Source organism: Vanessa atalanta, chromosome 5 (assembly GCF_905147765.1).
Source record: "Vanessa atalanta chromosome 5, ilVanAtal1.2, whole genome shotgun sequence".
Classification (NCBI taxonomy): domain Eukaryota; kingdom Metazoa; phylum Arthropoda; class Insecta; order Lepidoptera; family Nymphalidae; genus Vanessa; species Vanessa atalanta.
In genome coordinates this window covers 13,007,828-13,221,433 of record NC_061875.1, presented here as the reverse complement: position 1 = coordinate 13,221,433, position 213,606 = coordinate 13,007,828, and the positions used below count along the sequence as shown (strand labels likewise).

At 32.4% G+C, this 213,606-nt stretch overlaps 1 protein-coding gene across 1 annotated transcript; it reads right to left on the bottom strand.

Moving 5' to 3' along the window:
• Nucleotides 1-20,053: 20,053 nt before the first annotated feature.
• Nucleotides 20,054-148,348, bottom strand: LOC125064209 (QRFP-like peptide receptor). Its single transcript, XM_047671148.1, has 8 exons — nucleotides 148,146-148,348; nucleotides 51,636-51,778; nucleotides 45,458-45,684; nucleotides 31,233-31,338; nucleotides 29,142-29,239; nucleotides 21,570-21,738; nucleotides 20,933-21,066; nucleotides 20,054-20,234 (listed from the first exon to the last, which is right to left on the bottom strand). Exons 1-8 carry the CDS (start codon nucleotides 148,346-148,348, stop codon nucleotides 20,055-20,057), a joined length of 1,260 nt encoding a protein of 419 aa, XP_047527104.1. The 3' UTR covers nucleotide 20,054.
• Nucleotides 148,349-213,606: the final 65,258 nt, after the last annotated feature.

The window sequence follows — 213,606 nt, the reverse complement described above, 5'->3', positions numbered from 1 at the left end:
GTGTATGACGTGCGAGTCACGGGAAATTGAATCGTAAATAAGAAATTAACCGTGACCAATAAAACATTTCCGAACTAGGTTTATGGTGTCAGCTCCAATACCTTTAATTAAGGAAAAAATAGTTTTATCACGTTTGACTAATTAAAGGCGAATCGAGAAACTAGACAAGTTACTATTGCGGTCATATTTTATTAATAGTACATTAGTATAAATTAATACTTATATGTATATATGCGTTAAAGGTAACTACAGGCACAAGGGACATAACATCTTAGTTCCCAAGGTTGGTGGCAAATTGGCGATGTAAGGGTATAGTTAATACCTATTTCTTACAGCGCCATTATCTATGGGCCGTGTTGATCACTTACCATCAGGTGGCCCATATGCTCTTTTTTTTTGTCTTATGTCTTAAAAATCGCGCTGTTGTGGATTTTCGGACATCTAGGTGGTGCGGGTGATATTTGGAATTTTGACGAGATGTCCGAAGGTCAAATTCAGCAGCCGGGATTAATCCGAACAATTCCTCGGAACATTCCCCGTGATAAATTCTGTAGAAGATGCAGAGCGATCCAACATCTCTACGCAAAGCCAAAGGATCAAGCAGATCGGAAAGGGCTTGATCGTCGATAATTCGAGCCGCTCTATGTTGGATACGGTCAAATGGAAGGAGCTGGTACTGGGGAGCACCCACCCAGAGGTGAGAGCAGTATTCCATGTGAGGCCGAATTTGCGCCTTGTATTTAGACGATGGGCCGACGTGAAATACTGTCTTGCCTTGCTGAGCACTCCGAGCTTTTTTGATGCCAATTTGGCTTTGCCTTCCAACTGACCGCGGAACTGAACAAGGCTCGAAACATCGACGCCAAGTATTCCGATACTAGCTGTGGCGGCTAACGGAATGTTCTCGAATCGTGGAGATACGACAAATGGTGTTTTTTTAGCAATTAACGCGCAAACTTGCGTCTTTTTGGGGTTGAGATGGACTAGGTTTAGCTCACACAAATAATGCCATAAAAAATGTTAAAGGCTGGTTATATTGTTCATTACTTAATATAAGTGTATTAAGTTATAACTTTGTCTGTTCCTAGATCAATCATATTACTGCAAAATCATTTTATTTTTTACTCACACTTTTAGTCTGAAAGAAATCTCTCAACGAAGTAAGCTTTCTTTGAGAAATAATATATCGTCTAAAACCGTATATTTGGAGTATTTATTTATTACATATATATCTTGTTAAAGATGATATAAGTGAGCAAACACACGTGCGTTCTCCGCCCTCACTTCATATGCCTTCAAAATGATCCGACACTAACAATAATGACTTCACTTTATTATATATATTTTTTTACCTTCAGATGATCTCTCCGATATCTTTAGCGGTATCGCTGTCTAGGAGTTTGAGCCTTTCATTTTAATTTACGAAAACCTCAAAATTATCTGTATTATTCCTATACATTAAAAAATTTAACTTTTTTGTTTTGTTAGATCATTTCAGAATATATTTATAAATAAATCTTAATATTCCATTATTCATAAAAAATTGTGAAGATATATTTTTGTTTTGGTGATAATAATTAATCTTTAAAAATATATACATTGACTAACACAATGTTGGCTGAAGCTCAGTGATTTTTAAAAAAGCGTAATTACATTATTGTTCCTGTGTTCCGTATTTCGTAATCGTATTCAATGTTCAACCAATAGCTCTGATTTCTAACTTGCATTTTTTTTTAGCATAAGCAGCCTGTAAATTTTCCAACTGCTGGGCTAAAGGCCTCTTCTGCCTTTGAAGAGAAGGTTTGGAGGATATTCCACCACGCTGCTCCAATGCGGGTTGGCGGAATATACATGTGGCAGAATTTCGTTGAAATTAGACACGTGCAGGTTTCCTCACGATGTTTTCCTTCACCGCCGAGCACGAGATGAATTATAAACACAAATTAAGCACATGAAAATCGGTTAAGATGCACGCTTTCTAACCACTGGGCCATCTCGGCTCCTTGCTTGCATATTATATATTAAAATTACATTTATTTTGTACAGCTTTAAAGTCCAACATCGTCTTTTGAACCACCAGTTGATCATAGCCGTTGGTGTATTTAGTCGCATGAACTATTTATTAAATTGGAAACGTCCATCAAGGAATAGTATCTATTTCATAATATCAATCAAAGCGGTGTATAGAACTCACTGAACTGGTTGAGCGATAGACTTCACGCGGTCGTTGTAATATCGCGAAAAACGATATTAATATAATTATTATTTATTATAAAAAAATATTTCGTGCAGGTCTACGAAAGGCCCGATCGAAACCTATCCACAATTATAGATTGTTAAAAAATATTATTTTTTATACATATATCTGCAAAATTCGTATAATAGAGATATTTCGATAATATATCCATAAAATTCAATGACATCACAGTTCAACGAGCGGCCATGTTTGACGTTTACGGGTGCGTACAGAAATTGTGTTTCAAGTAATAAGTTCGTGCAGTGATAATTAGTATATTTATATTTGTTTCGTTCTATTTATTTTACCCGGGTTTTAATCTATTAATGACAACTTTAATTTGTCTAGTAAAATAGATACTGTGGTGTTCCAAGCCTAACCGAGACTTAAGACCTTAAATTCGACCTTAATCCTATATACAACCATTGTCATAAAATTCACGGCAATGTAACAAACACCATTTTTTTATGTTGTTATAATACCTCCACCGACGTGCTGTCCGAGACGTTATGATATCATGCTTTTTATAAAATTATATAACAACAATTTACAAATAATACAATAATGTTTATTTTAATGTGTAACTAATGTAAAAAGTTAACATTAAAGACGACGACTTCTTCATTGACTCGGAGTTTGTCGTTGTTGAATAATGTAAGGAACATTACTGAATAAAGACAAACTCCGACTGATGACAAGCGTTTATTATTAATCAACGTTATCAAATAATCTAAGTTTGGTTTTATAATATATTTATATTAATAATTAATTTATAATATATCTATATTTAATGACACCTTGAAATATACAACTAGTAAGAAATTATTAAAGTTTTCATTAAAAAAATACTTTAAAAATAATTCATCATTTTATCTACGGGTTACTACGTCATATAATGTGGAAAAATATAATTGATCACCATTTGACTTTTATTAATATTAAAACGTCAAATGTGCAAATTAGCCACCTGAGGAAATTCACACGATCTTTGACACTGGTGATGATTAATCGTTTCACACAACGCGAAGTCGCTGCCAACCGGCTGATTTGTTGTTAATTTTGTCTGTTATTGTGTTTAATAACACAAAAGAAGTTACTCCTGGTATTTATAATTGCAATAGAGGGCTCATTATCATCATTCATACGCCTTAAAAAAATGTAAAAAAATATAATTGCGCTAGGCTTAATTGAATAAAAGTTCAACAACAACAGCTGCCATCTAGTGGCGATTGCAAAAAAGTGAATACTATAAATATGCACAACCTCGTTAAAGAAAAACATATATGTGCCAATTTTCATAGTAACAGGTCCAACAGTGTTGATGCCTATTAATATCATACATATATAATATTATCCAACTTGTCAGATATATAAAAATACATCAGACAACTTGAATTGTACCGGTTTGATAAAAAATATATATTTTTAATGTATTAAGTTAAAAAATTACTCGATCGCAGCGCGAACAGATCCAATGCAAACCGTCCAAGAACCCACGCAAACATGCACAAAATCAAAATTGGTACAGTTGTTTAAGAGGAGTTCAGTGACATACACACATACAGAATCGTATTATATAAAGATTAATCAAAAGTGAAAATCAACAATCAATCAATCTGGGATATTAAGGAACTTGGTGATTTATCTTCAAGCCGTTTACGTATCGCTTTTACGGAACTACGAATTCAGAAAAACGTTGTAACTCAGCCAAGACACTTGTCATTAGAACACGGTTTGAGCAATATTTATGTGTTAGGTATAAAAAATATAATAATAGAGTTTTCTCGCGTGGGTATTGGTCGAGGAGAAAGACTGACTTTGCCTTTGTCATTCAATTATCAATACAACATAATTATAATTATTATGATCAAGTAAATAACGAAAGCCTATAAAAATAAAAACATGTACCGGGTGTTCCGTAGCGGCTTCCTTATTTGTGATATATCGGAATTTATTTATTTGCGCTGAAAATAAATTATCAATAAATAAATATTATTTAAAATAAATTAAAATAGAGATTTTTTAATGTAAACAATATCTTATGTTACTATAATTAATTATTTGCATGTAATTAAAAACTATTTTTATAAAATACCTTTTTAAGATAATGATCTATAGCAAACTAAGGCCTCTGCTTTTACTATGACGGGCCAGAGGTATCAACCACACTGTTCCGAAGCGGGTCGGTGGATATATGTGGCAGATGTTTTTCTTCAAATGCAATGTTAGGATAGAACCCGCAATCTTCTGTTGATATTCTAGCCACTGGGCCATCTTTAAGACGGAAAACATCGTGAGGAGACCTGCATGTGTCTAATTCTGACACATGTGTATTCCACCAACCCGCATTGGAGCAGCGTGGTTGAATATGAGGAGTCCTTTAGCCCAGCAGTGGGAAATTTACGGGCTGTTAATGTAATGTAATGTAAAATGTGAATAAGTATGTTTAGCTTAGTATTTTATTCTCTAGGAAGAGAATATCGGCTGGTAATGAAAAAGATAACTCCACACACTTCGTTTTACTGAGTTATTTGAAGAAAAATGTTTGTATCAATAAATTAAGACGGACAAATGGGCCGCCTAGCGCTGTAAGAAATATTAACCATTCCTTACATCGCCAATGATCCGTCATGATGCACAGTTCACAGTTTTGTGACTCTGAGTGTTGTTTGTAATGAAGCTCGTCTACCTTAAATTCATTATATTAATACGAGAGTAGAACTTACAGGTAATATTAACTTGTTATGTAATTATGCTAAACCTTAGCCGTTCTCGAATGCCATTGATCTTTTTCACTATTATCGCTTGAGATGCAGAAAAATATTTGTTCTCGAGATGATGAATTCTTAAGACTGAATTAAAATGAACTTAGCGTTCAATGGCCCTTAAATATTACCGAAACGCAACGAACCATTCTTTTGAAACCTTGATACCATTTTCTTTGACCTTGAACTTCGGAAGTGATTACACGAGCCACTTAAATATTTTCACAGATAATGAAGTAATATTATTGATTTTCAAAGCTATTAATTTTAAATAAATATGCTATAAATGTATATATGTATCATATCGTTTTTATCAAAAAAATTACTACTGGATTAAGGTCTCCTCTCCATTTGATGAGAAAGTCTAGAGCGTATCCCTCCACGCTTTGACCCAATTCGGGTTGAACACACGTGGCAGATTCACATCCGACACATGCAAATTTCCTTACGACATTTTCCGTCTCCACCGAGCCCGAGATGAATTATAAATTGAGCTTATGAAAAGTCAGTGGTGCTTCCTTGGGTTTGAACTAGCAATTATTGGTTAAGATTCTCGTATTCTAACGTCTGAGCCATCTCGGCTCACATATTTATAATTTATAGTATCTACTTGAAAATATTTGATAAAGGATGTGCTCTTGATGTAACAGTCTAGTTCAATATGATTATGTAATCATAAGTTAATCTACATAGAATATTCTAGAAGATTATAATAATAAACTCAATAAAATAAAACAAAGATATGAGGCGCTTAACGCTCCTAATTTTCTATAATCATATAAACTTATAACATCTATACTAGTATGTAAAGCTGCAGGCTATGTTTGTTTGCCTTTGATAGCCCATTTATTGAGAAACGTGTAGACTATATAACATTTCATTCACTAATATCATCACCACCATCATAATTTCCATATACTTTATTACATTAAAATCTTTACTGGTTTATATTAAAATTCTGAAAAATAGATATTCAGAAACCATTCACATTACAATGTTTACGATGCAAAGTAAATTAATTAGCTTCGATAAATAAGTTTATAGAGGTCGAATAAATAGTCAGTCACATAGTAGTCGGAAATTCGTGCATTTGGTCATTTTTGCCTGGGGTATTACACCCCCCCCTCCCCTAATTACCCCCTTTAAAACAAGTATTACGCTTAATTGGATGCTAAATATATTTTTCACCTTTAAACAAATACGATAAGATTTCACGTCACGCTTTAACGAGATAACGAACTCTAAAATAAATAAAAGATTCCGTCCCATTCCTTTAAGTCAAATGACATAACCTTTTCGTTTGACAACGGAATCCAAATTATCATATTAATTTAAGCTGAAAATATGCATGTATTTAATCATTACATAGAAATTTCTACCATATCGTAAATCGTTATAGAGTTGAAATTTGTTTGGGACTTTATTTCATGCGAATGAATTTTTAATAAGTGAAAAATTTTGATATATAAAAATGATTACGAAAACGATATAGTCGTCTAAATACAAGATAGATTAATTTAAAATTGTATATAATCTATAATGTAAATAATATACGCGTTATTAGCGATTTCTTGGCATGAGTTTTTGTAAACAATTCAATGTAACAAAACATGTAAAAATTATTTGATTTAATGTTATTATTTTCCAATTTAGAACATTCTATTCGCCTGATGTAATTTTCTTATTATTTTGATATATTGCACCCAACACACATTTCTATACGAACTATATTGTAAAATTGAAAGGCTTGTTATGCATTAAAAATAGAGTCTATTAAACGAACGTTGTACGACGAATAGCCCAATTATTGAAAAAGACTATGTAAAACACTAACACATATGGAGGAATGAGGACCATGTTGTGAGAAAGGTATTGAAATTGGATGTGGATGGATATAGAGGTAGGGGACGACCCAAGAAACGATGGATGGATTGTGTGAAAGATGATATGGTTGGAAAGAATGTTACTTGTGAGATGACGTCTGACAGAGAAGTATTGAAGAAGAAGACATGCTGCGCCGACCCCAAGTAAAATTGGGATAAGGGCAGGAGGATGGATGAAGGATGAATGGATGGAGGCGGAGCAGTAACGCTATGATAAAACTCTGTAAAACACCTAGAATGATACGAAATTTTATTGCCTGATTACACGTTTCCAATACAATGTACTTTAAGGAGTAATTATCTGTAGGGCTATGTGCAGGTCCATCTAGGTCAATATCACCGACTTATCAGACATTTTACTGCCAAACCGCAATACTTAGATTGATTGTGTTCAGTAAATGTACAATAACTATTTTTTTTATTAATATTTACATATTATAATTGTTTATAAAAAATATGGCTCAGTTTTACTCGGCTAGATTGCGTTTATGAGACAAGAGGGCCCAGTGATTGGAACACGTGGTAATCGAAGACGAGACGACGTAAGTGCGGCCGAATTTGTGAAAAATATCGTGTAAGAGCGTTTTCACATTATCCGATCCGGTGTCGGTGTCGGACGACGATAGCCGACAGCCCATAGCTGAGACCATGTACTATTTTCACATAATATGTGAAATATTATTTCCGACAAAATCTTTCCTCATCAAATCATCATCATCAAAGCAGACTATAACATAACAGAAAACTTTATTTACTGTGGCTATAGTAGACACAGTAAATAAAGTTTATTTGAGACGCAAAAAATTATCTGTACAAAGAAAGTGTTGGACACATCCCATTGTGGAAGCTAGATGATCAGGTAGCATTTCAACATTTTTACATTCAGCAAGCTACAAAACGCATCTAAAACAAACACGCAAAATGGCCGCCGCGCATAAGGCTCTGCGCACACAGTGACAATTTAAATGGACTTACAACCAATATCGTCTGACAGCGGTATCCGATGGTGTCGCCAACACATCGGTGTCAGCTCCGATATCCGATATCAGATCGGACAATATGAAAGACAGATACATATTTTATACATTTAACTTTCTCCGATATCGTATCGGCGCCCTACACCGATATGGGATGAAAATTTTCCAAAAAAATGTGCTCAAATAATTCAATTAATGAACGTATTACTTATTCATGTTGCCTAGTTACATTTGAAATATAGTAACGCTTCTTCTTTTCTAAATATTTTTTGTTATATCATCTGAATGTATTAATTAAAAGTACATTATTATGTTTAACAAAACAGTTTTATTATGTTAACTCGTCTTCAAGAAACATCTTAATGGCTTTTGATTTCATTTATTAGCCTTTGTAAGAATGTTCACAGCTTCAATATAAAAATTATCAAAGTTTTTGTTTCAGGTTGGTTCGTTAACAGAATAATTCATCTCTGCAATATTAAAAACTACCTAATTTAATTTTTTACGATACGAATAAATGGGTCACCGCCAATAAATATTAAATCCCTTCATCGCCAATGCGCCACCAACCTCGGGAACCAAGATGTTATGTACCTTGTGCCTGTATTTACGCTTGCTCTCTCGCTCTTCGAACCCAAATACGACAATACTGAGTAATGCTGTTTGGTGGTAGAACATCTGATGATCGGGTGATACCTACCCAGATGGGCATGCTCAGAGCCCTACCGCCAAGTTTTTTGTTATTTTGTACTATTGGGCTAAGATCTCTCCTATTTGGACGGAGGTTTGGAGTAAATGTTGCCACGCTGCTTAATATCATTTAAATAAAACGCATGCAGGTTTTCTCACGGTGATTTCCTTCTGGCACGAAATGAGTTATAAGGTTATATAAGGTTTAAAGCATATTCTACTACGCTGCTCCAATGCAGATTGGTGGAATACACATGTGGCAGAATTTCGTTGAAATTAGACACATGCAGGTTTCCTTACGATGTTTTCCTTCACCGCCGAGCACGAGATAAATTATAAACACAATCTAGTTCATAGTATTATGTATTAAATATAATCTAATCACAGTCTACTTCATAGTATTATGTTTTAAATATAGCTTTGTGATAATGCTCCAAATGTTTAGACTGATTTTTATTCCACGATAGTATTTGGACTAATTAAATAAAAAAAAAAATTTTTTTTTTTAGTTGAACGAAGTTCCGTCGTTGTGATTTATAAACACAATAACATTGACTAATGCGATAGGAAAGGGATAAATATTATGTAAGCACTTTGAGTAAAACTAAACTTATATACCTTGAAATTATGTATTAAATTCGTGCGTAAGTCATTTATATAAATTAATTTAATAAACATAAATTATTTCATAATACTAACAGAACCCTTATGTATTGAATTATTGTATGATAATATTCAACCAAAAACCTTCTCAGAAATACGCTACTTATACAAATTTCGTACCAAAATATTCAGTAATTTTGCGTGATGGTTGTTCAAAAATAATTATCAATTTATAGATATACATTGTACAGGTAATATATATACTTTATTACTTATGAATTCTAGATGGCGTTGTGTCAAGTCTTAGACATTTCTACATCGCGATGGCATAATTCGCTAATAAATTTATATAGAAACTATGGAAAGATACAAAATGAATATGGTTGTAAGCGAGTAAACATAAACATTAGCGTAAACATTTTAGTGATATGCAAGATCCGTAGGATCGAGTGAGCTAGATGTTTGTAGATAGATGGGTTATTTATTATAATTTAAATGAACATAATTTATTGTAATCTTTCCACCAACCAGCATTGGAGCAGCGTGGTTAAGTGGTGGAATATGCTCCAAGCCTCTTCTTAAAGGGAGGCCTTAGCCCAGCAGTGGAAATTTACAGGCTGCTAATGTAAATGTATGCAAAATTTAATGTATTGTAATCTTATATTATTATATAATAACAATTTTAGAAGGATGTTAAACAATTCTGCATTTCTTCTTTCAAATGTTACATCAATAATGACAGAAAGAGACAATCGGTGTTAAATTAGGCACCCGTTAATTTTGATTACAACTAAAACAATAAAATATTAACAATAGCGAAGGATGTAGCATAAAATCTTATACAGAAAATTGTTTTTCATAATTATATAAAAATGTTTAAAAAGTCTTCATTATAATAATATCAAGGTTAATATTCAAATGTTATAAAAATATACGCTGCCTTTTAAAGACTTTTTTTATTTACTTTCATCAAAGAAATATCACTTTATTCGAAATATAATTTGTAAAATTCGTCCTAAATAAACGTTACAAAAATCTCTTAGACGCTTTATCGTCCAATTTGGCTCGTGTATGCAAGAAACAAGGTTATGATTCCCTCTGATTAGTTTACATAAGAGATCAAACCCCGACTTCATTTGCCAATGGAGTAAAGTCTATATTGAGTTATCATATATAATCCTTTAGTGTATGAATTACAAAGTACAGCTATTGACAATATTATCTTTACTGGTCATATTTTAATTTAAAAGAAAAGAAAAAACATATAATCGTGTTTAAAAATATCAGCGTCAGGGAGATATAGTATATATAATTATTTTTCATAACTTGGTCTTATTAATAACGATGATAATGGTTATGATATATTTATGTTATATATGTCGCCGGGTTAAATTTGCCAGATGAATAGGAGACGTAAGGATAAGCTTATACCGCAAAGTTTACGACTCTGCAAAGTAAATAAATCCTTCTTGGTGCAAGATATTCTATAATAAAATTCCGTATATATTACTAACTTTGTCCATTCATAAATTCAAATCGTTTGTTAAAAACACATTAATAAATAAACATGATATAGATGATAAAAAAGCGTGGTGCTAATACTTGTTGATTTTCAGGATATTATATAAATATATATAAGGGTATTTAACTAACATAATAAATTTAAAATGTGCGTAAAGAATAACTTAGTACTAGTACTGTACAATGACAATCCAAAGGTGTCAGTGTAATTTTTTACTAAGCGTCGCCTGACCGCGTCGCGTGACCTGAATGATCAGCCAATTCATCTTCCCTTTAAAGAAAATAGGGATATTCCTGAAAAGAAGTTTGTATATCAACCATATCATAAAAGTCTAAATCTAATGACCGATACCTAAACGATTATTATGCATAGGAGATAGTGTGCAATCTTTGCCCAAGCAACTGTGATATTCCATCCGGGGTGTTTAGCAATAAAACACTCCCAATATTTATATATCTTAAATAAATCACTCTAAATGACATTTACATTTAAATTAATTAATAAATTGATATATTTTGATATGATAAATCACATGATATATGAGATGATAAATCACAAAATAATATTAAGAATTACACATAGGTACATAAATAAAATATTTCGCCTAATATTTATTATGATACGCCATTTTGATACGAGTGTCTTAAAATTTTTATAATTGTTATTGTCAGAGTCGTGTTCTGAATGAGTTTCGAGTTTTTTTCTTACAGAATACCTCTACAGGTTTCTTTTATTTGACTGACAATTACATTAAGAGTCGAATATTTTAAATATTTAATTTGTTTTATTCGATACAGGTGGCGGTGGATATTTAAATATGATATTATTATTTTATTTATTATAATATGTTATAGATATAAGCACCCACACGTATATTTAAATGAGGCCATAAATATTCACTAACCATTAATACGAAATGGTTGACTGATTTCCGTTCTCAAAGCAAATAGTATATATTTCATTTAAGCTTCACCGTACATTACGTTACGTTATAATCATCTTGTGATTTGATTATCTAAATATAAACATATTTAAATGTCTACGAATTCAATACACACTTTTGTAAAAGCCTTTACGAAGACGTTGAACGGGGGAGGAAACAATGATGTTTTGCCAGTGAATGTTTACATAATTATCATAATAATTAATATCCTTGTTACCCGTCCTAATTACTCATGCTTAAGCAAATTAATTAACATATTTCAATATTGAATGTTTTCAAACACATTTCAAGTGGTACGTTACGTTTAAATTTGACAGACCATCGCCGCGACAAATAAATCCACTCTCAGAGGTAAAATATAATATTGTTAAATAACTTGTTTCTGGATAAGTTAATTGATCTTTTCTATGTGGGTTAATTTACTCTACAACTTTTTCTTTAAACATAATATTTTTTATTTACGATTTTTTATTTTTTATTTTGAAATAAGATATTATGTATAACACTTTTTAATAATAATTCACATAACAACTGTTACGTTTTAGTTAGATTGTATCGTGAACGAATATTCCTCGCCTACGTAACTATTATATCGAATACTAATACCTTGTAACCACCTGTATATGACATCACACTGTTTCACTGCTTGATCGTAGCATCCATGTAAGATATATTATATATATCGTATATATAGTAGAATTTCACATATTATGTTCAAGAGTACTGTTGAGGTAATCTTGGATCACTGAGCGTGACAATTGTATTATGTTACAGTCATTTAGATTATACAGCTATTTATATAATTATCGGTGATTATATATAACTACTAAATTGTCTAGACTATGTGATGAATCAGTCACCTTATCCAAATATTATTTACAACAGAAGTTCAAGTTTAGTCAAAGTAGTAAAACGGACTTAGACGAGGTCCGATTTCATTGAGAAAAAAAAACTTTGGCGACAGTGGTCAGATGTTAAATTAGTTATAATAGACACATAATACATTTTACAATGACAAGTAACATTATACAACATTGCACGTGATATAGCCAGCAGTGAAAACAAGTGATGACGTAGTGATCAAAATTCTTGATGTAAGCCGCGCTTAAGCCGATCATAAAGACGCAGTCAAATTTTCTTGGAATACAGAATGAATGTGTTAGTTAGGCACCTACTAATTATAGGATTTAGAATCATCTTTACTTAAGTAATCGGTTCAGTATTTGCAAAGAAATAATAAATAGATATTCTCTAATGTAACTACATAAGAGAAAATTTAAAAAACAGTCACATTTTGGCGGCCAACGATTACAGCATTGCAACTGTACTGGCCTCTTGGCCAGTTACACAAGATGTGTGTCACAAAAGACCAAGAGTAAATAATGATTATTTTATATCCTTAAAGTAACAACTACCATCTCACGAACACCTAAAATCTACCCCTAAACTTTGTAAAGTTGATGTAGCTGTGATTTTAATTGCGTTATCAGTTTCTTTTTTTTTATGTCATTGGTTGGAGGTCGAGCATATGGGCCACCTGATGTTAAGTGGTCACCACCGCCCATAGACAAAGGCGCTGTAAGAAATATTAACCATTCCTTGCATCACCTATGCGCCACCAACCTTGGGAACTAAGATGTTATGTCCCTTGTGCCTGTGATTACACTGGCTCACTCACCCTTCTAACCGGAACACAACAATACAGAGTACTAATGTTGTCTTAGATTTTCGCGATTATTACACATTGAAATAAAACTAGTTTTTAACGGATTTAATCGCGTATATTAATTATTTTAACATCCCGACGTTTCGAGCACTTTGCAGTGTTCGTGACCACGAACGAAATCCGTTAAAAACTAGTTTTATTTCAATACAGAGTACTGTTATTTGGCGGTAGAATATCTGATGAGTGGGTGGTACCTACCCAGACGGGCTTGCACAAAGCCCTACCACCAAGTAGGTGGTAGGGCTTAAGCCAGTAGGGTAACCAGTTTCATGATTAAGCCAAATAAATATTTACTTATAGTATGCATTGTATATGTATGAAAAAGTTACAGTTCAATTTTAATCAAATGAAAACAAAAATGTAATATTTTCCATTTTTTTGTGAAACTATTGCTTCCACGTGAGTTTCATATCTTGGCAAACGATATGAAAACGTACGATGTTATGTTAAATATAAAAAAAATCTCACCAACTTTACGAATTAAACGAACAAATACATGAGATTGAAAGGCGAAACAAAATTGAACGTTTATCACACAAACTGAAATGTTTTAGAATTCAGAAACTTTTTTGTACCGTGCTGTTTCAGAATTCCGTACGGTACACGTTTTTAATTTGTATTAAATTCATGTTTCTCGAAACTCAAACGTTATTTGTGTAAAATAATTTAAATCTGCAATCTTGTTTATGACACTATTGTGTTGTATTTTAATTGGCTGTCTCGTTGATCTGGTGCTAGATATAACGCTACAGATCTAGAGATCCAAAATTATCAGTAGTAGCCCGTGGGCTAGGAGTTCCTTGAAAATTCAGTGGTTCAAAAGATGCACGCGTTCTAACCACTGGGCCATCTCAGCTACATCATCATTATCATTTTATTATTATAAAAAGTGCAATTATAAGTGAAAAATATTGCAAAGTGTATAATTAATTTATTCCAAACCAGTTCATCGGAACCGAAAAAGCAGTAATAATCACTACTTAGTATAAAATAAGGTCGCTTCCCGCTGCCTGCCCCTATGTATGCTTAGATCTTAAAAATTACGCAACGGATTTTGATGCAGTTTGCTTTTATTGATAGAGTGATTCGAGGAGAAGATTTATATATATAACACATGCATTATATAGTTGAGAAATACTGATAATTTTAGAGGTTTCTAAGGTGATGTCGTAAATAAACACATGTTTTGCGCTTAAATTGCAATCGCGGCTGAATTCTACGAGATAGATCAGTATTGTACACCTTAAAACGATCTTCAAAAAAGTCCGCGATGATATACGTCTATTTGTTAGGGATAACCCACATTGCACCCGTGCGAAGCCGGGGCGGGTCGATAAAATGTAGTTGATACGATAGAATGATCATCGAATTCTTTGAAATTCAATTATTAATGAAAAAGAATTCAAGTATTAATGGTGAAAAAGCCTATATACTCTTGGTTTCCATCTCGTCCGTCATGTCAGTTGGTTAATCTCATCCTGTTTGTATGCGGTCATATCCATTTGCCGGAATTATTGATTTATCACTTCGTAGAAAAATATACCCTAATCTACTTGTATTAACTGCTGGTGATAATTAATAGAAGCTATGAAACAAATTAATGTACCGCAAATCAAGTTTTAAGAGGGCTTATTCCAATTATCGCTTGTCAAATTGTGTCATTTCCGAACTTGTGCATGAATAGTCACAACTACTATATCAAGCCAGTCGATATAAAGCATCGTGATGCTAACATTATTTAATCCGTATATATTATCTATTACAATTATATATTAGAAAATAAAGTGACATACATAGTAAATTACTGAAAGAATTATAACATATTAGATACACAATTAATATAAAACAATAATAACTTAAAGTAAAATATTAAAATCGATTGTAACTCATAGGAACCGTAAATTTTACGGTGTGTACGATTTCTTAAGAAATATTACTATCAAATTTTGTCGTCAAAACTTGTAGTTCGACTCTTGTATGACAAGCAAATTCTACAAAGAAAAATATTATTCTAACCTTTTATTATTGTCGTCTAATTATAAATGGCAACTAAATTATGAGTTCATAAACAAATACAATTAATTAAAGACACTTTTTTAAATTTAACTTAAGGTTTTTATTTAAGGTAGGTAGGTTACAATAAGTAATGTACGCGTGGTACCAGTTCTGAAAAACCAATATTAAATAAAAATACAATTAAATTAAGTCTTTTTTTAGTCTTTATGTATACCGAGTAACAGTTTACTAAGAAAATAGTTTCGACGAGCGATATGTCCTACCTTTGTGAGCGCTCAGCGCGGAATACCAATTTAAGCGTTGAATTACTGTTGACAGGTAATTTGGAAAAAAATATAATTAATCTTAATTTAAATCAAAAAAATATTTTTTCCGTAAAACTCATTTGAACTTTATAATTTATATGTTTTCGTTACTTTATTTCTCAAAAATAATATAGAAATGCATTTTATGGGCAAAACTTTATCAAATCACACCGAATTGTAAAATTTAACTAAAAAGCTAAACCTTGGTATAATATTTTTTGTTTAAGTATCTGATAAATATTCGGCTCACAAACGGTTAATCGGGCATAAAAGCTCTTAACAGCGATCAAGGCACAAATGTAAGCAGTGACCCGAGCTTACTGTAAATCTTTTATAAAATAAACTTCGATTTAAAAACGATTTATTTGTATATAATACTTATATGTATCATAAGAATATTATATTAAATGTGAAAATTTTTAATGAATTAAGGATTAAATTTGGCACACAGATAGTTTATATCACTATCAGTATAAATATACTACATAATAATACTATTTTATATAAAAACTTAACTTCTTCCTGACAGATCGTCTGCGTGAACTTCAAAGGTCTTCGAAGTTAGAAAATAGAGAGAAAAAGTGTGTAAGATTTAAGAATAATACTATAAAAGTATGTTTTATAAGTGATAGAGTCATCTCCTGGATGAATCAAATATTTCTATACTATTATATTCTATAGATATTGGTCCCCAATTGCCAAAATTGCCCCTAAAGATGTACACAACAGTCCGTAGATGGCGCTGAAAGAATATTATTTATTATTTACTTGTATCCTTGTTATTATTTAAAATAACGTAACATCATAGTTGCCTTAGTTGGAGTTTTGATAATTTAATCGATGGTTAGTATTTTTTATAGTGATGATGTCTAAGAGTAAGGATTTCTACGCCTTAGCAGAGAGATTAAGACAAAATAATCAAAAATTCTTAGTATTAATGTTAGATTTAAGCTCGTAATCGTATAAATATTGACGATTTAAAAATGCTTTATTTTAAAGTTTACTTGTATATAAAGTACTTTTGATTTGAATTGATTTGGTAATGGTGGCACTATCCAATCTGTAGTAACTAGGTAGATTTTAAATAATAGCAAATATATTCAAGAAATCTACGAACCTATTTCCTGGTTCCGCTCTGGTGAGCGTTAAACATCTATAGTCAGATTGAAATAAATAAGAGATAGTAACACATATCTGACACACTATAAAAAGCTCTAACTTTTAAATATTTTGTTTTTGTGGCTTGGATTGGTTCCACCCTTTATTTTATTGTTACACATAAAAATTTTGTATATCTGTGTTGCCATTGTAATTTTTATTCAGTCAGATTAATAATGGGCAGCAGGGAAATGGTATCTTAGATATTATGTCAACGATATTATTTATCTTCGGAAGAAGTAGATTTGCTCTCCCAAAAAAATAAAAAAGATGCGTACTTATGGTACGCACGTGAGAAGCTATACTTTTTCAATGTTATTAAAAATATTTTTTAATCACGTTCATCAATCTATTAATTAATTATAATAAAAGCATGATTATTGTCACGATAAATAAAACTTCTCCTTTTTTCGCAACTTCTATAACTTTTACTCATAAATTTAAACAATCTTATTAAAATTTGTAATAAAATAAACTTTTTATAATCAGAGAAATTGTAGGAAGGAGAAGCTTAGGAAGGAGTTTCATCATATAGTTACCGTGTCACGTGCGCACGTATATTAACTTACACTATCATATTCTCATACCACACCAAAAGAGGTATAACTTCAAAAAAGAACAAAGACTATACAATCGAAACCTTCAAATGAAACCGCATTTACTTGATATCAACTGTTTATTTACATAGCGTTTATTATAGTTACATACATTACATTACATAAACATATTTATTTTATGTAAAGAACATTTTTAATTAAAACATAGTTTAATTTCAACGATTTACGCATACTATTATGCATCACTTACAGTTGAATAACGCGTTCTTGTTTATACAATAATATTCGAAGACAACCAAGCGTGATAGCTAACAAACGGAGGTTTGCAGTGACCGTAGACAAACATATATAATACTTATTTACATAGTCGTCGATGCCTCTTTAAGTCTCTTATTATATTAATATTTCCCTTCACTTCAAAAATTAAACTCATTAATTTAAATAAGGATTTACAAAAGTTTCATGAGTTGCATGACGACCATATCGCTAAAGCAACGATCCCTTACAGGCTACATTTAGGCAGAAGATTATAAAATATTTATGAAGGGCACAGACTTGTTAAAAACTTGACGATTTTTGTTTTATGTATTAGGTAGGCAGGCCGGCAAATGGACCATCTGATGTTAAGTGGTCACCACCACACATAGAAATTGGCGCTGTTAATTTCATTATCACATCGCCAAAATGCCACCAACTTGGGAACTATGACGTCATTTCTCTTGTTTCTGTAGTTTCACTGGCTCATTCACCCCTCAAGCCGGAACACAACATATATCATGTATCAACAAAAGTATCAACTATTTTGTTGAGACGATGGTTTAATGCTATTCTTGGCTCTGTCGTTATCCAATTGGACATACCCAGTATATTTTAAATTACTGACAAAAATTATTATTATAATATTTTAAGAAGACGCTGTGACGTCGTTTGCTTTTGTGTGTATACGATGTGTTTATACATTATGTACATCAAAATTAACCAACGTAAGCTTTGTCAGTACAGAATTGGCTGTCGATTGGTCTCAAGTGAAAAGCAACTTCGGCTTTTAAAAGGCATTTAGGACGCTACCCTACTTCGCTTCGCTTAGTTGTATATGGTCACTATGTTATTATTGGAATGACTGCGACTGATTTGAAATACATTAAGAATACAACTGATATAACCACTACAACAAATAGATATTTATTTAGAATATAAATATATAAAAAATAATAATGGAATCTTTATTGACGTTTTAAACCAAATAAAATTGCACGAGTGAGGTTACAGGAAAACCCGCCGAAGTGGGCTGTGATGGTAGTTCTTACCATTTAATTTTACTAAACGAAATCATAGTAAACTATGTTCTGAGATTAAAAGTAGCAACGAACCTTCAATAATTATTTCGATATAAAACTAAAATCGATTTTTAAATATTGACTAGAATTATTAATCTTAATTTTATATTCATTTATATAACATAACATTTTATTTATAAATTAAATATCTTAAAAAATACATAAGAAAATAATAAATTATAAACCTAGATTAAAGATTAAATAATAATACATCTTAACGATATTTGCTTATATGTTACATTCTCATTACAATTTAGAAAACTATTTCATATCAATTAATTTAAACACCTTTGTCATATAAATGCATAAACAAATATATAATCTTATTTCTTCTTATTATAATAATTTATTTCACTTATATTAAGTTAAACGTCAAGACGTTACAGATGTCTTGAGGTCGAAGTTCTCTTTATAAAAATGAGAACGTCTTTTGTTTAATACATAGCAAATTGTTCATACATCATTATTTAAATAACTTTGTCAAAGGTCAAAGTCGTTTAACTTTACTCTAAGAGATTTGTTGATGACGACACTTCATCACATTCGTTTCATGAATTTCGTTGTCTTTGTGAGTTATAATTCAGAGAGGAATATTTGTTTGAGTATTGCTTTTTTGCGTGTTGCGTACACTCATCTCCGTTTATTCCCACATACCTCACTCAACTGTTCTTCGAATCAAACAAAATAAAAGGCAATTGATAATCTATATATATTTTTAAAGCGCCCCAAACCAGGATAATCTAATTGTTAAGCCCCCTGTGATTGTAATCACACTCTTATTTTAACTGGAAATTAAAACCAACTATTAAATAACAAGTGTGTGGCTGTTTTGTTACTTTTCTATGCATACTAAAAGTAATAGGGACTTGTAAATTCCTCATAACACATTCTTATAGAATTTGAATTTATGATGAATTTTAAATAATTTCAATTTACGCAATATTACATCTTATATGACTAGAAATCGATTACGTGTAATATTTTTATTCGAATTTATAGCTTCTTATTTATTTATAATACAACATTATTCCATTTAAATACGTATATTCTCTTTAATTTTACTTCTGAAGTTCCGATAGCAAAATCTAACATTCGAAACACTATTTTTGTTGATTCACAATGAAAACCATAGATTCAAGAACTCTATCATTGATAATGCGTCGATTTCTATTCTCTGTTTTTTTTTTTGTCTTTACTCCTACGGTGGTTGTCTATAGTTTATAAAATTTATAAATGGCTAATATTTAAACAATTTAAAATATATTATTACATTTTTAATACGATCTATTTTCTTTATTTGAATTGAAGTGTCCGATAAATTATTTCCAGGTTGGATTTACAAAAACTGAGCTTTCCCTCTGTCTTTCCAAGCTGCGTCTCGCAAGGAGCTCCTATTCACCCTACCGTATTGGATGCTCTGTGTGCAAGATGGCCGATTCTGGTTACTGCTCCTGAAGGTTACAGTGGTGCACGTCCGTAAGCTAGACGTGTTGGATTTTTGACGTAAGCCTTGCATCTGTAAAGATTTGTGATCGTTGATTTGATAGTCTAATGTACTAATATATGTATGTATAAATACATACATTTAAGAAATTATAATTTTTGTGTATGTAGATAATAACTATGTCAAAGATATGTTATCTATAGTACATTAACATATTGTATGACTTTTTTACATCTATTGCTTAAATGAATATCTTCAAGTGATAAATAATTTGACAAGTTTCCTTGATTACAGATAAGCCTTTTATAATTAATTTTCTTTTGGTATAATTTTCAAAGTAAATAAGCAAAGCTACTGCAACTGTATTTTAACTGCATTCTTCTAATATGCTCTGCTCTGCTCTATTATACAATGGTTAAATGTAAAAATAACAAAAGAACGAAAATTTTTTTTTCATTATAGCACTGTGCTAATAATTATATAAAAATGCTAATTAAAATAAAGACGTCCTAAAAATGTGTAAGCAATGAGTCAAATTGATTTAAGTTTTAATTACTGGATAATGTACTGTTTATTACAACATTCCTAAGAATACATAACGAATCGTGATACACAATAGATAGATGCACTGAACAGAAAAATGTAGAAAATATGATTTCAAATCTATATCTTTCCGATTCATACCTCCGAGGTGTTCGGTTACAGCACACGTCTCTCTCAAGTGTCATATCATAAATTTAGTATTGTTAACATTACGTCTATATCAGGACCGTATAACTTACATGGAAATGGGTACTAGAGTTAATGTTACCAGGGTCGTGACAGAGTAGCTTGCGCAGTGATCGTCTGAAGTTGCGCGTCATCAGACAGTAGACTATCGGGTTGATAGCTGAGTTCGTGTGTCCTGGAAAATAATATTAATTACAATTCGTTGTATTTTTTTTTGGAAGTGATCCAATGAGCGACTTGATAATAAACACTTAAAAATGTCCATAGACTTAGTTAAAGTAAGCTTGACCTTGACCAAGTTTAATATTTTCGCCAATAAATTTTTGCTTTATATGTTAAGGCGATTACATGTTCGGTTGATGTACAAAACAAAGGTTATTTTAGTCAGCTCGTATGATTGCCACGACTTGAGATTGGATGGCTGTATTTTACTCTGTATGAATCACACGGCGCCGTTGTAATCTACACCAACTATTATACGTCTTACACAGATCACAAACGCACAAACCAAACATAAAATATATAATATGTTTTACCCAATTATTGGGATTGAATTGAATATTATCCCCTTGAAAACATTTCCCGTTAACGTGTTCCACAATACTGAAAATGATTAATGTTTTCCAGTATAACAACAGACTTATGGCTTTCGAATAATTTGCGAGAGGAATATCATACCTAACAATAACGTGTACGGCAACACCAACGCCACGGAGTCAGCTTGCAAGGCGTTGACATCAATTAGAAGCTGGAGAATATTGTAGGGCAGCCAGCAGAGTGCGAACAATACAGCCAGCAACAGAAGAATCCATGCCACTCGCTTCCTCTCACGGACGAGTCGTAATCGCTGAAAAGGGACAAAAACATCTCATACTTCTTAAAAATATTTTTATCACAGTTACTGGTCATCCTACAAGAATCAGAAAAATCGTTGCTTAGGTAAAATACTAGATTATACTATTATATTATACTTTGATTACAGCTGGACATAGGTACATCATTATGACGCCAAAAATTTTATAAATTCATGAAATGCGTATTTATAAACGTATAAATATAATAACCGGTACAAATATTGAATATCGAGGATTGACTTCAATAGTACAATTATGGAAAACATACCTATGTAACATTTAATTTTATTCTTACAGTGTAAGTGAGACAGATAATTAAATACGCAAGTACACGCCAAGGAAACATCTTCGAATACAGAATGTCTTAAGTGATGGGAAACGAGTAAAAATGTTTTACATAGAAGTTTGTACTTTGATGATGAAGGTTGATGAATCTGAGTCAATGTCTATGTTAAATGCTCTTCAAACTACAATGGGTGAAATGATTTTGGATTTTGATTTTTTATGTGCTGTAAACACTGTACGATATACATTTTTTTTTTATTCCGAAGCAGTTCTTGACAGATCGCCATCGACCGGCGAAGCTGCGAATAACAAACAGCTAGTTATTCAATAATTAAATTACTAAACACTTGAAATTTGTGAACAAAGAAGATAAACATAAAGGTAAAAAGATTACGACTAATATTTGGAATATTAGTCGTAATGTATGGTTTGCACGGCCATGTTTCATTGCATCGTCTACATATTATTTGAGATGGACCAACTGGCTGTCGTTTATAGGATAATTTATGCAGCAAAACGGATTGTTTTGGGTGTGAGCTCCAGTCAATATTCAGTTATTGGAATTATCGTGTCAAGACAATTTCTCAAATTTTGCTTGATAGTTTTGTGCTCATACTTTCTTCACTGGCAAACAAGGGAACCCGTTTACCCTGTGTCTATGGTATTCAGTCGTTACGTATTTGCATTCCTATCTGACTACGTGATTAAAGGGAATAGTAAATGTACTCACGCTTAAGCACACACCTGTACAATATAATGTATCCTGAGCAGTCAGGTAGTCACCCTTGAGAAAAATCTTATCATTAGCAATACCTTAAAAAATTGAGTTTCATTAAATTCCAAAGTTCTTTGTTCTTATTAAAACAAATTATAAATTCGAAACGGAACTACGAGCGAGACCCAGCTGTTACCAGGTTTATACTCTTATAACTGTCTACTCTACGTGTCGGTCGAACACAAAGGAATTTTGGTAAATTTTAAATAATATGGAGTCATATTTATAGTCATTTAATTTGCATTTACATTTACCGGTTTAAATTCACTGAGCTAGTCAATTCACTATAGATAGAATAAAATTACTGTAGTAGTACAAAATGTACAAATTAAATTATAGATGGAATAAAATTATAGGCTTGATATATAAATGTGGTTATAATTAATACTAAATCGGATTTCCTATGCAACATTTATTTTTGTGAAGTAATTTATTCCATTCCCATCACTTATTTGCCCTATATTGTCTTCTGCGTTAGTTCAAGTAGAGATCATCAACATACGACTACTTTTAATCACACACACAGTATCATTAAGATATTATTTAAAAATACGTTCTAATAAGTTTAGATTTCTGGATGTATGCTAGCATTATATTAAACCTATTTGTTGTATCCAGTGCAAACTCACTGAAACAAACAATCTAGTTCGCTTACCAGATACATAAACAGCATGCATCGTGCACAAGTGTAGAGCTAGTATAATTATAATAGTAAATAAAAACTTAAATCTAACGAAATCGTACCTAATATCTGGAACACTGACAGTCAGATTTCTGCTAAATAACGTATTAGAAATAGTCCGAACATTTACAAACAATCACTATAAGAAACATTACAATGCAAAATATACTTATCGAACAGTGTCTACATATGTCAGTTAAGTGTCCAACTTTCCTGACCAACGTGATTAGGAAAGTGCTGTGGTGCTGAGCTCCCTGATTGATGATTAGGTATAATTAATGAGGATACAGCTAAACTAACCACTAATGTTACGTCGAAAGCGAGTAATGTTTATTTTTCAAGATTTATTGAAACTAATTATACCAGCTACTCGTCTTGTTTATTCATAAATAAAATTCATTCGGAATATTTCGAGCGAACAATTTTGATATTTGAATTTGATGTTTACTGTTCCGCTCTTTAGGTTCGTAGCATTGAATTATACAGTATCAATTTTCTAAATTAACAGTCTATATGAAGTTAAATAATCAGACTAAATTCTGAAATGTGCCTACGTACTTTAAAGCATAATACTTAAAAGTACGTAAATTCTATATCTAATGTCATAATGGTAAGATTTGCTAGCGTTTACCCTTTGAAGGATAATTGAAATTCTCTTAATGAAAAAATCCGACTACGAAGCTACGGTTTAAAAATATACAAAAGTTTTTATACCATAAAGTTTATTTATGTCGGTTACTTCGTATTTCGTGAACCAGAAAAATACCCTAACATATGTAAAATTTGAAGTAGCAACAAACAGGTTGTTCCAAAACATTTCCAGGGGAATAAATTTGGCGGTTCTTATAACGCACACACGATTCAACGTAATATCTAAAATTTATTCCTAAACTCAGTAAATATGAATCTCTCAAGTATACATTTTTTTGAATAGCAGCATAATATAACAACACATATAGTATTGATTAAAGGTGACTCAGTTTATAAAAAAGCTGTTCGATCTGTCTGAATTCCAACATTTGGGTGTGACGCAGCCATATTCTGGCTAGATTCATTTTCGCCCACTGCTCCTATGTTCTAGTAGCCAGCATATAAGGCTGTAGATAAGGTACTGGGTCCAAACCCTAAGTCACCCCGTTAAAAAAGTTATTATTTCGTCGAGAAATTCATAATAGTGGCCCGAAGTTGACAGGAAGTTGACAGGTTTTTTCCTCTCGTGCCTCGGAAAGTACATAAAGAGCTTCCGCTCTTAAACTCCTTTCGATCGTCTCTCTCCGTGTGCGTTTCCAGTTTAAATTTATTTTGTTAAATAAAACCATTAGCAATTATGTAATTCATCAGTGGTCTGAAGTTGGTTTTATATTTTAAATGGATACCTATTTGTATTGTACGACTAATTGATTGTCACTAACAGATGAAGCTCAGTGCATCAAAGCCTTGCAATGTAACAATGAACGGATCCATTTAATTATCTTTTAAATAAATTTATGGATAGCTACAGTAAAAAAAATACATTACATTTATATAGTGCTGTTGATATATAAAATTCGGCTGAACTTTCCTGTCGAATGTCAGTTACTGAGCCATTTTGAACTGTACGTCCGCTTTTAATATTACTTTTTACCAATAATTTTAACATATTTCATAAAGCAAATAACTGTATAAAATATTTCCTCGGTGGCAGGGCTTTTTGCAAGACCATCTAGTTAGGTACCACCTACTCATCACTTATTCAACCGCCAATCAGCAATACATAATATTATTGAGTCATAGTTTTAAGCGTTGGTGATCCAGTATAACGGACGTAATATCTTAGTTCCCAAGTTCGGTGGCGCATTGTCGATGTAAAACATGGTTTTAACAGCGTCAACGTCTAGGTGCGGTGGTGACCACTTATCATTAGGTGGTACAATTGCAAAACTAATACAATAAAGAGGCAAGATTTGTTTGTTTGTAATCCATAAACTCTGATACTTCGCAGAACAGATTTAAATTATTCGTTAACGAGAAAGCCACTTTATTCGGATTTAACATTGCCCATTTATTTCAGTAATAATAAGATTTCAGTCTGAAATCTAGATCCGTTCACTCACGAGGGCGCGCGCCTACGCGTTAAATTACCTAATATGTATTTTTTTTTTGTCTTCATTCTTACATTAGTCACGTTACGCGCGCGAGACTTTTCGCAAGCGAGAGCGTCCGAAAGGTTTATCTTCGTCAGTGTACAGATAATATATAAATCAAAATCAAAATATACTTTATTCAAGTAGGCTTTTACAAGCACTTTTGAATCATTATTTTACAGATCTAAACGTTCTACCATCGATTCGAAATGTAGTTTCGTAAGTAACTCAGTGTAAAGCAAGACAGAATAAATAACGCTACCGAGACGCATTATCCGCCTACGATGTATGAACTCGCATAGTCATGAACTAAATCGCACATAGGCACGATCGTGGGCACAGCTAGTCTTATATCAATTAATATCTTGTTTCTCATCGTGCTCAGCGTTTTGTTACTTTAAAGGGTAATTCTATATGACTTATAGGCCAGTCAATAAAGCCCGCGAAGGTCAAGTAATTAGTATCATTATGATTTTTTGATATGTGGTTTGGGACGTCAAAATAACAATAACAGAAAGTATAAATAATTATAACTTGCCTTGTATTAAAATTTCAACCTTTTTTGTTTAGTGCAAAATTAGTTGTTAACAAAAAAGAATGTCTATTTTATTGACTGGCCTATTAGGACATGTATGTAACTTGCTGTGTTATTAAAAATGTTAAATTTTAAATTGATATTATTTAATTTAAAATTACTGTTTTAGCATCTGAATGAAAAACTGTTAGGAAAAATTTTTTCAAGTCAAAAATATACAAGGAGCTTATTCCACCGTGCTGCTCCTCTAAAGGTTGAATGAGCGATGAAACCTGGATCTCAAATATCTGTCAAGCCATTACGTTGATAAATCAAGCCTTTTTTAAAACTCAAATAATGAAATAAAACTCAATACGGATGGAAAAACCTGTGTGACATAATACCTATTTAAATAAACTCTTGATTCCCAATATTGGTGGCAAAAACAAAGATTTTATCTTCTCTTATTAAATAAATAAAAACTTTCGAAACATAGTTGCTCTATGTATTATTTATATTTAAGCAAAAGCTAAATAACACATCTTAACATAAAATTATTGCGTATACTTCGCTTTAATCGCTTTGAAGATTGATATCTCAGACAAATTTTGTTAAGAACGGTCAAGTGCAAGCCATTTAAAAAGTAGAGAGAATAAAACCAACGGTATAATATCATTTATTTTGAAAATGAAGAGGTTCTTGAGCTTAATATGTATACCTGTAAGAAGTTCTTTGGTAAATAACCTAAAATATTTTTTGTTTAATAACAATAAAAAAAATCTACTAGATGATTGATTGTTTGATGATGATTATTAATAATAAAATAATAATGATTATTATTAATATAAAAGTAAGTTCTTGGTTTTTTTTCCACTATTATAACACTAATTCAAAAATCACCGTTTAAGTTTGTAATAAAAAAACTTTATATCATAAGATAAAGTATGAAGTTGTACGTTTAACGACAAAAATTCGTTCACATTTTTTTTTATATGAAGTATAACTCCAATAATAATAAACTACACATATTTGTACATCTCAATGAGTCAAATAATAATATATATTAAATAGAGAGTATTTTCTTATATTTCAGATTTATATAACAAAACAGAGTTAGTATTTACTGTTATCAGCCTCAGTGTATAAATATACGATTAGCTGTTTATTCACCTTTTCAAATAAATTATGACAAAAGGGTGATATTTCAGAAAAATATACACAAATTTGCATCTTAATGGCATTCGTCAATACAAGGGGACGGACAGTCTCGCTGTTTTTCTAAAGTAAAAATGTTATAATGAAGTCATATTTTTTTTCAATTTCATAAAATTAATAACATTCTGATATTTTTATAAAATCAATACATCAAAATATAATTAATTTGAGTTGACTTCTAGGGTCAACTTGATTAAAAGATATTTTATCAAGTAAATGCCTAATGCCTAAATTTTTTGCTTTTGAAATCGATAAAAAATACTAAACAGTTTATTTTCGCTTAACACGATAAACTATCTTTTAAAAACAAGGAAATCATCAAACAAGGAGTCAAATCAATAATCAAAGTTTAACCTCCAGTTGCCGAAAAGCAGACAAATTCAAATAAACAATTTGCAAATTAATTAATCTGACCGCTCATTAGACGCCTCTTACGTCATTGCTGCTAACAAGCAATGATCGTTCCGATTATTTAAAATATTTGACAAGCGTTTCAAAAACTGTAGGTAAGTTAAATAAATATTTATTCTGCATAAATAATATGAATTTTGAACATTGTACAGATGTGTGTGTGCCAACGTAACTGTAATTGTCATTATAAGACTATCTTAGTAACCACAAATGAATATGAAATTGGCGTTTTGTACGGAAGGAATATAACGTCAATTTTTTTTTGTCAAATAAATTTAATTAATCAAAGTATGCACCGGTGTTATGTATGAACTTTTGCCATCTCATATAGGGATAAGAATTAATAAACTCTTTGAAGACGGTTTGGACTGCGGCATCGGAGTTGAATTTTTTTCGGAGTTGTCGAAATTCCGGAAAAAAATGGTAATCTGTTGGAGCAAGGTCCGAGGAGTACGATGGATGTAGCAGACATTCCAATTTTAGCTTTATATATCTTTAATTATCTAATAATAATGAGAAAAAAAAAACCAATGAATGACTGTTTTGTTTTGTTCAGCTTAATAAATTTATAAATTCGAATTTGGAATTATCAACCAAAGAGGAGATTTTTCAGATTAAAGTGGTCAGTACGATAAAACGCTAATTTCATATGTATGGACTTGAATTTGAATACTGCTTATTCACACTTTTTACTTCTAAACTCGCCCATAAACATTGACGCTGTAAGAAAATTGCTCACGATTATTCCTCATATTAACAATACGCCTCTAGACATGGGATGTTATATAAACTGTGCCTGCAATTACATTAGCTCACTCATCCTTCAAACCGGAACACAACAATATTAATTATTTCAGTTTAGCAGTAGAATATAATACGAGGAGGAGTATCTATCGAGACGGGCTTGCACAAAGCCCTGCCAACAAATCCATCAGCCATTGGACTCTAAATTAATAACGGGTTTATAATTCATCTCGTGCTCGGCGGTGAAGGAAAACATCGTGAGGAAACCATCATGTGACTAATTTCAACGAAATTCTGGCACATGTGTATCCCACCAACCCGCATTGGAGCAGCGTGGTGGAATATGCTCCAAACCTTCTCCTCAAAGGGAGAGGAGGCCTTTATCCCAGCAGTGGGACATTTACGGGCTGCTAATGCTAAATAGCTTTATTGTTGTGTACCGCTTTGAAGGGTGAATGAGCCAGTGTAACAACAGGCACAAGACATAACATCTTAGTTAACAAGGTTGGTGGAGTATCGGCGATGTAAAGTATGGTTAATATTTCTTAAAGCACCATTATTTAAGGGCGGTGGTGACCACTTACTATGAGGTGGCCTATTTGCACGTCCACCTATATAAGAAAAGCTACATTTAATTATAACTTTACCTGTTGACTGTTTGCGCTGCCCTCGGTCTGGTCGAAGGGGGGTAGCACTGAGCATAAACGTCTGCCCATCAGCGAATACGAGACTACTACTATGCAACCTGAAAAGATAACATTAATAATAATTTAAATATTGATGTAAACTAAACTCGTTATTCAGGCATATAAATTTTGATGACTTTACATAAATTATTGGTATGGTTTTCCTTAAAAAATCTAAAGTTACATCTGGTTTGGAAAGTAAATTCTACCGAAGTACCGAAAAGTTACTCAGTAGTTAGTCTTTTCCGCCAATTTTCGTAGGTATGTTAAATATAAGATTTTCTTGAACGAAACTTCACGTTTCATGCATTCAAAGTCAACGATTATCTTCAATATATTATTACCAAATTAGGTAATCAGTTAAACTGAATATTATCATTGACTTTGAAGAATTTCACATTTTCGCAAAGTAAGACATAACGAGAGTGTGTAACTGTCACCCGACATTATCGTTACTGGATATTTATTAACGAAATCAATATCGCATCCGATAATGTGGACGCGTTCTTTTATGGAAACCTTTTTGCAAGGTGACAGGAAATTAATACGAAAATTCACTCTTGCATTATGATATTATTAAGTACAATTAATATATGTTAAGACCTTTTAAAAATAGACAATTATTCAAAAAATATTAATTACTAGTGACTCGCCTCGGCTTCGTACGGATGCAATGCTGATACTAAGTATACAACAGAACGCTTTTATATACATCGCTCACAGCTTCAAAGTACTTATTTGGATAAGAATTAATGCTGTATTGCTTAACATCGCTTTGTAAATAAGATATTATTTCTCGTAAAAAAAAAAAGGATAATAAATTGTTATTGTGGGTGATCCCTATGAGATAAACATATACCATCGTGGACTTTTTTTGAAGACCGTTTTAAGATATACAATACTGTAGTACATTATGTTGAACTATCTCGTAGGGTTCAGCCAGCGTTTGAAAGGAAAGAGCTAAAAATATGTTTATTTACGACATCACATTAGAAACCTCTAAAATTGTCAGTATTTCTATTCTATATTGAATCACTCTATTTTTTTAAAAAAACCGCATCAAAATCCGTTACGTAATTTTAAAGATCTAAGCATACATAGGGCCAGACAGACAGCGGGAAGCGACTTTGTTGTAACTTGTATACTGTGTAGTTATTAATTTCCTACCTAAATTGTCTGAATAATAGAATAAAAACTAGAGGCTGCGACGTCGTTTATTTTCTATATTAAGGCTAGACGCCTAAAAAGTTGATTGATTGCAGGCATATTATCTAAAGATAGCTCAAGACAGCTACAATATAATAAATCGGTTTACGACCAAGAATAGCACATTCAATTTTTTTATAATTTTATTTATTCCATTATACTCATGAGTTCCTCATAAGTTTTTGTACAATAAAATCTAATTAAATAAATATGATCTTCGGCTTCGATCTTTGGCTAATTAGTAAAGACAAACATTGTGACGAAACCAGGATAAGTCAAAGTCAAATAAATATCAACCACATGTGTACCAACACGTATAGGAGCGTCGTGATTGAGACGACTGTAAAGTTTTATAACCGATATCCTAAACAAACCTTAAACTCGTGGTACACCACTAAATAATTAATTGAAAGAATATTACAGATCAGATCCTTGTTTGCTGATTATCTTATTTTATATACTTAGTCATAAGTCCATGAAACTGATTGTAGAATATAAATGTGTTAATGTTATCATAGCAAGATTGTAACATTATTTATGGCCCCGTGGTTAGGACGCGTGTATCTTAACCGATAATTGCGGGTTCAAACGCAGGCACTGAATTTTCATGTACTTAGTTCGTGTTTATAATTCTTCTCGTGTTCGGGAAGGAAAGTGTAGTGAGGAAACTTGCATGTGTATAATTTCAACGAACATGTGTATCCGCTAACCCGCATTGAAGCAACGTGGTGAAATATGCTCCAAACCTTCTCCTCAATGCGAGAGGAGGACTTTGTCCAGCTGTAGGAAATATACAGGCGGTTACTGTTCTTACATTATTGAAATTAAAAAAAATAAAATACTCACCAGGCACCGCGTAGACAAGTATAAAGCTGAATGCACCGAACAGCTCCTTTCTTATCGAGTCTGGCCACTTCTCCGTACAGAACTCGATACTGCTCTCAACCCACATCTAGAAGCAAACGATAAATTTTAGCTTTATATTTATTGCTGGTAAATGTCAGTAAAGCTAATAAATTCACTTGTATCGTATCCTCAAGTCGAGAACTGAAATTCGAGCTACGGTCCATTATTTTTTATGTTTTTCTTATTAGTCTAGTAGTTTAAGAGGTAACAGAAAACGCTAAAGACGTATAAAATATTCTTGAAGAATACTTCTTAAAACTTTGGCTTAAATTATTGACATTGCAAATATGAAAATGTTTACAGCATTGACTTCTATTTTTTATGATGTAAGTAGAAGGACGCGCAAATGGGCCCCTGATGGTAAGCGGTCACCATCGCCCATAGACATTGGCGCTGTCAGAAATATTAACCATTCCTTACATCACTAATTCGACATCAACCTTGGGAACTAACCATTTGCTAGTCCTGCCTAGTAAAAAATATTTCCGAATGAATCTAACATATTAGATAGACAGTACAACTGAAAGCACAAAAAACATGACATCTTAGTTCCCAACCTTGTCGCAAATTGTATTATAAACAATTATGAATAACAGACAGCAACTGCTACAAATATCGATTACAAAAATCCTTATTAAAGATCATTGTTAAGCTATTGTTACCAACGGGGTTGCTTTTGGTTGGGGTCTCTTTGGCTAGTGGTTGGGGTTTCTTTAGCTGGTATCTACTAAAACTCGTTTTAGAAAAATAAGTTAAAAAAAAATGAATTCTAATTTGAATTAAGCATTTCATCGTTTCATCGACTGTTATATATGTTATATTTTCTGTTTCCCATCACTAGCCTGTCTGTCAAAAAGATCAAGCTAACTTAAACAGGGTATAACAGTACATACTCGTATGATTATTTTTACGAAAATAATGAATTATGAAGTTGTGTAGGTATAACAAATCGAAGCGAACAATACCACGTTGATTCTATTTCAAAATATATCTTTTTGAACGATGAAATAAACTAAACAATAGGAGATTAATTGTAAATATTTTTTATTGAAAACAATAATATTAACATCCATTCAGTTCTTTTTACGTTGATGAAAGATTTTTCAATACAATAGGTAGGAATTGTTAGTGACAGTTCAAGTATTTATAACGGCTATATTAAATGAATATTTATTTTATTCTAGATAAAACTTATTCTTCATGATAACAAAACAAACCATCCCTATAATAATATTTATATAATTTCATAATTTATATTTGCTAGTAAGATTTTGTGCAGCTGAGTAGGTACCACATAAACTTCAAATATTTCTCCACCAAACAGCAACACTTAGTATTCTTCTAGTCCGGCTTGAAGGATGAGTTAGTCAATAACTACAGGCACGAGAAACATAACATCTTAACTCCTAGGAGTTGTGGTTTTTTTGCCTACCTATTAAAAATATAAATATTTAAGTCCTCGATTTCATCTCAATCTAAATACTTCATATGGAAATAAATTTTGGTCAATTTATGAGCGGAATATAAACAGACAAAACAAAAAGAACAACAAAATGATAATTTCTATTATCATCAATTGAGTTTTTTAATTTGAAACGAATATTTCTGTACATCTCGATCGATAAGTAAAAGTATCCTATTCTAATAGACGATATTATCACCGTATGTCGTACTTCAATATTTTAAAAAACTTTTTTTTTTTCGTACAGTATATATTTACTTGTGTCTTTATACATACATATGTTTATATAGTTACACAGAGCTATGATAGAACACATTATTGTATAGGTTACTTTTAAATAGAGCTCGATAAATGGAATACTTTTAAAATACAACGTGTGGTAAAGGGACGTTATTCATGTCCATCACATAACCACGTGTGACCCCGACGACTAACGGTCATGCTACACTGATGTCTGAGCAAAAGCAGTGATGTGCGATATTAAAACAGTTTTTAAACAAATCATTATTAATAAATATTTTTATGTATGCATTTCTTAAGTATAAATTGGACAGTCGAGTAATTCTTTGTATTTGTATAATTTTAACAGAATTACTAATATTTCGTACCTTACCTTAAAGCCTTAAATTTGCATCAAGAGTAGAAACGACTCTTTGATTTTTCTCTCAGCTTTACTATTTAATTATATTTAAAAAATGTTATATATTTAACCATATAAACTTAAAAATGCTACCTCATATATTATCTTTAACTTAATATATCAAAAGGGTTTCTATATATGAAATTCGACACTGCGTTAAATTCCAAAATATAGCATCAAATATTTTACAATTTGCTGTTTTTAATACCATAAATTATAATATTAAATATATTACACAAACTTTTTCGCTTTTTCGCCTAAGAACAATCAAATTTATTTTCATTTTAAAAATTAATATGCTCCGATGGCATAATATCATCATCGGTCCTTCGAGTCGGATCATCTTTTAAAACTATTTACTCAAAAAAAAACAACAATTGCAAACGCAAAAAAAAAAATTGCTATATTATAATATATTATTTCCGTTAGAAAATTAAAGTAAAACTAATGCGACACATAGCTGTAATATATTTATAGCTCTTTATAAATCGGTATGACACAACCTTAATAATGTATTTGCCCCGTAGATACTAGTTTTCAATCCTGCAAGTTTTTTTTTTCATATACTTTTCTCGTTTATTTTTGTTAGTACTTATAAAAACTAATATATGAAAAAAAATATGTTATTTTGCTAGATTTTATTCTCTTTAATAATACATGATTTTGGCATTGATTTTGCAAAAACCTGTTTCATACACAACTCATAATCCTTTCTTCAATATAGATCCATCCGTTACACTTCGGAAAAGAAAATAACCACACCTTCGAACAACCGGAGAAAAAAACTCAGTAGAATCAATCTCAGTATTACGTTGTACATTCAACCTTAGATGGTGTTTACAAAAGTATTCCGCACCTGAGAGTCGGTAAATGTAAAGTTTAAATATAACTTTTAATATTCTTTTAAAACAGTCAAGTAATTTTAGAAATAAACACATTCAAACATATTCACTCTCCGCCTAATAATCATTAGTATTCGTACACCAAATATTGCAAATTTTAAAATCGCGTCAGTATTAATAATTGTATCATTACATTATTTTACATATTGCAATAATAATTGTCATAGTTAATTTGATGAATGATGAATTTTCATGGTCAAATTACGTTAATAAGTCATCTCGTGCTTAGCGGTGAAATAAAGCATTATGATAGTTTCATGCCTGAGCCGAGATGGCCCAGTGGTTAGAACGCGTGCACCTTAACCGATGACTTCGGGTTCAAACCCAAGCAAGCACCACTGGATCTTCATGTGCTTAATTTGTGTTTAAAATTCATCTCGTGCTCGACGGTGAAGGAAAAAATAGTGAGGAAACCTGCATGTGTCTAATTTCAACGAAATTCTGCCACATGTGTATTCCACCAACCCGCATTGGAGCAGCGTGGTGGAATATGCTCCAAACCTTCTCCAAGGAGAGGAGACCTAAGCCCAGCAGTTGGAAATCTATTGGGTCAATGTAATGTAATGTAAAAATGATAGTTTATTTCCTTCTGAACAATAGATAAATTATAAAAACTAATTAGGAGCATGGAAATTCAGTACTACTTTCCCAAGTGTAAACACGCAATCATTGATTCAGATTCACGTGTTCTAGCAACTGGGCCGCTGCGGTTCATTGTGCTTACATATAGGAATATAAACTTTTATATAATAATATATGAGTTTATATATTCAACTGAAAAATGTTAATAGTAAAAAGTAATCGCTATAAATTAAGAACATTGCAGTGATTCCTGTAGTTGTCATGTGCGGTCATCTTGCCTCGTTGAATCCCTCTCTGTTCGTTGAACTGAGAAAGTGCACACTTTTTTTTATTTTGTAGTTTAGTTTTCACGTTGAATATAAACTTTAATATTGTAAAATAACACAATATTATGTACATAAGTAACCTAACTCTTCAAAAATATGCTTAATATTAAAAGGTTAAAATATTTTTGATTTTTCATTTCATATTGAATAAATCGTCCATAAAACGACTCAAGACATACCTATATGCATCAAATAGAAATTAATACAATACATTAAAACAATATTCCAAATTATTTATAATTATTACAGTCATAGTTTCTAATTCGTTTTGACCTAAATTTAATAGTCGGAGTAACAAAATCCTTTATTATATTTTAATAAAGACACTCCATAGGAGTCTACCATATTATTGTAACGGTGTTTTTGTGAAGTTAGGCAAAAAAGCACAGTAAGTGTAGTGAGACTTTGAGGTAAGGGGAGGTGAGAGAGGAAGTGGGTTGAGTTTTAATGGAAAAATAAAATAATTGATATTTTAAGTTGTATTGTATTAAAATGAGGAAGGGTATGATGTTTGGAACTGTTTATATAGGGAAGGAGTGTTAAGCTAATATTTTTATTTAATATACATTGAATTGAAAACATAACACACACTATCATTCGTTACACAAACACACATATATTTAATGTGAAACATTCATGGTTTACGATCATACTACCAATGGCAACAAATGTTAGAAAAGTAAAAAAAAACAAATTACATTTGTATTTTTTATTGTAATAATGACAAGATATCGAGCCAATATTTTTCTATCTTTCGAATCAATAAGATTTTTGTTAGCAATTAATGGTGGTCAAATTTCGACCAATGACCAAAGTTATACAAGGGCATTTGCTTCATAAGATGTGCCACAGTCGAGTAAAATAAAATAACTAAAACTTCTTTAGATGACAACTGGCAGAGTTATTTTACTTGTTGCTCTCACAATGGAAGCTGCTTCACTCAACAATAGTTATTTTACAGTGAAAAGGTTTCAAGAAATCTTGTTGAGCGAACATTTTATTACATCAAATCGTTCTACGTTAGATGAACGATGAACGCAAAAGATAAGTTTTTTGGTTGCAATTAGTTTTATCTGTAGAGTTGAGATACTAAGATTTATATTTATTTATGGAATCTTAGTTGTTAAATCTTTTAATTATAAAAAAATATTTTTCAAAGAATTTATTGTATGAGAATTTATTACAGTTACCAATTGAGGTAAGCCGAAGCAAAAGCTTAGTGAATATTTTTTATTGAGATATTACATAATTTATTGTGACATTATTATATTTATTTTAATTGATTATATTTCAATATTTGTACGTATAGAAATTATTATTAGTTGAATTCATTTAATTTGAATAGAATTGTTGAAATCCGGCTTTAACTAAATTAATTTGTGTTTTAAAATAAATCAAAAATAGAATTTAGTATAGTGGAAGGAGGTGCTTGTAAACGTTTAATACTAGGAGGGAGCATTGGCATTCTTACTTTAATCGTAAGAATGGATGAGTCAAGCAAATAACTATTTTTGTATCGGCTTTGATTGAGAAACACTTCAGAGTAATAATTGATTGATTGCGAGGAAAGTTTTCGTTCAAGTTGTCTAGAATATATGGCTAATAAACTATTAGACCTCTCAGAGTCTCTGTACAACAGTATTTCTTACTATTAATATTTTTTCCTAGAAAGAAACACATTGTAATAGGCATACTAAGAGCTCAATCAAATAATAAACCAATACCAAAGTTTACCATTAAAAAAAATATAAATAATAATTACAATTAAAATAATAATCACAATATTTTTAAATTAATACTTTTCTTACGCTATTCAACATAAATGTGCTACGGCGTAGCATTCTGGTTCTACGAATTGTTACTACTTCGTGCCATATTGATGTTATACTGAAAGAAAAAATATTATATTTATTTTACTTGTTTTATTCAATAAATATCCATCGATAAGAATGATCTTGTGGATGGATATGATTACATTTTGTAATATACTGTATTTCTTTAAAAATAAAAGTTACAGCGTGTTTTCATTTTTATTTCAGGCGGACAGACAAATAGTCCACTCCTAATGGATGTTGGCTTTCTGAGAAATATTATACCTTACACTGGCAATGCACCGCCAACCTGGGGAATTAAGATGTTATTGCGAGTGGGTGGCATCTAACGAGACGGGCTCGCACAAAGCCGTACCACCAAGTTCGAATACATTGTAATAAACAGAAGTTTTCGTGTTTAAACGTAAATGAAAACTATTATAATTAAATTACCTTTCTTACGTATTTGTACTGTTATCCGTTATGGAATTAGATTGTCATATATATATACTAAATTATATGTCTATACTGTTAACTGTCGAGGAGTCCCTACAGTCCCTAGAGTAGAGTCATGGTTGTCATTATTATACATTTTCATCAAAATTGAACCAACATGTTAAATTTCCGATGCGTAGGATAAAGGGAAATGGTTAATTTGCAAGATTCAATTATACGAAAGGAAAGGTCAATCTTAAGAAAAGCCTTTAAAATGACCTCTGACTTTCTCATTTTGACTTTCAGGAGTTTTATCTGGAAATGGCTTGTCGTATTTTAAACACGTTTCGATCAAATTTGAGGGAATACAGATTACAATAAATACATTCCGTCTTTTTTATTGAAATCAGGAGAACATTTTTTTTAAACCCAAGTTCTGAATTTTAAGTATTAAGTGTTCACGTCTTGAATTAACGAATTTTATCATGATTTTTTAAATATACTTATAATTGAAATAATAATATTTACTACTGCTTTGACTTTTAAATACGATTTTTTTAAATTGAAATAACATATATGAAGTATGATTATTGATTCGGTTATCGACACCGTGTTGTTGCACTCCCGTCACTTCCGTCTCGTAGCGTGTTGAGCTGGTACTGTCTGGCACGGAGAAGCGCGGGATTTTTAACGGAAGAGAAAAACTGAGGACGAAGGACGGATTTGCTATTAAAGTTCTAAGTAATATATGTATCGAGTGGTTTTAATATAATGGAAGTTAATGTGATGTGAGTTGTTTTATTTTAATATTTTACTGTTTTGCCGCTAAGTCATTTAACTGTGTTTAATGAATTGTGGTAAGAAGAAAACTTAAACCCCAAGAACATACGCTACTTCTTGTATCTAAAACCTACGACTCCTAACAAGCGGGCGAAACGCACGAATACTAACATTACACAGATCAGCTTAAACTTACTGATTAAAGGCGGTCTTACTCACCAATCAAGTCAAGATAACCTTTGATGACAGAATTGAAAAAATAAGATTATATACTGAAGAATCCAGTACGCGTCGATAATAATATTAAATGTCTAAAGAGGTTGTATATAATATTTATATTACATGGAAGCGAAGTCTTTAAAATAAATAACAGCAAGAAATTATTTTACCATACCCAAACTTATCTTTCATTGGTTAGAGATAAAGTTTTACCCTCTCTTATGTAATGTAATGTCGGATATAAAAACATTAATCTCCAAGTTTCCGATACACGGTAGTTCCGATTTAGAACAGTATTTTTCTTTACAGCTGTTTACGTGATGTACATTAAGCATGAGTGTTTTTCTTCGTCTTCTTTGTACATTTAATATAAACCCACAGAGTTCAACCGAACTCCAAATGAAATACATTCAGTGCTTTGTAATCATCTCGTCTCTGTATATTTAATTTATAACGATGAATAAGGTCAGAATTATAATTATAAGACTTTATTATTAATACATAAAGCTCGTACACTATTCAATAAAAGCTTTGTATGGACAAAATTATTTTATGATTTATTAGTTGGATGATTTCGTTGAGTGTTTATTCCCGAAGTAATATTAATTGAGTCCAATAGTAATTAAAAAATTGAAATAGTTTAAATAATAATAACCTAACATCAATAAATACAAAACTAATTTATAGTAATGTTACGCAGCTGAAAAGTTTGTTTGTTTGAACGCGCTAATTTCACGAACGACTGGTCCGATTTGAGAAATTATTTCAGTATTAGATACCTTATTTATCGTGGAATATACCATCACGCTACTACTAATAGGAAAAAAATCATGTATGATAGAACGGGACGTACAGCTAGTAGAATATAAAGTGACGTATTTATAGCAAAAACAAGTTACTAGTGAAAGTGTTAGCTCACTGTTGGCTAAAATATAATGCCTAAATTGCTCAATTCCACTTTATGTCGGAAATGTCATAAAATTACCGAGACGGGAATTGTGCCGCGGTAAATTACCCACACGGATATTAACCACTACGTAGGTAGTAAATACGTTTTCGTAGTGTTGTATATTAATATAAAAGTGTTCAAAAAGCTGGAAGCTGTTTATTTTATACCTTGACGAAAACTAATAAATGGAGTTAAATAGCCCAAGAGATCATGGAAACTACGCAGTTTTTTTTAATTTCTTCGGCTGACAAATGGCATTAATAAAATAAAAAACGTGGCTGTCTCAGAGCGAACTAAGATTTATAATTAAGAAAAGTAATGAATAAATATGTAGAAAGTAATAAAAACATAATTTAATTAGCAGAATTAATATATGGTTTTTATTAGGATTCCGTAACCAAAGGGTAAAACGGGACCCTAAGACTACTACTACTATTATTAAGACTCCGCTATCCATTCTTCTGTCATCAGACTGTATTTCATGAACCATGATAGGTAGACGGTTGAAATTGTTTTTGTATAACAATAAAGTATACGCCCTGCATATACATGCTGTCACATGCTAGTGAGAGAGCATCATGTCGTCTGACGTCACGGCATGCGAACCGCCTTACCCCCAAGGCGCGTCAATAATGTTTCATGTCTATTGATTGAACGTAATTCTACTGGCTTACTATTACAAATGACAACACTAAAATCGGTTAGTCATGATGAGGTGACAAAAAACTGGGCCGAGTAACTTTTGCATTTACATAATTAGTAAACGATCTTCATTGTTAGAAAATAGAAAATACAACAAACAAGAATACTTTCTTGTAGGGATTACAACATTCACCATTAGTGTAATCAGCACCACATTCGTACAAAAGGAAGATTATCTTATTGGTTTCCGGGTTTATTAAGAGAATACTAGCAATATTAACAAGGTATTACTAATACTATCGGTCGTCTATTGTCTGAAATTAGATCACAATTTATTGTTACCAAAAGTCTAAGATACACAGATTCGATTATTTCGAAGTAAAATTAGGCTCAGTCGGACGATACCTTGTCATGACTGCAATAAAAAAAACGCGTCTTTGATTTTTAACTTTGACATAACGTGTAAATTTTACATTAATTTAATCGCATTTTTTTCACTTCCTTCATAAACTTTAACTTTTCCAAATACTTCGGATTATTATTAAATTTAGAGCCGAGATGGCCCAGTGGTTAAAACGCGTGCATCTTTACCGATAATTTCGGGTACAAACCCAGGCAAGCACCACTGAATTTTCATGTGCTTAATTTGTGTTCATCTCATCCTCGGCGGTGAAGGATAACACCGTGAGGAAACCTGCATGTGTCTTTTTTCAACAAAATTCTGCCACATCTGTATTCCACCTACCCGCATTGGAGCAGCGTGGTAGAATATGCTCCAAGCCTTCTCCTCAGAGGGAGAGGAGGCCTTAGCCCAGCAGTGGGAAATTTACAGGCTGCTTATTAATAAATTAAAAGTAAAAAGTCCAAAAACGCATTATAGCATATATATTTTAGGACTACATTTAAAATAATTGGTCTTCCATCTTGGGTAACCCGCCATGTTGAATTTAGAATGACGTCACGCAGTTAACCAAGTCAGCTCAATCGGTTAAAGACATCTGCTTCTAAATCTGTTCCAAATATTCACCCAAATATTAAAGTAGTTAAAGTAGTGCAAGTTAAATAAAAGCCTGTAAAAAAGGCTACAAAGATTTATATTCATAATAATCTTTATAATTGTATAGATTCTTAATACCTATCTAGTTACGCGTACCTTGTTTCGTTCAACAATAGCCGAAATAGTCAAACCCATAATGTTTTTACTTTTCATTTAATTTTATAAATAAGATCGTCAGAACTTACTACTAAGAGACTTATCGAATAAAAAGACATTCAAATTTCAATTTTTATACTGTTACATTTAGAAAAAAATAATCGCTAAAGTTCTAAAAAATTAAGTGGCTTAAGTCTCCGTATTCTTACCTTTCCGTCTAGATTTTAATGATCAGTAGTGTTTAAAATACTCAGTATTATAATTATATTAAAGCTTACATAATAAACAAACTCTTATAACGATCCGATATTTACAGAGGCCTACATTATAAATATTCATTAAGATTTACTTTAATATATTTCTAACTAAATGAGGTGATTATTTAAATGTGATATGAGAATATTAATACAGCTTTAAATAAGACTAAGGACAAAGACAATATTTTATGTCACATCAGCGAACTGAATGAGAATAAAACTTGATTTTCTTTAAAATATTTTAATACAAAGCATATTTCTCTTGGGGTTACAAAGGGTCCAGTAGCTGAAGTGGAAATCATCCCACGCCTCTAATGAGAAGATGGATTGATCTGCTCAAGTAGGGCTAACAGAAAATGAAACGATAATGATCGTTTCTTTATTTTACTGATAATTATTGAAACAGACTGAAAAAGGAATTAAGAAGATGTAGCTCGGATTGGCTGGTTAATTTAGACAGATGTACAGACAGACCAATGTATATTGACACAATTTTATTGTGCGCGCCTATTGGTTTATGATATTAGCTTGACATATTTAGTGGTAGAGCATTTAATCAAATAAAATAACAGTAATAGTTATTTGTCGTGTTTCAGTTTTAAGGTTAACCCAGTGTAACAAACACTTGAATTAACATCTTAGGTCTCAAGTGATTTAAGAGATGTTTAATATTTTTAGTGTCAATGTCTGTGTGGGCCTAATACCATCAGATCAATCATTTACCAGTTTGCCTGCCTTACAATGTAACGCATATTGTTTAATAAAAAAAAAAAAAACATTATAGTATACACTTTCATTATAAACTTATGCTGGTCCAGTCGTATAGTAATTATCATATAAACAGAAAAATAACGTGATAGGCATATTACTTTACTATATACAAAATAAGATTACAGATTTTAGGGAATACTGACTATATTACTCTGTGTACTGTATAATTAGAAGTTTAAGTCGAATAAATTACAAATAAAAAATCATAAAATTTCAAGCCAGTGGTAGTTTTAATTTGATATTGTAAAATGATTCAAACGTGCTTGTATATAGAATATTTGGATTGATTAGTCGGTAACCTAAGGTTTAAAATCCATATACTTATATCAGACTAATGTAACAGGACTATAATATCGCACACAAACCTATAACAATAAAAAAGGGAAGTAAAATAAACGAAGAGAAAGAAACAAATGATTACGTTCACTTACTATAACGGACGCTCTTTCTATCATTCCTAGTTCTCAAGTCTTTTCATTAATAAGACTTAACGACACGAAAGCCGTTAGTACAATACACGTAACATACAAAAAGTATATATTGTGTATATACTACTAGTACGAGGACTTTAGCAATTCTTACTTTTTATTACTTGTGTGTGTGTGTCTCCATTTAAGGGACTAACTCAAGCTACGATATTAAAAGCTTTTAATATTATATTTTTATAGAACTCAAGAAACTGTTACTATTTGAATATAAAATTAAAAATAAAATATTATTCATACTGTGTGTATAAAATTATACCTTACGAGGCTTTATCTTGATAGTAAATACAATTTATTTTCTTTTCAAAATATTAATTCAACAAGAGCGCCTAATTCTTTGTCATATAATAGAACGGAATTAGCTTTTAATCCTCGTCAACATTTTTTAAGCTGAATATAAAAACTTTAGCCTAAAATTTTTTCCACCTCGAGTGTTTAAGATCGTTCAATATTTTAATTGCACCATTCTTAATAAATTTATTTTTCAACCTATTCCATTTATAAAAGTCGACGGTAATAATTATTTCGTCATACAGGAGGCATGACATTCTTAATCGAAATAGTTACAGTAAAAAATTACATATTTCTTTATATTCATATATCTTTCCAGCACTCAGGATGAAAAAATATTTTATCTATCTATCATAATAGATTCAAAGAAACTACACAACTCAGTACCTGCAAGGAAACTAGTATTTGTTTCAATGACCAGAGTACTGGTAACAAAGAAACAGCGTAAGGAACTACAGATTCAAACGTTCAGATATCCAGGTTCATAAAATAGTTCAGCTTTGCACTTGACAATGGCAGGAACTTTGAAGAACTTTTATCCCTGAGATTGAGAACAGTTCCCATTATCTAAACGAATTTAAGAAAAGAAAGTAAATTCACCGCCGTTTTTGCGACAAAATATCCATTTGTCATACAATCGTTATTAAAATTTACTAATTATGGAAATGATACAATAATTCCATAAATTGTATATTATCTGATAGTATTTAATGACATATTTTAATCGAGACTCGTAATAATATTTATACGATTGTACAAACAAAATCGTTATTCGTTAATACAATCACAAAACCCATATTGTAAACATCATTAAAATACTTAATTTGTGGAATAATTGTGAATCTTTTTTTTATATTTTAATTTATATTAAAATATACTTTAATCAAGTAAGCTTTTATGAGCACTTTTGAATCGTCATTTAACTATATTTAGTAAAGCTACCACCGGTTCGGAATGTAGAATCTACCGAGAAGAACCGACAAGAAACTCACTTAGTTACTCTTTTTCAACATCTAAAAATACAGTAATGTTAGTTAAATACAATTATATATGTATGTTATGTCTCCTGCCTGGAAGTCAACAAGCATTAACTCCACGCTTTTTTATAATCTATATAATCTGCTATCGAATAATATGCCTTCTTTACCAATGTATTTTTTACAAAAGATTTGATAAAAATGGTATAAGTGGTTGTAAATGATTACTTGATTCTAGCTCTTCTGTGTGCATCCCATCATGTAGCTACCTTGTATTACTGGGTTCCAGTTGATAATTTAATGGAATAACTGGCACTAATGACCTATCTTAAATCCTATGGATAAGGAAATAACAAACGTACGAAGTACTGGATCGTACTTCGTAGAGAACTAATGTTTCTGACTAGACACGAATACGAATGAAGAGATTTGGTTATGACATATATACATATAATAAAATAAGAGCGTCTGTTAGTTATATTAAAATAAATGGAACTTAATAATAATTTTGTGGACATGTTTTCGACGATGATGCTTAAAGGGATCTCAGTCTATAACTAAAGGCAGCTTGTTAATTATTAATACATAAATCTGTGACTAGAACTCAATTAGTAGTTTCCAATTAAATATTTATCTTCACTGCCAAGCGCTTTTACATTGCTTATATGGTTTCGACTGTTTGGGTCATAAAATATTAATAACCTGCGTGATGTTACGTGAAAGTAATTAAATTAATAAGGAACGTAACGCTTGGCAGTGTTAAATATTAGGTTATCTAGTACCTTCTATTTAGTAGTCTTCTATTCAGGGTAGATGAATGGATATAATTTAATTATATAGAACTTACTTCGTCTTAGATAATTTGATTTTTCATTTGATAAAAAATCAATGAGAAATTTCCATTTTTTTTATGGCATTGGTTGGCGGACGAGCATATGGGCCACCTGATGGTAAGTGGTCACCACCGCCCATAGACAAAGGCGCTGTAAGAAATATTAACCATTGCTTACACCACCTATGCGCCACCAACCCTGGGAACCAAGTTGTTATGTCCCTTGTGCCTGTGATTACACTGGCTCACTCACCCTTCTAACCGGAACACAACAATGCAGAGTAATATTATTTGGCAGAATATCTGATAAGTGGGTGGTACCTAACCAAACGGGCTTGCACAAAGCCCTACCGCCAAGTAAATAAATTCACAATTATCACAATAAATCATTTCAAAAATGTTGGTGTATTTATTTATTTATTGAAAAAGTTACACCATCAACTTATCACAAGAAATGAATATCTGATGTGGGTAACATTCTAAGTGATACGTCATTAAAGGTGTAAACAACATTTGATTCTATACACATAAAGAAATCATTGCAAGATTTGCAATTGATAAAACATTTGTCAAATGCTTGAAAAAACAAAAAAGTTGACCTAAATAGTTTCTATCTGAAATGTATAATTTTATAATTTGTCATCCACTCACCGATCCATTCCTGGTCCTAGACAGCATAGGTACCATGACCGTCTCAACTGCTGCGACAGCCAGCAGTGGCGCAAATATAGCCAACGATACAAGCCACAATGCGGCCAGCAGACTGCAAGCGCCTCGCCGTGATGGCATCCACGGCTGCCGAAGTGACTGGGTGATGGCTAAATAACGATCCACTGACATCGCTGTTATAGTGAACACGCTTGATGCTACCGCGACACCTGGAAAAAAGAAATGCGATATATATATACTGGTTCGAATCGAAACACCTCTTTGAAGTATTATCATTTATAATTGGAAAAAGACAAACTTTTTAGTAGACTGAATTATTGAATTGGTATTTATTTTAAAATCGAAATTTGGTATTTTAAACGGCCGAGAGTCTCAATGCAATTAGTCTAATTGGATTCTTGGTTTTAAAATTTTTCAAATTATTTTTAAATAAGATTTCATACAAGTATTTTTAATGAAAAATTATATTCTTAACAGCATTAACAAAGTCTTTTAAATTATAAAGAGAAATATTACTTTAGATGCTCATTTCAAATATTCAAGTTTAATATAGATTTACTATTACAATAGTAATTTGATCATTGAAAATATACATTAGAGAGGTTTTTTTACTTAATGTTTGCATTGTTCGTATTCATACGGAAACGGAAACGCCAAGATTGATACCGTTGACACGGAATTGATTTTGGCAGGCAAGCTTCTAACGATAGCGAAAAAAGATGGTTAACATAGATTCTTGGAATTTAACTGAATAAAAGTAATTAATTACACACGGAGGGCAAGGTCTTACCCAACCAGATTGGATTAAATTTTGAAAAAGGAACATAAAAACGATTCAATCATAATACCTATGTCATAGAAAAGTTTTTATTTAATTTTGAATAAAATAATATTGTTAATTTTAGTGAACACATCGAACAAGCTATCTTAATACGATCTTTGTAAGCTGCCGAAACTTCGAGGCAAATGTTAATTTTATGTGTCGCCATAACTTTAAATTCTCGTGTGATGAAACTCCATAAGATTTTAAGAGCCTTAATTAATAATAAAGTTAGACATAAAATTGTTATTAGTAATGAGGTACTTAAAACCAATATACCACTAAAAGTAACGCTTGTTTTAACCGAAGGCTCAATAAAGAAATCCAGTCACCCTGTCGACAAACTCAAACTACACGAAAATATTCCCTATAATAATGTTTATTTTTAGAATATTTAAATAATTATTCCTGAATGTTATGTGAATCCGTTCCACGATTTCATAAACTTTCCTTCTTACTGTCGAGTAAATAACATAATTTCACTAAAACCTAAACAACTTTTTAAGCTTTGCGTTTTATACCTTTGCTTCCAGATCTTAAAAAAAAAACAAATGAAAGTCGTTACTACGGCGTACATTATAAATACAACTGCCTTAGAGATACAGACAAAAGAGAATCTTTTGGTTCCAGAACACAAGGATTTTAATTCCAAAATCACTTTTTCACATCTAATTTAGCACCATTGAAGAAAACATTTGTGAGATGATATTAGGGCCTAAATATCTAATATTATTGGAGCAGCGTGGAGAAAAAGCTTCATAGTATATTTATAAACAGGGGCCTTTGCCTTCTTGGGAAGGGTTTTGGGTAGATAGAATACGATCCTTATTATTCTTAATAGTTTAGAAGGATTCTGCAAAGTGGGCTACCACTTAAATTTTACTTTAAGTCACTAGACGTCACCTGAGGTCAGCCCTAAAGGTTTTTTGAATGTGATCGTTTTTAACTAAACGTACGCTCGCTTTGTTTTCGGAACTCTTATCACAATGGATACGTTTCATTGTTTCGTCCTTTATGTTATTATTATTATTAACAACAATTTACTTGAGACTTTGTTGATATATTTATCGAACACGATTCTCGGTCTCAATTTCGTTGATTGATATTTTTATGAAGTTACTATTACTTGGGACACTTAGTTTTTCTGGCTTAGTTTATTTCGGCTATCTAGTGTTCATTCTACTTTGCATTTTTTTTTAATCAAGGCCCTTTCATTTGTAAGGACAGTAAGTCACGATTTAATTGACTGTATAAACTCAAAACCTATAACGATTGGAATTTTAATTAATCTTCTTTAGCGTCAACGTCGGTGCTGGAATTCACGAGATGTAAACTTATATTACGTACTAAGATAATATTTACATTAATTTAATATACCACAATAAAATACTAATATTATTAATAAAGAGAAAGTTACTGTCTATTACGTCGGCGTTTAAATCGCTGAACCGATTTCGATGAAGTTTGGTATCGATAGATAGATAGTTCGAGACCCAAGGAAGGACATAGGCTACTTTATTGATTCAACCTTCGAGGTGACGGAAAATTGGGTGACGGTTTGTTGTTGATTTTGAGTTTGATTGTTAATAATTGAGTTGATAATAAAAATACATTAATGACATAAAGTATTCACATAATATACAAAGAAGTAGCTTAAAAAGTCAAGCAACATTTTGCGAAGAAACTAATTAAATATGAGTTCAAATCGAGCGTTAAGTCTTTTAGATTTTTATAACTTAGACAACATAACGAAAAATACTTATTTAAATCAAAGACAAGAATTTCAAATCGTTTCTCGGATTTCCATTTATTTTTAATTTCACGGGCATATAGTTTTGGTCAGATACATTGGGACAGACCGCAATAATACTAAAAATGACATCGATAAAATTCAGGATTGCTTATAATGTTAGAATAAAATATTAAATTCGGGTCTTTCCGATAATCTGTCTGATCAATTGACAACTATAAACTATCTGAAACTAGTGCAAAATAATACGGTACTTAAAACATTTTCAAGCGTTTGTATTATGATACTTAATTAATATTAATATAATATAAAATATAAATAGTTTACAACACTGGTGAATAATAATATATATCCATATACAAGTGAATTTAAAAACTGGACGTGAATACCGAAACTACGTAAAGCAAATAATACTCAAAAAACATCATTGGTTATTTAAAAATGTAATATTGATTTTGAAAAAAAATCACTTTCTGTGTCATAAAACCATTTAATAATTTCGCTAAAAAGCATCCTTTATAAAGGCAATAGCGTAGAATATATGATGGGTAGTCGATACCTACCCAGACGGACTTGCACAAAGCCCTACCACCAACAGAATTGTAATTGTATCGTGGTTCGTTTAATTAGTTTCTAATATATCAATATAGATATATTTTTTTACTATAAAAAAAATTTATTGTAAATAATATCATTAAATACTATCTAAATTAAATATTCTAATAAAAGTAATAATTGTTAAGAACAATTTACCTGAAATGTATTATTTTACGTTTACACCGTAGAAATATATTTCAACAAAACCAATTAACATAATATGTGTCTACATTGTATAACATTCAGGTATATATTTCATAAATTTACGTTATAAATACCTAATTATATATGTGTTAATGTAACGTGACATTAAATTGTTACAAGCAACGAAATTTTAGCTTAAATGAAACAAAAAACAACACTCGTATATTTTACATCTATGGCACTTCTAAAACACAACAATAACTCAGCGATTAGTTTGTCCGGACTATATTGACATAGGAATCTTGAAATGGTATTTCAATATTTGTATTACTAGAAGACGTTTTATCATAACATTAAAATCGATATTCTAAATGACAAGTCAGACTGGCCAGACTCACAGCCTCTGGATACGCATGCAAGTTTCCTCTCGATGAATGCCTTTCGCTTCGAAATTAATTTTACAAATTGAAATATTTTTTTCACAACACTCTGATGAGGGTAGGCCCTTCATTAATTTACTACAAATATGAATTATTTAATTGTAATATTATGAATGAATTGTTTAATAAAAGCTTGAGATTTTCTATAGCTTTTGGATGAAAAGTTATTATAAAAATGTTTTCGACTTAATTACTTGTGATGACTCTTGGCGCATACGAGATGGTCAGATAGAATTTATTTAATTAATTAAAAGACTATATATCTACGCCTTTAATATTAACTTATTGAAATTTATTCAAAATCTAAATAAAAATGTACTTTGTTCAAGTAGGCTTTTACAAGCACTTTTTTTACATACCACCGGTTCGAAATGTAGATTCTACCGAGAATAACTGGCAAGAAACTCAGTAGTTACTCTTATTCAACATTCATAGAAACAATTGCAAATTATGAGTATTTTTATGTTTCTTTAAAACAGTTAGGCCGACAAATGTACCACCTGATACTAAGTAGTCGCTGCAGCTCATAGAAATTGGCACTTTAACAATTATAAGCGAGCCCTTATAACGTCAAGGCGCCACCACCCCCGGGAGCTAATAATAATAATGTTATGAGCGTCGTGCCCATAGTTGCTATTCAAATTGGAACACAACAATATCTTACAATTACTCTGTCGCCCGCTATAGGCGTTACGAAACATAATTGACGGTCCAATCGCTTTGCCAACATTACAATAATTGGCACTGATAAATTATAATTAAATTAATCAATCGCTCTTTGTATTTCTATACAACAGCCTGAAAATTTCCCACTGCTGGGCTAAGGCCTCCTCTCCCTTTGAGGAGAATGATTGGAGCATCTTCTACTGCAATGCGGATTGGAGGCATATGGCAGAATTTCGTTGAAATTAGACACATGCAGGTTTCCTCACGATGTTTTCCTCCACCACCGCGCACGAGACGAATTAAAAACACAAATTAAGCACATGAAAATTCAATGGTGCTTGCCTGGGTTTCAACCCGTAATCATCGGTTAAGATGCACGCGTTCTGACCACTGGGCTATCTCAGCGATCTTCGGCTGTATTTTTATATCTACGTATAATTTTGCGTCTGGGTTTATACTCCTGATTTTGTCTTGTTAAATATGTAAGATGGAATACGTGAATTCTTGATGTTGTCGAATTTAACAACTTTTTGCTAAATTCGACAACATCAACAATCATACGAATTCCAGTCATTGCTTGCGATTTAGTTAATGAAATTGTGGTGTATTGTCAGTTTAACAACAAGATGTATATTACGTCTGTCTGTAAATTGTATTTATAATGCAAACTCTACTCAGAATATGGAAATATTTTCGTAAGATAGACATACGTTCTATTGAAAGCTATAATCTAAGGTAAGTTTAACAGTTTTTATTAAAATGTAACGAAACTAAAAAAAAACGTACCCACACTTTAATTCTGTTTTGAAATTTTAAAGGATTACATTAAATAAAGCTCACCATCACAAGTCACCGTCTGGTTCGTAATTTTATCGTGAAGAACTTTTTTCGTTCTGTAAACTGTTTTATAAAACCAACTAAAGGGAAGACTGTTAAATAAGTAATGTATTCATTTATTGTTGTTTTATGTTAAAAGGTCAATTGCTTAGACTGGCAAATGGGCCACCAGACTAAGTGATCACTACTGCGTAGACATTGGCAGCGAACATTGGAAGTATTAACCACAACCTCCGCGGTCGAGTAGTGTGTACACCGGTTTTCATGGGTACGCCATAGGTCCCGGGTTCGATTCCCGGCCGAGTCGATGTAGAAAAAGCTCATTAGTTTTCTATGTTGTCTTAGGTCTGGGTGATGTGGTGCCGTCGTTTCTTCTGTTTTTCCATAACATAAGTGCTTTAGCTACTTACATTGGGATCAGATTAATGTTAGTGATTGAAATAAAACTAGTTTTTTAACGGATTTAATCGCGTATATTAATTATTTTAACATCACGACGTTTCGAGCACTTTGCAGTGTTCGTGGTCACGGGCAGACTAAGGTGACATTTGTCATTATTTAAACTAGTTTTATTTCAATGTGTAATAATCGCGAAAATCTAAGACAACATAATGTTAGTGATGTTGTCCAATATTTATTTATTTATACATTACAGTATTATACATTATCAATGTGCTACTTGCCTTAGGAGCTAAGATGTTGTCATTTATGCTTATAGTAACATTGGCTCACTTTGCCTTCAAACCGAAACACAGTAATACTTATTTTATTATTGTTTACCCTACCAGCTTGCAAAAAGCCTTACCATCAAGTATTTTTTTTAGATTAAAAAACAAAAAACAAGCGTAGTTAAGGCATGTACTATCTGTCTAGTATATCTAAGTGTACCACAACAGTAATAGTTACCTTGTAGAAAGTTGACAGTCTTGCACATGACCTCCCCGAAGTACCATAGCAGTGTAACAGACTTCGCGATCTGTACTGGCATACAGAACAGCGTTACCAGCAGGTCGGCCACAGATAAGTTGACGAGGAATATATTTGTCACACTGTAACAAAGAAAAAAATAACGTTATTTTTCGTGATTATATTATGAATGTCGCAAATGAAACCAGTTCGGAGAACTATAAGATTTTATATTTTATATGCATAACAAAAAATGTCAAGTACATTTCAAGTTAAAACAGAAGTGTTTATGATAAAATAAGACGGCTTTGTTAGATTCAATAAACTATTCAATTTATTCTAGGATTATCAAAAAATGTGAAATTTAATATTATGTTGAAGACAGATAACTTTACCCTTATCTTAGTTTAAAAAGGGTAAATAAAGAAAATATTTATAATGATTTTACAAGATTACATTAACAGTCTGTTAATGTCTTACTGCTGGGCTAAAGCCTCCTCTCTCTGCCCTCAATCATCGGTCAGTCACCTCTTCACGCTCATATCACTGAACCGATTTAGATGAAATCTGATTTGAAGATAGTTTGATTCCCGGGGATTGACTTATGCAATGTTTTTTTTTCATTCATCCCTCGAGGTGGTAAAATACGAGAAGGTGGGAGATTGACGTATCTAGTAAGCCATCAATTTAACACTGGTTCAGTGTAGATGTACTTAGAAAGGAAACGGACCATACAAAGTAGAAAAAAGTGAATCATCAAAGCCCGGGTGAATTTATCGTTTGGTTATTTTGTTTGCGGTTAACATCCTAAATTTGTATTATGATTGACCTGATATATTATGGAAATAACATATAACATGATATAGTTGGCAATTATAACCACTTACTAACAAGTACCTTTGTCTGAACACCTACTTTAAATAATAATTAAAACATAACATTATACAAAATTGATGAATTTTGGTTTAGAATGATGTATTAATTAGACGCCTCAATTTTGATCTAATTAACGATATATTGACGCCATCTGTACGCACAGATTATTTAACAATTTATCTTATATCAATTACGAATCGATTAGTGGTAAGCGATACCGCATTATTTTACAATTGCGTTACAAATATTCTAAGTATCAGTAACTTATTACTATATAATTATAGTAATAAGTATTAGACGTAATCGTCTGCACAGATATGTTGTCCGTGCCTTTGGTGTATCTTTAATTTTTGTCGCGTTATTGAATTGTTACTTTACATATACAGCCTGTAAATTTTCCACTGCTGGGCTAAGGCCTCCTCTCTCTTTGAGAACAAGATTAGGAGCGTATTCCAACACGCTGCTCCAATGCAGGTTGGTGAATTTACACGCAGCAGGAATCGTTATTGGACACATGCAAGTTTCCTAACTATAACTTCCTACACCACCGAGCACGTGATGAGATATAGATGAACGGTATGTATGCATAAAATGAGAAACAAAGCCTCAGTAAATTGAAAATCAACGCTTCTTTTCATATTTGTTCTTCAGTAGAACACGTGAAACAGAGATGGGTATCTAGTTCAACTCTACGTGTAAGGAGGACGGCGAGACGCCAACGATTACCTTACGAATTGATTGCCATTAGAGTTGCATATCGATAATCCACTATCGATAGTTAAGGTGTTAGCGATAGTATCGATAGCACCCCATGAGCAATACTATCGATAGTATTGCAAAAGTCATTACTTTTAACCTAAACTATCGATATACCAAAACTATCGATACTACTAATAGTATTGCAAAAGTCATTACTTTTAACCTAAACTATCGATATACCAAAACTATCGATACTACCAATAGTATTGCTTACAGAGAGCTATCGGTACTATCGATGATATCGATATCCTGAATAGTTTTCGAGGCCAACTATCGATAGTCAAACTATCGATAGTTCTGCAACGCTGATTGCCATTAAGGGACAATTAACAAGGAGAATTAGCTACAGTAAACTTAAACGAGCAGCTATGAATATGAAATAATCCGAAAAGAAAAATAATTGCGTAATTTGTTTTACTTAACACTGAAAGCACAAAATTTAATGTTAGGTAAATTATATTTTATAAGGTAACTTTATTCGAAATAAAATAGTTTATGTCTTATTCAACTTTGTAGAACGTTATGTGTATTTATGATCCCGAGACGTAAATAATGTCCTCACGTTTAAATTTTTAGAAGTTTTTTTTCTTCAATACCTGCTAATTTTTTAATTATCTTAATAAAGTTTTTAATTAATGTGATATCCTAATTATGTAAATTGGCTTAGAACTTTTTTCTTAATAAAATTAAAATTATTTTATAAATCATTGTATAAAATAAAGTTCATATCGTAATTTTTAATTTTAACAAATTTTAGACTGTCTTTCGGGCTCACCTTTAATGTATGTAAGTTTTTCAGCATTCGCCTGTAATCGACTCGATCAATTTTAAAATGGACGAAGTGGTCGTATTCCTTTGTCATTTGTGTATTAAAAAAAAAAAAAAACAAAGGATATCGATACACAACTTATTTCAAAACGCTCAATTTGTCTCACTCACTTATTTAATGGTCAAATTTGAACTGTTATAATCCAAGCCAACATCCGGCGACGGAACACTCTTATACGTAATTATAATTTATTTATATATAACTTACTAAATTATATTATATGTATTTATGGACCTTAAGATATTCGACATAAATTAGTTGTCTGGCGAGACCGCTCAACGACTAATTGGATTTTTTTTAAAGATAAGAAGTAATTGTAAGTAAGTAATTTAATATATCGAAATGCCTGTGCTGTTATTTAATTTGTAATGTAATTTATAATTTGGAAAAATATTTTTTTCATATCAATTATTAATTTGAGTAAAACTTTTTGTAACATCTTTATTTAACTTAACTCCGATTATGTCCTTGTTATATTATTTTATATCTTTGTTTCAAATCTTGTGCAAGATTTTTCAACTGCTTCTGCTGAACTGCTGCCCTATTGAATCATCTTTATTTATAAATAGATATCATGCGTAGATTCGTACACTTTTGGCTCAGATGTTAGTTATAAAGAAGCCTTGTTGATACCTAAAATCTGAGCCAATAAACTATGTCTTCCCTTGCAGTTTAAGCTTATTTCTTAACAATATTTTATCAAATTCTGTTCAGTAGCTTGGCTGCAAAAGTGTAACAGACATATTTACTTTCATGATTAATATATAAGTATAGATAACACAAATCTCAAAACATCTATATTCTTATTATTATTTAATAAAGAAAATCTATCGTTATTTTAAAAAGAAAATCATTCAATTGATTCAGTCGATTGGTGAGGAGTCATTATTTTAAAAGGACGCAGTGACACTAATATCTCTACGCCGAATCATTTAACAGTTCATTGACCGCGACAATCATTCGAATACTTAGCAGCCGTAATACTGGAGCTATTAAATATTTTTTTTTTAATACACAATTATTTCTTTTAAGACACACTCACAGATAATATATTTGTGTAGTAATATTTATTTACTACATAAATATGTAGTCTACACTACTGCAATGAATATATAAACACACTATATAATAAACTTATACACAAGCCACAGTCACACAGCCAAAGTATTCTCAGTTCTCATAATGTAATCTTTTAATTCCTAAATTCTTTACGTTCATATCGAACAAATCCAGTAGCATTATTAAAGAAGAAACAGGTTACAAGAGTTACATCTAGAATTCTATACGATGAATCAATTTATGATTACAAATAATGACAAAATCACATTTAAGCCACAAAAATAGCATCATTTTAAACTTTTTCCCAATTAGATAAATTGACTTCGAAAAGTCAATGTGATCTGAAATTAGAGCTTCAGCCTCTAATTTTTATTGAATGTTAATGAGAATTATCGGGAATCGGTAGGCAAAACTATATTTGTATCGAATTAGAGTTAATAAGAATTGTTGGAAATTATTTTATATTCTCAACTAAAAACGTAAATTATTTTAACAAAAATATAATAAATTAAATACTTTAGATTAACTTAAAACAAATACCAGTAACTTAACCAATTATTATTAATTCTAGGAAATACGCTTTTACAAAAATTGCTGTTTGCACATTCGTTGATTGCATTGCAAACATACTCGTAATGCAGGTAGATCGACAAGTTCCGAGGTCGTTAGAAGTTTATGTACAGTTAATTAGCTTTCTACTGATGCCATTTATGTTTCTACCTATAGCATATTTGAACATATATCATAGAGCTTAAAAGCTTAACGTTTAAATGCATTATCACAGAAACGACTAGATCGATTTCAATAATTAATTTTGCGTTAGGTAGACTGCTATGTTGGTCTCTTAATAGCTTATCAAGGCACTGATCCCGAGTTTTAATCTCCGTTCAGACTAATAAAAAATATGTACTGTGTATTTCTTTTTTGGGAAAATCTTCCGCAGCTGTCTGAAGTCTAGAAGTTTTGAAGTGTGTACACTCCCATGAAACAGAAAGCACGTATAGCTGTTAGTTTTCCACCTAAACTTATTGCAGTCGAGTCCAGCTTACTATCCTAACCTATTATAAGAGTGGGGGGGGGGCATATAAATTGCACCTGTAAGCAAATACGGCAATATGTATGGATTACGTATGTATGCACGAATATATTCCGATGCGATAACACGGGATTGTAACAATTTATAATTCTATACTAATTTATATTCATTATAAATATGAATCTATCCGTCGTTCTGTCTGTATGTTGCCACCACTGAGCCAAACTGTAAACGCCAAAACGCGAGCGAAACCACGGACGACAACCTGTTTCATATATAATTGATATGCTTCAGGAAATATAACTCAATAAGTTATTAATTTGATTATAACTTATAGCTTCCCATACCAGGAAGTATTATTTTTGGAGCAAAACTTCGTTGAGCGAGACGAGTGTGTTAAGTGCAAAGTTTATTTGTAAAGTTTGGATGAAGATCAGTGTGACTTGCTTAATTGGCCCTTCAAATAACATCCTATCTACGAATGTTGATTATATGACACCGCCTATTAAAAAGGCTAGACTATTAATTTAATGGCTATGATCCTAATGTCCTACGACATGAACAGCGTATAGTAAAATGACAAGACTGTTAACTGAAACCTGAATAAAATATTTATCCGTGACAAATGTGGCGACATAATAAATAATTAAAAATAATGTATGTAGTTACTAAAACAATTCAACTAAACCTACATGATAATGAAATAAAAAGCCATGATGGTCCAGTGTTTAGATAACGTTGATCTTAATCGTAATTCCGAGTTCATTCCCGGGCAATAGCCACTGAGTTTTCACGTGCTTAGTTTGTGTTTATAGTACATCTTGTCCTCTGTTTTTCTCATTAATATTCGTAGTGTCTAAATAATTTGGTAAAAAATATTTTAACTTAACTATTAGGTATTTTGAAATATTAACACTATTATTCAAAAACATTTAAAAGTGAAATAAAATATGACAAAAATATTGCATTTAAGAGAAATGCTTTCAGATCGCGATGTACTCATACAATATCCCATACATTTGTGTTTTAACCACTGTCTTTCCTATTTCATTTTAATCCCCAGCTTTTTTAAAGCTCCGCTCAAGTGGCTTGAACAAATTCCAAAGTCCCACCTTCATTACATTTTTATCGTACTACGAACAACACAATCGGACCGTACTAACTTTGTTGAGACACTTCAATTTTATGAAATTTATATGAAATCGGATTTCACGAGGATAAAATATATCCACCGTAGCTCTCCAATACATTGAAACTACAATTACAGGACAAAAATAATAATAATTTTGTGACTGTAAAAAAATTGCCTTCACACGACGCCCAGTAAATTGAATAAGACTTCAATGAACGGATTTATAATTAAAGAAACCCAATAAATAAAATTGGAATAATAAAAATAATAACTTAGAATTTCGTTTATCAAAATAAATATATTTTTCTTAATATAATAATATATCGATAAAGTACGACGCATACAAAGGTGGTAGTCGGCGACGTCGGAGAAGAGGCATGACGCCATAGTCTTATCTGTTGTCAGCCCCCCCTCTGACACGTAGCCCCAAGACGCGCCTGTATCTATTTTTAGATATATCAAATTAAAAAAATATATATTTTAGAATTCCAATAAATAATAGTTAATTCGAATAGCTTTATTACACAAACAAGACAGTCTGTCCAGTCCGTTTGATCCAAACGTCAAAGAAATGTTCATGATTTTGACAGTCTATTGATTACCCTAATCGTTAATTAAAAAATAATAATAGGAAATTTATCGAACAACTAGAATTCGTTAAAAAGTTTTGAATAATCTTTCTTCAGCCATTAGACTTAATACTTCGTAGTAATTGATTAAGTTATTTTAAAAGGATTAATATATAATAATATTTTTTGGTTAATAAATGTATATAAATATGTATTTATATACATTTTTATTAACATATGGTAGGGCTCTGTGTGAGGCTTTCTGGATAGGTACCACTCGTTCATCATAAATTATACCGCCAAATAGGAATGCTTAGTATTGTGGTCCGAATTGAAGTCTGAGTGAGTCAGGTACAAGGATCAAGGATAATATTCCTATGGACACTGGTGACCACTTACCATCAGGTGTCCCATTTGCCAGTCTGCCTACGTATTTAAAATAAAAAATGACCATTGTGTAATTTTAAGTATAATTTAAATCTTTGAATTTTAAATCATTACATTATCATAAAAAGATTATAATAAGAAAACATTAAGCATTGTATTTAACCATTTACATCTAAAGGAAACCATCACTACTGAGAAATTTAATTGTAATTCAAAATAATTTCAAGGAATTCTCATGAATTTGTATTCATAGCCCAGTTTGGTTAACCCAATAGTAAGAGTAAGTTGATATTCAAAGAAGTTCATATCTCGAAAACTGGTCAGAAACCTCTGCGTTTTCGTCTGCATTATTTGAGCTTTGATAACATCTCAAAACTTTACGATAACCTAAATTTATCGGATGAAATATCATATCTTAACGACGTAAAGGAATAAAATAAATAAAATATAATAATTACTAATATCAATATCACTAATATAATATTATATTATCATTTAATAAATTTAAAAATCTTATTTAGATCATATAACCTATACCAATATTATAAAGCGAAAGTACCTCTGTTTGTTATCCCTTCAGGCTGAAACCGGTACACAGATTTAGATGAAATATGTTATGGACATAGTTTGAGTTCCAGTGAAGGATACAACGAGGGTTAAAAAGTGGGGTGACGGTATGTGTTCTATGGATAAAGTTCTATAAATTTCACGCGAGTGAAACCGGAGGGTCAGCTAGTTATGAATAAATCTTATTACTCATTAAAAGGATACCTTTTGAATATAGACGCTTGAATTTTCCAACGCAAGACCGTTCAAGCTCGTGGATACTAACCTCATTGTAAATCTGATTTGTTTCAAAAGAGCAACTACGCAAAAGGCTGCTTTTCAAAAAGATCTACTATCTTTTGACTACTTTTCTGCTATGAAATATTGGCGATTCAAGAATGCTGTTTTGGAAAATTTATTTGAATAAAATATATCGGATTTGGATTAACCTGGACATCTGTTTCCTTCGTCTTTTTTTATGCTATAGGTGGTCAACGAGCAGGCGGCTCACCTGATGGAATATCCCTGCCACCGCCCATGGATATCTGCATCACCGGGGGGCTTTCAGGTGCTTTGCCGGAGTTTAAGAAATGAGTACAATCTTTTCTTAAAGGTTACTCGAAAAGTCATATCGGTTCGAAAAAACCGCACGCAACAGCTGGTTTCACAGATTGGTTTTACGAGGCAGTTGCTTAAAAATCGAGCAGTTGTGGATTTTCGGACATCTAAGTGATGCGGGTGAAACTTGGAATTTTGACGAGATGTCCGAATGTGAAAAGTCCTTGTAGTTTAACAATATAAAAATACAAATAAAAATAAAAAACATGGTAAATATCCCGTTTTAAATACTGTTAGTAATAAAAATAACCATGTCAATTTAAAATCTTAAATACAAAAATGATTATACATTTATTACACGAATCCCAATGAAACTTCTGATTTGTGAAACTAAATCAATATAGAGTAAATATATTTTATAAGCGTTTTAATAACCTATTAATAAATCTTTGTATCTTCACAAAGACCGAAGGTATAGTTACGGTCCCCTACTTAATAATGTTTGGTCTGGTTAAAGAAAGGATTGGGGCCGGAACCCAGATAATGAGCAGGGCTCCGTTATTAAAACGAGACGTAAATGGTATTTAAACTCAAATATCTTGTAACTTTCTAAAATTATTTTGTTCTTATTTTGTTGGCTATGAAATCAACTAAATGATTTTTAGTAATTGCTTTTGTAAGAATATCTGTATTCTATTGTTTGTTTTTAATTATATTTGTTTAACAATGTATTAAATATATAATTACGTGCAACTTACTTAAACTTTTGACTTATTATTTCATCTTAGTGATCAGCAACATTACCATTACATCCATTCGGAAAATGATACTATCTGACGGTCGACTCTAGTACCACGTGCGTTATTCAAGTCGGAGAGCTCTTTCACGGGTCCTATTTCGCGACACAGTTTCGTCCTTTTTCACGAATTCATTCTCACAGATTGCAGGAAAGCGAAAGGAAAGGACACATCAAAAATATGATAATCAGTATCGTGGCAAGAAATCTATCGGATCGTGTTGTCATCTTACCGTACACGTCATTATGTTTTGATTTGAAACATCTACTATGATAATAGTCCAGTGAATAAAGTCAAAATAAAGACCGAACTTCGGAAAAATTAGGGGAAAACTGGAGTTTTGGATGAACCTTCCTTTTGTGGTTCTAAAAAAATCCCAAAAGTCCCCTTTGACCCATGTGCCGCTAAGAAAGTTCAGCTTTCCCCTAATTTTTCCTAAGTGCAATGTCTCTATTCACTGGACTAGTAGTATTTTGTATTCTTTTGTATTAATAAATTTTTGATGTGCCTGTATGTTTTTATTTCCAGACACAATAATAATATAAGCTTTAGGATTTATACACTTAGATTAAATGTTATGTTTTTCTATACATAATTTAAATTCAATAATAATCTTGAGCTAACTAATCTCAGCATAGAATTCACTTAAGGGAGTAAGCGTATTTTTGCACTTATCATAAGCTTAACATGTTTCTTTAAAGATTTTTTTTCTCTTATACATTTTTTTCTCATATTATCTTAGTATTTTCTTTATATTAGATATAAAATATAAATATACAGTTTATGTGGTGTACATACTGGCGTCAGCGATAAAAGAAACAATCTCTACAAGGGAAAAAAGTAATATGTTTTATGTGCGTATACAAAATTCTGGTACATATCAACCTACAAACACCCACTAAAGCATCCTGGTAGAATAGGGTCCAAACTTTCTTCTTAACAAGGGATGGAGTTTAAATTGTCTCTTGAAACATTAAAGCTGTACTTTACTTTTCTACTTAAAAACATCAGTTTTAATGAAATTAGTTAATAAATATGCAGTGCATTTCTCTGCTATTCATGTAGCTGATAATTTTAATTATATATGTAAAATACATACTTTAAAGAAAGAGAATCGATTTGATAAATCAACTTTTTGACGGACGGCCAAACGGACCTCGAAGAACCAACAATTTTTTTCACAAGTCTATTCTCACGTTTGTTTTTTGTTAACTAAAAAAAGTGCTATAAAATAGCCATAAGATTGTACAACCAATCAGAATCCTACGAATATTACCGCACCATTTATTTGAATCTAAGCTTTAATGCCAAGCCTAAAGAAAATATTTGTACATGGTATTAAATATCTACCAAAAGGGCCCCAAATTCATGGGTGCCCAAGGGCCCCAACATAGCTTGAGACGGCTCTGCTTGTACTTGTAGTAGTACATGATTAAGTACCAACATACCAAACAGGCTTGCTCAAAGCCCTGACACCAATTAGAACGTTAAAAATTTCAATCAAAATATATTTTATCCAAGTAGGGTCTCACAATAACTTCTGAGTTTATTTAAATTTGAAGTTACCTCTGGCTCCGAATGGTTCACCGAAATAAAAGAAAAGGTTTAAAAAAGATGGCTCACAAAAATAAGCCGAAGGTAGGATAACCTTCAGCTTGTTTTTGCGTTATTTAATACACCGCTGTAAAATAAAAAGAGAGCTAAGGAAAAATTGCTTGTAATAACATAATCAGAGCTTACTTTGCATATTTATTTCTCCTTTTTTTTTGTAGAAGTGGAGGAAATGTTATGTATGAACATTAACATTAAGTTAAATGAAATAGAATATGTTTTATCGTACACCAAAAGAGTAAAGAAAACACAGTTATAAACATAAAATAAAATGGAAGGTACAAAAGACAGTCTTATCGCTAAGAGAGGCGATCTCTTCCAGATAACCTTTGGATAGAGACATGAGAGATGAGATCAATAAAGCAATAAGGAAACAGATACAGGGTACAGATTAAACCATTTTAAAAATATTTACGGAATGTAAGTTATTGTGTCATTCCATCCTTTGGGATCGTCTGGGGAAACATTCGATTAAAACATTAACATCTGTTCGGCCGGGACAATTTTAATTATAATTAAATATTTTAAAATTACAATATATATTTTTTAATAAATCCGTCTCACTCTCGTAAACTTGTCTATGTAAATATGTATATTGGTATGATTCTTATTGATATTATATTTATATCTGGCCAACATACTTCTTAAAATACTTATAACATAAATAAACGCATCATAATATACGAGTTTACATCTTTATATGCATATATTAGAGCCGAGATGACCCAGTGGTTAGAACGCGTGCATCTTAACCGATGATTTCGGATTCAAACCCAGGCAGGCACCACTGAATTTTCATGTGCTTAATTTGTGTTTATAAATCATCTCCTGCTCGGCGGTGAAGGAAAATATCGAGAGGAAACCTGCATGTATCTAATTTCAACGAAATTCTGCAACATGTGTATTCCACGAATCCGCATTGGAGCGGCGTGGTGGAATATGCTCCAAACCTTCTCCCCAAGGGGAAAGGCGGCCTTAGCCCAGCAGTGGGAAATTTACAGGCTGCTAATGTAATGCATATAGTAGGTTACTCGAACGGAAAAATTAAATATATCAAAATAAGTCTTATTACAAGAACAAGCAAGCCAAGAACGTCTATTGAAAATACTCTTGAAACAATAGCCTACACAAATAATTGTCAAGAACAAATTAATTCTAAGGATGAATTAACAGTTCGGCAACAAATTAACGACAATATCGATTTAGTTACAAGTCTTTAATGAACAGAAAACAAACTTTTCATTTTTAATTAGTATACTTGGATCATTACAATTTATCCAACTCTGTCTTAAGTTCTTAGTTTTTGTGCTCAACCGGCTCTTGAAGCGACTAAGACGAACTAATTAGTGTTTTCTTAGTTTATTCATTTACTTCCTCGTTGGTCTAATTATAGTTTGAGCGGTTGAGATCTTAAGTTTCCTGGCGTTTGACCAATACAGATATTGTACATAAATTCGGTTTTTTCACATATCTTGTCTATCAATACTACAGATAGAATCAACACTAAGAGAATAAATCAAAGTATTATTCAAAGCACGACAAAGCAAATCTTTTTAAAGATTTAAGTAACAAAAATGTATCATGTTTACCTTATAAAAGAACGTGTCGTTACTTATGTGTATATACTTGGTGGTAAGGTTTCGTTCAAGCCTGTTTGGGTAGGTACCACTTACTTATCAGATATTCTACTACTACTACAATGTATTGTTAGTATTGTTGTTCCAGTTTTCAGGGTGAGTGAACTAGTGTTACTACAGGCACAAGATAGTTAACACCTTAGCTCCCAAGGTTGATGTCCTATTGGCGATCTAAGGAATGGTCAATATTCCTTACAACGCCAATTTATGAACAGCGGTTATCTTTAACCATCTGGTAGTAGCATTTTCAATAAAAAATATAATACTAAGAAAGGTACGAATACCTCCATATATTAGATATAAAATATTTACTTGCCATGCTGCCGTTGAAACAGCCGTGAAGCGAGTAAACTTCACTTATATATGAAAAGCAATCAACACACTAACAGACAATTTTAAAGCTTTTACTTTCTGGGTCAGTTTGTTTTTGGGTCAGTGTCGAAATTAATCATTTGACTGTGTTTGTGGATTATACGTAAAGTTCTCAACTAAATATTTTGATATGGGTTTTGATATATTATTTTCACGCAGTTCTAATACTTTGATAAAATGCAAATTTTATGAAATTATTTTGCACTATATATATTTATAAGAATGCAAGCGTTGAAGATTGCTTTTATTCCTTTTAATTTTACATAAACATTTATGTAATTACATTTACATTTATACATTAACAGCCTGTAAATTTGACACTGCTGGGCTAAGGTCTCCTCTCTTTTAAGGAGAAGGTTTGAAGCATATTCCACCACGCTGCTCCAATGGTGAAATACACATGTGGCAGAATTTCTTTGAAATTAGACACATGCAGGTTTCCTCACGGTGTTTTCCTTCACCGCCAAGCACGAGATGAATTATAAACACAAATTAAGCACATGAAAATTCGGTGTTGCTTGCATGGGTTTGAACCCGAAATCATCGGTTAAGATGTACGCGTTCTAACCACTGAGCCATCTCGGCTACAATGTAATATATGATTATCATAATATAGTTATTTTCTTACATTCTTATACAATCATTGCCTAATCACAGGAATCATATTCTTCTTATACAAAATAGGAAAATCTGAAGAGTAATTTATGTGTGATGCGCTATTAATCCTTACGAATGAGTAATAATAATTTTTATACCTTATCTGCGACTGCGAAAGCTATTTTATTTATTCATTTTAGATATAATTTAACATCAAAAGACGTGGGACATATACACTCCACTCACTGGAGTGGAGACATGTGAGTGATATGACGTTTTGACATAACGGGTGGATACATCGCTTGGCTCAAATATATTAATAAAATATTTATTATTATATTATTATTTAAAATATATATATCATGGGCAAAAACCGTACTTTACCCGTTTGAAATTGAGACAGGTTTACAGGGACATTCATTTTTAATTTATGTCAAGGAGACATTATTCGATCAAGTCCCTCAACACCGAAACACAGCATAACTCATCAAATGATTTCAATGACCAACTAAATTACCATTATAATCATTTCCTTGAACCTCTATGCTCGGGTTAATTATCGGTAAAAGTTTGTACACCTTAGTTGTCACCTGGCTGTTCAGGGCTGTCACATTACGTATTACACAATAACTATATCAAAAAGAAGAACAAAAATTTGAATAAAAGATACATTTAAATAAAATTCCCAAGGAAAACATATGTACATCAACTTCGTTTTCTATGTTGGTGGTGCATTGTCGATGCATTGAAGATACTTACATACTAATATCTATGAGTGACCACTTACCATCACAACCACTATTAGAGTATGTCTACCTATCTAAAAAAAATAACTATAATAATTAGTACTTTGATGAGAATAATTAATCTAGACGTGACCAAAATGCATAAGACTTGACTTAAATGTAATTGAGTACTGAATAACTTCAATTAAATTAAATTATTCTACTCTGATCTTCAGTGATTAATTGAAGCAGTTTTTACACTTACTATGAGTAACGAAATACTTTAAAATTTCTATACATTTTTTAAATAGTATTTATGAGTTTTACTTATGAATATCTGTCACCCTAACGAATTAAATCTGTCACTTTTAATTATAAATACTCTGGACGATATAAGGGATCAATTTAGGCAAGTACAAAGTTTACAAGATAATATTACCACGGTACTTTCTAATTAGAGCGGGTGCTTAACAAAAATTAATAAATAGTTTTGTTATAGTATCTCGACCTCTAAATAATTACCTAGAATATTTGTTATATTCTAGATAAAGATATCGAAGTATTTTAAAGAGTGATATTATTATGTATAATCCTACGTCCTCGACTTTGTTTGTGTGAAACTTTTCCATGGTGATTACATTTTTTTCACGTTACGAATATCCCCAAAATAATCTTTCGATTGATTATTCATAGAACTGGGGAGTGTTACATTTTTTAAACAATTTTAACCTAAAAAGAGCAAAAAGAACAACACGGAGAGTGTTGCTCTTTTGTCTTATGAATAAACACTGTAAATAGTATTAATATTAACACAAAAAAATGCTTAATTAATAAGATATATTCTTAATTTTAATTTTATATTTGTTTTTTACTGCTACGTATATTTTTTTTACTTTTTATCTTAATTGTATTTAAATTATTATTTAGTGCATGCTGTGGTCTCCTATAATGACAACTTGTAACCATTATATTGTTTAATTTTAATAATAAGTATTTAGTGTGTATCTTTTTTTGGATATTCGTGAATTAAATAAATAAATAAACATGATAAAGATTTTTAGAAATATTTTGTTATTTCGTGTGATATAAAATAAATAAGTTATAGTAAAAAAGCCATTTCCAAACACGATACAAAAAGTAGTTTAAATAATGTTAAGATTATTATTGGACTTATCTATGTATTTGGTAATTTCTTCAATATGAACAATGAATATATTTGCTTAACTTGAGCACGAATTGTGCTTCGGTTATAAAACAAAAAAAAAAACTTAAAAAAAAAATGGTGCTCAATTATACGTAAATAAATTTTATATCATATATATAATTTAATTTCAAAGTCTAGATATTAGAGCGAGGTAGTTTCATTAATAGATAAATATTTCACTCTTAACAAGGTTTGTAGTGTATTATGCGCAAGTCACAGAACTAAAATAATATATTTCAAAATTAAAAATAACACAACATCTTACACACACACACACACAGACACATGCGCCCGCACTTATTTATCAACTTTTTTAAACGTACATACTCGTACTATAGCCTCATTTTAGTTACTTCAAGTTTATTTTGGGTTACAGGTGATATAATACTTAATGTAATTTTTTTTCTCATGATATCCACCTAATGGTAAGTAGTCACCACCGCCCATAGACAACGACGCTGTAAGAAATATTAACCATTCCTTACATCACCAATGCGCCACCAACCTTGGGAACTAAGATGTTACGTCCCTTTTGCCTGTAGTTACACTGGCTCACTCACCCTTCAAACCCGAACACAACAATACTGAGTACTGCTGTTCGGCGGTAGAAAGCCCATGCATGTAAATCTCGCAATATTTTCCTTTACAGATTTGAATCTGTTCTTCGGTTAAAATCCATATGCTCTGTTTATTGGGCTAAGTCTGCATTATAAGGTTTTGTATTTATTTTTTTTGTATCGAAGTCACGTTTATCTTCGTTAACCCTACCTTTGCGTAATCAATTTGTTTACGCGCCCTGATTGCCTGACGACATTTGGTAAATATACACAAACGAATATATATTCATAGATGTAGATTGCTTGTCCAATGTAAATGATTCTCTCAATCGTAGAATTCAAGCTGATAGTCAAATAAAATATCATGGCTCTTTGAATATCTATACTTTACCTATTCAGATTTTAGTTATATTATTTAGTGCGATCGTTTTAAAATAAAATGCAGTATGCATAGACTTTACTTGGTGGTAGGCTTTGTGCTACCCTGTCTGAGTGAGCCAGTGTAACTACAGGTACAAGGGACATATTAGTTCTCAGTCGGTGCTACATTGGCGATGTAAGGAATGGTTAATACTTTTTACAGCTTCGTTATTTATGGGCGGTGGTGACCACTTACCATCAGGTAGCCCATTTGCTCGACCTACATCATAAAAAAAATATATTTAAAAAATAAATCTATCATCTGTTTGTTATTGTCTGTTTTTGGCGATGTCGGAAATTACTTTTTGTTAATCTCTCTTTTAGCTTATCTACGAGGTTCCGTCGCTTAATAATAGGAAAAATAATAAACTATTTAATTTAGATCTCTAACACGTGGAAAATAGGATGCACTGTATCATACAATACGGAAATCTCATACGGGAACTCGCAAGTTCGCAATAAAATAATTGTGCAATAATATATATGTTAAGAGTTACTTTTTTACACATTGTATAACTATAATTTTTTAGAATAATTTAAATAATAATATGCCGATTGACTATTTTTGGAATATGTTGTAATGTAATATTTTAATTTAAATTAATACTGGCCGAATGTCCGATACTGGCCGGTAAGAAATAGAATGTAACTAAATCGAACGCGGCGGCAGTGTTTTGGTTATTATTTTTGAATAATGATAATTATAGGGAGATTTGGAGAATACGGGATGTATTGGATTATTGGATAATATCAAATAAATGTGAACATAGTGTTAATAAATGAATCTGAAAGAATATCGTTGTTTAAACTTGCGACCATCCTAAGATATAATATAGCATAAATGTTTTATGTTAAGAGTTTATTCGAAATACAAAATTGACACGGTTAGCACACCCTGACCATCGAAGTGTTTCAGATCCATGAAAAAGCTGATGACGATTACTTTGCATGCTCAAGCTTTAAAGATACTTGTATCAGTATACCCAAAAGATAAAAATAGGCATTCAAAAATTAATTACTACTCTTGATAACGAATATAACGGTAACGATGTCGCTTTGCAAGACAATATCTTGTCAAGTACCTTTGATTCACTCGATACCGCTTTTTGATCTTCTACTCAGACTCAATCTTCAACTTATTTAAGTCTTCGTGTTCCTTATATTTTCTTCATTAAGAGGCTACTTTAAAATACATTAAAATAAAGTTAATTTTTTACTTTGTAAAAAGAACAAATGAATCTGATGATAAATTTAACAATGTTAATAGAATCTTAGTAACAATAAAAGTGACCAAAACTTACATTTTATTATATTCCTTTTGTATTTAAACAAAATATAAAGACAATGATACGTTTTATTCGTTCGATGCGTACCATGTCATTAATTCATAAACCAAAATCAAAATATACTTTATTCAAGTAGGCTTTTACAAGCACTTTTGAATCGTCATTTAACAAACTATTTAAAATAAAGCTACCACCGGTTCGGAAAGTAGATTCTACCGAGAGGAATAGGCAATAAACTCAGTAGTTACTCTTTTTCAACATCTAAAAATAGAGTAATGTTAGTTAAATACAATTATATGTTGTATGTTATGTCTCCTGCCTGGAAGTAAACAAGCATTAACTCCACGCTTTTTTATCATCTATATAATCTTGTATCGAATAATATGCCTTCTTTAACAATGTAATTTTTACAAATGACTTGAATGTATGAAACGGCAAAGTTAAAAATGTCTGCGGAATTTTGTTATAGAAGCGGATACCTTGCCCCAAGAATGATTTATTGACTTTGCGGAGTAGTGACGCGCAAACAAGTCGAACCCGAATAGTCATCCCAGCTTTAATTATACTATTTTTCTTTTACCTAATAAACCCTTGGAATATATATTATTAAGTACCTTCCCTTAAATTTCTTATAATTCGTTTGGAACTGTTTTTTAAAATAATTGTTCATAATATCCCATTAAATTAATTAGTGATAATTGTGATTTTATTAATTATAAATTGAATGTCATTAATTATTATGGTCTGAGATATCAATTACACTTTTATTGACGTTACTGAAAACGGCATGTCGCTCTCTTATGTCGTTTTGCCCCGTGAGTGCGGATCGCGAATGCTTTAATATATATTTATATGATATACGAGTATGCTGCAAACGAGCTCCTGGAAATGGAAAGTGACTACAACCGCCAATGGACATCTGCAACACCTTAAGCCTGGAGGTGCGTTGTCAGCATTCAAAAAATACGCAGGCTATTTTCTTGAAGGTTCCCAAGTCGTGTCGGTTTGGAAAAACCGCCGGCAAAAGCTGGTCCTCGCTGTTGTGGATTTTCAGACATTTATTTTAATTAATAATCGATATATATGTATATAAATCATTTGTGAATCAATAAATAAATATTGGATAACATCACACACATTACTCTGATCCCAATTTATGTAGCTACAGCACTTGTGTTATTGAAGATCAGAAGTAACGACGGTACCACAAACACCCAGACCCAAGACAACATAGAAAACTAATAAACTCTTAATCGTATTAATCAATTAATATCTCATAAATAATCAATCTTAATCAATCACGTGAAAACTACTGAACGTGTGTGTTGATTTGTGCACCTTATTCAAATGTAATGTCGAAGCAGGCAGGTAACAACTAGATAAGTAATAAATTTATTGTTTAACATTAATTAGATTTTTGTGGCAATGATACATATTTTATTACAAATAGTAACACAAGAATACAGGAAATAAAATTAATCAATTTTTGCTTCTTAAAATCTTTATCATTACAGTCATTGTAAATTGAGACTTAAGCCTTTAATATGAAGTATTATTATCAATAAATATACATTCAACTACATGCTGTAATAATTTGGTATGAAATTCCCGTATAATTTTCCGAAATCGATTTAATTCTCTTAGAAATTCCGTTTGTAATTGTAAAGGGCTACATTTCAATTATCTCATCCGAAAACTCAAATGTCGAAATAGAATATGTGATGACTATTCATCCCGCCATAGGGTTAACAAAACTCCAACTATTCATGAAGGTAATAAAGTTTGATTTCCGTTTTGGAGTTATTTCTATGGTCGATCTTCATATTCGAAGAACATTTCACTGAACATTAATTCTCATAGAACACATTCTCGTACTTGAGTATTCATGTCGGAAATGCTTATTTGCTTATTCCTTATACTTAAATTGTTGTTGGAGAGAAGATTGCGCATCGAATGCAAAAATTCCATTGAACTTCACGTCGGAGGAAAATATTTTAACGAAATATCAATCGTCTTGTGATTTTACTTTTTACACGCAGTCGGGCAATATGATAACATTCCTCTACCTACCTACTAAGCAAATTACTCCATAATTTTCAGACATTTTCATATTGTATCGAATATCTTTGAGCTATAACATTTTACTCATTATTAGTAACAAAAAAACAATAACACCCAAAAAATAATAACGAATGTCACCGAATATAAATAACGGTAACGATCTGTCGCTAAAGGAAATGATTAATCATCCCTCGTGTAAACATTTGTCTCCACAATGTTACATTATAAAAATAACCAATTCCATAGTTTACTAGACCTCTTTACCTATATAAGAAATAATTATTTCCATATAAAACGAAATAAAATTCTAGCAAAGATTTTTTTTTCGTTAAATCCAATTCAATTCAATTTGCCTTCAAATGTTTTGTAAAGTTATTTGTCGGCGAAAATTCTGGGGCTTCCTATTAGCAGTTCAAGCGACAAGATTAAGAACTAACCTTGAAACTCTCTTTTTTCAAAGTTAAATCAAAATACTTATTCAAGAAGCTTCAATCTTGCTTATTGACTGCAGAAATACCAATTGGTTATAAAAGAAAATTATATCTGAGAGGAACAGGCAAAAAATACTTCACAGATTTTTTTCCAAAACTATGGTAAAATGAATAACAATTATAATTTTAAATAGATTAAACAGACCTGGAGGCAGTCGTTATTTCCAATGCGTGTTATTATCTAATAGTTTTATACATGTAATAATTATACAGATTAATTTTCAAATATTGTTTTAGCCTCGATAGTGCAATGATTTAGAGGCCGCCTAGCGATGAATTCCACCCGCATTGGAGCAGCGTGGTGGAATATGCTTCAAACGTTCTCCTCAAATAGAGAGGAGGCCTTAGCCCAGCTGTGGGAAATTCACAGGCAGCTAATGTAGCGATGAAATAGTTTCACGTTCGATCCTGACCTGTTCAGCTGTTCTCTTCCCGACTCCTAGAACAAGTTTCAAGCTTAATTGGAGGAGTCATTCCTTATTGTCGAAAATTGCTACTTCTTCTTTAAATATATATTATATTTATATTTCAAATATTTTTGAAATATTTGCTGTGATCCTTTAATACGGGATTATCTCTCAAAAGAATTTCTAACCCTATGTGATCGAGATGAATCAATGTCGAAGTAAATTAATGAACGCTTTGTAACAGTTACATTACTCATGATCTATATCCAACCCCAAAATATACGAGACACATACAGCCGTAAAAATTGTAAATTAGATCCTGATTCCTTTGGCTGTTATCGTCTTTACTTCAAACAAAAGTTTTATGCATAACTAAAGGGAAAAAATTACATGAATTCTAATTAAAATTATTAAAAAAAAATACTCTAACTATAGATAATATTTAAATAAAGATAAGAAGTGAATAAGTATTCGCAGGCTTGATTCAGTATTTTCCGTCCTGTAACTTAGAGCATAAGATTTATTTTCCTATATCTTTAGTTAACGGTCATTTCACATAAAAGAGCTTATGAGTGCAATAACGAAATGTCAATATTATGTGTCCATAATCGAACTGTATTGTTGTGGTACGAATACTTAAGGCGGTTCCACAATACTTAAAAGGGGAATATTTCATTGCACAAAAGTAAGAAACGAATTACGTATCTCTCATTAAAACCAGCACCAATAGTATGAATAAACCAATTCTAAATCAAAGCTAAACAACCAATCAATGGAGGAAGACAGCAAAGCCGGTCGTTGTTTATTTCAAATTTCAAAGTAATTATTCAACAGTCTTGCTGAATGAAATTAACTTTTAGATTCGTTCAGGTTCTCAGGGTATTTATGTTAGATCGTGATTGGTAAATATCAATGATTCGTTTTAAAAACATGATAATCATAAATGTTTAAAGCCGATTTGATTCGAATAAACTCAATATTCCAAATCCAAAAAACAGGAGTTCAAATTTTAATTATATTTTAATTTTTTATATAAAAATAATTTGAAGGCAGGCTGACTATTTTGGTAGATGTGTATGTTCAGTAATGGATTGCTATCAGCTAAGTGTTGATGATGACTATATATTTTAGAGTATGGTAATACGTTTTATCATATCCGGATTAGTCGAAAACAAGATCTTACAATTAGATCAATGACACCTGCACTTTTGTCCCCGATTCTACTAACATATAGACAATTTATCGCAATCGAACTAACACCTAATCTTTGACTTGCAGCCATTTTCCTATTCTTCTAAAACAACAATCCAGTTGCCAGATCGGAGTCGCAGTTATTATCGTAAGTTGGTAGAATTAGCCCTCGGCTATATCGCCGTAAGAGGTAAATTTTATACATAAATTAAGCATATCCAAACTCAACCATGCTTGTTTTGATACTACTGCAGAAGTGTAAGTACAGCCTGTGAGAAGTCTCGGATTATGAACCCGAGAATGGCTCCGAGATGCCTAGACCATATATATAGTATATCTCGGAGGAATGTTTGAAGGTGTGTCTACAACCTTCTCAAATTCAAAATATCAGATAATAATTCCTTACATTCCGTAGCTACAATAGATTGAAATAATATAAGTCTATTGAATAACCTGATTATTAATTTTTATTTTAAAATATCGCTATTCTTGCTAAATGTGTTTTATTCAGTGATATTTCTTAGGATCTCAAAGAATGCTACTATTCCAGTATTGGCGCCTGTCTTAATTAAAGTAACAGATCATACAATTTTGTCATTATTAATTACAGATTATTTTCCAAGAGGTCTGGAATTTTTATTTGTAATATATTTAATATTATTTATTTTTTTTATAATTTCAATTTGGTAGATAGTTGAGAAAGAGGCCACCTAGTGATAAATGGTTATCAATGACCATATACGTTCATCATCACCACGGGCGTCACCACCAGTGTCACCAACCTTGGGAAAGTTATATCCATTGTGCCTGTAGACCGATTCACTCATTCTTCAAGCTGAATCATAGCAATACTATATTTTGCCGTTTGGCTTAAAATATATAATGAGTGGTACCTACACTAGTGGTATTTGTCGTTTATGTGATTACATGTTAAGCTTTCTAAAATTTTCCACGATATTAATGTTTGTTCTATTAAATTTTAAAAAACTTGCGTAATTATCATATCTCGTGTTTCCATAACAGCCTTGAACGGAGTTAAAATTTGCAAAAGAATTTTAAATTCAATAGTTAACATTCTGTGTTAAAATTCACTAAAAGGTAGCCTAAAATATCTGTGATGATTTCGCAGAGAGCATTTTAAGCTGCCTTTTAAAATGGTTTTTGTTATCAGAAATTTTATTCGTATGTTTGTAATGCACGTATTACGTGTGTCAACGGATTAATTAATCAACGTATTGTTTAATATCGTTTACTAGTGCAATATCTTCGTTTCCTCCTCATTTCCTCCTTCTGAGGATAAGGTTTGGAGCTTTTTCCACCACGCTACTCCAATGCTCGTTGGTAGATACGTGAAAAATTTTCATGGTCTCCCAAGCACGAGAAGCATAAAACAACACATAAACACTGATTAAGGATTTGTCCCGGTTTGAACTCGCGATCTTCTGGCCCTGAGCCAAAAATGAATTTGATGTGCTTAATTTGTGTTTTTAATTCATCTCGTGCTCGGCGGTGAAGGAAAACATCGTGAGGAAACCTACATGTGTCTAATTTCAACGACATTCTGCCACATGTGTATTCCACCAAGCCGCATTGAAGCAGCGGCGTGGAATATGCTCCAAAAACCTTCTCCTCAAAGGGAGAGGAGGACTTAGCCCAGCCCAAGGAAATTTACAGGTTGTTAATGTAAATGTATGTATCTATATTTATTTAATTTAATTATGTTCAAAAATTATTATTTATACAAACAGCTGACGACATTTTATGAGAATCCATCTTATTTAACGTTCTTATAAACTTGACACTTTTCTTTTGATTTATTACACCGAGAGGAAAGAGGTATTTTAATAAGTTGACAAAATATAAAGCACATTACATTCTTGTTACGCCAACATGAAGGGAATTCGGTTTGTGTTCATGCAGTTGAACTTAACATGAACATTAAGTTAGCATTTGAACGCATCGTGGTTTTGTCTTGTTTTGTACTTTACTTGTCTATTTTACACAAATCTCTGTGGTCGCTTCGAGATGATCAAAACCCGTTTGTTATTCTGAGTCATTCGCGCGCGGGGTTTAAACCAGAACGCAACACAAAGTACTGCTGTTTTGTGGTATAACATCTAATTAGTAGATGGTACCTACCCAGATAGTCTTACACAAAGCCGAAAGTACTAGTGTGATTGTGATTTATTTAATTAATACTTGAATAAGACTCCACTCTTTAATTACTCATTTGTATTACTAATCTGATATTATTTCCTTATAGCGTGATTCAAAACAACGAATAAAATCAACCACGATATCTATTGATACAAATAAATCAAATCAAATCACTTGGTGGAAGAGTTCTGTGCAAGCCCGTCTGGGTAGGTACCATTCACTCATCAGATATTCTACCGCCAAACAACAGTACTCAGTATTGTTGTGTTCCGGTTTGAAAGGTGAGTGAGCCAGTGTAACTACAGGCATAAGAGATAAAACATCTTAGTTCCCAAGGTTGGTGGCGCATTGGCGATGTAATGGTTAATATTTCTTACAGGGCGGTGGTGACCAACCAATACGTAGTGACGTCCGCCAACCAATACCATAAAAAAAACTAAATAAATGTTTAAAATCATCTTTATTAGAAACTTATTTTAAATATTTAATATAATCGAATGTGTTTTCTAAAATACAATTATAGGAATTATCTATTTTGATGTAAAATATTTAAGTCCAGCGTTGTTTGTACATGGCACGCGTATCTCTATTATGTGCTATAACAATGACGTATGAAGCAATGTATCCGAAATTGAAAATACCATCCATGTGGGATTCTCGTCACGAATCCATATTATATTGAATTTTTTTGTTTGTATGTTCATTGCATTTTCACTCTGTATTCAATACGTAACAATATTCAATATCGATCTGAGGTCCGATAGTGAATGAGATCTAAATTGGAATATTTCGTTTCATTCAATTTCATTCATTGTTACAAACTGTACAAAATAATAAAATCGTATTATTAAACTGAGTATCCATTAAAATTTTGATAAAGTCAAAATCAAATTATTATTTATCGGAGTTGGCTCATAAAAGTACTATTGAATGATCGAGGTTTTTTTATGTCCTTGGTTGGCGGACGAGCATATGGGCCACCTGATGGTAAGTGGTCACCACTGCCCATAGACAAAGGCGCTGTAAGAAATATCGACCATTCCTTACATCACCTATGCGCCACCAACCTTGGGAACTAAGATGTTATGTCCCTTGTGGCTGTGATTACACTTGCTCACTCGCCCTTCCAACCGGAACACAACAATACAGATTACTGTTATTTGGCGGTAGAATACCTGATGAGTGGGTGGTACCTACCCAGACGGGCTTGCACAAAGCCCTACCATCAAGTTTAAGTGTTAAATTAAATGTCTTTATATATATTTTACTTTATCAGCAGTTTGGACAGTAGATGCTACCGAGAAGACTAGTAAAGTGACTCATATTAAAAAAGTAATTTATAAATAAAACATATTATAATTTAATATAATGGTTATATTACTAAATGGTTTCTTTTGCCCAGACGTTCGTAGTTGTGATTTATTTCCACGCAATCATGATAGTACAGTAACAATTTTAATATTTATTTGTGTATTAAGGCGTTTATATTAATAACTTTTGTGTAAATAAAATTATCTATCTATTCCGAAGTAATAATATAAATTCGTAACTGATTTTATTTATGTTTTTGTTTCGATATCTCACCTTAATTTAACAACCAAACATAAAATTTGCACATACTTTATCAGGGGTAAAAAAATGTACATAAGGTAACTAACATCTGAATAAACATTCATATCATTCATAAACTTAACTTTATATTTAAATTTGTAAAATTTAACGATTCAAAAGTGTTAGATATTAACAAAAAAAAACATTAAATACAATAAATTCACTCGAAATTAATACATTCGTTATATAATTCAACCTAAAAGTGCTAATCCCGTGGAATCCAAAGAAATTTCACTTCAAAAAATCCTTTGTTCTGGAACAATTCTTGTAAACTTAACGTCAATTTAAATTAAAATCCGTTTTTAAAGAATAAATTGGAAATGGTTTTCATAGCGGCTTGTTTTTTCACTGACCACTATATGAGTGAAAGAGGTGGGTTGAATTTTAAATTATACTATGTTAATTTAGTACTCAAACATTCCATTATGACGTTAGCTTTTAAATTTCTCATTTATAAATAATATAAATTTCCCTCTTATAATTTTATATTAAAAATAATCTTCATATCGCACTTATGTCACTCGTAAAATGTTGAAAACCGGTTTACAGTCACACAATTTTACATTAATGAGCTTTAACATAAAATACAAAAATATGTTCAAGAAGGAGGGAAGAGGAGGATATCTTCCAGGTAACCTTATAGTAAAGAAATGAAACAAAAAAAAAGATAGGAGTGAATATGACATGACATCTACACTACTATTATCAAGAGGAAAAAAATATTTTTTTGTCTGTGTGTATGTTTGTAATGAATAAACTCAAAAACTACTGTGCCGATTTCAAAAAATATTTCACCATTAGAAAGCTACATAACATAGGCTGGCAGAGATTAGATTTGCCCTAAAACGTCTGTCGTCGCATGCGCTGCGCAAACTATTGATGATAGACCAAAGTATGTTCAAGAAATAAAAAAAACGATGAACAAATTCGGATTGTGAGTATAATTAGATAATCTGGTACTGCATTTAAAAAAAAATTATAAATAAAAGGAAATATAAAAAAAATCTGATGTCCATCCGTGCGAAGCCGGGACGGGACGCTAGTATTATATATGCCCTCGACTTTGTCCGCGTTTGAATTTAACAAAAAGTTATTGTTTAGATATTATGACATAAATTTTTTGCTTCAATTTATGTAATCATTGTATTTGCACAAGAAGTAAGGATAAAATTAGAACGCCAAGTTTCCGACTCCGCCAAGTCAATATATCATTCTTGGGGCAAGGTATCCGCTTCTATAATAAAATTCCGCAGACATTTTTAACTCTGCCGTTTCATAGATTAAAGTCAATTGGAAAAAGTACATTGGTAAAGAAGGCATATTATTCGATACAAGATTATATTGATGATAAAAAAGCGTGGATTTAATGCTTGTTGACTTCCAGGCAGGAGACAAAACATACATAATATATAATTGTATTTGACTAACATGACTGTATTTTTAGATGTTTATAAAGACTGACTACTGAGATTCTTGCCGTTTCTTCTCGGTAGAATCTACATCATCCCGAACCGGTGGTAGCTTTACTTTAAATAGTTTGTTAAATGACGATTCAAAAATTCAAAAGTGCTTGTAAAAGCCTACTTGAATAAAGTATATTTTGATTTAGAATTTTTGATTTAATCATATTTGTATAAGACACTCACACAGATTGAAAAGCTATTAAGTGTAATATCATGTACATTTTACAAAATGTATTAAATTATTATCGTTATTTAAGAATTTTCACCAAAACTATAAAACCAATTATCCCATAAATATTTATATTTTACAACGAACTGCGGCGTAATATTTGAATATCTAGTCGGGCAAAATTTCGCGTTCTGCTGTCAAGCAACGTATAAAACTGTACGAAGTTATAAAATTGGCAGTATAAAGTCCAAGCTTCTACAGAAGTCTCTCCGATCCTGTCGAATTACCGCACCGTGTGAGATCAGATAGTTTACCAAAGTTTGCGCATACATTTGTACGCAATAATACCTGCTGCATAGATTCAGTCGTAGCCGTAATTCAATAATAAAGATGACTTACTGCATCACGTGGGTCCAACCACGTTAAACTATACTGCTCCGCCCCGAGAGCATCGTGATATACTTTTTAGTGATAAATGTCATCTTAAAATCAATCCTTCATTGGACAGGCAACAGTAGCTCTTGAGCTTAATGTATTAAAGTATAGTTCATTATGTAAGACAAAGTCATCACATCGTTTTTCGAGAAAGTTCTGCCTGGCGATAAGTATTTACAGACAGTTACTCAAATGATGAAGTTTAATATACAAAAATTTCATACTGTTTCCCACATAATTGGTCTCGTACTGAGGAAACGATTTAATGTCGGCACATGATACCAATTCGAATATCGACAGTTTTTAAACGATACATGAATATTGGTATAATTTACTAAATATACTAATAATAGCGAATCGTTATATAATTGCGAAGCGGAAATAATTATAATGACAAACTTATATCACAACGTTGCATAGTTCATATAGTCTTTGTGGGCAAGATATTTAATACGTTAAAACATCGATTTTTGATTTAATAATGGATATAATTTTAAGTTTTCTTTTTTTATTTATGTAAATGTTAATATTGTTAGTAGTTACGACAATACAAAGACATTTGCACTGAAAAATATATTAACCATTCACCCAGATGACCTAGAGTTGTAAGGAATGGTTAATATATTTTTTGAAGGATGTTCAAACCGAAACAGAACAATACTATTTGGTATAATATGTGATGATTTGGTGATTGCTATATTATATAGATGGGCTCGTACAAAGCCAGTGAATGTTATAAATACATATTTTTTTTTCAGGGTATAGGTAGGCGGACGAGCAAATGGGCCACCTGATAGTAATTGGTCACCACGGCCCATTGAAGATGGCGTTCTAAGAAATATTAACCATTCCTTACATCATCAATTCGCCACCAACTTCACACACACACTTCTGTATTGAATAAAGATTTTTGACTTTTGGCTAACGTTGGGAACTAAGATGTTATGTCCCTTGTGCCTGGCTGCCTTGCTCACCCTTCAAACCGGAACACAACAATACTGAGTACTGCAGTGCTGTTTGGCGGTCAAATTACTGATGAGTGGGTGGTACCTATCCAGACGGGCTACAACCAAGTATTAAAGATGAGTACTACAACTTTCTCTCTTTCTATTAAATTTAATAGTGAAACTACATTTCAATAATGGGTTTCATATATTTCAGCCAGCATACAAATGTATGTATATATATATCAATTCGCTTTCACGAAATATGTACGTAGTTCACTGTGACACACATCCCATCGGATATTTTGATGAGATCATTTATTTTTGTATTCAGTAGATGCGTAACCACGGGCAAATCTATTTAGATATGAACATTGAACATAGACTCAAAATAAAATCATTTAAATAACAATATATTTTCTTCAAAATAACTTATTAACGTATTCAATACAAATTGAAGAAGCAATAAAGATAAACAAACCTTAGATTTACGGACTCCTTGCGTTTTGGTAATAATTGTTCTTATATATTGTGTAACAGTTCTTGATTAATAGATCTTTGTATATTGTTTATATCCTTCCTTGTCTTATCCTTTAATGTTACTTTCAAAGTTCCGATAACAACTTAGTCAATATATTAAATAGCATAGATTATTCAAGCTCTCGACTAATGATGTCGCCTTAATTAAATATCAAACTTGTATATTCCTCTTGGTGTTGGAATAGGCTATAAGTATATTGTATTGTATCAGGCCTTTTAACTCCGTAGAGATGGTTGCCCGGACTTCAAATGGACTGTTTCGTGTACATGAACATCAATTATATGTTAACAAAATAATATTAAAAAACGGACAAGTGCGATTGCGACTCGTGCGCTAAGCAGACAATCAAACAGGCATTGATCGAAAAAAATCGGATTCATCTTCAAGTATAGTTGTTCTTCAAGATATTGTTTATTGTCAAATTTCATAATTTAACCTAGAATTATTTCCCTTTGCGAATGTATGGGAAATGCGACATACACGACCATATCCGTTGTTTTACATTCTGATTTATAACAGCTCTAGGAGACAATATACCTCAGTACTTGGTATTAATTTCAACTCTATACCTGTAAACGTTTCTGAGAAAAAGAGTTTTGGCGGAAAGACCGACAGACAGACGAACAGATGGAAAACGAAGTGATTTTGTAAAGTTTTTTTTTTAATTAAAGGCAAGTATTTAATTATTGACATAAATAATTATTACAAATATAGCAACAACAACTCCATTATCTTATCTAATATATTTGATTTTTATTAAATTGCATTTCAAAGTGAATAGTAAATAATATAATAATAACTTTCAAAATATAACATTATATAAATAACATGATTATAAATTATCTTTAAATTTAAATGAGACCAAATAAGTAGTATACCCTCCCAAATAAATATTCTACATCGGTCCATAAATTAAGCACTTAGGTAACAAACATAAAAAATGATAAATATCTTCATTATTAAAGTCGATTAAAAATATCGTGTTGACTCCAAACCAGATCAGGAATTAAATAAAAACAGTAGATTTAATTCTTATCATCCCGACAGATGACGGAGAACTGTAGTAAATAGATTATAATTTATGAAGGAATAATATTTTCGAATATCGAACACCCAAAAAATAATAAAAAGAAAATTTTATTATTTTTTGAATAAAATTAAAGATGATCAATTCTAAGGTTAACAAAAAAAAATCTTTAATTTAAAAGTTTTATGTCGATGTTTATGACGTCACTGGTAATATAGACAGCCTATTTTCCCTTGTAAATATATAAGAATAATATATAATTTCAATTACATTTTTTTATGTCAATTATATCCAAGCCATCACTGCCTATAGATATGGACGCTGTACAAATTCCTTATATTTCCAATGCCGTTCAACTTTGAGAGGTAAAATGTTATATCCCTGGAGTTATACTGGATCACTAACCCTTCAAACTGGAACACAACGATACTAAGTATTATTGTTTGGCGATAGAATGTATGATCAAGTTTCCTACCTAGACGGGCTCACAAAGCTCTACCACCAAGTAAATGTTATGTAAATATATTCAATCGGAGTGATTTTAAACTACTTTTGTAATAGAATCTAGTATTTGAAGATGAAAACGTGGAATGTGAAACGCATTAATGGTTTATCGTTTGAATAGTTTCCTTCATGTGAATATAGTCATATTCAAATCTAGAAGGACATTTTATATCTCGGAATATTATAGATATCGAAATCGAAATCGAATATTATATATATATTATAGATATCGTTTCTCATGGTTGATTTACCTAAGTACCTAGTAAGGAATAGTATCAAGTAGATCTTGAAAATTATTTTAAAAAGATCACTAGAGATAAATATAATTACAGAAAAGTAACATTAACCTAAATAAAATTTTACCATTTAAGTATATATAATATTTTATAATTGAGTATACTTAAATATATAAACAATAACAAAACAATTAAACAACTCGCTGATACATATGATGCGATAGATCAGCGACCCGCCCGTCATCGGTAGGAACTTTTGGTACAGGGTTCATGGCGTAGGTCTCAGGCAATTAACCACAACGATACAATATGACAATTCTTGTAGTTTATGTAGGTAATCAGCAATCACAAATTATAAAGTAGGTATATTATAACAATCCGAGTTGCGTGAACCAACGATCCCGTTAGGAAGGCCTGAACTGTATCGCTCTCTATACTAAAATTAGGTTCCAACTCATCGCTCTCCAACGAATTAAAAATGTGACAGTTGTCCCTTCAAACGATTCCAATCACGTGACTCAATACGTTATGGCGTTCACACCCCACAGATACAACATAATCAACTGAATTAATAATTATTCTTAATCGACGACACATACATATAATACGTACAAATATTACCGTAAACTTAGGTACATATTATTAAGTAATATTCGCTTTGAAAAATACTTCATTTCGAATACAATATAGAAGCTAATTTCACAGATATACAGCTGCCAAATCAATTGACACAGAGTAGATGTAGGGAGATTAGTTACGCAAAGAAGTAGTCCAAGCTTAATATTGCGTCTTCACGTAACAGAAACGCTCTCTCAGATAGAACGGAGCGAGTGGATTGAAAAGTACATTACATAGCAACGCCGCAACGTGCAACATCCTTAATATATCAATGGATTACCAATGTATATATACGAATACTATATCTTTACATTTGATTGACTTATTTACGATTACAATCAATTCAAATCGAGTTCTATAGTAATAGTATGTTCGTCGAATAATAAACACGTTGTCATACGGTAAAGAATGTCTATGTTTTGAACGAACAAAGAACTCCTAGGAGCATTTATTGCACAGAGGGTATTATGTTTAAAAGTATGTGAAATACAACCTACAAAGTAGTGCCTTAGGAATCGTCTAAACGACTTGAAGGCAAGGAATATAAATGCAATAAATCTAGTGCGCTGTAAAACGATTTCATAACGATGTCAATAAAATAAACAAGCTAGCGTTAACTTTCCAGGAATTAAAGTATCTTATTTAAATTACTCAATTTATATCCGTTCCCACTTCGCAAGGCTTTGGGATTTAAACAAATATTGATAAAACAATCAATATCACGCTCAGCGATGTCATTCAACCTACTGTTGATATTACTTCCTTATATATGAATTCCAATATAGGGCCGGAAGTTTTATAATATTGGGCCCGATTTTTTCGATGCGAAACTTTGTTCTGGGTAAAATTGTTCAATAAGTTGAATTATGTGTTGTTTGCTCTTAAGAAAATTTTATATGAATTCGTGAAGTGTAAAAAAAATTGAAATCAATATACTGAACGTTTGGTCTAAAAACATTGAAGCAGAAATTGGCGCAAACATTAGGGCACAAGACCACCTATAAGCTAGTCCACGCGATAGCAGTGCGGACTAATGAAATTACCCAAGATCGCCGCGCGCTGTCCACATGTTTTTTTTTTCATTATTTATGTATTAAACCAAAAGAACAATACATTAATAATACACAAAACGGTACAACAAAAACCACAGACGGTTTTCCTGCGCACCGCGGATTCAAAAGACGATAACAACATATTAAAATGATAACGAATTAACAATGAGTATGAGTAAAAATAATAAGTGTAACAGAAATACAAAATTGAGGGTAGAACTAAAATAATAGCTTTGTAATAATGGTCGACGCTCGCGCACTGAACTAGTTCCAGGAATTTACAATTTGAATAGCTACACTATACAGCATGTTCCACATATAATTTTTTTAATTTGTTTTTATAATTTTTTATGTTTAATTGTTTTTTTATATCATTAGGGATTTTATTAATTAGAGTAGGAATATCATATTCCAATACTCGCTTGCCGTAGTTATTATTGTATTTAGGAATATTTAATTTTTGATTACTGACATTTTTTTTTTTTTTTTTTTTTTTTGTCATAAGGTGGCAAACGAGCAGGAGGCTCACCTGATGGAAAGTGACTACCACCGCCCATGGACATCTGCAACACCGGGGGGCTTGCAGGTGCGTTGCCGGCCTTTCAGGAAAGAGTACGCTCTTTCCTGACATTTCTTAATTGCATGTTATAATTATTAGTATTTATTGTTTGATTTACATTAAAATTAAAATATTGGTCTGTTGCATGGACTCAATTTTAATATTAACTGGCATTACCTTGCAATAAATAAATAAGTTGTGATAATTAGTTTTATATAAGTCTTTAATTTTTTTTGGTACAATTGTTTTTAACAATCTTAGCTGCAGTTGATAAATTTGATTAATATGTGTTCTCCCTGTTAAACCATAGCTGCTGAGTTCGTATGAAATTATAGATTCGCCGAGAGTTTTATACATCATCAATAAAATTGAATATGGAATTTTATTACGTAATAGACTAAATTTTGCTAAAAGGGCTCGTAACTTATCACAGACACTATTTATATGGTCTTTCCATTTAAGACGGTTATCAATAATTAAACCAAGATATCGCTGGTTTTGGACCATATCTAATGAGGGACATTTACAATAATTATTACTATTTCTGTGTAAACATGTATGACTATGGGCAATGATCTTTAATCTACCATTATATCTGTTGTGACTTGAACTAATGTACATAGAATTTGTCTTTGTGACATTTATTACAAGACCTACATCATGTGACCACTTCGTAAGTACGTCAAAATCCGATTGAATTTGTTTTAATGCTTCGTCTATGTTATTGTGCGCTGACAGAAGACATGTGTCGTCTGCAAACTGATACATTTCACAACTTTTAATAGCATTTTCTAAATCATTGACGTACGTTATGTAGTGCAATGGTCCTAGTTCCGATCCTTGTGCCGTTCCGTGTGAGACGTATACTTCATCACTAAGCGATTCACCGATTTTAACACTGTATGCTCTGTCTTTTAAATAGTTTTGACACCATTTTAACAAAGGTCCTCTAATTCCATTATTTTCGAGCTTTTGCATTAAAACAGTATGTCTGAGCGTGTCAAAAGCCTTACTATAATCTATAAATACAACTATTACATGTTTTTATCATTTAAATGCTTATTGACAGAGTCGGTAAATTTAGATAATAACTGCGTGGTACAATTTGGTTTCGGTTGAAAACCAAATTGCTTATGAGATAAAATATTATTCTCTTTATAAAAACATTGTATTTGTTGACAAATATATTTTTCTACTATTTTATCTATTGTTGGTAGTACTGTAATAGGTCGATAGTTTTCGTAGTCATCACTTTTACCTTTTTTAAATAAAGGCCTGACTAATCCAAATTTTAAATCTTTCGGATACTTACCTGCAGTTATACAGTCATTAATCAATTTTGCTATTATTGGAGCAATTTTATCATTTAATTTTTTGAGATCTATGACACGTATATTGTCTATGCCTGGAGATTTGTTATTGTCAAGTGACTTAATAATATTAGAAACATTATACACACTAACCTTTTTAAATCTACATGACATATTAACATGTCTTTCATAATCATTTATTTTTAGTAATGGCATTGTACATGTGGGTATAATATTTCTAACACTGTTTTTAAAAGATATTGCAAAGTTATTTGCAATATCCTCCATTGGGATGCTATTTTTGTTAAAAGCTTTTATAATAATTTTATCCAAGGAGTTTTTAACTTTGCCAGTTAATCTATTTACTATTTGCCATAATTTTCTATAGTCATTTTTATATTTATATATTTCGCTTTTATAATAGTTATTTTTAGTAATATTTATTATTTTATTTGCAAAATTTCTTGCTTTATTATATTTAAGTTTTAATATTTCATTTCCTATATCTTTCTTCCATTTTTTAAACAATTCATCTCTATATTTACATGCTCTGATTATACTTTTGTTCATCCAATGATTGGATGAACGATTTGGATTGTTTTTTATTTTTATTTTAGTTTTTGAGTTGTTATAGCATTTATTTATTTTATTTTTAATATACATGTAATATCATCAGGGCATGTCATACGATCGATTGGTGTCCAATCGATATCGTTTAAAAGCTGTTGCAAATGTTTATAATTTAAAATAGTTTTATATTTATCATCATATATGTATAGCGGTTGAGCCAACACATGCTAAGGCGACCATTCGATGGTCGGCCAGTACAGTGTCGAGCGTCGAGGTGTATATGTCTAGTGAATGAGATCTCGCGTATATGTGGTCTATGCATGATTTTACTATTATTACGTAATTCAATACGTGTATAATCTGAAATCCCACACACCAGACCCAAACCGTACATCATATTGTTATATTTATGTTTGACAGGATTATTTATTTTTAAGTCAATGTTTATATCTCCCAACAAAAACAAGTCATTAGATAATTTAGTGTTTTTAATAAGTTGTTCGAGTTCCTCAATAAACAGATGTTTACTTAAGTTCGGAGGGCGGTAAAGTGCACACAGATTAGCGACGTATCTGTTCGGTGTAACTAAAGTGCCCAGAATACATTCAAAGTGTTTTGTTTGTGATTTAGATATGCTATATTTATGTTTTTTGTTGATATATATAATTATACCGCCACCTCTGCGCGCCTTACGCAACTCTGTGTACATTTCAAATCCATCCAAACTATACATACAACTTAATGAGTCGGAGATATTTGCCTCAGTTACTACAACAACATCGATTGATTTCTGAGATAAGTTAATACATTGTTCTAAGGCAGAAAAGTTTTTTATCATAGATCTTATGTTTATATGGACGCAAAACAGTTGGATATTATTACTATGTGGTATATTAAAAACAAAATCCTGTATGTTTGTACAATTAGATAATTCCAGTAAATCATCACTTATTACTTCCATTTTAGTTAATTGTGAGATATTATAAATTGTAAACTATAAAAGACTATAAACTATAAACCGTAAACACTTAAAGAAAAAGGATAAAATAAATAAAAAATTGAGAAATACCTTTTCTTATTACAAGTAAGTTTTAATTATCAACTAAGCGACTTATGTCCTTTATTGATCTTAGTATGATAGGTACACTATCACTGTCCTTACGTACACGAATAACACCCTTTTTACACCATATAAACTTGTACTTATCCTTAAGTTGTTGTTTTGCATTCCATAATAAATTTTTATTATACGGTGTTAGGGATTCTCGTATATATACTATTTGTTGACCGGACTTTGTACCTGTATTTACAACAACATCCTTTACAGATATCTTACACTTTTTTGATGTAGTAATCCATTTGTTTTGAATAGTTTCATTCTTCATTTTTAATAGTATCGGTCCCGGCATTTCATTTCGACTCGAGCCCACTTTCGTCTGAATACTTACTACATCATCTTTTGGTAATTGCAATTTATTTGCAATTCCTTCAACAATCAACCTTGCGTCTTCTTTATCATTGTAAGGTATATTAGATATCTCAATTTGATCACCCAATTTTTGTTGCTCGATCTCCTGTAACCGTTGTTCTAATGCACCAATTCTAGTTTCTAGGTTAGAATTTTTATTGCTCATTTCTGTGTTTTTTCGTTTTAGTTCCTGAATTGACTGCTTGCAAAACTCGAGACCTTCCACCAATTCATCCAGCTTGTCACTCTGATACTGTAGCGATTTCATAAAGTCCTTCATTTCTCGTTGTATGGCTTTTTCGATTTCTTTGGACATATCGCTTACCATTTGTTTTATATTTATTCGCATATCCTGAGATGTATTATCCTCATCCTCGTCATCCTCTTCCAGTACGATAAATGAATTACGTTTTAAGCAGTTGCTATTGCATTCTTGACACGTCCATTGTAGATTTTCGGTTGCACGCAAAGCAGCAAGTTGTTTATTTGTTAGACCAGAACACGAAGTATTTCCATGTACTGTTTTTTCACATTTATTACATTCCAATCCAGGATATCGTTTGGTAATATTTTTTGCACACTTATCACATTTACTCATTTTGCATCTATTACACACCGCGCAAATACGTGTTGACTTAACGAACTACCGAACTGAACTGAATGTATGTATTCTATACATCTACATGTAAATGTTAGGCAAGTATACTATGCTCAGCGCAACCTTTCATCAGATACAACTTAAAAATAAGAACGTGTATTTATGTGTGTGTACTTTTTATATAATAATTATAATGATTACAAATATCGGTATGAAATAATGAATATAGAATAAAATTTGAATCGTACAACTTGTCTCCGTACTCGCTTTTACTTCTTTTCGTTCGAAGTTAAACGAAATTTTCAGGAAACGTATTTAAGACAGACCTTGACTGCGCCATATTGCAATTATAATAAATATTCTCGTTTCTGTAACTTTTCTGTTTTTTTATAGAAATACTTCACTGATTTATTTTATTACGAGTCATTTGGTATTCAAAACTCAGATTTTATTCAAAATAATTTGAAAAAAAGTTTAAAATGAATAAATATTTATACACAATATATCCTAAAATAAAAATCAAAGTTGATAAATATATACGGAACTCGATGAAACATGTGTACCAACTTCTCCCATTTTTTAAATTACTCGCCTCGATATAACTCAATCAACGCCTCGCAGCCGATGCAATCGCTTTGACGATAAATTCAGAATTTGTTATTGAATAAACTCTAAAAGACCAGCTGCTGATGAATCGACGATTTCATTCATATAAACTTTATATATAAGCATATAATTGCTAACATAACATATCTAAGCCTTATCTAATTGGAGGTAGGGCTTTGTGAAAACTTGTCTGGATAGTTTCCAGCTAAACAACAAAACTTAGTCAAAATCAAAAACAAAATATACTTTGTTACAAGCACTTTTGAATCGTCATTTGACAACCATATTAAGCTAAGCTACCACGGGTTCGGAATGCAGATTCTACCGAGAAGAACCGGCAATAAACTCAGAAGTTAATCTTTTTTAACAATTAAAAATACAAAATTATATTAGTTAAATACAATTATACATATATGTATGTATATTGTACGTCATGCCTTGAAGTCAACAAGTATTAGCTCTACGCTTTTTTATCACCTATATAATCTAGTTTTGAATAATATGCCTTATTTACCAATGTATTTTTTACAAATGATTTGAATTTATGAATCGGCAACGTAAAAAATATCTGCGAAATTTTAGTACAGAAACGGATACCTTGCCCCAGATTAAAAGGATTTATTGACTTTACGTAGGTACTTACTTATTCATTATAAGCTTATCTTTACGTCTCGTGCACCTACAATGATCATCACTGATTCTTTCAAAATTATCAATGTTAATATAAATATACATTGTTATTAACGAAACAATGAGTATTTCTACTTTGCTAAAAACATCCCGAAGGGAGTCTCTATCTCCAAGATTATAAATAGACTGGACTCCTGTCATTTGTAAAATAATCTTGTGTTGCGGTTTGAAGGATGAGAGCTAGTGTAACTATTTAGTTCTAAAGGTTGAGGGCGCATTGTCGATGTAAACATTCGATTGTGACCATTTACTGACAGGGAGCCCATTTGCTAATTTCCCTTGTGAATCACCGTAACCCATTCAGAGATTTCATACTGATGTATTTTATTATAGAAGATATTAAAGTATAGTCAAAAAAATACTGGCATATGGAAAACTCAGTAACATCCTCAACATCAAATTGATTTTATTCAACATTATTTTGTATTTTATTATTATTATTTTTTACTTATCAGTATTTTAGCCAATAGACGCCTAGAATTATTTATCTTTACTTCGTTTTCAAAAAAAATAATCATTTTATACTATGAAAAGATTAATCACTTTTTAGTGACTATTGATGTCACCTAGGGCAAAACGAGTTAGCTAGAAAGCCTATTTGTAAGTTATACTATATTTATATTGATCTGTAAACACAAACACCGATAACCAATTCAGTTTGGTTGTTCGCATAAAAATGAGGAAATAAGGGCTTGGAAATTAATTGAATGTCAATGACGATAGACTCTCGAAGACTGATAATAATCTCATCATAAAATGATGCAGTAAATTCATGCAAACATTCATAATAAAACTATTATTATGCATTGAATATTACAAAAAGATTCATAAGCAGAAACATTACGTAAACATGTTCTGCTTAACATAATAACTATTGCTTCGAGCTGACCTTCCCAGGATATATTAACGCAAATATTATAATCAAATATATATGAGCAGACGGGTCAGGTGAACGTTAAGTAAATGATCGTCTCTTCCACGCTCTCAGGTGTCGTTTAATTGTTTTATTAATCGTAATACATTTACAACATGATATTAATTTGCATAAAAGAGGTACCATCTACAAGATGACCTTGAAAACTGCACATGTTGCCTTAATTTTCTTCACTAAACAAAAGATATTTTCTACAACGTCTTTTTAATATCATTTGATGATGCGGTACAAGTATGAAACGTGTAACCGAGTTTAGAGACTTAATAATACACTCTGATCAAAAACCATCCTTAAATCCGACTTAAATCCGACGGCAGCGAGACAATTTCGTTTACTTGGATTCCTACTAAGAACTGCTAAAGATTTTAAAAATGGTTTCCCTCCGTTACCGTTATGCAACTATTTAATGCAACTAAAATTGGAGATAATTAAGTAAATTTCACATTATTATTTCTGGAGTAATGAGATTATCCAAAGCACGCTTAACGATGTTATTACACTGTCCCTTGGTGATCGAGTATTTTTTTTTTTTTTTATGGTATAGGGGGCAAACGAGCAGGAGGCTCACCTGATGGAAAGCGACTACCACCGCCCATGGACATCTGCAACACCAGGGGGGTTACAAGTGCGTTGCCGGCCCTTAAGAAATAAGTACGCTCTTTTCTTGAAGGTTCCCAAGTCGTATCGGTTCGGAAAAACCGCCGGCGAAAGCTGGTTCCACAGAGTGGTTGTGCGAGGCAGAAAATGCCTTAAAAATCGCGCTGTTGTGGATTTACGGACATCTAAGTGGTGTGGGTGAAATTTAGAATTTTGTCGAGATGTCCGAAGATGGAATTCAGCTGCCGGGATTAATCCAAACAATTCCTCGGAACACTCCCCGTGGAAAATTCGGTAGAAGATGCAGAGTGATCCAACATCTCTACGCAACACCAAAGGATCGAGCAGATCAGAAAGGGCTTGATCGTCGATAATTCGAGCTGCTCTACGTTGGATACGGTCAAATGGAAGGAGCTGGTACTGGGGAGCACCCGCCCAGAGGTGAGAGCAGTACTCCATGTGAGGCCGAATTTGCGCCTTGTATAGTCTTAGGCGATGGGCCGATGTGAAATACTGTCTTGCCTTGCTGAGCACACCAAGCTTTTTTGATGCCAATTTGGCTTTGCCTTCCAGTTGACCGCGGAACTGAACGAGGCTCGAAACATCAACGCCAAGTATTCCGATACTAGCTGTGGCGGCTAACGGAATGTTCTCGAATCGTGGAGATACGACGAATGGTGTTTTTTTAGCGGTTAACGCGCAAACTTGCGTCTTTTTGGGGTTGAAATGGACTAGGTTTAGCCGGCCCCAGTTCGAGACTTCGTTTAACGAAGACTCGATTTCAGACACAAGTTTGTTCCGGTTTTCTTCGACGTTTTCCCGAGAAATATTAGCACGGCCGGTGTATGAGGTGTCAACGGTACTGTCGTCTGCATAGCAGTGAATGTTCCTGATTTGCAACAAGTCATTGATATGCAGAAGAAACAGAGTGGGTGACAGAACGCAGCCTTGTGGAACACCAGCGTTGACGAATTTTTGGTCGGAGCATGCACCGTCGACAACGACCTTGATGCTCCGATCTGCCAAAAAGCTGGTAATCCAACTGCATAATTTCCCGGGAAGCCCATAGGAAGGAAGCTTCGAAAGAAGCGCTTTGTGCCACACGCGATCGAAGGCCTTCGCTATGTCCAGACTGTCTGCTAATGCCTCCCCCTTGCTCTCAACTGCTTCCGCCCATTTATGAGTAAGGTAAACTAGAAGATCACCGGCCGAGCGACCTCGACGGAAACCGTACTGGCGGTCACTAATCAGCTGATACTCCTCTAGATACCGCAGGAGCTGACAGTTTACAATGGACTCCATTACCTTGGAGAACAAGGGGGTGATGGCTATAGGCCTATAATTGGACGGGTCTGAGCGGTTACCCTTTTTGGGAATCGGATGCACTAAAGCAGTCTTCCAGGAGATCGGGACGACGCCTAATGCGTAAGATTGCCGGAAAAGACGCGTTAAGACCGGTGCCAACTCGGGAGCACATGTCCGTAGCACGATTGGAGGGATGCCATCGGGTCCACTCGACTGACGACTTGAATGTCCAAGGAAAAAAGTGCTTTACGAACTGCACTTTGCCGGAATTTATCCTCCGGCATCGTGGTATCACATCGCGGTATTGTTGGTGGTGAATTTCCTTGGTCATCCAGGGTCGAATTCGACGCGAAGAGAGAGCCTAAAAGATCAGCTTTCTCTTTCGCGGTATGGGCCAATGACTCACCGTCCTTGTGCAGAGATGGAAAAGAAGGCTGACAGAAATTCCCAAGAACAGCCTTAGCGAGAGACCAGAACGCACGTGTTCCTGAAGGGAGACGCACCAGTCTCTCGCCAATTCTGCCAATGTACTCCGTCTTCGCCTTAGCAATCACATTTTTGAAGGACCTAGAGGCAGAGTTATATTCCTTTCTGAATGCGCTGGTCTTTACATCACGAGACGCTGATGCGTTAGACCAGTCATGGTAACGTTCCCATTTTCGGCGTGAGGCCGTTTTGCAGAAACGACCAAACCAGGGCGGGGACTTGCCACCGATGGGCACCGCAGAAAACGGAATGAACAGTTCCATACCCTGAAGCACCACATCGGCAACAGAGTCGGCAATAATAAAATAATAAAATAATGTTCAACTATTTTTACACAAAATAGTTCATTGTTCGATCAACTATCCAACACACATACAACATTAACAGCCTGTAAATTTCCCACAGCTGGGCTAAGGTCTTCTCTCCCTTTGAAGAGAAGGTTAGGAGCATATATTACCACGTTACTCCAATTCGGGTTGGTCGATATACATGTGGCAGAATTCCGTAGAAATTAGACACATGCAGGTTTCCTCACGGTGTTTTCCTTCACCGCCGAGCACGAAATGAATTATAAACACAAATTAAGCACATGAAAATTCAGTGGTGCTTGTCTGTTAACCTCATGTTAACTTCGTGTAGGCACGTACTTTTTAATGTATGTCGAATCAAATATGCCAAAAATAATTATAACTTGTATAATGAATGTGAATTATTTACTACTGGAAACTATATGGGTCTATGTTCTAACTTTACTTTCCATATCAGTTTATTTAATCTTATACAGTTTGTTTTCCTAATAAAATGCAATAAATATTACGGAGCAAGACAGGCCACAATGATCTCCACTAAATGAGGGTTAAGAATAGTATTAACTACGAAATTATCATTCTTAAGTTATTTCTATATTAACGTTTTCTATTAATAAACGATTGGACTTTGTAATTTTCTGTAATATCTTGAACGAAGAATTGGCATTGGATTTGATGAGTCGCGCAGATTTTATTCGTTAATATTTATGTCTACAATATTAATATTATAATCAGGGTAGACACATTTTAATGAATTAATAGTTAAATATTTATTACAAAGGCAAATAAGCAATTAGGTTTAATAGCTCCGTTTAAATTTGCTTTGACAATTATTAACGAAACTATACACCCGTTATGGTTTCATATTAAGTTTATTAGAATATTTATTCTATATACTATAAGATCGGTGGTAGATTGACTATAAAAAAGTGCTGCACTACCACCATCGGCTCATTGTGATTTCGGCGTTCGTTGCGGTAGGAAGGAAGTGTGTTGATTCATCGTTCGTTCGGTGCTTTATTGTTGCAATTAATCTTTATGTGATAATTTAAATTAGTGAGTTGTTTTGTTTCAAGAGAGAATAAATAATTGTAATTACGTAGGGTAGTTATATATATTCTCTATTTTCGTTTCTGAATATACATATCTGAATATCATTTACTAATTAATTTAAATTTGGTACGATTATTTACAGATAAGATCGAGATCGTTGACTTTACTACCTTTAAATATAAGGAGTAGAAAGAGAAGTACAGAAGTAAGCGTTAACATGTAAATATATTAGTATCGATTATTGTTGAATTCAATCTTTAATATAATAATATATACACAAAAATAACAGACGTATTTTAAAAATTACAAAACGGAACACTGGGTTCCGTATAACATGAAGATATACTGTGGGAATGACGGCCAGTTTTAACCACGGCCGTCATTCCCACAAATGACTGTCCAAGTGTATAAGACATAAGTGTTTACAAACGCTCTCTTTCCTTTTCTCAAAATTGGCTGAAACAGCGACAATAGTTTTACGAGTTTTCCGAATCAGTGGAGTGTTAACAAAACAAACTACCAAACGTTGAAAAAGATCGTCCGATATCCGAACTTCCAATTAAGGTAACATCAACATGATAAATAACAAAGTATAATTGCACCTTTTCCAAGGAACTGAGTTAGTCCAGTCGATAACACGTGACTTGACGGAAGATTGAGTGTCTCTATCACGGCAAGCTTTACTGAATTCACGTTTTTAATTTGAATTTATAATTAATTTCGTGCAAGGCGATGAAGGAAAACATTTTATAAATCATGTATCAGATAAAGTTTTGCCGCATTTAAATGTACTAACCTATTCAGGAAGGACATGATAGAATAAGCTACAAATCTGTGGAACTTGTACGGACTTTTATTGTTTTTATAATTGCATATGCTTCAATCTTGTAGCGACAGATGGCGCTGATTGAATCATGCTGTCCAGATATTCGCTACTGGGTATTTATGACATAGTGCAAATTAACAAGTGTCCAATAATAAATTGAAACTATAGCTACGAACAGTGGAAAACACTTCTTTAGCGTCATTCACCATTTTTTCACCCGATATTACGTCGGCATAAATACTGTTACCTTTTTGAGTCATAGCTTAAAGCCTCAACAGCTCAAAGACAGACAGGTCACGTAGCGATGAGAAGAGTTTAGTTTTGTTCTGACCCCTTGGAAAATTGACGTGGCCAGTATTAACCTAAATCTTAAGCTTCATTATTGATGTACTTACTATAAAATAGCCAAGTACCGGATGGGGTAAACCATCGGAACCGATTCCTTAATATTGATTGATTGATTGATATTCTAAGATCAGAAATGACCACTTTTATATACAAACTTTCAACCTCCATTTAAACCTTTATCCTTATCTACGAACCTTAAGGAATTCCTGAATTAAATTTCATACTATTGGACCGACGAGACTTTGTGTATGTCAGTTAGACATTATAAAATAAATTTTCTAGATATACGTATTTTTTTTTTTTAAACAGGACTCGTAGTAGTAAGTAGTCGAGCAACGAGTAAAGTAATATCCATAAAAATTGTACTGGACAAATATCTCCTCTTGAGGACAAAGTTTCGATTGATGTGTTCTTGTCACTGGGTCATCTTGGCTTTATGTATAAAATAAAATTGCCAGACCATTCATCTAGAAGGGATTCTATTTTCTCCAATCAACGAGATGATACCGTTTAATCCGGTTAAACAGAAAACACGAATAACTGTAACTAAGTGTAAAGACCTTTCAATATTTGTTCTCCTGAAATGTATTTACAGAGCAATGAACTTCGACGGCTAATTAGAAATTACTTTTCCTTGAATTAATTAAATTGTTTTTATGAGATTTTATTTAATTTCGCTAGATAGCATCTGTGGGTCAAAATTTTGCAATTAAATTTCAAAGCAGTTCCAACCAGTTCTAACCTAACCGTTCGAGCTGAAATTTTAGGCATACTTTTGGTGCCAGTAATCTCTAAAATTTTCTGCAAAATTACTTCAGTCCCGAAAATTTTGCAACTCAAATTCTTTTCGCCCTTTCTACATATGGACAAAACATACTAAATCTTCGCGGTAAAAAGGCTTATTATTCGGTTCAACCCAAATCAGATCATGACGGGTATTTATCGAGACGACGCCATTCAGATAAACGTTTTTGATCCTAATTCCAGCAAGTATTCGTGTTTACTGTAACATCTTTCGCAAATAGCTAGTTAGGATACTATTCCTAACAGAGGTCATCTTTATCCTCTTCCTTTAAAAGACAGAGAAACAGGATGATATAATTGCATTTTATAATGCTATTTACTTGGTGGAAAGGTTCTGTTCAATCCCGTCTGGGTAGATACCACTCACTCATCATATATTCACCCGCCAAGCAGCAATACTTAGTATTACTGTATTCCAGTTTGAAGGGTGAATGACCCATTGTAACTACAGGCTCAGTTGAACGTCCGCCAAACTATATCTTTAAAAAAAAATGTATCAAACATATATCTTTTATATTTTATAAATATACTAATGGTATGAATAGGGTAGGTGTTTTGGTATACTTACAAATGATGAGACTAAAGACCGTGCAAAGTAGAGTAGGCTTTCCCGGAAGGCAAAACCTGGCAATAGCTGTCATTAATAAATGTCAGGCAGAAGAAAAAGTTTTGTTTGTATTTAAATTACTTTACTAATTATAGATCTAGGGGTTGGTATGTATAGCTGGTATGTGGATCTATCTACAAGGTTCGATTTTTGGGTTGAACTAAAAATATAAAAAGGTTTTTTGACTACGATTTCTTAGTAGCAGCTGAGATTTAACAAAAGACGGAGGTACGAGAGGAAAGAAGTAGGTTGTAAGTGAGTTTTTCAGTATACTAGGGCGCACTAGACGTCCTGGGCACAGGCGTGTCCCATGTACCCCCTCCTCCCACTTCACGTGGGGAAAACGCGTACTTCGTTATTCCAACGAGAAAAAAAAAGAATGGAAGACTAATAATGAGTTCAACGACCTAACACTTGTCTAATGATCAAAGTTTGCCATTAGAAAAAGTAAAATATAGCTCCTTTATTATACTTGAACATTTAAGTATGAGTTAATGAGCACACGCTGTTCATCACGAGTAGTGTCTAAGAATTTTCTAAGCAACGAAAGAAACAAGTGTTGTTTCATATAACTTTGCTTCTATAATAATGATCTTGTTAACTTTAATTGAACTTAAATTGTTGTTGAGTTTCGGATTCAACAGGTTCATAATATTTCAGTATGTATGCAAGATTTAGTTAATATTTATATGTTATTATTTAGTCTATGGGCGGTTGTGACCATTCACTGTGTTGGAATTTGTCCTGTGCGTTATTATAGACTACAATTAATGTTGGAAATATTACCATGAAGCTAACGCGTCGAAATCACGAACAACTAGAAAATGTTCTATTTATTTAAAGACAATATTTTGTCTTCAACTTTAACGAATATTACACTATTCTTAATTACAAGTGACACTGTATTGTACGTTTTTTTTATTATAAAAATCTAAATCTACATGTAACATATTTTTGAAATTTCAATGAAGAAGACTTGCCAGTGTATAAGTCAACGATAATATTCAAATTGGCGATATCACACCTTTGTAGCTATTAACACACTCCAAGCACTTCTCTCACGGAATATAAATGACGACGAAATTCAAAAGCTAAAGGAAATGGTGCACTAGCAATGTTGGAGCGTCCTGTTCTTTATTTATTACTATTAACTTGAAGTCAAATGATGGAACTATGTTAATATCTGGGTGAGAAAGACAAAGTTCTGGTATTCATATAACGTATTTGTATTTTATTATAATACATTTTAAATGAAAGATGCTCTCTTGACTGAATTCATTTCCGAAGAACTAGCAAACTGCACCGTGTGTAGTATCACACAAGTGTGTGCTCAGGTAAATATATACACAATATAAAAACTCATTATGTATTTGAGTTTCGAATTTCTAAAGCGAAATCTAAAGTTACACATTTCATCGCAAGATTTTTATTTCATAGTTAAAGAATAAAATCCCGTTATACATATGAATTGTTTAAATACAGACAAAATTAATTATTAATAATACAAAAAAGAAAGGTAATACGCAATTTAAACAGCTAAAGAACATTTATAATAAACTATAATAAAAATGTACTTTATCCAGCAAATCTGCGATAAAATGAAACAATAAAACACGTATCGTAAACATACTAGTTTGAACCAGAAATTGGCTGATCTAAGAATACAGAGAACTGGAAATGGCATCCCAACTAATATTATATATAATACGAAAATTATTATTTTTGTTTTATAGGCTACCACGACGAAATTTTGCAGACAAGTTTTCAAGAGCACTTGTACAGTCAGAGTAAGAAAACCTTCGTCAGTTTTCAAATTCATTCCTTTATCAAGTCGTACACTCTTAGTACGTTTTGAATTTAAAGCATTAAACAGAAAACTGCACATAAAATTAAACAAACATAGTATGAAAACTAGGTTCAAAATAGTGTACACTGCGACGTGTACGACATATGTCATACACAATCGGTAAAGTAGATTATCGCGCATACTGAGCATACGAAATAGATCTTAAGGCGACGAACCTTTTCTTACTCCGACTGTACATACTCTGATACCTGATGGCTTAGTGGTTAAAAAATGCGAATCGCGTATGTTCTACTACAGAAAGGAGACTAATAGGTTATAGTTCTTTTTCAATGTATCGATGCATATTAAGAGTTGTATCTCTATTACTTGCACAGAAAATGAAAATCGATTACCGAATTCGAACTCACTGAGAGCGTCAGTGACATCGAGTCGAGAGAAGTTTCCCTTCAATAAAATATTACCAATCATACTTTTTAATTCAATGTATTTTATATTATTTATTGTTCAACGTCTAATTTGAATAATTAAATAAATTGTATACTCATGTCACGTTTATTGTCTGTGTTCTGTGATCCAAAGTCGTTTATTAAAACAGACTACAAAGAGACGCTTTATTTTAAACTAAGAATGACAATTGCTTTGTATTCGAATATTGAACTTAGAATATACGAGTATTTAAATACATATATTATTTGTGTTGCACAATTTTTTTAACGAAATTATTTTTATATACATTTTATCTAGATTTGAAGTAATATGTAGCTGAAGATATACACAATTGGCTCGTGCGTTAGAGAATCAATTTAATAATGGAGGAGGGAAACTTCTATTTATGAGAGTCAATAAGCTGATTCGTTAATCAGCTTATTGACTCTCATAAATAGTAGATATTTTGACTACTATATTTTGTACCGCATTTTTAAATATATTTTAAAGTAATAACATTATCGTTGTAAGTATAAAATTCCATAGAGATTATTTAACAAAAGCATATTATTTATGTAAATATTTATTATAGTATATATTTATATATTTATTGTTATCTGTGTATTGTGTAATATTATATTATGTATGTATTATATTATGACTTAAATTACTGTACCCTTCCCATATTTGTAAATATTATAATCCTCTGCCCAAAGGTTGCCTGGAAGAGATCGCTGCTGAGCGATAAGGCCGCCTGTTGCAGCTCATGCAACTTTGTGTAGCAATAATGTAATTTTTAGTTTTAAGTTTGTGTGCAATAAAGGATAAATATATAAATAAATAAATATTAAAATTAAGTTAATAATTTATAATAAAGACGACTAAATTTGGGTTATTGTATCGTTAGATATCGGCACGTCGAAGGTCATTAGATACTGTCTAACTTCTTCTTAGAGCTCGTCGAGCAACTGGTGTGTCTGCTTGCACTTCAATCGTATCAGTCTCTCCAGGGGCATACTCTATACCTACGATCGTATAGCCCGATGGCATGGCAATACGACACAATCAAGAAACCTCTTCTTATCCATTATTTGAATTAGAACAGTGATCTTTTTCATCTTCTGAATTTCATGACAAAAATCCAATTACGATAATACTTTACCTTCAATTTGGGCATATAATCACATTATGTTCTTATAAGAATCTACTTGAATAAAAAATATTTCTCTTTTAATTTTGGATAAAAAAAATGCTTATTAAATACATTAAAAATGGAATCATGAAAACTTTTTAAAAGTGGAAGTAAATTTTGCACGATTTTCTTTAAAACTACTAGTATCGTTGTATCGTTTAGTATCATATTTAAAAGCTTAATGGCGTAATTTTACAAAATGGAACAAAACATCTATCTTAGAATCGGCATTAAAAAAATGTCCAAGTAGACTTATATTTAGATTTAATGGAATTTTTACAATCTTTACTATGCAGACAGTATGAGTTACTTGGGGTTCTTGACTCCAATGACAATGACTTGTGATGACATATTTGGTTTACAGTTCGTTGGTAACATTAATTTTTACGAGTTTATAATACTACTGTAAACTCATAATAATTACTATCTAACTAATAATAGTAAGATACCTATACATAATAAGATCGGATCAAAATCTCGTATTTTAGCGGATTTAAGTAATATTTTATGATTAACTAATCTAATATACAAGTAGAGTAACATCCGGTTAGTTTAAAGTTTCCTCGCAATTTTTCGCTTACCGCCGAACACGAAATGAATTGTAATAAAAAAAAAACAAATTTCAGAGGTGCTTACTCTGGGTTGAAACCCACAATCGTCGATTAAGAATCAAGAGTTATAACCATTAGGTTATTTCGGCTGAATCAAATTATACACTGCAAAATATAGGTAACTTAAATATTCTGTACACTTTAAAATGTGTCATGTCATCTTTCAACAGTTTCCAATTACGATTTTAGATTTTTCTGCTCGCTATTTTCACGCGCGCTAAACGCTCAAAATCCCTATTTTTAAAACAACGTTAACGCGACCGGGCTACATTTAACGGAGTAAAAAGTAGAGTAGCGATCAGCGTGAATATGCATTTTTATTTTACAGAAATAGAAAATGTTTATAGCAAAATACGAAAACCATAAAGTATACATTGAAATGCAAAATTATATTCGATTTATATATAAAGATTAATTTTCTTTTAAAAATGGATGCTTATTTATTAAAGATTTTATTTTCTTTCAAATACACGCGACAAGTTTTTAAATGTAATATAGTAAGAAATATTTCATATTCCTTAAATTGCCGATGGTCCACCAACCTTGGGAGCTAAGATCTTAATTCTATTCCGTTGAACCGCTTTCGTTCAGCGGTACAATACGTTTTGCGGTACACAGAAGGGCTTATACAAAGCCCTACCACCGATATGTATTTATTATGATTTTAGAAGTGATGCATTGAGCGTAAATAGTAAATCAAGATAACACTTTAGTGTATGTGAGTGTACTGAGAAAATGTGTGTCGATGAAAGTTCGGTAAGAGAATTCCAATGATTTTATTTTAAATTCAAAAGCTATGTACCTACTTCTCATTAAGTAAATTACAATAATCAAATACAATACAAATATATTATTATGATACATGAAACTAAGAGACTCCGTATTTAGGAGCTAATGACTATTCATTGATTACATTTGTTAGACTTATTATAAAGTTAACATTTTATGTTTAAGTATTTTAAGAATATATAAAGAAAATAAACTCTTTATTTCTTCATAAAACAGTTTTAAGCGTATTTTTAAATGCAATGCCATTTACTTCTTCTATTATTATCTGAATAGAAAAAGTCTTAAGATCTTAATCTACAACTCTATACTAATGGATTTTTGTTTTATGTTTTGCGTCACCATCCTTACTTTATTCACACACAAGACTAAACTCAGAACAAGCATGAAAACTACCTGGCTGCCTGGGTTTGAACCCACGATTATCAGTTCAGATCCAAGAGTAGAAAAACTGGGCTGTATATCTTATCTATATTAATAATGACCTCATAAAATTTATGTCCACATAAAATGTTATGTCTTCATTAAGCTATATTTCCGGAGCTTTGAAACATAATGACCGATTATTTCCTGTGTTTATATTGTAATCGCGTCTCTGTTTTATCGAATGCTTAAATAAATTATTGACTCTATTAACTGGTATTATTATATTGAGCTATATTTATTTTCTATAAGCAAAATCAAAATATACTTCGCTCGAATGTTCTTCTCGTATGTTTTCATTATACGAGAAGAACCGACATAAAACTCAATATTTATTCTTGTCTAACAAATAAATGTCACATGTAAGAAAATCAAATTACTATATCACGAACTTTAACGAATAATAACTTGGCGCTTTTTACCATGTACAGCATTTATTCGAGTAATACCTACACGTTATGTATTAATGTACTTTTTTTTTAATTGATTGTTAATAAAATTATATGTAAATGATTATTTTTATTACGATTGTGTTCTCTGACTTCGTATTAATTATTAAATTACTTGCATTGTGTCCAACTTTAATAATACAAAATCACAGATTGAAAAAAAAACACCAAATGTCTAGATACTTTTTAGATGACCCATATAAGTAGCCATTACTCATCTGTCAGGTGGCTATGTCGTTTTGGCCAAAGTTACTAAGGTGATGTAGAACTGAAAAACACTATTTATTAACTGTAACCTCGTAAAATCTTGACCTTGAGATCTACATTATTTTAAGCTAGCCAATAGTCCGAGATACTCTAATGATATGTATTATTTTATAAAATACTAGTTGTCGATCGCGGATTCGCTCGTCTTTTAAAGGTTGGTCTTTAGATCTTAAATATAAAAAATAGCCTGTTCTTCGATGCTGTTCAATCTTGCTTCACACCAAATTTCATTAAATACGGTTCATTAGCTTAGCCGTGAAAAAACAACAGCCAGACACATATACAGACTACTTTGGCATTTATAATATTAGTGCAGATTCAAAGAGTAAATTTATATTTAAGTAAATTAACCAAAACACTTATATAACAAACAAATTGCAAGATGAAAATAACCATCAAGAAAGTTACCCCGTAAAGTTTATCCTCTCAGCAGCATCAGTTACATATCGTGGAAAATTACAACTACCTACATACGAAAGATGAATATTACACTTACAAGGTTTGTACTATAGACGTATTTACTTTACAACATACTTGAAAACAATACAAGTTAAGTATAAGCTTGTAAAATATAAACTTCAGCGCAGTTCGCGCACGTGTAATGGATATGGATGGAACACGTGAATCTATGTAATCAAAGGTCGCTTTTATAAATTGAGGCAGCCTCTAATGACTTATCAACTCCAATTATAATGTTTTCTGATATATACTTTTCCTGATGAAAACGTTCGAATAAAATAATTATCCTAATTAAATTGTTGTACTCGGAAGATGGATTATAATTTGTTATTGGAGAACAAAGTCAATACTCGAGGTATATATGTATTTTTATGATATACCTACGTAGCTAAGCGGACTAGCACATGGGAAACCTGATGGTAAGCGGTCACCACCATAGACAATGGTGATGTAAGAAATATAAATCATTCCTTACATCGCTAATGCGCCACCAACCTTGGGAACTATGATGTTAAGTCCCTTGTACCTGTAGGTACACTGGCTCACTCACCCCCCAACAGGAACAATATTGAGCACTGCTGAAATTGTACCATGAATTGATATAAAGTTCTATATGGCATTGAATTAATTTTCATCATTTATAGTCAATCATGTTCGGTAAGATATCACTTCGTCTCCACCGATGAAATGTACTAAGCCGCTTAATGGTAATGCCCTATTTTAGCCCGTCTGATCCTTTACATGCCATAATGAATATAACTCATATCGCATATTAATTTCAGAAATTTGTGATTGTAATCCTATGAGTACTTACTGCTTTGTTCATACAGAATAGCGCCCTTGATCAATAGTCGAATATCTTGTATGTTTTTTACAAAAGAGCGTCAATTTAAACAAAAAAAAATATAATATATATCTCACGTAAATAAAATTGTTGTCAAAAAGCATACCATTTAGACTTTACAAGACAGAATAAAAAAGGGTTTTTCCAGGCTACTCAAATAATTTCATTACTCTTGGTGCTTACTAAAAACACTGGAATTTTCCAAAAAGCTGCTTAGCTAAAAATTCCAGTGTCATTTGAAATGTGTATACAATGCAAGTTTGAATTTGACTCATATAGCCGAGATGGCCCAGAGGTTAGAACGTGTGCATCTTAACCGATGATTTCGGGTTCAAGCCCAGGCCGGCACCACGGGCACATTTTCATGTGGTTTAGTTATGTTTATAATTCATATGTTCGTGCTCGGCGGTGAAGGAAACCTGCATGTGTCTAATTTCAACGAAATTCTGCCACATGTATTTTCCACCAACCAGCATTGGAGCAGCGTGGTGGAATATGCTCCAAACCTTGTCCTCGAATGGAGAGGAGGCCTTAGCCCAGCAGTGGAAAATTTACAAGCTGCTAATATTAAAAATGTAATGTAGGTTTCCTTACGACTTTTCTGCCACCATCGGACAAGAAAAGAATTATAACCACAAATAATAGTCGTGCACTAAATATTAGTTCCATTAATTGGGAGGAACTGGCTTGATATGATTACAAGATTCGATCCACACCTACTAATTAGTTAGTAAATAAAAGTCGTAAAATATAGCGGAATAAATCATTTAAGTAATCTAATTTACGTGAAACTTGCGAAGGAGTGTATAAGTCATTTAAAAACATACCGTAAGATAGTAGTCAGGTTATTTACGATCCTTATTTCCTGAATTATTCAAGTCGTAAAGGGTCTTTTATTTCATAAGCTATAACCAATATATTAATATCGCTTTTTAAAATTTATTGTACTAAATAAATGTAATCATTCATTATCTGTAGTGAATAGTTTTGCGATCATCGGTCGTATTTTTTTCATTAAAATGTATCTCACTCTATCGAGTGTAGTCGAACCATTAAAAAGAATTATTACGAAAAAACTTTTTCATATAAAACTTTTGTTTGATAAAAATTGAGCTAAGGTTGCAGCAGATTGTTGTTTATACAACAGAAATGTCTAAGAACTTTTGAATTTATTTTTATACTCAGTACTAAACATAAGCAACGATGTAACACTTTCAAACAAATTCGATTTTATTTTTCAATATATTTATAAGTACCTACTTGAGCATGAATTTTTAAATGTATCTCAATTAGACTAATCAATTTTAAGTTCAGTTAGGGAGCCTAAACATACAGCGGGGACGTTCTACTATTGACGCAATCTCGCACATTAGGTCTCTGTCGGAGCAGTCGGTAGCTCGGGGAGATGTTTGCGATAAGTCTCGATATCGTCAACGTCATTCAACATGGCGCCCTGAGACGCTATTAGGGAGGCGCTTGTACACAATCGGCGATTTTTGGCTACTTTCACGACAGGTAAGTTTTACGCTTGGATCAAGACGATACGAAGACTCGGATTGAAGTGTAATTTGGGATCTCGCAGGTTTTGGTTTTAGAGCCTCTGCTATGGAACTCACTCTCTGAGGAGAGTCTCGAGAGAACCAGAGAAAGAATGAACTAGCCGAGTTTGGGGTGAATATTGTCGTCGAATAGCATCTCATAAAACAGAAGCGCTATGGTTCCACAAACTGCCGAGGAACAGGAAACCACCTGACTCGCACATCCGTGTTAGTGAATCAAACGTCCCTATGAAAAGCTAAATGAATAGTCGCTGGGACGTCGAAGATCATTTCGAATTAACCCTACCTCTATATCCATCCATGGAAGTGGATGGATATAGAGGTAGAGGACGACACAAGAAACGATGGATGGATTGTGTGAAAGATGATATGGTTAGAAATAATGTTACTTATGAGAAGACGTCTGATAGAGAAGTATGGAAGAAGAAGACATGCCGCGCCGAACCCAAGTAAAATTTTGATAAGGGCAAGAGGATGATGACGTCGAAGACCATTTCGAGCACCTACTCTCCTGGATCGAGAAGGTAGCGGGTGCCATGCACAGACTGCTTCCTAATATCAGGAGACTGAGTTTGCTGTCTCTATGTTAATGTCGTGCTTTCGATAGCTCTCTACGGGCGCCTGGTCGCACAGACTGGTGGGCATCCTAAATTTGCAACGAAAACTGGTATAGTGCGAGGATATTGCACGATATTCTATGAGGCAAACAGTCTTAAGTGCGTTCTCCGCCTTAGAAGATTCTGGCGGATAAAGACACGATATTCCAACATAGACCCGCGACAACATTTTCTAAAGTTATTTATTAATTTAACTAATCGCTAAAAAGGATTTCGAAACTTACGTTTGAATATTTCTCAAAACCAGTGAAGCTGGCATAATCCATATTTAAACCACGACTTCTTTAAATATGGATTATGCCAGCTTCATCCATTTTTCGTAGCGCGGTATTACTACACAATGAACTTCCTAACTATTATGTTCAAATTCAAGATCTCAAGTAGAGATATTACAATTTATACTACTGATATTCAAATACAATGCTGATTATAAAAAGTACCATGTGGTAAGTTACCTGAGAAGAACCGGCCAAAGAAACTCATTAATACATTAATGTAGGTAACTTTATCTAAAATTGTATTACACGTTATGAAAACAACGAAATATCTACGATACGTGCTCAATTACACGAGATAGTCTAATAATTATAAGTCCCAACCTTATATTTTTAGGCAGAAGAGCCACGTGGCTTCATAGTACTTATTATTATTATAATAGATTAATACTATTACGTATAAGTCTTACTTTATTGTATGTATTATAAATGTGGAATTATTATTAAAAAACACACTTCCGAAGTGATGACTTTTGAAGTTTAAAATATGTGTCTTTTGACTTCTATTTATAGGTAAAAGACAGTTATAGCGTTTTTAAAAATTCATCGCCTGAAGTGATGGAATTTTTTATTGACGTTCGTCATTTTTAAAATTAAAAACGTGGAATTTGTTATTAAGGCACCTGAAAGACTTCGATAAGAAATTTGACTTTAGTAATAAATACTTTATAAAATTCTGAATCTTGAGTCGACTGAGAAATTCTTTAAAGATAAACTCAATCACTTTATTATTGGCTGAACTGGATATGACCAAATGGATTGGATTCAAATCCGGGAACTTAATCCATCAATGCTAGGTAAGATTGTTAAGCCCAAAGTTTGTGTATAGTATTTACCAGCTACAAATTAACTTAAAAGTAATGTTACTTATGGAGATATACAGCATTTCGCAACAAAAAATATTGTTTCTGTTTAATTTGACTGATAAATTAGATTTATTATTAGGATAAATTGCACAATTTTTTTGAATCTGATGACCAATCCATGGAATTAATGCCATAATTTGAGGAGGGTCTTAGGATCTGAAGAAAGAAATTGGTCACAAACTTAATCGAATATCGATATATGTTTGGGTTCGGACACTTAGTGCTGATTTCTGAACTTAACGAAAACGGCTCTTTTGTTGAGTTCCTGAGTTGAGAGGATGGAGCGAGGTGGCAAGAGTAACCCATCTGCCACCAGTGTGGTGCGCCTATAAATAAGGCGTGTTGTAGTGCTCAGTATTAAGGCAAAGACATCCATCGCTGTCGAGTGTGGCAAGAGACACGTTCATATCCTATAGAAATTAAAGCGATCTACTTTAAAGGATATCGTTATAAGTAATGCTTTGCACGCCAAGCTACAACAGAAAAGTCTATCCAAAGATGTCTTACGGTAGTACTAATGGAGAGCGTCTCGCTGATATTTAAAAGTGATCTTGATGGAGCTCACCCGCACATTTTACTTATATTCAAAATTTATTCAGCCGACATCAATAAGACTGTAAAAATCTCTTTCCTGTAAAAAATACCATTCGCGTAATGATCAGATATTCTTATCTTAATGTTTTGATACCAATCTGGCTGTAACATTAAGCCTCCATGTTAATACACTTGTGTACAGTCTCATAACACGACCTTAACAAAAATGTCCCCCTCAGTGTATATCGACCCATAAAAGTAAGCTATTAAGCGGCATCATTACGTGTACTGAACTTTGTGTTTCCGAGGTTAATTTTGACAGCAGACATCAAAATCTACAACAGGAGAACGGAATAAAAAGTATTTCTCTTTATTTGAAGTAATACCTTTGAAAATGTTTACATATCTACATTGATATATTTTCCTAAAAAATTTAAAGCTCATATTAAAGAAAACAATGATAAATAAGGCATATCACTCGTAAGTGAGGTATTTGATACAGGTTAAAGTAATTACAGGCTTATTTAAATCGAAGGAGAATTACGATTTCGAAGACCTAAGCTGCAGACAATTAATGAACGCCCAAATGAATTTAGACATTGATAAATCAGCCTTGGAATATAATCTGCAGAACTTTATCTATTCTTCAACAAGTTCAGCTTTAAATTAATTGTAATTTTATTTTGTGCTAATTTCGTTTTAGAAATGTATTCATTAAAATATGTTTTTTATTTTTATTTTAAACATAACTAAGTTTGAAGATGTTACGATGACCTTTGAGGACCAATTCATCAATTTTATTTACTAGATACATGTGGTTACAAAATGCATAAAAATACAATTAAATTTGAGTTTAAAACTATATTTTCTATTTAATTATTTTGCGGTGTCCTTCTTGTGAAAGTGTAGATAAACAATTTTTTTGAGCTTAAGTTTTTAATTATTATATGTAATCCACCAACCCGCACCGGAATAGCGCGAGTGATACAAGTTTCAAACCTTCTGCTCAAAACGGGAGGAGCCCTTTTTGAGAAATTTAAGGCTGTTATTATAGTTAGTTTTATCTTTACAATTTGTAGAGCTTTGTGCAAGCCCTTTGGTAGATACCAAATACTCATCAGACATTGTACAGCCAAACAGTAATACTTAGTATGTATATAACTAAATAAATAACACTGCAGTAATGCAAAACAAGTGATAATAAATAAAAAAAAAAATTAGGTAAGCGTGTTATGGAATGGATAGAAGAAAATATCGTGCGGTTAATGTTGACAATATGAAGATCCCAACTAAAGATTAAAACCACATTTTCTTCAGCCAAATGCAATACTTAGTATTATTTTGTATCTGTTTGAATTGCGGTTGAGTTAGAGTTACTACAGGCACAAGGGACATGACATCTTACTTCTTAAAATTGGTGGTACATTGGTGATATAAGTAATGATTGATATTTCTCACAGTGATAATATTTATTAGTGTTGGTCACTCAACATCACATGAGACATATATGTACGTGTGATACCAGAGTAACCCCCTTACGGTGCAATATACTCTCCAAACAATGTTTTTTTGTATTGTATTGTATTTCGAATAGTAAGTAAGCTATATTGATATTATGTTTTTTATTAAAATACGGTCGTTTATGTTCCCAATCATCTTCTTAAGTGTATCTCTTATATCGTCTAATCTTCGATTTAACCGAAGTATAATATAGACTGCAAGAAAACTTTACGTAATTTCTCAATGTCAATAGAGATTTGTTACATGACGGCCTTTACAAACAAAATTTGAAACTTTTTATTGTTTAAAAGGTTATATTTGAACAAGACGTCAGACATTCAGCATATGACACAAAAACGCTAATTAAAACTTTTAAGCGGTGTAAAGTTACATAATGAATCCATTGTTGTTCTACAGTTACAATACTTTTAGAATTTATTTTATATTTAAAAATATCTATGTTAATTTAAAGATAAAATTTTATTATAGAATTAAAATGATTACGCAAATAATATACCGTCAAAGCTACTGGAATAAAAATGTTTTAAAGTATTTATTAAAACAATTTTAACAACCAAATGTTTAACCGCAAAATAAAATTAATCTACTGAATATTATTTGAAAATTATTGACCGAAATACAATGCACTGCTAACAAGATGAAAATTTTTGATATTTCTTAAGAAAGTGCGTGCCTATGACAGATTTAAAGAGGTTAAATAGGGGATGAATGTTTTTTTATGGAAATTCGTCATCGATATTAGCGATATTGAAATATTTTATATTTAACCTTATGTAAGTGAGTTAAAGAGAATGAAAGCCCTTGGAGGAGGCTTTTACACGAAGAGGGTCCGTATAAGCCACGAAAATAATATTTAGTTCGAAAGAATTCAGTTAATCTATAATAATTTTTATATACTATTGTTTTCAACAGAATATTTAATGTAAAATTAATTTAAGCTTTATTATTATTATATTATGTAAGTGAATTAAAATCAGATGCTAGTTTTTTTTTTTAATTCATAACCTAGAAGGATAAAAGTTTGAATAGAAGTTTAAGCTTCCGTTTATGATAAAAGACAGCTTCTAAATCGTTTCTGTAAATTCATTACAAAATATAGTTAAATTGAGGATGAATTTTCCGGTAAGATTTTCCATCGAGTAGTTCTTAATAAGATTTCAGTAATGTCATTCTCTGGGACTAATTAGAAATCAAAATATTAAATAACGGCCTCACCTAAGCCTAGTTTACACAAGCTCAGTTACTAATGCACAGTATTTTTATGTCACATATAATACGTAGGCTAACTTGACCTACCTTGGAAACTTAGATATACATAATATCTTAGTTTCCAAGGTAGGTGTTCCCTTGTGCATTTAGTTACACTGACTCACTCACTCTTTCAAATCAGGACACAAAAAAATAGGTATTGCTGTTTTCATGTTATGTACAATTTTAATACATAATATCTGTGAATATGTTTGTTGTAAATGTACCTTTTAAAATAAATAAATAAAATAATAATTCCATAGCTCGTGTACACGTTGCATTAGTCGTGTAAATGTTGTTTAGCGGGCGCTTGATGAAATACTGATATCTATCTATTTGATTCATCGATGGTTTGACATTATTGAGATTGGTAAATTCACCTTAAAACTTTTATTGGCATTGAAATTAATAAGACACAGTTCTAATTAACAGTGTTTATTACGGACTGTAAGCCTTAGTGCTTTAAATTAGATTAGAAATATGCCTGAACAAATAATCTGAATGATTCTACTGTGAAGTAAAGTAATGTTATAAGCAATTACTTTAAAAAGGGGTGACCCCAAAAAGGTCGTTTAACTAATTATTTTTTCATGGCCCTGGAATCCATCCTCTAGTACTGGACGGTAGGGACTGTGTGGTTTCATTATTTAGAACAATACATTCATTGCTAGAAACCAAGGGATTTTTGCGGTTACATCAAACTGTTCACGATATATGTTATGTTTATTGTTAGTTACATAGTTTATATATAGGAACGGGAAACCTATTACTAAGACTCCGCTGATCGTCCGTCCGTTCGTCCATCACTAGTCTATATCTCATAAACTGTGATAGTAAGACACTTAATTTTTTTACTGTTCATGTATTTCGGTTGCCGCTATAACAACAACTATATACATATTAAAAACAATAAAATAAACATTTAATTGGGGCACTTACACAACAGATATTAATTTTAATGATACGGAAATTTTATGATAATGATACGGAATTACAACTAAAATTAGAAACTATTTTTATTGGCCCTTCAGAATGAATAATCTTTTCGCAGAATATTTAATTTCATTCTAAAGGAATTATTATCATAATAATTAATAGATACAAATATCTTCCAACCCAGTGGCATTTAATATAGTTTTTCTCCCAGTATGATATCACGCTGGCCATTTTAAAATACGTATGACGTCATAATCTTGCCAGCTATGTCGTTCACAGTCAAGTCAAGTCAAGTCTTTCATTATATTTATTTATCACACTGTATATAGTTACAAAAAGCGAATACATTCATCAGTTCACTCCTAGTATTAAATAAAAGCTAAATTTAAATGTACGTAGGTAGGACTTTATGCAAGCCCGTCTAGGTAGGTACTCATCGCGTATTCTAACTAACAGGAATACTCAGTTCGGTTCTTAAAGGTTAACTAGTATGACTACGGGCACAAGCGATATAATATCTTAATTCCCAAGTTTGGTGGCGGAATGGCGATGTAAGGAATGGTTAATATTTCTTACAATGCCAATGTTTACGGACGGTGGTGACCTCTTACCATCCGATGGTCTATTTGTCAACATCATCCACCTACCTATATATGTCACCGTAAGATTATAAACATCGTTAGATTACAATATATCTCGTCAGATTGTAAGCTGTCGAAATATTGTGAACCGTGAAATACCAGATTAACTATGAGGTTATTATATACAATTGCTGTTCTTGATCAGTCTTGCGTTGGCAATCAAGCTTAAATTTAAGTTTCTCTGTACAAATAGTATTCAACAATATAAATAAATAAATGTTAAATTAAAATAAATGTTATGTTAAATCTTAAAAAATTGTAGTTATTAACGATTATATTTTTTTGTCTTTTTCGTTAATTCAAACCAAAATTGTTTATTATAGCATTTATTTATTTTCTTCTTGTAAATTTAATTCGTGTAACTTCATTGAATATCAATTTTAATATTTTATTTTTGTCTTTTTTGTTTAGTCCATGTAATTTAATTTTATTATGTTCTTGATATTCCTACTGTTGTTATTGTTTAGTACTAATACATAGTTATCCCCTGTATTGGAATTTGTTAACTGTAATAATTGGCAATCCCGTCATGGTGTGCATGCACCCTTAGGGTTATAATCTGTTCGATACTATTAATGTTTAAGAAATATTCTCTATGTGATTGTAACCTGTTGTGTTTAACTTAATAAATAAATAAATAAATAAATGTAAAGCTGGTGGTACCACTGTTTCAGAAAATAGATTATACCGAGAAGAACCGTTACCGAAATTTGTCATAAATAAAGCAATTGCTTACATAAATTCCTTAATAGCAAATCAAATAAAACAACTTTAACGGCAACATAGAACGCACACACACATAAGCCCAAACACAATCAAAATATCTATCAATCAACCAAAATAAATAACCAAAAGGCATTTAACAAAATATTATATATTAAGTGAAGCTACCACCAGTTCGGAATGTAGATTCTACTGAGAAGAACCGGCAAGAAACTAATTACTCTATTTCAACATTAAAAAATACAGTCATGTCAGTTAAAGACAATTATATATGTATGTAATATATCCTACCTGGAAGTCAACAAGCATTCACTCCACGCTTTTTTATCTATATCTTACAAATATGTATGTAATATATAAACGGCCTGTAAATTTCTGCTGGGCTAAGGCCTCCTCTCCCTTTGAGGAGAAGGTATGGAGCATATTCCACCACGCTGCTCCAATGCGGGTTGGTGGAATATACATGTGGCAGAATTTCGTTGAAATTAGACACATGCAGGTTTTCTTACGATGTTTTCTTTCGCCGAGCACGAGATGAATTATAAACACAAATTAAGCACATGAAAATTCAATGGTGCCTGCCTAGGTTTGAACCCGAAATCGGTTCTGATGCACGCGTTCTAACAACTGGGCTATCTCGGCTCTCGTAATACGTACATATTTGTTAGATTTTTTTTTTGTATAATCATGTAACATCTTTAAAGCAATGCATTAAGCACTCCGTATTACATCGTCTAGGTATTACTGCAATTATAAACGCGTTAGGACGCAGATGGAACCTCAGCGTTAGGTCGTTAAATAGTACGATGTTAATGGGGGTCAAATTTGACTCAAACCAATTTTATATTTCATGATCGCTTAGTTACTCAAATACGTCATCAATTTAAAAATATTTCAAGCTAGATTTAGTTTATTTTCTTCAAACTTAATTTAATAAAAAACCTTCATAAGAAAATAAGAGTACGATAAATGTTAATGTAAATTTTATCAAGATTTAATAAAATCATTAATATACTTTATTAGGCTCAAATAAGCAATTTTGATTTTGTCGTCATTTTATTTTGACATCTGATGGTGATGATGATGTTCGACTTGGCGAGAATCCAAAAAGAGTTCGGCCGCAGAACCAACATATGTGTTTTAAACCAACGGGAGTATACAATTAGAACTTCTAGGCTCCAGGTTGACACTGAGAATATGGAAAGAACCAATAACATTTTACTATCCCAACTTGGGATTTTAACTCAGGACAGACAGGATCAGCAGCCTTATATATAGTATGTATATGTGACTGGACTAACGAATGACAACAGACAATACATTACATCTACTACAATGGATATAGCTCAGAACATTTGTATTGTCACTAGCACCATGTATTCAAAATTTGAACCTTCCATAGACATCGACAAAATTTCGTGTGAAAATATATCATTATTTTAGTTTTATTTCTGAATAGAAAGTTTATGAACACAACTTTTAGGAAAAAAGTTGTTGACAGGTCACTTTTGGCACTTTTGTCGAAAAATAGATTAACAACGAAGGATTTTGAGGTCGGGATAAAGTTAATATTTTTATTATCCATCATTTGTTTTCAAGCCTATCCAGTATTTTGTTTGTTTAGTAATGATGAGGATCTAAATGATTGTAAGTAACAGATATTATTGACGCAAATCTTTCTTCATATTTGATGCACGGCTGTAACTTTACTTTTTAATATCAATTTATATAATAAATAAATCTTTTAGGTAATATTTACTATATTATCTGAAACTGAAGGGAGAACCGTTTGGAGAGTGATTTTATGTCTAATGACCGAAAATGACCCAATGATTATTCAAATCAGGTCGGGCGTCCTACATGACAATCTTCTGATTAAACCAGCGAAAATTATGACCTCTCAGAATCAGAATGTTTATATCTCCAGTGTCGATCTTTTCTCAATAAGAGAAGAGAGAGTTAGATTGAAAGAAACTATAGTTTTAAATAAAAAGTGCGGACCAATCTTATCTATATATAAAGTCTATCGGAATAAACCTCCCAAAACTTGACTGATTATTTTATTATTAGTATATGAACCCACCTGATGAATCTCATTGAAGACTGTATAATATTTTGTTTGTTCGCTGTGAAGTTTGTTTATTTTTGTATCTTTCATATTTAAATCTAGATATATTTTATGTTTTTCAATATAAATATATTTTAATTTGTATTATGTGATTTGCCTTAATATACCTCAAAATGACTATGCACAGAACATACTTAGGCCAGTCAATAAAGCCCGTGAAGGTCAATTAATTAGTATCATTATGATTTTTTGATATGTGGTTTGGGACGTAAAAATAACAACAAATTAAAATTTTCCTAACCTCTGGTTGAACGCTAATGAAAAAAATCATAATGATACTAATTACTTGACCTTCACGGGCTTTATTGACTGGCCTAACTTGTGTAATTGTGTTGATTGACATCGAATGAACTACGGGTAGGACACCCGGAAAACCTACTTTTCCAGATCAAATATAAAGTTATATAAAACCTTGTTATATATATATATATATATATAAAATGTTGCTAAAATATGATGAAGTATGAAATTCGAATCTTCGGTCTTAACGAAACCTGTTAAGCTTAAAATTTCATCGCGAAACTAAAATACCGTATAAAAATTTGATGTCAATCTTCAGAAATTCAAGGCATTCAAGATGTATGAACTTCAATGTGATACTGTAAAATTCAATCTAATTGAAATATGCATACTTTATATTAAAGGAGCAAGTTCACTACGTATGAGTGCAGTTACATTTAATTTGCTTCTTTAGCACTATTACATAAACTATTTTTGTTACGCGTTTTTTCAAACATTTTAATATCATACAAATTTGAATGTATATTTATAACTTTATCTTCCGTCTGCGTGTTCGCCTCTGTGTGTGGGGCGCGCAGATGTTAGATAACCACTGTGTTAATTAAGTGAATAAGTTATCTCTGCTCTTATTTTTTCTTAATTCGCCAAGCCGTTCATAAGTGATTGAATAGGAATCTAAAATATCAAAACTTAACTTAAACTTTTACCCTCATAGTATTAGTACAATACAGACCGTCTCGGTGGTCTAGTGGCTAGATATAATATCACTGATCCTAAGGTTCTTGGTTCAAATCCAAAGCCTTGTGTACTATAATATGTCCAGCGGAGTTGGGTGGTCAACCTTGATATTGGCCGCATTGACCAAAATCGGCCTGACCAACATCCTCATCATCATCAGGATAAAGAAGGATTATATTATTCATTTTTTTCATCAATTATATTAGCAGTGAATCAAGAAAAACTCGAAAACCAAGCAAACAGAAATTCACCGAAACGAAAATACCGCTTGAGTATTCTATTGCTGTATTTTCGCAATTAAGTCCCAGTGGATGGCTGACGTGGAATTGAAGCAACAAATTACGTCATATACTTTTCTTATGCATTCTGTATCTGAAATCATTGCTCGAAAGCACTGAAAATCATTAAGGAACACCATTTTGGCGCCACAATACATCATTGACTCATTTTGTATTGTTTTCAAGGTCACTATATTTTAGATATTATATTTTGACAAGCCCCGTGGTCGAGTAGTGTGTACACCGGGTTTCACGCGTCCGAGGTCCCGGGTTCGATTCCCGGCCGAGTCGATGTAGAGTTCATTCGTTTTTCTGTTTTCTTGGGTCTGGATGTATGTGGTACCGTCGATACTTCTAATTTTCCATAACACAAGTGTTTAGCTACTTACATCGGGATCAGAGTAATGTATGTGATATTGTCCAATATTTAATATTTATTATTATTTATTATTACGGAATATTGTATCTTTTAAATTTGAACAAAATGTGTAAGATCATTCTAGGTTGCGGTGTGAGTGCAAATATAGGGTTTATCGATATATCTTATTTTTATGTGTAAATAAGAGACTCGTATCGATGTCAAACGTTATATATTTACCTCACTACGTTTAAAATTTAACTGAAAACCAGATAAATATGACGATATCAGATATACAATAGACTTACAAATTATAATATCGATTTAATTAAAAATAAAACGATATGCCTCGTTTTCAACTCAACTAATGAATTTAATACTAGACAACAGATTCCTCTTTTTATTTTTAGTAATCACATACATTTAGCTATGTTATTTGATTTTAGTACAAAAAGTAGCTTCTCGTATCGTATCCTTGCAGCAAATTCTCGGCTTAATGTACATTGCGACTTTCGATTTAATCCCATGACATATGCAAACTTGCTTATAATACCTACTTGTACACATATTTTATTCACTAAGCAGATGTTCACTTAGTCACTTATAGTTGCCGTCTGCGACTTTGTTCGCATTTTAGGGTTTGATCGTTAGGTATTAAGCCGTACAAAAAACCCTTCGTTTTCGAATCAAATAAAATTATAACAATTTTATTCAAGTAAACTTCACAATGTAGCGTTTTTGAATCGTCAATATTTAAACACTACCACCGTTTCGGAAAGCAGCCTCCAGCGAGAAGAAACGGCAAGAAACTCGCATAGTTGCTCCTTTCAAATAAACAGATTTACAGTGCTGTTTTTCACAATAATTAGTGTCCAGTAAATCCAGGCGATCTTTTGTAAAAAATATTATTTTAATGAATAATAAAATTATATTATTAATTTTTCTTAATAGACTTTTTTAATTTTGCAAATGATAAATTGATCATATTTCCCGGTATCTTATTATATATGAGTATACCATTGCCCAAAAACGTTCTCTGTACCGTATGCAAACGGAAAGTAGAGGTTAGAAGTTTATCCTTAGGAACTAGCTTGGTCTCGTACCAAATTACATCAAATTATATTTAAAGGCTTCGCCGTGAAAGAGTAACAGACAGACAAATAGAGCTACTTTCGCATTTATAATATTAACATAGATTTAGAGTTCTTATCGTATTATTAATGTTAACATATCTTCCAGCATACAATATACAATTTACAAATTATATTATATATAAAATATTATATAATAATATTTTTTATTCAGATCTCTTAATAGGTTACAATCTTATTATTATATATATTATCTTCATTAATATTATATTATTTATTTATTGTAAATTATATTATTTACTATACAAATAAATATTTCTTAGCTCGAGATACCGCCGGGAAGCCGAGGGTAAGAGCGATAGGTTAAGAAGGCGTCGATCTATCTTAGCTAAAATTAAAAGCACAAAGCATAAGCATTTTCTGTACCTTGTCTGCAGAAAAACAGCCACGATACTCCAGTATAATCAAATGATGAATGAGGCAAACACTATATTAGCTATTAATATTAAAAATAACTTTGCGAACTTGAAGATATTTATGACGAATATTATCATAAGTATGAGGCAAGCGAATCTAGTGGCAGTTAAAAAACTGCTTATAAGCCTCAAAAATAAGTAGATTAGCAAGGAATTACCATTGGCGTTTCAAAGCAGATATCACACCAGAGATCATAGAGATTAATATTAGAAATCAATTTCCTCTACCCATAAGTTTGCTGTGAATTTCAATTTCCTCTCGGGACAAAAACCTAACATATTTTATTCAACTACATTTTGTATTTGAATATTTAATACCTCTTTATGTTATGGATATGTTATCGTTGTATGAAATAAAATCTATCGAAGTTAGGGCTTCATGCACTTTAGATATTGTCAAATTATATGTATTCGACCATACATTCATCATTTTTGTATTGATATGTTCTGGTTTGAATAACGAGTGACTCTTTGTAATTTAAATATTATGTAGGCGCAAAATATATAGCATTTTATATCTCGTGGCTAATAGTTCGCTGAATTAGGTATCAGAAGTAAAAAACGACCTTATACTTCCTTAGAGTTGGAGTTTGCTTTATACCAAATTTAATAAAATTCGGTTTATTGTTTGGCTACGAAAGTGATATTCCCATCAACTAAAACGCTTTTCGGTTATCACGTGTCACATCTTCTACGTCATACTGACGTTGCCAGCATGATAAAATCGATAAAAAATAATTATAAAACTCTTCTCATTTTCATGTAGGTAGTTTCAGCCATAGCACCCTTAGAACCGTCAGTGAATAAACATACGTCATTCAAATTATAATTGGACGGATTAAACTCGAAGCCATGATTCTTACAAAGGAAGACAAATCGCAAGCGATGTCAAATTAACAACTTAGATATATTTTACGCATCCGCAAAAATGTTCACGAAATGATCTTTCAATAATTTAAATATGCGGGCGTTTGACGTGTAAGTGCTGACAGAATCATTTAACAAAGAGATTCGTTATATGGAGTTACGTCAAATTAATGGCTTTCAGAGGTTGCTTGAAACGTGTTCAAAATAGATAGCAGTTTTCCTATTTGATAATTAAATTTTTTTATAAAATAAATTAAATAAAAATAAATTTATTGACATGAAAAATTAATATTCACAATTTAAATAAAATTAATAGCCACAAAAGATCCAGTGGCCCCGCACTAGGCAAGCCTTTCTTGAGGTACCAACTACCGATTACAATTTCGTACGTTAAAACAAGAGCTCGTTAAATAAAATACAGCAATATATATAAAAATATGTAATGTGTGATATCTAAAGAACCTTATGTGGGCTTATATGGGCTGTATTTTTCTTGTGTGTAAATATGTTTTTATTTTATATATCTACTATGAGTAGCTGTTGCCCACGGCTTTGTTCGCGTGGAAGTTTTTTAACTTTAAAAAAATATTACGTCAATTTCAAACCTCTTTGTATACCACATTGGTGTGTATTTTACCCCTTAGGTTAGAATATCCAGAAACGCTTAAATATGTATGTACTCAATTTTTATCAGTATCCCAAAAATAATGTTTTATGCTTCTAAATTCAAAAATTACGGACTTCTAGACTAACTTATATAAGAAATGTCAACGCCTTCAGTAAATAATGTATTTATTTCTCTATGGGTTATATTGACAGGCCTCATTAAAATTTTAGTCATCTCAAGGTACGTGTTAATCCGTTGTTCCCATACCTAGATTTTAACCTCATTCATCTCGTCTGATTGCTCTCCTATTATACTATCAGAGTGGAATCACGGTTGGAATAGTGCTGTATAATATCACCTGCACATTTGACTGACTTATTAAGCACCAATTACCTTTCAAAAAATTTATAATATTTCCTAAGATTAAGATTCCTCTGATGAGGCATGGAACCGACACAATGCTTGGTAGTAAAAACGCGTCTTTTGACGTAATAATTACAAGATGGCACCGTACTTCTAAGAATTTGCTTTTGATTTTGTATTCGCTTTCATTGCTGCACTAAAAAGTTGCGCGGGCTCAATCAGCCTTTTGTTTAATAATCGGAGAATATTTATATTTGTGCTAGAAGTCGCTACGATAATAGTCAAAGACTGCGCATTCACAAAGCTAGGTGGCACGTCATCCGTAGCGCCATTGAGGGTTCTATAAATGTCTCTAGGCGGATAATACTTCATAAGCATGACCTAATATGTAAATTCCAAGTGACGTCAGAACTCTGAACTTAACTTTTCGATACCAAAATTTATAAAAACGACTAGAAAGATATCGCTACAAATTGTAATTAGAATGAGAAAAATAATTATGCCTTTTTTTTATTAAAATATTTAATTTTATTTTATTCGTGGAAGGATTTCGAAGTAAATTTAAAAGCTATTAAAATAAACTTCGTAGTGACAATTATTTCCAAGCTAGTACGAAGCATGTGTAAATAAAATAAATAAAAAGTAATTTTGATAAAAATATTTGTTAATAAATGTAATATCCAACTTTTTACATTTACACTAAATGAACTTCTGTTGAAGTCAAAATTGAGCCTATTGAGAAAAAAGAAATGAAATATTTATTCGAGTTCAATATTTTCAATTATTTTTAAAAGAAAAATAAAAAAGTCATAAGTATATTCTTCTTTGATTCAGTAATCGCCTTACAATTTTTGTAACTTAAATTAAATTAACTATTATTTTGGCCTTAATAACACAGAAAACACCCTGATAAAGCAATTTGTTGAAACACAGAAAATATACAATAATATTAAGAAGTAATAAAAATCATAATAATTTTTATATTAACGTATTTCATAAAATAATAAACGAATTTAAAGATGATAAATAAAACACTTGACTACAGAATGACTTACTTTGGCTTCAACATCAAAGCAAGAGAACGTAAGACGTTCAAGTACCAAAACAAGCTCAGTCTAGAGAAAATGAGAAATAAATATATATACGGCATATTTATGAAAAATTTCGAATTAAAAAAATAACCTTTTGGTAGATATGATGAAAAATGTTGGCTCAATATAATTATACTAGCTTCCACCCGTGACTTTGAAATTTATTTATACCCATTCGCGGTTTTATACGTATAAATTGCCAACCTATAAATTATCACAATGTAAAATATCACGGTAGTTTTTTCTATTGCTGGGCGCAGGAAATATCACACCAACCAACACAAAAAAAGGAAAGTAACAGTCAAGCCTTTCAAAAAAAGGTTTGGTTCTTATTACATCACGCTGCTCCAGTGAAGGTTGGGATACGCATGTGGCAGAATTCCATTGAAATTAGACGCATACAGATTTCCTCACGATGTGTTCCATCGCCGAACATGAGATTAATTATAAACACAAATTAAACAGATGAAAATTCAGTGATGCTTGCTTGGGTTTGAACCATTGCATTCCAACGACTGAGCCATCTTGGCTCAATGATTAGACCACACTAATGCGTTTGTAATATTAAATTCAATTCTGGTAGGGATTTACGCGAGCCCGTCTGGATACTACCCCACTCTCACATATAAACCGTCAACCCTTTGATATACGTAATGGCAAATCATTGTTTGGGAACGCTTGACATTGGAATAGATCTATCGCGTTCAAATTTTAATTGATCCCACTTAAACCTAATACGTCTTTGTTTAATTGAGTAGAGTAGAGTGTAGTTTAATAACTACTGAGCACGGCTTAAAATCAATTTTATATATATGTAATTTATATCGTCAAAGAGGAATGTTTAGTATTGTTGTGTTCCGGTTTGAAGGATGAGTGAGACGGTGTTACAACAATCGAAAGGGACATAACTTAGTACCTAAAATGGCGATACATTGGTGATGTAAGAAATGGTTAATGTTACTTACAGTATAGACGTTGATCGATTATCAGGTGGCCCATTTTGCCTACGTATTTGAATTAAGAATAAATAAAATAAGTCTTTACTGTGCTTTTAAATTTAAATAAGGTTTTTTAGAGGTGTTTATTTTATGAGCTGGCAATGATTGTTTTTTTATTGGTTTTCGCATTTGCGTGAAATCTTTATACCAAATTCTACAATGTGATTTTAGTTTATTATTTTGCTCTTATATTCGAATTTATTAATGTTTTATTTATTTACTAATAGCTAGTCTATCTCATCTTATTACACGGTCTGGGTAACTGCCACCCACGTTTTCGTTATTTTACTCTTAATAATTATTCATCTGTATTGCAATGTCCTGACCAAGAAAGATAGCATCGTTAAGTTGGTGGTAACAAAATATAGTGGCTAGACAAATGAACCTGACGGTAAATGGTCACAATCGCTCATAGACATTGATATTGTAAGAACATATTGACCATCACTTACCATCACCATCATATCATCACCAATGCACCACCAATCTTAGGACATAAGCTGTTATGTCCCTTGTGCTTGTAGTTACACTAGCCCATTTGCCCTTCAAACCGGAACACGACATACTGAGCATTACTGTTTGGTGCTAGAATATACATAGGTCTGGTACCTACCAAGACGGGTTTGCACAAAGCTCTACCACCAAATAAATAAATTGTAAATATTTAATTTCTACGTATTGATTCTGTTTTTAATAAAAACATATCTATTGTAAAAGTATTTTACGGCATATTTGATTTATATTGGCGCGGATAAATTTTCAAAAAAAATAACATCGTTTAAAATTAAACCAAATTATTATTGGTCTTCAGAGAATTTTAAATTGAAACCGTCACTGAAAACTTCTCATTAACTCACTTAACTTTACCAAGTTTAAAAAAGCTTCTCAATAACTTTTTGGTAATATCAATTACCTTAAACACGGTGTAAATTTTTATATACAAATAAAAAGATAAGTTTTCATTGAAATTTGTACTTTAAACATATTAACCTCCTCGGTGGTCAGTAATTAATTTATACGGATGTTAGAGTCGGGGGGATTAATAATAACTGTAGTCTTCTGGCAATATTTTATTTTATAATCATTTCCCATAGCAGCCTTAAAAAAAATCAAAATATTGTTTATTCGACTATGCTCATAACAGCACTTTTGTAACGTCAAGCTACAGTGACTCTACCTTGAAAAACTGATAATAAACTTTTCTTTACTATTTTAGTTACATAATATGTCAGTGGGTACGATTAAATTTTTATGTGTATATCCTGCCTCGTAATCAATAAATACCACGTCCAGCTTTTACCATCAGGTTCAGCATTTTTACTTTTAATACAATCTTGTATTGAGTAATATGCCTTATTTATCAACGTTTTTTTACATGAGTTTTTAGCCTTGGAGAGCACAATAACCCTTAAATTTTACATCTAATCTAAGATCGTTTTGGTTGTTGGCTAGTGTCCTTTAGGGACAGTTGCTTAGGAAATTCAGTTAGTATTCATGTTTTATTAATATTAAATTACCGTGAAGGTATCGTTATGGATTTGATACTTGCATGTAAGTATTTACTACAAATGCCCTTTAGGAGTGGCTTCGCATCGAATATGTTTGTTTGTAGGATGTTGATATTTTAAATATACTTTTATAATTAATGTTCACATCTAAAAATATTTTTGCCTTCTCTTGAAAACATCGACTCTGAAGTTAGTTGTTTAACATTTATTTTTTATATAATTTTTAGTAAATATATTATTTTAAAGGTTTTAACTTAAATACACTTATGTGCAAATTTTAAGTAGAAAATATCTTATAATAAAATTTCTAATATTATGATGTATATTCCTTGTTTAAAACTTCCTGAACTTCAAGATCATAAATAGACTGGACTTGACTTGGCTCTTTTGTGAAATAAAAACAGTTTCGATGTCTTTAGCGTTATCCCAAAGCTTTAAATAACAGTGTGATCATTTTTAATTTTTTGTTCATCTAAGAAATACAAACTAATTTAATAGCCGTCGCTCATATTAAAAAAGAACATACAAACCCATTCAAGTATTTAGTCAAGACGAATAATTAAGGACACTACTGCGGTAACTAATTGCAATTACAACTGCGCTAACGATCTGTCGAACGTAATCTTAAATCGATCGCTTAGATATATTGTTAATTATTTAAGTGTTATAGAATGATTATATCCCTCGACTGAACACTTAAACTCTCGATACACATTATGTTTAATAACCAACAGTAAATATAAAGGCTTTCGAGAACATTCTGACCCAATGTATTAAATAGTTTGACCTGTACATATAGAGGTCAGGTTATAAGGCTGCTTGTACAAGAGTGATCTTAGTTAAATGGATTAATTAAAAAGGCATCCGCCATTTCGCTTAAAACATATGACATTGTAAGCCGAGATGGCTCATTAGTTAAAATATATCTTAACCGAAGATTACGGGTTTTTTTATAACATAATGGTAACGGTAGGCGGTCGAACAAATGGGCCACTTGATGGTAAGGTGTCACCAAGTGGCTCTGTAAGAAATATTAATAATTCCTTACATCACCAATGCGCCACCAACCTTTGGAACTAAGATGAGTTCCATGTGCCTGTAGTTACACTGGCTCACTCACCCTTCAAACCGGAACACAACAATACTAATTACTGCTGTTTGGCTATAGAGTACAAGGCCAAACAAGCACTTAGGTTTCCAAGTGCTTAATTAGTGTTCGGCGGAGAAGGAAAACGTCGTAAGGAAACGTGCATGTACGATATATATTTTTTTTTTTTTATGGTATAGGGGGCAAACGAGCAGGAGGCTCACCTGATGGAAAGCGACTACCACCGCCCATGGACATCTGCAACACCAGGGGGGTTACAGGTGCGTTGCCGGCCTTTAAGAAATAAGTACGCTCTTTTCTTGAAGGTTCCCAAGTCGTATCGGTTCGGAAAAACCGCCGGCGAAAGCTGGTTCCACAGAGTGGTTGTGCGAGGCAGAAAATGCCTTAAAAATCGCGCTGTTGTGGATTTACGGACATCTAAGTGGTGTGGGTGAAATTTAGAATTTTGTCGAGATGTCCGAAGATGGAATTCATGAATTGATGATCACTGGTCGATAATAGCCGATGGCACAATCGGTGACCAATGAGCGTTAAGATTAGTAAATCAAAGTTTGTTCAGAGTGAAAGTAATTTAACACTTTTATTGGAATGGTGATACTTGTTTATCGTTTATATATTCATATAACAAAATTGGAGTGTCTATTTGTAATATTTAATAACCCATTCTTACTAAATGCATGTGTATTTTTTTGTTTTTTTTTGTTATTTACAATTTTTGTCTGTCTGTCTGTCTGTTTGTTACGGCTAATCTCATGAACTGGACTTTCACTGGCAGCTAGCAGATGTAATAAGAGGTAACTCAGGCTACTTTATTTTAGAATTATATATAGAATAAAAATAAAATCACGCTACAATATCCAAATAACTCAAATTCAAACAACGCGCACGAAGTCGCGAGCAAATTAGTTATTAATATTATGGTACGTCTGTTCAAGAATAGATATCGTTGAAGTCGATGTCTCGGCTCAAATTTAAACCTAATTTAAAATAATTGTCCTATTTAGTATTACTTTGTTCTAGCAATATTTATTAATATTATTGAAGATGTTGAATTAGTAAATATAATATTAATTATTTGTAAGCAATTTGTAATTTAAGTTCTCGAAACTTTAATCTTGATTTCAAATTAATTTGTATATTGAATGTAAGATACAAACAAAACAAAGTAAGATGAAACTGTTATGATCAAAACTAGTTCTTATTTCAAGCTCATTAGAATTTAAATTAACACTAGCCGTGTACGCGATAGGATATCCCATCGGCAACATTGTTTAGAAACCCACCGGATTCTCTTAAATATTACAGTTTGTGGTGTATGCAGGCATTCCACATACTTATTATAAACCATCTTACTCGTCCGCAAGAAAAAAATATTTGTGATATATTTTGAGTACGGGTTTGGGAGCCAACTGTGATATAAGGTTACTTATACAAAATCTTACGATAATGCTAAACAAAACGAAAGTAATTTCCTAGTAAACAGAAGACTTAATACCAATTTCATATTTCTTTATTCAAATAATAACGATTTTCCATATAAATTTTCATAACTCACTTAAGCTTTGAAAAAAAAAAATCATCCTCATTTTAACCATTTTACTTCTACTATTACAAGCTTAGACCTGACCAATTTTCATATATCTAACTTTCTTTAGGAGATTAATAGTGAAAAATAAGGAATTCCTGTGCATAATTCTATACCCACCGCTAGGGCCATGCGTTGTACCAGCAAATCGTTTTAAAATATAATTAAGTAGATCACTTATGTCATATCGCTTTTTCAGCTATTTTCACTTTAAAACGTAATTTAAATGCAATTAAATAATGTAAACCATGTCATATAAATATGTGAATGTATCAAAAGTAAATAAATTATATAATTTAAATACATCACGCTTTAATGTAAAGCGTTGACAGCTACCACATTGCATTTACGGCCGCGTAAACACGCGTCTAACGTCATCACGACTGAAAAGACCTAATAAATAAACCATATAACCTCCTTATTCAATTGATTAGTTTTGACGTTAGAACTTTTTCAATTTCACGCCAGATATTGTACATGTCAAGGAATGCAACTTTTTTGGATTAAGAACTTCAGTGTGAGAACGGTTGGAACTCGGTTGACTGTCGCTTGCAAATCTGAGCAAGCATTATTAGGTTTCCCATATTAAATGTATGTTTGTAATTCATCTCAGGTGTGTTACACCTGCCACATCCCACGCACGTGTACGTATATCCAACGACCAGCCAGCTATTAAGATTAATTATTAGAATAACTTGTAAATCTAGGCATAATAGAAAGGTTACTTTTTAGCTGTCGGAAATTCCCAGATCTATACTTAATATTATAAATGTGAAAGTAAATCTGTCTTTCTGTCTGTCAGTCGCTCATTTACTGCCAAACCAATTAACCGAATTTGATGAAATTTTGTATGAAGCAAACTTGAACTCCAAGGATGGATACATTTTGTGCCTAACGCATGACAGCCAACCCCTAAAACGCGAGCTAAGCCGCGGGCCACAACTAGTTTTTATATAATTAAACGAATTTCGTTTTCTGTCGGAAGTCCTTATTCCGGATTTTATCCTTCAGAGATACGCCAAGGATTAGCCAGCTGAAGTGGCAGTAGGCCGGTCACCTCTGTAGAAGAACTGATAGCCGTTGGAGCAAGAATGTTCAAGAGTGGAGACCGCGAATTGGCAAGCGCAGTGTAGGACGCCCTGCGGCACGGTGGTGCGATGATGTACGGAAGGAGGCCGGTAGAACATAAATGAGAAGTCCGAAAATCGGACTCAGTGGCACGCCTTGGTCCCCCAAGGCAAGGCCTACGTCCAGCAGTGGAATAATACAGGCTAAACATGATGAAACGAAACCGATCAGAGAACCAAACTCATCGACATAGCCCACCGGATTAGTAAGCTCAAGTGGCTGTGGGCCGGCCGGCGGCCGGCGATAACCGTTGGGGAAAACGTGTTCCAGAGTGGAGACCGCGTCTCGGCAAACGTAGTGTAGGACCTCGTCAGGCATGCTAGAGTAACGATTTGCGCAAGACGGCTGGCAGGAGCTGGATGCGAGGAGCCGAAGAAAGACCACAGTGGCGTGCAATTGGAGAGGCCTATGTCCAGCAGTGGACGAATATGGGCTGATCATGATGATGAAACGAATTTACTATTTTGTAGTCCTTTATTAATAATAATCGATACAATAATCAAATCGATTATGAACCAAACTAAAATATTGCAATCGAAAGTTCCAAGTTTAATCGTTTTTATTTTATATAAATTCAACTAACAAATTCCCACACAGATCCTCCTAATCGCATCTAAGACACACACACACACACTTCTAAAACCACTTACCTCGATTACATCGTGACGTAAGATATGAAACGAATTCGATACGATCGCTTACAACTGAGCATATTTCAACGCACACACATCATATACCTTTCTAACAATGACTCGAACCCTTCAGCATCGAAATGGTTTAGTTGAGGTTGTGTTACAAATGCCACGACATTTAAGAGATCGATTTAGTAGTTTTGAGAATGTTATATTTGTTTTTCTATATATTAAATATCCGTTTCTTAAACGTTGCTCTATTTGATATTTAATTGAAAATAGAGCAACGTTTTATTATAATTAATAATCTTTCATTAAATGTCAATTCATTTTATTCAATTATAAAGTTTTTATTAGAAGTAAAGTTTATAGAATCGTGCATTTAATATTTCTAAACATCGTTTATATATATATATTGTGTATAATTCATCAAAATATTAAGTTTATCAATAGACGACATCATCAATCATTGTACCTCAAATTCTGCAACTAGTTGATAAAGGTAGGGTCGCTTGACAGATTAGTGTACCTACCACGTCAACACAAGTCAAATCATAAAACTAATTAACTCACATTATTAATTAGTAATGAGCGGTATTCGACATTAATCTACTACCCATTATTTCTCAGCCCACTATTTTAGATCTCATTTCGAATTTTTTTTTTGTCCACCGACATAATTACCACCAAGTGTCATTTGGAGTCGTTTCGAAGTTTCGTATTTAAAGATATAAAGTGAGGTGTTAACTATCTTCGACCATATTACTATATAAAATAATAATGATATATTCTTAACTAATATTTTAAGTGAGATAATGATTATGATTCTTACGTTTTTACTACATGTTTAACCGATGATTATAAATGTTTACTCCAACCACTCACATGCGTTCGGAAACTCGTACTAGAATAAAGTTTAAAAATTGCAAAGAATTAAACTCCAATGAAATGCAGATGAAGCAGATTTTTCTATATCTAATAAAAATAATATTTCCTTGGAAAAATTTTACTCTATTCAGCTGTAACTTTAGCCACAAGGCTTACCCATCTTGTTACTTCTAATTAAAATTAAATATTATACTAGTTCGTTCATTAAATATTTTATTCGTTCGTCCTCCGTTCTATAGGAGCTATTAAAAAAAAAACATTATTCGTATTTTTATAAAAACGACTATACCTCATTTTAATAGTTTTTATAATTTGTATATATTACTAGCGAACCACCCCGGCTTCACACGGGTGCAATTTTTAAATTTTATTTAATTTTTAACCTATGTAGTTTAATAGTGTTTTTTTTTATTGAATCATTAGTTCTAGATATTACCCCCGACATAATACAAACAAACAAAATTGTACCTCTTTATTATATTAGCATAGATAGCTGTCATATCCCGACTGCATTTGCCTTTTAACTTAGTAAAAAATCTCTGACAGACAAGAATGTAATAAAATAACTAATGGTTTAGTTTTTTTATATTTTTTACACATTTGTGGAATTTACGAAAACCAAAATGATTTCAATTTCTCACAATGCAATTTTAAAACTTTATTTAAATCGAAAACTTAAATATATCTATGCCAATTAAAATTGAAAACAGCTACTATGGAAAGTCATGATCATTTGTAATGGCAAAGGCATTTCCGTTCGATCGTAATTCCGAATCTCTAGATGAAAAATTAAATAGCTCTCCCGGCTCGGGATACAAAAGATACGTTATATGACTTTGCACTTTTACCCATTTTGCTATTGTTTCACTATAAATTGAGAAAGGAAAATAATATTTATTAGATATATGAAATAAAAAAATAATGTATATCAATATCACTAAAACCGTACCGAACATTACGGACTATTACGAAATAAATACGAATATTGGTAACTTTGTCTATTGAATAATATTACGAAATCGCAAAATTATTCATACTAAAAAGGTTTTTTGCACGTCCAACTTGAAACTGTATCAAATTACGGTCGGCTATAAAATGCCTTTGAGGAAATGTTAGATAAGTAGTAGTTTACTCTTTAAGGATTCAATAAAAATAACCGTCTTACCGAACAGGAATATATATAGAGATTTATTTATTAATTTCTTTCTACAAAATATAAACTAAATATGTATCCATATAAATGTGTAAACTATGCATTGTTTAAGATATATACATAAAGATAGTCTAGTAATTTTATACGTCCATATAGAAGCAAGTTCAATCGCAATGAAACCTCAAAATAAATATTTATAAATGCCTCAAAGGTCCTGGTATCTTATAAAGTGCGTGTTCTACGTCGTATATCATTCGTGAAACGTTGAACATAAACTATACCCTGTACAAGATAGCTTGATCTATTTGACATATGTAAATTTTTTGATCGACATAACTTTGCAATGACGGACATATTATTTTCTTAAATTAATGATTTTAACAAATGTAAAAATACTTAAAAATAATCGTATAATCCAAAAGTCTCTAAAGGTTCGAGCGCTATCCGAAAATGTTTAAGACTTTTTATTGCTTCAAAGTAAAATTTAAATAGAAACACTGAAAATAATAGACGCTTGTACAATGTTACATCGGTCGGACGCTTGGGACAAAAAAATATTGCAAATAGTACCCCTATCACCTCCTAACGGGAAAACGTCGAATTACCAATAACCCTGTATAAAATGAGGACTTTGCCAATTAACTTTGCCTATATACCCGCCTTTTACTACAAACTTAATTAAAAATATATTGAAATAAAAAAGCGACACTCAGTCGTATCTCTCGCTAGCATAATATTCCAATTTTATTCGCAAATAAAATTATATACATTCTCTGTAATAATTTGTTTTGCATACAGTACAGAACAGTACAGTCAACAGTGGATACTGTTCACATTGTGTCCGGACGCCTACAATCATTAACTCTATTATTTTATTCATTAATTATTTAGTTTCTTGATATTATATATAATAATAAGCATAGTACAGTTATTATTATTAATTTTCATAATTGAGGCCTTAACGTCAATGATAATTGCCATGAATCGTAATAGGGCTCATACAAAGTTATATAATATTAAAAAGTGTCATATAATTGTAATTAAATTAATGACCAGACTCAGCAAATAGAGGTTTTTTATACGATCTAACATTCAAATTAAAAGCAGAAAAAGATTATAGAAACCGTCTCGACAAACAAGATCAAGGATAAACCCATACAAATTTAAAGAAAGTATACGTCATTCACCCATTTATATATAATAATAAGGATGGAAAGATAGAAAAATTGTCACTGTTATCGTGCTATATTATGTACTCGCTATCTTCGGGAACGTTGATTGTGGAGCGGTTTTAATTATTCTTTTTTCATCAAATTGCCTATCCTTTTAGAGCTTAATTTAAATTTACATTTGAAAGTAAAATAGGAACTAGGGGATTCATCACTCGTTCGCTCTAAGTGGCAAAGTCCAATTTTCGCAACGTATTTTAATACAATATTAAAATATATAAATTTTAAAAAGGGACATTGTTAGAGCTTGTATTGAATAAAAAATAATGGCAGTTTCAATCTCGCGCGCTATTTCGATACTAACATAAACAATCAACTCGTTCTAGACTAGATGCGTCCGTTAGTCACCATGTCATAGCACACATTGAACGGTTCTAAAATAGACATTTGTGGGCGTGCGGAAATTCGATAGGTACGTTGAAAACTGTAGGTATTGGTCAATTTTATTGTTCTTCAAAGCTTAACTATAGGTAATATTATAAACGCAAGAGATATTTTGCTTATTTGATTTTTTTTTTTTTTATGAAAAAGGAAAGGAAAGGGCAAATGAAGTCTTATAGTACCTAATGGTAAATGGTCACCACATAGACAATGGCGCTGTAAGAAATATTAACCATTCCTTACATAGTCAATGCGCCACCAAACTTGGGAACTGACCCTTCAAGCCGGAACACAACAATACAGAGAGTACTGCTGTTTGGCGGTATACAATCAGATAAATAGTTGATACCTACCCAAACGGGCCAAACCAAGTAAATTTCTATTAAGCTTAACCACGCTACCTATCATAATGGAATTATGCATACACGTTTTCAGAAATACACTGAAAAGAACATAGGGTCATCAATAACCAACCACGTCCCCCCCCCCTCTTTCAACTGTGGACAACAAGAAGTTAGAAATAAAGATGAAATACACACATACTAGTTTAAAATAGTAATGCATCTGTATCTGTCTGCATATAAACAGCTTTATATTTATTTTTTCCGTAATCTTACCATCATACAGCTTCGTGATAATGTAGAAATGATAATATTATAAATAGCAGCATATTATGCACCCGCTCTTACTGAAATATGAAGGAGTATTGAAAACATCAAGCATGTAAGAGAAGTATTTGTTTTATTCTCTCGCCTCGAGTACTTATTTCGAAGTTTGTTTCAACGTTGATATTTTTTTATAATTCTTTTTTTTTTTTTGTTTATGTTTTTTATTTCAGTACAAACAACGGCGAGAAACTCTTCAATTTCATACGTAAATAACCACTCGTGGGTTAGAATTGAAACAAAATTATTTAGTTTTGCGTTTTTTTTTTTTGTAATTTTTGTTACAGGCATTTTTTTAGAAAGTGTGTTAGGAAGACAATTTTTTTCAGCATGAAATAATAGACGGAACCTTTCCATTCTCGTATGGTAGGAAATATTGGGTATAGTACGAACTCTCTATGAAGTACCAACACGCCAGTAATTCAAATGTGTTTCGGTTTAAATACAAATATTGAATAAAATGAAGATTATTTAAAAGCGATATTTATAAAAATGGTTTTGCACAAAACAAAAACCTGTTTATAATAAACAGGTATAATTTGGTCGTTTGTATGTAGGAGGTTATCTCTGGGGCTAATGATCTAAGTCACTGTGTGATAGCAACATTATTATTTGGTATTAATAAGGTATAAATTATATTTATACTAAATGGCGATACCTATTTTTGTCTAACAAAGCAGAAACAAATACTTAAAAATGGAATAGCTTTAGGGTATGTCAGTCGTTGCCCGAAATGGACTGTCAAATAATTGGCTTGTATAATAACATTTTGACCTTTTTTAATGAATTAATTGCATGCAAAGTCGGGGTAAGTTTCTAGTACTTAAATAATGTTTAAGTCCTTTGTGAGTAACACGAAACTAGATCGAACCGAGGCGTTAATACAATTTATGTAGATCCTCGTATAGAATAAACATTAGACCGCAACGGACTAACATATGGAGCTTGAGGTTTTTCCTAAATAAGGTTGTCAAGCCTTATTGCAAGCAGTTTTCGTACCGTACCGGGTGTACAACGACTTATTGTGGTAATAAAATAAATGAATATTTTCTTATCGATTTCCTGACTGATTATCACATCTTGGAAAAGGTTGTGGGTCCCGACTGGATGCGGAAAGTGTATAAACGGGAGCTTTGTCGTACTTTTGGATAAAACTGTCGATTGGTTGATGATGTTAAAGTAACATTGAATAATATCTAATTGTTTATAATCTAACTTCACTGATAAAATAAAATTTAGAATAAAAATGTACTGACACATACAAATGTACCTTTTGAATATGATGACTTTGCTGATCAGCATACCATTATACTGTAGTATTTTGATAACCTGAACATTCACAGTACTTGTTAGTAACGATCGGTTATTTCGCTCCTGACCTCACCTTTGTCATGGTTTGATGTTCTAGATTCACGTAACAACCTATGATTTGACAGATTGGTTTATGTCTATGGTTAGCACTCTGCTCGTTAGGGTGAAGCCACATGAATCTTATATAGCTTCACTCGATCAACAGGCGAGTACAGGCACAGGGGAGATATTCAAATTAAAATAAAATTTCTTCAATTAATACTGAAGCACTTAAACTTATTTAATATTCTAAGTAAAAAAGTCTACCGATTTGAAAAATAGCGGAACCGGTGACATTACCCGCGCGATATTTATCAAATTCTACCGCACATAAACCGTCACCACATGTTACCCCCCTCGAGGGGTGAATGAAAAAATGTCCTTCCCCGGAACTCCAACTATCTTAATATAAAATTTCTTCTATATCGGTTCAGTGGTTGAAAACACAAAATTTTAGTATATATGATAGAATACATATCATGGTACCAAGGAAACGGGCCGAGATCGTCGAGGGGTTAGAACGCGTGCATCTTAACTGATGATTGCAGGTTCAAACACAGGAAAGCACCACTGAATGTTAAAGTGCTTAATTTGTGTTTATCATTCATCTTGTGCTCGGCGATGAAGGAAAACATCGTGAGGAAACCAGAAAAAAGGAATGTGTATCTAAATAAGCTTCAAGATGTTTTACTATCTATGAATCCATTGTTCGGTGAGCTGGCGATATTTAGAGTGGTGTATATTTCTTGTTATAATGCTCATATTTATAGGTCTAGGTAAAATTGTCAATCAGGTGAACCATTTACTGGTCAGTCTTCCTAGGATACGTTAAAAAATGCTATCTAATCAAAAACGTATTTTTGTGGTGGACTATTATATAACTCTTTTAAAATACGCGCGTCAACTTACACAATCTTTGCATTACAATATAAGTTCAGGAAAACTCTGATCATTTTTGCGAATTTTTTATTAGTTTGTGTCCAATAAAAGTAATAATAATTCGCCCATACATATATTAATGGTAATTTATCCGTCTTCACACTAATAAGTTATTTTGAAATAAACTTTAAAGCCTAAATATAATTATTGCGATACTTGCCAAATTACTAAACAATGATTTTGGCGCACGTCCAACTTGAAAACTCTTTAAAGAAACCTTTTTATATTGCAGATAACAGCATTAGCAATTAAGTTTTTGAATATTGTAATATGTTTCCAGTATAAAATTGTTTGTCTGCGACTTTAATTTTATATAATAGTTTGTTTTTATATTCTTCTTATAATTTTATACTTTATCTTATTATAATTATTCTTTAAGTGCGTGTCACATGCCATGAATTCTTCTTAATGCCGGGACAGATTTGCGTGTCTTTGAGAATGTCCCTGCATGGTTTATATTAGACCAAGTAGTTGGCGCTGCTATCGGGTTCCAGGATAATTTGTTATAGGTATTTTATGGGCATTAATTGTAAATTAAGTAAATATATTATTCATGTTAACATGGGCGCAGATCTTTGAAGATTTAATGATAAAAAACGATATAGACAGCCTGAAAGTAATATATGACGTTACTATAACGTCATTCATCACATCAACCCGTGATTTAAAGAAAGACAATAATATCGTAGAATTCATTTATTTTCTCCATGGATGCCAGAATCAAAATATTTTCCACTGCTTTGTCTTTTATAATCTTTAATAATACAAAGCAATTTTGCATTTAGTGCTTACTAATCAATGATCAGTTAATTTTGAATTTTTCGTCACTTCGACTTACCCAGAACATGAAAAAGACTTCACTTTTTATTATTATGAATAGAAGCGACCAGTGTCGCTAGTCCAGTAACTTTTCAATTTCGTATCCAATTATACAAGGCAATCTGCAACACCAGCTACAGAGACATAAGATAACTATACACTTTTGTATCATATTATACGATCTGACTGCTCTGATAATCTGACCCATGTAATTGTTTTGTAAACTGATACCTACTACTGTTCAACCACGGGATATACCAAATGACTTGGTCTATTAGAATTTACTTTAAATTATTATGTGTATAAATATAAATGGTACTAATTTCTACTAAGGTAAGCTCCAATGAGGTCCCCATGTAGTGTTGCAGGCTATAGTCTATCTCAGTGCCAAATTTTATTCAGTTTCGTTCAGCCGTTCTGAACTAATCACATCATGATCTCTCAGCCGAATGACGTCCACTGCTGGACATAGGCATCATCCAAAGATCGCCACAACGACCGGTCTTTTGCAGCCTGCAACCAGCGGCTTCCCGCGACCTTCACCAGATCGTTGGACCACCCTGAACTGAACTGAACAAATCTCCATCCATCCAAACCTTCGCGTTTATATTATTAGTAAAATAAATTATTAACGATTGAACTGTAAAACCGCCGCCGACAGAGATATTTATAACATATTATTAATAATTAATGTTGAAATAAATGGCTCCTATATCACTATTAATATTTAATACGTTGACTTTATAACTGTAGTATAATTAATTTAAGCTTATTTATTTTTAGAATTTCATATTAAAGTGTAAAACACTTTTCATATTATGTATGATTTGTGTACAATTATTTACTTATCAATTCGTATGTCTGTCTTGCTTATGCTTATGAGGTAATTGAAACGTATATTATCCATTAATTTTTATAGAAACATTTAGTCTAAGAGCCAGTGTATGTAAATATATGTATATAATAATAGTATAAATATTATTTATAAATATAGGCTTTGCTGAAATGACGTAAATTTGTATCAAATTTAGGTACCTTTGTAATTATTATAAATATAGTAGGGAGTAACTGTCTGCCATTATTTTTTTTATTTATTTTTTAAAATATATTTTACGATATCAAAATGGCAGACATGCTGCGATCACGTTTTGAAGGTCAATTTTTAAGCTTTTCGGCTCCTTGGCGTGCTCAAAGGAACCCTCGATGGGAATAGTGAACCTCCATTTCCCCAACAGCAGGGGAAGCAGTATACCTGGCAGTAATATGGAGTTTGCTACTATACCGTAAGTCTGCCGATCACTGGCTCTCACTCTAATTGCAAGTCGTCCAAAACGTCAAATAAAAGTATACAAAAATATACAAAATATTTAGCTCGCTTCATTACACAGTATAAAACGCTAACCGCTGTCTGTCCCTATGTATGTATGTATCTTTAAAATTACGCAACGGATTTCGATGCGGGTTTTTTTAATAGATAGATCTATTTAAGAGGAAGGTTTATATGTATAATACATGCACAATATAGTAGAGCAACGCTGATAATTTTAGAGGTTTCTGAAGTGATGTCGTAAATAAATACATTTCTGCGCTTACATCGAAAATGCTGGCTGATCCCTACGAGATAAATCAAAATAATGTACTACAGTAATGTACATCTTAAAAAGGGTCTTCAAAAAATTTCACTATGGTATATGTCTATCTCTTAAGGATAGCCCTGTCTGCCCGTGACCACGAACACTGCAAAGTGCTCGAAACGTCGGGATGTTAAAATAAAATAATTAATATACGCGATTAAATCCGTTAAAAAAAAACTAGTTTTATTTCAACCATGTTTATCCTTAACTTTTTACATAGCGGTTTGTATTGTCTAATAACTGAAAAACTGTGAACGTTGTAAGATATTCTGTAGTATATTTAGCTTCGAGTGGGTGCAATGCTGATCCATCCCACCCATGCGAAGCTGGGGCGGGTCGCTAGTAATATATATCCGAAACTGAGAAAAAGTGTGATCACAGTACATGTAAGTTGTTTATTTGTATAAGAATATTGAGCTGATATATTCCTTACAAAACATTATTAGCAACTCTGCAACTTCCTCATACAAATTATTGGCAATTTGAGAACTATTCGACTAAATTTCGATACGAAATAATTTTGCGATATTAGCAAAACGCTCGAGATAAATTATTATTTAATGTGTAGAGTATGAAACTTGCTAAGTTTAGCTTGATAAGTAATTAACAATGTCTACGCAGTTCAAGAGGAAATTGTTCCCTACTCACATAGAAGGGAATTGAAATAACGTTCAATGATATCATTACAATATTTTAATGTTTCACAGATTTTGAGGCGTATTCTAAACCGCTTACAATTAAGGTATACTTTAATGATAGGTGTTATTCTCGACGGAAAATAAATTTACAGTTAATATAACAGTGTAAACATATACTTTCTCTATTTTCGCAGTGTTAGAATTTGACGCGACCACATTCAGACAAGATAGGATCAGATGTAGAACAGTACGAACCGAAAATGTAAAACGTCAACTTCCGAACTTCCAGCTGTTTCTGATATTTTCAGACACAGTGCTTATGTTGGAAGGGTTAGGGAACTAGTGTAACTACAGGCAAAAGGGACATAACGTAATAGTTCCCAAGATAGATGGCAATTTTTTTACGGCGTTCCACTTAGCACATGATGACCTCTTTGCCTGACCATATATATAAATAATGCTATAAAAAATGAATGAAATACCAATAACTTTTTATTGTTCCGAACCGAGGTTTCGCCTCAGGATCCACACCAAGGAGATCGTATAAGTTATAAAAATCATAAAATGAATAGTACCACAAAAAAAACTACTTGCATTGTTCACGGTATTCAATATTTTCGTTACTTATAGGAAGTTTTTTTCTTTTAACAGTTTGTATATTTACTCGTATGTGTAACATTTTCCCGATTCCGAAAGATATATTATGTACGTGTGAATTGTTTTCACAAATGTAAAGGGAAAAGGTTTCATTTAATTATATTCAGGCCCAGGAGACGGAATAATCTATAATGGATTACGTATCGTGTTCAAAAAAGACAATTTCTTTCAAACGAATTATCTTTGCAAGAAAACCTTTCAACATTTTTCGACCGTAAAGAATACAGGAAGGAAGTTATTTTTATTATTATACATATTTAATCTTATTTAGAGTTATCTGTTGTTATTAAGTTTGTTATATGAATATATTTGTGGAGACTAATATCCATAATTTCATACCTAACGCCCATATACTGGAAAAGCCTTTTTATTTTTATACGTTAACGTGTAGAATAATAATAAACGCTTTTTATTTTTATAAAGGCACTAGTTTTCACGTACAACTTAGCTCGCGTTTTTTGGGTCGGTTTGTAGGTGCTAGGCAGAAAATAGCCTAGCCCTAGCCTATATTCCTAAGGGGTTAGGGATAGACAAACATACTTACTTTCGTAATTATATCATTAGTATAGACAAAGCAGTATAAAATATTACCTTGCCAAAAGCCACACTGATCAACCATAAAATGTTGAAGTCGTATGGCGGATTTAAACTCAAATTTTCTGTTTTAGGAAAAATTAAGAAAAATGTCGAAAACATTTATATTTTTCTTCCATTGTAAGATGTCTCAAACTCCATAACATACGGAATATCTTATGTTAAAGTCAAACAGACATATATAATGCCAAAGAAATTTGCATAAATCTTTTAACTGTCACACCGTATTGAAAACTTGTACCGAAGTTTAACAAAATACTGTTTATCTATGTAGATCGCCACAACTTGGCATGCATGTTAAGAAAACAAACTAAATACAAAAGAACGCTTGCAATGCTAAACTATTTGAGATGATGCTAAGCTCTAGAAACCTTTCCGGAAAAATATAAAATTTGTAGCTCTACAAACGTTTCCTTACAAAACGGAATAAATATAAAATATGTACTGAAATTCTATTTTATTTTTAACTTTTTTTAAATTTCAACAAAAACAATCTCAATATAATTTTATGTCAACGTTATGTACATAAGTATGTTAGAAATAGGAACAGGTAAGGCTTCTGGTGCGAAGCAAAATGCAGAGGCTCAATACATATAATAAATATATAACGGTAATTCATATATTTAAATTAAACATTATCACAAGCAAGCTACTTTATATTTACAAGGACAGTTATGATAGGAGTAATAGTGAAAAAACGGAAGTCATTACGTTTATAATGATCCTGTAGTCTCAGTGTTGCCAATAGTAAAATATAAATAAAGATATTTTTTTTATCATGTAAAATCAAGTAAATACCAAAATAAAACCAACAATAAAATCAGATAAATTAAACTCCTCATATCATATGAATATATACGCTACTCAATTCTCTAAAAATAAATGAAACATTATCTTATTCACCAGTACTTTAACTTTAACACAGTTTAAAGTAACCTTACAAAATCTCGTTAATTTTTTTATCCGCCAGTACGTGGCGGATAAAAAAATTAACGAGATTTTGTCGCATATAATGTGTACATGTGACATCCCGTTAGTAATAACCAAATTAACAATACATACTCTCGGAAAATGGGCTGGTACCATCTGACGGCCAAGTCAAGCACCGTGAGCGCTCAATAGTCAAATAGCGCGCGCTTCCTGTTACACACTTCCGTCCCTTTTCACGAAATCACTATCAAGCCAAAAACTTAATTATTATACGTTCGTATTCGAAAAGCTTAGCTACTTCAAAACAAACCGTGAAAAGACTATACTCGTCACAAAATCAAAATATACTTTATTTAAGTAGGCTTTTACGAGCAGTTTTGAATTGTCATTTAACAAACTATATTAAGTGAAGTTACCACCGGTTCGGAATGCAGATTCTACCGAGAAGGACCGGCAAGAAACTCAATAGTAACTCTTTCTCAACATTTAAAAATACAAAGTCATGTTAGTTAAATACAATTATATATGTATATAGTTCATTCTGTCTGGAAGTCCACAAGTATTAGCTCCACCCTTTTTTATCATCTATATAATCTTATTTTGAATAATATGCCTCACACAGCTCAACGTCCACTCCTATTGGTTTATGGTTATGATTTCAAGAGATTAAATATTATAAATGTGTTATGCTTATAATTTATATGAATATAAGCCAAAATACTTTAAACACATGATATAAGATTTGTGCCATGTTTTATTATATTATTGTTTTATTTATATGAATACTTCGAGATTATCCATTATAATTAAGAAGTAAGTTTCTATTTTCTCCGAATTTATACGAAACTACGCAACTTATCTAATTGACATTGTACTGACAACTCTCATTTAGTTTTTAAATCGACTTTGGGTTCTGTGGTAATAACACTTAACCTATATTATTTAAATAAAATAAAATAAAAATATATTTATTGAAATACCCAGTAATTATGAGTTTATGTTAGCTCTGAATCCCAAACTACCGTTAGCTGTTTGTTGCGGTCGTCAATTCCTTCATTACGAACTTAGTTATATTTTCTTAATCAACGTAGCTTAGATAATAAAACAAAATTAAAATAAATAAAGATTTCTTTATAGGTATGTCAGTTAGTGTGTAAGTGTGTCTGTATATGTGCCTTTGTGTGTGAAACTGCGTACTATATTGTGGTTAGTTATTAACGAGGACGTTACAAAAAATTGAAAATGTATATATACTATAAATATAACTATAAACAAATATGTATATATATGTACATATAATGTATGTTGTCTAATATTTCTCTTTATATTTATAGAATATTCAACAGCATTTAATTATTATTATAATTTAATGTTAAACAATCCCTCGGTATCGTCATAATTAAGGTCCTTAAGTCATACTTTTAGTTTGATAATAAGTTTTTATTTTCGTATTCAATATTTAGTTTTAGATATAATTAATTATAATGATATAATTTATATTCTTATAAGTCATGCCATTGAGTTATAATGGCAAATAATACACTAGTTTTTGTAAGTGACCAGCACAAACTGATGAGTTGGTTTAAAATTAATGTCCAGTGACGTAGCAATACATTTTATAATATATAAGGCTTAAAGTAACTTAGCGAAAAAAAAACACCCGTGCGATAAAACTAGACCTTCATCGGCGGTATCAACCAGTTGCCATTCAAAGACCACAATCTCATTTGATTGGAATACAGCAAATGGTCTCACAGACTTGAACTCAATGGATTTAACATACTACATGCTATATGAGTTCGAATTAAACTATACGGAGGTAAACATAATATAATCATCCCAGACCCGTTCAGTCCTTAACACTGGGAGGATACACAGACGCACAAATTATAAAACAAGCTGTTTGTTCCAGAGATATTTATCCAACGAAGATAAAAATATGGGATCATACACATACACTGGCACTAACAAAATGGAGTGTTAATATATCTTGACGCGTTTCTGCATTGCTTCATTTTCTGCGTTTTTTTGACAGCCGAGGTGTGTAGATCACGTGCATCTTAACCAATGATTTCGGGTTCAAACCCAGGCAGGCACCACTGAATTTTCATGGGCTTAATTTGTGTTTATAATTCATCTCGTGCTCAGCGGTGAAGGAAAACATCGTGTGGAAACCTGCATGTGTCTAATTTCAACGAAATTCTGCCAAATGTGTATTCCACCAACCCGCATTGGAGTAGCATGGTGGAATAAAACCAAACCTTCTCCTCAAAGGGAGAGCACGCCTTAGATAGCGTTTCCCAAGCAGTCGTCGCAATATCGCGAAAGATGCATTTACTATAATATAGATTCATGACTACAATGTCTTTATATGGAAAGGAACTACTGTTCTAAGCAACCCAATAGGAGATGATATCTTAGAGGCGATAAAAGCAGTTACAGTGTTTCAGCGGTGTTTGGAAATCGTACCAAAACCAATTTTTGCGACTATAATTGCATAAGCTTAACAATACTTAAGCATGTTGGCATGGAATCCACGACTTTGTGATAACAAATACACTTATTTACTTATTTTGTAGGAAGTAGATGTTAAATTTCTTTTAGAATCTAATTTAGATTGTCGAGTTTATTTATTAATCTATTTAACTAATCTATCATAATGTAAGGTATTATATCACGCATCTATCGTGTGTTAATTTCGTGGGAAAGAGCTTGCTCGTCAACAATTCGCCGTTCTACGTTGTATGTGGTTAAATAGATGAAGCTATTACTGGGGAGCAGGGAGGGAGTTGGGAGTGTGTGACTTTTATTTGTTTGTTGGGTCAAATCTTGCAAGCCGATTTAAAACCACTATGTCTCATCCTACGAAGTTGAAATTTGACATGTTGTTTCATTTCCGGCGACGATGCTTTTTTATGATGATCATGACGTAATGCTACCAGGTTTCCAGATGATGGAATTAATTAGTAGTCAACATCATATACATTAAATTTTATGTATTAAATATTTTTTAATTAAATTATATAAATTAGTTATTATAACATATATTTACTTGGTGGTAGGGCTATATGCAAGCCCGTCTGGGTAGGTGCCACCCACTCAACAGATATTTTACCGCAGTACTCACTATTGTTGTGTTCCGGTTTGAAGGGTGGATAATCCAGTGTAACTATTGGCACAAGGGACATAACCTCTTCATCCCAAGGTTCGTGGTATATTTTTGATGTAATTAATGGTTAATAATTCAGTGTCATCGTCTATGTGAGGTGGTGACCACTTACCATCAGGTGGCATCAAAAAAACATTTGCAAATGTTACTTTTCATATAAATTTCAACCTAAATATAAATAATAAAATAGAATATACACTTGATAATAGTTAATATAAATGTATTTTGACTTTCTATGTACATACCTACACATAAAATTTATAAACGTTACTTTAAATGCAAATGTTCCTACCTATAAGCTCCTAAGCTTTAGAACACTTCCCACCATATTTGGAGGTTATCCAAGCCACTGTTCGCTAGTAATTACTGCATAGCTTCTAGTTAACTAACGTCTTAGATTTTATAGCGAAATACCTTTTTAGCCGTTTCAAATCATCATATATAATATACAAAGAATTCAGAAATAAAAAAGTCTATATAAACTATCAAAAACAGCAAGAATAAAGATAATTTCGTTATCAAAACAAATGAGTAGTGATGAGGTTAATAGATGTATTATAATATTTTTGGAGACTATATTCTGTTATTAGGTATTAATAATAAAATATGAGGAATTTTAATAACTTAAATTAGTATAAAGATATGATGTTGAGACAACTAAATACGTTCCTAATTAGATAATTAACAATTCCGCTGATCCGGATGATCCAACGTTCCAACTCTGTCGCCGATGTGGTGCTTCAGGGTATGGAACAGTTCATTCCGCATTCTACAGTGCCCTTCAGTAACAAGTCCCAGCCTTGATTAGTTCGCTTCTGCACAACGGCGTCACGCCGAAAGCACGAACGCTACTAAGCCTGGGCTAACGCATCGGCGTCTCCTGATTTAAATGTTAGCGCATTCAGAAATGAATATAACTATTAGGCTATAGCATTTAGGTCCTTCAAAAACGTCATTCCTAAGGCGGAGACGGAGTTTTAGTTTCTCGCTACCCCTGTCTTAGGATCTTACAATTTCTGATTGCCTTCTTTTCTGGCTCTGAACGGTGAGTCATTGGCCCATACCGCGAAGGGGAAAATAGTTTTTTTAAATAATATATAGGTATATTTTTTTATATTATTTCAATATGTTAAGTAATTAATTTATTGATTTTTTAATAAAGAATTATTTACATTAAAGACTTAAATAGGTGTATACAAATCAAATTAAAAAAAAACTTCAGAGATAGAAATTGAATCGTAATACCAATTCTCTCAGCAAAATATGAACCAGGGTTCCTATAACCAGTAAAGGCAATATTAAAATAAGAAAATATATGTTTCACGTAATGTTTTGTTGTATTACTCAAACGTCTAAGCGTTTCAATTGCAACCGAAATAAATTAATATTTTGCAATTAAAGACATTTTCAAGATATTTGCGCCGCCTGTTCGTTCCAGCGTTTTCCGCTGCGGTTTTTGCTTGTAATATTGTGTCTTTGATATGAGACAGAATCTTTAAAACACATCACAGTACATTAAAATATATAATACTCCTCTCATGCCAGATCGTACATTTACCAAAACAAACAATATATGTCTTCAAAGTATTATACAAATCACAATATAAATTTAGTTGGAATTTCTGTACGAGTACATATTCATTGAATTTACATAAGTTTTTTAATAATAATATCGAGATCAGAGCATATAAGAGCTAATTTCAATAAAGCGATCTTACAAATTACGTACTATTAAAGAGTAATTTCGTTGCGGAATTTCTTGAATAAATACACTACAGTTTAACATATATTAATACGATTTTCTAAGCAACATCTTGACTTTTAAATCTTTTAAAACTTCAGCAATCGAAAACGTAAAGCTTTTCATCACTTCTTTGTAAAAACAATCACAGAGATCAAAAACGAGAAGATTTATTTTTTACGTAAAGTGATTTACAAATGACCAGCTCTGGACTAAATTTAAGTTTCAGTATTTTTTAACGGCTATTACGTGAACCGAACATACGTCGGTGAAAGTAAAACGTACTAAATAATCTAGCACCACGTGTAACGGCGTAATATAAAAACTAAAACACTTAAGTGAATCATTGTTATTAGTGCGTGGCGATGCTCTTAGGATTGTAAACAGTACTGGACGTATTTTGTTGACTTACCTTTCATCCTAATAAACGCATTAATATTTTTTTGTAAACGCAAACATAACCTAACCTAACCATATTCCTTTAGTATGGAAGAATAGATAATAAACTTGTAGTAGTGCTTAGTAGAGGTCCAATAAACAATTGTGGATACTCGCAGATCAGATCGAGAATAGTATGTGGAAACTACCCAAAAATAAAATATCAGAAGATCTCAACTAAAACGACGGTCAACAACATGATACATGACAAAATTTTGGAAATATGACATCGAATTGCTTTTGTATTTCGAGTTTTAATAATACTCCTCGCTGTTCACACATATGATTTATTATTATTAATTTTTATACGTAACTTTACAAGGGCGTCAATGACATATTGACATATTTAGAACTGGGTTCTGCTCCACGGAAAGCAACTCAGTTCTCACATATTTTTGGGTGAAGGATAATTATTATTACAAGTGAATGTGATGCATTAGCATAAGCATTAGCAGCCTGTAAATTTTCCCACTGCTGGGCTAAAGGCCTCCTCTCCCTTTGAGGAGAAGGTTTGGAGCATATTCCACCACGCTACTCCAATGAGGGTTGACGGAATACAAATGTGGCAGAATTTCGTTGAAATTAGACACATGCAGGTTTCCTCACGATGTTCACCTTCACCGCCGAGCACGAGATGAATTATTAACACAAATGAAGCACATGAAAATTCAGTGGTGCCTGCCTGGGTTTGAACCCAAATTCATCAGTTAAGATGCGCGTTCTAACCACTGGGCCATCTCGGCTCTTGATGAAAAATTTAATGTGGTGAGTGAATTTCTTATACTTTTTTAATCCACAGTTGAACACAAATTTCTCCCAGAAGAGGAATAGAAAAGAGTTTACCCAACAGTAGGATATTTACGGTCAGTTATTATTTCCATATTAAAGTTAAAAACTAATATAGTTCGACTAAAAACCCCCCGTTATTATTAGTATTTACAATCTCAACAATTTTGCGATTATTTTCATCTGGATTATGAATGAGTGCACATAATACCGGTTAATCTAACTTGTTTGAGCAGTCGAAATATATTAGGACGTAATGAGCTCAGTGTAATGAATAGTTTTACGGAGACTTATAGTGATGAAACCACGCAGATTAAAGCAGGAAATCCACTAAAGCGATTCGTTTCGTAAGTAATCATTTTGTCTTCTAAACTTATTAGTAGTAATTATTGTCTTTTTTTTATTTATATAGTACGCAATACTTCATGCTAGAGATATAATTAACGATCTAAAATTTTTATAAATTTAAAAAAATATAGATATGAATAGGAAAGTAAAAAAAAAAAGATAATGATATATTATTTTATAACTCTAGGTACAGAATTTATTCCGTCACATGATGATTAATTAACACTGTTCTTAATTTAATATTCGACTTAAATATATTATCTTATAATTATACCTATTGATGGAATATTATTATATATATAAAATATTTAATCATCTGCAAAAAAGAATTTTTAAACTTATTTATTTTGCACCTGCGTTAAATTTATATCCTTCCTAAATCTTGCTCAATGTTGTCAGATTGTTTAACGTTGTTGATCGTTGTTTCCTTCCTGAGTGTCCTGTCATGAAGTTATACAGCCTATAAACTTTGTCAATAAATTCATATGAACTTGGACTGAGATTTGCTGAGATTACTACGATAAGTATACTCGGGTTTTGGTCACGATCATGAATTTTTATTAAGTCCATGCCTTTTAAGTCCGGGGTGAAAAGTTATATTGAAATAGATACCGTTCATTTTTAATGAGTATTCTGATCGTTACCAATGATTTCGGGTGCGTCTTAATGATTTCGGGTTCAAACCCAGGCAGACACCACTGAATTTTCATGTGCTTAATTTGTGTTTATAATTCATCTCATGCTCGGCGGTGAAGGAAAACATCGTGAGGAAACCTGCATGTGTCTAATTTCATGGAAATTCTGCCACATTTGTATACCACCAACCTGCATTGGAACTGGTAGAATATGCTCCAAAACCTTCTCCTCAAAGAGAGAGGAGGCCTTAGCCCAGCTGTGGGAAATTTACAGGATGCTAATGTATGTATGTATGTATATATTAGTCTGGACTTTGAGTGTATCGGTCCAGCCAAACGGTACCTATACTTCAACTATCATAAATCATAACCTACTCGTATGTATAATTCAGAGACTAAATAATCTTATCTAGTATCTTGATGAAGGACCTTATATACCACAGCTGAAGGATATATTTCTTAGCATTACAGTAACAACCAAATTATTATTATCATTTATTTAAATTTACTTGGAAAAGTTCTTTGATTCATCTTTCATCTGATTCATCTGATCAAACTTGATTTTTTTAAAGTAATGTATATTGTCACTGTGTCAATTCTATGTAAGGAAAGCCAGCAAAAATGTAAGTACTTGCTCAAATACCAGTGGTTATTGTCAATATCTATAAATGTAAGGGTTATACACTACCATGAAATCGTTTTCCTTTGGATGACATAAAAGTTTATCAAGAACACTTTTTAGATTTATAACTAAAATTGTCTTACACAAATACAAAACCATATTTATATCTGTCGTAGTCGATTTAAAAACGGAAGATTTAAAAAGGAATAAGCAACAATATTCAAAGTAATCTTCGACCTGGAATAAAAACGTTATAATTTACTGTTAACTAAAGATTAATTAAAATTTAAGTTATTTAACAAATTTATGCGTTCGTAAGATTAATGTAGACTTTAGAAATTACATCGATATGTATTTTTATTATACATTAGCAGCCTGTAAAGCAGAAAACGAGTAGATTCGAGGTTCTAACTTCAAAATGACGGACTTCCAGACTAACCTGTATACAAAATGTATATATGACAGTTGTTGCGTGTTCCCAAAAACAAGATATATAGAAATTTTATTGATATACTGTTAAAAGCTTTACGGAGACGCTATACAATAAGAGTAACAATTGTTGATGAAATTAATAATCTTACCTTCTCATGTATTGGAACTTGATCACGATGAATATGAGCAGCGTATTAGCAGACAGCGAAGCGGTCAGCACTACCACGTACAACACTATTATCACCACATCAGGGTTGTAAAACACATCCAGGTCCATCGAAGTAACCCCCCACAGTTCAGTCTCATTTCTCCCCCCATCCCCCAAAGACGAATTCAAAGTTTTTAGAGGCATAACGTCATTTATTTAAATATTTACTGTCTGGTATTGTTAATATTATTAATTTAACACATATTGTTTGTCACATTTTCATGAATAGTTTTAGAAAGTTCCAAAACTATGGTTTTGATTTCTCTGTTTGTGTTTCTGTGATTAAAATAAAAAGGGCTTGTTTGAAAAATATGAATGGATTTAAATCAAACAATTTACACAAAAAAAAAACTAAGTATTAACCAGACACATTATCAGAAAAATAATAAGATCGTATTAATTATAAACTCATTTGATTGTGTAATAACTGAGTTGAAAATGTATAGGACACTTGGTTGGGATTGAGGGTCGCTAATTCGAATCTCGGAGGGCGGAATCCTAACTCTAATCGCCTGCTCGAATGTGAAGGAAAACAGCATGGTGGTTTAAAGTCAGAGTTAAACAATCTCTTTAAGACCTTTGTTCAACAACGAGACCATCTAATCATCATTATTATTAGATAATATGTACATTGATATAAATTTTGCTATTCAATTTTGTTATCAATAATCAAAGTCGACGTTGTAGGTTTTATGGGCAAAAATACTTGTAATAACATTATTAACAAGTAAACATATGTAAGTTTAGATACTATCATGCACTTCTCCTAACCCACCCCATTTATAAAAAGACTAAAAATAGTGGATTCTTTCAAATTATTTCGTACCCTACAAATCGCCTAATTCGAGCGCTTACTTTCTGTTTAAACAAAAAATTAAAATTGATAAAATATCCTAAAAAAAATCCTTAAATACTTTACTTTAATTTATACTTTATTGTGTACAAAGAGAAAATAAACAAATAAAACATGGGTACAGCCAAAATAACAGAAGCGTATAATTTTGGCGACCTAATCGCTATATAGCGATCTCATCCAGGCAACCAACGGTGTAGGTATAGAATATGAAATGACATTAATCTATAACTAAAACTAATAAATAAATGTAAATATAAAATTACATATTATTTCATAATTAAAAGTAAAATTACACATAAATAAAATAATAAAGAGAAATACAAAGACCAATTGTTAACGCTGATATGTTATCAGGAAATCAAACGGTAAATTAAACTGGGGAAGTGCTTTCCACTGTTCTCAAATACTTTTTTTCATTTACAGAATATAATGTTTTTTTAGGATAGCTGTCGGCAATAGTGGCCTCTAAAGCGTTACCAGGCGGTTAGGCGAGTTGTAGACTTTGCCTGATATATATATATATATATATATATATATCCTTATACGAATACAGTTTGTATACTCAGTAGTGAATATCTTGACAGCAAAGTGACATTTTCAAATTCATCATCAGCGCCATCTTTCAAAAAACAAAAGCAAAAGGCACAACTTTTATTGAATGAACAAGAAGAAAGAAAATACAAATTAATGATAATAATTAATATATTAAGATTAAATTCAAATAATTCTAAAGTTTAAGAAAGACGCCATTCGCAACCAAGCAACCAATCCAACTTCTCGATTGAACGGTTATTAAATGACAAATGATGACAACCACTCAACTACAGTTAGCAAATTCCTAGAACTTCAGTTTAATAACGATTAATTAATAATTGAATTTGACAATTACAATTAATTAAATAGCGAAAATGTTATCCCGTAAAGAAATAAATGTTATAAAATATAGCGAACAAAATTTATTTTAAATTACAATTTACGAATTGTTTTAATTCATTTTTTGCTCAAAAACAAAATAAACTTTATTCAAGTAGAACTTTAGAAGCACTTTTGATACGTCATTTTACATTCTGTAATATAAAGTTTCCACCGGTTCGGAATGTAGATTCTACCAAGAAGAACCAGCCAGAAACTAAAGTGTTACTCTTTTCTATAGTTTACAATAATGTTATTCAAATACAATTATAAATAAAATAAGCTGTCTGACAGTCAGTATGAATTCCAAGTTTTTTTATAATCTATTCAATGTTGTGTTGCTTTGTTTATTTGTGTTTTATTAATAAATGATTTGAATTTATGAATTTTATTATAGAAACGATGACTGCGGAGTCATAAGCATAACCTTACGTCTGGTTTTCATTAGTAGCCTGTAAATTTCCCACTGCTGGGCTAAGACACGTGCAGGTTTCCTCACGATGTTTTCCTTCACTGCCGAGCAAGAGATGAATCATAAACACAAATTAAGCACTTGAAATTCAGTGGTGCTTGCCTGGGTTTGAACCCGCAATGTTAAGGTTAAGATGGACGCGTTCTAACTACTGGGCTATCTCGGCTCGTCTGGTGTTCGTACAATGATTATCACTGATTCCATCAAAGTGATCGATTTAACTTTGAATATATGTACATCACACTACATTTTTTGTTTACCACTTTGTTAAATATCCCGAAGGGAGTCTTTAGCTCCAAGATTTTAGATAGACCGGACAGGTCTCTTTTGTAAAATAAAAACAGGTTCAATATCTGTAGCGGTACCCCAAAGTAATTTATCATGTGACATTTTATTTTTACTTATTTATTTCGAACGAAAACGAAACGTTAACTTTAACTAAAACGAAAGTACATTTGGAAAAATATGTCTAGCAGTGCAACAAAATTAATAAATGGTTTTACTGTGTACTGTGGATTCTAAAACATCAGCAAAAGAGTAGTTGCTTATAATGGAAATAATCAATAAGATCTTTAGTATAAAAACATAATGTACAAAAATGTGGGTAAAATGCATGCAACCATTCTGTTCGTACTAATACAGATTGATCAAGAAAGTACTTTTTAAGTGTGCTTTTGTCATTATTTTTTGTTTAACATTTGGTGGCAGACTAAATAGCTCACCAAATTTTTCGGATTTATCAGCTTTTCGGATTTTTTTGATTCGAATAAATATCCGAAAAGGAAAAATATATTAAAGAACTCGTTTTCCATAAACATTAGCATGTCTTGGAATTTGTAAAGTTTTAATTTGTAATAATTCTTGTTCATTTATTGTGACTTATTTTATATGTATTTTGTTTTGATTACTTTTTTACTAATTGTATTTAAAGACGGTAGATTCTATCAAAATATGATTTAAATGAAAGACCATACCTGCTCAATCCGTACATTATGGATTCTCCCAAAGATTAAAGCATCAATAAAATTGAAAGAGGAATCTTTGTCCGAACTATTAATTTAGCTAAAAGGGCACGTAGCTTGTCGTACACACTATTTGTATGTTCCATCCAGTTTAGATCAATATCTATAAATACAGCAAGGTACCGCTGAGTTTTAACTAAATCAATATGGGTACACTGTCTTGACCAACGTCATGAGACCATTATGCATGTTGATCGAAATCCTTATAGTGCTTGTTTTGTATCGCGATGAGAAGAGACAGGTATCTGCATATTGGTACATGCAACAGGTTTTGACAGCATTTTTTAGATCGTTAACGTAAGTAAGATAATGAAGTGGTCCAAATATCGACCCCTGTGCTGTCCCTTCTGTTAGTTTTATGTCTTCATTCAGAGTTTCAGCAATTTTAAAAGAGTATGCTCTATTCAACAAGTAGTCACGACACCAATTTAAAAGAGGATTTCTTCTATTTTTTCAAGATGGATATTATGTCGTAGTTTATCAAAAGTTTTGCTGAAATCAATAGAAATAAACAAAATGTATTTTAGTGATGATTTGAAAATTTTTTATAGAAGCTGTTGACTTTGTTGTTGACTTTTTTGGCTGAAAACCGAATTGGTTATGATATTATATTTTTTTTATTTATAGATTGTATTTATTTGTTGGCAAATGTATTATGCCATTATTTTGTTAATTGTTGGAAGAATAATTATAGGTGTAAAATTTTCATATAAGTCACCATTTCCTTTTTATAGTATTGGTCTTATTGGTCAATGGCAGTTTTTAAATCTTTGGTGTATATTCCTAATATTAGACTACTGTTTATAAATTTTTCAGGAATAAAAGGTAACTCATAATACTATGAAAATAACCGAGGTATACTAGACGAGTGGTTTCAATATCAGGTAGTTGTCTAAGTTTTCTAACTGCGTATACTGCATAGCTTCGTCTTTTCATAACTATGTATATACATAAAAACTTATATGTATACGTTTTATTTTCACGATGTAAAATTACATGTTTATATCATTTTTAAAGTATCAGAAAAATATCATATTTAAATATAGAAAATTTGTTTTCATATTCAGTCCTGACAGGAGACGTGCAACCATACAAATTCGGCCTTGAGTTGACTTAAAAAACATTCCTTTATTTGGAATGAATCGATCGCCTCCTAGATGTTTCTTTGTGATAAAGAATTTATAGAAACAATCAAATATTGACAAAAGAAAAAAATCCGCTCAGCATCTTTTGCCGGTTCTTCTCAGGTCAAGGTATTTTCTTTTCTGAACCGGTGATCGTGTTTAATTTGACAATCAATAAGTACGTCAAATGTTCTATATTTAATAAAGGAACCTGATCTTATTTGTCCTTTAGCGTGAAAAAATTTAGATATATATATTTTAAGTTTAAGATTCTTAGATTTCAAGACTGTAAGTGAATACAATAGTGTTAAAGTATAGCATGGAGCTAATTAATTATGTTATGTTTAAACAAACTAAAGTTAAACCGAATTTACTTATTTCTCAGAATATTATCTTCATTATACATAATATCGAGGTGCAGTGCAGGCGAAATTAATGGTACGAGATACGAAAAGTCAACATAAATAGTAATACTTAGATAATACGACAAAATAGAAAAGTGGGGCCAGTCGAGTATAACAGATATCAGGAAACATAAAATTTATGAAACATCCATGGAACATCACATCAAAAATATTCGCAATTCAAGTGTCAATGTGGTATGAATCAATGACACACTTTTGACATGACATATGTATTGTCCTGTCATTTGTTCGATGAGTCGCACGTGAGATTGGTGAAATAATATGTGCCCTCTCGGCACAAATACAATCCAAATGTAAAAAAAAAATGTTTGATGAGAAGATTATTATTATTATTTATCTTTATGTTTACTACATTTATAAAAAAATAGTTTAAAATTCTAAATATTGTAACTGTAAAATCATGTATCGTATTAAATAATTACCAGAGGTACCAAAAATCAATGTTTCATAGACTAGTAACATTCCCTTCTTTCCGAATTGAGCATAAATCAAATGAATAAAATATTTATTCTCGTGTAAAAAAAAGAAAAATTTAATTAGTTTTTGTATATATGAGAAAATTAAGTTAATTAAAAACAAAACAGAAAACGAGTTCGAAAATGTAAGTTAAACAACAAATAATAAAAATAATTTTGGTAGCACACTTTATAACAGGGTGATCTTGTGGTAAGAACACTTTCAAATCTGTTCAAGAGTATTTATATACTTTTGTGCTTGTTCATGTCGTGGCCGGCGGTGAAAGAAAATATCGTGAGGACAAGTAATTTTGGATTCGTCGTTAAAACAGCAACAACGGAAGTCTGTTTAAATATGAACATCCCCATACAGACAAACTTCGACAAAAGTCGTAACTAAATAAGTCGTAAATTGTTTTAAAATTTTAATTTTCTCAATCGACATAATCACAATTTTTATTTAAGAGAGTTTTATCCAGCTGAAATGATATAAAACCTAAGTAAATAATAGATTAAAAAATAAGTTTAATTTTTTATTATTAAATGTTGGAAACAATTATTTGTCTATTTGCATTACAAAATTAAGGGTCAGCCTTAAAATTTCAAATGCTTAGCTATCGCTTTTTTTCTCAGAAACGGCTTGACCTAGTGCGCCTGTAAAACGTATTTGCATAATAAATTTTACTCACTCACTGATCATTAAAACTTATACAACCCATTGGCTTGAAAACTTGAATTACTGACTAGAGACTTAGCATAAAGGATCATGCTAAGTTTCTAGTCGGATGGTGGTCACAGCTATGCGTTGTAACTGTGACCTTGAAAATTACAATCATACCAATTGCTAACTCAACGCTGACCGATTGCCCGAATAACTTTCGCATAGTTATCGGATCGAAGCGTTTTCTCTTTGAAAGCAGTTCATCCGATCAAATTGAAGTGCTCTGATGATACGCACGTCCTGGAAATGTTTAACTCCTTGTGATTGTTTTTGAACGCTAACATAACTTGCCAGGATGTTAAAATGATGATGTATTTTTATTTTGTGTTTTTTTTTTAAGATTTTATGATATAGGTGAATAAGATACCTGATGGTAAGTGATCGCCACTACCCTACTACTACTACTACTACTACTAAAATCATTCCTTTAATTACTTATTCTTTCTTGCGCTAGGTGCCCCAGGAAGAAATAAGGAATTAATCCGTTTCTAAATTAAATTCCGCAGATATTTTTAACCTTGCCGAATCATAAATTCAAATCATTTGCAGAAAAGATTACATAATAATAAAAAAGCGTGGAGCTTGCTGACTACCATTTATGAGCATTTCGTAACCAATTAAATTGTTAAGAAGTAAAATTTCTTCATTTTGGTGTGCTCTAATCGTCAATTTTATCTCTTGTACTACGTAACGATAATCAAATGTATCTCAATATGTTATATGATTTTTTTCAAGAGCTACACCCAAGTGACAGAATTACACAAAGCTGTATCTTTAGAATGTCAATCTAGCCAATTTTCAATGTCACATAATACAATAACTTTGAGTGGAAATCAATAATGTATAATCATTATTTATGACAAAATAATGATGTAAAACAAAATATGGGGTGCTTCCCAATAAAATACTTTTAACTTACTAAACTTTGCATAAACAATGAAATAACATCCACTGGGATTAGTATATATTAAATGCCTCGTCACTTGCTTCATTGATTAGGCAATCCACCATGACTCGATACGGTCGTCAAGGTCACGAGTGCAAACCCCCAGCCGAGTCGTTAAAAATTTATTGGGTTTTTCTGAATAGGAATTTTCAGTAGCAGGTTGGAGTTAAATATTTGCGTGCCTCGGAAATGAGGTCAAGTTGTTCCACACCAGATCCCTCCCTGATCATGATGGATTACCGTCCCATGGGGATATGAGAGTGGATGAAATGCACGTAGGTATGTTTGTGTAGAGATTTGTGTGCTATAAAATTTCCTGTTCTTGAGATTTTCAGTCGTGGTGAAAATTTGGCCAGAAATACTTCAAGACACGGAATATAGGAAATTGTCACTAGAGTTTAACAGCAAACAAACCAAACCAAATAAACGTCTACGTCACGAAAGAAGATATATTGCTAAATTCCAAGTCAATCGGCCTATCGCTTCGGAGATCTATATATTTATATTGCGATAAATAGATTTAATGTATTTAGTACGAACTATTTGCTTTAGAAAATTTCATTAATTTGTTTAAGATATAACGGGTGAATCACACGTGAAATTAAAACAAATATATATGATTAAATCAAGTAAAATTTTGTCCCTTTTACAAGCAACGACAAATAACGTTCCGTAATGACGGACAAAATATTTGTGTTCACCTTACAGTTGCAAACTTTGCTATTTAAGATAAGACTATAATCTGACTTCGCGCGATAAGATAAATTTCTGTCTAAGGTCATTATATGTATATAATGACCATCGGGAGCGGGTTCTATTTTATTTCCGAACGGAAATTCATCAATTCAGGTAGCTCCTTGAAAATTTCCGCGCTAGAAGAGTATACTCAACCATCGTTAACTTACCCTCATACCAATGCAACTCGAGGCGTTTTGCCATTCTAATGATTAGTACAATTTATTTTTTAAATTCTTTGTGACGGACAGGTATGATTTTTTATAACGTACACCGAGAAAACTTAACTATAATTCGTAGTTATTGATTTACTTTAAGCGTTAAAATAAAAATTAAATTACTCAAATCCTATTAAGAAATAATCTCTTTGAGATTTAAAACAATAATGAAAACATAACAGATTATAAATTTTCATTACCTTTAAAGTATAACAATAAAATCGCTATTCTCAAGTCATATACTGTGTATACAATCACTAATGACAAAACACATAATTGAAAGTTGTCTGGAAGTTAATAATGAAGACACATAGGCTTCGGTCGTTGACCTTTTTAATAGACATTAGTTTAAATGTATTAGTTGTTTTGTACTATGTACAAAATATATGAAAGTTTCGAATACTATTAGAAAGGTATCTCAAATTATTTGAATACTCTGGCCTCGTGTAAACTGAAATTAAATTGAACGTAGGAAAACTAGTGTTATACAGCAACTTCGTCTTAGTATTTGACGCGTGACGTTACGACAATTATATTCGTTACAATTCGGTCAGTAGATTTGGAATATTTAAATTGATGGTCATTGAAATAATTAAAGGAAACTAATGTTTAAATATAGAGTAAAATTAATAAACACAAAAAATAAATATATATTTTTAATATTATTAAAATATATAGCAAACATGTATATTATATATGAACCACGCACGCACAAATAAGTACAAAACTTCATGTCGTTTGCCGTTACGGCACGCATAAATGTTCATAAATCGTTTGATTTAGTGTTAATATAATCTATAAAACCCTGACTTTAGCACAACAACGGCAAAGCTGCAAGCTATTACCTCCAAAAAGATTTTTAAGAGACCTTCTGGGGTGTATTATCGAGGGTCTCAGACTTGATCAAGATAAGAGAGACTACCCAAAGACTACCCAATAATTGGATTAAGACGATACATAAACTTCGTGTCAATTTGTCGAACAATTTACTTTTTTATTAACTGGATTGGAAACTTTTGCACTTTTTAGCAAACGATCGCTATAGCACCGATCGGCTGTTGGCAAACCGTCTTAAATCACGTGATGTTTTTATAACAACTTAATGGTCATTAAAATATCTGTCCAAAATAGTTTATTGCTAGTTAACGATGTAATATGTTCTTTGATTTAATTCACTTCAAAGCGTAACACGCTTTTACGAGTTAGCGCCGTAATGTGAACGAGAATGTTTTGAGTTTTTATCTCATTGCAGATATATTTCTTGGGGCGGGATGGGACGAAAGATTTAAGGGTAATTTTTTTTCATGCGTCTCTTTCACTCGTAATTTATTCAGTATCGTCCTTTTCATTTCCTCAGAATTTATTCGAAATCTTGTAGGTTTTCTTGTAGTGTGTGCTTATATTTAATTTACAATAATAAGAATAGAGCTGAGATGGCTCAGTGGTTAGAACGCTTGCATCTTAACCGACAATTGTTGGATCAAAAACAGTCAAGTACCACTGATTTTAAAGTGCTTCATTTTTTTTTTTATAATTCGTCTCGTGCTCTGCGTTGAAGGAAAACATCGTGTGAAAACTACATATTATGTCTAATTTTAATAAAATTCCGGCACATGTGGAATAAGCTCCAAAACCATATCCTCAAAGAGAGAGGAGGTGTTAGCGAAGCATTGAGATAATAACAATCTGCTACTTTATAAAAGTTATAGTACAAGACTTAATGTTAAATTAATCAGACTCAAGTACTTGTTAGGAGTTGAAACGGAATCACGGATAAAGCACCTCGTCCTTCAAAAGCCACTGTTTAAGTTCTTATCAACTTTTGTGTTATTCAATATAAGTGTTCGGAATTAATGTTCTTTGAAACATAAAATATTCAATTTTCTTAAACACACCAGAAAATATATTTAACGCAGAATTCTCTTCAATTTATACGTCCGTTTAACTCGATGAATTTAAAAAGTAATTTGTCACACCGATCATAACAAACACCTTCCTAACTTTGACGTATAATAGTTTTGACTTCAAAGAAATCATTTTGCCGTCACAAACATTTAGGGATCGATTCGAATGAAACGAAGCAAATGTGACGCTTGCCTTTCTAAAGTCACAGTCGTACTATTATTAGGTTATATATACTTATATATGTACAAGAAAGACCGTTGTTCTTATCTATAATAGTGTGTATATACAAGTAGCGAGTGTATATACAAATTTCAAGATCAGTTGAGTGGTACTATATTATGAGTTACAACAATGTAGAATGCATTAACGCTCTCTATTAAAATACATTAATCGTCCAATCTTTTGATCTTAAACAGATGTACTAATATCTAAGTTTATATATTTATTTATTTATTTATACTTTATTGTACACCACAAGATACAGATTAAAATATGTTACAAGAAAAATTTAAACATTTCTTCCAGACAACCCAATAAAGAGAGAGGTTGTATGGAAGTTGGGTAGGTGGTGCTAAGGCGGTATTATAACTACACTTGCATACAAATATCTACATGTAAATACTTATACAATGTACATATATACACTATATATATATATATATATCAATATTATAGACTAATAAATAATTATAACTAAACTAATAAATAAGCACTAATATAAATCGTCTCTATGCAGATTCAAGATAAAATTTCTTTAGGGAATTTTTAAAAATTAATAATGTTTTAGATTTTTTTATATTAAGCGGTAAATTAAATATATATGAAGATGAAAGTTTTTTTTTATATATAAATATAATAGTTATATATTCTACCGCCAAATAGCATTACACAGTATTGTTGTGTTCCGGTTTGGACGGTGAGTGAGCCAGTGTAACTACAGGTTTTTTTAAATTTGTAAATTAATTTCGAATGTGCTCCATGTTTCTATGTATGTGTGTGTATCACGTGTGTGTGAGATACATACAGTTAACCGCTTTTCTACCTCCAAATATTAATATTTGTATTCACGATTGGCTTGACTTAATAAACACTTCATAAGAAATAATTTCATAAAAACATTATCAAAATCAGATAATATTCCGTATAAATTTCATCTCGCCCTAAAACCAAGAGTTAATTATAAAGCAATCTCTAGTTATTACCACAGTCAAATTTAACCGCCTCAACTTTACAACTACGTAAAGAACGTAAACTGAAATAACAAATTTAATTGCTATTAAAAGCCTTATTAATAAGAGAGTTAAAAGTTTAATTAATGTTTAAAATATTATACATCACGGTAGAATTGGATTCACTTGAATAGTTTGATTGTAATTAAAAAATATAGTTTAAGGTTTTACAATATAGATAAATGTAGGAATGGATGAGAGTTATACTGTTTCAGAGTTGGGAACTTCTTCCATCAAAGTACTTAACAACGTAGTAATCTACCTAACATTCACACTACTGAACTCGAGTTGAATTATATACAAAAAAACGCATGGCGTGACCGATGAACCAGCTGAACCCGCGACTGTGCGGCTGTACGAAATTTATAAAATTTTATAGCACATTTTACCCCAGAGGTAAATAAACAAAAGTCGATTTTTGACAATCAATAAGCAAACGTGAAACTTCTATAATAAATAAATATAATAAATAAATTAAAACGTCATCAGATTGGTTAAAAATGCACAAACTTTATTTAAGTCGACAAAGGTTAAATTTTAATCATTTTTATATTCCTTACCTTTTTCCTTAATGTTTAATTATGATATAGGTAGCCTGACGAGCATATGGACCACCTTATGGTAAGTGGTCATCAGTATTATACAATTACACTGGCTCACTCACCCTTCAAACCGGAACACAACAATACTAGGTACTGCCGTTTGGTGGTAGAATATCTGATGATTGAATGGTTCCTACCCAGACGGGCTAGCACAAATCCCTACCCCCAAGTAAAATCGATAAATCAAACCCAACGGTACCGCCGGTAAATATACATCCAGAAAATGTAGTGTGTTTTACAACATAGCTTTTCAGTGTTTTCAATGGCAATTAAGCCGCCAGCCCCTTACAGCGTATCTAAGCACGCGAAACACGCAAATCCTCGACATAAATAAGTGACAGACAATTTAATACCGGTTTTATAATTTCTATGCCTACTAATGCCTTGCTATTCTAACTTATGTGACTATGTATCAAAGGCCCTTTTCTGACATGTAATTTTCAATAACAGATCGAAAGAGAGAGTTGGAAAATAATAAAAAAGTCGGTTTATTCTAAGTGTGATATGGAAAGGTACATCTGTATCTCACACACACACATTAGATTGATGACGTCATCATCATACTTGTAGACGTAAAATCATAATAAAAAAATTCTAATTGACATTCTAATTGACTTTTTTTTTTTTTTTTTTGCGGGTATAGTGAAAATATACAGTCGTACTTTTCAAAGCTCTATCTTTATTTAATTTTATTAAATACATTAGTGCCTATGTTTTAATACTTACACTACCTAAGCATTAGTGGACCATCACTACACTCTCACATAAGTTATTACACCACTGAGAAATGGATACTCCTGTTGAACAGCTGGTTAAAGGGATGGAGGAACTCTCTGCGATGTTCAGCCAAAGAATGGAAGAATTTGAAAGAAATTTGGTACCATCAAGCGCCTCTGCTCCTACGAATCCAACAATAAAGTCCTTGTCTGCCGAGTTTTACACATTCAAGTCCCTTGTGTGGAAATCGCTCGGACTACTCAAAGCCCAGATCGAGATTGTTGCAAATGGGTTGGATCGCATAGACTCTCAGTGTCGTAGGAAGGTTCTTCTCCTCCATGGTGTTAAAGAAGACCAAGGTGAAGAGGTCATGAAGAAAACGTTAGCTGTATTAACTGGCCAATTGAAGATGTCAGATGCTGCACCTGAAGTGATCGACTGCTGCCATCGCTTGGGGGTGAAGAGGGATGCTCCGCGTCCTATATTAATTCGTTTCACCTCCGTACACTTTCGCTCCAGAGTATGGAAGGCCAAGACGGCGCTGAAGGGTTCCAAAATAACAGTCACAGAATTTCTGACCAAGTCCCGTCAAGCTGTTTTCGTAGAAGCTCGGAAATATTTTGGAATAAAGAAGTGTTGGTCAGTAGACGGCGAAATTGTCATCCTTCTTCCAAACAATACCCGGAAAAAGATTACATCATCTTCCGAGCTCAAACAATTATTTGCTCAGCATCCAAATTGCCACAACTGATCACGGGTACTTTGTTTATAACTTCGCAATTCGGTCGGTTTATATCACTCTGCCGCTGTCTTTTACATTGCAGGGTATTGCTAATTTATATTATTGTAACTTAACTTTTATTTTGAACTATATTAACGTTTTATAACTTTATTTTTAACTACCTGTCCTATTAATTTGATGTTCATATAACAACTACTGTCAAATGTCACTATTTACTGCTATGGATTCTGACCTTTTGAGCCTGTACAAATTTTAAGTCTATCTTTGTTTATGTATACTAGATACCTTTTTTTTTTGTCATTTTAATAGTAGATTTACTTTGATACTTACTTTTAATTATTTTGTTTTTTTGGTAAAACTTACTTTTATTTTTATTTATATTTGATGTACATTGTGTTCATTTCTTAAGTGTAATGGATTTTTTTTTTTAAAGGTCAACTTATGTCTGAGGTTTGTGTAATGTTTTTAATTAGCAATTTTGTATTTATTTATTTTAAATACTTATATATTTATTTTAAATACATAGATATATATATTTTTAATATATTATATATTTTATATAATGTTGGATGAAGAATATTTTTCTTGTTCATCGGATGAATTTATGAGTGTTTCAAGTAGCAACAACACGTCAATTTCAGACTCTGAAACACTTGAAGTGAAATTGTCAAAAATATTTGATAATACTACTAACCTCCTCTCCTTAGTGCATATTAACGCACAGAGCTTAGTAGCTCACTACTCTGATCTTCTCACATCTTTCAGTACCGGCGTGGTTGACGGAATTCTTGTGTCCGAAACCTGGTTGAAACCGTCAATTCCATCTACCAGTTGTGCTCTTCCAGGTTATCAGTTATTCCGCAATGATCGCACTGCTCAGGGTGGTGGTGGCGTTGGTATTTACCTTCGCAGCAACATTCCTGTCAGTGTAGTCTCTTCTTCCCCTTCTCAATACACAGGCTATCTTGAGTATCTTTTCTTGGAGGTAGTCGTACATCATAAAAAAATTTTGCTTGGAGTGCTATATTGTCCAAGTGATAAGATAAATTATTTTAACACATTAGAAAGCCTTCTTGAAAATTTTGTCCCCTTGTACGATCACATTATATGCATGGGTGACTTAAACACATGCCTTTTGAAAAATGACTCCAGAGCACAAACCTTGAAAACGCTAATGTCATCTTTGAATTTAAACCTTCTTCCCATGACTTCTCCAACTCATTACTTTCCAAACAGCAGGCCTACACAACTTGATCTAATCACTGTCTCTAACCCCAATTTTGTTTTCTCTCACGGTCAAATGACTTCTCCATTCTCGTATCACGACCTAATTTTCATCACTTACAAAGTGCGACCTCCCAAGATTAGAGGCAAGGTTTTTCTTCTACGCGACTTTAAGCATATGGACCTGGAACGCTTGAGAGAGGATGTAAAAAATATTGACTGGGGACCTCTATTGTCAACTAATAATATTGATGACATGGTTGAATCACTGACTGCTGAACTGATACGTTTATATGATGTCCATGCACCTGTTCGCCCAGTGCGAATGAAACACGCGCCTGCTCCCTGGTTAACGCCGGTGATCAGAAGAACCATGGCTAAACGCGATAGAGCAAAAGCCCGACACAAAAAATTTCCATCGCAGGAAGGCCTTGACGCATACAAAAAACTTCGTAACATCTGCAACAGAATGTGTAGGGATGCCAAACGCCGCTATATTCACTTAACGCTTCAGAATCTTTCTCAAGCGCAAGTTTGGGGATTCTTACGGTCTTTAGGTGTGGGCAAAACCACGGATAGTTGTCAAACTGTTGTGGATCTCAATGCTTTAAATCATCACTTTACCACTCCGCCTATCACACTAGATAATGACACTAAAACAGCTACCCTGTCTTATTTGTCTCGTCTTGTCCCACCAGACCTACCCCCTTTCACTTTTGAACCAGTTTCGGAGGATACCGTAAAGAGGAATGTCAGGTCTATCTCCACGAAAGCCATCGGCAGTGACAATCTCAGCCTGGACATGATTCTTCCTGTGCTGGAGGATATTGCACCTGTGATCACACACATTATTAATTTCTCACTATCGTGCAATGTCTTTCCATCACTGTGGAGGAATGCCTATGTCATTCCATTACCAAAAACCTCCAATCCCTCCTCCCCTTCGCAATTCCGACCCATATCTATACTGCCCATCCTTTCTAAAGTCCTAGAGTCTGTGGTTCACAAGCAACTCTATTCCTATTTCACCATCAACAACCTCTTGTGTCCTTACCAATCCGGCTTCCGACCTTCCCACAGCACTGTTGGAGCACTGCTGAATATAACTGAGGACATGCGGTATGCTATGGATAATACCAAGCTTACTGTAATTGCCTTGTTGGACTTCAGCAATGCCTTCAACTCTGTTGATTTTGACATTCTTCTCGGTGTCCTCCGAGCAGTTAACATCTCTTCAACTACCATTGATTGGTTCCACTCCTATCTCTTCGGGCGCCGGCAATGTGTAAAAACAAAGAATTCATCCTCTGATTGGACAAACCTTACTGCCGGTGTTCCTCAAGGTGGCGTTCTCTCACCTCTGCTCTTCTCTATTTTTATTAATAATATATCACGTGTTATTTCTTCTCCCTTTCATCTGTATGCAGATGATTTGCAGTTGTATCGTCATTTTGAGTTGAGTGAGCTGTCTGACACTGTTAATTGCCTTAATGAAGATCTTTCGGCTGTTCAGTCCTGGGCTAAATCCTTTGGTTTATTGGTTAACACCGACAAATCTCAGGCCATGATTGTTGGTAGCAGTAGATTAAGAAGTAAAATAGACTGGTCATCTGTACCCTGTGTCATGTATGCTGGGGTTCCAATAGCATACCATGACAAAGTAAAAAATTTGGGCCTGATCATAGACTGCAACATGTCCTGGACTGCTCACCTCAACGATATCAGTAAGCGTTTTCATTACACTTTTCACTCTCTCAAACGTCTCCAATATTTTCTCCCCTTCAATACCAAAATTATGCTCGCTCAATCACTTCTTCTCCCAATTATTGACTACGCCGATGCCTGCTTTCTAGATGTGACGGAGGAGCAACTTAATAAGTTAGAGCGCCTACAAAACCTCGCTATTCGTTTTATTTTCGGGCTACGTAAGTATGACCATGTTTCTCATTTCCGCGCTCAACTTAAATGGCTCCCTATCCGATTTCGCCGAGATATGCACATCCTTTCAGTCCTGTTCAACATACTCAATAACCCGCATACTCCTTCGTACCTTAGCTCCCGGATCAACCTCCTACCCACTCCCATACGCTCCAGGCGCTCTTGCATCACTTCGATGCTTGATGTGCCTAGGAGTAATACAAAATTTCGTCTGCAATCGTTTACAGTACGAGCTCCGATACTGTGGAATAACCTGCCGAAATCCATCCAAAACAGTAGTAGTATTGATTTATTTAAAAGCCGCTTGAAACATTATTTTCTCTCACAAGCTAACCCTTCATCTTAACCTTACTTCTCCCCATGTCTTTTCTGTTTTATTTTGCATATTAAATTAACACCGATTTGTAAATATGTATGTATATGTATTTATATAGTATATATAAATAATATACGTAGTATATGTATTTTGTGTATTGTATTTTTATGTATGTTTATGTATTATATTTTTATTTATGTAAGTATTTATATTTTCATATTTCTTTATACTACAGTATGCACTATTTTGCCCGCTACATCACCCTGTCACTCACCTCCATAGGTTGACTGGAAGAAATCTCTTTTAGAGATAAGTCCACCTTTGCCTGTACATATATTACTGTACCATGATTGTAACATATTTTAGTGCAATAAAGAATATAATATAAATTTTAATTTAAACCACAAAAATCGATTGCATGGAAATCTTTTATTTCTTATTAATTCGTATTGAAATTTGAATTTTATTTTGCATATAACAATCGTTATATTTTTACAGGACTATAAATGACAATCGAATAAAAACGAACTGTATTTGAATATAATAAAGGACTAAAAAGATTTTTAGGTCTTTGTGATGCCGTAATAATTAAACTGAATTTACAGTGTCAAACATATACCAAACATCCGAAACAATAAGAAATGCTTATATTAATTTTGCTAAAATTCAATTTAACAAACAAATACTATGTAAATTTATATAATCATTTTTTTTGTACGAAGCTCTCTAGAGAATCCAGGCTTTATTGTAAATCAGAATAAAATAGAAGAAATAATTCTCGCCCCGATACCAAATTGTTTAGCGTAAAACAAAACATTGTTGATTTTTACGATTATATTTCGGTAATGGAAAAACGAAATCGGTAAGGCTCGACACCTACGAAGAATTGAAATAAGGGATTTAATATGTAATAATATACAGTATTTTAATCGATTCAAGCGCTTGAGAGCAAATGTGATAAATTATTGAGAAAAAGGAGATATGCTTGCTACATTGCTGCAATGCTTTTTTTTTTTATGTCATAAGGTGACAAACGAGCAGGAGGCTCACCTGATGGAAAGTGACTACCACCGCCCATGGACATCTGCAACACCGGGGGGCTTGCAGGTGCGTTGCCGGCCTTTCAGGAAAGAGTACGCTCTTTTCTTGAAGGTTCCCAAGTCGTATCGGTTCGGAAAAACCGCCGGCGAAAGCTGGTTCCACAGAGTGGTTGTACGAGGCAGAAAATGTCTTAAAAATCGCGCTGTTGTGGATTTTCGGACATCTAGGTGGTGCGGGTGATATTTGGAATTTTGACGAGATGTCCGAAGGTGAAATTCAGCAGCCGGGATTAATCCGAACAATTCCTCGGAACATTCCCCGTGATAAATTCTGTAGAAGATGCAGAGCGATCCAACATCTCTACGCAAAGCCAAAGGATCAAGCAGATCGGAAAGGGCTTGATCGTCCATAATTCGAGCCGCTCTACGTTGGATACGGTCAAATGGAAGGAGCTGGTACTGGGGAGCACCCGCCCAAAGGTGAGAGCAGTATTCCATGTGAGGCCGAATTTGCGCCTTGTATAGTCTTAGACGATGGGCCGACGTGAAATACTGTCTTGCCTTGCTGAGCACACCAAGCTTTTTTGATGCCAATTTGGCTTTGCCTTCCAATTGACCGCGGAACTGAACGAGACTCGAAACATCAACGCCAAGTATTCCGATACTAGCTGTAGCGGCTAACGGAATGTTCTCGAACCGTGGAGATACGACAAATGGTGTTTTTTTAGCAGTTAACGCGCAAACTTGCGTCTTTTTGGGGTTGAAGTGAACTAGGTTTAGCCGACCCCAGTTCGAGACTTTGTTTAACGAAGACTCGATTTCAGATACAAGTTTGTTCCGGTTTTCTTCGACGTTTTCCCGAGAAAATATTAGCACGGCCGGTGTATGAGGTGTCTACGGTGCTGTCGTCTGCATAGCAATGAATGTTACTGATTTGCAACAAGTCATTGATATGCAGAAGAAACAGAGTGGGTGATAGAACGCAGCCTTGTGGAACACCAGCATTGACGAATTTTAAGTTAGAGCATGCACCGTCGACAACGACCTTGATGCTCCGATCTGCCAAAAAACTGGTAATCCAATTGCATAATTTCCCGGGAAGCCCATAGGAAGGAAGCTTCGAAAGAAGCGCTTTGTGCCACACGCGATCGAAGGCCTTCGCTATGTCCAGACTGGCTGCTAATGCCTCCCCTTTGCTCTCAACTGCTTCCGCCCATCTATGAGTAAGGTAAACTAGAAGATCACCGGCTGAGCGACCCCGACGGAAACCGTACTGGCGGTCGCTAATCAGCTGGTACTCCTCTAGGTACCGCAGGAGCTGGCAGTTTATAATGGACTCCATTACCTTGGAGAACAAGGAGGTGATGGCTATAGGCCTATAATTGGATGGGTCTGAGCGGTTGCCCTTTTTAGGGATCGGATGCACCAAAGCAGTCTTCCAGGAGTTCGGGACGACGCCGAATGCATAGGATTGCCGGAAAAGACGCGTTAAGACCGGCGCCAACTCGGGAGCACAAGTCCGTAGCACGATTGGAGGGATGCCATCGGGTCCACTCGACTTATGAATATCCAAGGAAAGAAGTGCTTTACGAACTGCACTTTGCCGGAATTTAACCTCCGGCATCGTGGTATCACACCACGGGATTGTTGGTGGTGACTTTCCTCGGTCATCCAGAGTCGAGTTCGCTGCGAAGAGAGAGCCTAAAAGATCAGCCTTCTCCTTCGCTGTATGGGCCAATGACTCACCGTCCTTGTGCAGAGATGGTAAGGAAGGCTGACAGAAATTCCCTAAGACAGCCTTGGCGAGAAACTAGAACGCACGTGTTCCTGAAGGGAGGCGCACCAGTCTCTCGCCAATTCTGCCAATGTACTCCGTCTTCGCCTTAGCAATCACGTTTTTGAAGGACCTAGAGGCAGAGTTATATTCCTTTCTGATTGCGCTGGTATTTACATCACGAGACGCTGATGCGTTAGCCCAGTCTTGGTAGCGTTCCCATTTTCTGCGTGAAGCCGTTTTGCAGAAACGACCAAACCAAGGCTGGGACTTGCCACCGATGGGGACCGCAGAATACGGAACATAATTTATTAAATAACATACATAATTTGATAAATTAACAAATAAAAATTAAAAATTGTTAATAGAAAAAGAAAGATACACAAATAATGTACACTAACGACGCATCCCAGTTTCGAATGGGTCGAATTTATTAATAAAGAAAATTATATTTTATCAATATAATCGATACTCTATATAGCTCAAGAATAATGGAACTTTCTACTAGTGAAATATTATTAGAGTTCGATCATTTACTTTACATTACATTAGAAGCCTGTATTTCCCACTGCTGGGCTATGGGCTCCTCCCCCTTGGAGGAAAAGGTTTTGAGCATATTCCGCCACGCTGCTCGAATGCGGGTTGGTGGAATACACATGTGGCAGAATTTCGTTGAAATTAGACACATGCAGGTTTCCTCACGATGTTTTCCTTCTCCGCCGAGCACGAGATGAATTATAAACACAAATTACGCACATGAAAATTCAGTGGTGCCTGCCTGGGCTTGAACCCGAAATCATCGGTTAAGATGCAGGCGTTCTAACCACTGGGCCATCTGGGCTCACCACTGGGCCATCTCGGTTCGATCATTAGTTCCGACGTACATACGTACATACAAAAGAACAAATTTAACCAGCTTGTAATATTAATATAGACGAAAAATCAGTGATACATTTTGAATCAATTTCCAATGTTTTGCCAACAATGAGATCTTTATATTGCACCACAAACCAGTAAAGCCAACGTAAACCTCTATGAACATACCCTTCTTTAATGATACCGTTTCTAAGGAACTGCACAAGTAAAATGATTACTCAAATAACATCGACTAAGCCTTAGAGTATTCCACGTGAATGTAGCTTTTAAAATTATGGATATACAGTTCAAATTTCACTGAAACACTTGCAAGCTTTATGGTAATATGACCATTAAATTCAGAGCTATAAAATTTAGAATTGATTGTACTCGACCAAACCCTCGGCATAAAGCCTAATGTAGTATTTTATGCACCTAAGACCTACTTTTTATACTTCTTAACGGTTTTATCTACAACCGACCAATCTCGGGTAGAATAAGGAAAAATTTGGTTGAGTAGTTTTAAGATCTAGATTTCATAATTGAGACCGTGATATCCGTTATTAATAATAAAATAAATATTAGTTAAACCAAATAAATTGTTCGAGAAAAGAAAAAAATACCGCTGAGTTTAGTTTTTCTCGGGTCTAAAAGATTTATCTCGAACCGGAGGTATATTTGGAATATCGATAAGCAAGTGAACTGTTTCTGTATTATTTTAACTTTGCTTATAAGACAGCATCTTAAGCAAAACAATTGATGACTTACTTATATTAAATCCTTAAAATGAAATTTTCCTTTTTTATTTAGAAAGATCAACAATTTGTGACCCCCGTATTCCCCTTAGACTTAAGGTGAAGATCTATAAGACCATGGTCAGACTTGCTATTCTATATGGATCAGAGTGTTGGGCTATAAAAGGGATGACTGAAAGACAATTGCATGTGGTGGAGATGAGAATGCTGAGAGCAATGTGTGGTGTTACGCGAATGGATAGAGTAAGGAATGAGTACATAAGAGGAAGTTTGAAAGTGGCACCGGTAACCGAGAATCTATCTGGAAACCGGCTATCTTACTAAGGGCATGTTAAGCGGAGGAATGAGGACCATGTTGTGAGAAAGGTTTTGAGTATGGATGTGGATGGATATAGAGGTAGGGGACGACCCAAGAAACGATGGATGGATTGTGTGAAAGATGATATGGTAAGAAAGAATGTTACTTGTGAGATGACGTCTGTCAGAGAAGTATGGAAGAAGCAGACATGCTGCGCCGACCCCAAGTAAAATTGGGATAAGGGCAGGAGGATAATGATAATTTAGAAAGATCAACTCTCGATGTCAAAGTAGTAGCATTAAATTCACTTGATAATCATTAATTGGCAATACTATTAAATAATATATTATTAACTGCCAGTCGAATTCTATAGTATAAAATAATTGTTGTCGATTATTATACGATTTTTTCATATTTATGATGTCGAAATATAATTAGAACCATTATTAAAATAATTATCAATATCGGATAATAATTGGCGAATATGTTGCCATAGTAAGATACGACAGATAATGAAGGGACTGCGGATTGATAAATACGGATTTGGAAGAATTTCTTTAGCCACGTGTAGGTTTTCCAACGATAAGAGGAAAATCCTGAATATAAATTCAACATAAATCAAATTATACTTCATCTAACATAAAACACTTACATACTTTCTTAATTAATTCTTAAATATTTTAGGCAATATTTGGGGGTTTAGGTTTGAGACGTGGGGTTTTGTCATACAAAATATTTTTTTAATTCTATACACTCGACGAATTAATTAGTGTTTAATTGATTCTTATAACAATGTTTTGTGTATTGCCTTATTTAACCGGTATATAGTACAGCAGAGCGTTGGTTTTATTCGCTAATTCAGTTAACACTATATTTTTACAATCCTAATATATAATATTTTAATTTTGTTTATATACAAATCGTCAGTGGAAAGATTTAAACTCTTAACCAAAGTTTATTTTTTAAAAAACTATTTTTAAAAGTAAAAAATTAAGATTCAATTTCCAAAAGTACCATTCTGCCGCTTGAGCTTTTTTCCACTGACGATATTATATATGTACATCTAGCGTCTGTTGACATAGTCAAAAAGATTTAGACCCAGGGTTCTATTTAAGGATCGCTAGAAAACCGACAACATCCTAAAATGTACGGAAAGTGTGTATTTATGTAGGTGTAAATTTAAATTACTGTCCGCACTAAAAATAGCTTGGTTTTTAAAACTTTTTAAAACGAAGCTTAACTTCACAGTAATTAAAAAAAACACAATTTCACGTCAGTACACAAAGTGTCATTGATGGAAGTACTTTTAAAATTTATTTGCAAGGACTGACCCGCTTGTACTGTAACGTTTAAGTTAAGTGATACTTAGGACTTCGTTCATGTTCGTCAGTTCGTCGTACGAATCGGAGCACCACAGTACTAAGTATTGTTGTGTTCCGATTCTGTTGGTTGGTTCGATATGGGGTAAGGTTTATATTTCTTACTAGTCTTTAAGCTGTCACTTAGCATGTGGTGATTCTTTTGCCCTACCAATATCAAAATTTTTCAAAAGTTACCCTTAATACATCAGATATCAAAACAGGATTACGAGGCTTAATTGTGAAATAAGCATTGAAAAAAAGTAAATCTAAGTAAATAAATATTTTAGTTTTTCTTAAATAGTATCAAAATTAACTAATCTTAAGTTAAGCTACATTAATTTACCTTATATGGCAATCAAAATATTAACTTTAGAATTAGTTTCAAATGACAACACGATTCTCTTGACTATTCTATTGAATTATAAATATTATCCTCGGTTACTGTAAAATAATCCACCTATTGATTATAATTTCGACTTTACTTTGTATATATATGTACTAATATTATATAATTGCAAAAGTAACTGTGTCTGTCTGTTGCTCTTTCTTTAAATTTAGTATAAAGCAATCAACCGGAACAGAACTATTCTAAGTGACACTATTATTCGGTAGAATATCTGGTGAATGGATGGTACCTACCCAGCTTGCACAAAGCAAAGCAAGTAAAAAAGTACTATATGTATATTTTAATTTTTTTTTCTTCACAGCCGTATAATTCACATACTCATATAATACTAATAACATAATAACGCTTTAATTATATAGAAAACATATTCCTTGAATAATTTTTTTACATATTATCAAACTTTATATGATGTATCTTAAAAAAAATCAAGGATTACCCACACACTTACAAAAACACTTAAAATATTATTTTATTTAACGTAATAATACCTCCTATTCTACCACAAAATAGCAGTACTCAATCAAATATCAAGGGACATAAGAATATAATTCCTAAAAAGCACTATTAGACTAATCACGGTGATGTACCAACATTAACCAAATTAAATAAAAAAATTATAACGTAAATACGTAATATTTTTTTTTACATATTTTCATTCAAATCTTGTAAAATAGTTATTGTGGGTTTACGTATTGCTATAAATCTGATGAAAATTTCGTTTAAATGTTTATTATTTGTTACTAATAATAATACTATCATATCTTTGCATTATAATTTATCTTAACGTTTAAAGAAACGAAGCTAAGTCGAATCGAAAATATAAAAGTATTTAATTATATCAAAAACAAATACATAAAGTAATTTTCTCAAAAAAATAATAGTAATGATCATAAACATTCTCAAACAAACCCGTTTTATTTAAAAAATAACGCAACACTTTTTTTTAAACACTGTTTACAAGCACATCACAAGACACCAAAGTAATCATATTCACTAAATTCACAAAAACGGATTAAAGTATTTTCCGTTAGCCGTAAACTTTTCCATGGTATCGACATACGTGGTCGCGGTCTGAGAATTGAGAACCAACTGAAAACGCGTCACTGAAACGACGGGAAAAGCGTTTTTCCACCGTAGATTGAAACCCAGCGACGTTCTTTGACCAAAGCCACACAGACTTGAGAAATATATAATGAATAATTAAGCGAATCCGTTTATATATTATAGAATTAGGAATTATTTTGTATTCATAAACTTTTATTTTACTTCTCCGGTTAGTTTTGGGCTCACTCTGTAAAAATTTGCACACCAGAACTTTGTTACCTGTTAGCATACATTTATTTATAGTAATAATAATAAAAAATATAAATAAATATTGGACAACATCACATACATTGCTCTGATCCCAATGTAAGTAGCTAAAGTACTTGTGTTATGGAAAATCAGAAATAACGACGGTACCACAAACACCCAGACCCATGGTAACCTAGAAAAGTAATGAACTTTTTCTACATCGACTTGACCGGGAATCGAACCCGAGTCTTCGGAGTGGCGTACCCATGAAAACCGGTGTACACACTACTCGACCACGGAGGTCGTGCGAGGTTATTTATTTGTTAGTAATTCGTGAAGTTTTTTTTTATCAATTTAAGTAAAGTGGTTTCCGCTACAATTTTAAATAATGAATTCAATAAACTGAGAGTAAAACTTGTTACGGTACAACGTAAGTCGGTCGTTGAGCTATAATGGCTCAACAGCTAAGTTGATAGCATGCAGACCAAATGGCACCTAGATACATTTTATGTTTATTTTGACGGCGCTGGCGCTGTTTATCTAAAACAGCGGTGGCGAAACGCTTTCAAAATTCGTGTACGAATATATTTTACAAACAATACCGTCAGCAGACGTCCTGCTTAACCATTTTATATACCCTTCTCCGAAATGTCTTGTATATTTTGGTATAACTTTTTTTACGTATATTATTTTAGTAGTTAAGTACGTATTATAAAAAACACATCTTTATTACATTAGCAGCCTGTAAATTTCCCACTACTGGGCTAAGGCCTCCTCTCCCTTTGAGGAAAAGGTGTAGGCATATTCCACCACGCTGCTCCAATGCGGGTTGGTGGAATACACATGTGGCAGAATTTCGTTGAAATTAGACACATGCAGGTTTTCTCACGATGTTTTCCTTCACCGCCAAGCACGAGATGAATTATAAGCCCAAATTAATCACATCAAAATTCAGTGGTGCCTGCCTGGGTTTGAACTCGAAATCATTGGTTAAGATGCACGCGTTCTATCCACTGGGCCTTCCGGCTCTTCTTCTTAATATTTTGTTTTTCTTTTCGTTGAATGTTTGGTGTGGATAAATAGATAGAAAGATAGATAGTTTTGTATTGTACACCAAACATAATAAGTTCAGAATTACTTATCATAATAGTTCGTTGGTGTAATAAAGTGACCTCATCGCTACATAAAGATTTCTTCGAGACAATGAATGAGACAGGCTGAATTATTTATTATAAATACTAATCTATTTTATTGTATAAAAATGAACCCCTACTTCCCATGGTCACGCTATAACTTGAGACCGACTGCGGATTACATTTATCTTAATACGGCAGTAGATGATTCTTACGGTAAGAAAAATGCGCAGAAAATTGGAAATGTTCTGGAAATTATTGGAAACGAAATGTCTCCGAAACTATACGTCCTGACTTGACATTTAGAATAGTTACTGGCATTGCGATGAAGACGTTGACTAAAAGGATTTTTATAGTAACTTTGTTAAAAATACGAATACCATTCAACTACCAAGGGGACAGTGTAGTACTCGAGTGCGCGAAGACGCAGGTGAATTCAGATAATCCGATGGGACGTCAATCCGACCGAAGCGAGTTCATAATCAACGGTCTTACGTTATCCGTGAAAGGGAAAGAGTATCAACACTGTCAACTTCTAAGCCTGCAGTCCGAGTCTAGGGGCAAAGGATTTTAATTACTAATCCGAAGAACAGGACACATACAAATAAATGGCTAAAATATAGTTGACGTAAATGATAAACTAGAGTAACGGGTTCAAACCCGAGCAAGTTCGACTAAATTATCATTTGCTGATTTCTTCGCACGAGTGTAATGCTACCACTAAATATACTACAGAATGCCTTAAAATGTTCACAGCTTTTCAGTCGTTAGACAATAAACCGCGATGTCCCTGCGTTTTAAATCTATAATATCTTCGAAAATATTCATTTAAATTACATGCTGTAAATTTCCATATTGATCTATATTAAATGCACAATGTAGTTAACGTACTTAATTGGATAAGGATAAATGCAGTATTGCTTGCAAAGCCATTATTTCTAGTAAAAAGAAAAGGATAAAAAACAGTTATTGTGGGTTATCCCTAAGAGATAGACATATACCATTGCGGACTTTTTTGAAGACCTTTGTAGGGTGTAACAATACTGTAGTACATTATTTTGATCTATCTCGTAGGGTTCAGCCAGCGTTTGCAATGTAAGCGCAAAAAATGTATTTATGTACGACATCACATCAGAAACCTCTAAAATTATCAGTGTCTATATTGTGCATATATTATACATATAAACCTTCCTTTTTAATCAATCTATCTATTAAAAAAAACCGCATCAAGATCCGTTGTGTTATTTTAGAGATCTAAGCATACAGAGAAACAGACAGCGGTAAGCGACTTTGTTTTATAATATGTAATTATTTATAATTCATCTCATACTTAGAGGTGACAGTAAACATACTTGAGTCATCATGAGCGTTATTTATACCGGCAATATTAGCCACCGGGTCACAGAATTATTCTAGTGTACAAGATGGAAATGACGATCACACTGGGTCAATCGTAGTTCCACGAACTAGACGTAGATCGAATCCATTGTAATTTGCGATAGTTTGTGCAACCGGAGTCAGCTTCGATGCACTTCTAATAATTTCAATTCACATGAAGTATCACTGTAAAGTAATTAACGGGAATGCAAATTCAAGTATTTATTCTTATTAATTCAATTAGTTAACTGCTTGATCAATTGAAATAAAACAGTTTAAAATTAATACATAACAATACACGACGTAAACTGCTGTGCTCGCTTTAAATAAATTTTCGAGTACAATCTTTCCTTGTTTTTTTTTTTATAAAAAATGCTTAAAACAAAGTGTCAGGCTTTGTGTTAGTCCGTCTGGGTAGGTGCCGACGCATCAGATGTTCTACCGCCAAATAGCAATACTCAGTATTGTTGTGTTCCGGTTTGAAAGGTCAGTGAGTCAGTGTAACTACAGACACAAAGGACATAGCAGTGTTGTAAGGAATGGTTAATATATCCTAAAGCGCCATTGTCTATGGGTGATGGTGACCACTTACCATCAAGTGGCCCATTTGCTCATCCGCCTACCTTTATCATAAAAAAAATACTATCTGTGCAGACGAAAATTAAATAAAGAGTTATAATATTAGAGTGTAAATTATGTTACAGCTGCATGCTTTATTCTCTCATTCTCATTATCCAATGAACGGCAATCACAGTTAGATTCGCGTGACAAAGACTCGGAATTTATAAACTCGTATGTTTGAAGTTATGATTTTTCATGACACATAAAAATATTAATTGACAACTCTTTCGTAATAAAATTATTTGTATCCATATTTCTACATAAGTAAAAATATGGAATATAAATAACGCTGTATCCAATACATTTTACAAAAATTGATATTAAAATGCCAATCCGCATTTATTTTATGGCATAAAAATTCTAAATTTAGATACTTGGAATAAATAACTAAATACGTGATTATACTACTACTATATAAACCTTCGGCTTTACTTGCCCAAAATTTATAAAACTACCTATAGCACATTAACGGTCATCCCTCATTTTATCCTCTCGATGGATGATTTAAAAAAAGTAACCTAGTCCCTCCCCGGGACTCAAACTGTCTCCATACGAAATTTCATCTAAATCGGTTAAAAAGAAGCTAAATTTATGAATTACTCGCGAGCAATAAGATATTTATTAACATGTATGCTTTGGTTTAGTCCTGCGTTCGGAATTAACAAATTTTACCCCTTCTCCTTTGGGGGCTACCAGCTAGCAAGCGTGCCACATCATTCAATGTTGACCTGCGCTACAGAGGACGAGATTAATTACAAACATAAATCCTTTAATTAAACAGAAAACTTATTAGGCCTTGATACTAGCTAACGAATTTATAATGTTCTGTTTAATGTTTTGTAACCTCAGCATTATGACGGAAATACCATGATCAAGCAAATCGATATCCAGATTCCTATCAACACATATTGGAGCAGCTTGGTAAAGTAAGCCCTAAATCTAGGGCTTTCTTAGACCACCCGGAAACCTAGAGGTCTTATCTATTTGAAAGTAAAAAAGCTGACAGAGTACTTTTTAGGTATTTTTTAGGGTTCCGTACCGCTTAAGAAAAAAAGGAACCCTTATTCACTTCTTAGTCCGTTTGTCTGTCAGTCCTTTGGTATGTCTATCTGTTGGCCTGTCTATCTGTCTAAAACTTCTCTTCCAGAGGTAAAGTACTTTACTTTTTATAATCCGCCGATCTTTATATTATTTTTTCTAAATAAATAGCATGTAGAAATTTGTAGATCCCTCAAACACATTTTTCATTGAACAACTTTAAAGAACGTTTCCAATATGTTTAAGAATGTTTCCAATAACTTACCTCGAAAACTGTCGAACAAGCTTCCTTTAACTTCACTTGTTGGTATTTGTGGCTAAATCTTGGAACTGAATTTTAAACGAGTTCCACCCAGTTCGATCTAGAGTTTTACACATATTTTCAGTGCTGGTGACATAACAACTTAATAAATTAAATATGATGGTTTTTAGTAAATGAACAAATATCTTTTTAAAGACATTTAATTTGAAAACTCATTATACTAGCCAGTTCTTAGTCGACATATTGTTCAACATATATGACGAGTTTCAGATTCCGATTCCCTGGATTCAAAGCCCAGATGAGTTACTGTGTTTGTCACTCAAAAATTCACAGTTACAGCCTGGATCTACAATTTAGTAGTTTATATACTTTCCTGCTTAGAAAAGAACGTAAAGCCGTTGGTCGTACACCATCGGGTTATGAGAGTAAGGAAATAGAGAGTTCGGCGCCTACCCTCATTAACAAAACGTGAAACGGCCGACAGTTGATTCACAGGCAATATAAAAGAAGGAACATGCCAACTAGAGGGAGACTCTCTTGTCAGCGCTCGGCAGGTGCATATATTGTAAAGTGAGCCTATATGTATGTAATATGTCATACGTAGTTCGCTTGTCTCGCTGGAGATCAGTTACCGAAACAAATTCGTTCAGAAGGATATAATAAAATCTGTATAAAAGAAAATTTCATTAATATTTTATTATATACAAAATTTGCTATGAGAGTAAACTCATATCAATTTAGATAATACTAGTACATGTGTACATACATGCAAATAGTTAATTCACTAAATACCTACTAAAGTAAAACCTTCTTATAACCGTTATAAAGAAATGGGCGAAACGAGCAAAAATGTTTTAATTTTTAATCGGACGTTTCTGGCGTATGACATTCTTTAGTGTGAAAATTATAAGTCTCCTTATAAGAATACTAGAATAATCTCCAAAAAGAAAATATCAAGTATATTCTGCAAAAACTCGTGGAAAAGAACCATCATCTTTTTTCAATATACCTACTTGAAAAAATTGACTGAAACTGAAATTAGTTGTGCGAAGCAGCGTACCGCCGGGTTTTATATATGAGACCAATTTGTTTTTATGGGTAACAAGAGTGCCACTTAGTGGTAATTGGTCACCACGACCATTTACATTAATATTACAAGACGTAACTTTGCCAATGTTGTGCCAACCGGCTGTTATATTACAAAAGTTTACATTCGAAACATTGTGACAAGGGTACACGACATAGACCGCTCATTTATTTTTCTTTGAGGTTTTAAATCTCTCGTTACTTAGATATTTTACCAAAAAAACTCTGAACGTTGTTATTTAACTAAGTAAGTTAATTACAGACTTTTGCTTGCGAAATATATTTTTTTTATGCGGCTTCGTGCAAGCCACACTCATTCATCATAAAATCGTATTCTACCGTCAAACAGCAGTATTTAATATAATTGTTGTGTATGTTAGTTGTTGTATGTGTTTCTATTTGAAGGGTGACTGAAGTAAGTGTTGGTTTCTGGTAGACGGGTTGATTACCCGATTTCAGTAGTCTCCCCTGTCCATAAATAAGCATTGGCTAAGTCGACACAGTGGCTAATACAAATGAACCTTATATAGAGTGCGTATTTGTAGCGCATCAGGAATGTTCACAGCAGTGTGAGTTGACTGTTTATATACTACTAGTGGGTCTCTCGCGAAACGCGTTTATTCAAAAGATTTTATAGGAAATTCGAAACCTATGACCGGTTTTGTTTTGATTTAATTTCATTGTAAACTGCAAGTCGCTCAGATAAGCGACTTGCAGTTTACAAGCCAAATGATGGTATCTCTTTTAAATGAAATTTTGAATATCAAATAGTATATATGTACATTCGTTCTGTTAGAATATTTAAATTTTCATTTTTCTTATACAGCCTTAGTAAAACTCTCTAACCGATCTCAAAAATTAATTTAATAAATTGCAATCATTAGCAGCCCGTAAATGTCCCACTGCTAGGATAAAGGCCTCCTCTCCTTTGAGGAGAAGGTTTGGAGCATATTCCACCACGCTGCTCCAATGCGGGTTGGCGGAATACACATGTGGCAGAATTTCGTTGAAATTAGACACATGCAGGTTTCCTCACAATGTTTTCCTTCACCGCCGAGCACGAGATGAATTATAAACACAAATTAAGCACATGAAATTTCAGTGGTGCCTGCCTGGGTTTGAACCCGAAAGCATCGGTTAAGATGCACGCGTTCTAACCACTGGGCCATCCAATGTAATCAATGCCTCTTTAATTTTCTGCACATCTACGACTAGAGCTCTTCAAAACGAGACTACAACCATTTTTTATATGCAGCCATAGTCCCATAATCACTGGGACAAAAATTGGCTTACGCTATTAATATATAAGATCACTAGCGACCCGCCCCCGCAGAATGGCTTACAACGTTCACAGCTTTTTTGTCATTAGACAATACAAACCGCTATCTGTAATATCTTCGAAAATATTTATTAATATTGACGACCTCCGTGGTCGGGTAGTGTGTACACCGGTTTTCATGGGTACGCCACTCCGTAGTCCCGGGTTCGATTCCCGGCCAAGTCGATAGAAAAAAGTTCATTAGTTTTCTATGTTGTCTTAGGTCTGGGTGTTTGTGGTACCGTCGTTACTTCTGATTTTCCATAACACAAGTGCTTTAGCTACTTACATTGGGATCAGAGTAATGTATGTGATGTTGTCCAATATTTATTTATTTATTACTTACAGTACCATTGTCTATGGGTGGTGGAGACCACTTGCCATCAGGTGAAACCATATGCTCGTCCACTAACCTTTACCAGAAAAAAACATCCAACTTCCATATACCGGGCTGTTGTTGAGAATTTTTCGATATAAAAACCCAATAACTTTTTATCAGCCATACCTTGAGTTCAAATCTAGGACCTCGGGATCTGCGGCTTTATATCTATCCACTAGACTATAATTAACTTCTAAGTCGTATGCTATAAGAGTATTATATAACTTAAACATTTGCAGTATCGTATAAATATTAAATAAGCAATAAAATGACGGAGACCAGATTATTTGTCCAGCCATTTAAATGATATTCTGCAACGCATATGACGTTATCACGTGAAGCCGTTATTTTGTATCGTTAAGCAATAACCGTTATTAATCTGTGATTGCTGGCAGGCTTTCTAGTTTTGGATAGTTTTTATATTTATCATGAATAAGTATTATATTCATATAAAATATACTTAAAAATCCAATGTTATATATTTAATGTTACGGGTCCCGTTCTGCCATCTTACATAGACCTGTGAATCTGTATATCTAATTTCAAAAAAATTTGAAATCTACTTATATATATTTTATTTTATTGAGTAGGTAGACTGGTGATAAAATTGGTCACCTTATGGTAAGTGGTCGCTACTGCCCATAACATTGGCACTACAAGAAAATGTCACCAAGACCTCACCAATCTTGGAAACTAAGCTGTTTTGTCCATTGTATTTGTAGTTTTGTTTTTTATGTAATAGGTGGCAAACGAGCAGGAGGCTCACCTGATGGAAAGTGACTACCACTGCCTCCAAAAAATCGGAGAGCAGCCTGGGCATCCCTGCTCAGATCGGTGTATGTCCTGAGCATGGATGTCAAGAGAGGGTTTCTCCACCGCAATCAACGATTCTAGTAAGTATCTGCTATTTGACGATAGAATATACGATAAGTAGGCGGCATTTACGCAGATAACACGAAGCAAACCACAAAGTGCAACTTTCTGTCAATACAATTAACAGTGACTCAATTACATGTGAAATAAAAGTTATACAAAATGACAAATAAAATTTAATTATTACCGTATTATTAAAAATCTTAATAATGGTTTCATTTTGTGATTAATAGTATTTATGTTTTTAAAAAACATCGACGAGCGACCGCTGACCTACTGAATTATTGCTAACCTTAATTAAAATACCCAGAAGACTAACAAATTAGTGAACTATAATAACGTGCAAAATAAACAATTACGCGACGGATGAAATTCGTTCGAGGAATCTTCATTACATTATATCAATGTAATTAGCACGAGCAAAATGTAGATTATATTTTTTCCTCTCTATCACCGCACAACGAAAGCTAATGAGCCTAGACACCTTAAATAAGGAGATATATCGGAAATTTTCATTTTAACGGAGAAACGGGAGGAGAATCTTTATACGAATTTTACCCAAAAAAATTACCGAAACAGTGTTCGTCCCGATTTGTATTTGGGTATAAATTGATATATAAAGAAATATAGTATAGAACATTCACTCATGAAGGCGCGCCCTTTTAAGTTAAAATTTAATTATTAATTAAACTTAACTAATATTAATTTGTAGTTTTTGCTATCCTTAATTTTAGTTGTCTCATGCACACTAAGGCACCTGACGTGAGTGAGTGATTAGACTCACTCACACTAACGCAGATAATAACTCCATGTGGAGGGGCGCGCCTTTGTTAGTAAATATATCTATAACAGAGTAAGAATCAAAGTGATCCGTTTGCCCGTATTGTGGTAATAGGTTTAACCGCTAGTTATCATGAACACATTGTTTTTTTTTTGCGATAGACTCAAATATTTAGTAATTTCTGTGAAAGATTTCGGTATGGGTGCAATTTGCATAGTATGGAAATGTAAATTTGAAAGACATAATAGTATTCTTTAATTTTTGACATTTATTTATTTATTTTATTTTGACTATAACAGAGTGGGATACAATAAAATTTTGCTGTTTTTTTTTGGATTATTTAAAGAGATGTACAAATTTTCCATACAAAGTTTTTGTGTATCTGTTATAGTTTGGGCACCATCCAATTGTAGAGCGTCCGGTCCGATAATTTTCTCTCCGACTACGTAGATATAATAATCTATATATCACAATTTGTAATATGATGTTCCTCGTGAACAAATTTGACCACGATTTTGGCTATTCTCGAGAGAAACCAACGACGAGGCATATTATATTGTACAAGTGAAAGAGTAACACTTATAGGGCTTTCGAGAAATAGGAGTATAAATTATACAGGAAAAGATTTTTTTTGTTATCTGTAGAGCTTGAGCCCATTGATTTTTAAGAAATATTAACCATTCCTTACATCGCCAAAGTATTGCTGTTTGGCGGTAGAATGTCTGAGAATATGTAATATACTATCTATTATATTTGGTGGTGGGGTGTTTCCCAAGATGTATATGTTACCTGAAAACCTATATAGGAGTATATTAGTAGGTATTATTCAAAAAAATGTTTAATACCAAATAAGATACATTGAAGAAAGTCTACCTATAAATTTATCGGCAATCAATGAGGAATCAATTACAATCAAAGAGATTCAAGTTTCAACGAGCCCTTGATAATTTTGAATGGAGATAATGCGTTCTGTGATAGCGTCAGTTATCCAAATCACAAAAGCATTTGTTCTTCCTCTTAAGATGTCATAGTAATAAACGTTAAATAAACTGCATCTAATGCTTCAAGGGTACAGACCCTATAAAGTTATAAAGTATATTGCCCCCTTGTATTTATAGTTAGGCAATACGAGTTTTTTTTCATGATATAGTTGTTAATTGGGCTTTGTGCAAACCTATCTGGATTTTGACTACACGCTCATCACATAGTTTAGTGCCAAACCGCAATACTTATTATTGCTGTGCCAGTGTTACTTAACATAACGTCAGTTCTCAGGTTTGGTGCCGTATTGACCACGAAAGTAATGGTTAATGTTTCTTACGACACCGAAGTCTATGGGGAGTCGTGACCATTTACCATCAGTTGGTCAATTTGCACGTTAACTTATCTATTTTAGAAAAAAAAAATTGTCACGACCACTCTTTGCTAAATATCTATGACAGACCCTTGCATCACCAGATTAGAATGTTACCTTAAAACTAGTCAAGTATAAGTCGCAATTAGAGGATTTCGTAAGTCAGAAAATTGTTAACCTAACCTAAAACGATTAACCTGTAAATTTCTGCGATAACTTACAGGTTTCTGCCCAAACATCAGGTACTGTAGTTGAAACAATATCCATGATCTACAAACTGTGATACACAGGACAGGCAAGGGCTAAAATTTAAACACAATAACCAAAAAAAAGGGGATTTTTTTATTATCTATTCAATTGTATTTATTCCATTCATTTGATATACGTAAATGTCTACAAGATACTACTAAACGCAGCTCCTAAATTGAACAAAGCCTTCATTGATTTGCGAACAATAGACATTCAAGTATTAATGATAGTAATAGAATGAAACATGGAGTTAAACTGTCTTGCTGAAATATGGCGCGATAGAACACAATGGACTTATACGTCTGTGCATCTCTCTTGCACGTATTACATTTTGTATTTAGATAGTACTATGTCTCTTCTTACTTCCACATAATGATTTTAATTAAAACTTACAAGCAGACATTGATAAAGAGGTCGTATTCATTTATGAAGAATAAATGTTTGGGGTAAAGATCATTAATTTATTCAATATAATACAAAGTTCAATTTTAATAAAATATAATCAAATCAAAATCAAAATTTTCTAAAAAGCAGGCTCATAAAAGCACGTTTGAATTGAAGTGAAGCTACTCCCGCTGCGGACAGTAGATTCTACGGAACGTAATCCGCAAGAAACTCAGTAATAACACTTTTTCACCATTTCAATCACAGAGTATGTAAATAAATATTTTAAACATATTAGCAGTTTTAACCGAGAAATATTAAAAAACCTAAACCGGCTAAAACTGCTTCTATATGATTTTTAATTTTACATTTAAATATTGAAAAATACGTAGCACTACATAATATTTAGGGAAACTGCGCTATAACTTTCATCCAAAGATGAATTCGATAGATTATAAGAAAATTATCTATTCTTATGACTGTAATAAATTTATTCGCCGTAGACTTTAAAGGTCTTTTGAATGGTAGTATTTTTTTTAAACATAGTAGACTAAGAGAAAAACCTAATGAGAGTTGCATTTTATAATAATTAAATTACATATGAAAAATGAAAGTCTTGAAATAACTTGTCAATGTGACAAAATAAATCGACTAAAATTCTAAATTAGTATTATCCGCATTTATTTATTTATTTATTTATCTATTAAGGCAAACACAACAGGTTACAATCACATAGAGAATATTTCTTAAACATTAATAGTGTCGAACAGATTATAACCCTAAGGGTGCATGCACACCATGACGGGATTGCCAATTATTACAGTTAACAAATTCCAATACAGGGGATAACTATGTATTAGTACTAAACAATAACAACAGTAGGAATATCAAGAACATAATAAAATTAAATTACATGGACTAAACAAAAAAGACAAAAATAAAATATTAAAATTGATATTCAATGAAGTTACACGAATTAAATTTACAAGAAGAAAATAAATAAATGCTATAATAAACAATTTTGGTTTGAATGAAACCTCCAAGATAGTCTATTTCCAAATCTCATCACGACTCATACTGATGATATACAAGATGATTTTATGTTTATTCAAAATCAGATTAAAAATAGCTCTTGTACATACATTTAAAACGTAAATTATCAAGATTAAGTTTTAAAAAAATTCACTGTTATTAAGATACTACCCAGATCCTTCAGTCATCGAACTCAGAAGGTTCTTATCGAATTTATGCTTTATTTTATGCTTGAAAATATATATATTTTTCATTTATTTTATTTTTTTTCTTTAATTTTTAGCATGTATCTGGTATCCTCTGTCATCTATTACATAACGTGCTTTATCTTTTAATATTTTATCAGAAATAGCTTCGAGCTTAATAAAATTTGAACAATTAAAATGACGTTTTTTGACAATAAATATATGGTGTACAAGTTCTTTGCCGTAATCATAAGCCAAGTTCATGGACCGGTCTTTCATAGGAATCGCTTAGTCATAAACTCATTACTTAACCAGAATTGTCTAATTTCGAACAAGAATGTTGACGTGAATTGAAACAAAACTTTAATTACAATGCGGAACTGCGGTAAAATGACGTAGCGTGAATCTGTAGGAAAACATCACTAATTAGGCAAACGAACTCATTAGTTGGATAATCATTTTTTCCTTGAAGCATGCATTTGTATTTGCATCTTTCATAGTTTGACTATGTCTACGTTTTGTGACCTAACCAGTGTTATCGTCTACATAATTTCTTAAGAGTTACGAGCGTAACGGTATGGTAGTTTTTATTGTTTTTTTTTCGTTATTTATGCTTTAGGTCGGGCGCTGTAATAAAAGTTAACCATTCCTTACATCGCCAATGCGCTAACCTTGGCAGCTTGGTAATTTAAACTAACTCACACATATGTTTGGGCATTTTGAATGCTCCTTTGGGAACCATTAACTTATCAGCTATTTTATTGGCAAACAGTGCTAAAATTGTATCAATTAGTTGTGAAGAGCCGAGATGGCCCAGTGGTTAGAACGCGTGCATCTTAAGCGATGATTTCGGGTACAGGCAGGTTACCACTGAATTTTCATGTGCTTAATTTGTGTTTATAATTTATCTCGTGCTCGGCGGTGAAGGAAAACATCGTGAGGAAACCTGCATGTGTCTAATTTCAACGAAATTCTGCCACATGTGTATTCCACCAACACGCATTGGAGCAGCGTGGTGGAATATGCTCCAAACCTTCTCCTCAAAGGGAGAGGAGGCCTTTAGCCCAGCAGTGGGAAAATTTACAGGCTGCTAATGCTAATGCTAATGTTGTGAAGGGCGAGAGAACCAGCATCATTACTGATAGAATACGTCGTTGTTAGATCGTCGATTTTTCAAGAAATATTTTATATTTCTTAGTTTTTCAATGAACAGTCGCCCATTCACGTTTGCTAATTAGCTTTCCTCTTCGAAGCTTTACATCAGATTTGTTTTATTTGATAACGTTACAGACTACAAAAACCTTTATTTATATATACAGCCTAGTTCGTCGGTTATCCAATGGCACCGTAAACAAATTTAAACATTATCCACGGGAACAGAGATTTTATGCCCCTTATTCCACTCCATTCCACACTGGCTCACTCACCCTTCAAATCAGAGCATAGCCTAGCTAAGTATTACTACTTTGCCTACCCAGACGGGTTTACACGAAGCCCTACCAACAATAGATTTTTATAAATCGGTTTGGTGTAAATATTAGATTATACATCTTTGACCGCGACTTCGCTCGCGTCAGCAAAAGCTAATAATATTAATAAAACAAAACATTTAATAAGTAATATTAGTTTGCCTTACCCTGTTTATGATGATGAGGGTCGATTACGTCGCCCGATCGCTTATTTGCGTTCGTCCTACGTTTTACGACCGTCTGTGTCAATCGATATTCTTGTACAAACGTGTTTGTAGCAAATCAATGGCGCCCTTGGATCATGAACCAGCTTAAATCATCATTAATCGTCAAATATATATGTATATCCTTTATTAATTGTTTGTCACAGTAAACATATGAATAATTAAATCATGTAGGTACATGATCTATAAGCAATTAAATTATATTTGAGAAAATTAAATTAATTATATTCAAAGTACAATGAACCTGTGCTTGTGTCGCTTTATTTATAATGTTATATATCTTATAACCTTCCAAAATGTATACATATTACGATACGTAAAACTATCATTATATCATATTTATTTCTTAAAATAAACTTTAAACGTGTTTCTTAGAAAATATTAAATTGTTCGCGAGTGTATTAAGGACATTATCTAACACTGATTGTAGCCCGCGGTTTAGCTCGCGTGCGGTTTTATGTCCGTCATGACGCACAAAAAGTATATCTTTCGTTCGAGTTCGAGGTTGCTTCGAGGTTCAAAGGTTGTGCCGTGAAAGAACAGCAGACCAACAGAGTTACTTTCAAATTTATAATATCGTATGGAATATATTGTGTAAATCCTTATTTAAGTAAATAATGTTACATATACATAGCCCATAATCTGGTACATGTATGATTCCTAGCGATGTTTTCTTTCACCACCGAGCACGAAATTTAATATAAACACAAATTATCATCATGAAAACTTACTGCTTGCCCGGATTTAAAATCGCAATTTTCAGTTAAATGAAAAATAAATACGAAAATACTGAACTCTAATATAAATTATGAAAACGCTGAAAAATGTTCAACACTTTTTTATACGTTTAGAGGCGGTATACGAATAATGTAATATTAAAAATATAAGTCTGTTATTATTCTACTAAAGGTGATGATTATTAAAGCGAGACAATTGTATTGTATCAAAAAACCCAAAACTCTAGTTAAAAAAGACGCAAAGGTCCGCCAAGATCTTATTCGCGCAACCCGTTGGTTTTAAATCCAGACCCGCTGAATCGTAATATTTTATATCATACTGAAATTCAAATCAAATTGCTGTAAAAATGCAATTCCATTCATCTACTATGCGCTCGCTCAGTACACATAACTCCGATAGTAAACAATAATTTCAATTTCTTATTTCACATATTAGCTTTTTATAGTTCGTTGACCTATGATAGTATCTCAGGGACTTTTAGTTACTGCAGTCATGGTGGACTCGCTCAAATGTAAATGCTCTCGTCGAAATAATAATAATAAACTAACTAGCAAATTATATCAAAATTAACAGCAACATCAGTAACCGACTCTCACAAAATTTAATAAAATATTAAATATTTGATTTATTTAAATGATTATAATTACTCTAGACTTACTAGAGATAAATATAATCATTAACATATATTATATTTTTATACTGTTAGTTTGTAAATCAATCTTGCAACATAAAAAAAAATATGAATTTGTTCAAATTAATATAGGTAATAAACGACTGCTGTATTTTTTTTTATCGTAATAAATAATAGTACGTAACCCTTATCAAGCGACTCGCACTTAGCCGATTTATTTATGATATTTTGTTACAGCGCTGAACGAACAACATCACAAAAATTGAAAACGGGTTTTTAAGCGAACGAGTGCATAAAATAAATTTAAAATAATCCAAACTTTTACAATGTATTGAAAAATATTCATAGAATATTCGTATGTTGCGTTAGACTCAGGGTCAGCAAATACGGTGCAGTTGGAATATGTAATCTTCTACGAGATGAACCCGCTTGAACCGAAGGCTGATAATTGCATTGAGGACGTTCAAGCACTCGGATCTTTTAGTATCTAAGTGGCTAGATCGGGAGATCTCGTAACTACTTGAAATTGCTCTGGGACTTGGTGAAATAGATATTTCTAAATGCAGACGTATCTATTTAAATGTTGTATGGACCTGGAGGATTAATTTACTTTAATAAAGCCACCGATCTACGTAAAAGAGTTGATATATTTTATTATATATTATCGCCCTGCATGCCTCATAATTTTTTTAAGTCGTGTTTGCTAACTGACAAATGACGCACCCGATGCTGAATGGTCATCACATATTTAACCATTCCTTACATCACCAATACACTGACCTTGGGAACTAAGATGTTATATCCCTTGTGCCTGTAGTTACACTTGCTCACTCACCCTTCAAACCGATACACAACAATACTGTGTATTACTGCTTAGCGGTAGAATATATTAATATGACGAGTGGGTGGTACTAACCCAAGCGGGCTGGCACGAAGCACTATCGTCAAGTAAAAATATCTTATTTTTAATGTAAAAATTATTCTTTTTCTTTATATAGTTGTTAATATTCCACGTATTGCGTAATGCGTAAATAGCACTTAACCATATATTTATGATGATGAAGAACTAGGAAAACGTCGATATCGAGGTCCTTATGATAAAATAAAACATAAATAATATTTATATTAGTACATATATAAATAAAACCAGCAATGTCATGTACATTACTAATTTTAACGAATTAATACTGTAGTTATTACTGTCGTGAGATGTGTTTTTTTTATTCTGTTGTAACGCCTCAAATCGGGTTCAACATAGACCGTCACGCAATTAAGAATATTTTAAAAATTAAACAAAAATCGGAGAATTCATATACTCGGCCGCGGTCCTCTATCCTGTCAGCTTCATCAAGTCATCGGTCCGCCTGACCGAGCAGGGCGCTTCTACACTTATATACAATTTGAGTATTATGTATCTCTTAAAACATATCATATTAAAACCGTATGCACGTTACGTACGCTCGTTATAGATATGCCAATCGGATAAGAAATGATCTTAATATAACGTTTTTATATGCCATTAATAACTAATATTTAGTAAGTAGTAAGATTTCTTTAACTTTTCTTTTTACACTGCTGTACATTCTGAATTCATAATTATAATAAAATTCGTACAAAGTTAAGCTCCTTCAGGAAAATATTTACCCATTTTATTAAACCATATATTTTTGTACAAACCTCGATGAATCCTCGTTAAGATCTCGACTTACACTTAAGATATTTTTCTCCTCGATGGAACGGAAGCTGATTTTTTTTGTCCGTGGCATAACTCGCAGTTGACATACTTTTTTTTTAATTAAATGAAATTCAGCTGTGACTTCTTGTGAAAATAATAAATCGTGTTATTATTTTATGAATTCAAATAATCTTTAATAGACTAGAGGACATTACAAGATAATTTGTGAGTTCATGTATGATAGCAAATCTTGACATGAAATAATCACCTCCAGAACTCCTGAAGTCCGTTTTAGTTTTTAATTTGACAATTATATTTTTTATCAAATTCTAATTAAAATTACTCGAATGCTAAAATATATTCCATAAAAAAATAATTAACCATTTTAAATAAATAATTTACAACGATTCACAAATTATTTAATTTCAAATTAAAATGTAACTTACATTAGTTTCGATTCCAGTATATAGTTCATAGAAGACGTATTAAACGGTTGACGAAATCTCTTGAGTGGTAACATCAAAGTATAAATATATGAGAAAAAGATGATACAGATACACGTTTCGAGAGTTCAATGCCTTATGGCTGATATACGCTCGAAATATGATGAGCCCGGTCGAGAATAAAGAGCAAAGGAAGTAAGAAACGAATTCGAAAACCAATACTTAATTTAGTCGTATAATATTGAAAGTTGACGGAGGATAGTAAGCTATTTTGGAACTTATATCCCTTGACATTATTATTAAATTTTTATTGAATCTCGCATATCAACAAAGGCCACTTTCTGACTTTTCACGATTGAGTTCTAAGTTGATTTTCAAGTTTATTCTTACTGATTAGCTAGTTGTAAAAATGGTTAAGCCTAACTTACTAATAAATATAAGCAATACCGATACGTATTAAGAAAAGTTTTCCGAACGTAGTTTGAGTTAAGTATTCTTCCTACAAGACATGCCTACCTGTCGTGTACATTTACGCTTATTGTATATCATGGTTCATACCTGACAAGCTCGCTTTATTATTGATACTATGAATATAAATAATATGAAGATAAAGAATACTCAACAAGAATAAAGTAATAAAAATGAATCAAAATTGCTTGTCAGAGTTACCATTTGTCGGATTTAACTTTTGTACGATATTGTGTAAGGTTATGTAGTTACAACGTTCGAAAATCTTAGATTTGTATATAGAAGAAAAAAAAGTGGCAGCGCGGCGAGCGTGGTGGGGTTTTGGAAACTCAAAACGTACAATTGTTTTTAAGTGAGCAAATTTTCTAATTGAGATGTCCATTACAATAGTTGCAGATGCAGTGTATCCAATCTGTCGAGAGCCGAGGCGGCCCCGTGATTAGAACACGAATATCTTAACCGACGATTGCGGGTTCAAGCTCGGGCAGGCACTACTAAATTTTCATGTGCTTAATTTGTGTTTGTAACTCATCTCGTGCTCGGCGGCGAAGGAAAACATCGTGGGAAAACCAGCATATGTCTAATTTCAACGAAATTCTGACACATGAATCCAACCCGCAATGGAGCAGCGTGGCGGAATATGCTCCTAACCTTCTTCTCAAAGAGGTAGGAGGCCTTAGCCCAGAAGAGGTAAATTTACAGACTGTACTGTATACAATTTGGTGTACGGCGTAACGGATACAGAGCTAGTCAGTTGGTTCACTCTATTTTGTCGTTTTCATTAAACGTATTATTTAACTACGGAATTCGTTAATCGATGTATCTAGTCTGCTATCTAACTGCTCAATTTTATTATCATTATTATACATCACCATCAGTATTAAAGTAAAAGATTTAGACATATGTCACGATAGTCGACCTCAATTCATTCGAAAAATAAAGAATTTCATTTGTGCCCAATTCTAATCATATGGTTTATCTTATTATTTATTATATAATAGCTTAAAAAATATATTGTAGTTCATATTTTTAATTATTATGCTTATGTTTAATTCATATTTTCAATAATTACATTGTGTAATATGATAATGCATGGTGAGACTACCTGTAAGTAGAAGAACTTTTGCCTTGATAGTTTTTAAATGTAATTTATTATTTATTTTGGATGTGATATTGTATCTATTGTTGGTTGTCCTAATGAAAATAAAATGAAATTAATTTTTAATGATTTTATCTCGGGTTATATAAGAACGTCAGAAAATCTAAAGTAATTAATTAATTGATGTTGAATGAAACGCAATTAGTCGTATATTCAGGTGTCATGTGACGTTAATCCTTAATCAAACCGGTCGTACTTCATCGTATTCATCCTAAGAATAGAAAACCCTTTGGGTATGATACGTGTAGATTGGTTCATTTAAACTCAGCCAAACTAGTTACTACTAAATACTTAGTATTGATAACTTTGAAAGCTAAGTAAGCCAGTGTAGCGACAGGCACAAGGAGAATATCTCAAGGATTTGTTTGATATTTATTACAGCGCCAATATCTGGTGGTGAACACTTCCTATCACTACCACCCATCGATATTGGCCAGACAGTACATCCAGACGGCTCCATACAAAGTTCTATCTCTGATGAACATAGTATTTTTCTCATTCACTGTGACATTTCTTTTTCCTCCATTCTGTTCTAAGTTCTAATCCACCCCGTATTAACAGAAATCTACATAATACAACGTAATTTGAAACGATGTTTGTATTTGAAGCTGATTTACGTGCGCAACATAAACTTGATTTATTTCATGCAATTTAAATGTACAGTATTTAAAAAAAAAATTAAGAAAAAACGATGGATGCAATTAGTATAGCGAAAGACTGTAAACTAACCACGATTAAAATGAAGGCTGCTCTCTTTTAAGCGTATTTGCAGCCTTTGTCACCACGCTTCATCATACGATTTGGTGGAACAAGTCCATCTGAAAAGACATTCAATCAAAACTTGATTCAACCGCCTTAAACCTTTTGTCGAGAACGATTGTGATAGATCGTCAACCATTTTTTTTTATATTTGCAATAAAGATCACTTTTATTATCTAATTTGATCTGCAAACACGTATTATATAATCAGTTTATGTCAGTTTATGTATTTTTTTCGTTCTTAATGACTACAATATACAATTAATTAATAATGTATATAATTAATTTGACGTAAAAAAAAAAGTCCCGCTGAGTTTCTTTCGCCGGTTCTTCTCAGGTCAGGGTGTTTTCTTTTTCCGAACCGGTGGTAGTGTTTAATTTGACCATCAATAAGAAAGTGTAATATTGAATAAAGGAATTTGAGTTTGAATTTTGAGTTTGAGTTTTGAGTTTGATAGTTTTAAATTCAATTAAATCCAGTAACATGACGATTTGAAAGCGCTGTAAAAAAGTCTACTTTAGTTAATAATATTTTCATTTTATTTTGTCTACAACACCATTCAATATTTGCGCTCACGCTCACTTTCGCTTTTCGCTTTTTTTTCTGGCTTTTATTTGTGCCAAAAAGGCACAGATTATTTCGCCAATGTCACGTGCGAAATTTTTAATTGTTTGAACTAACTGTCAAGCGATTGTAAGCTACCCGAAAATTACAAAAAAAATTGCAAGTAATATTATTTCAAATAAATAATTTAGAGAAAAAATATATTATGGAAAAAAAATATTTATTTATATTTTACAAGGTCATCCATCTAAAGTGTACGATAGAATAAGGGTCGACATTAAATATTTATATTGAAAGACAAACAATAACTGCGTATGTATTTTAGCAAATTTTCATTACAATCGTTTTAATGATGGAGGAACGCTTAAAGGTCAAATATACAATCACTCATTTTTATTTATATTGATTACTATACGAAGCCGAGATGGCTCAGTGGTTAGAACGCGTGCATCTTAACTGATGATTACGGGTTCAAACTAAGGCAAGCAGCACTGTATCTTCGTGTGCTTAATTTCTGTTTGTAATTCATCTCGTACGTGCGCTTTGAAGAAAATTGTGAGGAAACCTGCATGTGTCTAATTTCAACAATAATTTCTGTCATGTGTAGGTCTGCATTACATCTTATCAAAAGTGGGAGGAGGCCTTAGTCCATCAATGGGACATTTACAGGCTGTTACTGTACCATACAAACCATAAGGATTCATAATAATATTTTTATTCAACATTATCATATACGTAATTTATTGATAAATATTCGAAGTGCTTCCGGAATATGAATGCACTCAATTAATGTAGAGGAACAAAAAATGGGAGCATTGCCCAACTGCAGATTAAACATAGTAAAGTGGACAGTTGCATCGGAGCCAGAACTACATATTTGGAAAGAGCTGAAAGTTAACATCTGTGCCAAAACAACAAGAATAATTATCGGAATGGATTTAAGAATGGCAATAGAACGATTAGAGGTTTTCAGGAAACATTTATTTCGTAAGAGACTAAGAATTCGAGGACTAGGTTCTGTCTCGAGTCCTAGAATTATTTCAGCCATTTTAAATTTTACTTTTATCACAAGCTTTAAATGATATAAAATTAAGTACATGAATGTCCCACTGCGAAAGTAAGCAAGCAGCAATCAAAAGGGCTGTCAACATTCTCCTCCATTCGACATCATGTTTGTTGCCATTTTCCTAATATGCATAAGATATATGATTAACACTAATTAAGTACATAAAAGTCTGTGGTCTCAACGAGGTTTAATCCCGAGAACGTTAAAATCCACGTGTTCTTTAAACTGGGTCAGCTGGCTCTTGATATAAAATGATTCAATTTCAGAAAAAAACCTCTCAAAGTGTTTAAGTGTGAACTAATTGGAACATCAGTGTAAATAGATTAGTGTATAGCTTTATATATCCTTCTCACTCCTCACTTCTCTATCCTTCTCACTCCTGCTTTTTGAGTAAAACATTTTTACGCAATTTAATAGAACTAATTATTATATGTACACCTTAGCTCCTTGTAGTTAATAATTGCATGTATGGTAAATTAAATTGTAAATGAAAATATAAAACAATAAAGCGAATAAGAAATAGGAGTAAAGCGTGAACCGATTAGATGTATGGACCATTATAGCAAGTGTTAGTGTCCGGTCCGTTACAGACTAACAAATCATAGCGCCCGACACTCACGTTTTCAAAGGCTCTCTATCACGAACAAAATAATCTCTTCGTTAATAATCAGTTGACACTTTCACGGTTTTCTACCCTGACATCAATTAACATAAAGTGAATCATGAAAAATCTATTTAAAGAATATTCACGTTAGGTTAATAAAACTAATGCATTCAGCTTGCAGAGGGGCGATACGATGATTTAATATGAATAAATATATAAGAAGTTAGATGTACATATGTATGTCTGTCGTAAAGATTTGGAACCGTCCACAGTTTTCTTAAAGTAATGTGCGCTTAATGCAATCTTTATGCATATGAACTAAGCTTGTAGTAACACAAAGTTTTCTTAGTGCCTTTGTGCAAGTCTGTCTGGGTGCGCTCAATGTAATATTTTACCACCAAACAGCAGTTCTTGAAAGTTATGTTCCAGCTTGAATACTGAGAAAGCCAGTGTAACTACAGGCACAGGTTACTTAACATCTTAGTTCCCAAGGTTGGAGGCGAATTGAAGATGTTAAGTGATGGTTAATTTTTAAAGATTTGACGTCACAAACTGTCACAGGTGGGCTTGACGTGTAGTTTCAATACTAACTTTACAATATAAGGTGCCAAAAAAATTTAACATATTAAAAAATAATTCTTTAATATCAAGGTACCAGCATTAGTTAGTAAATAGTTGTGTTATATCCATATGATAATGACAGTTGTTTTGAAAGTGAAAATGAGGGTGGCTCTAAGTTCATTAGTAATCTCGTCTACACAATGACATCCTTTGATATACGTAATGGTATGTCAACGTTTAAGTTTGAGAACGATTGACATTAAAATAGATCGTTGATTAAATCGATTTTAATTAAACTAATTACGATTTAGTCTAATTATATTGTTTATTGAATATAATTAAAACCTCTCAATATGCTGCCTGGTAATAATAATAAGTAGACACAAAATTGAAGATTGATACACTAAAGTACGGACAACATATAATTATATTTATTAGTAATTTAATATAAAATTGTACTTAAATTATTTTTTGTATTATGAATATTATACGTGATTGAAGCGGGCTGCCCAATATCGGGATGGTTGACGTTTGTTGGGTTCGATAACTCGTGGTGTTTAAAGGAAAAGTGGAATGTATTTAAATATGTATAAGTGAAATAATTTTCCGTACAATTAAATTGTCGCTATCGGGATATAAATCAAAATAAGATGCGCTTGCGTTTGTCGGTTGTCGTAACAGCTGAGCGACTACTGATGCCGGCAGCCTCGGCCGGTTGATGACCGCTGTGCTCGTCCCACGCTCATCGTACGCTTTTCGCCTCCATCAAAGTTGAGTGGACGACTCAACAGTGTTCTATGGTGGAGGTTTTCATGTAGCAGTGGACGGTAAAAGGCTGACAAATCTTTATATTATTGTGTACTGTTTGTCGATGTGTCATGTTTTTTAGAAACTTCACTGATTTATGATTTAATTATTCTTATATTATATTGTTATATTTACTTCCCTTATCATTAATAAAACGGAAAATCATCTTTCATATTATTCAAATGTATTATATAAGGCCGTATATAATAGAAAGAGTCAGAGGGAAAGAGAGGAAAAGATCACTTACGTGACGATTTCTGCCGGTTCACTCTACTGTAGCCGCGTAAAAAAATCATTCCGATAACATGACATAAAATATTTAACTCTTGAAGGTTCCCAAGACGTTCCAAGTTTTGATTCATGGCACAGGCTTGTGCAGCGAATGTTGCAGATTTTCTGATTTGAAGTGATTAATATGCAGAAGGAACAGAGTAAGTGATAATACGCAGCCTTGTGGAATACCGGAATTGACTTATTTTTAAGTCAGAGCATTCACCGTCGACAATAACCTTGATGGAGCATCAAAAAACTGGCGAAAAACCTGCCAAAAAACTGGCGATCCAGTTGCATTTTGCGCGAAGTCCATAGGAAGGTAGATTCGAAAGAAGCGGTTTGTGCTATACGCGATCGAAGGCCTATACTATGTCGAAGCTGACTGCTAATGCCTCCCTCCTTGGTCTCAACTGCTTCCGTCTATTTATGTGTCAGGTAAACTAGTAGATTACCGGATGAGCGAGGCCCTTAGGAGCGCGCGACCGGCACTATACCCTGGACCTGGACCTATACCCTGGACGGCTTCCCATCCCAGAGAGGGATCAATGGAAACCTGGTAGGCGTTCGAATGAGTTAGTAAAAGGGCCGACAGGGAAGGTTTATGATTCTAAACATCCGGAATTCGCGTTGGCAAGGTGATCAATGTGTCAAATCATATACTAAAGGGAAGTCGAGAATAGATGTCTGATCAGCATGATCGGTGTGTGTGATCAGTGTGTGATCGAAGCCATTTGACGTGGTAGACATTAAAATTATAAGAATTACGATCCCTATCGATGGAATATGCTGCAGCACAGAATCTGAAACTGAAAACCGAATGTGATGTTCTTTGGTACGAAGCTTGAACCTTAAGGAAGGAAATAGTTTTAGATACCTAAAATCTATCATAGGTTTTACCAATATATTAATTTTCGCAGGCGAAAATTCTCAATAATAAAATTGTAAAACAAAATTTTAATTTTAACAGTAACTTAGTAATTTTATTCAGAAAAACTCTTAAATCAAAAGTTATAGTAAGGCAATATAATATTTAGTTCACACATATATCCAACATTGCCGTTATAAGCCATGCCGATGTTCATATAATGTTATATACGTATATATTAGCAATGTCTAATTTCATTCGCGCAGACTTAAATAACAAGCCATTCGGGAATTTATTCGGTTGTTTCCGCCAAATACGTATCTACGCAGTGAAACATGAATATGAAATTTATAATATTATTAAAAAAGATACGTTTTATTTTATTATACCTGTTAATTTTTGTTACCATCTCATAAGACATGAGATAATTTATTCATTTATTTAAAGTATTTTATTTTGATATTGAATCAGATAATATTTAATTTAGTACATAAGGTAAAATAAATTTATTATAAATCACACACGGAATAAAAAGTATAATTTGATCATGATATTTTTCGAGTGGTTAGACTAAAGTGTTTATGTTTACACACACATACAAGATAACATGTATACAAGATTGTTATGTATGCGACCACCCTATGGAGGTACATTAGGACATCGCGTTCGCCGAGACCACCGACGACGGCCCGGAACCAGCAACCCTTGCGCAACATCACGCCACCCAACAACGGACCACACCGATCTTTCTTTATAATTTCTGGGTCTCTTAGAATTAAGAAAAGTATTAATATAAATAATATAATAATTGATTCGGAGGGCATTCTGTGTTACAACTTCAACACATGAAGTAGTCTAATTAAATTAGTATTAATATTAGTAAAATAAGTTTGTGAATTAAAATAAATTCACTTTTAAAGTACATTCGGTTTTTTTTAAGTCCTTCGGCTGCGAACGACGTAATTAGATTATAGATGTCATAAATAAAGAAGCGACAATTATAAAAACAAATAAATATTGAAAGAGTTTATCATAATAAGATATAAAAATGTAAGTACTTATTACTATGTACTTGCAATAGCCAAGCTGCTCACCTGTGTTTCTGTAAATTAATACATAAAAACAACCAAACTAAATTCACGAGCCCAATAAAATACAAATAAATCCACACCCAATAATAGTTAATAAGAGATTAAATTTTATTCACATCCGTTGTTTTCGGATTAATAAGACATTTATTTTCATTGATAGAAATAAATACTCCGCGTATTCGTTGATCGAAACAAGGTGGGTCGGAGTATCTGCTAGTCGAAATGTTTACACAGATCACGGTTTATTTCTATAATTCAACGTTAGTTGTAGGCGTATAACGATTCCATGAGTCTGATTTGTGTCGATTTCAAACAATAATACATTTCGTATGGATGATTCATTGAACCATTGAGAAACCGATTTATGACCAGTTTCAATGAGCCATTTTAAAACGGTTTTTTTTTCGTAAATAACACAAAAATAATTAAGTATCAAGATTGCTTCCGCTATAATTTAACTAAGCATTGAAATTGCATTTCAAATATTTAGTATTGCTAATACGAATGTATTTGTGATTATTTGATACAAAACTTCACATGTATATGTCAGTTAGATAGTAAATTATAATATATTATTCAACACAAAATTATATGGATGATAAAAAGGCGTAAAGATAATACTTGTGTAAACAAGGTAATCAGGCAGAATATATTATATTGTCTTTCAAATGTTGGAAAAGAGTATGACTTACTGGTTCTTTTCGATGGAGTTTACATTTCGAACCGATGTTAATTTTAGGTTTAATTCAGTTCTGTAAAATGACACTTCAAAAGTCCCACTAGAAAGTATATATTGTTTTTGGCAAATAACAAATTATATAATTAGTGCAGGATATATTACAGGGCACGATCGTACTCGTAAACAATGGTATACCTTTTTGTTTCCTCGCTCATATAACTTATTAACCAAACATCGAAGGTGTCACTGATAACACGTAAAACTCTTTCCGGTCGCGTTGGAAGTACCGTCCCATCGAATCAAAAGAGTGAGGGAATAGAGAGTGTCCATCCTCGAGATTGACCATCGTAGCTGTACTTTGAATGAACCGGACCAATAAAATAATAGCCTAGTGACTACTTTTTTACGTGTGCTACATATTAACCAGTCAAAATGAGTAGACGTGACGTCGATAACTTTTATTTATAATCATACAATTAATAAATTAATAACGATGCTTAATTGAAATAATAAAATTACTTTTTCTAATTTACTAAAAAAAATATATATCTCAATATTTCTGAATGACAAAAAATATAAGTTACCTACGTGTTATATTTTGAATACAATTAGCGTCCTATTTGATTATTGAAAAATCTTACTAGCAGTTCAAATGTATGAGCTTGTGTGACGTTGTATGTTTAAGTTCAATCTCTCCGTCGTGATAACTAATTAGGATATTGACATTAAACTAATTTCATCCGACGCGTTCTGACACCTTTATTTCATTAAATTCAGTTCATACTCTTAACTTCCTATTTTTTTCTATATACGCCAATATGATCTCTATGTTATAAGTGTATTGTGTTTAATTTACCGTAAAGTTTTTCCATATATATTTATGGATATATATAGTAACTACTGATTTTTGCCGGTACTTCTTGTGCATGTGTCTAATTTCAACGAAATTCTGCCACATGTGTATTCCGCCAACCCGCATTGCAGCAGCGTGGTGGAATATGCTCCAAACCTTCTTCTCAAAGGGAGAGGAGGCCATTAGCCCAGCAGTGGAAAAATTTACAGGCTGCTAATGCTAATGCCTACAAAATAATCGACTTTGTCATGATTTCAGAAGTATCCAAGCTTTTATCATTATACTTCTCACAAGTGAGAAGTGCTTATACAATACGCGTCGCCAGCTTGGGACCCAAATTACAAAACTCATATAAGAAGGGTTAAACGAATTCAAAAAGCCTTTACCAGATTCCTCGCCTATAAAGATAAGAATATATAGTATTTTTACCGGTACTTCTTGTTAGAATCTACATTCTGAACCATACAATATAATAAGACAATCATATAATATATAATCATAAGTATCTTATACTTGGATAAAGAATATGTTAATATCTATTTTTCATTTGTAATAATTCTGTAAAGATGTATGGAAAATATTCCCTACAATAAAGTTAACATCCGAAACTATTCAAACTGTAAACTGTTAAAAAAAGTTCTAACAATCTAAATTTTAGACTTTGCAATAATGACTTAAAAAAAAATAGAAAAAACTTGTTGCTTTATTTATATGAACATATTAATAATAAGCCTCATGTCTACTATTCGAAACTGAAATATACTACCATACGCATAATTGTTTGATGTGAAATTACAAATGTTTATTTAAAGTCTTGTTAGCACTACATACAACGTTTTCGCAATAAGTAGGTGACTTCAAAAAACAAAAGGCAAAAATTTTCACATACATGATTTCATAATAAATACTTTATTTCTTATATTGGACATTATTTTTATATATAATGAAAAAGGCCAACGTAAATATAGTATGAAAACGTGAAAATTAAATATCTATGGTAATACGACGTATATACGACGGATACCTCCAATTTTCCTCTATTCCGCCACGCTAGGCCAATGCAGATACGTGAATATATACATGGTATAATATCTAAACATATCTAACCTAACACGTGCCGGTTTTCTTAAAATGTTTTCCTATTCCGTCAAGCACGCGATTAAATCAAATTAAATTACAATATGCTTCGTTCAAGAAGGCTTTAGTGAACACTTTTAAATCGTATTGTATAATTAAATTGGCAAAGATAAAAGCTAAAAAATAATTAAAAATAAATTAAATTTGAGAGCCTAGATGAACGCGTGCATCTTAACCGATGATTTCGGGTTCAAACCCAGGCAAGCACTGAATTTTTATGTGCTTAATTTGTGTTTATAATTCATCTCGTGCTCTGCGGTGAAAGAAAACATCATGAGAGAACCTGCATGTGTCTAATTTCAACGAAATTCTGCCACATGTATATTCTACCATGACGCACTGGAAGAGCAAGACCTTCTCCTCAAAGGAGAACGTCTTGGAGCATATTCCACCATGAGAGAGGAGTCCTTAGCCCAGCAGTGGGATATTTACAGGTTGTAAATGTAAGTTAAAAGTGAGTGGTGATTAGCGGTATTTGAGCCCATAACCTTGGATTAACGTTCATATTATATTTCTCAGTTCAGTCATATCGGCTGCTTGTAAGATTTATCAATTCAACTAACAATAAAAAAGTTTCAGGGTCGATGAAAGACCGCACTTCAAACCGAATAAATATAATATCCTAAAACAATAGGCGCCGTAACATATTGTTCGATTGGATATATTGAAACCTATTATTATGTTTTAATCTTTATTAGTAGAGAAAATAAAGGCTATTTCAAATCGCTACTGTTATATTTTTACTTAAAGACTAAAGAGGAAGCCGGAATATTTCCTTGTTTTATTAGTATTATACCTAACTTTTAACACATGACTTAAAAAAGCCATCATTATGCTTAAAAAAAATTACACGACCAATATAATTTGGTTTGGTGCAAGGTTTTAATTCATAATGCTCATTCTGGTGTACCACAGGGTTCTTATCTTGGTCCCATAATATTCATATTTTTCATAAATGATATTACAGACTACTTTAAATAAAGTATTCACCTTTTGCTGATGATCTAAAGTTGTATAGGTGAATTGAAAACCAGTGCGATGTTATACTATTGCGAAGATATCTTAACAACATACAACAACGGTGTGAAGATAACAATATGGTCCTAAATGTTAATAAATGTCAACCCATTAAATCAACAAAAAATTGAATTTTTATACGATGCACTTAACCTTCGAACTAAAATATTATCCGAAGTAGAAGAGGTACGCGATCAGTGAGTCATTTTAGACAAAAAATAACAATTAACTAAACATATCAATAAAATTATTAGAAAATCCTGTAAAATTATCGGCTTTGTCATGTATTCAGAAGTATCCAAGCTTTTATCATGTTATACTTCTCACAGGTGAGAAGTACTTATACAATATGCATCTTGGGACCTAAATTACAAAACTCATATAAACAGAGTTGAACGAATTCAAAATGCCTTTACCAGATTCCTCGCCTATAAAGATAAGAATTGTCCTTATCGTGCAAGTTATGTCGCGCGGTTCATACATTTTAAGCTAGAGACTTTACAAGCGACGTTTTATTAGTAATTTAATGTTTTTAAATAAATAAATTTATTTTTAATTTATTCACCACAACTTCTATCTCAAAATCTGCATTTAAATTCGAAGAACATTTCCTCGTTTTCCAATAAAACAAACATATATTATTCCTATATATCATGCAAATACAGGTAAATTCTCACCTGTAAATTTTTCCATGAAAACCTACAATTATAATAATTCCAATGACATAGAGATATTTAGCCCAAATCTAGTTTTAAAAAGAAAGTAGTAGTAATAGTAGTAGTATTATAGTTTGTTTTAAAAAAGATTGATATTTGTACATGTTATTTTTATTTAATTTTTATTGTTTCTTCTGCCTTTGCTATTCTTGCGTTTTCTGTGACAATGCCGCTGAAGTTTCTTATATCAATACATAAATAAATAATCTTTCAAGGTAATGATTATTTACTTCTACGTATCAAACAAATAACATATAATTTTGGAACTGCCATTGAAATAAACATTGTTTTTTTTGTATTAGCTGTTTTATGTAACCCGTTGGCAAACGGGTAGGTAGCTCACCTGATGAAAAATGACTACCAACTTCCAAGACATCTTAACACTGGGGAGCTAGCAAGTGCGTTGCTGACCTTTAAATTATTTATAATTTACTTTTTACAGTATTTATAAGCAGAATGCGAGCGAATAGGTCGGTTTCGTAAATGTGTAATGTGTTCTTTGGTTTAATAAAAAGAGCAAGGGACAAAACCATTATTGTAACTGGGACGAATTATACAAAGTCGGGTCGTGTAACTAGTGAAATTTATTTTGATTTTCATCGATTTCAGCAAACACGTCAGTATAAATAGAAACCGTTAACAATGGCGTTAACGATGTAAATAATATTTCTGTACAATTTAACGACGACTTAAATTTGACTGGTAGACTTGATACTTCCTTCTCAGCAATTATATTTTTGTTTATTACAGAAGATTATTTTTATTTTGTTCGGCTTAATCAATGTATGTTTTATCTGTGAGTGCGTTATTCACCACTAATAAGGTCAAACGTGGCGTAATAATCATAATCATTACAATACAATCGCAGTCCACTGCTGGATATAGGCCTCTCCCAAGGCCTCTTCATCAAGTAGGATCCCGCCACCTTTCTCAAACCCACTGCCATTCTATACTGCCATTACATTTTGCAAGCAAAGTTATTATTAATTATTCTAATTACGATGCTATGCACAGAATTTTTGTGTTCCGGTTTGAATGGTGGGTTGACATAATATCTTAGTTTCCAAAGTTTGTGGCGGATTTGGGATGTAAGGAGTTTATTATTTCTTACAGCGCCAGTATCTATGGACGGTAGTAACCACTACTAATTAAACATTTTACGCTCATGTGGAAATGAGTATTCAAATAATTTTATTATAAAATATAAAGATTTTTAATTAATATCCTTATTGATGTCATGGGAATGCATAAAATTATTATTGAATTAATCAACTTTAAAACGTAGGAGGTTATCAATTCTTATCCCAGCAGTTGGACATTTAACCAGAAGTTACTTTTTACTTTACTCATAATTACTGACCATGTAGGTTAGCGCCATGGACAGGAAGAGATGCTAAAGCACCAAAACAGCTCATTTGGAAAATGACAATTAACGTAAAAAATGTAAACCACTTCCTAACTGCTGAAATATTTATCCAAAGTCGAGAATAACGGAAAGGAAACATAATTATAATCTGTTATCAAATCTTAAAAATGTAATATTAGATTTTTTTTTCAGTTAGATCATTGATGAGTTGCACAGAGTCCTAAGTCTGGCCTGAGTCCTAATTTGTAGAACATGTCTCAAAAGTTAATCCAAATCGTGCTATTTTATTTCACCGGCTAAACGAGACCACGTCATATTAATAAACAGTACAATATTGACTTCATTCGATGCCTTATCTTACGATTTGGATCATGTTGTATCCACATCAATTTCCGTAAATAAAACCAGAATATATTGTTATTATTATTACACGGATTCGTTCGAATGCGGTTGAAAACGGGCGATTCGATATCTGCCATGGTTGGAGTCTGATGGATGGTATACATGATTTGAAACTAAGATTATCTCCATAATATTATAAAATTTGTTTATTTTTCCGGTTTCATTCAAAAGCTATAATCCGATTGATATTGAACTATCATCTTATGTTGGGCTATGTAATATCTTACAAATTTTTTGAGATATAATGTACCTATGCCAACGTAAATGGTTTAATTTTTATAATACTGTACAGCTATACGAATATTGTGAAGATATCAAATTCGTTTGTTTGTATGAGATGATAATATATCATCACTGGTAGAAAGCTACATTAATCCTTACCATAGTGTATAAATTATTAATATTTATTATTCATTTTCTTTATTAATAAATTTAAAGCCGAAGCCGGGGCGGATAGCTTGTATATAATACAAGCAAAACACGGCACACATTGTCCTGCCTATGTGCTGATTGTCGTGGAGATAAGGATAAAAGGCTGAAGATGAAAGGACAGTGAGGCTACACGAGTGCATTGTACTGCGACGCAACGATTGAGTCGTATTTTATACATATTCCAAGAAGACCCGTTTAGTTTATATATAAGTAGAGTTATTCTGTAAGATCAAACTCGATACTAAACGCAGAACAGTCGGTTTCAAATTTTTAAAAATCAAGTTTGAGATAAGTTTTAAAGACTAGCACTGCAGAAAACATTCCCGTACAGAGACGTCGACAATTTTTAATTACACAGAATATTTCTTTTATTTGTTTTTTCTTTTTATCTAAGAAACGTTAAAAAGAAAATTGCACCCTTTCATTAAAATCTTGAATGCATAACATTTAATGTTTTCGTAAAACTCTAAGAGTAAATACTGGTCTTGACTGTTTTCTCTTAGGAAATTCGTAGAAATGTACGTACCGAAGGTATAAAAACCATGCTCACTCAATGTTCGTATGAATTCACAGAACATTGCACAATCGCCTTGAAATGATTTGTTGTTATATAATAATAGTACATTCTGTTATTCTCACCTGTATCTATCAAGGAATAAGGGCGTGTTCAGATTGTAGTAAAACATATGAGATATAATATGTAGTACATTATTTACAAACAAAATATATGTAAAAACGCCGTTTAATACCGTTAAGATTAACATACGCAGCTATGAAGACAGAAAAACCGTTCGAATCCCGAATCCGAATCCCAGAATAGAAGGCATTTTAAAAATTTACAATAAACTCACACGCTTGATCCTCCAAGAACGTTACAGTAATATTGCCGTCTCTCCTAAATCTATCGCATTATGAGAGCGAAGAAAGAGAGAGAGAGAGAGAGAGAGAGACAGTGCCTGAGTTTATTCGTTTCCCCAATAACATTCCCTATACAAATATACAAGTATTTTAAATAATGATGATGATTCTGTTCTGCTGACTAATTTGTGGACACGATGGCCAAACTCAAGCGATATTAGCGAACTATACATAATTTATTATAGTCGACGAGTGTGTACCCAAAAACAAATCTCTATTCAAAGCCAAATTCGTCAAAGGTCAAAGTTAAATCTTTATTTAATATAGAAGTGTTTACACTTGCTTATTGAAAGTCAAAAATCTACCACCGGTTCGGAATTTAACACCTCGGACCTGAGAAGAACCGACGAAAGAAACTCAGCGGGATTTTTTTTTATCTTTTTATTGGCACAAGCTGACTTTGAACCTCGGGATCCGTTGTTTTATATAAAACAAACCACTAGAATACTCGTTATTTGTAACGTAACGATTTTAAATAGAGTCATAATGTCATTATGTCTGCACGGGGACAGGACACTGATTTCCAGTTCAATTACGCTCCTTCCAGACCGCTCTCGGTAATGTTTCACAATGAACTCATTATCACATAGAACTGAAAATATAAATTTAAATTACGCTTTTCTTCTGTCATGGGATATTTGCGAAAATTACAATAAAACTTTTCATTTAACCAGAATTAGTTTAGGATTCTTGTTTTATTTGTAATTTATGATACCGTTTTATATTTAAACAGTATTCATTTAATTCTGAATTTGTTAAAAATAGTCCATGGTGCGTTTATAATAAGATGAATGATTTAATAGGACAAAAGTATTAATTCATAGCAAAATTTTACGCGCGACTTCGTTCGCTAAAGATACACGAAATTTCATAATTGCTTTTATATATCACCGTAGAATTGTTAAACTATACTGAAAGATAAGAGATTGTAATACAAAGAATAAATAAAAACAAACAAAAACGCACACATTTTCGATAGTTTATCAACTTTAAGTTTGGTTAGGTTAGAGTTTTTAATCTACCGAAAAGTAATGCTTTAAAATGTAAGCATTATGTTATGGTTCACAATGTTTCGATAGTTTACAATCTCACAAGATAGATTATTATCTAACGTTACTTACAATTTTACGATGACATATACATTCCACCGAGAGCCTCAGAGATGGCCCAGTGGTTAGAACGCGGGCATCTTAACCGATGATTTCGGGTTCGAACCCAGGCAGGCACCACTGAATTTTCATGTGCTTAATTTGTGCTTATAATTCATCTCGTGCTCGGCGGTGAAGAAAAACTGAGGCAGTGAGGAAACCTGCATGCGTCTAATTTCACCGTAATTCTGCCACATGTGTATTCCACCAACCCGCATTGGAGCAGCTTGGTGGAATATGCTCCAAACCTTCTCAAAAAAAAAAAAAAATACTCGAGATTGTAAACTGTCGTACTGTAACTTGTGTTATTACCACTTAAATTTTATGATAACAAATTTGTTTATCGTACGTTACTCTCCAGACACTCGGCGAATGAGAGCAAGACCTAAATGTAACACTTCAAAGTTTTACTATAGTATGTGTCTTAATAAGCGTATATGTACATACAGCATATTATACACAGGGTTATTGGTAATTCGACGTATTCCCGTTAGAAGGTGATAGGGGTGTCTATTTGCGATAATTTTAACCCCCATATGCATCATGCAAAAGGATACCATTTTTGAGTTACCGCGTTTTTTAGATTTTTTCAAAATAAGTCAAAAATGCAACTTCAAAAATTTATTAAAAAAAAAAGTATTAATTAAAATCTATTTTTTTCTACTGATTTATAAAAACTATTAAACACTGGATATTTTTCAATATTTAAACAATAATTATCGGTCAATTTTTTTTTTTTTTTACCCTCAAATATGCCTGAAAAACAAAAAAAAATCATTATGAAACTTGTTCTGCAGATTATTTTAAAAACATAATCGCTTACTTAGCTTTCCAAAAATGTATAAAAACTAGGAATTTATATATGTATTTATATTTATTTATAATAAAATGATCAGAAAGGACGCTGGTGGAAATTCGTATTCGAACATGACAGAATTCGTACTAAAGGTCGCTCTTTATAATTCCCACAAAATTGATTTAAAATAATATCCAATGTAAAAAAACTTACTTAATTTAATATAAAACTTAGATACATAAACAGTTCAGTAGCTAAGTTAAAATTAAGATATTTTATTTTATCATTTTAATCCTATGCACGTTATTTACGAAGACGATGCTGAAAAGAAATGCTTTCTGTAGATTCATGCTTAATGAGGATTTAGAAGATGCATCAACCGGAACACAATAATACTAAATATTATCATATTTTTTATTTATTCACTAAGTAATTAATAAAATAACTAACTAATTTTTGATATTAAATAACACGATATTGTACACGATCTTAAGAACGCAATGTAACTCAGAATTGTGATTTTTTTTAAGATACGTAATTTTAATGTATCGTCAATTGTGTCTGTTTGTGTACTTATAAATAAATAAGATACTATTTGGCGTTAGAATATGTGTCAAATGTGCGGGCCTGCATCTCCATAATATATCTATTACATGTAGTTACTCTTATTTCGTACTTAATATACATATGTCGAAAGTAGCTTTGTTCCAAGCGGGTATCCCACGACACCTTTATTTTTGTGAAGGACCATCTGAAGGTTTCTAGCGTAATTAATAAATTATAGTACATATATTATTTTGTTCAAAACAAATAATACGGCAAAGAAAATCTCTCTTTGGACACGGCTGATACCAATTTACCAATGTAACTTTTTAAAAAGAAACCCTATTATGTACCGGTAAAAGGCTGAAGATTAGATTTGACTAAGCTTTGTTAATAAATTACTGCGGCTCGGAAAATTAAATGCATTACTTACTCTTTTCGCGGTAAGAATACTTAATTGTTATGTTTTACGCAATAGCGTTGAAATTTCATCATCTTGATGTAAATTATACTTGGCAAGACATAAAATAATTAAATCCCATTTTTAAAATAATAATCATTTAATCATATTCTATGAACTAACACTGGTAAAAGAGGAGGGCAAATTTTCTACATTAGTAGTGTATTGTTTAGGCGATTTCATAATACCCGCTCTATTTTATTTATTCTGCGTTTTATATTCATATAATCAGTTTGGTTTCACACATGTAAATACTGGTATTTGAAGATATTTCGCTCTTTTCGTGAAAATCAACTAAAGGCCACGACGAGTGATCAATCTTAATGATCGGCTCAACCTCAAACCGGATTACTATGTAGAAACGGTCCACCCAATGTATAGTCTCTAAAGGGTTGTATTTATAGAACGCAACGTGGAAACTTTGCAAGCGTGATGCAGAATAGTTTTTAATATTTATCGAATAAATATGGTTTTAGCGTATAACTCTAGCCTCCAACACGGACTTATGTTATTGGATTTAATAATTAATTATATGACATTATTATTACATGCATTTACTATGATCGTCACAGGATGCCTTAGGGATATTTTGTGATTTATCTAAGGCCTTTGATTGTGTGCAACACGAAACTTTGGTCAGGAAGCTACGTCATTATGGAATTAGGGACACTGCACTCAGTCTTCTGATTTCGTATCTGAGCAATCGCATTCAGAGGGTTGATGTAAATGGAAAGAGATCTCCCGGGTCTCCAGTTACTGTGGGGGTCCCTCAAGGATCAATTCTTGGACCATTTCTCTTCCTTGTTTATATAAATGACCTGCCACATCTCCTAGGTGATAAACTCGAGATAGTATTGTTTGCTGATGATACTTCTTTAATTTTTAAAATAAAAAGACGTCTTTCAATATATGACGATGTGAACAATACTCTCTCTGAAATAGTAAATTGGTTTAGTGTTAATAATTTAATGTTAAATAGTAAAAAGACTAAATGTATTAAATTCACTACTCCCAATGTAAGATGTGTCAAAACGAGTGTACGTTTAAACGGGGAAGCATTAGATGTTTTAGAATCAACAGAGTTCCTTGGTATGACAATAGACTCTAAGCTCCAATGGGGCCCCCATATAAATAAATTGGCGAATAGACTTAGCTCTGCAGCCTATGCGGTAAAAAAAATTAGACTTTTGACTGATGTGGATACGGCACGCCTTGTGTACTTCAGTTATTTCCATAGTATAATGTCGTATGGCATCCTACTCTGGGGTAATGCAGCTGACATTAATACTATTTTTGTACTGCAGAAGAGGGCTATTCGTGCAATTTATAACCTGGTCCCAAAAGATTCGTTAAGAGGTAAATTTAAAGAAATTAAAATAATGACTGTCGCTTCTCAATTTGTTTTTGATAATGTTATGTATGTACGCAAAAACATAAATGATTTTCCCAGAAATTGTGACGTACATTCTATTAACACTAGGAACAAGAATAAACTTGTTACTCCAAGTACCCGATTACACAGGGTTAGTAACTCTTTTTTGGGGCAATGTATACGTTTTTACAACAGGATCCCAGAAAACGTTCAAAATTATTCAATTATAAAATTCAAAAGAGTCGTTAAAGAGCGTTTGTGTGCTAAAGGATATTACAACACTAATGACTTTTTAGTTGACTGCACACCTTGGGAATGAAATGATCGCCTCCAGGCTGTTTCAAACAACTAATATATACTTATCATTGTACCTACATGGAAAATGGTTAAAAAAAATGAAAAAAAATATATCCCGCTGAGTTTCTTTCGCCGGTTCTTCTCAGGTCCGAGGTGCTAAATTCCGAACCGGTGGTAGATTTTTGACAATCAATAAGCAAGTGCAAACACTTCTATATTGAATAAAGATTTTTGACTTTGACTTTGACTATTTTATTTAATAATATATATAGAATTATTATTGTATTAACAGTTCAACAATTTCTTGAACTTTACATAATGTTATTATATGTGGCATAATATTTAAGACTGGCATAAAATCTGTCATGAGCGATAATACCGTGATTTCGGAGGATTCCTAAATATATTTGTTGAATAATTATTATAAAACTTGAATTTATTTTATTATCCTGCTCTACCGAAATTACAATAGTTTGTCGTATTTATGAATGGTCGCAAAATAAAATAATAAGGTCGACGTAGCGATATGTACAGATTATGTTTTAATTTCATTCAAACAATTAACTTTTTAGCTTCGATAATAATAATATATTTCTTGTATAACACTTTTAATACAAGTTTTATCGTAACAGATACGATGATATAATAGCGTTTTATAATTAAATTTCAGTTATAATTTCTATTTAAGGAACTAATTGCTGCTTTCTTTGACCATTTTGTACATTCATTAGACTGATGAGACAAAATGTCTGTGTGTAATTTGTTGGTCTGATGAAACATTTCAATGGCTAATGTCAGAGGCAAAAATGTGTTTTGCACTTAATGATATGTATTCACGCCTTAATTATCACCATTGAGATGGAAAGCTGGAAGTTGGTCACGAATATTATATAACACAGGCCCATTTAGACTAAACTTATTCACTATAAATGTGATTCATCGTTCGAAAATTAAATATACATATTTTTAATCAAATTAAAAAATATATATATCAATTAGCGTCAATAGCACAATGGTTGGCGATGTAAAAGTTCATATGTTCGATCCTGAACTCTTTGGCTATTGTCAACCCCAATCCTAGCACAAACTAAAAGCTTAAATTGTTCCTTACTTTATACTCTTATCGAAAATTGAATAAAAAATTTGAAAAAATAGCCCACACTAGAGAAGAACCGTCCAAAGATAATGACGACTATATAAATAATATAAGCTGTCTGATGATTTCACAAAAGTATTAAGAGTCCTGTGAACAGTGACCACTGCTGCACTTCTGTCAATATTGTAGCGACAAATATCAATACTCAACGTGCTATGATATTTTTTTTGTAATAACAGCATGTAAATTTCAAACTGCTGGGATAAGGCCTTCTCTCCTATTTGAGGAGAAGGTTTGGAGCATATTCCACCACGCTGCTCCGATGCGGGTTGGTGTATACACATGTGGCAGAATTTCGTTGAAATTAGACACATGCAGGATTCCAGAAAAACTTATAGCTGACATTTGATGACTCTTTTGTGTGTAATTTGATATTCCAATTTATAATACATTTACAAGACGAATTTTAACTTAGGTATCACCCATTGCTCACATGTTCTACAGTCACACAGCAATACTTGATATTATAACCTACAGGTAAAAGACAGTTATATATAATTTAGACAGCAATATAATAATATAGCTTATTTATAGAAAGCAAGGATTTTATTTAATGACGACAAGAAGATTCAGCAGATACGTAATTTCGATAAATCAAATTGCAGATGATTTGATTCCATTCCAAGTCTCTGCACAACGAGTTTAAAAAAAGTACCGAATCGTTCGGGCAAGGCCCTCGTAAAAATGTTTTTTTTTATTAACGAAGCTGTCCTATTTTAACGAGATTTTTTATGGCTGAAATCTAACATTAAAACTGTGAAGCATATTTTAAACAATAATTGTTTAATGTCCTGAAGTAAAATAGATATAAATAAAAAAAAAAAAAGTAACAGATTGTAAACGTCCCGATGATTAAGTTTGTTGAGGAGAAGGTTCGGCGCTTTTTCCATCACTCTTCGCTAGGGAGGGTTACGGCCTGAATACCATCTCAAAAAAAAAAGTGTTACGATTTGATTCGATACGAGTTTTCAATTTATGTTTTATAAGTATATTTTTATTACATATGTCAACTGACGGACAAATGGGCCATCGGATGGTAAGTGTTCACCATCCATTCCATACTTCACCAAAACGCCACCAACCTTGGGAACTAAGAGGTTATATTCCTTGGGCCTGTAGCATTCACACTGACTCACGCACTCTATAAACTATAATAAAACAATACTAGTTTATTATTATTCGCATGACACATGCAGGTCTTACGAGTTCGTTCTTTGACAAGTTCGAGATGAATTATAAACAAAAATAATCACTAATAATGAATATTCAGAGATTCTCGGTCAGGTTTAAGCCGTTTGTATAAATCAATATTTTTAGAAATAAAAATAATTATAGTCTATTTTTTTGTATATATTTATTAACATATATTTAATACGATATTTTGTTATAATGAAAATTGCCTATGTAAATAAAATTAAATAAAAGATAACCGTTTTAAATGTGTGTGTAAATTACATACGTACGAACATATTTTGGTCGAAGCAGTAGTACTTTCAACGTGGTAATTTAATGAATCAAACGTAAAGAGCTAATAAATTGTGCTTTCGTAACGCTTCGCTTTTAATTGTGTTGATTTATCATTACTTGTATTAAACTAGCTATTTCATGATTAGCAGTTTTATTTTTTATAATTCATTCTAATGCTTCCAGCCTGGAAACGCAGATACAAACTGCGAGACTATCGACAAATTCAACATAGCTCCGCCTGCTATTGGGCAAGCTCTATTCCGATTATTTTTTTAGTAATAAAATCAGTTTTTCTGGAATAAAAAAGAGTTACTAAATTACCTGGCACATAGGAGATCATTATGAAATAGCACGCTACATAAATTCAAATCATTTGTTAATACATTTGTAAAGAAGGCATATTATTCGATACAAGATTGTATAGATGATAAAAAAGCGTGGAGTTAATGCTTTTTGACTTCCAGGCAGGAGACATAACATACATATATAATTGTATTGAATTAACATTACTGTATTTTTAGATGTTGAAAAAGAGTAACTACGTGAGTTTCTTGTCGGTTCTTCTCGGTAGAATCTACATTCCGAACCGGTGATAGCTTTACTTAATATAGTCTGTTAAATGACGATTCAAAAGTGCTTGTAAAAGCCTACTTGAATAAAGTATATTTTTATTTTCACATTGACGTATTTCGAAAGTTTGTGTACCAACATAGCAGACGAATGGCAATCAGAGATATAGGATGTTCTCCAGCCAAGCGGACTGACGATTTAAAGTAAGGGGCACTCAACTGGACCTGAAAATCATTTTCCTGCGGTGTACCGGACCGGATTA

What these genes read in the sequence shown, in the direction of transcription:
- LOC125064209 (XM_047671148.1), bottom strand. Translation starts at nt 148,348, where the DNA reads ATGCCTCTAAAAACTTTGAATTCGTCTTTGGGGGATGGGGGGAGAAAT. An exon ending in GACTGTCAACTTTCTACAAG is followed by an intron (nt 45,685 to 51,635) that starts GTAACTATTACT and finishes TCTTTTTTCCAG; the next exon opens with GTGTCGCGGTAGCATCAAGC. An exon ending in ATTTCCATGTAAGTTATACG is followed by an intron (nt 20,235 to 20,932) that starts GTCCTGATATAG and finishes AAATCTTTACAG; the next exon opens with ATGCAAGGCTTACGTCAAAA.